The 288,358-nt window shown below is 43.1% G+C and overlaps 5 protein-coding genes across 11 annotated transcripts; 2 read left to right on the top strand and 3 right to left on the bottom strand.

Moving 5' to 3' along the window:
* Positions 1–2,406: 2,406 nt before the first annotated feature.
* LOC117594809 (circumsporozoite protein-like) lies at positions 2,407–3,489 on the bottom strand. The gene has a single exon (XM_034293853.1). It carries the CDS (start codon positions 3,487–3,489, stop codon positions 2,407–2,409), a length of 1,083 nt encoding a protein of 360 aa, XP_034149744.1.
* Positions 3,490–62,542: 59,053 nt separating this feature from the next.
* hyi (hydroxypyruvate isomerase) lies at positions 62,543–68,057 on the top strand. Its single transcript, XM_010864347.4, has 8 exons — positions 62,543–62,983; positions 63,213–63,324; positions 63,886–64,000; positions 64,222–64,300; positions 64,551–64,600; positions 67,151–67,220; positions 67,399–67,533; positions 67,806–68,057. The coding sequence occupies exons 1-8, from the start codon at positions 62,785–62,787 to the stop codon at positions 67,862–67,864; spliced, it is 819 nt and encodes a 272-aa protein (XP_010862649.1). The 5' UTR covers positions 62,543–62,784; the 3' UTR covers positions 67,865–68,057.
* A 97-nt stretch (positions 68,058–68,154) lies between these two features.
* szt2 (SZT2 subunit of KICSTOR complex) lies at positions 68,155–151,485 on the bottom strand. Of its 2 annotated transcripts, XM_034293918.1 has the most exons (75): positions 151,276–151,485; positions 150,464–150,589; positions 148,371–148,544; positions 147,971–148,141; positions 147,589–147,768; positions 147,293–147,458; positions 147,076–147,182; positions 146,558–146,768; positions 144,898–145,068; positions 144,517–144,748; positions 144,203–144,332; positions 143,801–143,946; positions 142,933–143,085; positions 142,553–142,667; positions 142,034–142,239; positions 141,424–141,660; positions 141,224–141,302; positions 140,956–141,044; positions 140,539–140,707; positions 139,117–139,339; positions 138,762–138,962; positions 138,351–138,448; positions 136,686–136,824; positions 136,034–136,282; positions 135,650–135,857; positions 135,189–135,236; positions 133,444–133,571; positions 130,932–131,190; positions 130,354–130,522; positions 130,167–130,259; positions 128,328–128,400; positions 127,808–128,110; positions 126,910–127,048; positions 126,340–126,456; positions 125,979–126,048; positions 125,553–125,738; positions 125,001–125,267; positions 124,470–124,833; positions 123,140–123,214; positions 122,764–122,902; positions 122,404–122,542; positions 122,054–122,174; positions 120,132–120,284; positions 119,857–119,959; positions 119,594–119,711; positions 118,969–119,056; positions 117,875–117,993; positions 117,145–117,309; positions 116,285–116,369; positions 108,579–108,752; positions 107,587–107,784; positions 107,023–107,264; positions 106,609–106,766; positions 106,249–106,346; positions 103,996–104,128; positions 103,699–103,826; positions 102,887–102,934; positions 101,691–101,812; positions 101,371–101,553; positions 97,492–97,759; positions 96,167–96,246; positions 94,655–94,783; positions 94,267–94,469; positions 93,382–93,475; positions 93,111–93,191; positions 92,603–92,677; positions 90,673–90,741; positions 88,356–88,569; positions 87,544–87,730; positions 87,334–87,456; positions 82,777–83,101; positions 80,944–81,147; positions 71,657–71,767; positions 69,968–70,036; positions 68,155–69,836 (listed from the first exon to the last, which is right to left on the bottom strand). In XM_034293918.1, exons 1-75 carry the CDS (start codon positions 151,297–151,299, stop codon positions 69,693–69,695), a joined length of 11,385 nt encoding a protein of 3,794 aa, XP_034149809.1. In that variant the 5' UTR covers positions 151,300–151,485; the 3' UTR covers positions 68,155–69,692. The 2 variants fall into 2 exon arrangements, with proteins under 2 accessions (XP_034149809.1, XP_019904626.3); XM_020049067.3 differs by lacking the exon at positions 135,189–135,236 and having other exon boundaries at positions 107,545–107,784.
* Positions 151,486–151,715: 230 nt separating this feature from the next.
* Positions 151,716–154,759, top strand: med8 (mediator complex subunit 8). The gene is made up of 7 exons (XM_010872058.4): positions 151,716–151,822; positions 152,001–152,122; positions 152,503–152,647; positions 152,791–152,931; positions 153,965–154,052; positions 154,136–154,372; positions 154,576–154,759. Exons 1-7 carry the CDS (start codon positions 151,817–151,819, stop codon positions 154,641–154,643), a joined length of 807 nt encoding a protein of 268 aa, XP_010870360.1. The 5' UTR covers positions 151,716–151,816; the 3' UTR covers positions 154,644–154,759.
* Positions 154,760–159,613: 4,854 nt separating this feature from the next.
* Positions 159,614–229,520, bottom strand: pbx1b (pre-B-cell leukemia homeobox 1b). Of its 6 annotated transcripts, XM_010872059.3 has the most exons (10): positions 228,838–229,520; positions 227,427–227,500; positions 174,313–174,560; positions 173,344–173,406; positions 171,242–171,432; positions 169,958–170,093; positions 168,573–168,732; positions 167,822–167,934; positions 167,277–167,366; positions 159,614–164,183 (listed from the first exon to the last, which is right to left on the bottom strand). In XM_010872059.3, the coding sequence occupies exons 1-10, from the start codon at positions 229,020–229,022 to the stop codon at positions 164,091–164,093; spliced, it is 1,353 nt and encodes a 450-aa protein (XP_010870361.1). In that variant the 5' UTR covers positions 229,023–229,520; the 3' UTR covers positions 159,614–164,090. The 6 variants fall into 6 exon arrangements, with proteins under 6 accessions (XP_010870361.1, XP_019904820.1, XP_019904819.1 ...); XM_020049261.2 differs by lacking the exon at positions 228,838–229,520 and having other exon boundaries at positions 174,313–174,564; positions 227,430–227,494; XM_020049260.3 differs by lacking the exons at positions 227,427–227,500; positions 228,838–229,520 and adding an exon at positions 174,691–175,093.
* Between the last annotated feature and the right edge of the window lie 58,838 nt (positions 229,521–288,358).

The raw sequence follows: 288,358 nt of genomic DNA, 5'->3' as shown, positions 1-288,358 counted from the left end.
CATAATAGTTTTGCTGTGTTCAAGGTCAATTTAATTTTTTTTTATGTTTGTGCATGGACAGGATTGAACACTGCCCCGGCATCACTGAACAGCTGAAATACATTTTCTCTCCGTGTTTAAAACAATGTGTCTTTCTGTTATGTCACTCACAATGTATTTTCCTTACGTATTCTTTCTCAGAAAAACATCAGAGTAAGTGCTGTGGGTTGGGCCAGTGGTTTGTAAGGCTGAAGCCCAAGAGTTTGAACCATTCATCTTACAAACGAATAGGAGTTTGTCTGACAGTGACACACACTTCAAAAGCATTAAGTTAGACTGACAGTAACACACACTTCAAAAACCGTAGTATTCAATGTGTAAAGGGCTCAGAGGATTGGTTGGAAATGAGATTTTTTAAGTTGAAGGTCTAGCAATTTTTAAAGAGATCATACCTTTGAATCCGTAAAAGATTGCTTATTCTTGATTATGTTAATCTCTTTTAACTTCCTGACTTGAGCTGTGATCCGAATATAGGCGTTTTCATCTTATCAAAGTTACTGCCCTCCAAAGTAACTCAAGCTTCAGGAGAAACTATGGGAATGAATGCAGGTGAATTAAATGGAAGATAAAAATATATTTATCAACGTAAAGGAACCACAAGAGCACACACGTTGTATGTTGTGTAAAACAGGGATCTCGGGCTGATGATGCTAACACAACTAGGTTGCATTTCATCTAATCCTAATCAATCCCAAAACTGACCATTATTGATGTTGGCGGATTACATCGAAGCCTGGTATGGCAAAAGGCACTGCCCTCGATTGTATTGCTCTTGGTACTGTAGTTTGGTGAAATCAGCCTAAAGCATGAGAGCAGGCTGCCTGTCCTCACAGCCCTGCCCAAGAGGCCATGAAGGTCATCACAGACCACAAGCAGCCCAGTCGTGTGCTGTTCACAGTTACCGTCTTCCAGGCAGAGACTTTTCAGGATCATTTCAACCATTACTACACTGTGAGCACTGGTACCAAAAAAGGCTCACTTTCCATTCAACTATATCCTGTTCATCGGGTTTTAGCATTTTCCATGGTCCTGCTTGGACTGGTGTCTTGGACTCTTTGGATTGATAATTTTATTGTATTTTTACATTTCGAAAATGTACTCGTGGACATTTTATTTAGCAATGTCATAGTACTTCATTTAGCGTAGTGCATTGTTTATTAGGGGCTGAAACAAGAATTTTGCTACCCCTGTGAGATCTGCTGTAATGTGTTTGCGAGCAATACAACTTTGAAACTCAAAACAATTCATGACAGTCAGTATTCATGAGTGAGGAGCCCGCAAGGACGCTATTGTGGGACACTTTCTTTCTCTTTCTTTCTCTCTCTCTTTCTCCACAAAGAGGTTTGATCCCACTTTTCCTTTGATCATGCATCCCACAGGATAACATTTTATCATTGTTGTGTTATTCTTTGTTGTTGATGATTTTTTCTTCCACTTCTTTCTGTTTCTCCAACAAAGATGTCTGAAAATAAAACATTAACACAAAACAATAGCCTCTATTTCAGCTTAAAACTGCTACAACAAAGGAAACATAATTCCATTGGTGCTTGTATTTCACACTGCTTTTCTCCCAAACCAAACGCGCGGCTAAAGTGTGACCATTCATAGCAGGATTAGGGGGATGTCACCTTTTTCTTATCGAGTTATGTCTTTATTTTGGGCCTCACTGGCTTTTATTGTGCCAGTGAGGTTCAGCAAAACACAAATTACATTCTCCTGACTTGGCTGGGAATACAAGGCAACTAAACCATTTGTATGCTACATTCAATTTTCCCCAACCACAGTGCAGTACACAGTACAAAGAGAAACAGGAAAGTTAATTGAATAGAGATGGGAAGAGGTGCTCGGGCATTGTGATGACTGGAATAGCCCTGTCACTTCCACACCATAGAAATAATGGCCCACATTGTGAGGTAGCACCAGATACAATCAGGTTTCCTAAGGTGACATCATTGGAACATCTACAGGGAAATCTTCCTCCCAAATGCCTTTGACATTTCTTACAGACCATGTGCATCCAAAATCGTTCCCTATTTGGTGGACTTTAGTTACCCTATGTGCTTTGGCTGACAGTGATGGGAAAAGGCTACCATTTGGAATGCAGACACAGGCAGTACTCAGCGCTTAATAAAACATCTGCAGGCTTTTCCAAATATAAATAGGGTGATTCGAGATCATAGACTCCGCAGCCAGAGTTCCGTTCTACCACAGCAGCATTTTGTCCTATTACTGGGTGTCTCGACACCTCTAAGCTCCTGATTAACCTGCACTTGAAGCCGACGGAGGCACAGAGCCAAACACGCTCATCTGGCCGTGTCCCAAATGACAAGCTGTGCCCTTTATAGCGCGTTAGCTCTAACCATTGCCCTACAGGTCCTGATCAAAGGGAGTGCACAGTACACAGATTGTCATTTCTCTGTCGGTCATGCCGGGTCCTGCGTCACCGGAGAAGCACACAGACAAGAAGATCCACTGAGAGACATGGGAGGCCTGGTTCCCTCCATCAGAGGACATGGCATGGGAGGCCTGGTTCCCTCCATCAGAGGACATGGCATGGGAGGCCTGGTTCCCTCCATCAGAGGACATGGCATGGGAGGCCTGGTTTCCTCCATCAGAGGACATGGCATTGGAGGCCTGGTTCCCTCCATCAGAGGACATAGCATGGGAGGCCTGGTTCCCTCCATCAGAGGACATGGCATGGGAGGCCTGGTTCCCTCCTTCAGAAGACATGGCATGGGAGGCCTGGTTCCCTCCATCAGAGGACATGGCATGGGAGGCCTGGTTCCCTCCATCAGAGGACATGGCATGGGAGGCCTGGTTTCCTCCATCAGAGGACATGGCATTGGAGGCCTGGTTTCCTCCATCAGAGGACATGGCATGTGAGGCCTGGTTCCCTCCATCAGAGGACATAGCATGGGAGGCCTGGTTCCCTCCATCAGAGGACATGGCATGGGAGGCCTGGTTCCCTCCTTCAGAGGACATGGCATGGGAGGCCTGGTTCCCTCCATCAGAGGACATGGCATGGGACGCCTGGTTCCCTCCATCAGATGACATGGCATGGGAGGTCTGATTCCCTCCATCAGAGGACAAGGCATGGGAGGCCTGGTTCCCTCCATCAGAGGACATGGCATGGGACGCCTGGTTCCCTCCATCAGAGGACATGGCATGGGACGCCTGGTTCCCTCCATCAGAGGACATGGCATGGGACGCCTGGTTCCCTCCATCAGAAGACATGGCATGGGAGGCCTGGTTCCCTCCATCAGAAGACATGGCATGGGAGGCCTGGTTCCCTCCATCAGAGGACATGGCATGGGCAGCCTGGTTCCCTCCATCAGAAGACATGGCATGGGAGGCCTGGTTCCCTCCATCAGAAGACATGGCATGGGAGGCCTGGTTCCCTCCATCAGAGGACATGGCATGGGCAGCCTGGTTCCCTCCACCAGAGGACATAGCATTGGATTGTTCTTGTGATAGTACAGTCTGTTGCTCATCATTCGGCAGTTATAAATACATTACGGCTTTACAGTATGTTTCGAATTTACTCAGTAGGCTTGATTATGCCAATAAGCCTGTTGAAGATCTGCTGTAATATCAACAACATGTTGGCAATTTGAGAATGCATTTCACAAAACTATAATGTTAACCATTGTTATATTATAATTTCTGATTGGCTGAACGTGGTGGTATGAGACACATATACCATGGATATAAAAACATGGATTCCTAAATGATGTATTTGCATTAGCAAATGAGATCAATAAGGCAAATGAGGGGTTTGTGATATATGTCCAATATACCACAGCTATGAATTCCAGCTGTACATTTTCTTAATGCATAAGAACAGTCAGTTAATTTCCGATAACGTGTATTTACAGTCCAGCTAATTTTAGGAGCAATGTGCCAATCTTGAATTAGAGACCATGATTTGAACATTTGAACGTGACTTGTAATACATTTTCAAAAGACAGTGGAAACAATGGAATAAACCTAACATTTAGTTAGCTTATTGATTTAAAGTTTCACCATTTCTACTGCAAAATAATGTCTGTTGAACTCAGTCCGTAGAAAACTGCAAAGAATTCTGAGTGGCATTTTCCTCATAGTATTTATTTTCTTTCTTCTCACACTGTGCACACTTACATTTTGTATACTGAGAATGCACCTGTGAAGGGAGAACAGTTACTGAAATCCACTCTCCAATTATATTTGACAGTTGTGTTCATGCACAATCTGAATCCTCATTATCTGTAAGATGAAATATAATTTAGAATTTTCAAAAGGCCATGTCTCAGTAAAAGAGCCCTGTGTTTTGAACAATCATAATCCTGTATTTTAAGCCTTCTCCAGTTGTGAATTATACAAAATAATTGAAGCAGTTGTCTAAGGAGAGTAGCGGACCCACTGACATTAAAAGTAAAGATGACTGTTTCATGAAAGAGCTTTAAATAAAGTTTCAAATACATGCAGGTCAGATGATTGTGCCAAACACAGGGCCTTATAATTAGGCTACTTTTCCAGAGGCTGGGGCATAATATTATTTCCTTTAAGGGATGTTTGAGGAACATGCATGTGAGGAACATGCATGTGAGGAACATGCATGTGAGGAACACGCATGTGAGGAACATACATGTGAGGAACATACATGTGAGGAACATACATGTGAGGAACATGCATGTGAGGAACACACATGTGAGGAACACGCATGTGAGGAACATACATGTACAATCACCTCTGAAATAATTGTCACCCTGAGAAAGTCGAACTAAACGGCACACTTCATGAGCTATATTGTACTTTTCAAACATGGAAAATGTTACACACAAGATAATCAGCAAAAATTACACATTTCTCAAATTGCACATGTGTATTTGACACTGAGAAACATTGGTGTGATATTATGATTGTGGGTCCCTAACAATGTTTGGGATTGGACATGTCTGCCTAGACCTGCAGCACCAATAACATAACCAGAATAAAACCACAGAATAAAATAATTGTTGTGTTCGATGTGTAATATGTACAATACTGTAAGCTACATGCTTAGGGTTAATCACAGTCAGAGACCTGTAAGGACACTAGAACACTTCTATCTGTGCTTTCTGTGATGCAGCCCAGCTCTGTTTCTTTAAGATCACTGACTCGCTCATCTTCCAGCTGCCTCTCTGCTCGCTGGGACATTTCAGCCCTCCACTTGACAAGAACATTCATTCTCCCATCAGGCCCAGTTATCCTACTGAGTAAATCACTGCAGTGAACCGCTCCCAACACTGTCACGCACGCACACACCCACACACCACAGACCAACCTCTGACGTGGTGATCACTGCTCTCTACATCTTGTCCCAACCCCGTTCATCAGCTGAGTTAATGAAATAGCAGCCAGTCCAGCACCTCCCACGGTAATTCCTGGAAGGTGGGACACCTTGCAAAATGGAAAGAAAAACAGAGTGCAATGATGTACAAATGTACAAATCATTTAAAACCTATATCCAATAGAAAATAGCACAGAGACAACGTATCAAATGTTGAAACTGAGAAATGCCATTGTTTCGTAGAAAATACATGCTCACTTTGAATTTGATGCCAGCAACACGGCTCAAAAAAGCTGGGACAGAGGCAACAAAAGACTGGAAAAATGTGTGTAATGCTAACATTTTTTACCTTGTTACAATATCACACAACTAATTAGGTCAGTTGGCAACAGGTGGGTAACACGATTGCTGAGAATATGGGGAGGGGTTCACCACTCTGAAAGACTGTGCAGGCAAATAGTGCTACAATTCAAGAATAATTAGCGACGGACGCTAGAACCTATGGGTTTTAGCCTCCTTGCTAGAGTACCTGACTCCCATCCTGAGGACCTGGGTTAGAGTCAGAGAATGACCTGTTACATCTACATAGGCTCAGGAACACTTCTGAAAACCATTGTCTGTGAACACAGTATGTTGCTGCATCCACAAATGCAAGTTAAAACTCTACCATGCAAAGGAGAAACCATATATTAACAACATCCAGAAATGCCAGCATCTCAGGGCCTGAGCTCATTTTAGATGGACAGAGGCGAAGTGGAAAACCGTTCTGTGGTCTGCCGAATCAGAATTTGAGATTATTTTCAGGAGTCGTGGATGCAGTGTCCTCTGGACTACAAAGTAGAGGGACCATCCAGCTTGTTATAAGCACACAGTGCAAAAGCCAGCATCCGTGATGGTATGGGGTCATTAGTGTACATGGCATGAGTGACTTGCACTTCTGTGAAGCCACCAGAAATGCTAAAGAGTAGATAAAGCTGAACAGTTCATCTAATTCTAAAAGTATAATCTAAACAGATCTATTATCTGTTCTAGTGTAAACGTCCTTCATGTAAATGCACTATTAAACACTTGAATTATATTTTCGTTTGGGTCTACTGTGGCGTATTGTACTTTATCAAAGAAATCTAGTGGGAAAAGCAATTTCTTTTTTTATATTTTAAGAAGTTTTTACAAAGGGATGCAGTCTCCAGGAAATATTTGTGCAGAAAAGCAGCATTAATGAAGCAATAATTAATGTTTCCTTGGTAATAGTCTGCAATTAGCCTATGTAAATGTTAACTTTATCATTGTAATCAACAGCTACATTTCCTGTAAAATAATTTTATTTCAATCTAAATAGTTACGATTAATGAAAAGGAAGAGATTAATATGGGTAGACCTATTATTAAATATAAATTCACAGAAATAACAGTTAATATCTTCAAATTAAAACAATTAAAATATTATTGCAACATGGTTATCCCTGTGTAAATAAAATAAAATATAAATAAACATGGCGAAGTGTAATAAAAAACATTGTATTACTTTTCAAAAAAATCCAACATCTAAATTACAATTCAGTAATGTCAGAGGTTGCGTGACAGTTGGGACTTTATGGAATCAAACACAGCAACATAGCAAACCATGAGTAGGATTATAGTAGACAATATTCTGCAGATTTCAATGTTTTAAAACAGACGCAGGCTTGAAATAAAAGCAGTACTGTGAACACTACAATACATTGTTTTAATAACAGTTTCAGGCGGGCGTTGATGTTCCCACAGATGCCCCCTGGTGGCCTTGTGTATTTATTATTTAATGTTTTTTCCATGCTGCATAGTACTGTAACGTGCCGCAGTAGGCATGCCCCATCGCGGACCTCCCCTTGGAGCTGAAATTAGATGAGCGATATCTGTACAGGTTTTGGAGCAACTTATGCTGCCATCCAGACAACTTTTTTTTCAGGGAAGGCCTTGCTTAAGGTATTTTTCAGGGAAGGCCACATTCTGCAGGTATTACAACAGCATAGCTCTGTAGTAAAAGGACATGTTTGCAATACTGGCCTGCCTGCAGTCCAGACCTGTCACCCACTGAAAACATTTGGCGCATCATGAAACAAAAAATATGACAAAGGAGTCCCAGAACTGTTGAGCAGCTGCAATCCTATATCAAGCAAGAATGGGAACATTTCACTTTCAGAATTACAGCAATTGGTCTCCTCAGTTTCCAAACGCTTACAGAGTGTTGTTAAAAGAGGAGGTGATGTAACACAGTGGTAAACTGTGCCAAATCTTTTGAAACGTGTTGCTGGCAAACAAAAAATCTTCTCAGTTTCAACATTTGATATGTTGTCTTTGTACTATTTTCAATTAAATATAGGGATGAAGGATTTGCACATCATTGCATTCTGTTTTTATTTGCATTTTACGCAGCGTCTTAACTTTTTTGGAAAAAGGGAACTGTAATCCAGGAACTCCACTTCAATATCTTTAGACGGGTGTAATATCTGCTGAAGAGTGGAACTGTAGCTAGTTGGACAGTAGGATACAATAGGATAACACTGGTGGATGTATAGAGAATGGAGGATTGTGCTCATGGTAGGAGATTTTAGGAAAGTTTATTTGTCCATTAGCAGTACAAACATTGGTCGTCCATATCTGATAGGGAAGGATTGTTTGTCAAATACTGTTAGAGCATAGTGTTGCTCCTCCTAAATGTGAGAAGTCAAATGTACTGGACTGAACTGATTTGGCAGCCAGTCTTGCCCACTATTGAATACCTGTTTGGACAGTTGGCAGGACTGTTTACGTATGTGTCCCAAATGTCTCCCTATTCCCTTCCACCTGGACAAAACTAGTATACACTTTAGGTGATAGACCACCCAGGTAATCAAAATAGGGCAGTTGGGAAAAGGGTGCCATTTTGGATAAAAGCTAAATCGTATTGATTAGAGAAACAAACATCCTCAGAGCCAGAGTAAGAACTCCACCCAGACATTTTAAACCTCCCTGCAAATAGATCCAATCACTAAACTCAATTCATCAGACGGTTGTCTGACTGCTAGGTCTTTGGTCATTCCACCTCATAAAGCCAGAGCAAAAGAATATCGGCATCCACCATCACAGATGGCTCTGAAATTGGTTCTTTAGTCAGTAAAATATATGATTACCATTTTTGTACCATTTTATACAATACAATCTAATGTTCTTGGCCTGAAAGTGCATCCATTCATAATAAGACCAGTCCTCTGCTTTTTTTCTATTATAATGCACTCTGGCTATGACCACAATGTCCCAGTCAGTCTTGCAGTTAGATTTGTTTTGCTTTGGTTTGATATTAAATATATTATGTTGATTCAATAACTTTTCAGAAAAAAGTGTTTAGCCCTATTTCTTTAGTGCCAACAAATAGGGCTGACTCAGTGAACTTGAATCACGTGTGTCTTTGTGGGACGTTATTTCTATTGTGGGAGGGAGGGAGCATTGCCAAAAACTAAACATTTAATAAAAGACTCATAGTTACAATTAGAATTGGGAATGAAGACCAAAGAAAACCTCATTATTGGGGTTTAAAGCTTGAGAGTACATTCAGTGTGTGGCTTCTTTCTTTAAAAAATGGTCTGGAGCTCTTAGAACATTCTATGTGGACAACTAAAACATAACATAACACAAACACAGCAGTTCTGATGGTTTCAATTGTATGGCCTCTAATGATCTTTAAAGGTAAATATCCTCAAAACACACTGCATTCATCCATGACATAATAATTGCATTTACTTCTCAAAATCGGCAGCTTATGTCAGCAGTTTATGAATGCACTGTCCTATGCTCCAGAAATCATGCATTGTGCGTGAAATTAACTATCCAAGACAAAGAAGGCACTCCTGCAAATAGAAACCAACATCTTTTTTTTCTACTTTAATATAATTGAAATTTTAACCATGGCTAACCAAGACACAAAGAACCACTGAGACTAGTCTGTATGACCTCAAATAGGAGCCCTTCATTGTTCAGAGGTTGGAACATAATAGGAATACATTTTTGGATAAAAGATTACAAAGAAGCAGTCTTATTGGGCTGTCAAAACCAAAGAACCAGGATGCTAAGGATGGAGAACTTTGTGTCACATTTACATGGATTTAACCAACATGTATGTGGCTTTGAAGATACATGCACAAACATTTCATTAGCATACAACTTTCATACATTTTTTTGTTAATATTAAAGCATTTTGATTTAGCCTTCATCCATTATTGGTTGATTGCACAATTTCATATTTGAGCTGTAAAATGGTAACTTTTTGGGAGTGAAACTCCAATATGATTTATATAGCGAGGATTGCATGTGTATAGGTAAAATTATTATGGACTAATTACACAGTCAGACAAGTTGGTGGATGAGAGACTCTGAATAGAATACTATACCTTTCTTTGTTATTTCATAGTATCCTGTTCATTAACAATTGCAAAGACTAGATACAGTTTTATGGTGTCGCAGTAAAGTCTGGTCACATAATAGAAGATTAAAAACATGGCTGTTGGTGAAATCAACTTCATTCATTCTACTTTCTGCTGAAAGAAACCATTTATATCAAGTCAATTTTGCTTCAGTTTTTGTGCTTCGTTTTAAACAGAGTAATGAGGTATTTGTTTGTGCAGCAAATTGTTTTGTAGACAGAGGCGTTGCTAGGATCCAAAAAACATTCAGGGCTCAGCCCCCCTGGGACAGAAAGTACAATGTTCTGAATGCACATGCTAGTGGCCTATACGCAAACATTATCATAATGCGTGATAGTAATTATAGATACTTTTTTTTATTTAGGTCAATTTGAGATCCGGGGCTATTCATAAAAGATCCAGAGCTATAGCCCCGGACGCCCAGGCCTAACGACGCCACTGGTTGTAGATACAGTACAAATGAATGAGTCTAGGAAATGCAATAGTATGGATGGAAAGATAGGTATTAAGAAATTAAGTGCAAATAACATACCCAATTTTTTTTGTTAATTTTAAACCCTCATTGTAATAAAATAAAAAGCGGAAAAAAAGAAAAGGGGTAAAATATTTTCTGAAGGCCACATCCATGATGGTAACATTGAAGTCCATATTCCTCCCTCCACTGGATAGAGGAAAGGATTTTTATGGTGGGTGGTCTATATCACGCAGAAAGCAGCAATTTAGCAGCAGTAAATAAAATAGTCGCAAAGTGAAACTCCATATTTTAGTAAGTACCCAATGTATTTTGACATTATAACATTTACAGAGCTTTAAAATGCTGAGTAATGGAAATCTGAATTGCTGTTTCTTGAGCGGTAGAGATTATAGGTCATAAAAAAATCCTGTCCGCTACGGATCAGGTACTGAAGCACTCTTTCTGAAGTGGAGCTACTGGCCATGCAGCAGCACGGAAGCAGTGTCCCTCCCTGGACGTCCCTTTTATATAAGCTGTCACACACTGTCCCAGTGAATGGTTCTAATGGTCCACCGCTGTTCCTAGTCACTCGGTAAAGCCAATGCCCTGGGTGTGATCCCTGTCTCCTCTTCTTACAGCCCTCTCTCCCTCTCTCTCTTTCTCTCTCGCTGCAAGAGAAAAAAGACCCCTGAGCTGTCATTGAGGTCACGGCAGGGGCATCGTCACAGGGAAGACGAGCATCGCAGAAACTAGCAGTCTGCTTCCTAAACGGCCCTTTAGTCCCTAGTACACGCACAACGTTTGGACCAGGACCAGATGGCCTTGTTCAGAGGTAGTGCACTATAAAGAGAGTAAGGCGCCATTTGGGAAGAACTCAAAACGGGACCCTAAGCTGTGAGTGGCAACCCTGAAAAACAACCTGACGCTAGTTTGAGGCTGGTTACGCGTCAAGTCAAGAAACAGTGGCACACATCATACTTTTGGAGAGAGAACTGAAAGAGGAGCAGAGGAAAGGAGGGTGGGGGAGGGGCAAATGGGGAGGGAGGGGCATTAGTGTGGCCACATAAGATAACTCGAGGTTTATGACTTGTTCCATATACAAATGACAATAGGCATGTATTGTAAATAAACAGGTTAGCTCTCTGTTCAACAGTCCATCCCCGTCCGTACATGAAGACAGGCGCGCGGAGAAGCACCGGATACCCCTTGTGCTGCCAGGCGTGCTGCTCTGCCACAGAGCCCCAGAGCAGCCGGTGAACCATGAAGCTGTGCCTGGCAGCATCCCTCTACCATCGCAGATGAAGCTGCAACCATCACATAACCACCAGAACGACCATTGTCCCCTCAGTTCGGTCTGCTCCATCGAGGACGGACCCCATCACCCTAAAAGCCCCCTGAGCCACGCAGGCAACAGACTGTCAGGCAGCAGTCAACTGGACACGCAATCAGAAATCACACGTAAAGGGCCTGATGGAGAAGGGCACAGCGTGGGTGGACGGGCAGGGAGGGGGTCTGGTGGTTTAACATTCTCATCGTATCCATTAGGAGGCTCATTGTGTCAGCAATAAGCTGAATATTTAATGAACATGACCCGGCGTCACCTTGCATGGATCTGTACTCACTCTAATGAGATGTAGTACCTCCAGCAGAGTAAGACAGCACCGTGTCCACAAAGACACCCTATTCTCTACTTCAGAGGATTATGGGCTTTGCTCAAAAATACACTATAAGGAATTGGTAGTCATTTGCAAGTTAGTAAGTCTAGCTGTCCGGGCTATTTTTTTCATTTCAGTGCCATTGCCAACAGATCATTTAATTTGCAGTCGTGTCTTCAAGATATATAACTTTCCAATATTGCCAGTATTATACAGAAAACATCACACTTTCTGTTTTTTTTTTTCATTCTGTACCTTTGCTGACATACAAAAAAAGTGAGGGATAGTCTGGAATATTCACTGGGATAGTTTATAGTTGTATCAGTTGACTAGATTGCAATTAGATGATGATTACGCAGAATAGCATTGGTAACTTTGGTGATGAAACTGCTTTTTTTTCCTATATAACAACCAAGACCCTGAATGATGTGAATGGACACAAAGTCATTATTTTCCATTCAGATCAGAGCAAGGAAGAAGGAAGATAATGTCAATGGTTCCAGTCCCACAGCTAAAGAACTATAATTGCCATTGGATCCTACTTATTAGCTTGTCACTTTCAGTTATTGATATGTTACACCTCTTTCTGTTGACTTTAAAGTTCCTTTAAATGGGCAATGTTTAGTTGCTGCTGCCATTCTAGGGCTTTTAATTCTCAAAATATATGCATTCATTCGGTCTTTCCTTGCATCCATCTTTGTCTATTCATTTCATTTCAATAGTGGTTATGTTTCTTTTATTTCACCTTAAACATAATTCACTGAAAGAATTTCTCACTCGAAGTCCTGCTCACCGATAAGAAAACTGTATGTCAGTTTTTCTCTCAAGACTCACCCCCCACAGCTCTCCATCAACTCTCCCCCTTTCAGGTCACTGTCCAGTTAGCCTGCCACTCCGTAACTACAGGGCCTACAGGGCCTGTTAAATTGTCTCTGTAAAGACTCAATCTGGACTATGCTGTCCCAGCCTGACACTTGTGTTGTTTTATATTGTATTTGTTTAACATTGTGTTATGTGAAAGTGTTTGGCAAGTTTCTTATTAATATTTGACAGATTTCATGATCGGAAATTTGGGGGCAATCAGTCAATGAAAGCAAAGAAAAAATAACAAAAACAAAAATACTTTTTGTATCTATCAAGGAACAAAAAGAGCCCACAAACTTCCTTTCAGTATTTTAATTTCTCCATTCCATTTCCACTTTCCACTCTGGCTATGCCGTCATCTTCTAGAATTCCATTGTTCGTTCCCTTCTCTTCTCATCCCTTGATTTGGATTTGGCTCTCGGCTGGGCCAGCCACCCTCTCTGCAATCCAAATGTCACCCTTATCACTAACGTAGTGCACTCCCTTTGCCCAGATCCCCAACGGGGAATAGGGTGCCATTTGGGATAAACACTCTTGCCGCAATTCCCTGGGTCCCTGAGGGTATCTATTCACTACCCACAAGGCAAGGCTAGCATGAGTGGTTCCATTTCTGCAGTCTGTCTGTGTTGAAGCTGTCACACTGTGATTGCGCCAAAGCTGTGTCTGCTTGTTCATACTGATGGATGGCTCAATCTGACTCACCAGTTCAGAGAAATCACCTCCTGACGTGATTACACTTCACGCCAGCCTCCACTGGAATTGGGGGGGAGCTGTTGTTCCAACAGCGACATGTTCAAGTACACACATGCATGCACACAGGTGCACACACTCACGAGCCACAGCGTACCAAATCCACACAGAAGGATGTACACACAGTCTTTGACAGATGACTGAAGAAAGATCGTACAGTACCTACACATGGACAACATCCTTCACTGGTTTATAAGGATTGTCTGCATTTGGTGGTCCTGTCGAGGCAGACATTTTCCAACACAGCAACAACATAAAGCAGTGGTCTATTTAAGGGTTCGAATTTAAGGCTTCTAGTGTAGACCATGTCCTGAGATGGAACTGTCCATGTCAACTACATGTGTGTTAAGGTGCATCAGCAAATTATACCAGACTGAAATCTTCTGTGGCAAGCTGGAAAGAACTGAACTTCATTTTCTGCTCCTCTATCCAAAGAGTTTTGCAGTGCTTCATCACAGTGTGCAGAACAGTGTCATAGTATAGTGGCCTGTGCCACACAAAAATTATCTGCAAGCCCACCAGGAAAACCTTTCAGGACAGCCAATCCACAAACATACTGAGGATGGCAAAGTAATTGCAGAGAACCCTAAGGCCATGTGCTTAAGTCAGGGTTTCTGCTCTTTCAGTGCAGGAAGTGCTAGAGACTCCTCCGTGATCTGGACAGGTATTAAAACCTCATTCAGTCATGGGGATGACTTCACTTATTCGGGACCCAAACTGTAAAAAGAGAAATGTAATGAACTATTTTTAATAAAGAATTATTGAAATGATAGGGTTGTGCTGTTCAGTGGTGTTATGGGCAATACTAAGAGAGCTGTGGAATACTGGATCTATGAAGGAGTGGGGGCCATTTATTTAATTGGGCATAGTGTAATATGCTTATAGTTACAGTGGGGAGAACAAGTATTTGATACACTGCAGATTTTGCAGGTTTTCCCACTTACAAAGCATGTAGAAGTTATCATAGGTACTCTTCAACTGCGAGAGATGGAATCTAAAACAAAAATCCAGAAAATCACATTGTATGATTTTTAAATACAAACCTGATTCCAGAAGTTGGGACACTGTACAAATTGTGAGTAAAAAAGGAATGGAATAATTTACAAATCTCATAAACTCATATTTAATTCACAATAGTATATGGATAACATATTGAATGTTGAAAGTGAGACATTTTGTAATGTCATGCCAAATATTGGCTCATTTTGGATTTCATGAGAGCTACACATTCCAAAAAAGTTGGGACAGGTAGCAATAAGAGGCCGGAAAAGTTAAATGTACAGATAAGGAACAGCTGGAGGACCAATTTGCAACTTATTATGTCAATTGGCAACATGATTGGGTATAAAAAGAGCCTCTCAGAGTGGCAGTGTCTCTCAGAAGTCAAGATGGGCAAAGGATCATCAATTCCCCCAATGCTGCAGCGAAAAATAGTGGAGCAATATCAGAAAAGAGTTTCTCAGAGATAAATTGCAAAGAGTTTGAAGTTATCATCATCTACAGTGCATAATATCATCCAAAGATTCAGAGAATCTGGAACAATCTCTGTGCGTAAGGGTCAAGGCCGGAAAACCATACTGGATGGCCGGGATCTTTGGGCCCTCAGACGGCACTCCATCACATACCGGAATGATACTGTAATGGAAATCAGAACATGGGCTCAGGAATACTTCCAGAAAACATTGTCGGTGAACACAATCCACCGTGCCATTCGCCGTTGCCGGCTAAAACTCTATAGGTCAAAAAAGAAGCCGTATCTAAACAGGATCCAGAAGCGCAGGCGTTTTCTCTGGGCCAAGGATCATTTAAAATGGACTGTGGAAAAGTGGAAAATTTGTTCATTTTGGAAAACTGGGACGCCATGTCATCCGGACTAAAGAGGACAAGGACAACCCAAGTTGTTATCAGCGCTCAGTTCAGAAGTCTGCATCTCTGATGGTATGGGGTTGCATGAGTGCGTGTGGCATGGGCAGCCTACACATCTGGAAAGGCACCATCAATGCTGACAGTTATATCCAAGATCTACAACAACATATGCTCCCATCCAGAAGTCGTCTCTTTCAGGGAAGACCTTGCATTTTCCAACATGACAATGCCAGACCACATATTGCGTCATACTGAATAAAATATAGAAATTTGGAACTTCCACATCATTGCATTCTGTTTTAATTAACAATTGTACAGTGTCCCAAATTTTGGAATCGGGTTTGTAATTAATTAGCATTTTATTGGAAATTTGATACATCAGAATACATCAGAAAAGCAGAACTTAATATTTGGTATCTTGCAATTACAGAGATCATACGTTTTCTGTAGATCTTGACCAGATTTGCCCACACTGCAGCAGGGATATTTGCCCACTCCTCCATACAGACCTTCTCCAGATCCTTCAGGTTTCGGGGCTGTTGCTGGGCAATACAGACTTTCAGCTCCCTCCAAAGTTTTCTATTGGGTTCAGGTCTGGAGACTGGCTAGGCCACTCCAGGAACTTGAGATGGAGCCACTCCTTAGTTGCTCTGGCTGTGTGTTTCGGGTCGTTGTCATGCTGGAAGACCCAGCCACGACCCATCTTCAATGTACTTACGAGGGAACTCGTGATTCATGGCCCCATCCATCCTCCTCTCAATACGGTGCAGTCGTCCTGTCCCCTTTGCAGAAAAGCATCCCAAAAGAATGATGTTTCCACCTCCATGCTTCACGGTTGGGATGGTGTTCTTGGGGTTGTACTCATCCTTCTTCTTCCTCCAAACACGGCAAGTGGAGTTTAGACCAAAAAGCTCTATTTTTGTCTCATCAGACCACATGACCTTCTCCCATTCTTCCTCTGGATCACCCAGATGGTCATTGGCAAACTTCAGACGGGCCTGGACATGTGTTAGCTTGAGCAGGGGGACCTTGTGTGTGCTGCAGGATTTTAATCCATGACGGCGTAATGTGTTACTAATGGTTTTCTTTGAGACTGTGGTCCCAGCTCTCTTCAGGTCATTGACCAGGTCCTGCCGTGTAGTTCTGGGCTGATCCCTCACCTTCCTTATGATCATTGATGCCCCACGAGCTGAGATCCTGCATGGAGCACCAGACCGAGGGAGATTGACCGTCATCTTGAACTTCTTCCATTCTCTAATAATTGCGCCATCAGTTGTTGCCTTCTCACCAACCTGCTTGTCTATTGTCCTGTAGCCCATCCCAGCGTTGTGCAGGTCTACAATTTTATCCCTGATGTCCTTACACAGCTCTCTGGTCTTGGCCATTGTGGAGAGGTTGGAGTCAGTTTGATTGAGTGTGTGGACAGGTGTCTTTTTTACAGGTAACAAGTTCAAACAGGTGCAGTTAATACAGGTAATGAGTGGAGAACAGGAGGGCTTCTTAAAGAAAAACGAGCAGGTCTGTGAGGGCCGGAATTCTTACTGATTGGTAGGTGATCAAATACTTATGTCATGCAATAAAATGCTAATTAATTATTTAAAAATCATACAATGTGATTTTCTGGATTTTTGTTTTAGATTCCGTCTCTCGCAGTTGAAGTGTACCTATGATAGATATTACAGTCCTCTACATGCTTTGTAAGTAGGAAAACCTGTAAAATCGGCAGTGTATCAAATACTTGTTCTTCCCACTGTACGTCTGGCGTATGTCATGTCTTTGACTTTCACAGTAGATGTTCCTGTATGTAAAACTAATGTCTGTGAGAATTCAACCTGGTCTCATTGGAATACATAAGCTATTTTATGAAAGTCTTTGACAGATGAATTTGTAAAATATATTAGGTTAGGTAAAGTAACATTAGAGTAATAATCCAGAAAGAAAATAGCGACTGGTAGGTTGCGTTTCAAACCTGTGTCCTTCAGCTCTGGGTGCACTACCCAATAAATAAATAGGGACATCCTATTATGGGCGGCAAGTAGTGGGGTTACCAAGGTTGCTACAATATGTTACAAGTAAAAAAATAAATAATCATAACCCAAACCTTAACTCTAACCTTAACCTCAGGGCTGTGATACCGTAGCTGCAAGCTAAAAACTGAGCCAGAATGGGAGGTAATTCACTCTCTGTTTCAGTGCGGGCTTGCTAGTAAATCGTCCTTCAAAAGTTTTGCATATCTAATTTAAAGGGGTGGGTAGTAACGCATTACAAGTAACGCAAATGAGTAAATTAGTGCAGTTTCAGAGGAATGAGTAATTTTCTAGCTACAATCCGGGGGGCTGTACTCTTTACTTTTACTCAAGTATTTTTTTTAAATAATTGACTCAGTGGGTTTTATCCAACATGTCTCAGGTCAAACACATTGCCACAATCACACCTTAGATTTAGTCCTGTCACAAGAAATAGATATTGTAGATCTAATAATTTCCCCCCAAAATCCTGGATTATCGGATCACTGTCTTATTACATTTACCGTTAAAATAAGAAATCCACTTGCTCCGAATACAATGAGATTCAAAAGCCGTACTATAAATTCATGGGCTACAAATAAATTCATTGATATTCTTGCAAGTTTGCTCATTAACAACAGAGTAAATAAATCTGTAAACTATCAAATCGAGGATCTAAACTCAAAACTGCAAAATACATTAGACATAGTTGCACCACTTAAAACTAAAGAAAAATAAACAAGAAACTTGCTCCCTGGTACACAGACAATACTAGAGCACTTAAGCAAAACATTTTTGCGAAAGTGGCGCTCCACCAAGTTGGAAGTAATCAGACTAACCTGGTTAGACAGTACACTACAATACTGAAAATCACTCACGTCTGCTCAATCAGCTTATTTCTCTAGCCTGATTGAGGTGAACAAAAACAATCCAAAATGTATCTTCAATACAGTTGCAAAGTTAACAATAAAGCAAAGCTCAACAAGTGAAGTGAGTCTTCACTTAAGTTGTAATGAATACATGAACTACTTTGATGAAAAGATCATCACCATTAGAAAACAAATAACTGACTCCTCCTTGAAAGGTTATGGTCCTCAAAATCTCAGTTGTCCTAAAAATGTCCTGAACCTCCCTGATCAGGTGTCAATGGGGACACTTGAATTTTTTTATACCGTATCGCTCGACACATTCACTAAATTTGTAATGAGTTCTAAACCCACAAACTGTCAGCTAGACCCGATTCCAACAAAATTACTTAAGGAGCTATTTCCTGTGCTAGGTCAGCCAATGCTGAACATAATAAATTGCTCCCTTTCCTCCGGATGTGTACCAAACTCACTAAAAATAGCGGAAATTAAGCCTCTTCTCAAAAAATATAATCTGGATCCCGACATATTAAACAATTATAGGCCAATATCGAACCTCCCGTTCCTCTCAAAAATCTTAGAAAAATGTGTTTCCCAACAACTGAATGCCTTCCTGAAGACAAATAACATTTATGAAATGCTCAAGTCCGGTTTCAGATCCCATCAGAGAACTGAGACTGCACTCGTGAAGGTAACAAATGACCTTCTAATGGCCTCAGACAAAGGTTCCGCATCCATTCTGTTGCTTCTTGATCTTAGTGCTGCTTTTGACACTATTGATCACTCCCTTCTCTTAGAGAGACTGGAAACCCATATTGTGCTATGTGGTAGCCTGGTTTAAATCTTATTTATCTGAAAGATATCAGTTTGTTAGTGTGGATGGCATATCCTCTGACAAGTCAAAGGTATGCTTTGGTGTTCCTCAAGGCTCGGTTCTGGGCCCATTATAGTTCTCACTATATATGCTCCCTCTGGGCGATGTAATCTGAAATTACAATGTACATTTTCACTGTTATGCTGATGACACACAGTTGACACATGACACATATATTTCAATGAAGCATGGAGAAGCCCTAAAATTAGCTACTTTGGAAGCATATGTTTCAGATATTAGGAAGTGGATGACAGAGAAATTCCGATTAAGGTTAGAAATGCAAACTCAGTGCAAACTTTCAAGTGTCTACTAAAAACGAATCTCTACAGCACGGTTTATAATTAGGTATAGCCTGGCCCGGGGGCATGAAGGTGAGCAGTAGGCTTGATACTGTCCACCCTTGCTGTCTTGCCAGGTGGGCTCTCGTCGCCACTGGGATGCCCTCCCTCCAATGCCTTGTGTCCCTTGGGTTGATGCCTGGCAATGTGGTTGGATTGATTTCCTGCCTCTTGGGCCCGGTCCGGGGCTTCCCCCGGGCAGGGCCACAGTGTCACCGGACCCCCCCGTCTCAGTTCCAAGGTCTTACACTGCTATACTATTGTGCTGGGGGATTGGGTCAGTTCTCCTTCCCCACTACGTTCTCCTTCCCCACTATAAATCTTTGTTGATATGAGGAATGCATTTTCTGAATTTTCCCAGTCTCCTCCTGTTTTAATCTTTAGGAGGACATGAGGTCTTTGTCCACACCTGCGGAGTACCTGGTTTGGGGGGCCCCTTGCTGTCCCTGTCCTTGTCCATCTGCTCATACTTTTGACCTAGTCTATTTTTAAATAGACTCTAGATTTAGCCCAGATAAATGTATTACTTATTCCAATTGGACTCTTAATATTTCACCCGGCACAGCCAGAAGAGGACTGGTCACCCTTCTGAGCCTGGGTCCTCTCTAGGTTTCTTCCTAAAATTCAGCCTTCTTTGGGAGTTTTTCCTAGCCAGTGAAATTCAACACTACTGTTGTTTGCTCCTTGGGGTTTAAGACCGGGTGTCTCTGTAAAAGCACAGCAACTGTGTTGTAAAAAGGGCTTTATAAATAAATCTGATTGATTGATTGAAAATAAATCGTAGTCTTTACTCCATTATATTTCACCTACTGTTTCTTAACAATTTTGTCTTCAGTCATTGGTCAAAAAATATTGAGTTTTTTTGTTTCGTGATTTGAGGTTGTGGTGATGCCTGCTCCTTTAAATCTGTATCCGAGTGCTTACTAGTGTATGCAGAGGAAGAGGTCAATGACATTCAACTGATTGCTGCCTACCTGTCTTCCTCCACTCCCTAGGTCTTCATGTTAATCACCCAGAACAACAACATACAAACAACATACAGCATAATGAAGGTTGAACACTACCGTGGGCCCCATGATATTTATACTGAGGTCATATTGCACATGACATAATAGATCGATTTCTCATTCAGAATTCGTACTTTGTATACCCTTCCTTTGTTTAGATAAGAGCTCTGAGTTGTCTACTATAAGGGTACATTAGGTGGGAGAAGCTTGTAGCAAGCTTGTAGTTCACGTAGTTTAGCTTGTGTGTCACCTCATATTTATACCCCACTGAAACAAGATGTTACAGATGACCAGTTAGAGTTCCTTAAACTGAATATACATCAATAACATTTTCTTGCATACCATTTTCTAGGGGTACAAATGATTGTGGAACACATTTTTGAATAAAATGATTGTCTTCAAGCTAAAGCTAATAAACAACAATTACAGTTTTCTTTTTTTTTTTTCATATTTACTTAAGGTGCAAAGGATTCTGGAGGGCACTGTATAAAGTCTGCATATTAGCCCTGTGATTGATGTTCTCAGTCAAAGAAGGTTTTTTACATTTTCATCTCTGTATTGTCTCTGATTGACACTGATGCTAACATACTGTGCCAAGGAAGGATGAGAAAAGAGGTTTTTACCAACTATGTTTTTCACATCTGCTCTCTGCTTTGTTTGTAGATAGAGCTGCAGATGTCTACTCAGCAGACAGTAGTATAACAAAGCTTGTGAAAAATGTCTATGTAATATTTATTAGAATCTGTTCTATTATTGTTTCTCATCTGGTACATCGAGGTAAACTAAGGAGTCCGGAAACTATGCGCACACTTTCTAACAGTCAATCAACTAGTACAGAAACACGTTTTTTTTTTTTGTTCTCCTGAGCCCTAAATTATAATGCATTTGATACACAAACATTTGATACACTACATCAAGAGTTCTAGTCTATCCATTGCAAATTGTACAGCCTTATTAAGAAAGGCCTTGTTGTATTACAATGTGTATTTAGTAATAGTCCATGATCCTACTATACATTCAAAACCTTGCGACCTCTATTTAGCAGTGTTAAGGCATTAAATTCAGAGCCCTGGTCAAAATTAGTTTGCTATTTAAGAAATTGTGTGCCAGTCAGGATGGGCCCTTGGCATTATATGTATTTATAAGTAGTGTGATATTTATGCAAATTGACTGTGTAAACAGAATGCACTGACAAATCCACAGGTTTCATTATTTTAATTAAATCCCTAAAAGGTACACAGCCAACCCCTAAATAATTAATTATAGCAATTACTGTAAGCACTGTGCTATCTGCTGTGTAATGCTAGTGGAGGTAGTCCCACTGAGGGAGCTCAGAATGAGTAGGGAGATGGGAAAATACAGTCATTTTTATAATATTTGACGCATTAAAGTCTGCCATTAAACTACCTGTGTATCATCATTCTTGACGTTAGAGATTTATTAATATGCAATGTTTAGGTACATAAATACTTTTGAGAGAATGTATCAAGTGGTTAACATTATAATAATGTGACTTGAAATCACCCACATTTTTATCCCAGTATGATTATTGACTGTACATATGGCCCTGTCACACTAGAAAAACTCCCAATGGATTCAGGAGACTCCTGGTGGATTTGCAAGCTTTCGTTATTGTCATCTGTGCCAAGCCATTCTACTTTTATAACATTGCCCTTCCAAGAACTTCAGTTAGCTTTGCAGGACCTAAAGCTACCTGAGGGAGACACTAGAATGCGATGAGACCAGGAAATACCTTCTGACAGGTTTCAAAAATGTCTTGGTCATTGTGTGGTTAAGGTTTAATCGTTCATGACCACCTAAAAGTGTCAGTAAGGATGTGAAAAACATTGCACATCTTTCCATTTCCTCATCACTCATCCAGCTTACTTTTTATAAGAAAGTTAATGTACTGAATTACCCAACTGTAACAACCGCAATATCTGTGACATTCTCTTTTAACAGGACAGACCTTTGAGGCGGTGTGCTGCAGGGCCTTACACAACAGTGAGTCAGCTCACAGAGATCCTATTATGTTCTCTATGTAATTCTGTGAGTCAGATCCTTCAGAATGAAGAACGGTTATCCAGCTTTCGCACGCTCAATCAGCCACTTAGCAGAATACAAAAGGTTATAGGAAAAGGAAATAATCAGAAATGTGATTTTCCAGAATAAGATACGGAGAGGAGGCATTACTTTCTTAGTTCTGAATTAGCATTTTCTGGTGGTGATATTTAGGAAATAAGACAATATATAGTACTGGATAAGTTAAGTTATTTTTACATAGATATTTTTGCTTGATTATAGCCGACAACAGATTCTATGGTATTTCCTCCAACTTTGATCAAAATCTGCTCCCTCTGCTATTGAACCCCATTTTAGGGGTGTGAAAACAATAGCTGACTGTCTGCTGGAGAACGTTGAATGAAACTGCAGCAGGGAAGCAACAACCAGACATTACTGGCTTCCCTCTTGACTTATCACTCTAGAAATGAATTGGATTCAACTGCTAGAGAGCCTTAAAAACTATTACAGTTCTGGTGGTTTCAAGCAGCCACAGTGTTCCAGTCATGACAGCCACCAGTGACCCCTTCACCCTTAATCTGCTACTGGCAGTGGAGAGCAGACAGAGAATAGGGACAGTGATGGATTGCAGATAGACAGTTCAGCACGTTGCTTCATCGTTCCTCCAGAATCATTGCCCTGATATTGGTGATATTGGACCCGTCCAAGTCCTCCGCTTAAAGCATTGTCATGCAGGAGGACTTAGTCAGCACTCCATTGACTTCTGGAGGTCTTAGAAACTACAGGTAGAGCCAGGAAGGAGGGGCAGAGGTAGGGCCAAGGCAGAGCAAGGGGCAGCGACGGAGGGCGAGGGGGGGGCTCACAGGTCCACAGAGAGGCCATCACGTCCTGTGCCAGTCACAGTGTCATAATGTCAGGTCCTCTGCGGCCTGCGGGGCTCTCCACGTGACTGTCTGTGACAGGTTCTCTTATGCCAGGTCTCTCCTTCTCTCCCTGTTTTCTTTCTTGCCTGCAGCTCCTCACTCATTAACTAACATAGTGACCCCCCCCCCCCCCCCCCCCCCCCCCCCCGCTGCTGGCTAATTAATCAGCCTGTATCTGAGACTCTAAGGTCAGGCCCTGGATTAAGAGGAAGAGAGAGAGACCGGCCTTAATGGTGCTGGTGACCTCCTCAAGGTGGTCAGTCTACTCACGGTGAGTCCTAATTAGGCCTGTTGGTGATGGTGGCTTCCACATTCAGGACCCATAACACGACATAAAGATTGGTTGAAACGGACTTACGCTGCTGGATCCAAGTGGGACAGACTGTTAGAAACAAGCATGTATGCAGGAGGGAAAGTAACCGAGAGCAGAGCCAGAACATACCACGCTGATATCCTAAATCCCCTTCCCTCCACCCAACATACTGTCCTTCCCAACCTCACCCCAGACCACCACCTCCGCCATCCAACTGCTCTGGTAGGAAAGGAGAGGTTGCCAAATAGTAACATTTTTTAATAACTTGTCAGTCAGACTACATGTTGAATTTTTCATGTTTGCTGTGTGACATTTTACCAAATCAAATTTGGCAACGTTTCTTCTCCTTTTTATACTATCTGGCACTGTAATGTGTCACATTTTAAAAGATACCTTTGATGTGCTTATCTGCGTGCATGGAGTCTGGGGGTTTGCCCGGGCAGTGGAGGTGTGGGGAGGGATTGGGCATTGTGGGGTGGAGGAGGGAGGTTATGTGTTTTTGGTGTGACGTGGGGTTTTCCCTTTTATTTCTATTCATGGTTGTTGGTTATTTTGCTCATTAATGTTTGTCCCTTTCACCTCTGTTTGTATTTTCATTTCTTCAAGAAGAATGAAATATGCATAAAATGCACTTTTTTTTCCCTTTTATTGTTTTTGATGTTTTGCTTGTGTGTTGCTGTCAGAATCATCTATTCTATTCATCCACCGACATGATTTCTAAGCTAGCATTTAATGAGCCCAACAAGTTCAGCCAGGAAACCAGCATTGCATCAGCTGACGTAGAGATCGCTCCTATTACATTCACAAGATTTCCAGATCTAATATGGTGGTCTATTTAAATTGGTCAGGGTACTCGCTCTGTCTGCTACTCTGCTGGTCATCTTGCATGTGGGTGTAAAACCAACCACCACCCCTGCCTCCACCTGTTGATTCTGAGTTTCCTTCTGTGGGGGATTGGTACCGCGTACCTTGCTCATTGCCTGAAAAATATTGTTAGCGTGTTTACTGGCAGTATAATATGCACGGTAATGCGAGTTACCCCAGAGGTAAACAACCTAATTCCATTACATAGTATATTGCATGATTTCAGTAATATATGGTCAAAGGAATGCATGGCGTTTTTACCTGTTTGTAATAGCCTGTTTGAATGCCTGTGAAGATTCACTTTTTGAATATTTATTGTACATGTTTTCAGGCATTTTGCTTTATTGCAGCATAGAGCCCTGGACAACCCTAGGCAACGTTATATTCAAAAATGATAGTCAACACTCTCATAAATGGTTCTGACTCTGTCACATTCTTCAGGGTTGCAGGACACAGGTGCGGTGGTAACTTAAGCAAAGGCTGATGATGAGGGGTGAACAAGCTACAGATTAAAACAATCAAAGAGCATAGAAACAGTACCAAAAGACACTGAATATAGAAATGCAAAAGCCGGCACAGGTGTGCTTTAACAGAATGACACGTTTCTTGCACATGTTTATTGTTCATGTGATACCTGCAGGATTTGCACTCTTTACTGGACCATCTGTAACCATCAGGTACCAGCCGTAGGCTTCAGACACCGACATATCCATTTCCTGTATCAGAACTGGTACCGACATCACAAAGAATGTGTTGCCCTTTAAAATCAATACTGGAAATAGCAGAAGATGCTATTTTTAAATGTACAAAATGGATCAGTGTAGAGGGATACCTCACAGTAGTTAATAGAATCCATTAAGCAAAGCAAACCAGATTATCTCCAAAGAGAAAATCATGGTCATTAGTTCCATTTCATGACCCTGTGGTGTTCAAATGGCTTCTCTCTCCCATCCCAACCCGTAACGAGGCTTTGTATACTAATAAGTTACGTGTAAAATGACACCCTATACCCTTCTTAGTGCGCTACCTTTGATGAGGGCCAATAAGGCTCTGGTCAAAATCATTCCAATAAGCAAGGAAATAGTGATTAGAACACATACGTGTTTCATGGACCAGTTCATGGAGGGAGGATAATTCAGGCATACACCTGCTAATTCCATATAATAACTTTTCTATACTTCTGCTCTTCAATAGGGTTTTGGTGGACTTAACGCTCTGTAGCGCTGTCTTCCCCTTTGTCCCAAATGACACACTATTACCTCTATTATGCGCTACTCTTGACAAAATCCATATTGGCTCTGATCAAATGTAGTGCACTACATAGCAAATGGAGTGCCATTTGGTGTGCACCCTCCCTCCCTACAACAGTATGTGATAATGAGCTGCTTTCTGTGCAAATGCGTTGACATTCTGCACAGAGGCACGTTAGCTAGAGCATTAAAAACATCAAACATAGAAACACAGGGCTGCTTCCCACAATGGATTAGCCGCTCAGAGGAAATGTGCATCTGGCTAAACAGATGAACGGGAGCAATACGGGAAAGAACATTTCATGTGTAGTCCCAAATGGCATCCTTCTGCCCATACAGAGCATTACTTAGGAGTGCTCTATGCAGGGAATAGGGTGCCATTTGGAATGCAATTCTGTTTCCCTTATCTCTGCGAAGTATGTAGCATGCTCTGCTCTTGGCAGGTTTAGGAAAATACAACAAGCTGTTAATTATCATTTTCATTAGGCTCCTCTTAAAGGGCTGACAAGTCTTAATCATGTCCCTTCTAACTTTCCAGAGGCTTAATTAAATCAAAACCTTTTTGCGGTATTTACGCAATAGCTCCTTGCCCAATTTCAAAATAAATCTGACATCTCTTGGGTTTATTAGCTACAACTACCACCAGACTGGTCTTGGGTATTGTATAATAACCTACAACTACCACCAGACTGGTCTTGGGTATTGTATAATAACCTACAATTACCACCAGACTGGTCTTGGGTATTGTATAATTACATACAACTACCCCCAGGCTGGTCTTGGGTATTGTATAATAACCTACAACTACCACCAGACTGGTCTTGGGTATTGTATAATAACCTACAACTACCACCAGACTGGTCTTGGGTATTATATAATAACCTACAACTACCACCAGGCTGGTCTTGGGTATTGTATAATAACCTACAACTACCACCAGCCTGGTCTTGGGTATTGTATAATTACATACAACTACCCCCAGGCTGGTCTTGGGTATTGTATAATAACATACAACAACTACTATGGTGACCGCCAACCGATTATAACTGATTATAACTTTCAGAAGTGAGTGGGAATAAAAAAAAGACACTATGTAAACATTGCAATGATGGAGTCAAATGAGTCCCAGCCTCAGAAAAGGAGGAAGGAGGAGGAAAAATAGGAGGAAAAGTCATAACTGTCATTAATACATTATCCACTTGGGACCCTAAGTTCTCTGTCTTATTGTGTTTAATATGGATACTGTGAGCTTTAAACAGCTACAGTACATACTCTAAAGCTGCAGTACTTTATTTTCCCTAGATGATCCAAGGAGGTCCAACTTGTCCAGGTGAAGGGTCTTCATCTCACTCTGCTGCAGGATCATTTCCACTGGAGGCATTAAGCAGACACTGTCATCCAGAGCCACTTATAGGAGCAATAAGGGTTAAGTGCCTTGCTCAAGAGACCCAGTTTCTCCCCTTGTCATCTCAGGGATTTGAATAAGCGACCTTTTACTTTCTGCTTCCACACATTAAATTCTAGGCAACCTGCCGACCCAAAATTCTCAGTTTGATAAATTGCAGAGAACAGGGTTGGTTAACAAATCAATTCGTTTAAGGTTTCCGGACAGTTAATCTATTCATCTGAAAACATGCCTTTTCCTCAATCTCGGAACTCAGCCTTCTCCTTACCACATAATTTACATGTAGAATAATATCACAGCCATGGAACGCTCCCATTTTTACTTTGACCCTCCTACTCAGACTCTGGACACCCCATCAGCATCCTGGCTAAATGTCCCAGCTTGATGACAGGTTTAATTATTTAGGTGTAATGTATTGCAAGCACATGACAAGCCCAGATGTGAATCTTCACATCCTAATGGCTTTTTGCTCTCTCATGTGCACAGAGAAAACATTATGTATTCTTTTGTAAGTGAGCCAGGCTACCAAACCGTGAGAAATATGTCAGTTCACTCTCTGGCTCGTTGACAAAAGCGGGTATTTGCAATAAATTATGGAAGCAGTGCAGATTAACAAAGAACAGTTGAAGGGCCTATCAGAGCACATTGTGAAAATTCAATTTTAGAATGCATCTGGTCACACTTGATAAACAAGTATGTATCTATTTTTAGATACACTTACAGAAGTAGAACAGTTATAGTTATTTTTATGATCCCCACAGAATTAAAGTTTTAAGATAGTAAGTAAAAGTCAGCCCAGTGTACAACCTAAAACATTACACTAGTATCCTTTAAAGGACGCCCTGGGCATTTTGTTTCATAAATAATCTTCTATAAAGGTTTCTTCCTAGAACATTCTATTGAGGGTTCTACCAGGAACGCATTTTATCCACTAAAGGATCTTTGTAGAATCCCCTCTCTCTCTCTCTCACTCACTCTCTCTCTCTGTCGCTCTCTCTCTTTATATATATATATATATATATATATATATATATATATATATAGTTTTAATATAAAATAAAAAACTTGCAATTAAGCATGCTAGGAATGTAAGATACGGTAGAACCCTTGCCTTTCAAAGAATAATCAAATACCCCTTTCTTCCAAAATGGTTCTTAGTATGTTGAAGGTTTTAAATAATAATTTGCCTTTCAACAATTTCAGAATATTTTTTTTAGTGTATGAGTAAGAAAGAAATAATATGTCTTTGTTCGCTTTTTTCTTTGAAAACCTTTTACAAGTCTTGATCAAAGGGATATTTAACCGAAAAACTGTATTTTTATGTTTTCTTCGTTAGTCCACTGATATGCAATTCCCAAAATGTGTGCATGTCAGCAGTCAGGTTTTCAAGATAGATTCCTTTAAGTACAGAGAAAGAAAAAAGTAACTTATGACGCATCTGTGCACTCACAAACCAAAGTAGTTCATGATGAAATCTTCCCAGGTAGTGGGACAAAGGGAGGCTGATCGACAAAGAGAAACACATCTTGCCAGGAGCCATGTACTGTAACCACTTCTGAAAGCTGTCTTTTGTCAATAAAACGCATGTAAAAGAGCAACTAGGCAGGATGGAATACTGCAGGGACTACCAAGGATGATGAGACAGAGAGACAAACAGACAGTGAAACAGGTAAAGAGACAAACAGACAGTGAAACAGGTAGAGAGACAAAGAGGTATTTGCTTTAGACCTCAATACCTTCTACTTTTCCGCTACCAGTGAGAAAGTTACCCAATATAATTCTGTTAGGTCAACTTAGGTCTAACCTATCCATAAAAGTGTTTGTTCTAAGATTACACAAACAACATCCAGGTGTCTCAGTCAGCTGTCGGTCTTATTCCATGCTGTATTGTAGGGTGCAGTCAGACAGCATCCAATTACCATTTCACTGTTTGAAGTGTCTTGTCAGATGAAAGGAGCCATGGGTGGCCCACTGCCACACACACCGCCTTCTGTTCAACATAGTGACAGTGACGTCTATTTCCATTTTAATGAGAGTCGCGTTCACTGCATGTGGATTCACGCTAAGTTTTAAATGCAGTCTGTCTACATCCCAAATCTCTCTGTATATGATAATGCCCTAGTTTTGACCGGAATCTGTCATTTAGGAAGTAGAGTTTGAATGCGGAACCTGTTATCAATTCCAGCTTGCCCGGGAAGATTCCAGTCTTGCAAGATGGGGAACTCTATTGTGACATAAAGGGCTTATTTACACAATGACAATAGTTGTGAAAATAATTTCATTTAAATAAGATTTACATAACAGGTAAATGCAATTTTCTATTTACAATTCCAACACATAGTCTTATCAAAATGTTTGAGGGTAGCACAGCTACATAGTTGGATAGCTTGCTTATTAATTTTGTTATTTATTTCATTAACTGAAGTTTGATGTCAATAACAGGTTAATTTATCCAAAGAAAATCGAGAATAACGGTTTTCAGGCTGGTAGCAAACTAAAGCTAACACAATCTATAATGGCAGTCAGTCTATTTTTGTATTTGGACACATCATATTAAATTATTATTTGACCTGTCAAATAGTGTTATTGGTCATGTTAATTTTGACCCGCAAAGACCCAAACTGTGCCCAAAGCTTTGTATTTCTTTCAATCAAAAATAAGTTACAAGTTTATTAGCATTCATGAAAATGTATTATCCTTGCTAACGATGTAGCTGAGCCAGCCATTCAAACCTCAAATTACACAAAAGAGATGTAGAGTTTGTTAATCATTGCAGAACACAATGTTTAACATGTTCCAACAATAATTGGTTAATTTTGTTTTTATTTAAACTTTATTGGAACTTTAGGGAAAACAGACTGAGACCTGGATCTCTTGTGGCTGTGCCCCTTTTATTTGTAGATGAGAATAAATAAAAAAATAAAAAATATGTCACATTTCTAGAAATCACTCACTTTAGCCAGCTAGTGCCACTTTGGACATTCGCTAACAACCACCTCTAAGTAAAAATACAACGATTATTTCCCCTCTTACGTCACCGATCACATTTCTCAAATAGAGATGAACGACAGGTATTTGCACCTCATTAGTCCAGGTGCTGTTTGTGGAAAGTGTTCCACATTATCACGGAAAGTGATGGTTGTCTATTTACCAGTTATTTGGAGCCCCGCATCAGTATTTTAATTAGCTAAAATGTGTGGAGACAACGAAGTTCATTAATAAAGTCCCTCCCACATGGCCAAATTTGAATGGAATGTGTTCCAGGCTCATGTGCACTGTGCTTGATAGCCTGGGGACGAAGTTATATAAGGGGTTTTAATAAAGGAGTTAACTGATAATCCCAACAACATAATTTGCCTTGCGACACATACAGTGGATATAAAAGGTCTACACACCCCTGGTAAAATGCCAGGTTCTTGTGATGCGAAAGAATGAGACAAAGATAAATCATGTCAGAACTTTATCCACTTTTAATGTGACCTATAATGTGAACAATTCAATTGAAAAACAAACTGAAATCTTCAAGGGGGAAAAAATTATAACCTGGTTAAATCCCCTTAAAGAGGGACTGGTTATTAAATAACATAATTTCATAAAAATCTCGTGAACTAAGTTATACACCCATCCAAACAAATATTTTTTATATATCAGTATCTCTAGACAAAGTACATTTATAAAAACATTCTTCTTGCCTATCTGTCTGGCAGTGGTTGTGCTTCTACTGCCCGATTTCTACAGAAGAATGCTTGGTTAATGTTTCAACTGTGGATTGCCCCCTTTAATAAATACAGAACGTGCACATGTCCTGGATTACCATTCTGAATAAAACCTCCCTTTAAAGTACTGTTTAACATAAAAACACATCCAAAACAATGTTGAGCAGTACTATCCAGCTACAAGATACTGACACTTCAAAGCCGTTAATCTAATCTTCACTTCGGCTTCTGATCTTTACTGGTTCCTTAGCCATGGCTCTGACTGATCAGTAAAAACTGATTTAACTTACTTCCCCTGCAGACCACTTCAAAGCATATGTTTGTGAAAATTAAAGCCAATTTAGCAAATAGGTCAGCAGTCTCGCCTGCTTCAAACCCTGAGGCTCCCTAAGTGACCCTCCCCAGTTTAAATCAGTAATCAGTCATCTGAAATAGTAATCTTCCAGGAATGGTACTAGGACTAGCCTGATAGTGAATGTATGTACGGGAAGTAGATTCAGACTGTTGCAAAGGAAAACTTGAAGAGATGCTGATTCTGTCATCTTTATCACAGAAAAATACTTTTATCTGACATGAAATGGCAGATTTATGAGGACGTCTGTACTGCGTGTGGGGAACCCCAACCCACTAGAACAAAACCCCCCTCAGGGCTCACACGCTCAACTACCTCATTGTTCAGGAAGTCAAATGGCCACAAAAAATTGCTGGCTTTCATAAAAAGTGACTAATCATAATAATAATTCACCACTAATATGTTTTGTACTATTCAATTTTCTTGAAGCACTAGTACCAGTAATCCAGTAAGAATATATAATGCCATATGAGAGCATACTCTAAAGTGCAATATGTAAACATAACACAAATATTGTGGGTACTACCTGTGGCTGAATACAGTTAGTTCTGGAAATGTTTGGAATCAGCTATCTCTCTGATGGATTTTTTTTTTAAGCCTACGTAAGGCCTGGTTCACTTGCATTGAGAGCTCCTTTGACCGCATGTTGTGGGTTCACAGCAACAGCTTCTAAAATGTGAATACCACACCTGGAATCAACTCCAGACCTTTTACCTGCTTAATTGATGAATAAATAACAAAGGAATAGCCCACACCTGTCCATGAAACAGCTTTTGAGTCAACTGTCCAATTACTTTTGTTCCCTTGAAAAACAGGGGCTACATATTAAAGAGGTGTAATTCCTAAACCCTCCAATTTGGACGCTCAAATGTAAGTTGTTAGACTGCACATTAAGCCCATATTCATTATTTAACTGTAACTTGAATATATTTTGGCAAACAGCCAAAATAACAAAACTTGTGTCAGTGTCCAGTTATTTCCGGACCTAAGTGTAGGTTGGCGATGTCTAAATCAGCATGAGTTAGAATAGGGACATTCAAATTATTAGACTTTGGGAAATACTACATTATTTCATTCTATCCATGCTGGCTGTTGTGACCAACTTGACACATGAAATAGATATGGAAAAGTTTTAGCTTCATTATATTTAGTCAACTTGATTCACAAAATCACTTTTTTAATTACAGTCCTGTTTCACAAAACAAAACAAAAAGTTGGGAAGCTGTATAAAATGCAAATAAAAACAGAATGCAACGATGTGCAAATAATTTATCCCCATATTTAATTGAAAACAGTACAAAGACAACATATCAAGTGTCGAAACTGATTTTTTAAATTGTTTTTGGAAAAATACATGCCCATTTTGAATTTGATGCCAGAAACATGTTTCAAAAAAATTGTGACAGGGGCAGGTTTATCAATTTGTGTTGCATCACCTCTTCTTTTTACAATATTCTGTAAGCGTTTGGGAACTGAGGAGACCAACTGCTGTAGTTTTGAAAGTTAATTGTTTTCCCATTCTTGCCTGATGTAGGATTTCAGCTGCTCAACAGTTCCGGGTCTCCTTTGTCATATTTTTCATTTCATAATGCGCAAAATGTTTTCAATGGGTGACAGGTCTGGACTGCAGGCAGGCCAGTTTAGCACACAGACTCTTTTACTACAGAGCCATGCTGTTGTAACACATGCAGAATATGGTTTGGCATTGTCTTACTGAATGGAGTAAGGCCTTCCCTGTTTATACATGGTTTATTCTTTGCATGGTAGAGTTTTAACTTGCATTTGTGGATGCAGCAACGTACTGTGTTCACAAACAAGTGTTCCTGAGCCCGTGCAGTGATGTCCACTACAGAATCATGTCTGTTTTTAATGCAGTGCCACCTGAGGGCCTGACGATTATGGACATCCAATATTGGTTTTCAGCTTTGTTCCTTGCGTACAGAGATTTATCCAGATTCTCTGAGTCTTTTAATGATATTATGTACCATAAATGATGAGATCCCCAAACTCTTTGCAATTTTACGTTGAGAAACATTATACTCAAATTGTTGCACAATTTGCCCGCGCAGGCCCTCCCCATCCTCACTTCTGATAGGCCCATCTTCTCTGGAATGATCTTTTTATAACCAGTCATTACTGATCTGTTGCCAACTGACCTAATTAGTTGTTCCACTGATGTTCCACCAGGTCATTTCCAGTCTTTTGTTGCCCCTGTCCCAGTGTTTTTGAAATATATTTTTTAAGGAACATGAACATTTCTCAGTTTCAACAATTGATGTGCTGCCTTGGTAGTATTTTCTATTAATTACAGGGTATATACATGATTTGCACATAATTGCATTGTTTTTCTTTACATTTTACACAGCGTCCCAACGTTTTGTAAGCAGGGTCGTATGTCTTGTTGTTTTTGAAGGTGTAAGTAGTAATCATAATTATTATTAATACGTCCAAATGTTTTAGGCTGTGTAGGATTTATAGAACAGAATACACGTGTACTGTATTTTGTTTGGTCAAAAAAAATTGTCTCACACCGATCAGCCATAACATTATGACCACTGACAGGTGAAGTGAATAACACTGATAATCTTGTTATCATGGCTCCTGTCAGTGGGTGGGATATATTAGGCATCAACTAAACATTCTGTCCTCAAAGTTGATGTGTTAGAAGCAGGAAAAATGGGCAAGCATAAGGATCTGAGTGACTTTGAAAAGGGCCAAATTGTGATGGCTAGACAACTGGGTCAGAGCATCTCCAAAACTGCAGCCCTTGTGGGTTGTTCCTGGTCTGCAGTGGTCAATACCTATCAAAAGTGGTCCAAGGAAAGAAAAGCGGTGTACCGGCGACAGGGTCATGGGTGGCCAAGGCTTACTGATGCACGTGGGGAGTAAAGGCTGGCCTGGGTGGTCCGATCCAACAGACGAGCTACTGTAGCTCAAATTGATGTAAAAGTTCATGCTGGTACTGATAGAAAGGTTTCAGAACACACAGTGCATCACAGATTGTTGCATATGGGGCTGCATAGCCGTAGACCAGTCAGGATGCTCATGCTGACCACAGTCCAATGCCGAAAGCTCCTACAATGGGCATGTGAGCATCAAAACTGGACCACTGAGCAATGGAAGAAGGTGGCCTGTTCTGATGGGTCACATTTTCACCAGGATGGGAACACATGGCACCAGGATGCATGCTTTGGGCAATGTTCTGCTGGGAAACCTTGGGTCCTGCCATTCATGTGGATGTTACTTTGACATGTACCACCTACCTGAGCATTGTTGCAGACCATGTGCACCCTTTCATAGGAACAGTATTTTCTGATGTCATTGGCCTCTATCAGTAGGATAATGCGCCCCGCCACAAAGCAAAAATGGTTCAGGAATGGTTTGAGGAACACAACAACGAGTTAAAATTCCACAAATCTCAATCCAATCGAGCATCTGTGGGATATGCGGGACAAACAGGTCAGATCCATGGAGGCCCCACCTCTCAACTTACAGGACTTAAAGGATCTGCTGCTAACGTCTTGATGCCAGATACCACAGCACACCTTCAGAGGTCAAGTGGAGTCCATGCCTTGACGGGTCAGGGCTGTTTTAGCAGCAAAAGGGGGACCTACACAATATTTGGCAGGTGGTCATAATATTATGGCTGATATGTTTAATATAATTAAGGCATTAAATTCTTTTTTCAAACACAGTATTTTTTAGGCTTAGTTGGATCACTTGCACTGTACAAATTACTATAATTTGGTCCTCACTTCTCAACCATCCATTCTGATATAAAAACAGGCATGACAGATGATGCATTATTTCCCCCTCATGAACTATTCTGTTGAACTTCTGAGACGGGAAGACTATAGGCCAATATCCTCTCGAAAATCTTAGAAAATTTGTTTCCCAACAACTGAATGCCTCCCTGAAGACAAATAACATTTATGAAATGCTCCGGTCCGGTTTCAGACCCCATCATAGTACTGAGACTGCACTCGTGAAGGTAACAAATGTCCTTCTAATGGCCTCAGACAAAGGTTCCGCTTCCGTCCTGTTGCTTCTTGATCTTAGTGCTCCTTTTGACACTATTGATCACTCCCTTCTCTTAGAAAGACTGGAAACCCATATTGGGCTACATGGACATGTTCTAGCCTGGTTTAAATCTTATTTATATGAAAAATATCAGTTTGTTAGTGTGGATGGCATATCCTCTGACAAGTCAAAGGTATACTTTGGTGTTCCTCAAGGCTCGGTTCTGGGCCCATTACTGTTCTCACTATATATGCTGCCTCTGGGTGATGTAATCCGGAATCACAATATCAATTGTCACTGTTATGCTGATGACACACAGTTATATATTTCAATGAAGCATGGAGAAGCCCCAAAATGAGCTACTTTGGAAGCATGCGTTTCAGATATTAGGAAGTGGATGACAGAGAACTTTTAAACTCAAGAAAAACAGAAATGCTTGTTTTAGGACCCAAGAAACAAAGAGCTTTGTTGGCAGATCTCACTGTGAACCTCGACGGCTGCATGGTCGTATCCCAAAAAAGTGTAAGAAACCTCAGCGTTACCCTTGACCCTGACCTTTCCTTTGAAGAACATATAAAATATGTCTCAAAAGTTGCTTATTTTCATCTTCGAAAACATTGCAAAAAATAGAAACATTTTATCAAAAACGGATGCAGAAAAACGAATCCATGCTTTTGTTACTTCTAGATTATCCGGTTACCCTGATAAATCAATATATAAACTTAAATTAGTGCTGCACATGGCTGCTAGAATCCTAACTAGAACCAAAAAAATTGGAACACATTTCTCTTGTACTAGTCTCTTTACACTGGCCTGTTAAGGTCAGGGCTGATTTAAAGGTTTTATTGTTAACCTATAAATCAATACATGGACTTGCTCCTACTTACCTCGCTGAAATGATCCAGCCATACATACCTACATGTAACCTACGGTCGCAAGATGCAGGCCTTTTAATTGCACCTAGAATCTCTAAACAAACAGCCGGAGGCAGGGCCTTTTCTCATAGAGCTCCACTACTGTGGAATGATTTGCCAATTAAGGTTAGAAATGCAAACTCAGTGCAAACTTTCAAGTGTCTACTAAAGACTATTCTCTACAGCACGGTCTATGATTAGGTGTAGCCTGGGGGCGTGAAAGTGACCAGAAAGGCTTGATACTGTCTACCCTTGCTGTCTTGCCAGGTGGGCTCTAATCGCCACTGGGATGCCCTCCATCCAATGCCTCTCGGGGGCGGAGTCACTGGCTTGTTGTTGTCTCTCTGTTGTGCACTTGTGCAATTGTTCTGTACTCTGCTGGCAATACTCGGCCCTCATTCAGGGTGGTTGCGGTTGGTGGATGTCCCTTTGGTTGATGCTTGGCAATGTGGGTGGATTGATTTCCTGCCTGTTGGGCCCTGTCCGGTGCCTCCCCCAGATAGGGCCACAGTGTCGCAGGAACCCCCTGTCTCAATCCCAAGGTCTTACACTGCAATATTATTGTGCTGGGAGAGTAGGGTCAGTTCTCCTTCTCCATTAAAAATCCTTGTTGATAATTTTCTCAGTCTCCTCTTGTTTTGAATTTGAGTTCCTGGACAACACCTGAGGAGTACCAGGTTTGAAAGACCCGTTGCTGTCACAGTCCAAAGTCCTCCTGGTTGTATTGCAGATCAAGACGATACCTGACGATTTCAGCTGCCAGCTGTTGACACCTCCCCCTCCCCCGTGTTGTCCCTGTCTTTGTCAATCTGGTCATGCTTCCCACCTGGACTAGGTTTAAATAGACTCTGGACCCACATGCATTTATTTACTATTACAATTGTAATCTTAATATGTTCACCTGGCACAGCCAGAAGAGGACTGGTCACCCCTCTGAGCCTGGGTCCTCTCTAGGTTTCTTCCAAAATGATGGCATTCTAAGGGAGTTTTTCCTAGCCACTGAAATTCAACACTACTGTTGTTTGCTCCTTGGGGTGTAAGGCCAGGTGTTTTGTAAAAGCACTTTGTGACATCTGCTGATGTCAAAAGGGCTTTATAAATACATTTGATTGATTGATTGACTATCTTTCTGGTCTCCAACTGACTGAAGACGGGCCAGCTCAGATCTTTTCAATGAATTTCTCTGTCTGCCACTGACTAGACCTTGAGATATAGCACATAATAATCTTTAATGAAAAAGCAAGCCCATTCCAATGACAGGTTTCAGACAGATCTTCTTCTCTCCAGGCTGATAAGGCAGTGATGGAATAGGAGACTGACTTTTCCTCTGGCTCCCACCGACAGCCTCCCAATTAATGTTTTCTCAAGCTCTTCCTGTCATTCCCATGGCATTGCAGGGCCTCTCTGAGAGGAAATCTCTGTGAAATAACACAATACCTGCCTGCACGGCTACATACATGCAATGCATCCCAAATGCACGCTATTCTTTAGGGCTCTGGTCAAGAGTAGTGTCTCATGTAGGGAGTAGTGTGCCATTTGGTGATGAGAAGTGACATTTTAATCCATTGTGTTCATACCCACCCTTTAATACGTTTGGCGTTTGTGAAGAAATGGCCACACAATGTCAAGAATGATAATGATGATGGACTTTATCTACAGAGCTTTTCATTCAATAGGCCTACACTTTGGATTGAGACATGTTTCTGAAGGTATTCACAGACAATGGCTCTGTAGGTACTTCCGAAAAGATAGACCACAAAAACCATGCACTGATTTAAGAATATGTACTGTAAAGGTACTATACATTTCAGATATGATGTGGGGTCTTTGAGACAGATTGGGTTCTTACATAAACGTCTCTCAGCGTGTACAACAACCTAGAAAGGGCAACATCATTGGTAAGTCCAGATGTAATTAGTTTAATGTTTCGTTTTTTTTTTTTAAATAAGTAAATGCTCTGGAACAAGATTATTACTTCCAGGAAGACCTTGATGAAGGCACTATTCAAAACAGTTTTGTCTTAAGAAAATTCAGTATATATTATATTTTTATGGTGTCTAATAGGTAAGTAAAACCTTGTCATGTTAACGCAGCAACTTCCAAAAGGTAGAGTTATTGATTGGAACATGCATTCTTCGATATATTGGTATGCTTAAGATCGTGGAACCTACAACCCCTTTTCCCAAAAAGTTGGGGCGCTGTCTAAAATGTAAAGAAAAACAGAATTCAATGATGTGCAAATCATTTTAACCATATATTCAACAGAAAATAGTACAAAGACAAAATATAAAATGTTGAAACTGATAAATGTTATTGTTTCCAGAAAATAAATGCCCACTTTGAATTTTTTAAGCCATCAACATTGAACCATGTACATTGAACCAGGGTAACTGGACCAGTGTATAACAGTATAACATTTAACAACCCTTTAATAACCCTTAGCTTGCAAATGCCAAAACTGCCACAATGTAGTGCTAGAGCTTGATGAGACAGAATTCCTCACTCTAGTAGCCCTTGGCAATGAAATGCCAATAAGAACTGCCCATTTGAGCCTCCTGTTCACTAAAGTTGGTGACTACACACTCTGGGATTAAACCCAAGATGAAGTGGCACTCCTAACACTACAATGTAATACTTTACACCGCTATGCCACCCAAGAGGCTTAAGATAGATTTTTAAAAATCAGTTGCTGAATATCTTTTCTATACATTCTGTAATAAAGTTGTACACCCAACATTGTTTATTATTTGACAACTTCCTTCCTGATTCAAATGGGATTATTCAATGCTATTTCAACAACTACAGGGTATTAGGAGCCCAAATACAGCACCACCAGAATTCAGGACTGAAAAACAAGATTATTTTTGTGTCTGGTTTCAGGATCATTAATTACCTGTTTTTGACAACTTGATCTGCAGAAGCCTCATAACAACACAGTTCTTACCTGTTTCTAAACAATTTCCTGTCCTCCGTCTGAAATGATTCCTCCAACCTGAGGATGTTTCCTGGCTTCCTCTCTGGGCTGGCTGGTGGTATGAGTATTATAATATATATTTCTCAGGGCCTGGTTGGAGAATCTCTTGTTGCAATGTGTCATGAATGATGCCATGTTGTCAGTTAGAAATATATTTCTTACTTTTTATTGTGTTACTATGATGAGCACTTTGAAATGCATTGCCTGTGCTCTACAAACAAAGTTTAATTTGATTTGTTTTATTAGTTGTATGCTGCATGACTGCTCTGGGTGTGGGCCCGATAACTGCAATTAGAATTTACGGACCCTTTGATCTTGCCTTAATTAAAATGATATGTCAAGGTGGCCTCCTTGTCTTGTCTGTTCCTTAAACATCCTTTCCCTAAGCGCCAACTACAGTCACTAGACTACATCATGTTTTGAGGAGAGACAGACAGGGTTAGAGTCGATTGCCACCCTGACAGGAAGAGACAGAGTTGAAGTCCTTATTAGAATGCCTACGTAGCTCCATGGTTAACTGTGCCTTTGAAAGGTATAGAAATAGGAAACAGGATCAGGCTTGTGTTTTGAGTTGGGGGGCTGGGGGGGGGGACTTGTGTGGATGGGAGAGAGTATTGGGTCTGGGGATGATCATGCTGTGGTGAGGGGGAAGTTTGAATTCTGGTTTTGGTTTAGTTGCAGCTTGGTCACTTGTACTGTCTTTTCGTGGGATTATTTTTTTCTTTAAAAAATGCCTGCATTTCAGTATGTAAATTGTACTATGCTATATGTGTTTGTTTCCTTAAAATATTTTCAAACTTACATGATCAGATGTTCTGGAAGGACTGGAGAGAATGTCATAGCATCAGAAACAAACGATCTACACTGGATATAAAAAGTCTACACACCCCTGTTAAAATGCCAGGTTTTTGTGATGTAAAAAAATGAGACAAAGATAAATCATATCAGAACCTTTTCCACTTTTAATGTGACCCATAACGTGAACAATTCAATTGTTTTCTTCTGTTTCACATGCAATTAATAGTGTGCACAGCCACATGAATCCTAAACCCAACTGGATGCAAATGCACCACACAAAAGCATAAAATGGTAATGCAATAATCAGTTCACATTCATACCCTGTTAGCCAGAGGTTACAGTTACCAACCCACAATGATTCCACTTCTGGAATGTGGTGGAGCTCTTCAAAAAATGAATGGAGTCACAGATCAGCCATTCACAAGATGAACAGAGTCATACTGAGTGGAGCCGTTTATAGGATGAATAGTCCCAAATGTTTCTAGCATGAATACAGTCCAGAGGTGACTGCTGTCTGAGGTGGACACTAAGTTTGTACTAATGTACATCAGTGTTTTGTTGCTTCTTGTTTATTTTGTACACATTTATCCGGACCTGTCTTATTGTCTTAAATCGTTTTTTAATGTTGTTTTCAACATGAAGGCTTGTCAAGTTTAATTTGCAATTTTTGTAAACAATTCAGCATTGGCCTGAGGGCATATTTATTGGTAGACAACCTTTAACTCCATAATCAATTTGCAAAGTGGCAGACATCATCGATTAAACACGTTATTGTGTCAAAGGGTGTGCAGCACAGGTTAATCATTCTGTATATTGACACAGATTGTGATGTTCATACACAATTCGGCGTTCCGCTGTGTTTTATCCTGCTGGTGTTAAGAGATGTCTATTGCTCTGGATTTGTATCACCTTGTGTAAAAGAAAGGTTCTGTTCTAAAGTTTGTGAGGGTGTAAACATGTTGCATATTCACGGTCTGTCTGCACATCTGATGTGATTCAAATTGAAATGGGATCAGCTACGAGGCAACGTCGTGTTTTGCACAATGGAATCATGGATACCAGGAGAGTAATGTTGTCATCTCAAATCAGAATCACACAGGAAATCTTCTGACAGAATGCGTTTTGTTGTTGTGGTACTGAAAAATAATTTCCCTTCCCTGTTCAGAGGAGGGGTCCAGGCAGTGTGTGTGTGTGTGTGTGTGTGTGTCTGTGTGTTTGTGTCTGTGAGTGTAATGTGTGTTTGTAATATGTGTGTGTCTTTGTTCTGTGTGTGTGTGTGTGTGTCTGCGTGTGTGTCTATGTGTGTGTCTGCGTGTGTGTAATGTGTGTGTCTGTGTCTGTGTGTGTAATGTGTGTGTGTAATATGTGTGTGTCAGCATGTGTGTCTGAGTGTGTATTGTGTGTGTGTAATATGTGTGTCTGCACGTATGTCTGTGTGTGTAATGGGTGTGTATAATATGTATGTCTGCATCTGTGTTTGTGTGTGTAATATATGTGTGTCTGCGTGTGTATTCTGTGTGTCTGCGTGTGTATTCTGTGTGTCTGCGTGTGTATTCTGTATGTCTGCGTGTGTATTCTGTGTGTATGTGTGTGTGTCTGCGTGTGTATTCTGTGTGTCTGTGTGTGTATTCTGTATGTCTGCGTGTGTATTCTGTGTATCTGCGTGTGTATTCTGTGTGTCTGCGTGTGTATTCTGTGTGTAGGCGTGTGTGTCTGCGTGTGTATTCTGTGTGTCTGCGTGTGTATTCTGTGTGTAGGCGTGTGTGTCTGCGTGTGTATTCTGTGTGTCTATGCGTGTGTGTCTGCGTGTGTATTCTGTGTATCTGCGTGTGTATTCTGTGTGTCTGCGTGTGTATTCTGTGTGTCTGCGTGTGTATTCTGTGTGTATTCTGTATGTCTGCGTGTGTATTCTGTGTGTCTGCGTGTGTATTCTGTGTGTATTCTGTATGTCTGCGTGTGTATTCTGTGTGTCTGCGTGTATTCTGTGTGTCTGCGTGTGTATTCTGTGTGTCTGCGTGTGTATTCTGTGTGTCTGCGTGTGTATTCTGTGTGTCTGCGTGTGTATTCTGTGTGTCTGCGTGTGTATTCTGTGTGTATTCTGTATGCCTGCGTGTGTATTCTGTGTGTCTGCGTGTGTATTCTGTGTGTCTGCGTGTGTATTCTGTGTGTCTGCGTGTGTATTCTGTGTGTATTCTGTATGTCTGCGTGTGTATTCTGTGTGTCTGCGTGTGTATTCTGTGTGTATTCTGTGTGTCTGCGTGTGTATTCTGTGTGTCTGCGTGTGTATTCTGTGTGTCTGCGTGTGTATTCTGTGTGTATTCTGTGTGTCTGCGTGTGGCCCAGTGTTGCTGAGCTAAGAGCAGTGCTGTTTAATCTGCCGTTTGTCGCAGTGAGTCAGAAGTGTTTTTCAGGATGGATTGAAGAAATACTACCGAGCAACCAGAGCTGTGTGTCAGTGAGTGTGTGTGAGTGTTTGTGTTGGGAAGCCAGATGTGCACTGTTTCTTAAATGGCCACTGAGAAAACAGCAGCTTTTCTTTCAACACCAGATCCATTGATCTGTAGTTTGCAACACACACAAGCACACACACCATCCTCAGGTACACACATCTGAAGGATGAAGTCGAATTCAAAGCAACCCAGGAAATCTTGACGCAGAACACACTTTTTCTTCTCCCACCAGTTCTGCACCTTTTATGATGGAAACGTAATACTCCCATTTAGAAGCAAATCGTTTTCTGAGTGATGAGTATGACACAATAGTTCAAAACATTCTTGATTGCTCAGGCCAAATATACTACACCTGCCATTAGACCAGACCTGGGCAAGATAAGGCCCCCGGGCTGGATCCGGCCCATTGAGTCATTCTATCCGCAGCGCAATACATCCAAAACTTACCTGACGAGGTCCGCAGATTACGTTACTTTATTTTCTGTTGCATATTTATTTATTTTTCTAATTAAAAGTCCTGTGGCACTCCCATTAATAAGTACAGCAGTATTATACTGTCTGTTTAAAATACCTTTAAGTTGAAACAAGGTAGTTGCATGCTATGATACGTAGGGGCCAGCGCCACAATCCACGTGCGGAAGTTATTATTTGTACGTACTATATGCGATTGATGGCTAGCGATCTCTGGAAATTAGCCTAAAAAAAGTTGATAACGAAAGCAGGGTATTTAAAAAACTATTGTCAGGAAAATATTTATTTGCAGATGTCGCAGGTAAAGCAACTTGCTTAATATGTTAAGCTAACGTCATAGTTTCTAAAGAGTACAATTTGCAGAGGCACCTCCAGAGCAAGCATGCAGCGAAATACAAAAACTGTCACCTGATGCTACAATTCAACAAGTCCAAGCGCAGATTCAGCCGTACATTGCTTCAACAGTAACGCACACTGCTTCAACAGAAATGACTCCTGACTTCACCTCACTCATCAACGCCCATACGAGGCTCTCCTGTTCATATTGAGAGAGTAGCCCTAAAAGTTGATTTTTTGGGACTGTGCTACTGGAATCGCTGTCGTTAAAAGCACGTAGTACAAAAATTATACTGTATGAAATTAGATGACGGCAATTATACCTAAATTTGCTTTGAGTGAAAATCTTCAGAAGTGATTTCATAGACTTATGTCTGCCCTAATAACTATTATACCTACATAATTGTTATACACTATACCTTATGTAATGTAGCTTACTCTGTTGAGTTGAAAGTTAAGTTTTAAGGCAAAAATGTGCTGCAACATTTCTGTTGAGTAATAGGCTCTGTGCACAAGTGTATGGACGAACTTCCGCTTTAGCCAGATGTCGGCATATCATTTTCCGGTTTACTTAAGGCGATCACCAGCATCGCAATAAGGTTTTAGAATATGTCTCCAAGACCTGCCTAAAATAAGCATTAGTGATGTCCATCGAATTGTTGATGCCTGGTCCCCTGCTCCAACAAGCAAGCGGAACAAGGGATTCAAACTCTACTATCGAATTATCTGCACAACTACGAGGGTAAGTAGTTTACTGTGGTGTGCCAGCCGGCTATCGGCTAAGCTAGTTAGCGACGTGTTCCTTTTTAGTGTAGTATTAGGCAGGACAATAGAACGCATAAAAAATCACCCTAGCCTCAAAAACGGCAAAAGAATGCTGGCTGAGCTGGAACGCTAGCGCGTCCCCATAGCAAGTGAATTAAAACGAACCTTCGTTCAGCCTGAATTAAGCTTAAAATTCCATAGCCTCAAAAAAGCACCAAAACAGGTCTCCTCTTTTATTTTACTTCTGTAACCTCATTTCACAACGAAACTGAAAAATAACAACTGGCATAGGAAGTAAACATCTGGTCCTAGATTATATTAATTGCGCTTAAACCTGCGTTACGTGGAAGTATATAAAAAAATCGCCTTTTCTGACTATTTCTAGACTAGCGTTTGAAGTCATTGAATGACACAAGCCATATTTTATTAAAAAGAGGACATTCTCCTGATTAAAATGATGCCCCACTTGTACCTTGAAACTTAAATGAGTCACGTACAATATATTTCTTTTTTTCCGTACAACAGCATCACTCATCTTGTTGTGAGTTTAGGTGTTTACTAATGCGGATGAGTATTAGCAAGTAAACCAGAAACTGCAATACCGACTTCTAGACAAAAGTGGAAGTTCGTCACTACGCTGGTGCACAGAGTCTATAACCCTAAAAAGGGTTTTTTAGGTCTTTGCCTGCCATAATAACAGTTGTTAACAGAAAATAAAAAAAAAACATTTATGAAAACGGTGGCATGTTGGTTAAAAAAGTAATCTGGCCCACAATGCTCTCTGGCATTTTCAGTGTGGGCCCCCAGTGAAAAATATTGCCCACCCCTACATTAGACAGAGGTATGGGAATGGGTTTAGAGTGATTTACTAATACACTTCTTTGCTCCTTTGCTATAGGTAAAAATTACAGTTATATTGATTTTATAGAAGCACAACAGCAAGCAAAAACACAGCAAGTATCGATCAATGCTGGCAAACAAAACAAAGCAAATATTTGCAGCCAAGATTGTGAAACTTTACTTTCAACAAGACAACCCTACGAGGGCTGTTTAATGATAGTGACAAAAAGAGAATGAGCATTGGAACAGGGAAGCATCTTTAATCAGACATGAAGGGAAGGCTTGTTTCTCAGATCATCATCACTAAGCCTGAATCATTGAAGTCAAGTTGTCACCACCATTTCCACACAGAAAGACCCTGACAGGGAGGGAGGAAGATCATGTTTTCTCTGAGAATCACATGTGATTTCTCACCCTGGTAAAAGCCAGTGGGTGAGAGATAAAGATGTAGGGGTTGGTGTGATGCCACAACAGGCAACTTGATGTTTCTCCAGAATACTAATCCCCCTAGCCAATATGGGTATGAGAGGGATGGTTCCTCTCTGATCTTAGGAAGGCTAGAATTTTCCCCTATTTTTTTCAGCAAAAGAAATAACAAGCTAAGTTAAAAGGTTTATCTGCCATCTGACACATTCACAGACAGGCCAATAAAAGTCAAAAATTTAACCCCTACAGAAGGATAAAAGAAAAGGATTTAAGAAAAATCTGAACATGGTTAAATATGGACATCTTCCATTCCTTTGCTGTCTCTATCTGTGTCTGTATGTCTGTAAATGTGGGGGAGGAATTTAAAGAAACTTTGAAACCTGTCACCTTGCTGACATCAGTCTCACTCTACAGCTTTGAACTCACATTTCCATCAACAACTTATTCAACAGTGTTTCAGCCTGAAGCAATCATTTACCCTGCCTGACCATACCTGGAAACTACAGGTCACCAAGAAATAACCTAACCACAGAAATAGACATGCTATTGTCAACATTTGTTGGTGGCAGTGTAGAGGAATGAACATTGTGAAATCATCAAATCACTTTGACTGAATGTTCTTGCAGAAATGAAAAAGGATGTTTTTGCACTTTGTTTCAACGGTACATCTAAGGAATTGCGTTTGTATGTAACTATTTTGTCAACTGTGATTATGTTCGCTATCAACATATCTCCAATGCTATTGGTCCTTATTGACTCGCTATTATGTTGTTCCTTAAAATGTTTATGTTATGTTGGTCCTTAACATAATCAATGGAAAATGAAAAATGTAGTTATGAAGAACATTTACTGTTAAGGCTAATTAAGGGTAAAGATTAGGCATCAGAGTACTGACGTTAATGATTAGTACTGACGTTAATGATTGAGGTTAGGTTACGGTTAATGAGGTTAGTTTTAGGATAAATTGTAAGGTTACAAAGACAGATAAAAACGCCAATCTACACAGTTTCCCAATGAAAAATGCCTCACCTCTCACTGAAATCTAACTAAAGAAAAACAGAAAAACACCTATCTAATCAAAACAATTTACATTGTCCCCAATCACAACTCCCTAACACACAGTCACTCTATTTAACTATGAATACATTCATAACTGCCCCTAGTTCCTGGGTTCCAACTGTTCACAGTATTTGTCATATGCTGACAATGGGTGTAATCACAAGTCATTAAGAACCAATAGCACTACGATTTGTTGATATTAAGCATAATAGCACTGCTGATATGTTCATATTGAAAGCAATCAAGTTTTCCAAAATAGCTACATATACATGTAATTCCAGCGATGATGCGTGCTGTTTTTACAGCTTTCTATATTGAATACTTTATTTTTTTTACAGTGTAATCTTTATTTCACTTTATGCTGCAGTAATGATAGCAAAGGTACAGGAGATACACATTTCGAAATAGGAAAACTTTTTGTCATCATTACTGAGGATAAACAGAGGGTTTAGGGGGATACCATTCACCTTCTAGTGATGAAAAACAGGAAAATTATGCACTGGGATGTTACTGAAACCTCTGTTCCTGTATCATTTGAAATCCTCCACTCACTCTCATCGGGGAACCCTATTCAGTGGGGAGAACAAGTATTTGATACACCGCAGATTTTGCAGGTTTTTCTACTTACAAAGCATGTATAGGTATGATTTTTCACATTGTATGATTTTTAAATAATGAATTTGCATTTTATTGCATGACATGTTCTCCACTCATTACCTGTATTAACTGCACCTGTTTGAACTTGTTACCTGTATAAAAGACACCTGTCCACACACTCAATCAAACAGACTCCAACCTCTCCACAATGGCCAAGACCAGAGAGCTTTGTAAGGACATCAGGGATAAAATTGTAGACCTGCACAAGGCTGGGATGGGCTACAGGACAATAGGCAAGCAGCTTGGTGAGAAGGCAACAACTGGTGGCGCAATTATTAGAAAAAGTTCAAGATGACGGTCAGTCTACCTCGATCTGGGGCTCCATGCAAGATCTCACCTTGTGGGGCATCAATGATCATAAGGAAGGTGAGGGATCAGCCCAGAACCACAGTCTCAAAGAAAACCATTAGTAACACAAGGTTGCCAATGACCATCTGGATGATCCAGAGGAGGAATGGGAGAAGGTCATGTGGTCTGATGATCCAAAATAGAGCTTTTTGGTCTAAACTCCACTCGCCGTGTTTTGAGGAAGAAAAAGGATGAGTACAACCCCAAGAACACCATCCCAACCGTGAAGCATGGAGGTGGAAACATCATTCTTTGGGGATGCTTTTCTGCAAAGGGGACAGGACGACTGCACCATATTGAGGGGAGGATGGATGGGGCCATGTATCGCGAGATCTCGGCCAAAAACCTCCTTCCCTCAGTAAGAGCATTGAAGATGGGTCGTGGCTGGGTCTTCCAGCATGACAACGACCTGAAACACACAGCCAGGGCAACTAAGGAGTGGCTCCGTAAGAAGCATCTCAAGGTCCTAGAGTGGCCGAGCCAGTCTCCAGACCTAAACCCAATAGAAAATCTTTGGAGGGAGCTGAAAGTCCGTATTGCCCAGCGACAGCCCCGAAACCTGAAGTATCTGGAGGTCTGATGTATCAAATACTTATGTCATGCAATAAAATGAAAATTAATTACTTAAAAATCATACAATGTAATTTTCTGGATTTTTTTTTAGATTCTGTCACTCACAGTTGAAGAGTACCTGTGATAAAATGAGTTCTACATGCTTTGTAAGTGGGAAAACCTGGAAAATCAGCAGTGAATCAAATACTTGTTCTCCCCACTGTATGTCTGACTAATAAAACACACTATCCCAATTCAATCTCAGCCTGGATGTTCAGAGATACATGGGAGCCATGAAGGACCAATGGTGGTTCCAGCAAAGCTAGCGATTCTTATTTGATATAATGGGGAGGGAGCCAAGGAAGGGACAGACACGGAGCAGGTGTTTACGGCGCTGGTGGGCTTCATTAACAGGAACAAAGGAGGCAGACGAACAGACTGCTTTGAAGCAGAGGCGGGATGATCTCTGGGGCTTCCTGGTGCTGGGATTGGGGGGAATGGGCTCGGGTGTCACACCCTCTGGCGACCTGTCAGCCCTTCCTCCCCCGGGCTTCTTCCTCCTTGCTCCGAGGTGAGGGCAGCAGGGTTTGCGGTGAAGACAGGGATGGACAGAGGCTGGTCCGCAGCTCCTCCGTGATTTAAAGCTTAGACGGCCCTGGTGTGCGGCAGGTGGTGGGACACAGTGTGGGGATGTGGTGTAGACGGTTGTGTTGAATGGTTTTCAGTAACCAAAACATCACGGGCAGTATTCAAATGTTTTTCTTAAGGTGTTCAGTTGACCCCAAATGGAATGGGTCACCAACTGCCTATCTGACACTTTCATTCAGTCACAAAAACAAACTGAATTGTATTGTCCAACATGATTTATGTTTTCACTAAAAGTGACATGTCCGAGGAGGATAGGATGTACTGACATTAAAAAAGAAACACGCTGAACCTCGAATGACCTTTGGCAATAATAATCATCATTAGTAGCCAAAATTAATATTAACACCTCATCTTTAGACACAGTATTTTACATAACTGGCAAGGCACAGATTGTTCCCCTATCGAATGCAATGAGGAACAATTCTATTGTTGCTCCTGTTCTCTCGCTTCTGGTGACATTTGCCATGTATCAAATGTGGCCCAGGATTAGCTTCTCTCCCCCACCCTGCACTACAGAGCAAATCCATTTCCTACCATGATTCATTTTATTGTTGCTTGGGATATTATTATTCACCTATTCAGTTCATTCGGTGGCTGAGTTCCATGGTCCAATTTATAATTCAGGTTAGGTTGCAGCAGGGAGTTTTGTTAGGGACACATTCAGATTGACGCCCCATTCCTAGTAGTGCACTACTTTTGACTGGAAAACTATGTGCCTGTTCAAAAGTAGTGCACTATGTAGGAACTATAGTGCCATTTACAACCTTTTCCAGGAGAGGACACCCTCTATGTCTCTCTGTTTCTCTCAGTCTGATTATGTCTGTCTCTCTCTTTCTTTCTCTTTACCTCTCTCTGCCGTCTCTCTGCTCTCTCATATTCTCTTCCAGCATTTACCAGGCAAAACATCATGTGGGGGTTGCCTTATTATAAATGATCAGGTGTTCGCTGGGAGAACAATGCATTGTTACATTACAAACCACAGAAGGTGTCCATGCAACAACGACGAATGGGAAACACGGCGCCGTAAAAACACCCGGGTGCCGCTGCAAACAGACGAGCACAGGTTTAATAACAGCGTTATTCTGGGTGAAAAAGTCAGACAATTCCTTTCCTGTCAGTAAAACCACTAATCCATAAGTTACGCATGTATTGATGAAATCAGGAATGTATTACAAGAAATTATGAGTAAAAACACAACTGTAAACTTCAATGTGTTGGGTAGGCATATGATCTTGACATAGAAGACAAAAAATACACTTTTTAAAAGATAGTTATTTTCGAAACACCAGTACTGATTATGCCTATGTGTTTTTTTTTGCAAGGCTTCACTAAGGGACAGTTACAAATACCCCTCTGAACATTAGATCCACAGTCACTACTCAAACACCCACACAGGGCGCGAATCAGCAATCCTGTCCTCCAAAACATGCGCAATCTCCTGTATCTGCTGATAGGAACATCACTGAAAGACATTACATGGCTCTATTAATCAAGAACAGCCACAGCTACACACAAATTGACTGGTAGCGCGGTTGGTTTAACATGAAGGCTTCAATAAAATGAAACAAAAACATGACTACATGTATTTTTCAGATCTCACTAGTGAGTTTGCGTGTCGTTTGCTGTATGAAAAACATTCAGCGCTCCGTTTGTATGATTACATGTAAAAGAAATCTCATACGTAGTATAAAGACATCACCTCAGGTCCCTCTGGTGTGAAGTGTCCTGGTAATGTAATTAATATCAAAACGAAAGATCGACAAATTGAAATAATAATGTCTGTTAGTACTGCAGAACAGAGATTGGTATGAATGCTCCAATGGACAATGCAAACTCAATTCGTCTTGATTTGAACATGCTAAAAATGGCCTATGATTATGATAGGAAACTAACAGAAACAAGATACAGGAGAAGATATAGTAGTAGGTTACAACTGGAATTCAGCAAAACCACAGCTGTACATTACTCTGAACCTTAAACCCTCCAATCTTCCCCTGTAAAAGACATGGCCTCAGTGGCACAGCGCATGCTGCAAGTCTGGAACACACCTTATAGCGCCACAGACACACAGATAACAACTCTTTCTATCTCTGTGTGTGTGTTGTAAACATATATCACCGTTAGAGGGCCCGTCGGTTAGAACATCAGCCTGAAGAATGAAATCAATAAAGGCCCTAGGTTCCTTTTAGTCAACCCCAAAGTAGGCTTGTTAGAGCTGGGACGTATGAGGTCTATGTGGTTCGCTTTTCAATTTCCTGCACCAGTGCCCTGCCCTAGGCACCATGGGTGGGGGAGTGCTAGCCCTCCACTAGCCGTCAACTCTGGGGATACATTCCAAATGGCATCCCATAGGGCTTCGGTCAGAAGTAAGGCACAATATAGAGAACTGAGTGCCATTTGGGATGCAGATGGAGGCGGTTTCATCAAAACCATCTTGGAAGGAGGCCTGTGGTAGTGGTCATAGTGACGCTAATACTGTGTCCATGGTGTCTGCAATGCAACAACGTCACTGGGTGAGACGGCTTTTACGTTAACATTGTAGTAATTTAGTAGAACATCTGAATCAAAGCAACCTCGATGCATGAAGTTGTCATCACTTTAAGAGGCACTGTTTCTTTAACAGATACTGTATTTTTAAGAAAGACTGCACATTTATGAGATGCTGTATGTCTGAAGAAGTGATGTGCATGTATATTAAAGAGATACTATATTGTCAAGGTGAATGTTCCAGATTTTCAATCTTATAGAATATTTTTATATATTTTCTATCATTATAATCTGGTAGTGGGAACCAGCCAAGGAAATTATTCTGCCCTACTAGATACCTTCTCTGAACAATCAGACAGAAGAACAGGCAACTGCCTAGGGTTTTTATGGCATTTAAGGTGTGTCTGAATTGGAATGGAGTTTTGTAATGGGAAACTGTCTAGTATGATTTTAAAGATGGATTGGTAAGTTACAAATGAACATGTCTGTTAAAATTGCAAATTATGTTTCATTTCAGATTTTTACACCAGGTGCCCGTGTTCTGTCCTATTTTATTGTAATAAGGTACTAGCCCTGTAATGTGCTACATTTGTGGTTATCTCTACATTTCCCATGAAATAAATTACATCATTTTGAGACTACTTTGGATACACATACATTGATAAATGTAAATTCACGATACAGTTGTGCTCAAAGGTTTGCATACCCTTGGAGAATTGGTAATATATGTACCATTTGTAAAGAAAACATGAGTGAGCAGGCAAAACACGTCTTTTATTTCTTATGGGATTCATATTAAACTGTAGGTCATAACATAATGGCACAACTACAAAAAAAAAAACATGGCAAAAAAAGAAAGAAATGAACTGACCCCTGTTCATAAGTCTGCATACCCTTAGTTCTTAATACTGTGTATTGCCCCCTTTAGCATCAATGACAGTGTGCAGTCTTTTGTAATTCTAGCAGGTGGTATAGCTGCCCATTCGTCTTGGCAAAATGCCTCCAGGTCATGCAAAGTCTTTAGTTGTCTTGCATGAACTGCATGTTTGAGTCTCCCCAGACTGGCTCGGTGATTTTAAGGTCAGGAGACTATAATGGCCACTCCAGAACCTTCTCCTTTTTCTGCTGTAACCACTGGAGGGTCAACTTGGCTTTGTGCTTAGGGCCATTGTCGTGCTGGAAAGTCCAAGAGTGTCCCATGCGCAGCTTTCGTGCAGAAGAATGCAAATTGTCTGCCAGTATTTTCTGATAACATGCTGCATTCTTCTTGCCATCAATTTTCACAAGATTCCTCTTGCCTTTAGATTTCACACACCCCCAAAACATCAGTGAGCCACCACCATGCTTCACAATGGAGATGGTATTCTGTTCACTATAGGCCTTGTTGACCCCTCTCCAAACATAGCGCTTATGGTTGTGACCATAAAGCTCTATTTTGGTCTCGTCACTCCAAATTACAGTGTGCCAGAAGCTGTGAGGCGTGTTAAGGTGTTGTCGGGCATATTGTAACCAGGCTTTTTTGTAGCATTGGCGCAGTAAAGGCTTCTTTCCGGCAACTTTTTGTTCAAGTATCGTCGTATTGTGCTCCTTGAAAAAAACACACTGTGTTTTTCCAGAGCAGCCTGTATTTCTCCTGAGGTTACCTGTGGGTTTTATATTGTATCCCAAACAATTATTCTGGCAGTTTTGGCTGAAATCCTTCTTGGTCTACCTGACCTTGGCTTGGTACCAAGAGATCCCCGAATGTTTCACTTCTCAGTAAGTGACTGAACAGTACTGACTGGCATTTGCAAGGCTTTGGATCTTTTTATATCCTTTTCCATCATTATAAAGTTCCATTACCTTTTACGCAGGTCTTTTGACAGTTCTTTTCTGCTCCCCATGGCTTGGTATATAGCCAGCTCAGAGCATCCATGTGAAAGCTAACAAACTCGTTAAGTATTTATACACAGACACTAACTGCTATTTAAAAAAACCACAGTTGTGGGAAATTAACCTTTAATTGCCATTTTCACCTGTGTGTGTCACCTTGTGTGTCTGTAATAAGGACAAATATATGTAAACTTTTGATCAAGGCCATTTGGGTGATTTCTGTTATCATTATGATTTAAAACAGACCCAAACACCTATGTGATAATAAATGGCTTCATATGATCACTATCCTTAAATCAAATAGTCAGTCACATTTTCAAAATCCATGCCAAAATATCACAATTTCTGCCAGAGTATATAATCTTATGAGCACAACTGTATATTTCAACACATATTGTGGGTTTCACAATAAGAAACATTTGTGGCACTTGTTTCCAAAAGGTTGGGATGCTGTGTAAAATGTAAATAAAAACAATGCAATGATGTGCATATCATTTAAACTTTATATTCATTTGAAAATACTACCAAGACAACATAAGAAACTGAGACATTTTATTGTTTCTTGAAATATATATACCCACTTTTGATGCCAGCAACACTTTTCACCCCTCTGAGCCTGGGTCCTCTCTAGGTTTCTTCCTAAATTTCAGCCTTCTTAGGGAGTTTTTCCTAGCCACTGAAATTCAACACTACTGTTGTTTGCTCCTTGGGGTTTAAGGCTGGGTGTTTCTGTAAAAGCACTTTGTGACAACTGTTAAAAAGAGCTTTATAAATACATTTTATTGATTAATTTTCAGAAAAGCTGGGACAGGAGCAACAAAAGACTGGAAAAGTTGTGTAATGAAAAAAAGAATTACCTGGTAAAACATCTCACAACCATTGAGTTAATTGGAATCAGGTCAGTTACATGTTTTGGTATAAAAAGAACATCCCAGAGAGGCAACAAAAGAATTGGGAGAGAGGCAACAAAATAATGGAAAGGTTGTGTGCCAAAAAGACCAAGACAAGCTCATCCATGCTTTTATCTCTAATTGGGATGACTACTGTAATGGCCTCTTAACTGGACTCCCCAAAAGACTGTAAAACAGCTGCGGCTCATTCAGTATGCTGCTGATAGAATGTTAACCAGGACCAAGAGAACAGAGCACATCACTCCGGTTCTTAAATTTGCACTGGCTTCCAGTCAGTTACAGAATAGATTTTCAAGTGGTGCTTTTAGTCTATACATCACTGAATGGTTTAGGCCCCAAATACATTTCTGATATGTTTTAAGATTATAAACTGAGCAAGGCTCTTAGATCCATGAACTCAGGTCAGCTAGTAGAGCCCAGAGTCCAAAATAAACACGGTGAAGCTGCATTTAGTAGTTATGCTGTACACAACTGGAATAAACTACCAGATGTGCCCCAAATGAATACATTTTTAAATCCAGGTTAAAAACATTTCCCTTTTCATGTGCCTATGACTGAGCACTTAAACATAACCACACAGTTAGCCTTACAGCTTTTATAACTTCCTCATGGAATCTACCAGTTATGTTTTAATGTATTTAGTTTTTATTCTATGTCTATTTTCTTATTCTATATTTTATTATGATGTTATCCCCCCTGTTTTATCATTAAGGTGGTTAGGGTCCCCCTTGTTTTATTGTTTCTATTCTAAAATGTGTTGTTATTCTATTGTATTTTTATATTTTTCTTTGTAAAGCACATTGAATTGCTTCTATGTATGAGTTGTGCTATATAAATAAACTTGCTTGCTTGCTAATGCTAAAAAAAAACTACCTGGTGCAATTAATTAGGTCAATAGGCAACAGGTCTGTAAAATGATTGGGTGTTAAAAGATCATTCCAAAGAGGATGGGCCTATCAGAAGTGAGGATAGGGAGGGATTCACCACTCTGTGAAAGAAGAGCAGGCAAATAGTGTCACAATTTAAGAAAAACGTTTCTCAATGCAAATTTGCAAAAAGTTTGGGGATCTCATCATCTATGGTACATAAGATCAATCAAAAAATTCAGAGAATCCAGAGAAATCTCTGTATGCAAGGGACCAAAAACTAATATTGGAAAAAAAACTAATGATGGATGGCCATGAACTTCGGGCCCTCAGGCGGCACTTCATTAAAAACAGACAAAATTCTGAAATGGACATCACTACATGGGCTCAGGATAACTTCCAAAAAACATTGTCTGTGAACACAGTATGTCACTGCATACACAAATGCAAGTTAAAACCTTACCATGCAAAGAAGAAACCATATATAAACAAGATCCAGAACCACCGCCGCCTTCTCTGGGCCTGAGTTCATTTAAGATGGACTGAGGCGAAGTGAAAAACTGTCCTGTTGTCGGAAAATGTGAAGTTATTTTTAGGAATCATGGATGCTGCATCTCCAGACTAAAGAGAAGAGGGGCCGTCCGGCTTCTTAACAGCATACAGTCCAAAAGCCAGCATTTGTGATGGTATGGGGTGCATTAGTGCACATGGCATGGGTGACTTGCACATCTGTGAAGGCACCATTAATGCTGAACAATATATACAGGTTTTGGAGCAACATATGCTGCCACCCAGTTTTTTTCAGGGAAAGTCTAGCTAATTTCAGCAAGACAATGCCAAACCACACTCTGCACGTATTACAACAGCTTGGCTCCGTAGTAAAAGAGTCCGGGTGCTAAACTGCCTGCAGTCCAGACCTGTCACCCACTGAAAACATTTGGCACATTATGAAACCAAAAATACGAAAAAGTCCTCCTGGTGTTGCAGATCAAGACGATACCTGATGATTCCAGCTACCACTCTGCTGGATTGATTGACAATGGAGACCCTGAACTGTTGACCAGCTGAAATCCAATATCAAGCAAGAATGGGAATACATTTCACTTTCAAAATTACCACAATTGGTCTCCTCAGTTCCCAAACGCTTACAGAGTATTGTTAAAAGAAGAGGTGATGCAACACAATGATAAACATGCCCCTGTCCCAATGTTTTTGAAACGTGTAGCTAGCATCAAATTCAAAATGGGCATGCAAGTTTTTCCCAAAACAATAACATTTCTCAATTTCAACATTTGATATGTTGTTTTTGAACTATCTTCAATTAAATATAGGGATAAATGATTTGCACATCATTGCATTCTGTTTTTATTCGCATTTCACACAACATCCCAACTTCTTTGGGAACAGGGTTGTAGATACATTAGAAGTTCCTGTTAGAAAAGGTAAACACACAAAAACATTTACATTATTTTGTCCTGTTGAAAAAAAGATTTTTGTTGTGGAATTCAAACAAAAACAAAGCAGCACAGCATTTTCTTCAGGGTCAACAGCTATGAGCTGGAGTTGGAGAAATCTACTCTCAAAGTCAGACAGGGTAAATCGAGGCAATGATGGAACACCTCAGAGATCAAAATCATATGTTTTGTACCAATCCCCAATTGACACCTTCATTCCAGAGTGCAGACTTTATAATCTATCCAATCTTTAAGCATACAACCCACACGGAACATATTTGTTTGGTATGTACATGATGTGCTAGGAAGAGTTATTCGGCTACTGACATTTTTAAGGATATATAGTATAGAGCACACATATATTAATGTTTTTGTATATTTTAAGGCATGTTAATGCATCATCTTAAAATATTTTATTCCAGATTAACCCTTAACTATGCATCAATACATCATCTACCTGATTGAATTGTCATCAAAGATGATCTGATCCTACTTGAACTGAGTAGGAAGCTATTCCATGAATTTACCCAGTAGGTTGTAGCCACAAGTACATTTATTTTAGTACTGAGGGTTATTATCCATGTATACCCTTGAATGTTTAGCAAACCAGCTAGAGAAATAATAAGCAAGCAGTTAAACATGTAAACTATAGCTAGAAAGCAGGCTGCGCACAAAAGAGCACCTTAGACCGCTGTGCCACCTGGGAGGCCATTTTAAAAATCTAAAATCAGCTTAATCTTTAACATATCAATTATTTTTAAGTTATACACAAGTGCCTGGAGTTAGATGAATGTCACTGTAACTTTAATTGGAACTGGATTCTACGATCAGATGAGACACAAATAGAGCTATTTGGCCATAAAAACCAGATGTGATTTTTGGAGTAAAACGGGGAAGAGAGAGGGGAAAGAAAACCTGAATGTCATATATGGTAGTGGACAAACATGTGATGTTGTGGGGCTGTTTTGCTTGCAAAGGAACCTTGTTAGGATACATGGCATCATGTCAAGCACAAGGGCATTTTAGAACGAAATTTGAGTGCCTCTGCCAAAAGGCTAAAACTGTCATTGTTGGATCTTTTAGCTAGACAATCACACAAAGCACTCCTGCAGCTCCATACAAAAATGGTTCACTGACCACAGACTCAAGCTTAATACAATGGCCATTCCAGTCCCCTGACCTAAACCACATTGAAACCTGCGGGCTGAACTGAAGAGAATCCACAAGTGAGAACCAAGGGCTATGAAATCTCGGGAGAGATTCTGTATGGAGTAATGGTCGCGAATTCCTTGCTATGTTTTCTCCCATTTCATCAAGTCTTATATTAGAACACTCAGTTATCTTGGCAAGGAAAGGGTGCACAATGAATTTAGTTATCTAATAAATGACACCAATTCTCTAACTTTTGATTGCTCAAATTCAACAGTTGTCCCAATGATATTTTAATCCTTTGACATTTCAAAACTGTACATTTAAAGCATGTGATACATTAACAAACCAAAAAGAAGATAATGTACTGTAAGTGTGTTATTAATTTTTCCTCAAAATATTTTCATTGAACACAAATGTTTGAGTAGAGGGCGACGAGAGAGATTAATTGAGGATTAAGGTTCTACCAATTTTACTCAAGCATATTTCACCACACTACCCACTTCATATGAGGAGGAAAAATTATCTTTCCATATGGACAACTAATTCAGTATCTCAGAAAATTAGAATATTGTGAAAAGGTTCAATACTGAAGACACCTGGTGCCACACTCTAATCAGCAAATTAACATGGGGAAGACTGCTGACTTGACACAAAAGGTAATTGATCACAGGAGGCTGGCTGTACACAGAGCTCTATGTCCAAGCACATTAATAGAGAGGCGAAGGGAAGGAAAAGATGTGGTAGAAAAAAGTGTACAAGCAATAGGGATAACCGAAACCTGGAGAGGATTGTGAAACAAAACCCATTCAAAAATGAGGGGGATATTCACAAAGAGTGGACTGCAGCTGGAGTCAGTGCTTCAAGAACCACCACGCTCAGACATATGCAAGACATGGGTTTCAGCTGTCGCATTCCTTGTGTCAAGCCACTCTTGAACAAGACACAGCGTCAGAAGCGTCTCGTCTGGGCTAAAGACAAAAAGGACTGGACTGCTGCTGAGTGGTCCAAAGTTATGTTCTCTGATGAAAGTTAACTTTGCATTTCCTTTGGAAATCAAGGTCCCAGCATCTGGAGGAAGAGAGGAGAGGCACAGAATCCTACGTTGCCTGAAATCCAGTGGAAAGTTTCCACAGTGAGTGATGGTTTGGGGTGCCATGTCATCTGCTGGTGTTGGTCCACTGTATTTCCTGAGGTCCAAGGTCAACGCAGCCGTCTACCTGAAAGTTTTAGAGCACTACATGCTTCCAGCTGCTGACCAACTTTATGGAGATGCAGATTTCATTTTCCAACAGGACTTGGCACCTGCACAGTGCCAAAGCTACCAGTACCTGGTTTAAGGACCATGGTATCCCTGTTCTTAATGGCCAGCAAACTCACCTGACCTTAACCCTATAGAAAATCAATGGGGTGTTGTGAAGAAGAAGATGCGATACGCCAGACCCAACAATGCAGAAGAGCTGAAGGCCACTATCAGAGCAACCTGGGCTCTCATAACACCTGAGCAGTGCCACAGACTGATCGACTCCATGCCACGCCGCATTGCTGCAGTAATTCAGGCAAAAGGAGCCCCAACTAAGTATTGAGTGCTGTACATGCTCATACTTTTCATGTTCATACTTTTCAGTTTCTAAAAATCCTTTTCTTGTATTGGTCTTAAGTAATATTCAAATTTTCTGAGATACTGAATTTGGGATTTTTATTAAATGTCAGTTATAATCATCACAATAAAAAGAAATAAACATTTGAAATATATCAGTCTGTGTGCAATGAATGAATATAATATACAAGTTTCACTTTTTGAATGGAATTACTGAAATAAATAAACTTTTTGATGATATTCTAATTTTATGACCAGCACCTGTAGATGAGAGCAGCTATACGTCACTTTCATCCTGTCCGATTGACCACGCCCCCTTTTGGGGGAACGCTAGCGCTTTAAAAGTATAGAAGACAACGACGCAAAGTTGGAAATATTACTGGTACCATGCCTAAAAGTTGCAGCGTTGTGTTTTGCGTGTCGAATAATGGAAAAAAACGGGTTTACGCTTTTCTCTACTTCCCCAAAAAGCAAAGGATAGCAAAAGAAGAGATCTGTGGCTTCAGGCCATCCGCAGAGAGGGTGAAAATGGTCAACTATGGGACCCGTCTAGTCAACACGTTTATGTCTGAGGCAAACACTTCAGCACAGGTTAGTTAATGATACTAGAGTCCAGGGGCGATTCTAGGGTCAGAGCTTTAGGGGTGCTGAGCACCCAATGAGCCCCACTGCCACCAACCACCCTCTTTTCAAACAAAAACTAAAAATATGTCTATTGAAAAATAACTTTATCATTTTGTATCAACATTCATCAGATTGGTTAGATTAGATTCAACTTTATTGTCATTAAACAAAGTAACAGGTACTTGGACAACAAAATGTAATTCATCTTCTGTAAATTATTTACAAATGGCCATCTCTAACATATCTGGTTGCACGCCTGTCTGAACTTTCATAAACCAATATAAGTCATAAATAAATAATAATAAAACAAGGTTCACATCAAGAACAAAAAAAAAGAAGGTAAAACATATAGTCCAACAACAAAGACACGCGTATGCACTACACAGGTACGCAGTTCATTTGTCGCGCTGCTGTTTTTTTTTTTCACGCTCTAGCAGTTAATAAACAGAACTGCATGCGTCTTGCGGAAGAACATTGTAACCGGCGCTACTTCTCCCCGTTTATGACTATGGACGAGTCACCAAGGTCCTGTGATACTCCACAGTGTGACCCGCTGGACTAAAATAGTCCGAAAATAAACACATTATAGGTGTACCGTGATTCAGGATACTGACTCCAGTACTCACCGATTTGATTTCGGAATCGGAACAACTCTAGGTAAAAGGAATAAGTGTGAGACACAGCTTTGGAGCAACTTAGTTGATTCACAACACATACATAACGGGTTCGCGTGCTGAGCGATGCAGGTACAGAGAAGTAGAAGAGAAGAGGATGACACCATTTGCTAAGCGGGGATGTTTTAATTTTCATCCTTAACACATACATTTTAAAACACAAACTACGGAGTATGTTTTGGACATTATTTAGCCTTGTCAAAGACGAACAAAAATATTAGAATAACAAAATTTCCTACTCCACGTTTTAGGGGTGCTGAGCCCATGCTAGAGTCAACAGTTATAATTTTAAAAGTTTAAGAAGTGAATGTAGATGCTGCATTGAAAAGGCAGTACATAGAACATTCTAAAAATGCACTTCCCTGAAGTGATTTAATGTCATGATAATAGTAATACTAATCCCAATTCAAAGTGTGTCTAAATGCAGCATTAATGCCATGATAAGAAAATTATAGGGAATTGAATCTTCAAAAATGTAATTAATCAAAATATGTAATTGTTCCTTGCAAATTATTGTAGCAATACACATCATTTATTTGTGAGATATGATTAATTGTATAGTCCATTATTTGGTGTGACGCATCGATAATCGTTACATTCTTGCATGTGTATGTGAACTATATCTGACGGGTGATGATAGAATGTTGTAGCCTGACTTTTAGTTGCAGGGTGCTAGCTTGTTAGCTTGCTAAACATGTTTGTGATTTAGTTTACAGTAACGTTACATCGGACATACTACCAAAACAGCAAAATAAAGTGACAGATGTCATAAATACATTACCTGTATATTCAATAAGATAGTTGTATATATCGGGATATGACACCTCCAGCGACTGGGTTGGGTCGTTCGTCCACTTTGATGGAGGCAGACTGAATGGACACTCAACCCCTATTTCTTGTGTTTTCTCTATATTACATGAAATAATTGTTTTCCTGACTGGCCATAGTGTTTGTGCTCCTAATAGCTAAAAAGCAATATCGTTTTCTTATTCTGTAAGATTTATTGGCAAAGACGTCAGATTTTCTATTCACCGCCAGTCAAATTAAATGGTGTGTTTTCCCCAAAAAAGGGGCGGGAGCATGGCGCGAAGGCAAAGTACCCGGATGGGTTGCTCTCATCCATTCATGACAATTGCTGCAATATAATTACGGACGTGAATCAAAATAACATATTTAAACGAAATTCAAACAATAACAAAGTATTCCTTTTTTATTCCAACTTTTATTATCGTCATGCTGGCGACGTTAGAGATTCGGCTGAAGCATTAGGACTTCCGGTTTTCGATTTTGTCTTCAAAATAAACGTCTTTGGTAAAACGCGATTTGTTTGACATGAAATTAAGCTTTGAATAGTTTATATTGAAAAAATGTATGTTCAAATAAAATAAAAAATACACTTTAAATAATACTTTACATAAGATAGTGAAAAGTATGTGTTGGAGCACATTGAGAAATGGTCTGAGATTTATTCGGTTATTGCAGAGAACATAATTCATATTTTTTAAATTAGAAATCTTTATGCTAGTTTGATGGTGCTCATTCGTTTTAAACGGCGTTTAGAATAGTTCTTGCTGCAAGAGAGCATATGTAAATTTAATAGTGACTTGCATTGTGGAAGTGATGTGGGCGAAGTAAAAAACCAGCAACACTTGCAATAACATAGTGTATCATGTTTTTCCAGCATAATTTGTGACACTATACACTGTGCTGAGTATGTCCTACCATGTAGAACAGTTTTTGCTGTATGAAGCAGTATGTATGCCATGCCAAGTGTTTTACAGTTAGCAACTTTAAAACACTTAGCTGAGGAGGGATTGGAACATAGTGTTTGGAGGATGTAGGCCTAGCACACAGTTCCCCATGATTTTACATTATATTTTGATTCCAAATATCTACTGAGTATTTCCAACAAATTCATTTGCTGTATTTGCAATATGAGCATTGTGTTTTCCTAATTCAGGGATTTGCATAAACCACAATTTTGACCTTGGATGTTTTAAAACCTTTTATGTCTTTTGAATGTCTCTAGAAACTTTTATGTCTCTTGAATATGAAAAATTATTAATTATTGTTAATCATATTTCAATAAAATTTATTTTACAAAGCCCTTTTTACGCAGTTATAAGCAGTTCTCACTGAGTGCTTTTACAGATACCCTGTCGGAAACCCTAACCACGATATTATGCACAGTGGCTAGGAAACAGTTTTTACTAGCTCCGAACTCAGGAAGACATTTTTAGAAATGAATATTGTCTATAACAGGTTGATACCTTTCTAATACGTTGGCCACTTTTATTTTGAAACATTCAAATTTTCTGTCTCCCACAAGTGCGTTTATAATGTTGCTCACAAGATAGATGGAACTTTACCAGGTAGCTAACCAGAGCTAGCTTCCCAGCAGCGTTGCTTTTTGGTTATATCAATATTTGACCTCACATGAGAATCAACATCAGCTGATAGCTGAGCCTGTTGTTCTGTGGATTTTTAACCATAGTTTATTCTTTACAGTGCTTGTTACATCAAACGTATGCTATAGAAAACTTTGCTTGTTAACTTACCCTTGCAACAAATCAAGACAAATGCCTGCTTTAAAATTCTGCGCGAACATTACATGGTTGTTTACGGATTTGCCAGAGATTTCGCAAAGAATATACGCTGCTGCCTCGGCCGGGTTTCAGGCTGTGGAGGCGGCATGGCTGTATGACTCTGATTTACAGGAGTTGCAAAGAGTGAAAAATGCTACTGGAGTTGAAGTGGTGTTGATTAACACACCCCTTGGTAAGACAGAGGTTACTGCTTGTTTAGCTAGTCAGCTATGTGTTGATTCAGTTTTGACATTTGCTTAGATAACTGTAGCTGTATACATGTAGGCTTCCTTCATACAAAATCAATGCATTGATTGGAAGCAAACTCAACCAAGCTATGAAAATATATGCCTCCAATTGATCCACAACAATGTGCCCCTATTTCATAACATTGTGAGTTGACATGACTGGGTTTTCTTTAGGAGATGCAAAAGCAGGGGAGCTTGGTCTGGGTGCTGTCCCAGGGAGAGAAAAGGACTTCAGAAAGGGTCTGGATCTGGCTATTCAGTATGCTAAGGCTCTGGACTGCAGGAGGTGCGTTAAGAGTATCACATGAGGCTAACCTACACATAGTTTATCTATACAAAACATCATAAATCCGCTCCCCCCAACACACACACACACACACAAATATGGTCTAATTATTAGTTTGTTCCGGTCCCCTGAGAAAAATTGGACCATAGTGGATCCCCTGACAAAAGAATGTGTAGTTTTCAAAACAAATGACGTGGAGGTCTACACGTTTTACCATGACCTAGTCATGTTCATGAGTAAAAAAAAAATAGCATTGGGGAGCCCTGGAGGTCAGGGCCAGGGGCACATGCCCTATGTGCCTAGTCAGTAATTTGGGGATGATTACCACAGTGTTGAGGTTAGACTGTCTTTGCTGTCTAAAACATTTTAGCTGGTGTGGGGTGTCAAGGACTAACCTGACAGTCTGAAAACTGCCAACGCTTTTCAAATTCTGACTCCGTTTTGGGGCCACCAATTGGGGTCCTCTACATGCAGAATTATCTGTTCTCAGGTTTAGGTGTTTCTCAGGGGTATTCATACGTTAATAGTATAATAGTCTCAGTAGTCTCAATTTATATTCAGGATCCACTTGATGGCAGGGAGGGTGCCTGTTGGGGCGGACCGAGCTACAGTTGCCATGGAAATGGAGGACAGCTTCATAAAGAACCTGAAACATGCTGCAGATGTCCTTACAAAGGTTAATCTCTATTGAAAGTGCTGTTTCATCCGAGACTACTTCTGTGTAGAGCCAGTTTTGCAGACACATTAAGCCTAGTCCTGGATTTAAAAAAATCAAGAACAGTGGAAAATTAAACATTCAGTTCAATTTGTTTAAGCCGAGAATGAGTTTCATCTGTGTCCACAAAACCGATCTTACTGTTTGTAGGAGTCAACATTTTTTGTGCTGTTGTCTCCCAGGAGGGAATCACTGGACTGATCGAACCTATCAACACTAGGATATCAGACCCAAGATATTTCCTGGACAGTCCACATCAGGGTAAATCTCTGTCAAATTGTACTGCTAGAGAAGCTATTACATGGCAAGATAGACTGGAAAACCAAATGTAATAAAATCATATTGAAACCTGTTATTGTATATAGTATTAAGCCTTCTAAAGACAATCTGTCAAAATTAGGACTTTCACAATATTAGGTTAGAGTGTACCTGAACATTCACAATATGAGAGACATTTTATTATTGCATACATTACAATTCTATTGCTAATTCCTAACATTTTTCACCCTAGCGGCTGCTATCCTGAAGAAGGTTGACCACCCAAATATCAAAATGCAGTTGGTGAGTACTAAATTGGTCAATTTATCTTGTTGATTAACAGTGCCATTAATGCTGAGATCTGTATTAGGAGAAAATGCAGCACTGTCTGTCACTAGCTAATTTATTGCTTCATTTCTTAAGAGTGCCAGTGTTGCTGTGTGGAAAATATTCAAATGACAGTTTGCTGTTTTGGCGTGTTCGATGATGTCTGTTAGTTGTTTGAACTAATATTTGTTGTACTATGGCAAACAGTTGTGACAGTTCTACCACTATGGAATAAACTTCGATAGTAATACTAGCTTTTGCTCCTGTTTTGAAGACTACTGCCAACAGATCCTAGCCTGGTCCAGGATCAATACATGTTCTTGTCCATTGCTCATCGTTTCATACTACAATGAGGTATCCAGAGAAGCTGGATCTACTTGAGCTTCAACAAATATACAGTGGATTTAAAGACTACACACCCCTGTTAAAATGCCAGGTTCTTGTGATGTAAAAGAATGAGACTAAGATATCATGTCAGAACATTTTCCTCCTTTAATGTGACCTATCACGTGAACAATTCAATTGAAAAACCAACAGGAATCTTTGAGGGGGAAAAACAAAAAACTCACAATAACCTGGTTGCATAAGTGTGCACACCCTTAAACTAATACTTTGTTGAAGCACCTTTAGATTTTATTACAGCACTCAGTCTTATTGGGTAAGAGTCTATTAGCATGGCACATCTTGGCGTGGCAATATTTGCCCACTGTTCTTTGCAAAAGCGCTCCAAATCTGTCATAATACGAGGACATCTCCTGTGCACAGCACACTTCAGATCACCCCACAGATTTTCAATTGGATTCAGGTCTGGGCTCTGGCTGGGCCATTCCAAAACGTTAATCTTCTTCTGGTGAAGCCATGCTTTTGTGGATTTGGATGTGTGCTTTTGGTTGTTGTCATGCTGAAAGGTGAACTTCCTCTTTAGCTTTCTAACGGACGCCTGAAGGTTTTGTGCCAAAATTGCCTTGTATTTGGAACTGTTCATAATTCCCTCCACCCTGACTAAGGGCCCGTTTCTAGCTGAAGAAAAACAGCTTCACTGTGGGTGTGGTGTTCTTTGGGTGATGTGCAGTGTTGTTTATGCGCCAAACATACCTTTTGGAATTATGGCCAAAAAGTTCAACCTTGGTTTCATCAGACCATAACACATTTTTCATGTGCTTTTGGGAGACTTGAAGTTTGTTTATGTAAACTTTAGCCGGGCTTGGATGTTTTTCTTTGTAAGAAAAGGCTTCCGTCTTGCCACCCTACCCCATAGCCCATTCATATGTAGAATACGGGAGATTTTTGTCACATGTAGCACACAACCAGTACTTGCCAGAAATTCCTGCAGTTCCTTTAATCTTGACCCCCATTTATAAGAGGGTGTGCACACTTATGCAACCAGGTTATTGTAAGGTTTTCATTTTTCCCCCTCGAAGATTTCAGTTTGTTTTTCAATTGAATTGTTCACATTATAGGTCACATTAAAAGTGGAAAAAGTTCTGACATGATTTATCTTTGTCTCATTCTTTTACATCACAAAAACCTGGCATTTTAACAGGGGTGTGTAGACTTTTTATATCCACTGTAGTTAGCATCAGTTAGCCGAAGTTAACAATTTTGGATTTATCAGTATTAGGAGGGTAGATTATGCTTTCATGTCTGTCATTAGCTCATTCTGACTTGTAAATGTGTGTTGCATGTGGCTATTCCACCACCAAATATCAGTCCAAGTCTGTGCCACAGACCTTTGGCAAAATCATCATGAAAGAAGTTATTTTGCAAACTCAGCCAGCAATGCTGTAATATAGGCTCTAAGAAATTCCATCTTTCCTTTATTATATCATTAATGCTGTCTCTAATGTGCATATCATTGCACAAGCACCTTTTTCCATACTCCGATAAAATAATTTTATCAAGTCATTCATATTTTTTCTGTGCTTGAACTTTCAAATGCATCATGGCATTAGAGAAGTATAATTTGACAGATATTGTATTTTATTTACAAACAAAACATTTCATTAGTTAATTCTGTTGTTTTAGGTTTAACCTGCTCTGGGGAAGGTAAAACCTAAAACAAAACAAAAATATTTTGAAAGATTTGTCACCATATTGTTGCCATATAAATGTACTATCATATGGCCAGGTGTTCCCAGTTGCCAGCTCAGGGGTTGACCAAAGTTACCTACTAACTCCTCAAACCTGAATGATTGTTTACCATAAGAGTTGGTGTAATAGCACAACCAACCAGCCTGGAACAAAGGTTTGGAACTATTGGATGATTGATGCACATTGAGTAATTATTGAGTATGTTGTTAACTTAGGAAATCCAATTTACAGCTGAAAGACACAACCACAATAAAAAAAAAAAGTGTTCCACTAGACATTACTTCTTTTTAAAGGGTTGTCTCTTGGGAAAACCTATACTAGTTTTTATTTAATAACCTGAGAATAACTTAGTTTGTATTGTGGAGCATGTTCTTCAAATCCCTGTAAATATTGTGTAAACTGACAAGCCATGTTGTGTCCTTTTATGGGCTGCAGGACATCTTTCACTGGCAGATAATGGATGGCAACTTGACACAGAACATTCAGAAATATTTCCCTCTCATCGGTAAGTGTTGTTGTTTTTGGCACTAGTTTAGATGGCAAGTTACACAAACATAATGTATAAGCAGTTTAAGCACACCAGATGTGGTTCAGAACGTCCACGCATCCTTGAAAATCTATAATAGTAAGTGTCATTATTGTAGTGGTTTTTAAAGGTCTAAATAATTTTCTCTCTTTGACAGGTCACATCCAGATAGCTCAGGTGCCCAACAGGAATGAGCCAGACAGTGCAGGAGAGCTAAACTTCCCATACCTCCTCAGGCTACTGGAGGAGTTGGGTTACATGGGGTACATCGGGTGCGAATACAAACCTCTAGGTGAGAGCAGCTTGCGTTCCCAATGGCACAATATTTCTTATACTATGTAGTATACTACCTTTGAGAAGGGCCCTTCCATTAATGCGTTTAATAGTTTTACCTTATGTTACTACTGGACTACTCTAATTTAGTTACAGCATAGTGGAGTTGGGTTAATAACCAGGTTCCTCAAATCAATAATGCTACTAAATATATTAGAGTGCATAAGTACAATAATAACACCGCTACATTATGTACTGTAATATAATGAACTCTATCAAATTGAATTTCAGGCTCTACAAATGAAGGGCTGGGTTGGGTGCACAATTACTGGAAGAGCAGCAACAAGTGACAACGCAAGAATTTGTAAAATAGGCCAAATCATAAATAACCATGTGAACGTGTAACGTTTGACTGGCACGCCGCTTTGTTGATGTATTGATGACAAATGTGCGCCGAGCGGCAGGAGTACAACTGGTTCCTTTGTTAGCGATGTCTTTTGATTTCACTATTGTACAGTATAAAGTCCAACTGTCTTGTCCCAGTCTCTGTTGAATTTCCTCTCATTCCCTAACATCACACAATTGCCCTGGCCTTGATAATGTACTGCCATGTTCATCTGTCAAGATACTGTTAAAACACTTGAATACCAAGGTTTATTGTAGCATGGCATACATACAAATCTATCTGTATATACATAATGTACATATACAAGTTTCAGAAAGTTTCACCCAGATTATATTACAGTTTACAGCTGGCCTACATGTTAACATCTCGCAGTATTCATTATCCAGTGTTCTCACCTTCATAACAAACATCTCAAAAGACACTATTTGCCTCACTCAGAAATACATTATTACAATTCAAATCTGCATTTAGGAACTTAATGATCATGAAGTATTTTGGTTTCCTGGTACTGTGCAAACTTATTAAGGCCATTTTAATGTATTGCCATAGTATGTCTGAAGGGATGTGTAGCTATGATAGTACACTGTTTTACACACTCAATCCAAGATCTTGTGGACCTTGAACCCTGTAAAGAAATGTATCTAGTCAGGTCCAAATGCATTCTCCAGACATCCCACTTGTGAGATTGATGCAGTAACACTAATACCAACGCTCCGGTAGCACTGTTAAAACAAAAGGAAACAAAGGCACTGACTTCTACAATGAAGAAATGGCAGTAGAGCAAATTGGGTAGCAGGTTTGACACTTATTGGATATAACAGGAAGACTGAAATCAATTACCCAATATTGCAGACTGAAATGGCAGCAATCTTTGCAGAAGCTTCAAGACGGGACTCAATGGATTGTGTTGTGGCTTCGCAAGGCACCATATCCGAGAGATATCACTTCATCCATGTTAATTATGATTTCATCCCCTGTAATTCATGAGAATGCTTTCGAAGTTGCACACTAATGATGTGGTAACAGTCCTATTCACAGTTGGTTAAAGAGCACGATCCACTCCGTTAGATGCACGTGTAGGGTGGATGATCTCTTATATGTAGTAAACATGGCATTTCATGTGGTTGTATGGCTAAAGATCAAACAAGCCTGAAAGTCTCAACCCATTTTGTCTTACCAAACAACCAATAACCTTCAAAAGTCAATCAGGAAGGTGCCCAGGAAGTTGGCTTTTAAATGAACAATTAATATCTTACCCTGCTCCGTCTCATTAGCTGCACTGTTTAGTACAGAAAGTGACTCTTCTTTATCAGTTGGATTCTGTCACTATGAGGTAGTGTTCATCTGAGCCGCATAGTGTTTGTGAAGTGACCTCTGTGAGGCCCAATGCCCACAGTAGAGGGCAAGTCAACACAACATTATTGGCAATGAGCTCCACCAATGCCTGTCTCTGGTTCATCTTGAATTCAGTGTGGAGAGGAATCCTTCAAGTAAAAACATTTTTCAGTCACTAAGGGGGCACATACACAGTCGTGAACCCTTGTGTGCAATAGTGTGTAAGGTTCCCCCAGAATAGAATTCCTTCAATGGCAGAATTAGTAAACGACTAACGACTCATCTGTGAACTCATTCACTCCATCACATTCAACGATAATATTGTTATCTGAAGTCCCACAAGCCAACTGTATAAATTAAGCTGCATGTCTGGAACTACACCTCCCAGCGGCTTTGGTTTCTCTGAAGCCTGCCCAGCCCTGATTCGCTGTCCATGGCTACAGCAGGCCAGTCCACAGGTTGTAACAGGCAGTGTTGATGACAGACTCCAGGTGATGGTACATTGACACTAGCTGGGGTGGGGGGCTGTTGCTAGGCTGCGGTTGGGATGGCAACGGCTCCCTAAATACCACCTTGAGGCTCTGGAAGGGAGTGGGGGTGGGGGGCAATAAAGGTAGATTGAAAACAGCTAATAAGCAAGTCATATAGAGTATTGGTGAAGGTATCATAGAAAGGGATGTTAAGACAGAGAGCAGGCTACACAAAGACTCACTGTTTTTCCTGCTTGAGAGTCAAGAAAGACCAGAACAAAACAGTCAGTGAATTTCTGGTTGAGCACAGCCTGAAAAAGAGAAGAGAATTGCAAGATAATTGTTTATATCAAGCTATAATTAGTGGGCCGGCTTGAAAAGCTGCCACAGTTTAATTCTTCAACATTATTAGTATTGTTTAACACTTCACACAGCTTTAACGCGGTTCACAACTCCAATATAATGTACTCTTACTACTCCTCCTACCACACCAATAAAGCTGATCCTAGTACTACTGCATATGAATACTTCATATTACTCCAGTACATATAGTACTCCTACTCTTATACGTACACTGTGTTCCTACTACCCCCAATTCTCCTTACTGCTTCTTGTCCTCCACCTGCTAATCCTATTACACCGCCTACTACATGCCAAAAAATATATAACACTTATAACACTTCTAAGAAATGTTTTTCAAGGCAGCCCCACAATTTTCCTTGGAAAATTACCATTTAATTATTAACAGATAATGCCACTCCCCTCCTCCCTATTTGCCACAGTCTAACTTTGAACAAAAATAGATGACTGAGTACAGTTAATACATGGGACTAGTGTTTCAGCTGTTCATGGTCTTTTCCCCTAATTGCATGTGACTGTGTGTTTGCTTGGGAAGGCAGAGAGGTGTACTTAATGTCACCAACTATAGTACTATGAGAGGGTATATAGAGGGCTGTTCTTTTGATCTCAGCTCTCTAAATTACCAAATGAAGAAGTGACTAACCTCCTGAAAGGAGGTGACAATTACTTCCCCCAAGACTCCTGTAATACCTCGTGAGAGAAGCCACGCTTCACATTTGTATACAACACCAAAACCCTTCTTCCAAACCGCAGAGGTCTAACAAATTTACATTTTTGAAAAGACAAATGTTTTCCTCCCTTCTGCACGTTTAATACCTATTTTCCCTCGGTTACAAAAGTCAGAAGCTTGAGAGACACAGCGGTGTTTAATTTAGACGTTCAAGGTGAATCACCCCCAAAATCCATTGAAAACAACCAGGGGATAGGAAGAGGAAGGACGGGATTAATTCACGGATATTACACCAACACAGTATTACAGGATCTGACTTCAATGCATATAAACAAGTCCAATGACTGAGCTACGGGAACTACGGCAGAGCCACACATTAACAATGTCTGAAACTCAAGGAAGTGGTTTTGATGTTGTTGCATTTAGTTTCCAGATACGGTTTGGCTTTATGCAAATGCACTTAAGTTGCGGAGCTGAGAACAGGGGATCATTCATTTGCTCAATGTGTCTTTTAATAAGTTCCCTGTTTTTCCACATTATAGTATGGGTCACATTGTATCAGCTGGAGGTATAGTAAATGGTCCTATACCTCCAGCTGATAACAAAAACTTTAAACCTTAAGTTACTGGACAAGGCACATCAGACCTTTCTCTGATAGGAGAGAAAGGAGTTGATTTGTTTTATATTCCATTTTATGTTCCCTTTTGTCATGGCATACTTCATTGTGGTTGTTTTCACTTTGTCATTATGGGGTATTGTATATATACTGATGGACAAACATTCAATTATGAATAAAATCTATAATACAACAAAATATGGAAAAATTAAGGGATTGAATACTTTCTCAAGCCACAATGTGTAATATATTTTCCTCAGACCAAACAACGGACTGTGTTCTTACCAGATACTGAATGCCACCGTCATCAAAGTGGCGGCAGCTCTGAGGAAAGCGTGTGAGCAGCACTTTGATCAGACTCTGGTACCAGCTGGGACTCATGGTCAGGAAACAATCCTGTTGGAACGAGAACAGAGAGGACACAACGTTCAAACATATATACCATGCTGAATGCTGCCTCAGTTTTACTGTGCAACATTTCACCATGATTGTCCTCCCGCTTCTGACCTGGAGACAAACAAAGGCTTGACCAGCTATTAACCAGCTACATGACAACTACTGGTCCAAATGGAGGAACAGTCAGCATGTACCATGACATGAGTCTTCAGGATTAAGTTAAGTAACAGTCTTTCAAAGTCTTCAAGATATTCCATTCCAAACATAACAAAAAGCCCAAATAAATACACTTCCAATTAATACTTTGGCTTTGAATCTAAAATGTCTAAAACTTTGCCTGGCTGGGATTCATCAGTGATTGGCTGGCATATATCTATGAATAGCAGCAGAAGATGGCAGAGTGGAGATTGGGTAGGGAATACGAGGCGGGGGGTGAGCTGTAGGCAGCGTTCCAACGGCGACCCCTGCAATGCTGCCGACATGACTAGTTCTCACAGTCCATACTTCACTAAACTCTTCAACTGTGTTCAGCTCACTGGCTGTGAAGTTTCCATTCCTGCTTTTTCTTTAACACAGACGTATAAATAGGATGTTTGGGTTTTTAATTAGGACTTGTCTGTTGATAATTACTGAGGTCCCTGTGGGAAAGACACAGCTAGTTTGAAGAACACAGCGTTGATTAAGACATGTATAACTCTCTTTGAAGATGGCAGCTCTCTCCAATACTGAAACTATACCAGAACCACTATACGAAATTGAAGAACACATCTTTCATTAAGGCACCACACGGCATATACACGCAACTGTCTTTGAAAAGGGCAGCTCTCTCAATTACGCAGGGAAGGACAATTTGTGTGCCTCCTCTCAAACATTCAAATCATAAGTGGCCATTATTTGTCCAGTTTGTCTGTTAAAATCAATTTGCAGGCCAGTATTATTGTAGTTTTAAGAAAATAAATTAGTCCATAATAATTTTTACATACTTCCAATATAGTTTTATATGCTCAAGAGTTATCCGTTTCTTATTTTTACTCCTTCCATGTCGTAGGTTTAATAGTCATAGTGGTGAATGGGACAGTGGGTACGGAACGTATTCAGAACCCTTTACATTTTTCACTCTTTGTTTCATTGCAGCCATTTGCTAAAATCAAAAAAGTTCATTTTATTTCTCATTAATGTACACTCAGCACCCCATCTTGACAGAAAAAAACAGAAATGTAGAATTTCTTGCAAATTTATTAAAAAAGAAAAACTGAAATATCACATGGTCATAAGTATTCAGACCCTTTGCTGTGACACTCATATTTAACTCACATGCTGTCCATTTCTTCTGATCCTCCTTGAGATGGTTTAACTCCTTCATTCACTCCTTCATTGGAGTCCTGCTGTGTTTAATTAAACTGATTGGACTTGATGAGGAAAGGCACACACCGGTCTATATAAGACCTTACAGCTCACAGTGCATGTCAGAGCAAATGAGAATCATGAGGTCGAAGGAACTGCCCAAGGAGCTCAGAGACAGAATTGTGGCAAGGCACAGATCTGGCCAAGGTTACAAAAGAATTTCTGCAGCACTCAAGGTTCCTAAGAGCACAATGGAAGAATGGAAGAAGTTTGGGACGACCAGAACTCTTCCTAGACCTGGCCGTCCTGCCAAACTGACCAATCGTGGGAGAAGAGCCTTGGTGAGAGAGGTAAAGAAGGACCCAAAGATCACTGTGGCTGAGCTCCAGAGATGCAGTAGGGAGATGGGTGAAAGTTCCGCAAAGTCAACTATCACTGCAGCCCTCCACCAGTTGGGGCTTTATGGCAGAGTGGCCCGACGGAAGCCTCTCCTCAGTGCAAGACATATGAAAGCCCACATAGAGTTTGCCAAAAAATACATGAAGGACTATGAGAAATAAGATTCTCTGGTCTGATGAGACCAAGATTGAACTTTTTGGCGTTAATTCTAAGTGGTATGTGTGGAGAAAACCAGGCACTGCTCATCACCTGCCCAATACAATCCCAACAGTGAAACATGGTGGTGGCAGCATCATGCTATAGGGGTGTTTTTCAGCTGCAGGGACAGGACGACTGGTTGCAATTGAAGGAAAGATGAATGCGGCCAAGTACAGAGATATCCTGGAAGAAAACCTCATCCAGAGTGCTCAGGACCTCAGACTGGGCCGAAGGTTCACCTTCCAACAAGACAATGACCCTAAGCACACAGCTAAAATAACAAAGGAGTGGCTTCAGAACAACTCTGTGACTATTCTTGACTGGCCCAGCCAGAGCCCTGACCTAAACCCAATTGAGCATCTCTGGAGAGACCTGAAAATGGCTGTCCACCAACGTTCACCATCCAACCTGACGGAACTAGAGAGGATCTGCAAGGAAGAATGGCAAAGTATCCCCAAATCCAGGTGTGAAAAACTTGTTGCATCATTCCCAAGAAGACGCATGGCTGTACTAGCTCAAAAGGGTGCTTCTACTCAATACTGAGCAAAGGGTCTGAATACTTATGACCATGTGATATTTCAGTTTTTATTTTTTACCAAATTTTAAAACATTTCTACATTTCAGTTTATTTCTGTCAAAATGGGGTGCTGGGTGTACATTAATGAGAAATAAAATGAACTTTTTTGATTTTAGTAAATGGCTACAATGAAACAAAGTGTGAAACATTTTAAGGGGTCTGAATAATTTCCGTACCCACTGTATATTAGATAAATCTGAAAAAAAGCTTGCTACAGTGCCAAAATAATTTTGTGGGACACTCATATGTTGTTCCATTATTCATTTTTAATTAAGCTCTTTCTAAAGCCACACCTATTCCTGGGGTCAATAGAAAAAAAAAAACATGAAAAGTAACCCAATGATATATCATTGACAAATTCTAGAAAGGGTTTATTCCAAATGTTGCAAAAGATTCCGCATTACTGCTAGGTCTTAGTTGTAACTTTGACAGGTATTTATGAAGATTATCATTTATTTAATGTGATTAGTGAAACATTCTCATTTGTCCCTCATTTTAAAACCATTTGGTGAACAGAACTCATTTGAATGTGGTTTCCTTTTTTCAAAAGAAACCGTGAACATATAATTTTCAAAGTACCAGTATGAGAGACGATTCTACTTTTTAGAAATGTTCTGGTGTTTTACTGAAGAACACTGTGGGTTAAGTGTAACATGTCAACCTTGTTACTTATAGATAGACAAGCTCGGGAATGTTTCATCAATTCACTTCTTATATGACCGTTGCATTAAAGGGAATTCACAAAGAGATTTATGGCTGTTTCAAGATGAGGCTTCAACCTCATGGTAGATTTCATTCTTTTTCCATTTCATCTGTTAAGAGACATCCTTTAAATGAAATTAGTCACTAGCAAAGGGTATCATCATACACACTCAAAATTCCATATGCAGTTTAATTTGGTTTAAAATCTAATTTGAGCCTAGGGATTTTCTTGATTTGCATATCAAATGTAGGCAGAGCAGACCTCTGGGAGCTGATAGCTATCCCTGCGGTGTGAGCAGCACATAGGGTGAATCCCAAAATGCACCCTTTACCTATAGAATGTGCTAAGTTTGACCAGTCTTATTGGCCTCGGTGGACAGTAGTACACTTTATCTGGAACAGGGTCCCATTTGGACTACATCCAATGTGAGCAGCATGCAGACTTCTGACATACCCAGAGTGGGAAGGAGGTTATAAAACCCTGTTCCCAAAACAGTTGGGACGCTGCATAAAATGCAAATAAAACCAGAATGCAATGATGTGCAAATAATTTATCCCTATTTTTTATTGAAAATGTTTCAAAAAAGTTGGGACAGGGGCATGTTTACCACTCTGTTGCATCACCTCTACTTTTAACAATACTTGTTTGGGAACTGAAGAGACCAATTGCTGTTTTGAAATGTTTTCCCTTTCTTGCTTGATGAAGGATTTCAGCTGCTCAACAGATCGGGCTCTCCTTTGTCGTATTTTTCATTTCATAATGTGCCTAATATTTTCAATAGATGACAGGTTTGGACTGCAAACAGGCCAGTTTAGCCCCCAAACTCTTTTACTATGGAGCCAAAATGTTGTAACACAGGCAGAATGTGGTTTGGCATTGTCTTCCCTGAAAAGATGTCACCTGGATGGTAGCATATGTTGCTCCAAAACCTATATATATTGTTCAGCATTAATGGTGCTTTCCCAAATATGCAAATCATCCATGCCATTTCACTAATGCACCCCCATACCATCACAGATGCTGGCTTTTGAACTGTGCTGATAACAAGCCAGATGGTCCCTCTCCTCTTTAGTCCGGAGGACGCGGTGCCCATAATTCCCAATAATAAATTCATATTTTGATTTGTCAGACCACAGGGCAGATTCAACTTTGCCTCAATCCATGTTAAATGAGCTCGGGCCCAGAGAAGGCGGCGGTGGTTCTGGATCTTGTTTATATATGGTTTCTTCTTTTAACTTGATTTGATTAGAAACAATCTACAGAACACATACACCATAATACCCATCCCCACTGTGGAGCTGCACAGCAGACTGGTGTTGCCTTGACTCATTTATGAGCTGTAAAAAGAAGCTGGAAATTAAATAATCCAAATGTAACATCCATATTCAACTTGCAGCCAGACTGAATGCAAACCCTGCCTCTCCACAGGGACTCACGGCCCGACCCGTGGCCTGCATAGCGCGACAGGTAGGGGAGAGTCAAGATGACAGAGGCTGAAGAAAAAAAAAAATGTATTCTATGTTTCCTACATATTAAATTATTCTCTCTTGTTTACATATACATTTCATGTGTAGACATGTACTTAATTTCTGTCCAAGTAGGCTATTATTAGAATGCTAATGGTTAACAGATGTTTCTGGGAAGGTGTGAATGCATTACCAAAAGATTTGCTTTTAATTGCCTGGCTTGCTTGACCCTGGAGAAAACACCACTCTGTCTTTTGAGATGGCCCCGGAACAGATTGTAATGTGTCCCTTATTGATAAGGGTCTGTACTTTCCCTTACGTTAGTTATCCAACTTTAGTTTTGCATTTCCCTCACCTCTGTATGTATCTTTGCTCTTGCAACATCTCAAATCTCCAGAGAAATCTTTCACACTTGTACTGTAACTGTAATACTCCATATATTAAATTATTTTGTTACATTAATTTGTTAACTATTTGGAATTAATATAAAAATCAAAATCCAGTTTCCACACTAATCACAGGAGAGAACTCTAACCGAACACACGCACCACTTATCAAAGCTCCTTACAGCACACAGCTCAGGCTGAACCTACAACACACGATTACAGCCCACACATGCACACTGACATCACGTCCTGCTGTGCGCGGGAATGCAACGGCAGCGTTGTCCTTGTGTGGCTGTCAGTGGAAAGCCTGCGCAGTTCTACGCCTGTCTCGCACTCTCAGCTCTGACGGGATGAACTGCAGCACGGCACTGTGGGAAGGCTGTAAGATCTGGAGGAGCTGTCGGTCAACCCGTAACCCGGGCTCCCCTAAAGGCTGTGCAATTTCTCCCCCGTTGTACGTGGGTTTGCTGATGATACAGCATAGTTCAGCCTGCTGATAGACGAAGGGGAGGAGCCCAGGTCAGCCTACAGACAGAAAAGGGGGAGGAGCCCGGGTCAGCCTACAGACAGATGAAGGGGAGGAGCCCAGGTCAGCCTACAGACAGATGAAGGGGAGGAGCCCGGGTCAGCCTTGGAGGAATTTGCTAGTGGGTGCGATGAGTCAAACCGCGCACTTAATGTACAAAAGACTGAAGAAATGCACATTGATTTTAGGAAAAAATGTAACACCTATCCCACAAACAGTCATTCAGGGTCAGGACGTAGATGTAGTGGAGGAGTATAAGTACCTGGGGTTGTGCTGGCCAGAAGCTACAGTACCGTGGAGAAAATGCACTGAAGATATTTATAAGAAAGGCCAACAAAAGCTCTATTTTTAAGGAAATTAAGCTTGTGATAATCGTGATATGTTATCCTTGTCCTGTCGTTTATGGCATGTGTTTTTACTTTTTGTATCATATGCTTGTACAGGAATGTCTGTCAGAAAAATATGCTCAGAGAAAGTTAGTTCTTCAAGCAAGGTGCAGGTGGTCAAGCAGAAAGGTCTGGAGTTCATCTATGAAAAAGAGTTCTCATTATGGCTCAGAACATACTGATGGACCCTAGAGAAGCTCTTCACCAAGAGTCTGAATAAGTCATCGCGGGACGATGTTACAGGGTACCAAGGTACAAAAAAGATGCGATAAATGCTAACATTTGTCCCAGTGGACAACACAGCTTTTGAATGTTCAAAAGCCCCAACAGTGAGGCCGGTTGGCTGGGCTACTGTAGGGAATATAGTCAGTGTTTAGTGTGTATATAGTGCAGCCAACAGAGGACTTTTTTTAATAATATTATTTGTAGTATACGAGTACGTCTGTTCATGTGCTGTGTATGCCGCAAACTAAATGTTCCTCAGGTATAAGAAAGATGTTCTCTTATACACACACAACAGCAATAGTTACACTCAAACAAATGAGTTACTCTTATACATTTGTACTCTAAATGTATTCCTTGTTAATGAGAAATACAAAATATATACATTTATTTTAATACCTTCTTTCATTTTTGTTTTAACTGACTAATTTGGCCTTTTCATGTAAAGGACCTGTAACTAAGCACTGAAAGTCACCACGTGTTTAACAAAGCATGGACACAGGCACATTGACCTCTGGGATCATGAGACTCTAGGGGTTTATAAAAGAGGGCTGCCCCCCCACCTCTTCGGACTGAGGAGGCATTAACCTGGTAAACCATCATCCACCCACCAGCCACTGGGAACATGACAGACGCATCCAACCAGCATGCTTCTTCAATGACAACACATGAAATAATATGCAGACAGTCCATGACTTCTATTATACAAAGTCAGCCAGTGAAGGCCATCTGTAAACAGCCTTTGGGTTGAACTAGTTTTCAGCTATTGTGGAAGAGAATGGGTTAACTAAATGAAATGTATCCATCTAGTAAGCACAGCTTTAATGGCAAGTCATTTAAAACGGATAGAAGAGAAACAGGAATCTCCAGGCCACCACACTGACACAGTACCCCAGAGGAAGTTAGACCAATCTAATCATGACTGGAAAGCAATCGTTGATGTTGTGATACTTGAAATTAGGCTATTGAATCCAATCCACACTGCACATGGCCAGAACCATGCAATCTCTCTGAATAGGGGCACAATCCAATCAGCCTTTTAATAATAGGTTTACATGGACTCAGTGATTAGTTCTCTTGTACACTACCGTTCAAAAACTTGGGGTCACTAAGAAATTTCCTTGTTTTTGACAGAAAGGCAATTTTTTTGTCCATTAAAAAAACATCAGATTGATGAAAAATACAGTGTAGACATTGTTGTAGACTATTTATTGTAGACTAAATGGCTGATTATTTATGGAATATGTACGTAGGTGTACAGAGGCCCATTATCAGCAACCAACAGTCCTGAATTCCAATGACACGTTGTGTTTGTAATCCAGATTTATCATTAGAAAACTCTTTTGCAATTATGTTAGCACAGCTAAAAAACTGTGCTCATTACAGAAGCAATAAAACTGTCCTTTAGACTAATTGAGTAACTGGAGAATCAGCAATTCTGGGTTGGATTACAGCCTCAAAATGGCCAGAAACAAAAAACTTACTGAAACTCAGTCTATTCTTGTTCTGAGAAATGAAGGCTATTCTATGCAAGAAATTGCCAAGAAACTGAAGACCTTGTACAACACTCCCTTCACAAAACAGCGCAAACTGGCTGTAACCAGAAGAGAAAGAGGAGTGGGAGGCCCTGGTGCACAACTAAGCAAGAGGACAAATACATTAGAGTGCCTAGTTTGGGAAACAGATGCCTCAGGATGCTGTCCTTCTAGGCAGAGTTAGCCATATCACAGACTGGCCAATAAAAATCAAAGATTAAGATGGGTAAAAGAACCCAGACACTGGACAGAGGAAGATTTGTAATGGACAGACACAGTTTGAGGTGTTCAGATCCCAAAGAACATTCGTCAGACACAGATCAAATGAAACGTTGCTGGAGGAGTGCTTGATGCCATCTGTCAAGCATGGTGGAGGCAATGTGATGGTCTGGGGCTGCCTTGGTGGTGGGAAAATGGGAGATTTGTACAAGGTAAAAGGGATATTGAAGAAGGAAGGCTATCACTCCATTTTGCAATGCCATGCCGTACCCTGTGGACAGCACTTGACTGGAGCCAATTTCCTCCTATAACAGTACAATGACCCAAAGCACAGCTCCAAACTATGCAAGAACTATTTAGGGAAGAAGCAGTCAGCTGGTATTCTGTCTATAATGGAGTGGCCAATACAGTCATCGGATCTATTGAGCTGCTGTGGGAGCAGCTTGACCATATGGTACGTAAGAAGCACCAATCCAACTTGTGGGAGGCGCTTCAGGTTACTTATCATTACCTCAACAAATTGACAACTAGAACACCAAAGTTCTGGAAGGCTATAATTGCTACAAATGGAGGATTCTTTAAAAACAAAGTTTGAATGACACAATTATATCAACTAAAAATGATTATTTCTAAACTTGTCATTGACTATATTTCATATTCATTTTGACATATTTCCTATTCAAACTCATTTCATGTGTGTTTTCATGGAAAACAAGTAAATTTAAGTGACTCCAAACTTCTGCACAGTAGTGTATGTGTACAGTAAGGTGATGATGGGTGTTTAAGATGCGTCCCCAGTGGAGCAGCTAACAGATGCTGTCAAAACAACATGGCAACTAAATAACCATATTGGCAAAAGTGATGTGATATTAGAGGCAACACAACCACTACCGGAGAGAAACCTTCTTCATCATACTTCACTGCACAGCTGAGGGTTGCCGGGAGACCCAACATTGAGATGCACTGGGGAGGAATTAGCATTTGGATTCACACATTTTCTCTCTGTGCCAGAATCTTGAATAAAATGATATTTCTAGTTAATCCTAATTGTCTGTGTTGTTGAGGGTTTGCGTGTAAACAGGAAAGCAGGATTGGGGTCAATCATTGAAAAGTAATGAGGACATTGGTGAATTGGCAGCAAAGTTCATATGGCTACAGGTAAACTTTGGCGGAGCCTGATATGGAGTCATGTAGCGAATGGTATGGCGTCTTTACCAGCTGGGGGTCGATCTGCCCCACGGAGCGACTCTGCACGGCATTGAGGAGCTCCTCCAGTTCGCTGAAGGACAGTTTGCTTAGCTTGAGCTTGTCCATGGCCAGGTGTTCTCCATGGAAAAGTCTTCTCCACAGGTTGTCCCGACGACAGTGACCCATGGCCTGCTCCACACTGGTCTGAATCTGCCTCCATGCACAGCCCACCTGGATGGAGGACTCAACCAAATCACTTATTTGACTCATTCATAATACATAGAATATTACTTCATACATCTAATAACCACTAGTACATACTGCTACTGGTGCACTGATGTATGTTGTGATGCCAATAATATTAAAGGAACCTGTTGCAGAGAAATGAACATATTCTGGAATAGCAACTAATCCACAGTTGCACACCAAAAGACACATGAAATACAGTTAGGCCCGGAAATATATGGGCACTGACACCATTTATGTAATTATGGATCTGTACACCACCACAAAGGATTTGAAATGAAACAACCAATTAAGGTGCAGACTTCCAGCTTTCATTCAAGAGGTTGAACAAAGATAATGTATGAAACGTTTAGGAATTGTATCCATTTTCATACACAGTCCCCTAATTTCAGGGGCTCAAATGTAATTGGACAAATGAACACAATCATAAATAAAAAAAATGTTTTTAATACTTTGTTGAGAATTCTTTGCTGGCAAGGACTGCTTGAAGTCTGGAACGCATGGACATCACCAAACGCTGGGTTTCCTCCTTTGTGATGCTTTGCGAGGCCTTTACTGCAGCTGTCTTCAGTTGTGGGTCTGCCTTCATTTTGTCTTCAGAAAGTGAAACGAATGCTCGATCGGGTTGAGATCAGGTGACTGACTCTGCCATTGCAGAATATTCCACTACTTTGCCTTAAAAAAAACCTGGGTTGCTTTCGCAGTATGTTTTGGGTCATTGTCCATCTGTGAAGTGAAATGCTGTCCAATCAACTTCTATGAATTTGGCTGAATCTGACCAGACAATATCCCTATACACTCCAGAATGTGGTATGCTTTGGATAATGAGCCGTTCCAAGCCTTCTCCATACTTTTTATCTTCCCATCATTCTGGTACAGGTTGATCTAAGTTTCATCTGTCCAAAGAATGCAGTTCCAGAACCTGGCTGGCTTTATTTAATGTTTTTCTGTAAAATCTGGCCTTTCTATTATGAGATTTATGAATGGTTTGCACCTTGTGGTGAACCCTCTGTATTTGCTCTTGTGAAGTCATCTCTTCAAGGTAGACTGGGATAGTAATATGCCTACCTCCTGGAGAGTGTTCTTCACTTGGCAGGACGTTGTGTAGGGTTTTTTCTTTACCATGGAAAGGATCCTGCGATCATCCACCACCTGTCTTCCGTGGACATACAGGCATTTTTGGGTTGCAGAGCTCACCAGTTCTTTTTTTCTCAGAATGTACCAAACTGTTGATTTGGCCACTCCAAATGTTCCTGCTATCTCTCTGATGGATTTTTTTTATGCAGCCTAAGGATGGCCTGTTTCACTTGCATTGAGAGCTCCTTTGACCGCATGTTGCGGGTTCAAGCAATAGCTTCCAAATGTGAATGCCACATCTGGAATCAACTCTAGACCATTTACCTGCTTAATTGATGAAGAAATAACAAAAGAATAGCCCACACCTGTCCATGAAAAAGCTATTTAGTCAACTGTCCAATTACTTTTGGTCCCTTGAAAATGAAGGGCAACATATTAAAAAATTGTAATTCCTAAACCATTCCTCCAGAGACTTTAATCCCAAAACAGGACATGAGTTGAAGAGCACAACAGTTGTAGTGAGGCTGAGTGCTGTACCTCTTGGTTCAGTAGAGGGAACAGAGGAGAGGGATACAGTAGGCCCTGGGCCCCCGTCCCCCCAGTCAGGGGGTAAAACTCGTTTCCATCACTGGGTGTAGAAACCGAGGTGTCTGGGCCTGAGGCTGCAGGGGGGGTCTCCTCCCACAGGTCGGGTTCAGGGTCTCGCACCCCGCCCAGTTCAGCCCCTTTCTCAGGGGGGACCCGCCCCCCCAGGTCGCTGGCCTCGCGGTGTATCTGGGGAAGCTTTTTGAAGCGGCGCATGTCGGCTGTCAGCCGGGGGAACAGCTCTCGTTGGCTGGTCATAATCACGTAGTAGCGCAGCCTGAAATACACACAATTTATTCACGCCGTCGCATAGAACATGTTGCATAATGTACAAATAATATTTACAGATTTGCTTTAGGTATAATATCATATGCCATTGATGTTCACACAAAGTACATTTTACAGTGTGTTCAAGATTCACTCAAAATATTTAAGTTGTATTTAATATTACCACAACATTCTTGGCATGCATATGTCTATCCCCTTAAGGTATTAAAAAGCAGATTGGTAAACATCTGAAAAACCCTATTATGTTCCTCTCCAGATTGAAAGAGACATAGACACACATGGCATTTTAATTTCACTCACAAAACATAAAAACAGTATTTAATCATACAATCACAACCATATACTGTATATACACTGAGCCAAAACATTATGACCACGCACGGATGAAGCAAATGACACGTGAAGCAAATAACATTGATCATCTTCCAACAAGGGCACATGTCAAGGTCTGGGTAGAGTAGATGGTGAGCGAACAATCAGTTCTCATAGTCAAAGGGTTGGATGCAGGAGAAATGGGCAGGAGTAAAGACCTGAGCTACTTTGCCAAAAATTTGACAAAATTGTTATGACCAACTGGGTAAGAGCATCTCTGGAACGGCAAGGCTTGTGGGATGCTCCCGGTCAGCAGTGATGAGTACCTACTGACAGTGGTCCGAGGAGGGACAAACCACTAACAGGGTGCTGGGCACCCAAGGCTAATCGATGCGCAAGAACAACAAAGGCTATCTTGGTCCGAACCGACATAAGGGCTACTGTGGCACAGGTCACAGGAAAATGTTAATGAGGGTTACGGAGGAATGTGTCACAGTGCATCACACTGTGTATAGGGCTGCGTAACCGCATGATGACCCCTGTCCACCATCGAAAGTGCCTACAATGGGCCCGCGAGTTTCAGAACTGGACCTTTGAGTAGTGGAAGAAGGTTGCCTGGTCCGATGAGTCACGTTTTCTTTTACATCGCGTGGACGTGTCCGCCATTTACCTGGGGAAGTGATGGCACCAGGATGTACTGTGGGAAGACGACAAGCCGTAGGGGTGTGATGCTTAGGGCAATGATCTGCTGGGAATCCTTGGGTCTGGGCATTCATCAGGACATCAATTTGAGACACCTACTCATACATTGTTGCAGACCAGGCACACCCCTTCATGGCAATGGTATTCCCTGATGGCAGTGGCCTTGTTCAGCAGGATTATGCACCCTGCCACACATTATTCAGGAATGGTTTGAGGAACATGATGAAGAGTTCAGGGTGTTTCCTTGGCATCCAAATTCCCCAGATCTCAATCCGATTGCTGGACCAACAGATCCACGACGGCTCCATCTCACAATTTAAGGACTTGAAGGATCTGCTGCTAATGTCTTGGTGCCAGATACAACAGGACACCTTGCAGAGTCCATGTCTTGGTGGGTCAGGAATGTTTTGGTGGCACATAGAGGACCAACAGCATATTAGGCAGGTGGTCATAATGATTTGGCCCATCAGTGTTCAAAATAGGCTGCCTTAACACAGGCAGGCAAATTCTGATATTTTTCCTCACAAACTTGCCTTTTCATGTATCAAAACATCTGAATGTGATTGATGAAAATACCAATATGTTGAAACAATTGGGATCCCAAAACAATTGGGATTTCTTTTTAAACACAGACACAAAGACATCTGCTATTTCAGTTGATTATCTAAGCCTCAATTTTCTCTCCCAAATGAAGTTTTTCCTCTCCTGAAGAAACATTGTTCAAAAGTGTGGGATGGAACTTGCAAACTTTGTTAGAAAAGCATCTTACCATTTCAAGTTCATGAATCCAGACAGAAATGCATGAATTAAGACTATATACTCAATCAAAAATATGTTAGAGAGCCTTCACTGTTGAAGCATATGATATAGAAATATGCATGCTGAGAATGTAAGGATTATATTAGGTTAAATGTAGCTTTCAGAAGACCTTTCAAGAGCAAATACAATGTATATACCATGAACATCAGTGGAATATTACAGTATCTCACAAAAGTGAGTACACCCCTCACATTTTTTTAAATATCTTTTCATGTGACAACACTGGAGAAATGACACTTTGCTAGAATGTAAAGTAGTGAGTGAACATCTTGTATAACAGTGTAAATTTGCTGTCCCCTCAAAATAACTCAAAACACAGCCATTCATGTCTAAACTGCTGGCAACCAAAGTGAGTACACCCCTAAGTGAAAATGTCCAAATTGGGCCGAAAGTGTCAATATTTTGTGTGGCCACAATCATTTTCCAGCACTGCCTTAACCCTCTTGGGCATGGAGTTCACCCGAGCTTCACAGGTTGCCACTGGAGTCGTCTTCCACTCCTCCATGACAACATCACGGAACTGGTGGATGTTAGAGACCTTGCGCTCTTACACCTTCCGTTTGAGGAAGCCCCACAGATGCTCAAGAGGGTTTAGGTCTGGAGACATGCTTGGCCAGTCCATCACCTTTATCCTCAACTTCTTTAGCAAGGCAGTGGTCGTCTTGGAGGTGTGTTTGGGGTCGTTGCTGGAATACTGCCCTGCAGCCCAATCTCCGAAGGGAGGAGATCATGCTCTGCTTCAGTATGTCACAGTACATGTTGGCATTTATGGTTCGCTCAATGAACTGTAGCTCCCCATTGCCGGCAGCACTCATGCAGCCCCAGACCATGACACTCTCACCACCATGCTTGACTTTACGCAAGACACACTTGTCTTTGCGCTCCTCACCTGGTTGACGTCACACACGCTTGACACCTTCTGAACCAAATTACTGTTTCCAGTAATCCATGTCCTTAGCCTGCTTGTCTTCAGCAAACTGTTTGTGGGCTTTCTTGTGCATCATCTTTAGAAGAGGCTTCCTTCTGGGACGACAGCCATGCAGACCAATTTGATGCAGTGTGCTGCGTATGGTCTGAGCATTGACAGGCTGACCCCCCACCCCTTCAACCTCTGCAGCAATGCTGGCAGCACTCATATGTCTATTTCCCAAAGACAACCTCTGGATATGACGCTGAGCATGTGCACTCAACTGTTCTGAGTGGAACCTGTCCTGTTAAACCGCTGTATGGCCTCGGCCACCATGTTGCAGCTCAGTTTCAGGGTCTTGGCAATCTTCTTATAGTCTAGGCCATCTTTATGTAGAGCAATAATTCTTCTTTTCAGATCCTCAGAGAGTACTTTGCCATGTTGAACTTCCAGTTACCAGTATGAGGGAGTGTGAGAGCGATGAAACCAAATTTAACTCACCTGCCCCCCATTCACACCTGAGACCTTGTAACACTAATGAGTCACATGACACTGGGGAGGGAAAATGGCTAATTGGGCCCAATTTGGACATTTTCACTTAGAAGTGTACTCACTTTTGTTGCCAGCGGTTTAGACATTAATGGCTATGTGTGGTGAGTTATTTTGAGGGGACAGTGTTTACACTGTTAAATTTACACTGTTATACAAGCTGTACACTCACCACTTTACATTGTAGCAAAACGTAATTTCTTCACTGTTGTCGCATGAAAAGATATACTTAAATATTTACAAAAATGTGAGGGGTGTACTCATCATAAAATTGTAATTTATGGAATATTGTTCTTCTGCTGACAAATTTAACATTGTGTGACAGTCATCAGAACTGTGCATATTTGTTTTTTGGGCACTTTTTTAATGTACCAAGGCTGTTCTCATGAACCTTCAAAGAACTCCAAATGGCTGCTTTCTCAACAGTCTTGCAACTTCAAAGTTTTTGTGCACCCTGGTCTACATATTATTTGAATGTGTTCCCACAACATAGACATTTTCAAAAATTAAAATGGAATCAACTCAACAGTTTTTTGTGTGTTTTGGGAACCTACCTTGCCTTATGTTACCACAATGTTCCCACAATCTACTGAAACATTCCGGAAAACTTTACAGAATGACCAAGATATGTTTAGGGAACTTTCTTGCAAATGATTTGTAAATACATTACATAAACATTACCACGATACTTTTGTTTCTGTTACGAGAGAAACGCTATAGACAGGTTCACGGAAAACCAAATACAACCTGCTGAGAGAAAGCGAACCTCTACCAATTTAAAACAGAAACAGTTCCTACCCGGCAATGATAGGTTTGAAGCAGAGAGCTTTCTGATTATCACATGTATACCCGCAGCTAAACACTGTTTGACTTTGCCATTATTTCTCTGATCCTTTGTGCGCTATATACCCCCTCCTTTGACATGGCAGTACCTCAGCAAATGTCTCTCTCCCTCCGACTGCTCCTCAAACGGAGCGGCATTATGACACACCAGCAGGGACACGTCGAAGTCGTCATGGTGACGAAGGCCTTCCAGGTCTTTGTAAGAGCCCGAACTGGAGAGGAAAAACAGATTGGTGATAATGTATCTCTTTAAGACACAGAGGTGTATGCAATGGCGTGGATGCGTGTCCACAGCACACCTGTTCCACAGCGCCACCAGAGCGTACTCGTGGAGGTCACCGCTGGATGGCGCCCCCTTCTTGCCGTCACCAGTCATTGCGGTCTTGGACATGCGAAGCGGCTTCATGCCGTATGTGCCGGCGTGGTCAGTGATGTAGTTATACAGCTGATGGGCTGTGATCATCCCCGTGGAGATGGAGAAACTCCCTGAAACACAGACAGACAATGCAGTTAAATCAGCTCACAGAAGCCGGGATATGAACAAACCTCAGATTACCAACCTTCACACAGCGATGGACAAAGGAACATCGTTTTTCACTGCCAGTCTCAGGCACAAATACCACATTGAAAAGTAAACTGTATGGGCTCTCGGGTGGCACAGCACTCTTAGGCGCTCCATTACAATGCTGAGGCGTCCATAATAATATTGGTTCAATCTGTGACTGTACATCCTGGTGCCATTTGGCTGGGATTACCAAGGGGCATCACCCACTGCATTGAGGAAAGCTACTGTAGGTGGGGAGTTCCCAACTCAACACTGTTGCGTCATGGCCTGCAGGCTAACTGAAGCTGTTAACAGAGGGAGCACGACCTCCTCAGTGACCTGGCTAACTTCCTGGTTCGACGGGCAGTGTGAAAAGAAGCACAGACTCAGGCATGCTGGGCGGTGCCGTGATAACAAGCTCGGAACTACAAACGGGAATCGTCACCACGAAATCTGAGGCAAGGTAAAGGGTTTCAGACCCAAAGAATCGGACCCTCTTGACCAAGCTGTTGCCACTGGGACTCACTTCAAACAGCTACATCTCGGGGTGGGCATGGTCAGACTCACCCTGGAAGACGTGGTTGCGTCCAAACTTGGGGATGTCGGGGTGATGGGCTATGAAGTCCTCCAGGAAGCCAGTGAGCTGGTAGCCCTGCCGCAGGGTCATGTGGCAGCCCATCAGGTACTGGTGAACCACCCTCAGGTGGAAGTCATAGCTGAAGGAGTGGACGTGCATCAGATCGCGCACCTTATCACACTCCTCAGTGAACAGCATGGAGAGCTGGAGGAGAGACAGACAGAGACACCATGGAGACATGCCACCGACAAGGGACTTCCTGAAGAGGGGACGCGCACGCCCGCGCACGCCCGCGCAAACACACCACCGAACCCGGCCACCTTCATCAACACATTTATTCATCCCCACAAATGTCGCAGTTGCAAATCATTCTAATTCTCGTGCATTCGCATCGACTGTCAGTATCACACGCCAAAGTCATCACAACGTTTCGGAGGTTGGCACCATTACACACTGCGTCCGCATCGGAAGAAGAGCCTCCCTGCATTTTCATCAGTTCCACAGTTATTGTCTGTCTCCGTTGCGTTCCTCCAATCTGTGGCGGTTTGCACTTAAAGTGCTTATACTGCACCACGACTCCCCTCCCTCTTTTGTGAGAGCCTTTTGTAAGCATCTGTGATATCAATCCAAATCATAATTGTATCTTATTTAATTAAATCCAACATCAAAGCAGAGGCTTACAAAAGCATTAATGGCAAAATGTAAATGATTGCAGTGAGAGGCTGGAGCATGCAGTAATTACTGCACAATAACAAGAACCGGGTTCCTGAGGGGGGAGCGGGGACACGCTATTACTGTTGCAGCTTTCATCTTGACCATTTGCCTGGAACAAATGCAAATAGCTCTTATCAAATCAAAGAGTCAGGGAAAAAAACAACACTCAAGGTTCATTCAATGAGAAAAAGTTATTCTCCTCCATTTTAAATCAACGTAATGAGTTGAACCTTTCACCACCTCTGAATAAGTGAGCGTTTTGTACTGACTTGGCCATTACATTTTGTGCTAGGGCAGACACCTTCAATAAAATTAAATCGCTGAAATTAGGCAGTACATTTATCCAGTGGTACAGACAACAGAAGACAGTGAATGTAGGAGGGGTAGTGTAATGTCACAAGGGGGAACAGGTCCGGACAGAGAGGTTTAGTAGCTGAAGGTCAGTATTCCCCAGTGGAGCTGGAGAGATCTGGAGCCTAATTAACTCTAACCTCTGACTCCGGAGCCCACAGGAACTCTGAAGCTATTAGGATAACATGCTTCCCTTTAGCAGTGAAATCAAAGAGACATAATATAATTCTATATACCAACACGTTTATATGGGACCTTTTACATGCAAATTAATTGATTAAAAAAAAGGAACTATTTTAAGCCTTTGAAAAGTGCCTGTGTTTGGAACTCGGTGTGGTTGTTAGCATGTGCAAGCAGCGAGAGTTTAAACAAGTCACAAAAAGTACATGTTTGGCATATCAAAGATGTTTTCTACTACAGAGACACATCGCAGTGCAACAACAAAAGGGTGGCAGTGAATTAGTTGTGCAAAAACAGACAGAGAGAATTCTAGATGATGGAGGACATCCAGGAAGCAGAGAGATCACAAGAGTTGATTGAAGTAGAGGGAGCATAGAAGGCGGGGCCAGGCGGTGGCATGAGTAGAGCCAATCAAGAAGAAGGAAATCCCAGATCTCTGGACCAATGGGTTGCCAACTCACAAGATCCCACACCTGACATGAAGTATCCACTACAAAAACAGTGACAGGAAGCAGCTTGGAAAAGCCTCAGGGGAAGTCATGTTAGAGCTTGTTCCAGATATGAGCTGGAAAGACAGTAAGTGTCAGCATCCAGCAGAAAGAGCAGAACGTGATAATGAGTATGTTTATTCACCAGCTTCATGGAAACCAGACTGATACAGGAGTTCAGACGCAGGTTCAACATGACCCCCAGACAGCCCAGGCCAGTTGGCCCCAGCAGAAAGATATAGACTGAGACAGGAGCCAGGCAGATGGGCCCCGAGACAACAGTCCAGAGGACTAAGATCAACCCGGGAATAGGACAGACACGTGTGGTAGGGAAAAGCTCCACCAGGACGCACTGAAGATTCAATCAGACCAGGAAACCATCAGGATTCAACAGGAGAAAGGGGAGAGAGGGAGAGAAGAAGCAGAGGGAGAGATGTTGAGCAAATGGGAGAAAGGAAGAGTGAGCGTGAGAGAGAGGTATCAGGGGTCATGGCTGCAAGCAAGAGGGAGGAGGATGGAGGGGTGGAGCCTGATTGGTGGAAGACACCCCGCCCCTAAGATTTCTGGGACATACCGCAGAGTCAGAGACCGATGTGGCGTCAGGGAATGGCTTGAGACGGAGAGGTTTGGTGAGGAGGGAGCCCTGATGGAGAGAGGATATGAGATGGGACTAAAAAGATAGAGACAGATGTCCATGCACATACAGTACACACACACACACACACACACAAACACACACACACACACACACACACACACACAAGACAAGTGACAACAATAAGATCGATTACACATGCAAAGACACCTACAAACAAGTGTTGCTACACAGTGACTGACATGAATACGTTAGAACGCTGTGGAGAACAGAGGTGACAGGAGTGGACAAACTAGCGTGTGTGAGGTGCACCAAGCGAAAGCAGGCCACCGAGAGGGACGGTGGCTTACGGGGGACAAAGTTGGATTATAAACCACACAATACCAACACAACTGCCCCCTGACGTTCTCCCTCGTCACTCATCCAACTTCAGTGGTCGTTACGTCTGCTCCGGCTCTCCCCGAACTACAATCACTGTGATTACCCAGAATGCTCTCTGTCTCTCCGTCTGTCTATTCAGACTAATATTTGGCGCTTTGAGAGATTTCGCAACACACTAGCATGGCGGGAAATGCTGGAGATGATCGTGGAAAACCTTTTCCTCATTCTGTCTGTCCGTCTGTCTGCCTGCCACTTATTAAATAAATCCCTCTCACAAAGCTGAAAACTGATCTGTCACGGAGAGGGCTGGGGTTGGTGAGGGGAAAAGTGGAAAGACGAAGAGAGAGATAGAGCGAACCAGAGGCAGAGGGAGGCTGTGGTGACTGCTCCGCCCAACAGCGAGGTTAACCTCTGGAGAGCAGCTCCCTCCATCTCTACCCAGGCAGGAGTTGAAGCCAGTCAGTGCTCTGTATGCCCAGCTGGTGGTCCAGTACACAGCAGAGTCCAGAACAGACATACCGCTGTTAACTTCATCTCTCCATCTCCAAACCACAGGCCATTAGCCCTGCTCAGAGTGGGCAGTCTGCTGCCGTAGCTAGCCACTCACTCGCCCGCCCACACACCCACCCACACCCACACACACACACACACACACTAAACACCCACACCCACTGTCCATTATCTAACATGGCACAGCAATTACCTTGCCGAAATATATTGGTTATGACCACCAGAATGTTTTCCCCCGATTAGAATCCCATACACGGCGACAGGCAATCATTACAGAGGCCGCAACAAAAGGGAAGAAAATGATGTTTTGTGAAGCGAGTCCATCGATTTCTTTCATATAATATGACAGTTTGACTGGCGAAAGAGAGGGAGGAAGAGTCGCTCTTGGTAATCTAGTTTTACGCGCTGTACTGTATGCAATTTCAACAACAACTGACAGTGAAATGAGCGTTTGGTACGCCAACAATCCTTCATTATTTCATGGCTTCCGGCTTTAAGCCCACGTTTTCACAAACACATGTAAAAAAACAGAGGGATATTAATAATAAAAACCAGAATAGAGATGGTTAATAGTTTATGATGGCCAGCTGCTGAGAGGCACCTGTTGAGGATTTCCACCAGAGAGAAAACATCTGGAGACGCTCAACAAACACACAGAAGTCATTTACACATCTTTACACTAAATTACACCTCGTTAACAGCAAAACCTGGACACACTCAGGCTTTCTATACTGAAAGGGGAGGGAGAGGGAGCACAGGGAGAAGTAGAGGAAAAGAGAGAGAGAGAAAGAGAGCGGCTCACATGAATCACTGCTTAGCCCAGTGGGTGTAAACTCACCCCGATGGTACCCAGAGATTCGTAGAATCAAGTTTTTTTTACAAGATTTCTGCGCTTCCTACCTGTGTCTGTGTGTCTATATGAACCCCCCCCCCAGGCACATCCAGGGAAGGCCTGGTTCAATGGGCCCTGGCTCTGTGGCCTAACTTACAGCACCAGAGATGGAGGCCATCATGTTACCTGAGAGTTGACAGTCTGTCCCATGGGGATGCGAGAACACTCCAGAGCATACTGCTTCACACAGAAGTAACAGCCCTGCGGAGAGAGAGGAAAAAAAGGGGAGAGTCAGGGAGGAGAGGGAAAGAAGGGAAGGACTGAGAGAAGAGAGAGAGAGACGAGTGAACACTCTCTGATACCTTTCAACATGAGCTCCCCGAGTCATTCCGGGTAAAAGCTAGCGAGTTCCGAACACATCATGCTCATTAGTTCCAGACCTGGTGGGTCTCTACTCTGCTGTGTTAAAGGCCTTGGGTCACACTTCACATAACGAGGATGCCTCGTTTAAACCAGAACACCTCCTTGTTACATCAGGATGGAGTGGGTGAGGTGGAGGTGTAAGACACCATGTCCTACATCATCACTCTCATCATCACTCTCACTTTTTTGTTTAAGTAAAAGAAAGTGCGAGACAGAGAAAAGATGGAGGGATAAAACAGAGAGACAAGGGGTGGAGCAGCAGGACAGTCACCTGGAAGGCCAGCTCCATCAGTACAATGCCCCCCGGTAGCGCCCTCTGGAGGTGATAGGCTGTAGTCCCCGACCCGGTGCTCTGCAGGAAAAATACAACATTACCTGACTAGTTGATGATGGAGGCATGTGTGTGTGTGTGAGAGAGAGAGAGACAGAGAAAGGGTCAGGGAGATATATCCTTGCATGCCTTTCAGCGAGAGAGAGAGAGAGAGAGAGAGAGAGAGAGAGTCAGTGTGAATGTCCTCATGACTTCTATTAAAACTAGCTACCTTAGGGCTGTCCTCGCTCCTGGCCTTGTTATAGGAGAAGGACTGCCTCTCGGAAGAAAGCGAGCTGAACATGGCTGCCCGGGCCCTGGCAATGCTACAGGGACCAGAGGAGGGAAAGAGGAGGGAAAGACAGGCAGGGTTAGGGTGGGTGATCAAAGACATCTGTCCGTCAGGTAGACTGGCCCAACACAGCAGAGGGAATCAGCCAGTCCCTAGTCATGGGAAATCTTCCAGTGTCTGCTGTAGTTAGATCCCACATTTGGTGACTAATGGACAAGTGCTGCTCGTTGTTTTGCTCACAGTCGCACAGAGGTTCATGGGAAAACACTGTCATTTTCAGAGTTGTATTGTTTTTTTCTATTCTGTCATCACTGTGAGAGATGGGGTGAGTGCTGATTCTAATGGGTTCATTACGCATGGTGAACTCAAGCTATTTCAATGCAGGTCAGGTTAGAGCAGCGTGAAGGTGGAGGTCAGGTTAGAACAGAGAGAAGGTGGAGGTCAGGTTAGAACAGAGAGAAGGTGGCGGTCAGGTTAGAACAGAGAGAAGGTGGCGGTCAGGTTAGAACAGAGAGAAGGTGGAGGTCAGGGTAGAGCAGAGAGAAGGTGGCGGTCAGGTTAGAACAGAGAGAAGGTGGAGGTCAGGGTAGAGCAGAGAGAAGGTGGAGGTCAGGTTAGAACAGAGAGAAGGTGGAGGTCAGGGTAGAGCAGAGAGAAGGTGGCGGTCAGGTTAAAACAGCATGAATGTGGAGGTGGAGGTCAGGGTAGAGCAGTATGAAGGTGGAGGTCAGGTTAGAGCAGTGTGAAGGTGGAGGTCAGATTAGAACAGATAGAAGGTGGAGATCAGGTTAAAACAGCGCAAAGGTGGAGGGCATGGGGACATACCTGCGGGCCGGGGACTGAGGGCGGACCTGGACCAGGATGAAGCCCATGCTCTGCAGGTACTGGACGTACTGCTGGAGGAAGGTGTTGGACAGGTCCTGTAGCCAGGGTTCCTCCCTCAGCCGGCAGGGCAGGGCGTCAGCAGAGTCGCTACTGTAGCTCCGGTCCCTGCCAGACGCCGTGGAGTCGCTGGAGCAATGACGCTTCTAGAGAGGGGGACAAGACCACGGACACACTGCTCAGAGGCGCTGCTGCATGTACCTTCCCGATTATGGAGGTTTTGGAAAAAATGACTTGGGCCGTTCGAGATGGGTTTCCAAGACGTTCCAGCAGAGGGAGAAGAGAATATAAAGGTGCGGGCGTGGCAGGAAGACAGCCATGTTTACTGTACCTTGACTTGTTCAGGTGGGACGATCTGCTCTTCCTGAATCTGTTTCCTGAACACGGGGTCAAAGAGCAGAGGGGTGGCACAGTAGTGCACCAGTCTGGATGACTGCTTCAGAGTGTCCAGGTCAACCACCTGTCAGGAAACGTACGTTAACTCATCGCAGCGCTCTTCAAGCCAGACGTGCGACCAGCCAGTCAACCCCAGCACGTAAACACACCGCAAACACACACCCTGCATCGTTGTTCCTACCAAGAGTCGCAACCGGTGAGGATCGATGGGCGGATTCCTAACGACACAATTAAACCCTCTGCTAAACACTAGGCAGACAAAACAACCAGCGGGCGTGGTACGCAGCAACCTGACTGATTCCATGTTGTGGCTCATCTCATCCACTCATTAATCTGTTGCTCTCTGATAAATCACTCCCCGCTGACACATGTATCATTTATCTGGCTTGTGCAGCCTGAAGACACATGGAGAGAGACGGTGTGTGTGTGTGTGTGTGTGTGTGTGAGAGATACAGGAAGGGGGGGAGGGGGGGGCATACTCCTCGGGGAGCAGAGGGGCCGAAGAGGGGAGGGGGCCGGGTCAATCAGCCAGCCATGCCGGCATGTTGGAGCGGGGCCCCCGGGAGGGGGGGGGGGGCAGTGGGAGAGGGAACACTTGCCGCTGTCATCATCAGACATCGGTTCATTATGGCGGTCTGAGCAGGATGGAAGATCCTGTGAGAAACAGGGCCTCTACCACTGGGAGTTCAGTTAGTCTCTATACTGAGGCCAGCCGTTAATTAGGCAAGAGGATTTCATTCTATGGGGAAATGCTGTCTGATGAAGGTGGGTCACAACACATTTCACGTGCCATTTTGTTGAAAGGACGGGAGCGTTTCAAAAGCATGAGCAAATATCAACCAAATTGGTATAATAAAGGACGTGTCCCTTCATTCCTTCATGGTGGTGTGTTCTGGAGATGTGCTTTGTGTCTCCAGCTGCAGGGGCTTTTGTGACACCCCAGATGCCCACAGTAGGAACTTGACAACCCCACTGTGCCTACAGTAATACTGACAGAACCACAGTTAACATCTCTCCTTTAGAGCACTTCAATTGTTCCTGTTTATTGCCAGCTTGCAATCGTAGTCAAGTAGTTGGGATATTTAAATAGAGACTACTTAAAAATAATCCCCTACTTCATTTTTCTCTGCCAAAGTCCCTACAGCACTTGGATGCATCACTTACCGAGTTCAACCTAACAATTGCGCCCACATGCAAATGTGTGTAAATGTGTTTTGAGAGATGCCATTTGTTGAGATTTGGATGAATCGCTGCGCGTTCTCTGCCAGCATGTGTGAACTCCATGCAAAGTAACTAAACTTTGACGCTTAGCGTGCGCGTGTGAGTGCGTGCACGCACACGCTTGTGTCCGTATGTGTGCCTACACGTCGGATGAGGGAAGAAAATGTGTAAATCTCTGCAGCGCGTTGGTTTCATGTGAAATGGTGACGGTGTGACGGGTACTTACTGAGATGGGCATGTTGGACTGCGCTGACCTCTGCTGCCAAGTCACAAACAGGTTCTCAATCTTCATTTGCTTCTCCATCTCTGTCAGCATGAAGATAAAGCCACACAAATACAAAGCACAGTGGCGGGGATCAGTCGGCATGTCCCAAACGGCCCCCTATTCCCAACAGCCCACTACCCATAAGGCTCCTGTCAACAGTGGCGCACCGAAAGGTGGGATACGGTGGCGTTCTGGGCGCCTCGCTACTGTTCCCAAGGCCATGCGAGACGTGACGATCATCCCTCACAGCCAGAAGCTAACGGCTATCAGCCAGGCCTTGAGCCTCCTCCCTCCCTGGCCCTGTCTGTCTCCGTTAGGTCCAAGGACTAACTACCCGCGTCTCCTCAGTCAGGGAGCTGGCTGCTTCATCTCAGTTACCACCTATAGGGCTGCTGGAGGACTTCTGCGGCGGAGCGAAGAAACACAGGCCGTCCTTCGCCAGCGCCTCATGTTCAGACTGGCCTTGTTAGAAACGCTGTTTTGAAGAGCCACCTGTCAAATGATGCATTGGATATGGGGAATGATGGGTTAAGTCTGTGGACATGGAGGACTGGAGGTAGGCCTGGGGATAGATACATGTCTGTGTGTGGCTGTAGCCTGTCAACTGCAGTTACAGTGCGATCAAATAATAGACTGTTATTCATCCCCACACTCAACGGAGAAAACACCTGACTACCTAACAAAACTACAAAAGGAGAAAATTGAAAGGGGGAATGATATGGAGAAGGAAATAGGATAAAGTAAAACATAAAAGAAACTGTAAAAGGGCGTAGACTCATCCAAATGGCTGTCAAGGCTGATAAATGCTGTGATACTCATTCCACTGCCCCAAAAGGCACACATTCAAGACTCAACCAAAGATCGCTAAAACCAAGTCAAACATTCCATTAAATTACAGGCCTTGCGAGTAGGTACAGTGTGGCTGCGATGCCTATGTCAAATCTTGACTCGGTCATGACCACGACCCAACAGGATCCTGATTGGTCGGATCAGTGCTGTCAAGCAGTCCAGTGTTGGCGATGGCTTCAGCACTGCAACCAGCTACTTCAGCTGATAGGAGTGGAGCCTAGTGTGGTGGTCTACTACGACAGCCATGTTTTCTGTTAGTTTCACCATTCCCTGTGTAAACACTGAAAGCCCAAGAGGGCAGACATTTCCGAGATCCTGGAAGCCTCTTTCCCGGCACCAATGATCCCTGACTAGGGGAATACATACAGTAATAACCTGACCGCTGAGTGCAGAGAAACAGTAGAGTGTGTGTTTAGATCAGTGGGCCAATATCTGACCTCTCCTCTCCGCAGCCTTGACCTCTAGAAGCTGGGCTCCGTGTCGAGCCACCACATCAGCCCCGTCCTGAGCGCTGGCCAGGGGGAGGCTCGTCCCAATGTCCCTGAGAGCCTCATCAAAGGGCACCAGCTCCGAGGGGAAGTGGAGAGGGGCCAGGGAGCGGACAGAGCTAGCCAGCCTGCCCTGGTCCTTGCTGGGCACAGGGGGCACCGGGCTTCTCAACAGGGCATCAGCCTCCATGGTTGGGTTCAAGAATGGGTTGGGCTCCTGTAGAGAAAGGAGAAGAGAGACACAAGGAGCAGAGATTTGAAAATGCTAATCAAAATGCATATTTTTATTCAGTCTAACTAAAAAATATATATATTTTTTTTAACCCAATTTGTACCCGTCTTCTCACGTAACAATTCTGTGATAATGGCCCTGTATCATCTCGTTCGAAGATCGAAACAATGAAGCACATCTCGTCAAACAGTTCCGATTAAAATGATGCACTATGAATGTAAATGGGCAAGTTCTTTCTAAAAACTGAACTGCTGAAACCACAATCTCGTAATGGACAGTCCAAAGTGTAGCAGGGATTATTTTTAACCCAAAGGTTTGCTGAAGTAGTAGAGACGGTGCGAGGACTCATCCCCTGACTGACACACACAGCTGATGTGCCCTCATTCATCCATCCCTTGGCTCAGGGGAACTTTGGGGCACGTTAGCTCAACGGAGCAGCTTACTGGCTGCTAGGCAGGACCGGGGCAACAAACAACCATGAGGAAGATGAGGACCCAGATGCCCCAGTGTGGCACAGCCCTCTGCCCAGTATTGGCCTCCTGCCCTGGGGGGTGAGGGGGAGTTAAACCGGGCACTGGTGCTCACTGTGCTCCTCATCAGGACAGTGACAGATGACAGTCTGCGCGGGCAAATTTTCCGCCACTAGTGTTCTGCCTTCTGTTAGCTTTTATTAGTGGAAAGGCTAATAAGAGTTAGGGCATTGACAGGGAAACAGGAAAGTTTGGAACATTTCATTTCTGGTCTTTTAATTAGACTGTATTTGGTTGTCCTGTGATGACACTGGGGGCAAATCCATGCACTAATTTACAGAGGAAACGTGGGATGTTTCTCACTTACATCAGAGCTCTGTTGTAAAACAACAATTCTATGTGTCCTCTTATGTTCCCAGGTAAAAGAAAAGCCGTACCAAAAGACAGTGCCTGTGACAGATAAAACGCAGAATATTCTTCTAAAAGCCCTAAAAATACCTCCAACTTTTCTTTCGTCTCTCATACTCTGGCATCCAGGCACTCGGCTCGGATACGATGGGAACCCTTTGATTTGGACCGCGGAGCTACAGAACTAAAAACACCCTGCTCACGTGTGTCAAAAGGAGTCAGTTAGAAAAGTAGGCTGACGGGGATGTTGACTGACAAGGTGAACGAGGAATGAGGAGTACGGACCTCAGTGCTGAGGGGAGGGTGGGAGTAAAGTAGGTCATGGTGTTCTGTATTAAAGTACAATAAACAGACGGAGATAAACACCCAAACGCCACCCTATTCCCTATTTAGTGCACTGTTGTTAACCATACCTACTTAAGCCCATACGGTGAACTCAATTACTCCTGATCTATATTCCTCGTGTTGCCCAGCTTGACTTGACACATATTTAGTCCTCATGTTGTCAGACTCCAGCGACAAACACAATAACGCAGAGTGAATTCAAGATACCACACAAACAGTTCTCTTTGTCCACTAACAATGCATAGCGACACACCTGCCTAATAAGAAACAGATGTGAATATAATGTTCTATTTACTTGCAGCACCATAAAAATTTACAAAACGTGATGGAATTAGCTAAAAAGTTATTCCGATATAGATGGAAATACCCTCAAATTAATGCTGGCAGTCGGCACATTAACACATAGTCATTGAATCATTTCAAATTAAGAACGCTGGAATACAGGGCCAAAAACAACAAATGCATCACTGTCCAAATACATCTGGAGTTCATTGCAAGCACCTCCAACAACAGGCATATACAGAAACATCTTTAGGGAGCATCTTCAAACATGATAAGAAACAAACGGGTTAAATAAACAGGTTCCACAGAATCAGGTACATAGATATTGTAGAAGTATACCTGTCAACCTCAGAGGGGTGAGGGGGACAAGAAACAAAGCCCAGGAGGGAGAATGAGGGCTGTATATAGACTAATGTTCAAAAGTTTGGGGTCACTAAGAAATGTCCTTGTTTTAGACAGAAAAGCAAGTATTTTGTCCATTATAATAACATCACATAGATTTCTGATGGAATATCTACAGAACATATGCATACAGAGGTCAGCAACCATCAACCCAGTTTCAAAGGCATGTTGTGTTTGCTAATCCAACTTTATCATTTTAAAAGGCTAATTGGTCATTGGAAAACCTTTTTCAATGACCAATTATGTTAGCACAGATGAAAACTGCTGTACTGATTAAAGAAGCAATAAAACTGCTTCATTAAATAGTACCCACAAAACAACACAAGGAAAACAGTGAAGTGGCTTAGAAGTGGCCTTCTAAGCAGAGCTGCAAAGAAAAAGACATCTCAGACTGGCCAATAAAAAGAAAAGATTAAGATGGGCAAACGAACACAGACATTGGAGAGAGGAAGACTGGGAAAAATGTAATGGACAGGCGAGTCTAAGGTTGAGGCGTTCGGCTCAGAAATAATATTTGTGAGATGCAGACCAAATTATAAGATGCCGGAAAAGTGCTTGATGCCACCTGTCAAGCATGGTGGAGGCAATGTGATGGCATGGGGGTGCTTTGGTGGTGGTAAAGTGGGAAATGTGTACAAGGGATCTTGAAAAAGGACTGCTATCACTCGATTTTGCTACATCATGCCACACCCTGTGGACAGCTCATTTCATGTATATTTATATTTCTAAGTGACCCCAAACTTTTGAACAGTAGTCTATGGGTATGTGTGTGTTTGTATGTAGGGTGCAGCAGGTACAGTATCTGCTAGTGTGGAAGGAACGTTGGTCTCCCGGAGGAGTTGACATCTGTGTGGAACCTGCCTCAGGAGCGGCGCGGCCTACACCTACTCTAGCACCAGATGCTGCAGTGACACAAACTAACTATCCGATTCCACCTGACTGACCCCACATTTAAACCACCAGGACATGATGTCCAGTCCTAACATCAAACCATCTGGTGACAGTCTGGGCATATGTTTATATTCATACGCATAGGCCACAGCAAGGGGGTGTGTTCAGCTATAACAAACCCTGTTATAGCTGAACACAGGGAGTTTCTACAGTATCAGGTCTAAATGGGCAGGCAGGTCTAACTGAGGAACCTGAGTGCTGGTCTTTGATTTGAAGGGTGTCATCATGAGGATGGCTGTAACTGTAAGGCTGTGTAAATGTAAAGACATGGCAGCACCACCTCACAAAGGTCAAAATCCTGGTATGGGTAAATGTATGTACCGTAGAGGGGACTGTGACTGTGAACAACAGCGACAAAGGCTGACCTCTTGACTTCTTCATCTGCTAGTGGGTCTGATAAGGAGTAGCGGTTGCCAAGGAACACCTTTCAGGGTGTCTGTGTTTATGTATCGTATTTTTTTAACCTTTATTTAACAGGAGGTTACAGCATGATTTCCATCTCTTTTTCAAGTGAGCCCTGGCCAGGACAGCAGCACACATAGTAAAACACCAGATAATACAAGGAGGTAAAACGCTGTAAAAGCTTTAAAGACTGTGAATTAGTCAATAAAATGTGACATTTGTATTCAGTTGCCCTCCAATCTGAGAATTAAAATCAATGATCAGAATCAAATGGTCCATCTCCAGTTACTTGTGAAATGTGTTCCAAGGTGATGAAGGGTATGCGTGTTTGGTTACCTGTTTGAGGTCTTCCTGTGCTGGAGTGTCTGAGAAACAGTAGTGATGGAAGAGGCCCATCTTCTGGTTCAGGAGACAGTGGACCACGTGGGCCCTGGCGTTCTGCCACTGGACTAGTCTGACCAACTCTCGGTTCAGAGATGCTCCAAGGTCCAACGACCAGTTATAGGTGTACAGGGTCACCTGAAGAGGAAGGAAGAGGGAGGGAGATCTTATAGCATTAACTTTTGCCCATGAAGGGTGCCAAAACGTCATGAGTTGACCGTACATACAGTCATCTCTGGCCCACTGCTAGAACTACTTCCAACCCTCCTCCTCACCTTCTTATCCAGGATGTGTATGAGAAGAAACCTCTGTCTCGGGGCCACGCCCCTGCAGGTCTGCCCTGGGCTGGACCAATCAGACTGCTCCAAGGCCTCAAAGCGCTGGAAGCCCTTATGAGCTGGACCAATAGGGAAAGAGAAGACCGTTAGAGTGGGATGGCAAGGGAAGGACCCAGCCCAGGCTTTAGGTCGATACCATTTCATTTCAATCAATTCCGAAGGTAAACCCAAATTCCAATTACATTTTGTCTTTTTTGGCAAGCAAACGAATGTACTACCAGGCTGGACTGAATTCTAATGTAATGGACCCCAGTCTGGAAGAGTCGACACAGAACAGACAGGAGAGAATATGAACTAGGCCAGAATCTGGCGGTCTCCAAGATAAGGACTGTAGGTACGGTAGAATAGACAATCAATTTAACAATGGGACCTTAATGTGTGGGACTGAAAGTCTTTTATCTCTTATTTACCATGGCGTATATGATTAAAAAGACAGTCAGCCACCCTACAGTGGGAAAGTGATTTTTGAATATGATGCTATTAAGATTAAATCATAAACGGTTCTCATTATGTCCTATCACACAGAGAAATGTAACAGCAGGGCTTTCCAAGCCCCCAGGGCCAGTTGCATTATTATATCACAGATCCATCTTCTGAGAGGAACGAACCTAACAGACTACTCTGCCGTGGCTTTTAGAGTAGGCAGACATGAGAAAGAAAACCTTTTCTTTTCTGAGAAACGGACTAAAGCTTGGCTAGAGAAACTATTTTACCCGACTGACAGTCGGGCCTGAAGAGATACGGCGTGTGGCTTTCATTCATCCGAGTGCGATTTGACTTGATAAGTTGGATACGGAATATAAAGCTTTAAGGCAACAGAGGGGGAGGAAGGGGCATCTGGATGAAACGGAAGCAGCATTACTGTTTCGCGCATCGATCACTCCGATCACTCCATGCATGCAGCGAAGCATCGGGTCAAAAATGCAACATTCCCAAAACATATTTGCAGCAAAGAATGTTTTTCACTATTCATCTGGGCACATTCGATCAGTTTCAATGGTTTAACAATAGCTACTAAAATTGAATGGGCATTGAAATAAAAGCCGAATAGCCCTCAGCCAGCCGCCGCTGGGTTGGAGGCAGACGGAGGGTTAACCAAGTGAACCTACGGAGAGGGGCAGAGTCAGACTTACGTGTGAACCTACTAAGCACAGGGGAGTTCTCATCATCTGAACTGTCTTCTGTGGGCAAACAGAGATGAGCACAAACAAAGGCATGGCATTGGCAGGAGGCAGGCACTGAAAACAGAGAGCTCTACAGTAGCTACACACGGACACACACTCAGCTAACACTCGAGATGCAGAGGCGCTTGCAAGAGATAGAAAGTAAGAAATGTTAGACAGTTGCAGTTAAAACGGGTGACTCTGAATGTCAGGGTGGGTAGAGGAGGGAGGACCAGAGCGCAGTAGCAGACAGAGCATGTCTTGTCACACGGTGAGCTTAAAAACCGACACCTCTGTGTGTATGCTGCACTTGATCTGCTGCACCGACCTATAATTGATCATTAGTAACATGCCATTTAAATGCAGTCATTTGAATGTAGTTCTAAATGTTCTCGGTTGGTTTAGGATAGAATGTATGGGTTTTGCCCATTTCTGCTATGGTCTGCATGCCGGCTGATTGGCTGAGCATCGTAATAATATTTCTCAATTATGCTGATGTCATAATTCTAAATTGTAATTTGTCAGTTTCGAATTCAGTTACTAAAGCTCAGTTACTAATGGCTGACCAAAGAATCCGGATATTTCACTATTTTATGTGTGTATTTTACATAATTTCTCAAAACAAAATAAGGAAATAGGCAATGAATAAAGGTGAATAAAATAAGCATTAAACACTGCAACTCCATGAACTAATAAGCCAACAAAATCAAGGTTCAAGCAAATAGAGTACAGTGACTCGTTCATATGCAGAAGGATAATACAAGTCTTGCTTCTGCCGATACCTTGCTCGGTGCTGCAATGCCATTGTTGAAAGTTCCGACCAATAAGGATGAAGCTTCTAGAGGTGGCCGGAGGTTGGCTGAGGTGGTGGATTACAGGCAGGGGAACAAATATGTCTCCTTGGGAACCACTAGGCAATAACACATACCCATTAAGAAAGAACATGGAGTAAGTACTTAATGAGTTTAGAAAAAATTATATACATGCTTTTGCTGTACACTGTTCCCGAAATAGCAGGAAGAAATTCAAATAATGGATGCCTTTTCCAGCGATTGATTGGATTAGTACAAATGACCCACCTGGTTCTCTCGAACACCTTGACAGAGGTGTCGCTGGCCAGGGAGCTCACCAGATTGACAATCTCCGTCAGGATCGGAGGAAGCAGGAATTGGGAGGCAATCTCAGTCGTGCACTGTTGAATGGACGGACATCCTGTTCACAGCGGGAAGGGAACGAGAGGGGGAAAAGTGAAAATGAGTTAACTGTGAAAGAAAAAGTCTCTTGCAAAAAAAATAGATGGGAGATGTCTTTTTCCTAAATAGGGCCCTATTCCCATAACAGAGCTACTTCTGACCTGAGCCCATTAAGGCTTTTTAAAAGCACCATCAGCCATGTGACGTAGATGCATAAATAAAACAGAGTGGGCGCATTTCCACGGACTTTGACGCGCAAGGCTGAACTTCCCAGCGGTTTCTGGTCCCGTGGCTTTCTCTCCGTAACAACATGAGGCGAACCACGTGATAATACCAGAGAGGCAAAAGATGAGTCCCGTACGGGCACCACACATTCGGCGGTGTCTTTACTGTGGCGGCGTCCTGCCAACGCCACTGCGCTCCTGGTGGGTTTCCTCCGGGACACCGTGTCCCGAGTTTACTGCAGTCAGAAAAGGACTGAGGTCATCCTGACACGCCCTCGCACCATCTCATCAACAACATTGGCGACTACAGCCTGGATATTGACGCTGTCTAGGTGGCCCGCTCCAGTGAGGTTCATAACCTGGGTATGGAACTTGACATTCAGCTCCGGTTTGAGACCCACATCAATAATGTGACCAAAATCGAATTTTTCCATCTGTGGAACATTGCAAGTTCAAGACCTAAGCTGTCACAACCTGCAGCTGGGTGACTCATCCACGCCTTCATCGCGGCTGTCTGGACTATTGGAATGCCCTTTTTAGTGTTGCATCTGCCAAGTGCTTGAGAACACCATGTCCAGAACTGTGCAGCACGTGTCCTCACCCACACCTCCTTTGTAGGCACATCACTCCAGGGCTGGTCAACCTCCACCGCTCTCAACATGCTCATGCACTGATTTTAAAAACATCTACCAAGTTATCAACCACTCTGGACTTCATCCTAACTCACAGGCACCCTTCACTCCTCCATCTCCCGTCAGCAGCCCCACAGCACAATGGAAACTGAGTGTCAGAGCATTAAGTTGTGTGTCCTCTCCACCACTCAGGGCTGCAGGGTCTCTGGTCTTGTTTAAGGTACAGTTAAAGACCGAGCTGATCAGAAAAGCTTTCACGGATCTTTGTCAAGCCTGTTCTCCTGTTTACTGGATGCAATTACACCTGTAAGTACAGTGCCTTCGGAGAGTATTCTGATACCGTCAATCCTTCCACATGTTGTTGTCTTCACACAGCTCTCATGACAAAAAAAGAGACTTTATGAGCTACCAACTTACCAACTCATCTAGCCCAGTCCCTGAAATTGGTGGTAAATGTATATAAATAACCTTTCGGACAAACACAGTCTAAATCTGTAGCCCTGTACACACACGCTTGCTTTACTATACTTGTGAGGACTTTCTTGGGATCAGAATTGTTTTCCATTAAAATAAATGTAACACACATACACTGCTTGCTACTGCATATTATTTATTCGGTACTTTCTGCATAAAGCCACGCTATTCTTCTTTCTTTTTTAATAATGTACACACTTCTTGTGTTAAATTTTTCCAATCTTTCTTATTCATTACCATTTCTGTTCCAAGCTATGTCATTCTCTTACTTCATTGGTTTGACAGGCAGGTCTCTATGGCAAAGAAAACATTTTGCTATGGGACCTTTTCTCACTTTGCTAGTCAGCCAACTAACACAACAAACACAATCACTTCAGACTGAAGGTGGAAAGACAGCAACTTTGTTTTGTTATACCTGCTTTCCTTTTAGCATTTATTTATCTATCTATATGCACAATGGCATCCACAGACATTATGCAAATTCACAAAGCTGCAAATGTCAGAGAGACAGACAGCAAGGTTTATACAAATTTCACCTGTTGTTAACTAAATGCAAGCCAAGAGCAAGGGGAGATATTCATGTCTAGATGCTTTTTTCCCTAGTGGAGATCACGTTTCTGAATTGCCTGCTGGACTGATGAGACAGTGGATTGTGCGTTGAGACGGAACCATAGACGGGCATTTCAACATCATTGTCACTAGTGGGGGAAAACGCCAGCCGGAACCCATTATAACCAATCAGCATCCAGCATTTCACCCATCCATTGTGAAGGTAGGGAATAGTGCTATTTGGGGGGGGAGGGGCTTACCCAGCTTAGCCATGAAGTTGATCCAGGGCTGACAGGTGACCTGGTACACTGGATGCAGAGTCCCGATGTCCCCCTCCTCCAGCTGGGACACATGTCTCCTGTTGGGAAAACAAACATGGACAGAAAAGAATCACACTTACAAAAAGTCCACCTTTCACACTAGAGACCGGACCTAGGAAGTGGTCTTTTCTTTATACCTGACATAAAAGTACTTGATTGAGCTTGCCGGTCTCAATGGAACCAGTGAAAGTTCAAACTCTGCCCATCTGTTTCTCCAGACGGGCTCCAATTAAGTATTTGAAAGAAAGCCGATAGCGTTTGAGCTCAGATGTAATTGAGGCCTGTGTGTGTGTGTGTTACCTCTGGGCCTGCTCCAGGTCTACAGCTATGGCCTTCTCCTGGCTCCACGGCTGCTTCACACTCTCCGTCTTGTGCCTCCTGCGTGTCCGACCCTCGTCCCCTTTCTCCTGCACAATGTCATCCGTGGTCTTAGGGCTTCCCAGCTCTGACGGGTTACTCTGTGGGCAGAGGCATCTCATCAGCACCACTGAAACACTAGCTCATCATAATCCAAATCAAACATTGATTCTCAGATGGATGTGGTACTGATGGGACCAACTAAGTTGAGATGCAGAAATGTTTAATGAATGATTCTGAAATGGTACTGTATTCCCTATATGGCCTCATACATGTGGCCACTCAAGGTGAAACAGAAAAGAACAACATCCTCTCTTAGAACACGTCGCAAAGCCAACGAAAGAGAGCTTCCCTCACCAGCATTTCCCAGAAGCTTCGGCGAACCGTTTTCCCAGTGGGTGTGGTGGACTCCGGGGTGCTGGGCCCGGTGTTGGGTGTGGTCCCCGGGGTGGCAGCGACCAGGGTAATGGGGGAGGGGCTGTTCTTAACACTCCGAGAACCGCTACGCGGCCTGAAGCTGTCCTTAAAGTCCTTCACTTCTTTCAGCTCCCTAACCTCCTTCTGTTCCTTCCCTTCCAACAGGGGACAACTTAACAGACCTGAGGAGACGGAAACATGAGACACGCCATGAACCTGGTAACATCGACAGGTTGATCAAATAATCTGAACTGACTAACAACCTATGCAGCCATAAAGGAATTTCTTTCCACTTCTAAAATTGTTCAACTCCACTAGACAGCACCGCACCAAACCAGGTGAGCGCTTCCTTCTCCTTCAGCCTGATAAAATACTCGGCCATCTGAAAACAACACTTTAAAGTTTCTTTCCAAGAGGACCTAAATAGCCTCAGTGTTTGCTGTGCAGGCAGGGGGAAGTTACATGAACTGAGAAGCCTCTGTAAAGGTAGTTGTAGTTCCTCACTGTTAGCTGGCTCTTCTCTCTGCACTCTCCCAGGGGTGGTGCAGAAGGTCTCCAGGCACAGGGGAATGGGCAGAACCCGTAGCTCCATGATGACATCACAGAGGGCGTGGCGCAGGGCTCCCCGCAGCTTGTCTGTCAGCTGGAGGGGGGAGACGTTACCTTGCTCCCAGATGTCAAAACGCACCCTCATCTCTGAAGCTGTCCAAAAGGAAAGGAAGGGGAGACGGTTAAGGTCCTACTGAGCATGTGTAGAATGAGCCTGGTCCCCAGTGTGTTTGTGCAGTCTTGGCGTTGATCACACTGTGACTACGGCCAGTCGGTTAAGCAGCAGGAACAGGGATCAGGCTAGTGTGGAGGAGCACATCTGATTAATGGTGATTGTGTAATAGCTCAGTAGAGCTGAGCCCAGGAGAGTGGAAATAGGCACTGGGCCTCAAATGACTGTCCCGACACAAACACCTTACAATGCCTTGGATAACAAGACCAGGCTCCCTTTACGCTCAGAATAAATTAAATTTCTTCAAACCAAAATGCATAAATAACAGTTCCCAATTAAAGTCCTTAACCATATGTCTGAAATAATTTTGGGGGTATTTTCTATTGTACAGAAAATGTAATTACATTTAAAATCAGAAGATCAGTCAAAATAATAAAAGGGAATTCAAACCCCTTGTAACATTATGCAATCACTGCTATTATTCAGACTGATTTAGCAGTCATATCCAAGGTGCTGTGGTACTTAATTCCAAAGTGAGACAATTACGTCTAAGTTATTGCTCTGTCTATGAATAAATTCATCTTGTGGAATAGTGCTGTAAGATGTATGAGTTTGACAACGTTTTTCAAATATTCTCAAGTGCAAAATAGATTTAATTCAATCGCTAATAGGCTATCCTGGCTGGGTCATGTTCATCATCCACAAAGGAATTCTCTTTCCAATAAGAAACATTTTGCAACTGTGTTAACACCGACCCTGATCCCCAAGGCTTTACCTGAGCACATGTTGTTGGAGTCCACCTTGGTGACAGTAGTCATGGCGTCAAACTGGTCCGGCTGTAGCAGGATAGTGGAAGCATTCCCTCTGGGTGTTGGGGCGCAGTCCTGGGCAGAAACCTGCAGGGGGCAGCCTTGGGCATCCACGAACGACAGGGCAATACAGGCAATGCCTGAAGAGATCAAATCAATCAGTTAAAAAACCAACAAATAAGCATGTGAGATGAGAAGAGCAGGTAGAAGTATAATTTAACGACTTAAGATGGTGGTGTTTGTATATTTTATTTGTATGGTCCATCAAGTTACAAAGTGTGCATTATTCTTGTATCCAAACTCCAAATGCAATTAAATACAGTTTTGGAGTTCATGAATGACCAACAACGATTTGTGTCACTAACCTATAGATTATTGCTCATTGTCCTGCATCAATTCTCTACCTGCAAACGTTGAACTAAACCAAAAACCCTAAAACACAGTGGTCGTTCCATGCCAACACACAAACCCGGGTAGTGCCGTCTTCTGATTCTCCTCATCGCCCCTTGCTTCAGCTATTCACTATCACAAAACCGTACGGCCATCCCTCACCCATACAAAACACCTACATTAAAAAACAATCCAGCGGCTCTTCCTGGGCCCGTGTTTGGTTTGATAGGGCTACGGCTATTAGCATGCACCATTAGTGGGCAGAGCCATGCGTGGAGAGCTTGACTGATGGGCTGCTGTACCTGGCAGGCAGGAGACAGAGACACATTACACAAATCACCTGGAATAAATCAGCAACACACACAGCCGTCTTCTACAGTAACACACCGTGCCTGCGCTTCCCACAACGTGTGTGTGTGTGTGTGTGTGAGCGTGTGGGCCCAGTGTGGTAAATTAGTCAACAAAGCAGGCGCATGTCATTCAAACCACTAAGCACACTTATTATCAGGTGCTGCTATTTCTATCCTGAAGATTCGTCCACCTCCACTGCCAGTACGGGCTGGTGCATTCTGATGACCGAGCCACGCAGTCAGAGCCAATGACTTGATGGATTTGCCCTTTTGTACTTTAAGGGGACTTCAGTCCATTTGGCTTTAGCTACTTTGGAAGGGGGGGGGTTTATGAGGTCTGACCGACTGCCTGTTCCCTCACCTGTGAGATGCACACGTCACCTGCAAGCCCACAGAGCACTTGTTATACAAGTATATAGAATGCTATTTGGGACGCGGACTGTGACAGGCTGTCCAGTTTCTGTGACGGCTGCCTGTGTCAGCCAGAGCAATGAAGCAACTGATTGCTACCGCGGATCCGTAATGGTGGCAGCCAAAAAAATAAAATACGGAAGGATTTAGAACTGATGGGGATCCATCTACAAGACAAGGCCACAGCAATATGCTGCAGGCCTGGAGCCAGGCAGGCAGGCAGTCAATTACTTTAAGGTTAGCCTGGACTCTGGAGCCTTTCTTTAAAAAAATTACAGTCACACAGACTTGACTGACAGACAGACAGACAGGAGTGCAGTAAACGTCTCAGCCGTAAAGCAATTTTTTTTAACAACATTTGTATGTCTTTAGATATGATTGCATTTCTTACAATGCATTGGAGTCCCCAGTCCTAAAGGTATCCTTTCTATAGACAAGATGAGCGAAAAAAAACGTTCTTTAGTTCTCCTCAACAGAATGATTCCAGTACGCATGAGTACATTGCAATATCCCGGTGTTTAACGAGCCTGCAATACATCTCTCACGGGACAAGTCTCATCAGCTGTAAATATCACAGGCTAATTGGAAACCATTAAATTAGCTGGATGCAATTAAACTAATGCACACATTCTTATACGCGATTATTTTCCATTCTGTTTCTTATTGAGTGACATCTTTTGATGGACTGCGGAAGCCATTATAACCGAGACCAAAGCTAGTCAAGAACACACTGAAGCTTTAAATGCAGTGGTACCGGCCCTTTACTGCACTCCATTAATGAAAAAAGGAACAGTCACGTCACTGTGCACACCACTTAAAAAGTCATGCTGAGAGCAAAGGGTAACTCAAAACGGCAATCCAGGCCATATTAAAGACCACTGCTGTTGAAGTACAGCCAATTTACTTACAAAGAGCCAGTCGATCTTACAAGTAAAGCGCTGCCAAACGAAGCTGTAGGGAAAATTAGGCAAAGAACAGAAGCAGCCTGCTTGGCCAGTGGAGGGCTCTACTGTACACAGGGAAGGGCTGCGGAGTGGAAAACAAGGGAGCCATAGATTTAGAACATGTGATACCTTGGAACTGAGAGGGTGGTAAGAGGTGCTGAACGAGATCCGACATGGTACCTGAGTCAACAGACAGACAGACAGACAGACAGACAAGCAGATAGACAGACAGGCAGGCAGACAAGCTCGGAATTCTACTTTCTGCAAACAACAGATACAATATGAGAAGTGTTTCTCCTCAGCTCCATAGGAAGGCCAGATTGTATATCAGCTGCTTATGTATCAGGTATACTATCTTGTAAACTGATAAACTGACGAGGAGTGAGGGAAGCCTGTGAGATAACGTAATTCATTACAACATTCAGATAACCTTTCCAGAAATGCTAGTTGCAGGAGTCTGGAAATCCACCGTGCTAGAGCGTGGGTGAAGTAGTCTTTACACTAAGACATCTTTGAGAACGTGGAAACCGAGCCCACCCTCCCCTACAGCACACTTGAAGGTGATGAAATCACAGCAGGGAATTCTGGAGATCTGGCTGGCACCAGCTGTGGTGATAAACTCAACGACATTCGTACACTGCAGGAAAACTCTTGCAACGACTTGAGGCAGCAGGTAGCTTAGTGGTTAAAGCAACTAACCAGTAAACATGAAGGTTGCTTGATCGAATCCCTTACCCGGCATGTTGACTAATCTATCTTACTGTCCCCTGAGCAAGGTAGTTAACCCAGCCCTTTCATTCACTCCGGCCCAGCTGCCAAACCCCCAGCAGGGGGACTGGACACTAGAGGGTCAGGTGGGGTGACATCCGTCCACCCAGGCAGTGGATCTGCAAACCTACTACAGGGAAACTGGATATGTCCTGGCCTAATTCAGTACCAGAAACCACCACATCCTGTAAGGAGGTTAGGAGGCTGACCAAAGTCTTCCTGGAACGCCCGGCAGAGTCTCCCAGCACCACACCTTTCACCTACGAGACCCCGGCGTTGGACAGCGTTGATATGGAGGGAATTGGGCTAACCCAGAAGCCCCTGTCAAATCCCTGGAGGTTCCCTAATCTACACCCGAACGAGACTTTTTTTTGTAATCTTCATTGGTCCACACTTTTAAGCGTACACGTTTCCAGTCATGCTTGACAGAAAGGTCTAAAAGTCACCACAGCAGTGAGGGCTCTCAATACCAACCTCTATGAGGTCTTTTGGGCTCTGCTAAAGGGCATATCCGTCCAGGCTATTTTCTCAGCAGCAAGTTGGGCTTCGCCTCATTTATTTGCAAGTTTTATAGGGTCGATGTCACTGCACTAACCCTGGTGCATACTGTTTTACGTGTCATATCATTAGAGGGGCACACCCAGGGCAATTATTAAAATAATCCCACAGTGAAATATTTATACGAATACTTAAAATATAACTTTAGATTACGACCGTAACCCTGGTTCCCTGAGAGTATTACTGCGGTATTTTACCAGACCACTTTACTTGGATGAGCGAGGAAGAGGTCTTGATTATTTCCAATGACTCAGAGATGCTGCGTTTGGCTTCTTAAAGGGTAAGAGGGACATCCCTGTCCTGACACTAACATTTGGTCCTCCAGCCAATCATGGCTGGCAGTGGATCTGTGAACGTGCAATAAAAGCTTTTGAAAAATACGCTGGGGAGAACACACTTTTACACAAATGCTCAGTTCAGTCCAGAGGGGAACACGGATATGTTTGCACCTTGTAACAGGTCAGAAAAAACGTCTCATTAAATACCAAATGTCCCCACTCTAGGACACTTGATGAGATTATTATTCCAGATAACAGTAATATTTTTAACGCCAGCCTCTCATCAATCATCATGTCACCAGAACAGGAATCTTTGTAATTATTGGAAAGGCGCCTCAAGCTTATTCTGGCAAGGGAAGCATATTTGATTACTAAGCCCCACCCCCGGACAGAACTTGCCAATTTGGTCAGCCTCTGTTGGACCCCTGGGTTAATCCATGGACAGGAGGCAAACCTTGGTCTGGCTGTGACACAGTATAGACACAGTAAGATCTCCCCAATGTTGAAATATCAAATCACCAACAGAAATTATGTATAACCAACATTTCCTGTTTTAAAACACTCTAAATCATCTGTGGTTTTTGACTCTCCTTACTTCTCATCAGTTAAGCATTCATTTCATTCATCTAGCACATGACCAGTGGATTCTCTGCTAGCCTGCCACTCTACAGCCTTCCTTCATGTCCTTATACTGACATTACTACAACTTCAGCAAAAAAAATATTAGCTACTTGTTGCAAAGCTTTGGTGCACAGCTATGTGTGATAGAAAATGCATCTGTCTGCAATCCACAAAACAACTATTTGTCTTTTATTTTCATGAGATGGAATAACAGACCGACCCAAGTTTCTTGGTATTCAAGCACAGCAGAAATGTATATTTTGGTCTCTGCCTTTCTACAAGATTAATGTGGCTAACATTAGAAAATAGTTTCTTAATTAGCTGACAGTGGAATACAACAGTGCAAGACAAAGCACCTTCCAGCTCTGCCAAAACGCTGCTCAGCCTGTCTGAGGAGCCGTCTGCACCTGACATAATTACCTCACACCGGGCAGGGATCAAATAATATCAAATGACTTCAGCACCTTGTTGTGCAACACTTCAAATTAATGAGAGAAAGTCAGACCCTCCCATAGCAGCAATTAAAAACATGGGAAATGAATGCAAAGCATGAGTTGTTGCATTCTGTGGGGAAAAAAGTGTCTTGAATGAACATCAGCCTTGGTACTTAGAGTACACCACTGCAGAAAGAGGTCGGTTAAAGTGAGATATCAGCAACTAATACATCCCAGCGGTTTTTAAACATTATTTATAACGAAAGGAATGCAGGAGGGAAAATACCGGAGAAAATGTGTAATTCATTACAGCTGTCAACACTCTATATAATAAACAGGGTAGCCAGAGTGCTGTCTGAATATTGTGTAATCAGGTCTGACAGGGGGCCACACACACACACCAAACACACACAGACACACACACACGATTGCTTGGCACAGATGGGCACGTGACAGTCAAAAGAGAGAGAATATCCAACCCTCCAACAGAGCAGTACCAAACCGCCATTCATTCAAATGGAGTGTCATTTTTTGCCAACCAAGTTACCACGACTAACCAACACACCACATATTACTGTTGTACAGTTAAAACCTCCAAAACATCTCCATAAAAGGTGAATAATCATGTGCATTTTTCCATTAACTATATTCCCACATTTAGAATAGAATTTCTTGATCCGAGAGTTAAATAATGGCAGTACACTGATCAGAGTGGCCGCTTCCAAAACGTGTAAAACATTACAATTGGCAAAGAAAATTCAGCTCAAGGTTTTCTTCCAAGAGACAATATGGAAGTTGGAGAGTCTGGATCCAGTGACCTTGAGAGAACGACTGTGGCACTCATCAGAGAAATTAACATTCTGTAGCAGTAGTATCTTAGCAGAACAGGAGAAATCCGCTTAGTATTTATTAGCTATGCAAGGCAAGGCAGTACTGTGATAATTTGCTCGTTTATTTAATACAGTGGGAAGTATAAATAGGGAAAGAGGCTGTCAGCACAAGCAGTTATATCACTACCTCCAAGTCAGCAGCTTACACACAAACACACACACACACACACACACACACTAGCCTCTGATGAATTATTTAATTAAACACACTATCAGGTCGGCAATGCCCACTTTAACGGGATACAAATCAACGTGTCGATGTGGGTGATAGATAGGAAAAGAGATGAAGAGACTGAGACCGACAGTGTCAGGGATGGTGTGAGAGTAGAGACAGACAGTGTCAGGGATGGTGTGAGAGTAGAGACAGACAGTGTCAGGGATGGAGTGAGAGCAGAGACAGACAGTGTCAGGGATGGAGTGAGAGCAGAGACAGACAGTGTCAGGGATGGAGTGAGAGTAGAGACAGACAGTGTCAGGGATGGAGTGAGAGTAGAGACAGACAGTGTCAGGGATGGTGTGAGAGTAGAGACAGACAGTGTCAGGGATGGAGTGAGAGTAGAGACAGACAGTGTCAGGGATGGAGTGAGAGTAGAGACAGACAGTGTCAGGGATGGAGTGAGAGTGGAGACAGACAGTGTCAGGGATGGAGTGAGAGTAGAGAGAGACAGTGTCAGGGATGGAGTGAGAGTAGAGAGAGACAGTGTCAGGGATGGAGTGAGAGTAGAGACAGACAGTGTCAGGGATGGAGTGAGAGTAGAGACAGACAGTGTCAGGAATGGAGTGAGAGTAGAGACAGACAGTGTCAGTGATGGAATGAGAGTAGAGACAAAAAGTGGCAGGGATGGAGTGAGAGCAGAGACATACAGTGTCAGGGATGGAGTGAGAGCAGAGACAGAAAGTGTCAGGGATGGAGTGAGAGTAAAGAAAGACAGTGTCAGTGATGGAGTGAGAGTAGAGACAGACAGTGTCAGGGATGGAGTGAGAGTAGAGACAGACAGTGTCAGTGATGGAGTGAGAGTAGAGACAGACAGTGTCAGGGATGGAGTGAGAGTAGAGACAGACAGTGTCAGGGATGGAGTGAGAGTAGAGACAGACAGTGTCAGGGATGGAGTGAGAGCAGAGACAGACAGTGTCAGGGATGGAGTGAGAGCAGAGACAGACAGTGTCAGGGATGGAGTGAGAGCAGAGACAGACAGTGTCAGGGATGGAGTGAGAGCAGAGACAGACAGTGTCAGGGATGGAGTGAGAGTAGAGACAGACAGTGTCAGGGATGGAGTGAGAGCAGAGACAGACAGTGTCAGGATTGGAGTGAGAGCAGAGACAGACAGTGTCAGGGATGGAGTGAGAGTAGAGACAGACAGTGTCAGGATTGGAGTGAGAGTAGAGACAGACAGTGTCAGGGATTGAGTGAGAGTAGAGACAGACAGTGTCAGGGATGGAGTGAGAGTAGAGACAGACAGTGTCAGGGATGGAGTGAGAGTAGAGACAGACAGTGTCAGGGATGGAGTGAGAGTAGAGACAGAGTGTCAGGGATGGAGTGAGAGTAGAGACAGACAGTGTCAGGGATGGAGTGAGAGTAGAGACAGACAGTGTCAGGGATGGAGTGAGAGTAGAGACAGACAGTGTCAGGGATGGAGTGAGAGTAGAGACAGACAGTGTCAGGATTGGAGTGAGAGTAGAGACAGACAGTGTCAGGGATGGAGTGAGAGTAGAGACAGACAGTGTCAGGGATGGAGTGAGAGTAGAGACAGACAGTGTCAGGGATGGAGTGAGAGCAGAGACAGACAGTGTCAGGGATGGAGTGAGAGTAGAGACAGACAGTGTCAGGGATGGAGTGAGAGCAGAGACAGACAGTGTCAGGGATGGAGTGAGAGTAGAGACAGACAGTGTCAGGGATGGTGTGAGAGTAGAGACAGACAGTGTCAGGGATGGAGTGAGAGCAGAGACAGACAGTGTCAGGGATAGAGTGAGAGCAGAGACAGACAGTGTCAGTGATGGAGTGAGAGTGGAAAGATTAGAGCTCATTACCTTTCCCCCCAGTCCCTTGGCCTCCAGGCTTATTGTAGAGGTAGATATCAGAGTCAGGAAGCTCACTGCTCTGATGGAAGTAGTGCTGAAGGGGAAGAAGGAAGGAAGAAAGGGGGAGGGATAGAGAGGAGAGAGAGGAAGTGAGAGAGAGAGAGAGACAGAATCAGCCCCAATGACAAAAACATGACAGAGAAATTCAAAACATATTAGAGAGGGGATTTCATAAACAATTTAGTCAGTACTTTATGAATCAGGGGATTTGTCCTATTTTTTCTGAATGCAGCCTAAACTCCTTCACAGGAAATTGCACTGAACACACCACACCTGCATCATTTAAATGGCCCTCGTCTTAAACAGTTAGACTGATGGGAGGTACGGTACGCTCCTGTCACATAATCCCCCCAATAAAAAAAAGGCTGTTCTCAAACATTCACATCTTACATTTCAAACCATTGATTGGTTTGTAGGGTGGGACTTTTCAGTGGGAAGGAGATTTCAGATTGAGATTGGTGACAAAAGTGACTCTTTAGAAGAGACTAACACGACCACTCTCTGCAAAACAAGGCTCATGCACCTAGTAACAGCACCACAGACTGTAGTCAGATCAATCCCTGAAGAGCCTATTACAACATCCAAATGAAATCGCAGCCACCGTGCAGCGAGCGCATTCAGACGCAGGTCACAGAATCCCACCAGGAAATATCGGAGGGACAGAGATCCTAGACTGATTTCACACCGTAGTTGCTGGACCAGAAGAGGGTCTGTTTGGAGGGTGAGGCTAGCAGGGTTCTACGTATCGGTCTGCTAGCAGTGTAGCCTACCTTGAAGTGGTGTTTCGCGTAGCTAGCGGTGTAGCCTACCTTGAAGTGGTGTTCCACGTAGCTGTCTGTGTACTTGGGGATGTGGAGGAAGATGAGCAGGTTCTGCCTGAGGTAGTGGGCTACAGCCGGGGTCCAGGGCATGAAGCACCGCGGCAGATGAAACTCCATCACCTCAGTGGCCGGAGAACCTGATGGCTGGATGAACTGGGGGGGAGGGAATCAAGGGGTGTTCAACCAACACACGTCTCACCCATTTCTACTAAACACAGTGTACAGGATACAGTGTTCAGGCATCTCAGTAAGGCGGAGCTCATGTTAGGGAGCCTTTTCCCCAGAGTTTCAGGACCAAACCTTGTGTGGATGAGTCATGTGGACTTCTGGGGGCGGAGGTAGCTAAATTGGGACTACTGGCCAAAAAGGCAGATGGATCACTCTGGACCAACCCATACGTTGTGTTTCATCTACCTCCGTGAAATCATGATTCGTCAAAAGGATAATGACACATTCACGTCACGTCGGAGAGATCAGAGGAATGGCTCGTCTACACTGGAGGGACGACTTGGAATGTGAGAACCAGAAGAAAACCTGGCCACGTCTGTCACCGCTTTCACTGGTGCGTGACGTCAGATTAGGTTCTGGGGGAGATCAGTGTCAAGAACTTGCCTTTACTAGCCTGAGTACGGTTTAGAAGGGCGTTTCACACGTGCCTTCTAGCAGTGTTCCCGACATTACCGCGGCGATAGTGAGGATAATGCACCAAATAATGTACCTCCACGTCCGCAGGGGTGAGTTTGCAGTTCCTGCCCAGCATTATGGTGATAATGTCCAGGGTGGTCTCATCCAGGCGCTTCCTCAAAACCTTCACCAGCTCATCTGTGATCTCTGGGCCTGCGGTGGGGGACCAGGCGGAGGAAAGGGTCAGGAGAACAGGCCACAAACAATCGCTGTTTCTCAGCTGTCTGAAAAACTCCATCCTCTCCTCGCCACCATTTTGCCGCCGACCAATAAGGAGTGACCAGGTGACAGCCGGCCTAATGAAGAGATACTGTTTTCACCTGTCAAGTATTTTCCCATCGGGCCAGAGGAGCGGGAGGAGGCGAGTAGAGGACAGATTTTAAAGCAGGTGAAACAGAGCTCGTCACTAGAAGCCCGTCCTCAGATCTGGTATTACAGTTCTACTGCAACTCTTTTTTTAATTGTGCACTGTTGACTTATTTTAGTGTTGACACGGGGGTACCTTAGAGCTCCCTCTTTTTCTCTTTCTCTGAAACACCATATTTATGCAAATCAAGACTCCTGGAGCCGTAGAAACAAATACTGCATTGAAACACATTCACAAACCTCAAGAAAATGTCAACGCTAACCCTTGGTAAAGAAAGGAACTCATAAATAAAGTAGTAGAACGGTGTGAACAATTGTGGTGGGGAGGAAAATACAGGAAGATTAGTAATTCACTTTTGTTGTTGAAGCTCAGAGGAACTTTTAGAGGAATAGAGCCGACATTATGGATGAAGCCTGTGCAAAGCTAGGCGGAGCCAGGGCAACAGTGCCATCTAGCTGGCCGTCGGAGGTACTGCAACAAAATGCCTTGAGATTTCATCTGTTTCATCTGCCACTGTTTGCCAGTGAAGTCTGCCGGCCCTGGAGGACAACCACAGGGGCCCATTTAATGGATGGAAAATTCACCGAAGAGCATGCACGCAGTCAATCTGCAAGCGCTTATTTTGCAGCTCCCTTTTCGATCACAGGATTCTCCCCTTCACATGCTAATAATTAGCAACCATTATCATTCAACCACCTTCCTTCATTTTCCACCCTGCCCCCTGAACTTCTCCCTTATCCCAAATGACTCCCATCTCTTACCAGCACTTCCTACTCCATGTACCAGCAGCAGGATGTGTTTGTCCACCTGTCCCACCGGCCGAGCCCCTTCCAGAGATGACCGGGAGCCCTGGGCACAGATGGAGAGAAAAATGCACACTCCTGTCAGACCCTGACCTAATTTAACAGGGACATCCCATCCACTAAACCACTGACAGGTGGAGAACAGCAGATACAGTCTTAGGTTTGCATGGGGGAAGACATCACACCCAAGATCAATGTCTAACTGATAACAGAAAAAAGCAATGTTTGCGGAAAAAAGCATACGTGGAGATGGCCATGTTTAAGAGAAACAAACAGTTGACAGTTATTCTGTTTTTTATTTAGTAAAATTTGCATTTTTAAGAAAGTGGCATTTTGTTTAGCTAGCAGGGTAAGTTGCCCCCTTATTCTTCCCAATGGATGACTGTCACAGGTAAGAGTCCCTCTTATTCTTTACCTCACCTGGACATGAACTCTGCATTTTCTTTTACTTTTCTTTACACTCCACTACGCTTAGCTAAAATAAACTCACTTGAATAAGTCAGGATTTTTAATTCAATAATTCTTTAGTCTTTAATTATTTTGTGATACTGTAAACTATTTAACTCTAGGTATTTAAGTCTACCGTGAGGTCCTCAGAAGACAGGGGCTCCTGGCTGCGGGACAGGCCCAAACAGCGAGACATGGGGTGCACATTGCCATCCAGATCAGAGTACTTCCCTGGCTGGGATGTTTCAGAAAGCCTGTGAAAAAGAGAAACCATAGAAATATTTAGACCACAAGCGAACTTTCCGTTGTATAAAAGGGATGCTTAACTCGTTTCCTTAGAACAAAAGTATATAAACACTTATGAAAGGGGGGGTTCTACGGTGGAGAACCCGAGCTAACCTGAGGTAGAACACTGATTTGGTGTTGCGTTCTTGATAGACAAACATGTTCTTCCGGTTCACCACACACAAGGCGTTGAGCACTGATCGGAGAGCTTGGATGGCTAGCATATAGAGGAAGAGAGCCTTTTAACGCAACTGAAAGAGGTCATTTTCACAGTTTCCACATTAGCCTCAGTCGCCGTAGAAGCCGTTTTACCGTAGGAGTTCCCATTAATGGGCAGTGTAGCCTTTATCTCAAAGGAGCGTTTGAGCGTCAGCGCCACGTGGACTCACCCCGGGACACGCCCATGTTGGGTCCCATCTTGAGGCGAGGATGGATGAGGATGACGGTGCGCCACACCACCTCACAGGCAAAGTGGCCGGGGATGAACTGCATAGTGGCCGCTAGGTAGTCCCGTGGCTGGTAGCTCTCCTCAGCATTGTAGTCTGAGGGAGAAGAAGCAGAGAGGGAAGGAGGGATGGAGAGAAAGGAGAACAAGAGGGAGGGATGGAGGGATGGAGAGTAAGGAGAACAGGAAGGAGGGAAGGAGGGATGGAGAGAAAGGAGAACAAGAGGGAGGGATGGAGAGAAAGGAGAACAGGAAGGAGGGAAGGAGGGATGGAGAGAAAGGAGAACAGGAGGGAGGGAAGGAGGGATGGAGAGAAAGGAGAACAGGAGGGAGGGAAGGAGGGATGGAGAGAAAGGAGAACAGGAGGGAGGGAAGGAGGGATGGAGAGAAAGGAGAACAGGAGGGAGGGAAGGAGGGATGGAGAGAAAGGAGAACAGGAGGGAGGGAAGGAGGGATGGAGAGAAAGGAGAACAGGAGGGAGGGAAGGAGGGATGGAGAGAAAGGAGAACAGGAGGGAGGGATGGAGGGATGGAGAGAAAGGAGAACAGGAGGGAGGGAAGGAGGGATGGAGAGAAAGGAGGAGGGAGGGAGGGAAGGAGGGATGGAGAGAAAGGAGAACAGGAGGGAGGGAAGGAGGGATGGAGAGAAAGGAGAACAGGAGGGAGGGAAGGAGGGATGGAGAGAAAGGAGAACAGGAGGGAGGGAAGGAGGGATGGAGAGAAAGGAGAACAGGAGGGAGGGAAGGAGGGATGGAGAGAAAGGAGAACAGGAGGGAGGGAAGGAGGGATGGAGAGAAAAGAGAACAGGAGGGAGGGAAGGAGGGATGGAGAGAAAGGAGAACAGGAGGGAGGGATGGAGGGATGGAGAGAAAGGAGAACAGGAGGGAGGGAAGGAGGGATGGAGAGAAAGGAGAACAGGAGGGAGGGAAGGAGGGATGGAGAAAAAGGAGAACAGGAGGGAGGGAAGGGGGGATGGAGAGAAAGGAAAACAGGGAGGGAAGGAGGGATGGAGAGAAAGGAGGAGGGAGGGAGGGAAGGAGGGATGGAGAGAAAGGAGAACAGGAGGGAGGGAAGGAGGGATGGAGAGAAAGGAGAACAGGAGGGAGGGAAGGACGGATGGAGAGAAAGGAGAACAGGAGGGAGGGAAGGAGGGATGGAGAGAAAGGAGAACAGGAGGGAGAGAGAAGAGGGTGAAGGATGTTAATAGACAGACAAGTCAAAGAGAGACAGCACCAAACAGAGAAAATGATTTTACAACTAGGACCGGAAAGAATGGGGGAAGCATCCACTAATGTATTTTGCTCCGGGCACCCATCCCACCCATTCCAGAGGATAGCAATGTTATTACACTTCATTCCCAAACAACAAGCCGTCTATCTGATGCCTATCCGCTCTAAAGAAGAAAATTCATTCACACACACTGGAGCGGAACAATCTGCGATATTAGGAAATTACAGTTGGTAATTCTGGTTTAACGGCCGCCATAAAATATGAAGTGAATCTAATGAGTGTCCCCAGTGCTCTCGTCTGGGGGAATCCTTCACTGGCCTGTCACTGGTGCTCGTTCCCGTAACCTTGCATACAAGGTTGTGTTTTCTTCTCCTCGGCCGTGTATTGATTACCGTCCACTACCCGGGGGCGGTCAGGAGCTTGAGGACCCTCAGGAAGTTATTAAGATGTGTACTGGGGGACGCCCAAGTCGTACGTATGACGCTCGCATGTTTTTTCTGCACGCTCGCCCGAGATGTCAGCCATGGCCTTAGAAACTGGAACACGGAGCGTTCCACTCAAACTAGAATGGTAGAAGGTCATTGAGCGTTGTCCGCATCAAAGCCCATATTAACGTCAGCATCCCAGACTGACTGACCTTCAGAGTTGGCCAGCCTCTGTCTGTACAGGGACTCGTTCTTCCAGATATCCTCCTCACTCTCTGCCACCAGGAGGGAGTTACAAACATGGCTGTCATGGAGGTCCTGGAGTAGTAGACGCTGACGACAGAGAGGGAGGACAGAGAGAGGGGGGAGACAGGGGAGAGACCGGGAGAGTTACTTCCTGTTGCAATGTCCACACTGGCATGCTACTGAGAATGTACGACAGAGTCTGGTTGTATGGGATGTGCCACTGTGGAAATGTAACTGGAGCCTTCTACAGAACCAACCAATCAGAACAGGTGAGAAAGGCGGGGCTCAAACAGCCGCACGAAGGAGTGGAACCTACCTGATTGACTACCCGACAGATCTCCCCGATCCTCCTCACCACCATCTGATGCAGCTGCAAGTACTCTGGCACCTTCTCCTCCTCTTCCTCCTCTTTCTCCTCCTCCCCGACTTCATCCTCCTTCCCTTCACTAAAGCTCCTGCCAACAACGTGTACATCTTAATAGGTTTCTACTGAAAAACATTTGTTATCTGAGTAGATCTGAGAAGATGACAAGGCTGAGTAAGACCGTACAAGATGTATTTGCAAAAGGGCTTTTGGCTGCGGTTTAATAACGGAGACAGCACGGAACAGTCGTGTCAGGTAAGATGTCTGAAAAGCAGCAGCAGTTTCTTGGCAGGATAAGTGTCCCTCCCTCACCTGGAGTGGGAGAAAACCTCCACTCGGTCCTGCTGGACCTTAATGATGAGCCAGAAGTCTGGTACCAGCGGGGGCTGGGACTCCTGCTCATCCACTGTGGGACCCTCACACTCGGAATCGCTGCTGCCACCGTCATAGCCTGAAAAACAACGGTGCTCTATCAACTCCGTCATCACTGTCGTCGTCATCACTGTCGTCGTCAGCACTGTCGTCGTCAGCACTGTCGTCGTCAGCACTGTCGTCGTCATCACTGTCGTCGTCATCACTGTCGTCGTCAGCACTGTCGTCGTCAGCACTGTCGTCGTCAGCACCGCCACCGTGATGAAGGTCAGCACCGTCATCGTCAGCACCGTCAACACTGTTTTCGGTCTCTTACCCAGCATGTCCGAGTCCAGGCTGCCTTGACTGGAGACCACACTCTGGACTCTGCTGGGCCTCAGCCGCCCGTTGTCTGAAGAGAGAAGGTGGGTTTAACAGCACAGCCCAGGGCCATGTTTGACAGAGCCTACATGTGTACAAACACCTGGGCAGTCGCTCTAACGGACACTTGTGACAACAGGCTTTCTGTCTGAACATTCGGAGAGAGACACTTTCTTCTTCATAACGGTCTCTAAGTGATAGCTGACACTTTTGTGGTGGGCTCTTTCTTTCCGGTAGCTTTGTGGTTGAAAAATGTGTACCTTTGTTAAAAACACTTTTTCAGTAGAAATGGCGGTATGGGGTTTTCTGATATCACAGCACAGTGCAGAAATGGATGCACATCCAGAAAGCTAACAAAAAATACAACACAACCTGAGGTTCATTTCAATCCTGTGTTTTGCTTTTTTAGTCATTCAGGGAAAGGTTGGAGACGCGCTCAAAATACTAAAAACAACAACATGGCTGCCATTTCACTCTCTTAACCAAACTGGCCAAAGTCACTTAACCGACAAGACATGGCTGTAGCACTAACCAATCTCTATGCCAAACAATCTTACACTGTCAGAAACACAGCCAAGACCTCCAAGCCCACCCCCTTCTATCCTGGCAGGCTCTGGGAGGCTACCCACCTCGGTGTTGGAACAAGGTGCCCCAGAGAGGACAGAGTGGCGGGGCGGGGGGGATAATCTCATGTATTATTCTGTCTGTCAGCGCTGAGCTAAGCTGAGTGCTGCAGCCTGTTGATTTGGGGAGGAGAGGGATAGAACAGCCCGGAGCTGAACACGCTGGAAAACTGCTAGCTCAGCCAACCGACATGCTACTAGTGTTGCTGATGATTCAGTCACTCCTACTACCTAAACACTTGTTCACTCCTCAATAGCTTGTCTTCACTTTGTCAGTGTCTGCTACACACAGCTAGATTCGTAAAACACACACACACACGCTGTCAAACAGCTGATGATCCTCTGCAGGAAGACAGAGGAGGACACAGTCTGGTTTCCGTTAAAACACAGTGTGGGCACACACACACACACACACACACACACTTAGACAATTAGAAAACAATGACATCATGATCGATAAGTCTAATGTTTTCAGTCATTAGCTCTATCATTCTTCACCACAGACTCATATAAGTTTCACCTCGTAGCGAAACAGCAACATTGTCAGCCTCCCTGCTGCACTGCGTTTTTAAAACGTTTGCTCCCTACTGAACACGGCCCAGCGGCATCATCGCTGACGCTTATTCAGAGCTGTCGGAGGGATCCGAAGACACAGACACTCACTGTGGCTGGAGGACTGCACCCACTCGGCCAGGCTGGTGGTGGAGGGTGTCTTGGGGGGCGTGGAATGCTCCGAGGAGCGGTCGGTGCTGTTGCTGGGCTGGAGACGGGGCGTGCTGGCCTGGGGTCCCGGTTCCACTCCGACAGAGCTCCACTGTGGTCGTCCAGTGGAGTCCCCAACAGAACTCAAACGGGGTTGCTCCCCGGCGGCTGTGGAGCCATCTCCCACTGAACTCAGGCGGGGTCTAGGGCACTCCTCCGTGTCACCCCAGGTGTGTTTGGCTGGGGGGTGGCCTGGGTCCAGGGCTGTGGCCGGCTCACTCACCGGTTCACTAACAGCCCTGACCGTAGGATCTTCTTCTTGCATCTTGACAGAAAGAACATTACACACAGTTGAACATTTTCTGTTACATTTTATATACAATCAATTGTCCAAATTCATTTTTTCAGATAAAAAAAAAAATTGGGATGGATAGGGTCCTTCTTGAATGCTAAAATACGAAATAGGATTGATAAACTACTAATTCCACAAACCTCATATTGTGGGCCCACCCGATCCACCTCGTGGTCACGTCCTCTTCCTGATGCGTCAGGATTGGACAGAGCGCTAGTGCTGAAGTCTCCATCAGGACAGTGATTGGTTAGCTGAGAGTATCCTGTATCCCCAGGGTTCACGGTGCTCTCAGACAGCCTCTTAGCAGCCTGTATCCTCTGGGGGTGGAGTCTACTCAGAGACATGTAGTAGAAGTTGTCCCACTCTCCGTTCAGAAGGTAACCTGGGAATGACATCCGGCGGAACTCCTGTGGAGGGGAAGATCCCAGGCTTAGTATCAGTCCCATCTCAATTCAGACGTAAGTGATCAGCAAAGGAGAGAAAATGGGTTGTCATGTGAAAGAAGACACGTTGTGACCTCTCGGCTACCCCTCTCGGCCAACCCTCTCGGCCACCCCTCTCGGGCCAACCCTCTCGGCCACCCCTCACGGCCGCCCCCTCACGGCCGCCCCCTCTCGGCCACCCCTCTCGGCCACCCCCTCTCGGCCACCCCCTCTCGGCCACCCCCTCTCGGCCACTCTACACAGCCATACCTCTTTGAACTTCTCCAGGGACTGCTCAGGGCCGAAGACGAACTGCAAGGGCACGACCTGACAGCAGCAGCCGGGACGCCCGCTGGAGCGGGACACGTGATCCGACACCTTCTGTAGCGTGGACGAGGTGATGACCCGTGAGTGGCGCAGGGATGACACCATCTCATCCTCCAGGAGCCAACGTATCTGTGACGGGGAGAGGGGTTAGAGACATGGCGGGGTTGAACTCCTGAACTCGTTATTTACTAATAAACACACACAATTTATTTTAAATAATTAGGGCCGGTTTCGCAGACACAGGTTAAGCCTAGCCTAGGACTAACAAATCAACTTCAATAGAAAACTCAATTGAGCTTGTTTTGTTAGTCCTAGACTAGGCTTAATCTGGGTCTGGGAAACCGGCCCTGACAGGGCTACTGAACTTACCTCATCCATGGTGGCTAACACAGCAAGTTTGTGAGGCATTGGAAGCATGGACAATGGGTCCCCACCCACCCTGTCAGAATAAAGACATGAACCTTTTAGAGGATTTCTCCTCAAACAACCTGCAGTCTATCCCAAATACTCACAGGGCACGAGCAAAGGCCAGCACATACAAAAGGTTACATGTATCACAACGGAAAGCGCTGACTCCATCGTTCAGGTGGAGCACTAAGTCCCCTGCTCCCGTAGCCTGGTCTTGGGATCCGTTTGTGCTGTGTCGGACTGTAAGCACCGTAGAAGCGGGCTACAGATCAAACGGATCTGAGACTGGACTAATAGTCCCCGGTCCTTCCTGGACACTCACCCATCACCCCCTAATCCCCGTAGACCGTCCAGGTTGCCCATTAGCTCCTCATCAGAGCGGTAGGAAGAAGGCTGGCCAGGAGAACGGGTCAGAGACACACTGCTCTCTGAGGTGTACCTGGAGAGAGGTCACACGACAGCCTTATAGCCAAAGATCCAATGTAGAAACCGGGGTTGGGGTCAGCTATAAACTGGGCCCGACCCATGAAATCATGTACGGATTACAATACAACTGACGAGGTCAAAATTACATTTAGAAAAATAATTTCCCTAAAAGAATTTGAAATAATTCAAGTGGTCTGGAAATATGCTATGATAATGTAAGTTACACAATTCACTCACAGTATGTTCTTCAAAGTTAGAAGACATTTCAGAATAAAAAATAAAAGGGAACGATCAACCACAACGGAACATGACACTGAAAAACACATCTTTTCATTCAAATCAAACCAAGTGAAATGCAATCCAAGACCACCCTGCCATATGAACACTAGTAAAGCAACGCAAGAACAGGTGTATTTAAACGGCTACATGAAAACCACGTTTTTAAAGTAGGACGTCAACTCCTCACCGGTTGTGTGTGAAGTCTGACTGCATGGCCTCAATCTCCAGAGGCAGAGTGAGAACGAAGATGTCCAGAGTCACAGACATATCATTCAGATCAACGGCCTGCAGGGCATCTGCATTCTCTAGACACGTGATCACCTCACCTGTAAAGCAACGGTACACGCCAAGTGGCCAGTTTGTTAGGTACAGCCCCCCCGTTCAGGAAAACCGATAGCTGCTACGGGAAGTGAGTCATGCCGCGTGGCTAGCCATACAGAGCAGACAGACAGACATTGAGGCATTCGGTTACTGATCGACTGATCATTAGAATGGTCAGAATGTGAGACCTAAGGGACTAGGTTTCATCGTCGGTGCTAAGCAGGTAGTGCCTTAAAGAACTGGCTACTGAGCGTATGTCTCAACACAATAATAGCATTATAAAAACACTTGAAATACTATGGCTTGAATCTGCCAGGAGTGCCAGATGGGAAGGGCCAGCACTTATGGAACTAGTAAATTGGTTCTATCGTGTCAGAAAACTCAATATTGCAGCTATTAAAAGCTGAGGTCTAATTCAAAACCATTAATAGTGGCTCTCCTGCAACGTCTTTGAGGGTTGTGAAGACTATGAAGACTAAGGAGTGCTTGGACTGTGAGGACTATGAGGGTGTGAGGAATATAAGGGGTGTTTGGACTGTGAGGACTATGAGGGTGTGAGGAATATAAGGGGTGTTTGGACTGTGAGGACTATGAGGGTGTGAGGAATATAAGGGGAGTTTGGACTGTGAGGACTATGAGGGTGTGAGGAATATAAGGGGTGTTTGGACTGTGAGGACTATGAGGGTGTGAGGAATATAAGGGGTGTTTGGACTGTGAGGACTATGAGGGTGTGAGGGGAACTAGGAGCAGAGCGGTGTCCTTACCCAGACAGGTGGGTAGTGTGGTTATGGGCATGGATCCATGGCAGCTCTTCATGTTGACGGAGCAGGTGAGGTGGACAAACAGCGGGGGCATCTCGGGCTGCGGGCCCTCCGCCTCCAGCAGGCTGTCTCCATCCAGGATGCTGAAGGAGTCCTCGTCCTGGTTCACTGTGTTGGAGTCCGACAGGGACTCGTCCTCCCCCTCTCCGTCAGCCCCTAGAGATCTCCGGCCTCCAGCCTTCTCCTGGTACTCCACCTCCAGGTCTGTGTCGCTCTCAGTCACGATGCAGCAGCCCGACATGTTCTCTGGGGAAAACAGGAGGACGACGTGAGGACGACGTGAGGACGACGTGAGGACGACGTGAGGACGACGTGAGGACGACGTGAGGACGACGTGAGGACGACAGAGCGTAACGACACAGTACACAGGATTGATGATGAATCATTAACGATGGGTACTTCGTGGTGCACAGAGTTTCAGAGGTATTGTAAACTAGATGGACCAGAATCCACGGATCCTCACCATCTTCTGTAGCAGGCTCAGCCTCTGACACGACCTCTGCACTCGGCCGTCTCTCCTGTTCCCCATCGGAGTCCTCAGGAGGAGAAGAGCACTAGATTACTCCCAGACCCAGAATAATAGAAGGAAACCCTGTCACCACCCAGTGCCTTCTAAGAGAACCCTGTCACCACACAGTGTCTTCTAAGAGAACCCTGTCAACACCCAGTCTCTTCTAAGAGAACCCTGTCACCACCCAGTGTCTTCTAAGAGAACCCTGTCACCACCCAGTGCCTTCTAAGAGAACCTTGTCACCACCCAGTGCCTTCTAAGAGAACCCTATCACCACCCAGTGCCTTCTAAGGGAACCCTGTCACCACCCAGTGCCTTCTAAGGGAACCCTGTCACCACCCAGTGTCTTCTAAGGGAACCCTGTCACCACCCAGTGCCTTCTAAGGGAACCCTGTCAACACTCAGTGCCTTCTAAGAGAACCCTGTCAACACCCAGTGCCTTCTAAGATAACCCTGTCACCACCCAGTGTCTTCTAAGAGAACCCTGTCACCACCCAGTGTCTTCTAAGAGAACCCTGTCACCACCCAGTGCCTTCTAAGGGAACCCTGTCTCCACCCAGTGTCTTCTAAGAGAACCCTGTCACCACCCAGTGCCTTCTAAGGGAACCCTGTCACCACACAGTGCCTTCTAAGGGAACCCTGTCAACCCCCAGTGCCTTCTAAGAGAACCCTGTCAACACACAGTGCCTTCTAAGAGAACCCTGTCAACACACAGTGCCTTCTAAGAGAACCCTGTCAACACCCAGTGCCTTCTAAGGGAACCCTGTCACCACCCAGTGTCTTCTAAGGGAACCCTGTCACCACCCAGTGCCTTCTAAGGGAACCCTGTCACCACCCAGTGCTTTCTAAGGGAACCCTGTCAACACCCAGTGCCTTCTAAGAGAACCCTGTCAACACCCAGTGCCTTCTAAGAGAACCCTGTCACCACCCAGTGTCTTCTAAGGGAACCCTGTCACCACCCAGTGCCTTCTAAGGGAACCCTGTCACCACCCAGTGCCTTCTAAGGGAACCCTGTCAACACCCAGTGCCTTCTAAGGGAACCCTGTCAACACCCAGTGCCTTCTAAGGGAACCCTGTCAACACCCAGTGCCTTCTAAGATAACCCTGTCAACACCCAGTGCCTTCTAAGAGAACCCTGTCAACACCCAGTGCCTTCTAAGAGAACCCTGTCAACACCCAGTGCCTTCTAAGGGAACCCTGTCACCACCCAGTGTCTTCTAAGGGAACCCTGTCACCACCCAGTGCCTTCTAAGGGAACCCTGTCACCACCCAGTGCTTTCTAAGGGAACCCTGTCAACACCCAGTGCCTTCTAAGAGAAGCCTGTCAACACCCAGTGCCTTCTAAGAGAACCCTGTCACCACCCAGTGTCTTCTAAGGGAACCCTGTCACCACCCAGTGCCTTCTAAGGGAACCCTGTCACCACCCAGTGCCTTCTAAGGGAACCCTGTCAACACCCAGTGCCTTCTAAGGGAACCCTGTCAACACCCAGTGCCTTCTAAGGGAACCCTGTCAACACCCAGTGCCTTCTAAGATAACCCTGTCAACACCCAGTGCCTTCTAAGAGAACCCTGTCAACACCCAGTGCCTTCTAAGAGAACCCTGTCAACACCCAGTGCCTTCTAAGAGAACCCTGTTAACACCCAGTGCCTTCTAAGAGAACCCTGTCAACACCCAGTGCCTTCTAAGAGAACCCTGTCAACACCCAGTGCCTTTTAAGAGAACCCTGTCAACACCCAGTGCCTTATAAGCGTCCTGGGGAGTGAATACAAGCCAGGAGTTCACACACATACCTCTTTCTTAGAGGATGGAGGACAGTAGAAGAAGTAGTGAGGATTGGAAGGCACCGTCTTGAAGTGCTGAGCTCCAATACCCATGAATTTGTCCTGTTGAATACAGGGTGACCGGCTTTACAACGTGTCTAGAGCAGGTGGAGCACATGCTTTCCATTCTAACATGAAGGATGATTCAGTTGTGTACCTGTATAATTTTGTGCAGGTCAGGGTAGACCTCACATTTCTGCTGCAACTGGAGGAGGGAAAGAGGGAACTCTGGGATTCTGGTGGTTCTGATGGGTTGGTCCGGGCCAAGAGGGGAGGTGGAGGCTTTCCCTCTGGACTCTGCCTCACTCACATCATCCATGTCAATACTAGCAGATAAAAAGTAATTATATTTACTCATACAGCACCTATCACAATGTCAATCTATGGTCCAACCAAACACTTGTAAACAGCCAAAACCAACAAGCATAGTGTTGGTGTCCAAAAGGTAGCGTCTAAATGATGCTCTGAACAAAGGCCAGATAGCATTCTCATTTATTTTTCCCTGGGGACCATTTCGAAGCAGACTTGGTCTGGATATGTACATTAAATAACTGAAATTCTCCAGGTGCCCTTGCTTAGGTTTGTCAGGGACATGAGATCCCAAAAGTCAAACTCCAGATGGCTAAACAGATTGGTTACGTTCATTCAATGATTACAAGTAGAAGGCTGCTTCAGTATCCCAGTCAAAAACAATGAATATTTTTGAAATATTAAACGTGTAGGCCTCAGCGGTACCTTGATGATGAGGCCCTGGGCCCTTTGTTGGCTGGCCTGTCTTCCTCTGCCTCTCCGATGGTGAACGTGGCGGGGGCATGACAGTGACCCCTGACCCCTCCGTCTCCATGACGCTCCCGGAACACCCGAATGTGTCCGCAGAGGGTCTGCAGAAAAGCAGTGATGTCTATCTCCTGGAGGGACTCCTCACAGTAGTCCATGGCTGTGAGCAGGTCCTGGGAGCTGACACTGTGGGACTGCTGCAGGCTGCGGTAGACACCTGGGGAAAAGAGAACCACACAACAGACACTTTTCAGATACGTTGCCTTCGGCATGGATTCAGACCCCTCCGATTTGAATCAATCTACACACAGTACCCCATTAATCCACACACAGTACCCCATTAATCCACACACAGTACCCCATTAATCCACACACAGTACCCCATTAATCCACACACAGTACTCCATTAATCCACACACAGTACTCCATTAATCAACACACAGTACCCCATTAATCCACACACAGTACCCCATTAATCCACACACAGTACCCCATTAATCCACACACAGTACTCCATTAATCCACACACAGTACTCCATTAATCAACACACAGTACCCCATTAATCCACACACAGTACCCCATTAATCTACACACAATACCCCACTAATCTACACAGTATCCCATTAATCTACACAGTATCCCATTAATCTACACAGTATCCCATTAATCTACACACAATACCCCATGACAAAGCGAAAAACAAGTTTTAAAAGAATCTGGAAGAATGGGAGGAGCTGTCCAAATCCAGATTGCAAAGTTGACCAGTAGACCAGTGGTATTCAAATCTGGCCCTTGACGACACTTCCACTAGATGTTTTCACTGTGACCCTCTAAGCAGGAACTCATTTAGACCCAGGCCTGGACACCAGGAGGGTGCAATTAATCATTAGGTAGAACTGAAAACCAGTAGCCTCATTGGGTAAGATCTGAATACCCCTGTGGTAGAGGCTTACACAAGAAGTCTCAACGCTGCCATAGGCGCGTCTATTAAGTACTGAATAAAGATTCTGCATACTTATAAACATTTATTAGTTTTATATCTTCAATATGTTGCCGCCAATGTCTAGAATTCAAAATGAAGTCAACAGCAACTAACTGTGGAGAAAGTGAAAGGGGCTGAATATATGAATACTACGAAGGCCCTCATCACTTTATTCAAACATGTTGAGAAAAATATACTCCAAAAAAATAAATCAATGTAGATGTTGTTTATCAAATTTCAAAAACTTGAGGAAAGCTTTAAAAACTGATTCATTTCATTGGCACAGGGCATACAGCCTCTGGACTGAGTGCTGATTGAAGAGATCCTGCTGGGTTTTGACTATCTGCATGACAGACAGTGGGCACCTGAAATGTCTACCAATGGAAATCCATCAGGCTTGTCAGAGAGAAACTGATATTTATTTTAAGCAGTCATCTAGCGTGTGTGTGTGTGTGTGTGTGTGTGTGTGTATGTGTGCGTGTGTCTGTGTGTGTTTGTGCATGTGTCGGTGTGTGTGTGTGTCTCTGTGTCTGTCTCTGTGTGTGTGTGTGTCTCTGTGTGTGTCTGTGTGCGTGCGTGCATGTGTGTTGTCTCATTGCTCTTCTCCTGACTGACGTTTACAGATGCTCCTGCCACAGAGTAGAAAAAGCCAATCCTGGGATGACAGTTTAAACAGTCCTCTAATTGATTTGACTCTCAGGGGAATGACGCACAGGGTTGATGCTGGTGAGAGAGGGGCACCTCCTGCCCTGACTTTAATCTGTTTCAGTTGTAGTGGAGGTACTATCAGTGAGTGTGTGTACAGTATGGGTGTCAGTTCAAAGACCTAAAGGGTTTCTGGTAGTGTTATATAGGTAAAAGACAGTCATGTCTTGATCTACAATAGTGCATTTTAAAGGGCACAAATCACTGTGGTCAACAATGACCTTCTCCACCCCCCTGCTTTCCCCTGCCCCCATCTAATTTCCTTCAGCTATAAAGCAGGTCACATCGCCTCTGGACTCCTCTATGCCTCAGTCATTTATGAGTCAGAACACAGAGGCACAGTATCCAATTTCCAGAGAAGTTTATTGAAGGGCTCCTTTATGATCTATAGCTGTTGCAGTGGCTAAATGCCAGCTACTCCAATCAGACTGGACTGGTCCCCTTTAAAGAAATATCTCATGACAAACTGGTACCAGAATTGTCCCCGCCTGTTAGCGACACTTCCTTGACGTAGCTCTGGCCGTAGATGATTACCTTTGGCGTAGCTCTGGTCCAAGATTATTATCTTGGATGTAGTTCTGGTCTTAGATTATCACCTTTGACATAGCTCTGGCTCTAGATTATAAACTTTGACATAGCTCTGGCCCAAGATTATTACCTTGGATGTACCTATGGTCCTAGATTATTACATTTGACGTAGCTCTGGCCGTAGATTATAACCTTTGATGTAGATCTGGTCCTAGATTATCATCTTGGATGTAGCTCTCGTCCTAGATTGTTACCTTTGACATAGCTCTGGTGGTAGTGCTCCTGTAGTAGGCTGCAGTAGTTGGCCAGCTCCTTGTGTTTATGAGGCTGTGACATCAGGTCTGTCCAGGAGGAAGCATTGCTGCGTTCCTGAGAGAGGGACCTGCAGGAAGGACACACATCGGACACACAGACACACAAAACACCCCAATACCATTAGAGAAAATGAAGCACAGAGTGAGGAAACCCATGCATAGCTCTGGTGGGGAACCCTTAAAAGTCATTAGTTTAACCATCAGATTTAATAACATGGTTATATTAAACACTGATTTGAAGACGCACCATCTCATTTTACCAGCAATTAACATGCCACCTGACCTGGCTTTGCAAAAACAAAGCCTGGAATTTAAAGTTATAAATACACAGATCTCTGATGATCTTTAAACTCTGTTAGAAAGAAAACACACAAGCTCCATGGGCATTCAGGAGGCAGCTGTTAAAGTATATTAGCTTGAGGACAAGAGGTCTCCCCCACAGAATCAGAGCTCCAAAGCAGGCCTTTTAAGAGGGAAAATAAGCAGTTCAAGAAATCTACAAAACATGGCAATGCCACTGTATGTGTCTTTAGTTAATCCAAGGTCGATACCTTGTCACTCCAGAACCAGTACTTACGTCTAGGATTCCCATATACCACTTAACTTTCAAATGAAACAAAAATCCCAAGTATTGTGTTTATTTGTATGTAAAAAAAATATATAATAATATCAAAAACAGTTGCTTAATCATAGGCTTAGAAGACAGATGTGTATAGCACCACGCTCTTGTCACTGAATCAGGTGACACCCCAGAAAAGCTGGACGACCCCAGCTCAGCATAAAGCTCATTTGGATTTATGGGAACATGCAGTAAGTTTGATATTATCAGTATAAACAGTAGGCATGTTCCACCCCTTAGTATCTGACTGCAGAGAGGGAGACCATCTCCTACAAGAAGCTTGCATCAGCAAATAAGAGTTCTTCTTTGTTTAGTCAAGGCTTAAAGTGTGTTACTGAATATCAATTAAAAATGTCTAGTCTTCTCTGAAGGCAGATACCAACACCATCATAGCAACACAGGCCTGGAGTGAGAGAGTAATTTGTCACCCACTTTGAGAGGAGGAGCAACTGCTATTTGGTCTGAAAAAGGCGGAGCTAGGATCATTTAATCAGGCCTAAACCCTGCCACAGGCACAGACTTAAAACACCATTAACCTTCCCACGATGCACTGCGTCTTTTCTCCTAACCATCTACTCACCTGTATTAAGAGGACTGCTCAGGGTCCCTCACAGCAAAAAAATACCTCCTCAAAACTAACTTGAGAAACAAAAGAAAATCTGCCAGTGTGGTGAAAAAAATGTAACATGACAGATATTCTGAAAGAAAGCTACAGAGTCTAGTTCAGACAAAACAACAAATCTGAACAAGCCTGATATTTTTGTTGTTATACTTTCAAATAATCTTATTTTATTTTTCAGAATATCTTTCTTGTTTCAAATAACAGCTTTTTTGGTCATTAGATTATTTATTTTGCAGTTCTCTCCACAGACCTATATGTTTTGAGGAGGAAGTAATGAGCTAAGATCCAAGTAGCTGAGGAAAGATTAAATTGAGATGAATCTCATCAGAGCTCTACACCAGGAAGGGACTGAGAGGAAATAAGAGGAGGAGGAAGGAGAGGATGAGGAGAGGAGTTGAGCTGCAGGACGATGGAAGCAGCGGTAAGCTAGCAATGCTGTGCTACCTGAACTTCATCTGCTGATACATCTCCCAGGAGTCAGCGTCTTGAGGTCTATTTATCACCATAGTAAAGGAAGACAATCAGAGATGAACACCGTTAGCATGAGACTACTGCTGGCAGCCATTCATGAGTGAAGGTATTAAGGATACAATTGGGTGTGACATGGCAGGGCGTTGATGTGATGGACAGTTAAGTGATTATACTGATAAAAAGGAAAGTGCTTCATACACAGAGGCTGGGAATCCTGTCTCTCCAGACCTGGGTTTAAAATGAACTGAAACGCTTCCTTTTAATACTTTGACATTTGGACTGAGCCTGCCTTGAGCCTAAAAAGGCTGGATTTCCACGTCTGAGACTATTTACCTGGTTTGATTACATCAAGCAAAGTCAATCCTCAACTAAATGCAGAGTATTTGCTAGAGATCCAACCTCTTTCCCCTGTGTGTGTCAGTGGAACTGGGTACCTGAAGAAGATGTCACTGGGCTGCCGGTTGGAGTGTGGGTGGACTAGCTGGTCCTTCAGAGAGTCCAGGGTGCAGTTGTAGACGTAAACCGGGCAGCGTGGACGGGATAAATCCCCCGAGCTCTGCCCGGACGCCTGGCGACTGAACGTGATGTGGAAGTCTCTTTTCTGGGGCTCAGCAAACTGCACCCCATCCCTCTCCTCCATAGCTGAAAGAGGAAGGGAGATCATGGAGGAGAAAGAGAGGAAGGGGAGACAATTAGAGAGGAGGAGGCATTGACAACTGCCTGTGAAAGAAACGCCACCAGTCTCTCAGGGTGTGGTCCTGTGTTACCCTCAAATCCAGAAAGGGTGTTAGAAGGTACCCGAATCCTACAGTACTTACATTCACTTCTGGAGCCATTTCCTGGTTCAGGGGGATGGCTCTCCCTGTTCTCCTGCTCCGTTGTGGATATGGGGGAGAGCAGGGGCGACCTTGGTCCCCCAGAGCCACTACTCAACCCACCGTCAATCCCATTGGTGACGCCGGAGTGTGAATCAGCTTGTGATTTGTTACTGGTAGGCAGGGTTTTGTCATCCTCCACGTTCCCCTGGGGCTCTGTCTCCAGCCCAGATGACATCAAAATCTGGACATCTGCAGAGAAATAACAACAATGCTGAAGTCAATTCAAAGAGTTTCACCTAAATAGCAACACGACCAGCATCTATAAATGTACTGCAATGTAGCTGTACTGCAATGTATCAGTTGACGCTAGGCTGGAAGCGAGCCCAAGTGCATAGAGGATTCCTATAACTAGAGGAAAATATTTTGGGAAAGAGATAAATGGGCGCCCTGACTCTCTGCGGTCACTTAAGATCCCAGGGCACATCACTGTAGGAGTGAGGGAGTTAGCGCCAGTGGTCTGCCAAAATGATAAGACTTAATTATATCTACTTCAACAAGGTAGAGAGTAAATAAGATATATAGCCATATCCTAATGTTACAGTCACTAAAAGACAACTATAACTGAGCACAGAAAACAGAACAGAGGCCCCACCTGTAAAGGTGGCGGGGAGGAAGGTGAGTAGGATCTGTTGAGGGCTAATGTACTTGGCGTAACACTTCCACTGAGGGATACACCCATCCCTCTCCACAGGGACTGGCTCCTCATCCACCAGGTCTGCATTGCTGAAACTCTGACAAAGGGAAGACGAACACACTGCATATGAAAGAGGACACTGTACACAAAAAGGTGTTTTGACCAATGTTACATGAATAGGTACCGGTAGTTACTTGAAGGGTATTGGTTATTACTTGTAAGGGTACAGGGTTTTACCTGAAGGGTACTGGTTATTACTTGAAAGGGTACAGGGTTTTACCTGAAGGGTACTGGTTATTACTTGAAAGGGTACAGGGTTTTACCTGAAGGGTACTGGTTATTACTTGTAAGGGTACAGGGTTTTACCTGAAGGGCACAGGGTTTTACCTGACGGGTAGAGGGTTTTACCTGAAGGGTACTGGTTATTACTTGTAAGGGTACAGGGTTTTACCTGAAGGGTACAGGGTTTTACCTGAAGGGTACAGGGTTTTACCTGAAGGGTACTGGTTATTACTTGAAAGGGTACTGGTTATTACTTGAAAGGGTACAGGGTTTTACCTGAAGTGTACTGGTTATTACTTGTAAGGGTACAGGGTTTTACTTGAAGGGTACAGGGTTTTACTTGAAGGGCACAGGGTTTTACCTGACGGGTACAGGGTTTTACCTGACGGGTACAGGGTTTTACCTGACGGGTACAGGGTTTTAACTGAAGGGTACAGGTTATTACTTGAAAGGGTACAGGGTTGTACCTGAAGGGTACATGGTTTTAACTGAAGGGTACTGGTTATTACTTGAAAGGGTACAGGGTTTTACCCAAAGGGTACAGGGTTTTACCTGAAGGGTACAGGGTTTTAACTGAAGGGTACAGGTTATTACATGAAAGAGTACAGGGTTTTACCTGAAGGGTACAGGGTTATTACTTGAAGGGGTACAGGGTTTTACCTGAAGTATACTGGTTATTACTTGTAAGGGTAGATGATTTTACCTGAAGGGTACAGGGTTTTAACTGAAGGATACTGGTTATTACTTGTAAGGGTACAGGGTTTTACCTGAAGGGTACAGGGTTTTACCTGAAGGATACAGGGTTTTACCTGAAGGATACAGGGTTTTACCTGAAGGATACAGGGTTTTAACTGAAGGATACTGGTTATTACTTGAAATGGTACAGGGTTTTAACTGAAGGGTACTGGTTTTACTTGAAAGGATAGAGGGTTTTACCTGAAGGGTAGAGGGTTTTACCTGAAGGGTACTGGTTATTACTTGTAAGGGTACAGGGTTTTACCTGAAAGGTACAGGGTTTTAACTGAAGGGTACTGGTTATTACTTGTAAGGGTACAGGGTTTTACCTGAAAGGTACAGGGTTTTAACTGAAGGGTACTGGTTATTACTTGAAAGGGTACAGGGTTTTACCTGAAGGGCACTGGTTATTACTTGTAAGGGTACAGGGTTTTACCTGAAGGGTACAGGGTTTTAACTGAAGTGTACTGGTTATTACTTGAAAGGGTACAGGGTTTTACCTGAAGGGTACAGGGTTTTAACTGAAGTGTACTGGTTATTACTTGAAAGGGTACAGGGTTTTACCTGAAGGGTACAGGGTTTTACCTGAAGGGTACAGGGTTTTACCTGAAGGGTACTGGTGGACCCGGTCACTTCTTTACTGCTCCCTATAGTGTGGAATGACAGCATTGTGTCCTGTCTCTCTGGAGGTTTCAAGCACTCCTCTGTCAAGGCAAAGAAACAATACCAATCAATCAAAACCTTTAAGGAAATGCACTGTCAGGACACAGAAAAACAAATGTTGTGTTTGAGTGTAGAATGTTGTTAAATTATATAAATTTTATATAAAGTTAAATATTTCTTAAATCAGTCAACATATATTTATAAAGCAATTTCTGAACAGATTTCACTAAAGCTGTGTTTACACAGGCAGCCCAATTCTGATATTTTGCCCAGTCATAGGTCTTCAACTTAACCCAGCCTAGACCCCAAACAGTAGGCAGACGTACAGCAGAAGCATGCATTTAAAATGCCTACCCCTGATGGCCGGCAGAGAGAACGGAGCAGCATGTCCATCCCTCTCCCTGTCTAGGATGTGATGCATGAAGGTCACATTGTCCAGGTCAGCCATGGGGATCTCCCGGTCACTGAGCTCCTGCTGTAAGCTGCTGTGGAACAGGCTTAACAGGAGGTCGTTGGGCAGGTAGGGGGAGCTTGGGGACCCCTCTTCCTTCTCCACTGAAATACACACGCATTATATAATCAATCCAGCCACCATGTTTATATTGTAGCAAGCACGGTTTGGATCACTCGGCAAAACTGTTAAAGTCTTGGGCTATTTCCTGAATTTAAAACAGTTGATCGAGCATTTTGGTAACATGACAACACTTACCACTGCTGAGAGTGAGGAAGAAGATCTCTATCTGTTGGCACTTGGGCAGCAGCTTGATGAGGTCAAACTGGAAGGGAACCGTGTGGATGCAGTCCTCAGACACCAAGGGTTCCCCTGCCTGACATCCCATGGGAGGGTACACCTGCTCTTTGTTCTGACACAGCTGGCTCAGGTACTCAAACGTCATGATGGTGGACATACACATCTGATCCCGGGGAAAGATCTGTTGATAAGGTAAACTCACTATTACAAACAGTCAAAAGAGCGAGATCAAGGGGACCCAAACTTCTCTGGATGCACACAAAGTAATTTTTTATTTTTTTATTTACTGGACACATGCAAAAGCAAAGAAAAATATACAGAAATCAGGTGCAAGCTTGCTCATTTTTTTATATATATATTTTTTTATGAAAACAAAGACAGATATGAATGATGACAGAACAACGCCATCAAAAAAATATCTAAAGACGCACTCAAAGTATTTTTGTTTAGTATGAAGAAATATTCACACTTTTTGGATGAGAGAATCGGATGATATTCAAAACCCAGTTATTTGCATTTCTCTATGGTTGGTTGATGAGCTTTCTCCCTCTGCAGCAAGGGGATTTGTCTTTCCAGTTCAGCTCATTCTGCCTGTTTTGTTTCTTTCTGGATGCCTGGAATATTATGATACATACCGTCAGAGATGCCTTAAAGGGTCCCACAGTAAAGGTGAAAATGTATCTGCATTGTTATTGGTTTCAAAGAAAAATCTGATTTTAGCTTTCAAATATTCACAGAACCCTGGTTGAGCTGAGCACTTGCCAGTGGGATTTGAGTTGTCTCAGAGAAATCCAAAATCAGCATCAGGAACTTTTGCAAAAGGTAAGATTCTTGTTGTTTGGTCCATTAATATTCAGCAGGGAAAAGGAGGTTGAATAGATCACTCCAACCACAAACCGACAGCAACCCTCACCATCAGCAATATTCATTTTGTTTTCAAAGAGAATATATTTCCGTATCAGGAATGCCATGCCTCCTGCCTTAGCGGAGAAGTTTGAGCGAGATATATATATATATATATGTGTGTGTATGCGTGTGTGTGTATACACACACACACACACACACACACACACACACACACATATATATATATAGGACCTATCCATCTAGATCTAAGTCAGGAGTGAGAATCAGTCTTCATTCTTGTAAGAATATAATATCAGAGGAAAAAGCCCTGCACTCGTTTGCAATTTGTAAGGTGTTTTGCAATGCAAACAGCTAGTTAACACGATACTAATGTGTCAAAATGTCTAGGGCTACACATGTATTGCCCCAAGCACTCAAATAGAATTCAACTTCACCTCATATTTTTGTTGGTATTTGATAACTGCTAATGTAAAAAGATCAATTTGACTGGTTGGATTATTGATTGATACTGACCGCCTGTGGTATCTCCTGGTAGGTAAGCCCCTGGAAGTGTCTGTGTAGGTCCCTGGGACTCCACACTGTCCCACTCTGAGGCTCTACCCAACACTCCGTCACCAGGTTGAGCTCGGTGTCCACATCAATGGCCTCCACCTCTGTGTCGTTGTCGTCGTCTGTGGAGAAGCTGTAGCCCAGCACAGATGAAGACGAAGGGTCAGCACAGGAGACACACACGCCGTTATTCAGAAAGCCCCCCAGCTACTTACCGAAGGAATAATCAGAAAAATGGCAACGTGCCAAAGTGCCCCAAACTGCTGAAAATGTTAAAAGCTTTTTGTAAATATTGCTGTTGTGTAACTAGGAGAAGATGCTGTTGGAGAACGTGTGGAACGTGTAACCACTAGCACAATGCTAAATGGAATTCAACATCACCTGTCCTTGGTGGAGGTGGACTGAGGTGGAAACAGGATGTACTGGACGATACAGGTGTGACTTCCTCTGTCCATGGATTCCAGCATCCCCTATGGTCACAGCACCAGTCACCGTTACAACCAACACCACCCACACACTTAGCAATTATACCCTTTATGTCCTGATCACAACGACATGTGTGCCGTTTAGCCTAATATCCCCTTCAGTGTTTATGTAATAAAACATTTAACAAATAAAGCGGATAATATATTAGTTGAATCCGACTCACCTTCATTGGCAGTTCAGACACCATGTTGACTATACCCTCCCCGCTAGCGGCAAAATGGAAGCCCTCAGAGAGGCGGATTCTGGGGAAATATTAAAACACACTCAGGCAACCACAGATACCTCCATAACAGCTCCCCAGGCATTACTTCATTCAATTTGATTTGATATCAAGTGACATGAGTTGGCTTCAGCAGGACTCACTCAGAGAGCATGGACAGTATATGAGCCACAGCCTGCAGAGGTACGACGGCTCCCAGGCTGCTTTGCACCGTCCACACCCAGCGCTGGTGGAGGAAGTAGCGTGACAGAGACGCCAGCGTGGACGAGGCCATCCGATTGGCTGCCATGCTGAGGGGGACCGTCATGTTGGGGGGCTGGGAGAAGTTCTCCATGTTCAGAATGAACGGCGTCCGGAAGTCTGACGGGAGCTTCTCGTACCTGCAGGTGGGGAGGGGGCGCTGTTAGATTTTCAATAACGACCAAATCACCTTCATAATCCAAAGCTCTGCGTTTTGTAGTCCCATGACCTCTACAATAAAAGTGACATGACATTCAAGAAGATCTATTGAAACTCTTGAATTTACAGTTTTATTAAAAAACACGATGTCTTCCATGGGAACTTGTTTATTGTACTGCGATGATAAACCAGAAACCTTGTTTGTTTCTTCGAAAACTGTAAAAAAATAAATAAAATGAAGAAGTTTTACCAATGGATTGTTTTAGTATGTGAAGTTATAGACCTTTATTTCAACCAGTTCGGCTTGCTAGGTAGCCTCCACGCTCTAGACACTATTGAAAACATCCCACTAGCCTGATGAGCAGTTTCTCCAGGGGTTTGTTGAGGACCACCACACAGGGCCGGTCAGACAGCGCAGGTTTGGGAGCTGGAAGAGGAGGAGACATGGAGGGGGAAGTGTGCTCCATACTCTTTCTTTTGGTCTTGGGCGTGGCCTCCTTATTTTGGACGCGGTGAGGGAAGCGAAGCCTCAGGATCTGCTCCCGTAGCTCGTCCACTATCTGGAGGTGGACCAGAGAAAAGGTTGTACTGGATGGGTTGGTTGCCACAGACAGTTCAGTTCAGTTCTCTCTATCGGGGAGAGAATTTCTTTTGCACTTCCAGCTTGATCAAGAAGCGGTCAAACAAAGAAGGTTTAGCATTCTGAAGGTGACATATCTCTAAATATTCCCAAAGGGTTTTAATGAGCACTTCCCTCTGCTGGTTATTCCTATTTATAGTGCAGAGAAAAAGGCAATGCGAAAGTTTTCTAGGATTAAAATCCATACAGAGAATTGTAGAAAAACATGTTGGTGTTTTAACCATATGCAGTACCTTGTTCCTGGTGTGGGCCAAGGTGCCGATAGGGAATCCCAGCCTGAGCACCATGCAAGGGGCCTTAGAGATGAGACGCACCAGGTAAAAGGAGCTGGGGGTCTGATCAGGGACACTGGGGACAGAGTAACACACACAATAAGAAGTTACTCTATTCACATACTGTCTTGATCTCAAAATAGACGTGGGTTGAAATAGTATTTGTTTTCCTTCAAACACTTTAACTGTGTGACAGAACATCATGACACAAGCCTCAAGTGTCTCTTTCCTTGACAGACCTACACCGGTTCTTTGAATAAAAGCTTAAATGTTTGAAAGAAAGAACAAACACTATACAACAAATAACACTTCATTTCCCAAGTGTCTCTATCCCTCCTCACTTGTATATGAGCTTGACATATGAGTAGCCCTCCACCAGGACGAAGCTGCTCCAGTCCTTCAGTAAAGAGGTGAGTGCTGAGTGGGAGATGCGACACTGGATGGTGCTGAAACGGCCATTGCTGCCAGCGGTGTGGAGGTGCTTGGGCACAGGCCTTCGGTGAAAAACAACCAACCATTATCCCAATGACCGTAAGACAGAGGAAGGAAAAATCCCTTCCAACACACCGCAATGTCGCAACAACACCATTTCCACTTTGATCAGAAAGCCAGGTTAGATGTCACAATGCTTGAAACCAAAGCTACACTCAGTCCCGACACGACTATCAAGGTCTGGGGAACATAGATTTATTCTGTGCAGTTACCCTTCGCCGTGGAGTTTGCAATCTTACTGGCTGCTGGAATGGTGCATATAGTGTACATGATTCTACCAGGCAGGCAGAGGCTATTTTTAGACAGCCTTTATTTCTTTTATATTAAAGCATACCCACCCCCAACCATCTCCACGCTCCACCTTTTCTTGACCTATCCATCTATTCAACTGACGAAGAGTCAAAAAGTACTTAGTAGCTTAGTTCACTTTTAATTGCTTTTTCAGAAAGCTCTTTTTAGGTTCACTGGTGCCTTCTGTTCGTGTGTTACGATAAATTTGGGTTAATTAATCTTTTGTAAACAGTTCAATACATTTAGTTGATTTCCCTCGAGACATTTGATAGAAGAACAGAAACGAGTGCAATTCCAGCACTGAATGTTTTTTTTCAGTTATAAATTCCACAATAATGTAGGCAGAGATGAGACAGATGGGTTAACAGGAGAAGGTCCACAGTACTCTCTCTCTCTAATCACTGGTAAAGGACAACCATGACTCACGTGTCGTGCTCCAGGATGAGGGCGATCCGATGCATGTGAAGCCACCTCTGCCACACGTTGGCGTCCATGGACAGGATGGGCTTCCAGTAGGAGGCAAACTGGGACTGGGAGGAGTCTTTAGACCCGCTGTGCTGGAGGGAAAGAACCTGGAGGACAGGACAGAGCTCCCATGAAAACTACTGCACTATGTAGGGAACAGGGTGACATTTGGAACGCATATGTGTTGAAACGAGGGTCAAGCCTTTTTCATCCTTTATAAGAGTTGCTACACTATTTACTGAATCGATGCAGCTAATAGCAGACAGGGCACATGCAATCCAGTCAAATGAAGTCTAAATGAAACGACTAGGGTCAGGGCCTCCAGTGACAAGGCATGATGGGAAATCCAGTCAGACGACATACAGGCATAGTGGATCCAGGGGGGATGTAGAAGAGAGGAACTCCGTTCTTGGTGCTCTCAGGGATGGTGAAGTTCTCTGGGAGAGAGTTAAATGACTGCAGGTGGACCAGCATCTGATCCGTCTGGTTTATACTACAAAACAAGGAGAGCAGAGTAACATATGTTATGCCCCCAAAAGTGTTCCGAGAAAAACACGAGGGGGAAAAAACGATCCCGGCTGCGTTGCAGTGAGGCTGACCTGTGTATCTGAGAGAAGCACAAGACAAATCAGAATTCCCCTCACAACCTTGACGGTGTTTCTATCAATGCTACTGACCTCTGTAGTGTGTTCCAGAAGCGTCTGATGACAGCGGTGCGATACGGGGAGGTGATGGGTTTCCTCATGGTACAGCTGATGTCATGGAGAATGTCATAGCTTCCCTCCATGGTGACCTCGACCCAGGTGGTCCGATGGGCCGGGTCCAGGGGCCACTGGGCCACGGCCAGGTACTCTATACACATGTTGTGTTTCCACAGCAGCACCAGCTTCACCTCCAGCTGGGTGCCACCTACAGGGACAGGCGGAAGGCACATTCACTCAAACAACGCTTTTACCCCAACACTGCATCTCAGGACTGAACTGAAGATGTTAAGACTTTAGCGGTGAAACAATGACGTTAGTGTCCAGTCTGTGAGGCACGGTGTTGGCGTACTGTACTTTTAGTGAGGTTGAGCTCTCTGATGGTGTATCCTTCTCTCAGTCGTACGGACACCACGCTGACCAGGTGGGCGTGCACTTCCTTCTCGGTATGCTTCTTCCTCTTCTTCACTAACGCTGGGTTTCCACTGGCTGACACCAGGTGCTCGTTGAACAGCTTGTGCTGAGATACTGTGAAGCCACACACCACTAAGACTTTAATTCATCTATTCAATGTTAAAGAAATGGAAAAAAATAAGGTTTGGACGTGCGCTTTCGAAACTAAGTGACATATTTTCAGAAGTAATGAATAGATATTCAATGTTGTGATTATTCTATGACTAGCTCAGTTGAAAGAGCATGGAGCTTATAACACCTGGGCTGTGGGTTTGATTCCCTCGGGGGACCCGAATGAATATGTATGAACTACCTAGCATATAGTATGTCGCTCTGGATAAGTGTTTGCTAAAGGACAAATATAAAAACTGTAGAGTGGAAGTATTAGTATCTCAATCATGTGTTTTCACTTCTGCTGTTGTACAATCAACTGACACACTGCTCAACCAAAACTCTTCCCAGAAAAACAGAAATATTACGGAGACAATACAGTGTCCTCAACGCTGAAAAGCACCGGAACCAGACAAGCCACAAGACAACCCATTCAATTCTGTCTAGTCTAGGTATGTCAAACCCAGCCATTAAACCCAGCAGCTACTTCTTAACCATCTCTTTATGTTCAAACCACTCAAGATGTTCCTCTATTCAGAAAGCTGCCATTAACATGTGCCTACAACACATCATGACTCAGAAGAATAATGACAGTGTACAGAAATGACAATAGTCGCACAAAAGGCACTGTTTTGGGCTGACACACAGCTCAGGGATGAGTACCCTTAAGAACGCGATCTATAAAAGGACCGTTTTCTGCACAAACTGCATGCTGATGGGGATCTGGACCGCACCAGGGAGCAGCTAATGGCCATTTACGTGTTCCAGAAAGTGTTTCTGATAAAGAGAACAGATAATTGGCCTCAGCTCTTAATCTGTTCTTCAGTTGACAAAACAGAAATGGCTGCTGAACACATTGATAGCAGCAGTGCAATTTTGTTTTGGTAATCATTGACCACTAAGTGGATGCAGCACACTTCAATATACAAACGGATGAAGTTAGTATTTTGTCACAACAATGTAATTTCTTCAAGCGGACAGAGGAATGACGTCTTTATTAATGGGAAATGTGGAACATTCTAACAGATTAGTAATAGAATATTGAATTTTGTAATCTAAATGTTATGGTGTCTGAGGCGTAGAAATGTTTCTATTGTCTGCAGTAAAATCTCTCTTGTTGTCAAGGGATACGTTGGTTTCACCATTAAGATGCCATCTTCTAAGCGTTCAAATAAGAGGACATAAGATGACAATGTTGTGTAACATCTAACTAAAGACAGGGCAGTCAAATCAAGAAGACAAGACTGCAGCAAATGTGAATCAGTCACCACTTGTTGCTACGTGTTATAGCAAATAAATGTCATGAAATGCCATAAAAAAGGGTATACTTGTCACATATCTATGACTGGTTAACTAGATCTGTCTCACAACAAGACCTACAGGCCATAATTAACATCAGCGAATTTGACACGGGAATCTCTAGGGGTTTAATGTTTGCCATGCTCTTTCTTACCACAGTAGTACTCAGGGTTCACTGACTCGCTGGTCTTGAGAAAAGAGTATGTGAGGAAAGCCTTGTGGTAGGTGTTCATATCCTGACTGGCCGGGTCAGGCTCCGGACAGCTGGACATGTAGGAGCCAAATGTGGCCATGGAGATGAACTTCATCAGCTCAACGTTTGGGATGTACCCAAAACTACAGTCATAGGAGTATGCCCCTCCCACCTGGCAACAAAGAGACACGGGAAGAGGAACAAAAAATGAAACCAACCACCAGCTATTTTCCAATAAATACAAATCCATTTAACTATAACTATAATAATACTGTAATTAAGTCCAAAAATGTCTGTAGCAATTGCAGATTGCCCCTTTAGACCACTGGCATTCCACACTATTTGCCTGCCTCTTTAGAGAAGAGACAACAATAAACGCAGTAAAGAACAGGCAGCGTTTCATTTCACGTGTCAGTATGTTATACTGAAGCCACACAGCAGTTTGACCCTCTGGGCTGTATTGTGGCAGGTTTCAGTACCTGAATGAAGGAGCAGGCGATGGTTCCGCTCCTGAGCTGGTTCAGGAGGGTCTCACAGACGGCCACATCTGGCACACTGGTCACCCCATCTGTGATGATGATGATGCCTGATAGAAGGACCAGGAACCGTGTCATTAATCGGACCACGCATTTAATCAACCAGCAAGTGGAACCCAGCTTTAAAAGACTCTTAACTTCGGCAGGCGAGTTGACCAACCTGCGCTGGAGTTAGGGGGCAGCAGCTGTAGAGCCAGGATGCCCTGTCGGACCATGCTGACAAGCCCTACGTCTGCAGTCACCATGGAAACTCTGTGCTTCCTCACAGGCACGTCCTCCATGGCGATGTCACTGCCGAGCCCGGAGCACGGGATTGGTCCATCAGCCTATAGAAGACAAACAGGATAATAGTGTAATGACAACCAACGCATTTATGTCTCTGAATGTACGATATCAAATACCATCTAACATCATTTACGCTGTGACATTCAGCTCTGAATCAAGTACTGAACTAACCGTGTGTCCAGTTGCCGGGTCGTGCTGCTGCTGAAGATGGTCGTGCTGCTGCTGAAGATGGTCGTGCTGCTGCTGAAGGACCTCCGCAATGTTGTTCTCCACTGACCGCAACTGCAGGTAAACCTGGTTTAGGAACTGATCCAGGTCCGTACGGTCCAGCTGACAGCCCTGCACCAACACCTAGTGACAAAAGCGACACGATACAACCTCCTGAAAGAGTGTCAGTTGGAAGTGCTTCTAGCTCCCGGGAGCGAGGAACTTAACTGTTCGCAACATTCCCTACCGTGACAACAACGTATTGCTACCGTCGAACTTTCCTTAAAAAGAAAATCTCTGCGTTCCATCAGCAAGAACGTAATACGGATATGAACGGTGTGATCACCTGGTGTGTATTGAGCCCAATGATCGAGGAATAAGCCAGGATGGTGACGAAGATTTCCGGCTGGAATAAAAGATCCGTGCCAGGAACTTTGAAGGGTCGGACCAATCCGGCCAGGCACCGTGACAAGGCGTGGAACACCTCATCAAATATCATCTCCCCCGTGCTGTCGTCCTGTGAACAGAGGGCACAGCCAAACCGGTTCACCCGACGGCACGCGTCATGAAGGGGATCCGCTCAGATAGGTTCGCAGACGGAGCCATGTCATGACGGTGTGATTACAATCGGGAAGGGGTTCTACATTCCGCCTCCCCTTGAGTTCCATGGTCAGCATGCAAACATTTTACTTGTTACACTCAGTAGCCTCGTTTCTAACTTGTTGCAGACGCCTTTCTTCACTTACCACGATCCCAGTGGAGGGGCTGAGGTCCAGCTCGATGATGAAGCGGTACCGGCGCGCCAGGAAGGAGACGCGCGTGGAGGGCACCAGGAGGTAGGGCGAGGAGGAGGGAGGGGAGTCTGGCTGCCATCCCTTCGGCAGGATGCTGAGCAGGTCCAGCTCATTCTCAGAGTTCTGCTACACGGGGGGGGGGGGTGGGGTGGGGGGGGGGCGGAGCCACACAAATCATCATCAATAACCCAGTGGGAAGAAGGTCATTTAGCAGATGATTAGCTTCATCTAGTACATATCATTACAACATAATAATAAGAATCATGTAATCTGAGCTTGTCGCAGGTCTGCTTATGATTTTTGCCACTGGCACGACAGAACTAAAGATTTAGGACCAAAAGTTAATTCAGTTTGCTTGAACATGCGTGACATTGCGGAAAAGATTATACTGAATCTCCCAGAAGGTTGCAGTTCACACATTCATACAGCTGCTCCGGTTTGGTGGATGTGGCCTGAAACAGTAATGGGGGCATTTAAAGAGCAGTGGCGATGCAGACAGCCTTCCCCACCCACAACTCAACCCCTGCCCATGTGTTTTTACTGGTCCTTCTGCACAACACCATTTACTCCATCAGGGCTTGTAAACTATCACATACTACCAAACATAACCAAGCTGCAAGCTACCCAACGATGCAGGCTTATCAGATGAACCGACTGCCTTCTATGGTCGCTGCAAAGAAAGTAACATGAACCACACATGAGAGCACCTGTTCCAGACGACTGTGAGACCCGCTCTCTGTAGATGGAGAGCAACCAATTAGCTTTAGGCAGACCACCATATAGCCCCTGTAATCAAATACACAAAGGCAACCCTTCCTAAATTGCTATTGTCCTATAGCACTCACATCAGTAGCCATGAAATGTCTCGACAGACTGGTCTCGTGTTAACGCCATCATCCCAAGATACTCGGTTCCCACTGGAACTGGCATCATCACTGCGCCCTCCCAACTGGATGAGAGGAACCCCGGTTCACCCAAGACTGTGTGGTCATGTACGACTTCGCCCAAGGCAATTTTCAGGTCAACAAGGCAGTGGTCGGTGTAAGGGGACTGCAGGGAGCCTACAGGCAGGAGGTGACCGCCTTGGTAGTGGGATACATGGACTACAGTGTCTGGAGCTGAGTGGCTAGAGAGCGCTTCCATTTCCCTGGCCTCCACACCAATAAACTAACATGGATAACATTTTCGGCATGGGAACTTGGATCCCGAAAAAGACCTACGGCGGAACCATTTTGCACAGCTGGTACCATTTGACAGACCGCGTCCATCACCACTTGGTCCGGCAACGGCACCGTCCTCAATCGCAATGCTCGTTAGAGGGTGGCGCGATGGGTCGGGTTCTTCGCCGGGGCCATGGCTTGTCATCCAAGATCTCTTCACCAGATGGTTTCAGGCGAAGGCCCTAAAAATAGGAAATGACCCCAACCGCCCAAGCCAAAGGCTACCCTGTATACTATTGCATGGCATGCAGCACCAGTGCCTCAGACAAACAGGATAATAGGATAATCAGCTGTAATTGAAAGGACTTGGCATAGCTTCTACCCCCATGCCATAAGTATGTAAAATAACGGCGACAAATTATTACCAAATGGATACCCAGTTACCCTCACCTGTCTCCCTTTTGCAGTATCTATTCAGGATTGACTATATGCAATCACATTTGACTCTACCTGGACACTCATACATGGCGCCCACAAACACACACATTTCATACATATCACATAATTGCTACTGCTGTTCTTCATTAATGGAACACTGCTACCCCTACCTATATGGACATAAACCCAAATTACCGTACCCACTCATACTGACTCGTACTCCCTGGAAATTGCCAAGTTAATGTTATTTATACCACTTTCCTTGTGTTACTGTTTTCTATCTTGACTTTTTATTTTTATTTAATTAAATCTGCATTATTGGAAAAGGGCTTGTGAACACCTGTATTTAATAAGTCATGTGAAAAAGAATCATGTATATGGTTTGAATGTTGCAGAACATTAAATACTTAATGAACATAGCCCAATCTATAGATCTAGGTTACCCACCAGCTCAGACTTTAGGGCTGGCCAGATGACCTGGTTGAGCTTGCCCAGGAACCAGGCCAGACGTACGTTCCGTGAGATACGGTACTCCTCCTTCATCAGCAAGTACACATGATCTGCCTCCTCCACCTGAAGAAGAATAGACAATGTACTGCCTCATGAAGATAACCCATGTAGGTTTCTGCATACATTGCGTTGGATTTTAACCTCGTTAAGAACCTAAATGTTGTTCAAAGGTACTGCGGTTGCAGTCATGTATCTACTTCAGCAAAGGAATGATTGACGTTGCCTTTTGTTCAGTCTCGTGGTTTCAGTCCAAACCATTAGCAAAAAAGACGGACACTTCATTCTGTCGATTTACAAGGCTTATACACAATACAGTGACTATATATGTATTAATTAAATGTTTTAGTACTCTGCGTGTAACATTTTCTAGCTTGTACCAATAACGCTTAGCTGGTGACATCACTGCAAAGCAAAACGAGAGCAATCTGATCTCAATTTCACTCATGTGATGCACGGAATGACACTGGCAAAACAACCAGGCAATAACTGCCAAATATGGCCTGTCAAGTTAGCTAATCAAGTAAATAAATGTTTAATATAGATATTACAATTGTTGAATTTCATTTGACAACCTGTCAAATTGCACATTATAATTTTTTGGTATGCTCGGTTTAGAGCAGCTTGCAACACTTGACTCAAGTTTGTTTGCCGGCTGTTAGAATTTAAGAATTAGCAAGCTAGCTAGCTATACTTGCGCAAGTGACAGGGAAAGCTATATAAACATGAGGAACTTCAGTAAATTACACTACCTCATTGTCCTGTCTCTCTGCCATGCCTTGTATAGCATAACGTTAACTATCACCTTCTGTGACAGCTTCGTAGGTATTTGCAGACCTTGTCTTACATATAAAGACTTGTTTACAACTTCGTTCTAATGTACGATTGCTGGGTAGTCGGTGATGTATTTTGTTTATTTAGACAGGCTGCAGTTGCATTTGACCCGGATGCTTTCGTTTTCATCTCGCCACCGGCTTATAACAACAGCTATAGGAACAACTGTTTTGTAGTTCTGATTTATTTTGAGTCTTTCTGGTTCAAATTTCGGAAAATAACGTGCTCAGATAAGCAATATATATATATTAATATTAGTATGAAGCCTTAAATTGTTTGGCTGCTAGAAAGGCGTTAAACCTGGAACATAAAGCACCCTGATTCTCATCGGAGTTTGCGCACTGTTGCACTTGTTATTTATTTCCGGATAGGATCTCTACATTACACCCCACCCCTCATCTATATTTTTTCCTTTAGCTAGTTAGCACCAGTGGCAATCACTAAGGAAAGGAGGGTACAATGCAGGTAAGATGAATTTTGTAGCAGTCAGTTGTTTAGTATAAACTTCTTCATAATTGGAATTCCTTATTAAACACAGTATGTATTTAAATTCAACTAGTAGGTTACGTTCACTCAAGTAACAGTATGTGCTAACTGGCGAACGTTAGTACCTAATCATATCTTTGTTTCTGTTTTGGTTAAGCAACGGGAAGAAAAACTGCTGGAAGGATCAGTGGAATCACTTATTTCCCGCGTTGCTCATCTAAAAAACGCGCTTCATAGTTTTATCTACAAGTTGGAAAACGAATATGAACGATTAACATGGTGAGTGACTAGCTTATTTCGACATGGTAGGTGTACTAGCTGGCTTATTTCGTATCGTGACAAATAATACTTTGCATACAGTACGTTAACTCACAATGGAACCCAAGCCTATACAATCAATGGCGTTGGCATTACGGTTCGTTATAAATCTAATTGACAGTAGTCAGGTGACAATGGTCAGTGTGTACTGTACTGTGATTAGTCTGGAAAAAGCTTACATGTCTCACCAGTGTTGCTTTTGGATTGGCAACATTGGCTCTTAACTGTTGGCGACGAGAGTTGTCTAAATGACTCCCTTTATGGAAATATTATAATTGTATAAGTGAATGTACTCTATCAGCAAATTGTGCAGTTGTTATCTCTCTCTAATTGGTAAACAGGCCCTCTGTGTTGGACAATTTTGCACTCCTGTCTGGTCAGTTGAACACCATCAATAAGGTATTGAGGAATGAGAAGACCCCGTCTTTCCGTCAGCAGGTTATCATTCCATTGCTGCTGTCTCCAGACAGAGATGAGGACCTAGCTGTGAGTATCGTTTCTGATGAACAGTTTAAACAGTAGTGAGAATCACACTGAGTCCTGGCCAATCAGGCTGGAGGAGTGTGGCTTTATAGACATACATACCCCATTCTTTGCTGACCTCTGTTTACACTGTCCCCACTCTCCAGAAATTAACAGAGCAGCGTGTGCCTGTGTTCAGCCATGAGATTGTGCCCGATCACCTGCGCACCAAACCTGACCCTGAGGTGGAGGAGCAGGAGAAGCAACTGAGTGCAGAAGCAGCTCGAATAGGACCTGAGGTGGCACAGGTAAACCGACATGGCCTGTATTGAATTGTATGTGTCCCAATGTAGACTGATGGTGAAAGGCTGTCTTACAGGTGCTTCTCTGAAATAAGCAGAAATAAGTCAAAAAAAGATTTATATACAGTGACACTGATGTGTAAGGCTGGGTGATATCAACAATCACAGTATTGCGATAAGTGGACCATATTATCTCTAAAAATATATCGCAATAACTTTGGGATAAATAAGTCTAAGTACAATTATGCCCTATTCCAACGCAGTTAAGACATTCTGCTAACTAAATTAGTGTAATTAACATGTACCTCGGTAACAATATATATTGTTATTGGGTCCACTTATCGTGATACTTATTTTTGTTGATATCGCAACTACTAATGTATTTTGACAGGGAGTAATGTTGCCACACCCACACCAGCTGGGCACTAAACGTGTGTTCGTGTGGTGTGGATAGAATCAAGTGTCCATATAGTCAATACCTAACAGACACTGTAAGAAGGGCGACCGATGTGGGATAATCATTTGAAAGCGTTGTTTAGCAGTCTTATTGGTAGAATCTATGCAGGATCCTATTGGTTAGTCTTGAGGCTCAGGTACTGCATGCCTGCCATTCATTAGTGTAGAGAATAGTCTGAGACTGGGCTCATTGACTTATTCTATGGCCTTCCTCAGACATGGACTGGTGTAAAAGGATTCTAATGACCAGCTGCTTGGTCAGTGCTAAATATATTGAATATATATCCTCCCTTATTATGGTACCATGGCCTTAGAGTGGCTAATACTATGGTATTCTACCTCGTATGTGCCAAACTCGCTAGCCATTTGATACTCAGAAAAGATTCAAATTCAAGTGGCTTTACTGTACAAAGGCTCGCACATATGCCCTAATAAGCAAAGTCATGGAAAGTGGTGGGTAGCCGTTTTTCCATGTAAAATGAATGGTGCTTGTCGGGAAGCCATGCCTATTGAGTACTTCATTCGTCACACATCTGTAGCTGAAAACTGAGTAACCTAACCATGCATTGTTTTCTCCAAACAGAAACAAATACAGACTTTGAATAAGCTCTGTTCCAATCTACTGGAGAAGTTGAACAATCCCCGTGATGACAGGGATGCGGACAGTGCAGGTACAACAAAAACAAACATGGCCAGAGAATTCAGTGTCCGGCTGTTAATTGTCTGTTTAATTCTTGTACATTGTATGTTTCAGCTCTCCGGCTGAACAAACCATCTTTCAACCCAGCGGACACCAACGCACTGGTGGCCGCAGTGGGCTTTGGGAAGGGCCTTTCAAAGTGCAGGCCCCCCGGCCCTGTGGCCCCGGGTCACCCCGGACAAGGGCCCATGATGAGTGGAGGTCCCACCTTACAACAGGTCACCATCAGTGGGGGCTCCGGCCAGCTGCAAGGCATGGGCCCTGGGGCTCCTCAGCAACAGGGACAGCCAGGTACGAAGCTCACGGATGTCATTTGAACTGTAGTCTTGCTTTGCTACTCTGAGGTTTTGTATTCAATTGAAAGAGATATAGTAATGCTATATAAACCAGAATAATGAGGGCAGTTGGTTTCTCAGGTTTTCCATTGAAACTGGACCCCGCTCTAAAGGTGTCTATAAGGACTTCTCTGTAACTCCTCTTTTTCTGTTTTTCAGGCAAAATGCCCACCAACATCAAGACTAATATCAAGGCTGCCTCCTCAATGCATCCTTACAACCGATAAGATCCCCTGTGTATTACTGGTGGAACATGAAGCCTATGAATGATGTATTCATATTGATATTTACTGTTATCTTTCTATTAAAATAAATAATAAAATTGCCATCTGCAGAAATGTAATTGATGTACTTCTATTTGTGAACACTGGATGGCACTGTCTTTCTATATGATATCTTAGTGTTTTTATTTTTTATTGCACTTAGAAGGCACTTAGAACTTGGTGGTTGGAGAATATTTCAAATAAGGTGTTGTGTTAATATTGTATACAGGGAATATTATTGCTGTTTATTCTGATTTTGTATTATCCAGAGACTTCCGAAATTCGCTAATATGGCTATAAAATCCAGCAGGTTTGTTGAGTTGTATCTTTTGGAAAAATATAGGCTGCACACCAGAAATATACCAGCTTTTGTCTGCTAACAGTTTGGGTGTTGTTGGTCCAGTATTCTGAACGTCAGTGATACCTTCTATCCTCACACTGCATCCATTATGGCCATTATGAATAATGTAGGCCCGGTGAGAATAATGTGGCTGGACATCGCTCTGCCTGGCCTGATAACGTCAAAGTCGTTAAGGGAGAAGATGAGAAAGTTCATGCTGACGTGTGGGGGGGCCTCTGTGCTCTGCGCCCCTCCGCGCTCTGTCCATTCCAATCCCTATCCCACCTCCTGCTGAGCGGCCAGCACCACGACGCTGGGACAATGAATGCTGTGGCTGTCACATGAGAACACACAGGTCGCTGGGTGACCTACATACACACGCGCACACACATACACCTACAGCCGCTGTCCTACACACACTGACACTCACGTTCCTATGCCGGGCCAACGTCTCGCTGTGTCAGCCTTCATACCCCGGCAGGGACTCTGCTGAGACAGCTAGAAGATGCACCAGGTCAGACTCCATCCACAGATGTCTTAGAAACAATGAACCCCAAAGGCTGATCGACATTGTCTTGGCTGTGTCTAGTTGGCCTACCTCTGAGAGCGTCCTCTTTATGTGAAAGATTTAGGCTTTATTCAATTAGATTGTTTTTTAAGTGTTTCCTGGAGATTTGAAACACTTTCTTTTTGGGGGGTCCCTGTAGGCCGCATGAGAAGCGTAGTGATAATTAAGTAGGCTGTGGGTTGGGCTGACCTCTACCCACATTCAATTAGCACTTACTGGAGGGTAATATGTGAAAACATGAATACTCTTATATTTCAGTTATAATATGCAGAGTATTTGTCACAAGATTAATTGGATGGAGCACCAGAAGTGCCTTCATGTGGAACATAAGCCATTACATAGTGTAGTGGTGGGTTGAGGGAGAGATACTGTATTGTTCTTATTTGGCTTCATCCTCATATCATTATTATACGTGATGATTCTTTTTACAAAAAATTCATTTTTGTGAAAGTCAACTGTTCTAGGATACAGTGAGCTTCAGGACATAACTGAATGCCAACAAACAAGGTTGTTGTTGTTTTCTATGTTAAAATTGTGGAGGGGACTGTGCGTCAGTCTCTGTATGTATGTTATGATAGATAGGACAACACAAACGCGATTTTGGCTAAAATGAGGTTGTGTGTCTTGCGATAGTGGACGGGTATTTAGAAGCTTACAATGAATGGCCAGATGGTAGATTATAACAAGCCACTGAAAATGTTAACTTTGCAAGGTCATCTTCCGGTGCAAGGCCATCACTGAAATAAAGTCATGACATTTTGTACTTAGGTCCCTCTCATCGCAAGGAAAAATTTACTGCAGGAACACAAGCACATAAGAGCACAAGGTCTGCCATGATTAATTTTCCTAGGAGTGCCTATTTCAGGGGACGACATGTTCTCTATTGCCTTTTCTAATATGGAGGTACTAGTGTGTAAAGACAGCCCCTCATTTTGGGGTACTCTTCATGAACCTGGTGCTGAACTGACCATGAGGGGTCAGCAGTGTTTCACAGCTGAGTTTGACATGATAATATTCTACAGTCAGTAGCACCTTTAGTCTGCATAGGGTGCAAGTTCATGCAAGAGCCATGTGCTCTTTAAGGAAAATTTTTGAGATTACGTGACCCGTTCTCTGACCATTCTCACAATTTTTTGTTGCATTATAATCACATAGTTTCTCAACAGGTTTTGTGCATAAATACATGTGAACACAGAGAATCTCTCCTGCTGACTCAAACGTGGACAGCGGATACCTAGTGGTTTTATGCTCTGAGTGTAGGGATTATTGTGTCAACACACAATTAGCCCTTTTCCATGTTCTGTTCTGAAAATCACAGTTTCCCTGTAATGTGCACCGTGTGTAGATATAAAGGACCTTTTTCAGAACGTATGGCCCTGCAAATATAGTCTTACTATGCTCACATAGGTCTGGCTTTGATATCAGCACTTTCTTGATCATCTAAACAGAATCATGTTTATAATTTCTCAGTTCATGTATGTTCATAGAAGATTGAATATTTTCCATATGAGTTGGCTTTGTATTTTGGCTAAGACATTTCTTTGGCACAGTTTTCAAGGGAAACAAGCTCTACATTTTTTTTTTTTTTTTTTTTTAATAAGATAAGGTCCATATCTGGCTCATTAGGAAAGCTTTCGGCTAACATTATAGCCAAGAACGTCAAACACCCACACTAGAAATCAGGCCATATCTCCCAAATGTAAAAATGTTACACGGTTTAAGTCACATGAAAGAACACGATGACACACTGATCTGTGAAATCTGTTCAAAATGCGTCTAACATGCCTGCTTTATGAAACTTCCAGGACCAGAGGGATCAGAAGAATTAATTACACATCTGGGGGTGGTAAAGAAGCAAAGGCAAGGAGAGACAACCATCCCTTCCAACAAAATGTTTCCCACTCGGAAAACTTTAGTATTTATCAACATTTATCAATTCAAATGAACAGACCTAAACCAGGAAATCCTTAATTGCTTTTTTCAAGAGATAAAAATTTCAATTGGAATGGCACTGACCCCAACATCCTATCGGTCGAGACTACAAAATCTCCTTCACTTTGGTGTCATTTTCCAACTGGCTTCACATCATGGCCCGCGCTACCCATCAGGACTCACAGACAGACCCTTCCCATTTAAACATCTAGCACTAAAACCAGGAAGCTCCATCATCTACTGCCTTGCAGTTCAACGATCCTCTGTGTCCATAGTGTTTCCCGCCATCTTGCATTACACTCATTCACCAAGGTATGTTTATTGTATTCATTCGATGTGTGCGAATTGTGCCGGCATTGAGAACATTGTGCAGTATTTCACACAGTGTCTTAATTAACAAATTAGTGTTATTGGATTCTGCAGAAGAAAAGACCCAAAAACTGTATGATTAAAATGAAAATAATATTGATGGTAAGGGACTAAATCGTGACCACCACTCTGGTTCTCATTGGTCTTCTTCCCTTAGTTAATGTAATACTTCTTACCCCCATCCATACCATCTTTCCTCCTAATTTCATGACTCATTATCATGTCCTAGCGCGTCCACAGGAGATTCAGGAGAAACAAAGATCTAGAAATGTTCTGATTGCCGGTTCCCATCCTACCAAAGGGAGTTGTAAGAGCATATTGTGGGACGTTACCAGTAGAACATTTGTTGCTTTTATAACAGCCAAAAATGGAAAATAGAATGCCAGAGCATTTACATTTGAGTTATTATGTCCCTATTATTTTCAAACTACTCAACATAAGAACATGACCTGCTAGATAGATCTTGTCGTATTAAACACCACCTAAAAATCAAGGGAGGTTCAAAGGGATTATGCCTATTGCATATTTATGAGAAAACAATAACACATTACCACAGAATATTTCATTTTTCTATGCTACGTACACTATGTATTTAGTAGTGTAGCTATCACACAATATCTATGGCAGCAAGATACAGGCCAAATCCATTAACCAGGCTATTTGCTAATGATTAAAGCAGTTGAATAGAAAGTGCAACTGATTTTCTACTAAGTATGGGATGAATGCCTTTTAAAAAGGCTGCTGAGAACCAAGTACAGTAATTACTTAAACTTACAATGCCTTTTTGGTTTGTAAAGCCATGGTGAATATATTACAGCATTCAGTGCACGTCCAACAGTTTCTCTCTTTCATCCTCCTAACAGAGCCTACAAGAAACCCTTTGATAGAAACAAGGAGACATCTCCGTGTAATTATTTTTGATCATGTTTGCATATGTCACTCCCACAGTATCTGTCACGCTTTGCGATTTGGCTGCTTTCTCTGATTGTCCTGGAAACCCCTTCCTAGTTCCTAATCCAAAAGTTGATGTTTTATATTTCAACCCCCTTTTTCTCCCTCCTTATTTTATGATAACGAAGAACAAGAGACAGATGAATTGGAAGAGAAGAATCAGACCTCCTGTCTCATTTATCTGGAAGAAGGAGATAAGTGTGCACCCCGCTTCTCTCACCGACTGCACATTAAGTGTGGCTGGGAGATCCCTCCACCGTGAAAGAAAAAGTAACGTCTGTCTGTTCGCCGTAAGCACACAGCTTTCACTCCGAAAACCGCGAAAATGTCCCCTTCACACCCTCCCAGCTCGCCCCAGGTTTGACGCCGCGTCGACAGTGAGAAAGTGCCCCCCGATGTTTTAGCGTGTTTCTGAAGTGTGATGTGTGAAGCTATCCAGAGGTGGACTGACAAGTTGAAGACGTGTAAACTTGTGTCCTACAGTAACTCATGACCCTGACCCAGAAGTCTGGAGGAGAAAACGACACCAAAACATGGTGCCAAAAAAAGACTCTTGGCATGTTTCAAATGCAGTCGTTTCAAATCCAGATTTCTTTTTCGGAAAATTCCACGTTACAGTTTTTTGCTCTAAAACTGAAGGGTGTGGCTAATGTATAATAATGTATGATTTCAATAATGTATGATTTCAAAGCACTTGATCTCCATACTATGTGTGTGACAATGTCTGCATAGTTCCATATTTGTGACAAAGAAAATCAATGGACAATACATAAGTATGCAACAAAAGAAACTATTTATTTGGAATATGCATTACCAGTACAAAGAAAGAGACCATAAAACCTACACCTTGTTAGCAATGTTTTTTCTCCACAGAAAACAGGTTTTAAATTGGAATTAAAAAGACAATAGTTTTGCGCTTTCCATTTGTATACCCTTTTCACATATGCAGAGATCTTAAAAGTTTAAACCTGTCAAGAAAAAGGCTCCATGATTTCACTTTGAAATCTTTATAAAAAAGAAGTAACATTCAAAAACACCGCAGGACGCTATTTTATTGAAGAACAAAAGACATGCAACAAAGAAAACATTTGATGTTTTACAAATTGTTCAGTTTCTTCTTTATTTTTTTTTATAGTTTTATTTCCTATTATGTTCAAAAACTAAAAGCACCATTACATGAAGCTTTTCATAACATGATGATCCTGGACAGGCAATGTGAAAAGTAGAGGAACGGATTTTAGAGGGCAATGTTTCTGTTCTGCTGGCCAGATGGATAAAATAATTATTATTTTTTACTGAAATGTGTGATTAAATGCCACAATATCCCAAACATAGACCCTGTGCTATGTTACCCATGAGTTTTCCATCGACTGGACTGTCGGGACTGGGAGCAAATTAAGCAGATAAAAAATTAAATAAAAATACAACACAATATTGCCATAATGACACCAAAACGTATATAAAATATACAGTGTACAAATGTACTGTTTGTGAAAGAAGAGTTAAGTTGTGAGATATTCAGTCTCTGGTGCATTGAGCTGTATGGTACTGGAGCTATCTATACAGATGTTTGTTATGATATGGCTTCCTGTAAAATGTATATTTATAATGACATTATAAGGATTTGGTTGGGCTAAAAACAAGTGTTCTCACTATCTTTTCACATCACCTTTAATTAACCAGACAGTAGCCATTTTAGAAACCAGCTTGTCTGTTAGAAAGTAGAATGTGAGTAGATTATATCATTAATGTGAAAGGACCTCTTCCTGTGTTTGTTTCAAAATGGATACTGTCCAATAATACAAAAGAAAAGAAGAAAGGTGCACATCTACATATATAAAGCATTCTTGAGCTGATTCACATTATGCTAGCAAGAAAATAAAATATAACATACTTTAAATCCTGTAACCAAGGAAAATTATTATTTTTGTTATTCACAACATAAGGACATAGAAATGTATCCAAACATCTTCTGAATCTGTCTGTGTGCCATGAGGGTTTGAGCCCTATTCATTCCAACCAGTATTGCAGTATTTACACATTAGCTTTTTTGTACACTACCCAAGACCAGTCTGTGAGTTAAACTGACCACTGGAAAATGTTTTGCAGTGTAAATAATGCAATGTGGGTTTGATTGAATTGAGCCGTTTGTCTTTTTCATTTCATATCTATAGACAAACACGGTATTGTGAGCATATTTGGTTTTAAGTACAGAAAGAACAAACCCAATGAGATGTTCGTATTTCAGATAATACACAGTTTTACAAAACAAACCAAGTCAAGTTGTTAAAGCTGATCCCAATGTTACTTTTGGTATCAAAGCAATGGTACACTCTTAGAAATAGTGGTGACTCAAGGAACCCTGGAGATCCTCAAGAAACCACGGTAGTCACCGGGTCATATTTGTCCCTTCGGTTAGTTTAGGGGTTCTTGGTGGAACTTTTGTGGTTCTGGAGGATCCCTGGAGTGGAGGCGTGGTTTTGTACAGGTGTGGCTTTAAGATATACTTATTTTTTTTATGTGAAGTATTTGTCATTCCAGTTCATCTGATATCATCACGTTAGGGTTGAGAACTGACACTTACACAGCACCAATGAGGGTAATATAGTTTCTCAAGAACCTGTTCAAAGTTGAAATAGATACTGCTTCACTGATATAGGTACTCCATTTTATTCTAATGTAAAATGTGTAGGACTACCGGGTAGTGCAGTGGTTTAAGGTGCACCCAGCTGAACACCAAAGTCAAAGTTTGTCTGTGGCGCTAGTTGATATGTGGCTAGTAAACTCCATGGGCGTCTGCAAAGCTAACTGGGGTTGTTAGGTGAGTAAGCCTGCTGCCACGTGTTGACCCCATGTGACATTGTTGGATGAACAATGTGGAAAAAAGCATTATGGTGTGTCATGGATGCCAAGGAGGAATGATTGTTGCAATCTTCAACTCTCCCGAATTCATTGGAAGAACCAATGATACGACCATAGATACAATAGGGTATTATGAAAATTTTTAGAAGGAGAGAAATGGTGTAACAAAAACAAATGTTTATGTATTACCATTACTAACGTGCATCAATACTTAAGTAAAATGGGTTATTTGCAGTGTAAAAAATAACCATGATGAACAGGAATGACAGTTACACAAACGGGTGGTCACATTTTATTACCATGAGTACAATAAGCCATGCCTCCAATCTTTAACTAGACTACCACATCTACAATATTATTAAAAAGGTAAAAAAAATTAACCCCCTCTCATCACAATAACATCACACGTTTGAACATTTATACCCGGTTCCATGTTAACCCTTTTCTGAGGGATTCCTTGCTTAATGAACTGAAAATGTGCCGCTAGTATGGCAAATATTTTAACCCTAAAATGTTCTTCCAGACACTTTTACTTCCACGAGTGTATAGTGATATGTTGAATTGGCCAAGAAGGCATTGTGTAATTTTGTGTAAGTAAACACTGTAGCTCAAATCAAATAATCAGATACAACAAAATTAATACATTTTATTTTGGATTTATTTCTGCGTAATTTAGACTGAGTATTATGCAAGGAGTAATTTGCAATATAATAATACGTAGAGACCAACCTTGATAACCAAACTGTAAAAGAAGAATGATATGATGAGGTTGAATTAACAAATTCAAACTCAGCGATGATAATAACTGGAAAGAAATAGTAAGCAATAACTAGTTTAAAAGCTAAGGAACAACAGTAAGACTAAATGAATTGGGTCACTTTGAGAGTTATTTCAGAATCATGTCCTGTCATGTATTCAATGACTACCACATTGTACTACAAAAAAAACCAAATTAATCTACATTAAAATGCCTTTTTTTGCACATACACCTTACACAAGTGATTTTGGTTACCAGCAGTATTTGGCTATAGTGATAACACTGATGTACAGTGATAGTGATAATGGTAGTGTATGTAGGTAGGTACACACAATATTTCCCATACAAGGTGAAGGTTATATAAAATGATTATTCCTGTGTGTTCTCTGTACTGTGTTAGTCTCTTTGACTAATGAAAATGTTACCCTCCACAGGATAATCACAACAACGTACTGTGCTTAAAGACATGTTGGCTTATTAGAATTGATGCTGCTAACGTACTCATTGTTCAAGTGTTCTGGGTAAATGTTTGCAGACTGCATGTCAATGGTCTCTGGATTCGGTGGACACTACTAACAATATGTAAAGGAATTATTTGGAATTCCAGTAGCTAAAATTCCCATGATCCATCAGCACACCATTCCTCTTATATTTGCTGATGCATTATGACACATGATCACGCATACTATGCAGCATTCAATATGAGCAGAAAACATAGGCTACCATTCTTGCAGTAAAAATGTTTCATATCTTATTGCCCACTGGAGAAGCTTGAAAACAGAACACCTAAAATGAAGAGGAAAGTTTGAATCTCTATTTTGAAGAATCCCATTGATAAGCTACTAACATGAAATGGAATTAGTCATTACATTTTAATGACTAATTAACTTTTTTATATGAATTGTCAGCTGTGTTGTTTTCACAAGCACACTGTAATATTATTAAAATTAACTTCCTGTGTTGAACTTTGGCACTATGGACAAAAATAATATTTTAATAAATTGTTGTGAATTAAGTTATATAGGGTCGCAAAGCCAAAACTGTCTGAAAAACAAGCCTTGAGGCGGGACAAGAGGACTTTGCGAGCTACTGTCATTACCAGTAATTACAAAGTTTTATAAACAATGCTTTTTTAAGAAGATCTCCCGCTGTCATGGTTCTCCGTTGTCGTTGTGGTGTTGTCGTTATTTCCAATAGAGGTAGTGTAAAAAGCATTTCAACCAACAATATAAGGGCCATATCGTATGTACGTGGTGTTACTGTTTGCCTACTGTGTCATGAGTCACACGATCACACAGGGGCAACGTGGATATCTGGCGAGATAGCTGTACAGACAGGAAGTGAATGGAGATGGATGGGAGAACAGAGCCCCCGAGGGTCAGGTTTCTGACGGACTGGGTCACAATTAGCTGTTAGTTGTAGATACGGGACACAACAAGCAATGAAACTGTCTATGGTGGTGATGGTGCTTCTTTCTGTAGTCCCCACCCGCAGAGAGAGGCCACGTGACCAGTCTAGTGTGTAACCTGCAGTCCTAAAGGTGAGCCCACTGGTTGGCTGGCCGATGGAGGGAGGGGGCTGGGGGGGGGGGGTGCTGGACCTTGGCGGAGGATGGAGTTGTTTGGAGGAGGATCAGTTGGACGTGTCAGAGTGAACACTTCCGGGTCCTTCTGTGGGGGATGTCACTGATGAGGGGGTGGTAGCATCCTGCCAGCCTCCGTTTGCCTGGGTTCAAAACAGAGAGAGACATTAAACCCATGAGCACAACCATGCTCTCACCTAGAACATGGGGTTTGTGTCTTTGTTTCTTTAATCTATTTAATATCAGAGTACATATTCATTATCCAGTTCAATAACTTTATTATATTATCTCATCTGCAGAATTGAGTGCCATATCTGTGAGGTCCTGAGGGCATACGTAGCTACGGCATGAGCTTTACTAACGCTAGAACAACAAGCCTCAACAAAACCTGCAGTCCACAACAGCTTCAAGACAATACAGCATTGGTAGAAAAATCCATTCCTATTACAGTAACCTAGGCTGCATATTTCAAAATGGGATTGTCCCAATTTGTAAAAAATGTAAAAAAATATCACAAACATAATTCTAAGACCACATACAGTATTGTATGGTCCACTGCCTACAATTTGATCTTTGCTTCAAAAGCAATAGTGCTGTCTTGTTTCACTGGGGTCAACATAAATGCCTTTCACATTTAATGACACACATAATAACAGTGAAAATGTCTTAACAAAAGTCAGGAAGCAGTCATCAGTGGAATAAATGGTGGTAAATGATAACACGGGGAGACTGAATAAAAACACAATTAGAGACGCACAAGCCATTTCCAATCCTGAAGACAGGCCTGCTAAAGAGCATTTGGGGTATTAAAAGCAAATTTCATGCCATCAGAAAAACTGGAAATGGTCCTCGACAGCCTTTCATTTCAAAGCCTGTTATTTCAGCCAGAAGAAAGTCTGTAATCAAATACGGAGGAAAAAGAAATGTCTTAAAATGTCTCACTTTGGAGACACTCTCTTTCTATTTCTAAACTGTAATTACTACTGAAGCCTACCACAAAACACATTATGTATCTGCTCAGTCACTCTCTACACAGATAGATTGGACATATTCCCAACCTCTCTTTCTTTTTTCAGCTTATTTTTCTCTGTGAGGTTGGACAAGCACAAAGGTGATACACTGTTTCTAAGCTGACAGCTTTCCTAGACTTTGATTTGTGAATAGGTTTGATACTGTGGCAACTCGAGTCATTGTTAACAAATTCTATTGCAGTAAAATGCTGCAGAGAAGCAAGGATATCAACCCACACGGGGAACACTAAAATGTAGAAATAACATATGTAGGATGAATAAATGTTGTACATTGTATTTTCCCAAATCCTACTTCAAGGCTAGAGGGCTATTCAAGAAGCACCAACAGAATGCAGGTCATGGAAAAAAGTAATGTTATGACCCTCCTCAGACCCACAGGTATGGGAGTGTCACCAACTTAAACCTAATTATATGTTAGGTATGTTAAATGACCCTGCCCCTGGTTATATGAAAACTCCCATTGATACTGTCCATAACCGGCACTGCTGAAATATCAGAGGTAGTGCTTTGACCCCTAAGAGAAAGCCATAGTGCAAGGAGCACGTTTCTCTGTGCAGACATTTATCTATGAAAGAAATCTTCCCCTTGTACATGATGGCTTTAGTAAGGGTTTTATGCAGGTAGGGATAATGTGCAATTAACGTATACATTTTTAAAGTAAGGAACGATGTTAAGGCTCGATGCACAATAAATTGTCTTTTTTAACATAAATTAGGGATTATGGGCAGAAAAGCTGCTACTCTATTGTTGTCAATATATTGTATGATGCACATTTTTGGTTGAATTGTTGACGTCTTTTTTTTTTTTTTACATTGTGGAAATAAACATTTTAAGAATTATTTTAAATTCTGTTTCTCTGGGAACATTCTCTGGGAAAAGATCGTAAATACTGTAGTTGTACTGTAGATGTATTGGCCCGAAATAAAATACAATCCCATTGGGAACAATTGTTTATTGTGATAAAAGAAATTAATGGATAAAGAAGTACTTTGCTCTTAAATTAGAATTCACTGAATCACTGGTTATAACAGCTTATCATACTAATAACATAATTCCCTTCTTCTAATATGCATAAAAATATATACATATTTTTTAAAGTGTATGAAAGAATGTGAAATGAAGAATATCGTGACATTTTTAAATGTGGTAGATCAAGCAGGTGTCCGAGGACAATTCATGAGGTCAGAGAGCTTTCTGAGAACTGGGCTTGAATACATTAGTAGCCCTCTCTCAGGGCTGTTGCAGCCTGTTCAGGGGGAGACTAGTGGAGAGCTCGCCAGGGAAGGAGAGGAGATTTGAATACACAAACACGCGGATGTTATTTTCACATTTCGTCTCATTATCATACGGCCGGCTGAGGCACGACGAGCGAGGCGTGGTGACGGGAGAGGAAGCCAGCGGCCGGGGCTGCGCGGCCGTGCCACTGTGACGCCCCCTCTCGTCCTGGCTCTCGGTGCGCCGGGCCACCGCGGCTCGCTGTCAGGGCCATTAGTGTGGCAGGAACGTGATCCGAGCAATGCGCTTGGATTGCTGTCCCGAGCCCACAATGCGTTGTCCTTGTGTCTGTCTTATCGATTTTCACTTTTACGACACGGCTTGTCGCTGTGAATTTCCCTGCTGTTTTCAGCCGCCAGCTAACCCCCCTACCACCCCTCACCCCCGCCCCACTACAAACACACACACACACACACACACAACAGACACCCAAAAAGATCTAATACAATATAACACGATAGTAATACGCCCTCGTGACGAGCACCCTACTGCTGTACGCTACAGGGCTTTGGCTCCTTTTATTTTTAGAGTCCTCCGCCGTTGTTTTAACTGGTCCTCGGATGCCGCGGTGATAATCAGAGTCAGGTGGTCCGGCGGGGGGTGTCCAGGCCGCGCGTCACGGGATGTGTCACCCGTTTGTACCTTCCCCCGTGTGGCTCCCTGGCCGTGAGTGGCTGCAGGACAGGTGCTCCGGCGGAGCTGATTGGACATGACAGGCTCGGCCGGACGCTCCGTGTGTTTCGGGCGGCTGGCCCCACATCGTCCCGGCCGGCGTGGCGCCCGTGGCGTGACCGATACATAAGCAATCAACTAGGTGACTGCGGCGGAGCACAGACAAGTAGTGCTAAGTGGCATTCCGAGCCCTATGGCTTTGAAATAATTGGTCGGGGAAGAGAAAGAAAAAAAAAAATTTTTTTTTTTTCTCCTTACATTGATGCCCTGAGGACTGTACATCTGGCTGGCTGTGAGGCCCTCACTGTATCCGCCTGTCTGACTGATAACATGGCGAAGGGTATCCACCTGAAACACAACGGAGGAACACAGACAAAGCAAGGTCAGAGTAGGGAAGGCAAAACGAGAACAGCACCGCAAGACAAAGGCAGAAGGAAAACAGAGAGAGTGGAATGCGGAGAAACACATGAAACACATCCAGCCATGGACAACACAGAGCAAGATAACCACAACAGCATACTACGGATTTACCACACAGTCCAAGGGATGAGTTAATGACATCTAGAAATAGCTGCGGAGGGCACTGCATTGTTCTCACCATCACTCTCACTCGTTAGCATGTTCTCGGAAAACAAATACGTGGAGAACCCTTAAGGCCTGGTGGCGTTAGGACCCCATAGCGAGGTGGACACAGTAAGGCACAGCCTGGCGTGCCATTTAAGATATATAACAAGGCCTATTCTAGGGAGGTGGGTCCGTTCCTACAGTGGTATCTTCTGCATTGCTTAGTTACAGGGCCCTACCTGTGACTGCACATTGGCTCCCAGCTGAGCCCCTTGGTACGAGTCCCCATTGAGAGACTGCACGCTCATGAACAAGTCGCCAGAGTTTGACATGTTAAAAGAGCCAGCAGAACCTGGAAGAGGAGAGAGGCAGCACTGGAATCACAGAGCAGAGAGGAGCGAGCAGAGCAGGATTCAGCCACGTGGCCTCGCCCAGGTTAGGACCCGGAGGAGCAGCATGCAATGGGGGCAGCCAAACCAACGCAGTTAGTGCTACAGAAAAGCTTGGAAACCGAGCCAGGACTACAGTTAGAGCCTGGCCGCTAGAGTTAGGCCCAGGGCCGGGTGTTGATACGTGTTAAAGAGGGACAGCATGAAGCTGAGGGATAGATGGGTCAAGCTCATGTGTTGTTGTTGTTGGGCTAGAAGAAGGGTGGCATGAGTCTTGTGTTCAAATGCTGTGTCATGATATGTCATACAGTATGTCAGCAATGTGTTCGCGGTCAACCAGATGAATGGATCAATTCATTTAATCAATGAAAATGGTACAACAAAAATAAAACCGTCAGACACTAAAAGAGCAAACGTCAGGTTAGGATAGGAGAGGTGTGTTAACTGGGTCAACGGGGAAGACAGCACTGGGAAACGGGCATGAGTTATTTGTCCCTTCTACAATGGCTTTTTATCTTTTCGACTTGAGAGTTGAAATGTGTGTTTGATGTAGTGTATTCAGGAAGAAAGGGAGCCCACTGGAAATGTTGTTTAGTCCTACCTGCAGAGTTAGGAGTGGAGGGCGAGTTAGCTTGGCTTCCGTGTGAGGATACATTGGTCGCATTTACTGCAGTTTTGGCCGCGTACATGTTGGCTTCTTCCTGGAACTTTCCAATGTTTTTCTTGTATCTGATCCTTTTGTTTCCGAACCAGTTGGAAACCTGTACAAATTACATTCAAATTGTAAATAATTGTATACACATATGATTAGCCACACTTCTAGCGAGCAAATTAGGAGTGCGAAATCAGAATAAGATTGAGATCGGCACCCATGGCCCTCCGTTGTCTGAGATTGGCACATCCTGTCTGAAAATGAAGCAGGACTTGAGCTTTGTCCTAAATAGCACCATATTCGCTTTACAGTGCACAGTGTTCAGCTACAGCCCACAGGTTGTGCATTATATAGGGGATAGGGTGCAATTTGGAAAACAGCCTTTGTGGTAGTGACTGTTACTGCCTGCTATGTAGACCAGTGCTGTGAATCCACATTAGTGGCAGAAGGGAATGATTGCCAATAACAGTCTCATTATGTCAGTATGACTGCAGCTATCATCAGAGCTCACGCTAGCACCAATCAGTCAATATCCATGATCCGCTAGCTAACACCCATTACAGCTAATGGACTCCCTGATGAAATTACCGGGATAAGCCAGCTAGCGCTAATGATAAACAACATTAAAATGAAAACCAAATCAATCCTGTTGAAAAGTTTAAAACAAACCTCAGAGAGAAGGCAGGTAAACATGTTATTTTATTACAGACCCAAGAACACAAAGGTTAAGTCCCAAATAGTACCCTATTCCCTGTTGGCTCTGGTTACAAAGAGCTCTATTGTACTATAGGGAATAGTGTGCCAATTGAGGCGCAGACAGACGCTCAACGAATCATTTAGACCCTGCAGCATGTTGCTTTCATCAAGCAACGCCCAGATGAATCCTCAAAATAATTTGGCATATACCATTTGACTAGATTACCCATTCCCGAATGATGGATGAAAAACACATAACATTACTGCTGTTTGCCTTGATACTGTAAGTGCATTCTTAATGACATTACTATAAATCATAATTTTACACAATCAATTTAGGCCATATGATGTTGCCTATGAATAAGGAAAACATGTATTATGTTCATGTTATTTCTGAAGTTCAAATTTACAATCCACTCGTGCAGTAGTATTCAAATCTGGTCCTCAAAGCCAGTTCCACAATCAGGCACTTATTTTTACCTTGGACACCAGGTGGGAGCAATTAATGTTTAGGTAGAACAGAAAACCAGCAGGCTCCAGACCTCATTGGGGGAAATACCCCTGCACTAGTGTCTCCATTCATGCTTTGCCGTATATGTACTCTGGTCTTCCTGCAGGCAGGTGGCGCTGTACTGTACCTGTGAAACTGTAATGGAGCACTTCTTGGCCAGCTCTTCTTTGGCCTCTTCACTAGGGTAGGGGTTGGACAGGTGTGAGTAGAAGTACTCATTCAGGATCTCTGTCGCCTGTTTGTTGAAGTTCCGTCTTTTCCGTCTACATGGTGAACGACAGAGATGAGTTAGTTAGGACCAGAAGAAACAGGCAAAACCGGGGAACCACAAAGTAGCAATATAACTGCCACCCATTTCAACACAACACATCGATACAACTGCAAGTTCATTCAGTACAGCTGACTAAACTGCTACGAATGCGGTGCTTCTTTTTGCCGAGATCCACAAACGGAAATGAATACCGTCCGCGCACCCTGACAAATGAGGGAACACCGCACTTCATTACGAAAGACTAGAAAAGGTGCTGTAAACATGACAAGGCGTTGATTCCAGCTCACTGACCCCTCCATCTCTTCCTCCTTCTCCATCTCCACCTTCTGTCAGACTAGGTCTGCATGTGCCACATCTCATGAGAGGGCTTAACATAAGATGGGAAGGGAGCACTTTAAAATGCTTGCCTCCATGCATTGCATCAACTCACTGGTGTAATCGATTTGTGCTCAAATCTCCGTCCCCCACTCCAAGAACCTGCTTGAGAATATGGAAATGTGCACAGCATGGTGCTAGGGCAAGCCTGGCAGGCTGCGGATTAATCAGTGGAGCTGAGGCTGTTAGGCAGACACAGACTCTCTTCCTCTATCTCTGTGCTCCTGCTCTTTGTCTCCCTCTGTCTCTCTTTCTGTCTAGTTCTCTCCCTTTCTCTGTCTTTCTCTCCCTCTGTCTCCCTCTTTCTCTGTCTCTCTCTGTCTCTCTCTCTGTCTCCCTCTCTCCCCGTCTTTCTCTCACCCTGTCACTAAAAGCCCTTCCCCTATTTCCCTCCTTCCGTTCCACTGCTTACACCACCACCACCAGCCAAGCCACAGTCATTTGCAAAAGAATAGATGGGAGCTTTGTGTGAAGCCTCATTTAAATGTTATGCCTCAGACTTGCACTGAGATTTATGCAAATCCAGAAAATGCACCCGAAGGAAGTAGCGATTACATTAAAAAAGGGAAACATTTAGCATTATGGAGCCCAGAGCGGAGAGTGTCCGAGCAGCAACGCTGTACATGCCCGCCCAAATGCACTGCATTTTCTGTATGATACCGTTATAGTACATTCTGTGAATATCCCAGTTACAAGTAAGAGCATACTGTAGCTGTGGAAGTCAACGAAACATCGCATTGGTACAGTGAGTTTGCATACACACACCTGGCGTCGAGGAAGCGTGAGCGCAAGATCATGACGGCTTCGCAGGTGCTCTGTTTGAGCTGCATCTGGATGGAGCTGAACTTGCGGTGGATGATGCCCACCATGCGCTCGATCTCCTTGGGAGAGATGGGCCGCGTGCGACTCTGCTCCCGCAGCAGGTTCATCACGTGGGTGGTGAACTCGTTACAGGCCTGCAAAAGGGGGGGGTCGGGGGGGTAAACAGAGAGACGCCCGTCAGACAGAGACATCTGGCTTGGTATATTTTCTTTTGAGTCATTGAGCAGAGTGAGTTTAGAGTTAGTTCAGCTTCTTCTATCCAGACAGTCAATATAGATGTTGTCAGTGAGAACGCCCATGGCGGCCTCCTCGGGAGGGTGATGTAATGGCTGCTGGTCGAGACCGGCTGTACGCTAACGTCGGGCTGAAGCGCTGAGCGCGTGCGGTGACATTAAACACAGCACTGCACACAAATCAATGTCTTGCAAACAGACGAAAAGGAGACGCTGGTGTGGAAACGAAACAGTGTTTATGGATGTAGCTCTCTGGAATGCTTTCATGTCGTGAAGCCAAGGGGGAATATCACTGTTGATACTTTTACATTAAACGCAAGTGGAGATAGCAACTGTAAGTGGTGTCTATCAGATAGGAGACATGGAGAAATGACAGCTGCTAGTCCCCGCTGACTGGCATCACACCTTCTCACGGCAGCCGAGCGGCTTCAGAGTTGAACACGCCATGATGTTACACTCATCCTCTCGTGTGACACCAGGCGTGAACCTGACGTGACACTGTTTCTCTGTTTCTCTCCCCGTCTTTCCTTCCTCAAACCCTCGTGCCCACCCCGTCTCGTTCTTTCCGTCCCTTTCTCCCCCTTTCCCTCTCTCTTCCCATCAACTGAAAGGGTCTTTATTGACATGAATGCGACGTTTATCAAAGCAGCGTGATATGAATGAAAAGAGACAGTAACAAGACAATCGACGACAGTGACACTACGTCTAATGAACGCAGACGACAGGGAATAGGCGGGGCTGCCGCGTGAGGTGAGGCACAGAGTGGTCATGATGTCATACAGAGATGCATTGGGGATGACAGTGAAGCCATCTGGCTCAGTTCCACTCTGTGGTTTTCAGATCCGAGCCTGGGGACCCAGAGTACTGCAGGTTTCCCCTCTCACCCTCTAACCTGTAACGGACTGAGACCTGGGACACCAGGTGAATGCAACGGACTACTAGGCGGAATAGAAAACCAGCAGTGAAGCTGGGTTGCAATTCTCAGAGTGGAGAAGTCTTGGACGCGCTTCACGTCATCATGAAAACATCAGTAAACACACACAGAAGACGGACAGAAACATTTCCTGATGTGTGTGTGTGTGTGTGAGGGGGCCAAAGTTTATCAATCACGGTAGAGGGAGAGCAATATACGACTTATAATTCTACTGCGCGCATGTAAATCAGGGGTGAGCAGCCCTGATCCTGGAGTTCTGCAGGCGCTTTGACTTAACTGACCTGGAAGAACCATGTGTGTTGAATTTAGGTAATCTGGTAATAGAATCCCGCTGTACCTGAGGCACTCCAGAAACAGGATGAACAAGCTACCCCTGATCTAAAATGGGCAGACATTTTCTGTCCTCCTGCATGAATTACAAAACAAATAAATAAAAAACAGTAAAGCTGTTAGCAAAGCTACTAATAAATGGTGGCAATAAATTGTGAGTGAGTTATAGTATTTGTCCTGCTTAAGCAACACTACTGCTTTACAAGACTGGGTTGCCATCCAGTTGCTAACCCTGATGCTGACAGTGGCTGTCTGTTCACTATCACGTGGTGGCAGGGAGGGAGTGTGCTATTAAATGCCGGGCTAGAAAGCTCTAGGTTGTAAATAAAAACACAGGAGCCAAGTTCACATTGGTTTCTAAATGGATTCAGTGACTACTAACCCAGCTTCATAAAGACTTGTGTCCTGAATAAAGGGGGTCTATTTATTTGGTAAACCAGCTAACCAAAGTGAAATAATAATGTCGATAAATGAATGATATTATGGCTATAAAATATTGACTATCTACATAGTGTATGGGAGGGCAGTGGTCTGCAGTGGAAGAGTACCTTGTTTCCGTTGCCATGACTCCCTGTGTAACTCTCCCCCCTCCATCCGCACTGGGATACCATCTTAAATACAGTATATTACATATATATTACATATTATATAGAATGATATAGTACATAGTCAGCATGTCACACTACTCCCGACTGCTAAAACCCTGCCTCTTTAACGCGGCTCCGGGGGGGATGTTTCCCCTAGGTACAGATCTAGGATCAGCTATCCATCCCCCGATCCTAACCTTAGGAAGATTATAGGGGGAAAATGCTAAACTGACCCAAGATCAGCATCTAGAGGAAACATCCCCATACTCCAGTGTATGTGTGTGTTTCAGGATGGCAACCCTGTCTACAGACGACACGCTGCTTTTCTATATGAAGGAAATGTAAGCAGTGTCTCGGGCTACGCAGAAAACACATTTGCATTTCATCAAACAGAGCCCGCATTCATTCCAGCCAGTCCTTAATGTTTGACTGTGTGTATAGTGGTTAGTAAATAGACATTATGTTATGCAGTAAAACCCTCTGTGATTTATCGGCATGGTAGATAATTACATGGAGGAGCAGAGGAGGAAGCTGTGTAATGGACGGGGATGAGAACAAAAATCTGTCAAATGTTTTGTTTTCCGCAACTTTAGATGGATGCCTAAATGTAGAAAGTCTTCTAAATTAGTATGTAAAAATGAAAATGACCTTGCGGTTTCTATTGTTGCTCAATGACTGTCTCTGGTTTTGTAGCGAATATGAATCTACGTGTCAGTTGGTTCCAAAACTGTATAGCAGGGGCGTAATCAGGGTTAGAATGGTGTTAAAAGGATCATTAGCCTGTAGTAGTAAGGTGGACGGCAGGTCGTCGTAGGTTAATGAAGAATCCCTGTGATGAGAATGGAGATGGTGGAATGCTACTTCGGATTACAGGCTGGAACTAGGTGATTCTGGTAAATAACAGGAGTTCTGTTAGAGGTCCATCCTCACCTGTTCGTATTTCTCCAGCTCTGTGTGGTAGATCTGTCTGATCTGAGACAGCTTCGCTCTGTAGTCCGAGTGCTCTGCTGAGTTATCCGCTCCTGCCCCTCCCCCTGAAGCTGCAGCCGCAGCCGCAGCCGCTGCAGAACCGCCCCCTTTCTCTGGTCCGGACACACCCTCCGCCAGCAACATGTTGTCCAATCGCATGAGTTGGGCATCTGGAGGCTCTTCCTCCTGGGCACCACGGATACTGAGAACTGTGAATGACAGGAAAGGTCAGAGGTTAAAGGTCAGCGACGCAGGTCACAGAACTGTGACACTGTAATAAGGCTGTTGGCTGTAGGCAGCACTCCACACCCTGCCTGGCTTCACGCCTGAAACACACACCATGCCAGGACACACTGGTCTGGAGGGGTGCAGCACAATTGTTTCACCAAGTGCTTGGGGGTTCATCCATGTGGACTGTGGAAGCCAGCAGCATGCGTGGGAATGTCTAATAACCCAATGGAAATTATCGCAGCATAGTATTATCGTAAACGGCAGTAAAAGTAGGCAGTGTAAACAACAGTAACAGTATGTATTGTAAGCGGCAGTAACAGTAGGTAGTGTAAATGGCAGTAACAGTAGGTAGTGTAAATTACTGTGACAGTAGGTAGGATAAATGGCAGTAACAGTAGGTAGTGTAAATGCACTAAAAGTAGGTAGTGTAAATGGCAGTAACAGTAGGTAGTGTTAATGACTGTAACAGTAGGTAGTGTAAATGACAGTAGCAGTAGGTAGTGTAAAGGACAGTAATAGTAGGTAGTGTAAAGGACAGTAATAGTAGGTAGTGTAAATGACAGTAACAGTAGGTAGTGTAAAGGACAGTAATAGTAGGTAGTGTAAATGACTGTAACAGTAGGTAGTGTAAATGGCAGTAACAGTAGGTAGTGTAAATTACTGTAACAGTAGGTAGTGTAAATTAAAGTAGCAGTAGGTAGTGTAAAGGACAGTAATAGTAGGTAGTGTAAATGACAGTAACAGTAGGTAGTGTTAATGACGGTAACAGTAGGTAGTGTAAATTACTGTAACAGTAGGTAGTGTAAATGCACTAAAAGTAGGTAGTGTAAATGGCAGTAACAGTAGGTAGTGTTAATGACTGTAACAGTAGGTAGTGTAAATGACAGTAACAGTAGGTAGTGTAAATTACTGTAACAGTAGGTAGTGTAAATGGCAGTAACAGTAGGTAGTGTAAATGCACTAAAAGTAGGTAGTGTACTGATACTAGCTGGCACTAGGACCTCCCTGTCAGGATGGGGTTCATCCAGTTGATAAATCACCTGCCTCTTTATGGCTCATCTCTCTGCCAGGATAAAGGCTACGCCGCTAAAGACTCTGGCAAGACTTCACATAATAAAACTCCATTTATATAATTTCATTAACTTAAAATGCAACTTCAATAATAAAGACCAGAGCAGAGGCCAGCACTGTTTGGTATTCAATACATTATGTCATAAAGCAATCTGGGATATTGGAGGAAAAGACAAACAAATACAATACAGGGTTACCCTCTGGGAATAAATGAGGCGTCAGCTAGCATCCTCTACTCACTTTAGTGACTTACTATTGACTAGGAATTACAGGGGCCTGGTCAAAAGTAGTGCACTACGTAGCAAACAGGGTGTCATGTTGAACACATGGCCAGTGTGGATGACATCATTGGTGTCCTAGATGTCTTATATCAGAATTATTGGGACACTTTGAAGTGTGGATAATGGTGGTTTTGTACTTGAATGATTTCCAGTTCAGTCTGTAAATGTAACCTCCATTCACTGACGCAGAAAACACATGCTGATTGATGCTGTTACAGCAGTGGTTGGTTAGTATTCCTACAATACCCTCAGAGAGCTGTTGTGGGAGGCATAAAGATCTGGGCAACAACTGAAGCCTGTCATTGAGCAATAGAGAGGACAGTGTGTACACCAGACTTGGCAGGGGGTGGACTGGCAGAGCCAAGTTAATCATGCAGTTCCTTTGTCTTACACTAGAGGTCTTCCTCACGGTTCTTTATGGTCGACGTGGATACTACCTCCTGCTAATAGCGAAGAGCCACAATGAGTCTGTTCCAATAACAAACACCTCCCAGTGTACATTCATTCAAATATATATAATAACAGGGAAAACAAGTGCATCAAACGCAGCCCAACAAAATGTCATTACATTTTGGCAATACAGCTACTTATACACGGTCAGTTTATAACTTAGCGGCTTTAAGGCCAACGTGTGTTGATTGTCATTTATAACATTAGCACCCCTCACATGTCTCATTGTGTCTGAATGAAAGAGGACAGGCAGGGAATACAGTTCATTAGTCCAGAGACAATGGGAGTATCTTGGTACATTAACCTCAGACTAGACCGCTGTCCAAGCCCTGGTACGGGGGTTTGGATGGAGCGCGGGGGGCTGGCACTGGGATGAGAAAGAGGCCGGCTGTACGGCCAGAGGGATAGTACCCCTGCCGCTCGCCCCTACACCCCCCTACACCCCCCTTCACCCCGTCTCCCTTTAAGTGGACTGGAAATGTACATGCTGTGACTGCTGGCGAGTGGGAGGAAGAGGAAAAGGTCAGGGGTTCAGACCGGGCGCCCAGCGGGAGGTAGATTGAGTCGTGTTGGGGGGGGGGGGGGGGGGGGGGGGGGCTCATGGGACGTACAGGGACTGCTGTACCAGCATCCTGTCTGCGTTGATAATGTAGAGGGAATACCCCCGTGTCATTAGGCAACGTCCTTCACCCAGTTGACAGGGTGTGGATCAGCGTCAGCGAGGGGATTCCCACCAGATGTGTTTGCCAGGAAGGGCCCCAAGTCCCTGGTCATCGTCCACGCTGGGCCCTGGTCTAAAGAAGTGCACTATTTCAAAACAGGGGGCCATTTTGGATGTAGCCCTTGTTTTGTTTCTTTTTTTCTCCTAGGCCCGCATGGTGACCTCCTCCAGAAGTCTACTAGGCCTGTCCACACTGGTTCATCCATCTGTTCACCAACAGCAAGGAGTGTGGTGGAGCAACACATTTCCTGTGGTTACCACCTCATAAATACCTAATGGGTAAAGTGGGTGTGAAACCGCGGTGAGTGCCAAGTCTTATAACCCACTGGAAAAATGTGTTGTATATTGTTGGGACCTCAACTGTCATAGGATAACACCAGGAATACACTTGTAGAGCAGTGGGAAGGATAGGCTTTATGATTCTGAGGACAGATGAATCCCAAGTTCAACTACGTTTTGGACTATGAATGACCCTGGATGGCTAAACAAAGTCTACTGTTTACTGCCAGTTCACATGATATGTCCTTTCTGGGACTCAAAGACCACATAAAAAGATAGGGAGGACATTTCTCTCTCCTTTTCCAATCTTCTGTCCTTTCTCCTCTCCTTTCTTCTCATCCTTGTAGATGTCTGAAACTGAAAATCAAAACTAAGGTTCATACATTTCTTCCCAAAGTCATAAAATGTCTAGACTTGTCAAATGAAAATGGAACATAAAGATTGTGTCCCAAATACAACCCTGTTCCCTTTATAGTGCACTGCTTTTCACGAGGAACTACAGGGCTCAGATCACAACTAGTTCACTACATAGGGGACATGGTGTCATTTGGGACGAGAACAAAAACTCCCTCCTGCGTTCACGCAATGATTTGATTCTCGTCTGCCAAGTCTCGGGCTTAACATTCACAAGTGTTTATTTTACTTGGCCCAAAGTACCTCCCCCATCAGTCTTATAAGAGAGCGACCATTCCACTGCAGGTCACAGCTTAGAAGATCTTTCTCTGAGAGAAAAACAGAGAGAGGGAAAATATTTGATCCACATTTAAAGAGTGAACTAAGAACAAAGGTCAGCCACAAAAAGCACCAGAAAAATTGAAGATGTAGAACACATAAAAGATGTGTTTTTTTATGAACATTTTCTAAAATGTGTCATTTAGTAAGAATATCAAAACAACAAAGTGCTGCACAGAAGAAATGCTGTCTGAGCAATGCAATACCACAACGAAAATAGCAACATTATTGAACCCCTTTGATATCTTTCTCCTGGTTTCACCCAGGTTATTAAGGTTCCCTCAAACAGAATCCCCAGGGGAGCACGATCAGGCTTTATGGAGACAGAGCCAAGGGACTGGATTCTTTGTGCCTTTGCCTCCAATGATACTGGAGTGTAGTATGATATTATATGTACAATACTGGACTTATTTGAGTATTTGGTTTCCACGGACAGGAAGCCAATACGAGCAGCAGATGGATCTGGAGTTAGGAACTGCCGTGTGTCTGTGTGCCTCAGTCTGGTCTGAATGGGATATTTGCCCTGATGGAGACAAATTATGATGGATTTATTTTTGCTCGGAACCACAAGCACATCATTAAAACACAGAACGGATTATCTTAAATAAATAAAATGTCTAAAGAAAAGAGAGTAGGGGGGAAAGAACGTGACTCTCTAAAACCGGCTGGCTGTGGGTCATAATTACACGAGTCAGTGAGGGCCACTTTATTGGCTAATGGCAGGCTAATTGATTCATCCTAATGTTTCCCAGCCTTGGGTCAGTACTTCTCTTCTCTAAACCTGGGTTTAAATACTATCTGCATTTTTTTCCAGATGCTTCAGGTGGGTTTGGCTGTGCTGGCCTGGCCTGGTGCAACGAACCAATACAATGGTCCCAAAACAGCCAACACCAACACTTCTTTCACTCCAAGCAGGAAAAAGCATTAGGGAATTGACAGAATTTCAAACAGCATCTGAACACAAGTGCTGCTCTGCCCATCCTATCCAACAGCATTGCTGAACTTACTTAACCACCAGCAGACAAAGGATAACAATTATATGTAAAGAATTTAAACGCCCCCATACATCTCCTCCCCCTTCATCTCTTCACTCCACTGGGAACATCATGTTTGCCATAAGTCACCAAGGGATGCCATTTCCCAGTTTCTCTCAAAGATGGCTTGCTGTGTGTGTGTGTGTGTGTGTGTGTGTGTCTTGGTGCCTGCCTGCGTGTGCACCCGCGCATGGGTAATGCTTTATTCTTCATCTCCCAGGCGTCAGTGACATGCAATTCCCACTAGTTATGAGATAAGCAACCTTTATTCTGCCCAATATGAGTCAACACATGGGAGTATTACAGTGCCAAAGCAGGCTGAATGTCAATTATACTAGCCAGCAACACTGGCTTCACATAGGGTGTGAGCTACAGTACATCCCAAAAACATTATTTGGTAACATTTATAAAACACTCTTTTAAACAGCCCTTCTCACAGCTAATACCCAGCAAATATACATATCAGTAGGATAACTGGTACATTTGGAGGGGTTAGCGGTGCTGTTAAACCATAGAGGATGCTTGAAGTTAAAATAGGAAGATGTTAAACATTCACAAAGACGCAATGCCCCATATGACAAAGCAGGAATTATGTTAATGTCGTCAGATGGGTTTTATTTTCCCCTCTAACTCTATCTGGTACGTGAATAATCTGGACTAAAAAAAGCAGGCATGAGAGCGATATTGGTCCGTTTATGGAAAGTGGTATCTCTCTTCCTGGAGAGACAGAAGGAAAGGAAATGTGTCAGAGGAAAACACGTGAGGGAGCTGTTAGGTCAAATCCATTCCATCCTGGAAGATCATGTCAGTGTTTGCCTACAGTATATAGACAGTATATAGACATCTCAGTGTTTTTCTACAGTATATAGACAGTATATAGACATCTCAGTGTTTGCCTACAGTATATAGACAGTATATAGACATCTCAGTGTTTTTCTAAAGTATATAGACAGTATATAGACATCTCAGTGTTTGCCTACAGTATATAGACAGTATATAGACATCTCAGTGTTTGCCTACAGTATATAGACAGTATATAGACATCTCAGTGTTTGCCTACAGTATATAGACAGTGAGCAGGCAGACAGTGTAGATGGACGGACATGGTTAGCAGTGCAGGGTCAACTAAATGAATAATGGACCAAAGGATGACAACTGTTCGTCACTTCTGTCATCATTGTAAACCAAATATCACCCACCGAGGCTGAATTAAAACCTCACTCATTCCAACCAATGGGAGACGTGGCATGAATTTAACCCCTCATCTGGCCTTGTACAAATACAAAAGATGTTTAATAAAAGAAAATGAAAAAAACATGGGGACGCTTGGCTTTGGAGAGGCAGATTTTTCACCGTCCGAATGTTTATCAGAGAATATTTATTTCCTTTCCAAGAAGCCGCTCAGGAAACAGCCGTGTTCTTTGAGGATAAACTGAGAATATTAGCCATGGGGATGATTTACACACCTCCATTTGGAGAGGTCTGCTTCCCGAAACCCTCTCTCAGTTCACTCTAGCCTCTGTCATTATCTCTCCCTCCTCTCTTCCTCCCTCCTCTTTCTCTGTCTCACCCAATCCCCTCTCCCTCCTCTCTCTCTGTCCTCTCCAATCCCTCTCCCTCCTCTCTCTCTCTCTCCAATCCCTCTCCCTCCTCTCTCTCTGTCTCCCCAATCCCTCTCCCTCCTCTCTCTCTGTCTCTCCAATCCCTCTCCCTCCTCTCTCTCTGTCTCTCCAATCCCTCTCCCTCCTCTCTCTCTGTCTCTCCAATCCCTCTCCTTCCTCTCTCTCTGTCTCTCCAATCCCTCTCCCTCCTCTCTCTCTGTCTCTCCAATCCCTCTCCCTCTGATCTTCTTCCCCTTGTACTGTGCTGTAGGATTTGGAACATGTTCTCTCTCCCCCTCCAACTGCATTTTCCATTTCCCAATAAGCCAGCTTCAGGCTTTCCATGACCTGACCTTGTGTGTTTAAAATAAAAAAGATCTGATCACAAATCAGATCACAGTGCGTCTTTTCATCCTCAACAGAATGGTGTTGAAGTAAACGTATTCTAAAAATCATCTGAAAATAGGGGTACAGTCCGAAACAGACAGGAACAAAGGCTTCATGTTGGAACCAGGTATAAAGTGGGCTTTGGAAAGACACTGAGGCGTATCGGAGAGCAGAAGTGGAGTCCAGGGAATTGGCTGTGGGAGACACCATACGCAGCCAGGGGCAGGGTGTAACCACCTAGTACAGCGAGGGAGATATACAGACCCGGCTCATTTATCAAATAAAACATTATCCACATGCTTTGAGACACCAGTCACCGTCCTGATTCATCCCAGTTACAACAGCACTGTAGAAACAAAAACATCTCAAACCATTGGACAGAAAAACACAAACAAACTGTGGAGTGGAGAAATTATACAACAGCAAAATAGAAGCGGGTATCTTCCATCCTCCCCAAAATAGCTTTAAGTCTGTCAGTTTTCGGACAGCGGTGACAATATTTGGGAGTGAATCAAAGCCTTGTGGAAGGGGGATTAAGGTGCAGCTAGCTCTGTTCCAGGACACTGCCTGCCTGCCTGTGTTTCCAACCGATTCAGCTCTTTTTAAATGGCATAACAATAGCAGGCCCTAATAGTTACAGCACAGTACAGCCTGTACCGACTGCCATCCGCGGTCCGGATATCTCATCCTATCGGATTAGGGCAGGGAGACGAAGCCACACCACAGACAGTGAGCGGGGCTGTCAGAAGCTATTACCACATGTAATCCCCTTCTAGATTTCTCCGACATGTCGACAGGGAATTTTGGCGTGGAAGCTTATAGCAGTCTGATGATAGGGAAAACCCTGATGTTTAATTAATGACGTTGGGTCGTTCTGTCACAGTTAAAGATGTGTGGTCATTCTGAGGGTGTGTGTGTGTGTGATTGGGGGGAGGCTCCTCCGACAGAATGGGTCGCTGTTACTGCGGTCTGAGCTGCCAATGCTGGCAGAGAGACGGAGACCTTTGGAGTCTCTCCATTTTACATAGCGATGCTGTAATGTGATACTCTGTGTTGCGGCTCAGTCAGCAGCAAGTGGACCGGCCAGAAGTGACATCTAACACCGGTCAGGTGACCGTTGGCTGGGCCAGTCCACATATGCCCTATACTGGACACCAGGCACAGGACATGCACGACATTAGTTAGGTCTGTAAAAACAATTAGGAAATGATAAAACATGAGGTCTGACATTAGCATACACTGTGCTGACGGCAGCATTTCTATACAGGATATACGGTGCCTCATTAGAGAACATACACAAGGAGTACTTTGAGCAATATGTTTTTAATTGGAGGGTATTTCGTTTGAATAAAATAAAATAAAAAGTCATTTAATAAAATCTCTCTGCAACAATTTACAAATAACCTATGAAGAAAATTGAAGTATAATTAAAAGATTTTCAAATGATTCTATTAACAGGCATAATGTTTATGTCCTAATGTTGATCCCCCTCTCGAAGACAACTCATGAAAAAATATAGCTTATAAACCAGAAAATATTGTGTAATGTGTGGCTTAGCCAAACTCTTTTGGATAAATCAAACATGATACCCTGTACAAAACGCTACTGGCTGTTAACACAATTGATGATGATCATGAATAAAGAAGTGTTTTATTCTGTATACTTGAATATTTGTCATGGATATATTCCATGTTGATTATAGTGATGATGTTTTTTCAATAGATTATTTTCAACATCACTCATGGACAGCAGCCTCTCAGATAACTGTCTCAGTTGACGCGCTTCAGCTTTGATAGCGCCGCGAAGGGGGAACGGGGCAAACCACCGAAGTCCTGGTTTGAACAGGTCTGTCCTCATCCTCACGGTGTGTGTTGCTTTCCGTTCCACTACCCTCATGACTGCATAATGAATTATGCCGATGTAGAATTAGCATGTAGCTGTCGCCTCAGCTCTGCCGCCTGCCCCGTGACAGGACCACCGTGGCACACCCTCCTCCCTGGCGTCGGGAGTGAGAGGGGGCTGCTGTGATTTATTAACTGTTAAAGCCACAATGAAGTGTGCCCACTGAATCACCAATGCAAACAAATAGGGCCAGTGCTGTCACTGTAAATTAATCTAGACAGGCCCACCACACCACAGCCCCCCAACCAGAAAGGGTTAAAGATGATTTCCAATTGTGAGCCATTCATGATCTGTAAATACTGTACAGTAGGCCTGGTGAGAGAGCCCACTCATTACACATCAATGCTCATTAGTCAAATGGAGGAAGATGTTAAAACAGACATACTAAAGGTTTGATAAATGAAGGGGTCCATTTAATCAATTTCCCATTGCCGAGTCTAGACACCCACTCTTCTTGCACTGTTCTCATAGACTGGTCTTGGGTAATGTTTAAAAATCTACAACAACTGCCAGAATAGTCTCGGGGAATGTTTTAGAATCTATATTTTCTACCAGACAGGTCTTGGGTAATGTTTAAAAATCTACAACTACTGCTAAAATAGCCTCAGATAATGTATTAGAATCTATTTCTTCTACCAGACTGGCATTGGGTAATGTTTAAAAATCTACAACAACTGCCAGAATTGTCTCGGGTAATGTTTTAGAATCTGTATCTTCTACCAGACTTGTCTTGGGGAATGTTTAAAAATCTAGAACTTACTGCCAGAATAGTATCGGGTAACATTTACAAATCTACATCTACTAGCAGACTGGTTTTCGGTAATGTTTAGAAATCTACAACAACTGCCAGAATAGTGTTGGGTAATTCATAAAACCCAACAAATATCCCCAGACTGGTCTTGGGTATTGTATACCAACCTACAACTACATCCAGACTGGTCTTGGGTATTGTATAATAACCTACAACTATTACTAGGGTGACCCCCAAATAGTCTGACCTCCACACTCCTTTTAGAATTAGGAGTGTGGGCATTTACTTTGTAAGTAAAAACACAGTGTAAACATTGTTGTGGCAGGTTTGAATTAACCCAGCCGAAGGCTATTGAACTAAAGGAGATATTAACAATATATAATATAAAAGGTCAATTAAAAGAATAGTCCACAGTGCTCTTCAGAAGGTGACAGGGGTTGGCAGAGGAGCAGAGAGGCGTCCCATTAACCATTAGCCTACTAGGGTGGCTCTAACGCTCTATGAGGTCCCACATGTTTGTGACCAGCAGCCCCAGAGTGAGCGGATCGCAGTCAGCGCCAGCTTCCCTTTTTGTGCCTCCCAAGCGGCTCCCTATTCTCTACATACAGCACCACTATTTATCAGATTAGTGCACTGCATAGGGAATAGTGCGCCATTTGTGATTTAGCCCTACGCTCACCCTCGTCATTCCCTGCAGGCCAGCCACCTCTAATAATGGTAATTATAATCAGTACAAGGCACAGCCAGGCCTAGAGGCAGCTAGTAATGAAGCCCTGCTACAGAGGACAGACAGCAGGCCCGCAGCTCCATGAGCACAGATCTTAAGTGAAAGGCATTCAGAAGAAAAATGGGAGAGGCGATATATCAGGCCTCCGGTCAAGTATATTTCTACTGTCTAGCTCCTTTTTCTTTTACGTTTTAAATCTATCCGATTTGGAATGCTTGATGTGATTCCTCTGAGTGGAAGGCCACCGTTAATACAATGAGAAAGGGCATGATACATCCTGTAGAGTCTTATTAACTCTGGAGTCTGCAGATCATTGTTAAAGTATTAAAGTGTTGTCTGGGAAACAACTAAATAGCTAGAAGTCAGTTAATATCTACCCAATGAGATCTGTTCCAAACATCAAGGGAACGATATCTGTCAATGCAGCTGATTTTATCTGTACGACCTTGTTGACAATTGCTGCATATCACTTTTATACCTTAACATAACCCGGTCGCCAGTCCATAGAGGAGCCAGTCAGTCAGGTCGTCATTGTGTTGTCAGCATTCGGTCGGCAGACAGCAGACTGTTCCGAGGGCCCCGGGGTGGGGTGGGGTGGGTGGGGGGGGGGGTTGTGCGTTGGATGGGACTGGGCCGTGTCATTAACGCTGGTCTCTTCACCCCCTCCCTGCCTCCTCCCCTTATTAGAACCATTTCTTCAGGAGATCAGACGAGCGTGTCATGGACGCCCCAAAACCAGGCCAGGAAGATGAAGGTGTAGGTCCACCAGGAGGACAGACACCAGTCCGATCCACTGTTTGGATCCAACCACACACCTGCTCTATTCCCTTGTCAGTTCATGGAACTCAGGTGGATGTTTCTCCATGATATCCCTCCCCAGGGTGAATGAATCGTCACACGCCCTTTCACCGGTCATCCCTTTCACCATGTGCCACCCCGGATGACAGAGACTCAAGGACAGAGGCGGATATGCTTTTGTGATCTGCCCTCTATGAAGGTCACCATACACCAAAGGCAACCCACGCTATGTAGTTACAAGCCAAAATGTTACAGACTGACAGCACTCCTTCAGACAGTAAGAATCTGTATTCTTATGAGGTTTAAAATATGAAGGAATGTCACCATGGGAACATACAGAGCCACAGGCATTCTGTTTTATTTTGATACATTTTACATCCAGCACCTAATACAGTAAGATACATGTTCAAATTATTTGTATATTTTTCTTAGGAGGTTCACAAGGGTATCCTGGGGTGTTATAAATTGTTTAGCGTAGAGTCTTTGGGATATCACTGAAGCATTAGTGGAGTGCTCATGAGTAAATTGAATAGCCAAAATCCTGGTTGATTCGTTGTAAACCCCAACAGCATGGAAACATGGGCTGCCTCCCTCCCTCTTTTGGACTGTTTTCACTTGGCGGGCATTTCTCATCCAGCACAGCTCTCCTCCTGCCAACCAGTTTATGTAAAAGTGATTAACAGTAATTAATCCTTAATCACCATGATTAGCCAAGTCGCAGTAAATTAGTCCACATCTGGAGCAGATGAGGGCCTGGAGTGAGGGAAAGTGAGAGTGTAGAGGCAGGCTTGGATGCTATCTGAGTCCAGCTAGCCTGCAGCTATTACCCAACTGACACTCGCCTGCCTGGTACTGGAAGTGCTGCTGAGTTCGAATGAGCCATTGTGGCTGATTTTGGGCATATAATGTGGTTGTTACAGTGTGTCAAATGTGTTTACCCAGGACCAAGCTGAAGGAAGGTCCTTTAAGCTACATGCTACATCAGTTACATCACAGGATGTAACTATGTCCCAAGAGAGTGTCTCTTCCAAAATGAGAAAGCAACTCTTGTGTACTTACACAGACTTACACACACACACACACACACACACACACGTTAAAACAACCTCATCCTCTACACTCCCTCTGTCTCTTCCTCTCTATATTTATGAATGTTCTTCTTCTTAAAGGTGTTGTATCAGATATTGCGGTGTTGTTGTGGAGGATGTCTTCCTCACTGTGAGGGGTGTAGTATGTTCCTTCTATGCTGTTCCTTTTGAGAGCCCTGCAGTGTCTCCCTGTACCACAGCTCTTCTCTCATCCCCTCCTCCTACCCCTTCTCCTCCTCCTGCATCCCTTCAGAACTCAACTCCATCTCCGTCCCTGTTCCTCCCCCCGGGGAAGTCTCCCTCCGGCCCCCCTCCCTCCATGTTCCTCCCTTGGTGAGCTCCAGTCTCTCCCTGTTACACAGCCACGGATTAATTACACACTTTAATGAGCTGCATTATTAATGGGGCTCTTACTTGGCAGTTTAAGGAAACGCAGCAGAGAGAGAGAAGTCAGTGTTGAGCATCACATCGCAGCTAGACCTTCCAGACAGCTCTCTCTCTTCTATCTCTGTCTTTCTCTTCTCTCTCCCTCCTTTATCTATGTCTTTCTCTTCTCAGTCTTTTTTCCCTGTCTTTCTCTCCTCTCTCACTCCTTTCTCTCTGACTTTCTCTTCTCTGTTTTCTCTTTCTCTTTTCTCTCTGTCTTTCTCTCCTCTCTCTTATATCTCTCTGTCTCTCTTCAATCTCTGTGTCCCTCTTCACTTTCCACCTCTCTCTTTTATATTCTCTCTTCTCTCTCTCTCTTTCAGCCTCTCTCATTTAAACATCACACAGCAGCACAATGCCTTTGGGACCCCTGCATGTTATTTAGCCTGAGAAATAATAGGATTTGTGGTACTTTACATCCCAGTGAATACAGTCCAGTACATAAGCTGTAATATATCCAATAGAGTCCACTGCAGGGGACTGTTCATGACATGATCTGCCTCCCAAATGCCACCTTGTTCCCTATGTAGTGCCCTAGTTCTTACTACAGCCCAGTACATGATATAAGGAATAAGCTGCCATTTGGGACACAAGCCATGTCATTATGATTGCAGGCCCATTCAGCCAGGGAAAATGAAAGAGCATTCAGCACAGCCGCTGGAAAAGGGTTCTCCAGCTGATGGTTAATAGTAGAATCAGATAGGAACATATTGTCTGAAACGAAATGGTGTGGACTACAGAATGGATGAATGAAAAGAAACGATCACTTCAAGGAGAATTTGGCCTATTACTTTCACCTTTAAGAATACATTTTCATTGTAGCTGGGATTTCATAGAGGGCCATGTGACTCTGTTACAGGGTATCATTAGTTTAAAGCTTGTGACAAAGGAGCAGAAATCACCTTATAAAGCCAATTACAGTGTGCAGATCGTCTGTCTGCGTTTGTAAGTATATTCTACAACCCAGTATGTAAGAGGAAACATGTTACACAAGGACACTAACATCCATGCTTGAATGCTGTAAACATGTACAATAAACCATTTGATGTGGCAGGTAATACCCAAGTGCTGACATCAAGCTATATTTCCTTATCACCACCAATGCTCTCCTGAAGTATTCTTCTGCATCTGCCTCCTGTAACACAAACTGCATGTCTAAGAGATACACACAATGAAACAGGGACAGAGAGGGACATACAGAAAAAAGTGACAGAGATAGATAGACAGAGGGAGGCAGACAGGAAAAAAGGACAGAGAGAAAGAAAGAGGGAGGCAGATAGAAAAAGGGACAGAGAGATAGATAGAGGGAGGCAGGTAGAAAAAGGGACAGAGAGAAAGATAGAGGGAGGCAGATAGAAAAGGGACAGAGAGCGACAGAGAGAAAGACAGAAAAAGGGACCAGAACATGAACAGATAGAAAGACAAAGAAGCACTCAGAAATAGGGACAGAGAGACAGCGAGAGAAACAGAAAAAGTAAAACAGAGAGAGAGAGACAGAGTGAAACTGAGAAACAGAGGGAGACAGAGAGAGAGCATGTCTAACTGTCTGTAACAGTGGGATCCCATGGGAGCCCTTCTCTCCTCCATTTGTGTACAAGATGCTGCCAGTAGACTGCCAGTGCTGACTTTGTTCCTGGCATTCTGCAGGGAAACAATCGGAGGGGCATGAAACACACTCAGATTCCATTACAGACCTGTCTCTCTGTATCACTACATGCTGCCTGGATTGCATTCCTCACACAGGCTTTTCCCACTTTAGCATGTTAGCATGCACTCACCAAAGACAAATGACAATGGTAACATCTGATTCATTTAAAATCCATCTGATTCTGAAAAATTGTTTAAAAAGGCCCGAATGAGACAACCTGGTTGAAGTGATAGTTGAAAGAAATCCCCAAAACAAGTGCCTCTGTATGATGTCTGATTGGTCACGTTTCCCAGCTCCCTGATTAGCAATCTCAGCGAACGGTCATGACCTGATAATCGGATGACCTAGAATGGTCAGAGTGGACTGGCGTGATGGGGGGGGGGGGCTAACGGATGGGAACACACATACACACACACTAATGCTGGGAACCCATCTCTCTGTCCCAACGCCCCAGACAGAAGGGCCTGGGGACACTAATTCTAATTCTAACCAGTCAGAGCCCAGACTCCCCAGTAGCACATGATAAACCAACACAAGCAGAGAAGATTCACTCTGAGTGGCTGACACATTACTGGAGGAGAAGAGAGCGGAGAAGAGGAGAAGATGGCAGGAGAGGAGTGAAGAGGAAATGAGAGGAGAGGGCAGGAGGGGAGAGCCCTATCTGGGTCACTGAGCAGATGTAAATGTAGGTCAAGATGAACCCCTGTTGTCAATCAACAGACCCAAAAGAAAGAGGGGAGGCGAGGAGGAGTGAAGGCGTGGGGGGGTGGAGGTTAGATAGAGGGAAGGAGACTCCCTGGAGAGAAGGTGAGAGATCAGGCCTGGTGCAGACATCACAGCCTGTCCCTACCGCAGGAGACACGGACAAAAGAATATGAAATGATGAGGCAGTGTAAGGGGTGGGTGGAGGCTGGGATGGGGGGTCTGAAAAGAAAAACTATTTTGTCATTATTTTCCACAGTAAGAGTCAAAAGCCTGATTTCCAACAATCTTTCAACACTTTGGAGAATTCGGCATTAATGTGACTGAAAACATGATCCTTAAAATGGATAAGTTAACACTCACTGAACAAATCACACAAAAAATACTTATTTATTGAGTAAAACGATCCAATTTTTCTTGGAATAAAAAGTATGTGAACCTCTAGATTAATAAGTGGTCAAACATTTAGCATTTGGTTCCATAATCTTTACACACAATGACAATGTCAAGCTTGTAACCCTACAAACATGTTGGATGCATTTGTATAATTCTAAGGTTTATATTTTAGATCCGATTTAGTTCTCAAACATTCCCTCACCTTGGTACATGAAAGCCCCTAATGGGTGTTTATGAGATCTGTTGTTCATCTTCGTTTACCCTAAGCTCTCAAATTCCAACAATCACCATGGTTCAGAATAACTGGCAGCAGCTGCTTGTATTTTTAGAATGTTTTTTTTATTTGAGAAGCCAGCTATATCATTGTGTTTTCACTGTCAGGTTGGCTTTTTGTCTGTAATGGGGAACTGTACAGAAGTAGAAAAACCAAACACTTCACTAAGTGCATGACTCTCCTGCATGGTTTGTTGAGCCCTTGCCTCTCCTCTGTAAACTGTCAGGTACTGGCTGAATGATAAAAGCCTGACCTACATGCTACAGACCTCCTGAGACTCCTGCCCGCACCCAGTTCCTCTCCACTGACAAACAGGTCCGCCGTGGCCGCCGCGTCCAGCTAACAATCACTACATCTTCCCAAACGAGTGCAGCTATTGTGGTGTGCAGCAAACTTACCAACAGTTAGAATCGTCGCCATTTGAATTGTGTGTTTTCAGAAGAAAGACATATCCAATTGGTTATTTCAATTCACCTCACATGTGAATGATCACATGGCAGGTGTTCCATGGATTGTTTTTTAAGACAAAGACGGGTGAATATGTTTAGCAGTTGAGTGGTTTTGCCAGATCAATCTCTTCACCAACTTCTGAAAGACCAAAGCCCTGCTGCTCTCTATACTCCCTTCCAGTTCTCCCACTAGTTCAACTCGCCAACTCAAACTGTGCTCCAATGCAGAGGGAACTGCTAAGCGCTGACACTTGTCTGAATAATGGTATGCTAATGCTTCAGGCTACCCGTATTTACCCCTAAGTGCAGAAAGCACTCTGTTGATTGCGGGAAAGCTATTTTCCTGAAGGAGGGAGAGAGAAAGGAAGGGAGAGAACAGGAAGGAGAGAGTGACTGAACGAAAGCGGGACAAACTAAAGATCTTCTTTAAGCTACAGGAAAAGTACAGGCAATTTATAGAGGATGTCAATTTTCCTTCTCTGCCACTGAAAGGAGGTCTTAGTAATTGTGCTGAGGCACAGCCATCATGATGTGGATGGCACAGAGCTCAGTTCGAAAGAAGGGACTAGTTTCCCCGGCAGGTACGCTTTTCCCATAATGCCTAGCAGCCTTATAAGTAGTACAAACACAAAGACAGAGACAAAATCTATAGTAATATAGTTCCTCCGCTTCCTAACTTAGAAGAACCTTTAGCTCTAATCATTCTGATTGTTCAGTAGTCATAACAGTGTGTCCAACTCTTAATATCGAGACAAACATGTGGTGCTGTCCTTTCACCTTTCCTGATGTGCCCACCTGTAAACAAAAGCCCCAATGACAAAGAGTGCCTATTGGCTGGTCTCCGTGTTGCCTCCCAAAGCAGATGTAGAAATTGATTGCTCCTTCCGGCGGTATATGCCAGGGAAGAGAGGGACAGGAGGGCTTCTAAAAATAACTGTGCGGCAGAGACGTGCGTGTGCACGTGCGTGTGTGTGTGTGTCTGCATGGTGTCTGAACGGGGCTCGGTACTGTTGTACTCTGCCTCTACCCAGCTCGTCTCGCTCTGGCTCGTCTTCTATCTGGCCGTGTGATAAAGCTGCTAACAGGCCTTTATCGAGGAGCTGAGGGGAAATATGCTGCTACCAGATTAGGCCCCAGACTCTGCCAAGGTTATAAACAGCCTGTTATCTCAGACCCAAACACAGTAATCCACGCTCTATCAGCAGCCAAACATATGGGCCACACAAAGCACAGATAGCCCTCCAACGGACATACACAAACACATATTGCCACACACACACCGAGAGCACAGATAGCCCTCCAACAGACACACACAAACACATATTGCCACACACACACCAAGAGCACAGATAGCCTCTGACGGACACTTCCCTTTAATTGCAACAAGAGCCACCAGAGCATACCATCCCGGGTACAAAATTTAAAAAAGACCCCTCCCCCAAAAAAAGAGAGAGAGAGTGCAGCCCTTGTTAACAACGCACCCACAGACCCACCCAGGATCTCCGACCCGGCACCTGCTCCAGATACGACCAGAGCAGGACCAGTTCAACGTCACACCAGGCAAATAGAATGACACTAAGTATAATGTCCACAGAGCCAGACTGGCCCACTGGCAACTCATTCTCATAAACCTTGTCAGACAGAGACACTAAACATTAGTGGTGGGTATCGGCAAGTACCTTGCGACATGATATATATCATGATATACATTTTATGTTTCAATACATCACGATTCATCGCAATATCACAACTAAATCACGATACTTGAAGTGCTAAAGAAAACCTCAAATAATATTAGGCTACAATAGAATTCTAGAATGCTGCTGTTAATTACTGAAAATTCTCAAAATAAATCATATTTTCTCACACATTTCAAACAAACAGACATTGCACAAAAACCCAAACCAAGCTGATGATCGCGATCAAGTGACAACGTCATCAGCGAAGCACGTTACTGCTTAGCTAGCTAGGGAAAGTAAGAGCTTGTTGATGCACAAGCGAAACATTTGCGGGCAGACAACCTTATTTCGGTCTGACAGACGAAACAAATCGGACAATTAGTTGTCTAGTTAGCAATGGCATTTTCCATATTTGAATGAAATCGGAAGAGACGCGAGAAAACAACCATCTTGTCAACTGGCTACACAGCAACTGCAACGGCTTCCATTACAAGACTGAGCAAGCAACTAACTCCCGGACAACCAAAAATCAGGTGCCTGGTCGCTGAAACAACACCCACCTGGCGCGACATTACCAAGTCAGCAAAGGCTATGGCTTATTTATACTTCAATGTCAAACGCGTCTGCGTAGGATTCGCAGACAGCGCATAGAGGCGCACAGACCCACACAGCCAGGAAGCATAGGCTACTCGCACCAACTGAAAAATCTAAAAGCACGTAGCTACGCGTGCATGAACCGCAGAGCCGCACAAACGACGATTGGTTGGATGGTGGAGGGAGGGTTTTACACAGAGTACTGAATTCCTGTATCAACAAAGACGAAGCAACAATGGGAACTTTTGATAGTATAGGAGAAATTCTGGGTGAAGAGCCAGAAACTTGCCAGAAAAGTGGAAGCTGATGAGGGACAAATAAGTAAGCACATAGAAGAAAATGAAGAGTAAAAGTGGAGATGCAGGAGGGGTAAAAGTACCTCAGTTATATATGATACTTTCTTGGATGTAGATATATACACACCTACTAATGTTAAAGAAACACACCCGTTCAGCAACCACTACAGCTACAGGCAACCAGGTACAAGAATTGAGTTGACAACACTCCCAACCGTGACATAGGCACAAAACTATGTTGAATTCATTCATTTAGGATCAGCAAAAACACCAAACTCTGTAAGACTGTTTTTAGAAAACAAATCAGAAATTCACATATGGGAGATGCCTCAACAGAAAAAACCTATTTGAGACTGTGTTATAAATGAACACACATTTAATAGACTTGAACAGTAACCCTGTTATCATTCTTAGAACTGAAATATCTTTCTGTTTTCTATGACCCTGTTTCCAAAAAAGTTGGGACGCTGCATAAAAAGCAAAATAAAAAATGCAGAATGCAATGATGTGAAAATAATTTATCCCCATATTTAATTGAAAATATTTAATTGAAAATTGAAAGTGAAATGTATTCCAATTTTTGCTTGATATAGGAATTCAGCTGCTCAACAGGTCGAGGTCTCCTTTGTCATATTCTTTGTTTCATAATGCACCAAATGTTTTCATTGGGTGACAGGTTTGGACTGCAGGCAGGCCAGTTCAGCACCGGGATTCTTTTACTACACAGCCATGCTGTTGTAGTACGTGCAGAATGTGGTTTGGGATTGTCTTGTAGAAATAAGCAAGGCCTACCGTGAAAGAGACATTGTCTGGATGGCAGCATATGTTGCTCCAAAACCTGTATATATTGTTCAGCATTAATGGTGCCTTCACAGATGTGCATATCCCCCATGCCATGTACATTAATACACCCCCATACCATCACGGATGCTGGCTTTTGAACTGTGCGCTGATAACAAGTTCGGATGGTCCTTCTCTTTGGTCTGGAGGACGTGCCGTCCATGATTCCCAAAAATAATTTTCGATTTTGCTTTGTCAGACCACAGGACAGTTGTCCACTTTGCAATTAGAAATGTGTACTATTTTGTAGTACTTAGTAGTATTTTCTATTTAATATAGGGTTTAAATGTTTGCACATCATTGCATTCTGTTTTTATTTACATTTATGCAAAGTAAATTTTCTTTGGAAACAGGGTGGTTAAAAAGGTAAATAAAAATCCTATGCTATGTAGCATACTTCATATCAGAAGCAAGTCTAATGAGGTTTTGGGTTGTTTATACTCGGTAGTAGAAAGGGACTGGTGGGTGAGTGAGTCCAGAGGTAAATATGAGGAAGTAGGTCCTCTCCTGCTCTGCTCTGTCTCCTTATATAAGATGCAGTCCTCTCTACCTATCTCTCGCTCTCACACTGTCTCGCTTTCGTTCTCGCTCTCTTTCACCGTAGCTGTGATCTGAATATCTCTATCTTCATAAAAGATTCAAACCGTATTGAGTTTCTCCTACAGTACCTTCCTTTCTCTGCAGAGCCTCTGCCTATCTTACCTACGTATGCCTGGCTCCTTTAAAACTCTCTTCTTGGTTATGGCTGAAGCAGTCGAACACCTGCCCACACAGCCATCTTAGCAAACTGTTTCAATACCTGACTGCTACACACAATTACCACAATATGTTGTATGTGCTGAACAATAAATGTTATGTTTTTATTCAAATGTTATTGAACCGACATTCTAATTTACTGGATTCCATTTAATTCTGTCTTTGATTGTGAGCTCAATGTGTTCTTGTTCTAGAGAGAAATAAAGTAATTGATGATATAAATTGATTAATGAATGAAAAGGGACACTGGGCTCTAGGGAGCTGTAGTTTCATTAGGTAAACTCTCTGAAATGTAGTTCAGTGTAGGAAACTTTGTCATTAACTACATTACCACTATCCATTGTACACAGAAAGAGTGAGAAGTGAGAAGATGGCTCTACTACACAGTTAATAATTGTACTAATACGTGTACTGGAAAATACAGTATAGAATGAGGGGGTAGTAATCAAATTTGGTTGCCTTGCCTCCAACAGAGTTAGAAGAAAGGGCCTTGTCAGCGTCATCTGGGATTTCTTTGAGAGGACAGTAAAGGAAACTGCAACATGCAGTGTGTGCAAAATTTGAAATCCAGTGTTTGGCAGGGAACACAAAAAGAACACATTAGTTGATGTCCTTATTTCATAATGCATTCAATGTTTTCAAAAATTATCAAAACCGTTAATGAAAGCAGTAACTATTATATATTATTTATAATGGAACCAACATGAACTGACCTCAAAAAGCACGGAGACAATCACGAACTATGGCTATCTAAGGTATGTATCATTACAACATACATACATACATACATATACACAGCTCCAGAAAAAGTTAAGAGAACACTGCACCTTTTTCTTTCCTTTCCAAAAAAGGTTGAAAAGGAAAGTTTTGAGTGAGGAACAGAAGTGTTCAGTTTGCAGTGGTCTCTTAATTTTAACCCTTCTGTTCCTCAATCAAAACCTTCCACTTCGACTTTTTTTGGAAAGGAAAGAAAAGTTGCAGTGGTTTCTTAATTTTTTCCGGAGATAGATATTATAATTGAGGGAAAACTATATTTGATCCCACTGACAAAGAAATTTTCTGTCTATAATTTTAATGGTAGGTTTATTTGAACAGTGAGAGACAGAATAACAACAAATAAATCCAGAAAAACACATGTTATAAATTTATTTGCATTTTAGTGAGTGAAATAAGTATTTGATCCCCTCCCAATCAGAAAGATTTCTGGCTCCCACGTGTCTTTTATACAGGTAACAAGCTGAGATTAGAAGCACACTCTTAAAGGGAGTGATCCAAATCTCAGTTTGTTACCTATATAAAAGACACCTGTCCGCAGAAGCAATCAATCAATCAGATAGTCAAGACCAAAGAGCTATCCAAGGATGTCAGGGACAAGATTGTAGACCTACACAAGGCTGGAATTGGCTACAAGACCATCCCCAAGCCGCTTGGTGAGAAGGTGACAACAGTTGGTGTGATTATTCGCAAATGGAAGCAACACAAAAGAACTGTCAATCTTCCTCGGTCTGGGGCTCCATGCACGATCTCACCTCGTGGAGTTGCACTGATCATGAGAACGGTGAGGAATCAGCCCAGAACTACACGGGAGGATCTTGTCAATGATCTCAAGGCAGCTGGGACCATAGTCACCAAGAAAACGATTGGTAACACACTACACCGTGAAGGACTGAAATCCTGCAGCGCCTGCAAGGTCCCCCTGCTCAAGAAAGCACATGTACAGGCCAGTCGGAAGTTTGCCAATTAACATCTGAATGATTCAGAGGAGAACTGGGTGAAAGTGTTGTGGTCAGATGAGACCTAAATCGAGATCTTTGGCATCAACTTGAACGTGTTTAGAGGAGGAATGCTGGCTATGACCCCAAAAACACCATCCCACCTTCAAACATGGAGGTGGAAACATGATGCTTTGGGGGTGTTTTTCTGCTAAGGGGACCGGACAACTTAACTGCATCAAAGGGACGATGGACGGGGCCATGTACTGTCAAATCTTGGGTGAGAACATCCTTACCTCAGCCAGGGCATTGAAAATGGGTTGTAGATGAGTATTCCAACATGACAATGACCCAAAAGACACGGCCAAGGCAACAAAGGAGTGACTCAAGAAGAAGCACATTAAGGTCCTGGAGTGGCCTAGCCAGTCTCCAGACCTTAATCCCATAGAAAATATGTGGAGGGAGCCGAAGGTTCAAGTTGCAAAACGTCAACCTCGAAACCTTAATGACTTGGAGAAGATCTGCAAAGAGGAGTGGGACAAAATCCCTCCTGAGATGTGTGCAAACCTGGTGGCCAACTACAAGAAACATCTGACCTCTGTAATTGCCAACAAGGGTTTTGCCGCCAAGTACTAAGTCATGTTTTGCAGAGGGGTCAAATACTTATTTCACTCATTAAAATGCAAATCAATTTATAAAATTTTTGACATGTGTTTTTCTGGATTTTGTTGTTGTTATTCTGTCTCTCAATATTCAAATAAACCTACCATAAAAATTATAGACTGACCATTTCTTTGTCAGTGGGCAATAGTACAAAATCATCAGGGTTCAAATATTTTTTCCCCTCACTGTGTGTGTGTGTGTGTGTATACATATATACACAGTGAACAAAATTATAAACGCAACCATTTTGTTTTTGCCCCCATTTATCATGAGCTGAACTCAAAGACTAAGACTTTCTCTAAGTACACAAAAGGCCTATTTCTCTCTAATATTGTTCACAAATCTGTCTAAATCTGTGTTAGTGAGCCGCAACTATATATATATATATATATATATATATATATATAAATAAATAACATTTACATTTGAAATTCAAAAGGACATGAACTGTTTCACAGTAAATCACAGGTAAAAGAAATGAAACAGGCTGAATGTATCAGATTGTGGATGTGTAAATCAAGTTATGAACAAACACTGTAATTTATTGTCAAAGCATTTTTATTGTTGTAGGAGACTTAAAGGATATCAATCAGCTTTTTGCTACTTAGAAGGGTCGATTGAGAGATTATTGGCATTGTAAAACACCAAGCAACATATGTGGTGCTAAATATTGATATATCATGTTGCGTTTGTTTCAGCAGCTGTCTGGGAAATCCTATTTATATTTACAGCCTGAACTGAATAACTCATTAGAACATTAGAGACAAATACTGAGGCTGCATCCCAAATGGCAAACTCTTCTCTAATTGGCCCTAGTCCCTAAAGTGCATTATTTAGGGAACAGGATGTTATCAGGGATGTGACTTCTAATCAAAAGTAGTGTACTAGGCTGTAGGGAATAGGGTGTCATTTGAGACTTATAAATAATCTAAATTACAATCTTTAAATCACCATGCAGTTAACACTTATGGGGCACAAAAATGTATGAATTCCTAATTTTATATACTTCGTTCAGGTTTGAAAGAGTTGTCCAATAAAGTTTTAAATGGCACAGAGGGGTTGTAACGAAGACAGTGTGGACCTCTGCCTGGAAAACCATACTACACACTGTCAACTGTGCCTCTTTCTTTTACACAGTAAAGTTTTATATCTTTGAATCAACTATAAAGTGGTTTGAAAACGGTCGACTAGGGAATAATTGGGTGGGTTTTACTGTGATCATTATAGGTCCCAAGAGGCTGTTCTCTACCTACCGATCCGGCTCAGATCGAGTCGGTCACCTTCGAGGATATCAAAAGGGGGCCAGTATGTCCGTATCTGAATATGTTGCATGATTTGTTGCATTCTATCTAGTTTTTCTACTAATAAACTACAACACAATCCGTACTTGCAGGCACCGGAGCACATATTTTGGTATTCTCTTTTGGAGGTATCTTTCAGAAATGCTATTGATTTATAATCTATGAAAAACAGCACAATATCCTCTAAGAATTAGCGGTGACTCGAGATACCCTTGAGAGACTCAAGTAACAATCACATGCACCTTTGGTTAGTTGAACGGTTCTTGGAGGCCTTTTCATGTTAATGTAACAAAGACCTCCTGTAATTTCATTTCCTGTCACTTGTTAACGTAACAAATGTGTAGGTTAATGAGAGCTTCACACATGTCAGTGGTAAATATTTAATATATGTAATCAACAGTTATTCAAGCTTTTCTTCTGACATAATTTAATGTTCTTGGGACACCACTTGTGGGAGGTGTAGTGTCGTAGCCTGCTGGTTCTCTTAGGGCGCTGTTTTAATATTATTATATTACTTGCAAACATTCAAATTGACATATGCCATGTACACATTTTCAATGATTAGCAGGAAAGACATTTACTGTAAAATGTTACTGTTGTAGACGTTTATAATATTTTACATACATTTTCCCCATGTAGTAGTACAGAAATGTGTACTTAAACCATGTCTCACTGTGGCTATTCCAACTCAGACTCAGGAGAGACAAAGATAAGTATGTGTCCTCTGAAACATTCCACCAAGCTGTGCTGCTTCTCATCCCACCTCCCATGCAATTAGTCAGGGTGAATTCATGTTTGTAGTGTACACATTTGAAATATTAACCGGAATTACGTTTACTCCAGTGTGTGGCCAAGTATTACATCCAAAGTAGCTTGCCTCTAGTCTTTGCACAGGCTGCCACCTTTAAAATATATTATAAAAACTTTCAAAATGTAACCCCTTCCAATCCCAATATGGTTTTTGTGCAAACATTTACATAGGGGTTATTCAGACTCTTTCAGATTGGTCAAAAAACCATTTTAAACTAGAAAGGTGTCTGGCAAATGTTGAGACCCTACAGTTAGCGTTTCTTCCAGGTTAACTTTGCCAAGTATAGGGTTCCGAATGAATTCAGACAGGATTTATATAAACAAAAGCATGTTGGAAATATTTAATTGAATGGTCAGCAATAGCTATACTTGACCTTAAAAAGAGGCACTGTCTCTCTGCCCAGGATTTCCATGTTGCGACACACTGGTAGAACAAACAAAAGCAGACCAGCATCTCTAAGGCACTGCATTTCACACTTGGGTAGAGGCAGAGGACGGCTCTTTAATGACACACAGCTCCCCCAGTCACCTAGAATGAGACGCAGTGCTGGAAATAGACCGGAAACTCCGCCAGCCTCTCAGACCAGGACCCAATCCAGCGACAACTCTCTGCCCGCCTGTCCCTCCGCCCTTCCTGTCTGTGTTTCAGCCTGTGTCTGCCTGCCTGCCTGTCTCCCTGTGTCTGCCACTCACAGAGGCGTCATCCTGAGATATTAAGCCATCAGACAAGCAGGACCATGATGTGCATCATGCCTTCATAACACATCATACCAACTGTGAACACCATCTGCATTACTGTTGTACGGCTGACAGGGGATCTGCGTACAGTATATTAAGCCAACAACACGCAGGGACGTGGCCACACGGTGGCATTTACTCCAGTACAACCTGTCCCCGTAAAAAGGTCAGTGTACTCCGTGACCACATTTCATTGGCGGTTACAGGATTCGTTGATACATTGTATCATGTACAACCTGTACCGTTGGCAGACGCTAACATAGATATAGTAGATATAGAACACAGGCTCACACATATAGCTCGTATCAACAGTCCCGTGAGACTGCTGGGCTTCCCTCATGTACACGCATCAACTCATTCGTGTAAGTCGTGCGTAGGCAGTGACCTTTACAGTGCTCTTGGCAAACCAAAAGAGATACAAGGAAGAAAGAGACACAGCAGTCGAGCTAAAGCTGTAGTCAGCGCTGTGACTCCACTTCCCCGGGTCCCACACGGATGGATCAGATAGTGGAACTACAGTCTATCCTCGTTACTCACCCTTAATATGACTATTTGGTCACGGACAACAGTAATATTTGAATGTCTTCCTATTGATCATGTTCTCTGAGGAATGTGTAAGACACAGAGTACTGAGCTAACATACTGGTTGCTTATAAGGTATCAGGCATTAGATTAAAGCTGGAGATCTGTGCTAGGCCAAACGCCCGAGGCACATTTGGTATTGTTTTGAGTGAACGAGCATCCAGCATTGTGATGAAAAAGTCCTCCCAGAATATCCTCTGCTGTTCCACTGCACACGCAGTGATGTCCAACAATGTCCGGTGGTGAAGTTGTTTGAGGTAACATTCCTGTAATATCACAAACGGATGTGGCCGTTCCACCGCAATGGATTATGGCTATAATGTATTTATCCTACAGCCCATCACAAATTGAAAACACTGAATTCCCATGCCTGCCATCTGAAATTCCTTTTCTTTCAATGGCCTGACTAAGAAACCAGTACAGTGAAAGCATTCGTTATGGTTTGTGATGCCGGCAGGAATCAAACCTACGACTCCAGTGTTGCTAGCAGTGCACTCAACCCGACTGAGCTACCGTGGTCCTCCCGGTCTACGCCTGTGTCCCATACTATCCCCTATTGCCTGACTAGTGCACTATGGATGGACTAACACCTTTAAGGAAGTATGAACAAAATAGGGGACTAGTTGGGACCCAAGCCTTGATCCCCTGCCTTTTTCCCACAGGGTTACCGTGACAATAGAAGCAGGAGGAAGGATGGCCGGGCAGTGCCGGGGTTAAGTCCCCAATATCTAATGAGCTCCTCTGTTCCAGTATGTTGCATAATACCATTACCTCCCAGCACATCTCCTCATTCATTTCTTATGGCTCCCCTCTCCCAGGAGCATGGAAGCTCAGAGACACCCGCTCGCAGTACACATACACACACACACACAGACGCGCGCGCGGGCACACACACACACACACACACAGGAACAGACACGCTTAACACACACAGATGCACAACCATGTACATGAGCAAAAACACGCACGTGCACAAACTCCTACAGACAGGCATGCAGCCCCACTCACACCGCGGTGATTCTATACATCACAGTTAACACGTGACAGAAAGAGTCTGTAATGTTTCCATTCCACAAAGCGAGTCGACCCTGAGATATCAAAGATGGAGGAAAATTAAAATTACAACCCTGGCTGCTGGAGGTGTATGTATGTATGTGTGTGTGTGTGTGTGTGTATAGTATGTATGTGTATGTGTGTATGTATGTATATGTGTGTATGTATGTATATGTGTGTGTGTATGTATGTATATGTGTGTATGTATGTATGTATGTATGTATATATATATAAAAAAAAACATTTAGAGGGAAACATAGAGAGATGGGGAGGTGAGAGAGATTCGGAGAGAGAAAAAGAGGTTGAGAGAGACAGGAATGGGGAGGCAAAGGGGAGAAAGACAGAGGCCTGTTCTTTTGAGCAAAAAAAAAATCTCTCTGAAATTCCTCTACACACGTTAGCTTGCAGCCACTGTCAAACGAAGCATGTGGATGATGTTCACGCATTCTTGAGGATCTCAAAAGGCAAGGCAGATAAATAATACTGGACTCACAGACAGTGGGTAACATCTCTCCTCACTAGAATTCCTTAACCCTGAAATCACAATCTAGAACATATTATTTTGGATGGCAACCATGTGAATGCTAGTCTGTGGCATGTTACATGGAATGTTAGCATATGAGACTGCTGCTTTCCAAACTGATGCCAATGACACACTTCTTTCAAACAATAAAACCACTTCAGAGTTTTTTGTTGATTGACAACAGATGAAGCTGAATAAATCTAACTTGTGACTGTGTATCAATTATCCACCAGTAATCTGATGTCTCATGTCTGAATGAGGGAAGATTATTTATGTCAATTACCCTCAGTATCACTGCAGCTGACAATTGTTTTCTATAAGCATATTAAAACATGAGCATATATGTTAGCTTTTACTTACAGATGGATTTATTCAAATGTATTGTCAGCTTGGTGGGGCAATGAAGGAACATCCATTTCAAGTTGGCATTTGAACACTTTAGATTGTCACGTAAATCACTGAAGCACAAGTCAAGAGAAAACAATGGGCCTATTATTCAAGCTAATAGTCCTTCCTGACTCCAGTTCAGGGTATATCCCAAATGGCACCCTATTCCATATGTAGTGCACTCATTTTGACCGGAGCCCTGTGGGCTAACTCTGAGCAGTGCTGCACTATCTAGGGAACAGGGGGCCATATGGGAGGGAGTGATGGCTGTAAATGAACTGCTCAATATGGGCCATGTGTTTACATGGATATCAATATTTAATTGCAGTTTTGAGACAGCAACCATTCAGAAAGACAATGTATAGTGTTTATAATAATAATATTGTTGCCTAGAGCCAGAAGACATTGGAGATTTTCCATCGGTTTTCCTTTAATACTTTAATGAAAAAGTAAACGACCACATAGAACCAAGAGGAATTCTTCCTCCCAAGGCTCTAACACAGCCAAGATATAACCCAATCCGGCTCATATTACAAAAGTGGAATCCTGTTGCACATTTCTGTTTGTTTATTGTTCATTTCTCTCACTACCACAGGGCAGTGTTCCAAATGACACCCTATTCTCTAAACAGTGCACTACGTTTGACCAGAGCCCTTTGGTATTACACTGAAGAGAGAACCGAATGCCATGTGGGACACAGAAAAACCCACAGACTTAGGGTCTGAGGATATATAATGACGTCGGTTGTTAGTGTTAGTGTGTTTGTCAAAGACCAAGTCCATAACAAACGTTTCAATCGCGACCATTTGGACTGCATTAGGGTTAAACCCACAGCCCCCATACATCAATCACAGAACACATGATGACCAAATGTGTCCCGTGCAGGACGGCTCGCGTGCAGTCCCTAAGTCTCTGTCGTCCGGTGACAGCACGCGCAGAGACGGAAAACTGTACCTCAACCAACAACACGTCATTCTGTTTGAAGAAACGTCTGCAATATGAAATCCATACGAATGTTTCCCAGCCCGCTCCAAGTTTCCAACGGAGAGAACACCTCCCCCTACACAGAACCAGAGAGGCTGGAAGCTTGTCGCTGTGTTTCCCCTGCGTCCTCCCTCCCAGGGAGTGTGGAGATGGGGATGAGACTGAGGCTAGGCTGCCCTAAGTATGAGTCTCATTTTTTGGTCTGTCCTCGGGTCAGGGACTGGTTTAAAACAGAACCCGGTCTATCATAAATAATGGAGTGAGTGGCGGCAGCGCAGAGCAGGGGATGTTCTGCTGAGGCCCCGTTGACGCGAAGAGGGGAACCTTTAAAAGATGCATGGATGCCTCTCTGGAGGGACGCGTAGAGGGAACCTTTAAAAGATGCATGGATGCCTCTCTGGAGGGACGCGTAGAGGGCTAAGGCTCTGAACAGTTGACGTATGGCTCTTCTGACGACTGGTGACCCCGGAAAGATTCCCGACGGCCGTGATTTTACCACAGGGGTGGTCATGATTACTACGCAGAGAGTCAACATTACGATTCCATAATCAATCACAATTTACTTCTAAAGCACATTATGCGGCTGCTGCACGACAATCGTTTAGAGGGACGTCCGAGACGGCCGCGGCCTCGTGTTACACTGGATCCAGGCCAGGGACAGAGGATAGGTAAACCTCACGCGGATACAGGCTCAGCATTCACTGTGATGGCCGTTCCAGCAAACCCAAATGCCACCCGGCGCATTAACGGGACATTAACGGGAAAACAAAGTCAGACTCTTCCTTTGCAGTTAACTCCGCGTCCAGACGCCTCTCAGGATTTCACTTGATCTTGGCTGCTAGGCTGTGCCTTTGAAATGGAATCTCAGATGTATCGGTTTCTCTTCCCCCCACCCACCATTAAGGACCGGGCCTAAATTATTGATCCCTCGCCATAATCAGCATAGCAGTCACGTCCGAGCTGAGGGGGCGGAGATTGCACTGGGGATCCAGCTTCTCACACACACACACACACACACACACACACACTGCCCCAGTCACTGAGATAATTAGGAGGGATTCTCATTAAAGGGTGTATGAAAGGATCAGAGGAGGAGAGGAGGGAGTGTATCCCTGGTGCATTATGGGCGTTTAATGTATCCCAGTGGACCCTGTGAATATTCTGATCAAATCCTGAGTCTGGGTCTAAAGATGATAAGCCTTACAAACCACAGAAACAAACATTGCGGTGTGTACACACGTGCACCCAAAAACACACACACACACACGTACACGCACCATTATACACACATGCTCACAGAATTACACACGCATACACAGATGCACACCCACATACACAGATGCGCGCGTGCGCACACACACACACACACCCCCTTTGGCTGTGGACACACAGCTATGCACAAATAATAAGTCAAGACCGACAGAAAGAGAGAGAGGGAGCGAGAGAGAGGGAGCGAGAGAGAGAAATAAAAAGCAAGAAATAGAAAGAGAGCGAGACAGAAAGAGAGGAGCAGACGATGCATGCATAAAGATGTCGCCAGGCCCCGGCAGATTAATAATGAATTGTGAAGGTTGGGATCAATAACATCAGCTCATAGCCTTGGAGAGGATTCATATGAAGGGAGAAAAGAAGAAGCTCCACCAAATATATCTCAAATAAACCTGGTAGCATGAATTAGAACATTCCCTGCACAAGCGCCTTTTAGTTCTGCCAGGCAGGCATCCACATGGGGCCTGGTAGTCCCAGGATAGTGTCTGTCAGATGCACAACTCTTTGTGGATGTATCGGATGGAATTCACCGGAGGTAGGATTGAAGAGGAACATAGCTGTTGCACCATGGGAACTATGGTTAATATGTATGTGTGTGTGTGTGTGTGTTTTTGTCTCTTCCTCTGTATCTCTGTCTCTCGCTACCCTCTCCCAAACTCTATTTCTCGCACCCTATTTCTTACTCCACTCCTTCTGTCTCTCTAACCTTCCTGTGTCTCTCTCTCCTTTTGTCTCTCCTTCCTCTGTCTCTCTTGTTCCTCTGTCTCTCCTTACTCTCTCCTAGTCTGTCTCTCTCCCCGTCCTGTCTCCTTACTCCGTCTCTCCTCCTTCTGTGTCTCTCTTGTTTTGAAGACTGTAACAGGAGGCACCAATACAACCTGTTATGGGCAGGTAGGAACATGAGAGATATCAGATCCTATAACAGGAACTGGCCACAAGGGTTGCATGATATTGGAAATAACTGACATTGCCATGTTTTTCTGCAATATATATTGCGATACAAAAAAATACAGGATGTCTTCAGAAAGAGCTTTGGCTATCCCCAGCCCCATCCTCTACAATTCCAATTTATGAAACTCATGAAAATTGTTATATTTCAGAACAGGTTGCTAGGTAATAATATGTAACAGTAATAGTATAGAAACAATAGAAAAATAGAATGCACAACTGGGCATGACTTACCAACTGCAAGATGCATTCTGTGGCCAAAGCACTGCAATCTGGTCCACTTGTTCAGGTGCAGCCTTCACCATGTTCGCGGCATTGTCTGTTGTAATACAGACTAGACAACTCTCATCTAGGCCCCAATCAGCTAAAGCTTCTCTCCTCCCTGTTGTGATGTTCTCACTTGTATGATCTTCTGGGAAAAATGCAGTTTGCAAACAGCGACTTTTCAGTCCTCATTAATAAAGTGTATGGTCAGACTTATGTAGGGCTCCATGTCCGGCTGGACCAGAAGGCCGTTGTTGCTGTGTAATATTCCACTTGTGACAGATCTGTTTCAACTTGTGCCTTGCATTTCTCGTACAGCTCTGGGATGGCAACTTGAGAAAAATAGTTGCGTGATGGCATTACATACCGCCTTTCAAGCGACCACCTCATGTTTTTAAAACCCTCTTTGGTAACCATGTTAATTGGTACCATGTCTTTGGTGATGTGAAATGTTATTGAATCTGTGATTTCTCTCTGAACCTTTCTAGTATGGTGTAATACTGGCAAATGCATCCGAAATAGAATTTGCTTTAGACAGCATTGAGATGCTTTGCACTCGTCATACGAAGATTTGTGTTGCCGCCTTAAATGATCAAATAAATTGGTCGTGTTGTGGCAACAATTGCAAGGCACTCTCGACAAAGTACCTGTTTTTGGTCAACATCATCCTGTCTGTAGCCAAAATATTTCCATGTAATTGACGATGCATTTCTTTTTGCAACTAAATTCTCCATTCCGGTCTTTTTTGCCTGTTCTTCGCTCATCATTTCATCATGCGCAAGCAGAGCCTGCATGTCTACTAAGTCAACTAATATCAGACAGATATAATGCTGGTTTTCCATTTGAAAAAAAAAAAAATATTGTAAACAGATATATGTTTACCTAACTAAATCGCACGTTCTGTGATGTGACTATTGCGGATGCGTACATCGCAATGCCGATGCTGAAACGATATATCGTGCAGCCCTACCGGCCACATTCTGAACCCACACAGATATGCGACAAGGTTTCAACAGAATTATTCTACAGTGGCAAAATTGGACGCTTCACAACAATTAGTTTGCTGTGCATCTCTTTTGTCACATTGTGCTTTCTTCAGTTCCTCGGATACACCCGCCCCACGCTGCGACGAGGCTCCTGGGCTTCCTGACGATTCTGGTTGCTGCTGCAGAGGCCACACCCCTCGTTAGTGGGGAGTGTTCATTATGCAAATGATCCTGCTGGAGCCGTATCAACGAGGCGCACGCTCTGTTATCATTTTCTGCCGCCGGGGCTCTTCCTTTCCCCGATCACTCATACGGAATCATGGCCTAATAGCATCCCATTAACATAATTGCCAGCACAACTAGTGTTCCGTGTCTGAGAGGCACTGCACTGCTCCACCAGGCAAATGAGAGCGGGGGAATTTAATTAAGCCAAAGCAAGGGGATAGACCCTCCCACCCCCGTAAATGTGTCTCTTTCTTTATATGCGAAGAGGGAGAGACTGGGGAGAGAGAGACTGGGGAGAGAGAGACTGGGGAGAGAGAGACTGGGGAGAGAGAGACTGGGGAGAGAGAGACTGGGGAGAGAGAGACTGGGGAGAGAGAGACTGGGGAGAGAGAGACTGGGGAAAGGCGGCGAGAGATTGAGGAGAGAGGTGCAAAGCTTTTTGTTTTTAGGGAGACCTTGAGATGCTCCCCCCCAGCTGCTGTCAAAGCGAAGCAGCAAGCATCAAGCGGAGAGAGCCACGGTGCTCAGTATTCCTCTGATGATCTCACAGCAGACACCATCTCCATCTCCTGCTCCATACACCCAGCCTGGCAGCCCGGCCAACTGAGATCCCCATTATTTTATAATTAATCCTTAATTAAAATGTATTACGCCGCCAATTCAGAAAATCTCTCTTAATGTGCGAATGCAGCCCATTGAAGGATATTTACATATCTTTAATTAAGCCTGTGCATTCTTTTAGTCTAACAAGCCGTGGGGCTGATTGCTGGGCTGATGGCTGGGCCACGGGGATCCACCAGGACACCAGTGTACCCTGGGTAATATGGACACTGGACATTCGAAAGCGGAAAAACTCAGCGGATGTGTAGCCACCGGCTTCTTTCGGTTGGTACTGTGCTTCTTGTGTACTAAGCGTCATGGGGAAGACCATTACCCCTTTCCAAATAGAGATGGGCCTATTGACAGACAGTCAGCAGTAAGGCGGAGGTCTAAACGTCAGGCCAGGAAGTTCCTGATCCACCTCCATTGACCACCACCACACAACTCAGAGACATGCTCCTCACTGGCTCCTCCTCTGGAATGCCACACCCCCAGCTCTCATCCAATCCCAGTCCCCATTGACACACAGCTGCTCTGATAACTTAATTGACGCCATGTTCCGCATACTGGTGCTGCCAGGGAGACACATTAGGGACCTCCTCCTCCTGACACATCCCAGTAGTGGGTCATTTCTGCAACAGCTTCACTTAGGTACAACCACATTGGTCTCACAATACCGCATTATAGCATATACAGCAGTCGGTAAACAGCAAAACACTACGAACAATAATGAATATACCCAGCAAATGTTAATACGAATATCTGAGCAGCAGGATGAAGGTAAGCTAAAACAAATACGTTGATTCTATAATAGCACACCTCAAACACCAGTGATTTCCTGAATACAGAGTGCTGCTACCTGGTAATTAAACAACAGTTAGCCCTCTCCCACCAGACTTCCCAAATTGCTACTGAGCAATGCAACCGGCTACCTTCTGATATACGTTACCCTAACCTGCAGTTAGGCTGTGCCAGACCGAGGAGCCATGCTAGCACCATGCCGTTCCCAGGCAGCTCACAGCTCAATAACATGTCTACCCTCGTTACGCTGATCACAATGACAACTATATAACCACAATTAGCGATCATCAAGGCAGACCCCACGCTGACGATTTCATCTGCGGGATCATCTGAGAGATGCAACTGTTGGACGCAACTCGGCGCTTTCATCATCATAGCAGTGACGGCAGCACAGAGGAAAGATAAATGGCAAGCTCAAACGGAAAAGTCACCTAAAACCGTGTCGCTATGGCACTAGCTTCTGACTACAGCCTTGTGCTATCATCGACGTGGATGAATTCACTGAAAGACATCTCGTCTCCTGCTGTAAGAAATCTGTCATTGTCCAGGCATACAGCTTTAATATTTCATTTCAGCTGTCTTCCCAACCACTGGGCACATGCTAGTATATTATCAACTGCCATTCTACTCAATTCACTGGTCAACAGACTAAAGCCATTCTACTCAATTCACTGGTCAACAGACTAAAGCCATTCTCCTCAATTCACTTGCCCTCAGACCGAAGCCCTTCTCTCCTAAAGTCACTGGTCAACAGACTAAAGCCATTCTCCTCAATTCACTTGCCCTCAGACCGAAGCCCTTCTCTCCTCAAGTCACTGGTCAACAGACTAAAAACGTTCACCTCAAATCACTGATCACCAGACTGAAGGCAGTCCCCTCAAGTCACTGGTCATCAGACTAAAGCCAATCACCTCAAGTGACTGTTCCCAAACTTACGCCATTCATCCTATTCGTCTTAATTCCAACCTCTGGACAGGAGTTGGTTCAACAATTTGCGCTGTATGAACGAGCACACATTTACACGGAAACACACCGAAACGACACGCCCTCCCTCCCTCTCTCCCTCCCCGTTTCCCAGGGCCGTTTTAATGTGACACCTGGAGTCTGGGTAACGAGCTGGCAGGGTGCTGTTGAGGAGGAAGCAGCCGCAGTGGAATTCATTAGGAGCCGCAACTGCAGGGTCCCTGCTCCTCCTGGCTGCCCTCCTCCTAACCACCGCCCCCCCACCCAAACACACACTCACACAAATTCACACCCCTGCCTTTCCTGGTTAATGACATGCTAGGAAAGGGAGAGGAGACAGGCCAAGCAGACGCAGGATGAAATAAACATGAGCTCTGTCGGCCTGACAGCAGCAGGCTAAGGGGACAGAGTCATTTGGGCCGAGACCTTCAGACCTTCAGCTCCACAGATCACAGCAGACGGCAGAGGGACCCCAACAATAGATGCTCGGGGGGATTCTTCTTGTTTGTATATTCATTCACATGCTGTACATATATGCTGGCAATACAGTACCAGTCGAAGGTTTGGACACACTTAACCATTCAAGGACCGTATATAGTATAGTGTGTGTGGGTGTGCGCGCGTGTGGTTGCGAGTGTTTCTTTTTGGTTTCTTGGTTGGTTTCTCATGGATGGTCATTGGTCTGTCAGTCATTTCAAGAGGGGTTACATTTCTCAAAGTCCACCTCCAACATAGGCAGGGTGACGTCTTTCTGATTCAATTTAATTTCTTCAAGATGTTTCATTTTCAAACCCGTCACATAGGTTTGTAGGTTGTTATTTCATTATAACAACTCATCAGGCAGGTGCTGTGCTTAAAAGGGCCTGGGTGAAAAACACAAGCTTTTGGCTGAAAAATCGAATTCATCAAAAAGAATGTGAGCGGATAAACATTTCCAAAATGATTGTTAATTAACATTCCTAGTGTTGACACGCAACGTACACAAACCAACTTGCCTTCCTTCTTCATTTAAATCATAAAAAAATATCACTGCATTCAGATACATGGGTGCAATTAAATTATTTATGTCACAGCACCCCCCAATTCAACCGACAGCTCTCAATGTGCCTGCCTGGTGAAAGACATTAAATATACATCAATCTTGCTCTAGCTTCACCACAGATCAATTTAAAAGACTGCTAAAATAATATGTGGAGAGGTAAGGGGCCCACTAGCCAAAGAATATGGAGATGTGAGATCTATTGACGCATCCTATATAGCGTTCTACTTTTGACCAGGGACTATTTGGTCAATTATGCATGACATGTGGAACAGGGCGCCATTTGGGACACCGTTTTTGAGGATAGGGTGGAGGGGGGAACAGCATTAGTCATTTTGACTTCCACTATTTCATGTCACCTCTTTGAATAAAAGTGTCAGGTACTGGCAGGTGGAACAGCAGGGAGATGTGGACTAAATTGCCTCTAAAATGATGGTCCCTTTTTGGGTTATTTTTTCCCTTCCTCACAAAAGCTGGGTTGTTGCAAAGTGAATATTAAAAAGAAATCCACATCCAAGCACTAGGTCTCGGAGTTCATCGGATTCTGCAAACTAAAACTGCCTCCTGAGCCTTCAGTGTCATTCACTGGCTATTTCCCATAGTGCTGTTTTCCACGGGAAGTGTCTGGATGTATCCCAAATGACACTCAGTCCCGCACATATTGCACTATTTTATGGGCCTATAGGTGCATAGTGCATAGTGCAGGGAATAGGGAGGCATTTGGGATGGATGAGTGTTTCAGGGAGAAGACAACAACATCCGTGTTCCTAAGTATGGCTGCCATGTAGGCTACGTAATGCTTTAGGACTGCGCGAGTCTATCACTTGTCTACTAGATACTCCGTAGCTCTGCGTCTGACAGGGGAAGGTCCCACACAATGATGGAACTGCTGTGTCTTCAGATACTCAGTGAACGTCAGCAGAGATTACCTTTTCTTTCTGACTAGCTCAGCTTTCAACGGCGTGGCGCTCACTGTTATGGCAAAGGCAGGCATCTGCCCGGACCAGAGGTGTGTGTCGGGTGAGGGGGTTGTGGGGAACTAGCCCGCTGACACCTGTCTCTCCCTGAACGAAACCCCCTTTGTGATGTGGGGGGTCTGCAGGGCGTTCGGGTCCCATGGTGGTTACGCTAGCTGTCGGGACCGACCTGAGACAGATGTGACAGGGTTGATGACAAGGTCCAGGCTGCGCACTGACAAGGGAAGACGGGACACTGCGGTCCGCGACAAGTGTTGCTTATGGAATAAATTAGCTAGCGATCACGACTGCAAAAAGCACTCTATCCCGTTGTATACCTTGTATCTAAATCGACCAACTAAATGTTGTGTATGCTGGCCAGACAAATTATTACCAAATGTATACAAATAACTAGCTAGCATCTCCTTCACCTAGTATTTAAATGTCAAATCCTTTTCTATATTCAATGGCTCTCTGTGTCCTCTACCCCCCTCTGGAGAATTTAAATTGGACAGAGCAGGGTTCCTCACGTCTCAGCTGGTTTTGTGGCCCTTCGCAAACACCAAACATGTGAGGTAGCTGGTTGCTATTTTGACATCCCTGATGTGGCAGATATACAGTTTTTCAGAGTGCCACCTCAGTGCGACCCTGGCTGCGGATGGCTACTAATTGTTATCAGGTACGTGTAGAGACAAGCTTATCTATTTTACTGCTGTGGTATTTCAAGTAGCTTTCCCTCAGTCAGAAACATGTACATATGGGCTTGTTCTCATTTGGCTGTAGAACATAGATCTGGTGAATGAGGATGATGTCAAGTGACAATGTCAAGTTCAGACAGAAAATGCTATGTATTAGTTAAACCATCTATTGGAGAACTAAGCACAGAAACTACAAACAGTTTTGCCAGATAGGGATATTTCCCGAACAATTGGACTATTTTTGGGTTGTATAGATAAAACAGCATTTGGGGTGTCCGCGGGTGATTGTCGGTATACTGTCAATGAAATCTGGCAACCCTGCGTACATACAATGTCTTAGCATTAGGTAAATTGGTTCTGCGCCTCTGGGGTAACTCACTGCTATCACATGATCGTGTATACAGTTCTAATAACGATATCAACACCATAATATCATTAATAGCAATTCCCACAGGCAATGAACAAGGTACACAGTACCGACCACCCCCCATGAAAAGGAAACGCAGAACCAAAATGGTAGCGGCAGGGGTGATGGGTGGGTTAGCACCCACATGCTAGTGAGACCATCAGCACATCAGACTGCGTGAGCAACCTGATGATTAAATAGTCAGTATGAAATCTGATATTGTGATGAGAGTCAGTTGGTGTCAGTTGATATGTCGCTGACCAATGACCACTTGGCTTTCCTGTCTGAACTGGCTATGCTAATTTATTTGTGAAACTGAAATTGAAAGGAGGAACAAACAGTCAGACAGTTACATATATTGTATGGTGCAATTCATATTTAGTCATTTGTTTTGTGTGTGTGTTTTCTTTTCAATTATTTGTGTATTAAGTGCATTGCCGGGCATATTTACCCAGTGATGCAAAACAAAGCTTATCAAATCACACGCTACGATGACACTACAGCCCTAGAAAATACTGCGTATGTGATTACTGTGTCGCTGTACAATAATGAATAAAGCCAATAAACAGGAAGGAAAATGAGTTAACGAGGTGCATCCTCCTTTCTTATCGTGGATGTGAGAACGGGTGTTCCACTCTCCTCTCTGCTAATGATGATGGGTAGCACAGGTAACTGTCAGCAGGCTGTGATTAATTAAAACCAAAACTAGGCCACTTTTTCATCTTTCTGTGACTGTGTGGCCAGTCGGAGAGGAAGACGTGCAGCATCATCATCCCCACGCACCGTTCCTCGGACACCTCCGCGCTTCCCGATCCTTGTGCGCTACTTTTCAAGAAGTGCCTTCCCAGTGCATCGCTGTGCGCGGTGATAAGTTATGCTGTATGTAATCTATTCAGGTGTAAACAGGAGTCCCATTCCCTATAGTCTCTAAATAAATCAGGCCATTTCACGGCACAACTTGTGGATTACAAAGCATCAGGCATATTTATGACTTTTCAAACACGCCACGGCTAAAAATAAAACCTCATTAATGTTCCTCTGTCAAAAGGCTTCAACAGAAAACCAAACGGATGTCATTACATCTAAATGGAATGACTGAAATAACATGATATTATCACCACAGTCAATATAACTACCCCCAATCACTGTGCCTGTCTTTGTGATATGATACCATGAAATGATACCTTCATGAGATCGGGACATAACACGGACATGGCCATATAGCCAGGCCAGCAGCCAGACATGCAGATATACAGTGAAATCCCTGTTCTATTCCAGACCCTCCCTTGTACTAGAACAACTCTAGAACAATCCTTTACAGCCTTTACATATGCGCGCTTGGTCAAAAGTAGTGCACTATAAATAGTGTCATTTGGGAAGCAAAATAGGATTTGACAAGCCCACGGTCTGATTGACATCCCAGGCTTTATAGGAGGCCATCATCCAATAAAGCAGCAGACACAGAGGCCATCCCCTAGACCCGCCCACTCGGCCGAGTGCTGGGAGGTCCGTCAAGAACCTGAGAGATAAAATAGTGACGTTCAATCAATCATCTTAGCATGAGCACATACATCTTCCATCCTCCCTCACAGACACTAGGATGCCACCCTAATCTCCCTAAGGCCCAAAGGGCTCTGGTCACAAGTAGTGGACTGTACAAATAAGGTGTGTGGGAGTAGAGTGCAGGAATTAAAGGGTGTCATTTGGGGCATTGTAAAGTCTGTCTGCGCTATGCCATTGTTCAAACAACACGTAACATGGAGTGCCTCCGCCACCCTGAGGTGTAAACTGTGCCTCGTTATGGGGCTGTTGTCTAGCTTGCATGCTCAACTGTTAATTGCACCCATATATTTGTTTAGCATGGCTATTAAAGGTTATGTGTACAATAATAATATGCCCAATACCATCTGTTCAAATCATGGAGACGCTTTAACAACTACAAGCCACACTTACAGAAGTGAGCAACAGCCTTTCTAAAACAGTCAGGTCTTATATTTTCTCATAAAAACATAACTACCAAGATGATAAAAGTCTCAATAAACACCTACCCTAAATCACTAATGGACACATTAGTGATCCCTTGATATATATTTATCTGATGGGTGTAAATATGTGATTAAATATAGTGTGTAGCTGAAGATCATAGCATTAGCTGGATCTAAAGTACTATAGTGTGTAGCTGAAGATCATAGCATTAGCTGGATCTAAAGTACTATAGTGTGTAGCTGAAGATCATAGCATTAGCTGGATCTAAAGTACTATAGTGTGTAGCTGAAGATCATAGCATTAGTTGGATCTAAAGTACTATAGTGTGTAGCTGAAGATCATAGCATTAGCTGGATCTAAAGTACTATAGTGTGTAGCTGAAGATCATAGCATTAGTTGGATCTAAAGTACTATAGTGTGTAGCTGAAGATCATAGCATTAGCTGGATCTAAAGTACTATAGTGTGTACCTGAAGATCATAGCATTAGCTGGATCTAAAGAACTATAGTGTGTAGCTGAAGAGTATAGCATTAGCTGGATCTAAATAACTATAGTGTGTAGCTGAAGAGTATAGCATTAGCTGGATCTAAAGTACTATAGTTTGTAGCTGAAGAGTATAGCATTAGCTGGATCTATATTTCCAACCGGTTCCTGACTTGACTTTGTACAATGACAACACATTTTGTTTAACAAACCCAATATGTCTTAAGTTGGTTAAGCTTTTTATGGTTCGGATGGAGCTTTAGAATGTTTTACCAAGAAAAGCCAAGTTATATCACATACTGTCTCATATATGTAACACTTTGTTTAATGATCATCAATAAAACATTTATAAGGCATTTACCCTTTGCTCATTATTTATTAAGCAAACCCCAGCATTAGTAAGTGAGCAAAGTATTCACAAATGTAACTATATGCATTCAAATATCTTGTTTTGAGAGCCTTTTGTTTGACAAGACATTGCAGGAATCTCCACCAGTCGCACACCCACCTTTTTCAGAGATATTCAATATTCAAAACACAAATAAAGTTTTTATGAAGTATAAATAGTTATCACTTTAGCTTAGAGGCTGAAAAAAAGACTGTTATTATTAAATGGTTTATAAATGTGTGAGTAATGAAAAACAGATGGTTAATAAACACTTTATAAATGCCTTGCAGTTCCTTTAAATAAAAGTGCGACCAAAGAAATCAATGTAGATGGAGACAATGGGCTCCTATAGCCTGTATCAAAACAGATGAACACACAAATAACTGTGCCACAGCTTGTGCTGACATAGTTAAAAATGAAGAGCAATGTGGCGATGTAAAATCCTCTACATGCTGTTAATATTTTATGAGTAGCCGCTCTGACACTGTGCAGTATACCTCTAATCTGAAAGGCTGGGCAGGAGAGAAACGGGAGAGAGAGAGAGAGAGAGAGAGAGAGAGAGCAAAGGGAGAGCGAAAGAGAGTGATGGGGGAGGGAGAAAGAAAGGGGAGAGAAGACAGGACCAAAGTTAGCGAGATGGAGGGTTAGGGGGTGAGAGAGTGTGGGAGCTAACGGATAAATGAGAGACTGAAGGGGGAAGAGAAAGTGGAAAACACTTTAGTATACACTGACTTGGGTGGTGGTAAATTTGGAAGTCAGCATGGTACACAGAACATTTGAAATGGCCCATTTAACAGCACTGTACTGTACTCCCATCCCACAGAGCCATTTACATACCTCATACAGATGAAGATAGATGGAGAAAATCAGTGTCATCGAGATGAACGTTTTATCAAGGTTATCCTATCCTCGAAACTCTTAAAATGCTCTTTATCTCGCCTCTGTTGACAGAATATTAAGCTTTCAACGCAACCTCTTTATGGCAGAGGAAAGTAGATAAACAAGCAGTATTTGTGAATTTCAGAGGAGAGACCAATGACAAGATGTCAATTCACACTTTTCCTAAAATGAATGAACAAACATTGATATAAACAGGACGTTGATACAAATAGCTGATCCAGTTCTTTGGAGTTTGGATGATAATCCTAACTACAAAAACATGATTCATGCAACAGTCCTGATCTAGACTAGTTACAAGTGTCTTGTGGTGTTTTACTGCATGTACAGTACCATTACCTCCACACCCAAATATGCATATATGCTTGCTCACATCAATGTAATATTTAGTGGGCAGTTCATATTTAGTCATATCTTATGTTCAGTTCCACAGGACAATATAATATCTAGTGTGTGTGTGTGTGTATGTGTGTGTGTGTGTGTGTGTATATATATATATATATATATATATATATATATATATATATATATATATATATAATTTTCTATATATATATATATATATATATATATTTTATTTTTTATATATATATTTTTATATATATATATGTGTGTATATAAATATAGATATGTGTATGTTAGCCCACAGTGTCTCCAGGGCCAATGGCAGTCATTTCCTCTGTCTGTGTTATTAGCCTTTCATATCAGCGCCAGCAGCTATACAGCAATACTTCCATTTCATACCCTGTGACTCCTTCAGTTCAGGCTGTACTACGTTCCAGTCATAAAAATGCCATGCAGCTATAGCTCTGGAGCTGAGTGCGAGGGCCACAGGAGCTGGGCTCATGGCAGGGGGGTTGGGTAGATGTGCCAATCACTTTTTGGAGATGTGGCAAACTGTGTCCTTGCCAGTCTTTAACAGACTTCACATATGAACTGCTTATTGCACAGTCAGACCAGAACATAGTTCCCCCACAGTCTGATGGGGTGTCATTCATCATCTGTAGAACCGCTTGCTGTCTTTATCCTTCAAAGCTGTTTGTGAATATTACTGCACTGTACCAGAGGAAGAAAATGACCAATGCAGGCCATTTCTAGAACACCAAAAGGAAATGACTAAGCATCCCTATAATTATTATTCCTGTTTTTATTATTATTCCTGTTATTATTATTACTGAACGTCTGTGGAAAATATCCACCTGCCACAGTATCTATCAGGGCCTGTGTGGACATTTTGATGTAAAACATGCAAGAAGACAACATATTTCTATACAATGTGTAAACCATTCCCTTGTCACAGCCACGTTTAAAAACGCTGTTGTACAATGCAGAAAATAGCCTGGTTTCCACTTGAAACTTTCAAGTATTGTTTGTTTTGTCAATACATGTATTGTCACTCATAATATTCAATACCTGCTTAGGAATTAGTTATTACTCCTCATCACTGGAGAACTCTACACCAGTATGGTAGTAATGTAGTGAACAGTCATTCTTTGGTCATTGTCTGGTAGCTGCTCTCTGTCCAATTGGCATGTTAAAACAGTAAAATATGACATAAAACATTTAACTATTATTTATTAACAAAACTGATTTAAGAATCATGTTGAAGAAATAATGTAATCTACTGTAATATAAATGAAGCAGACCAGTAGAGTATTACTAGTAAAATGTGTTTCCCTTTGGTGTCATTGGTGTTACCACGTTGAAAATCACTGACTACAAATGATATATAGGGATCTTTCTTTAATGTTTCAAACTGTTGTTGGGGGGGGGGGTCTACTGCAATATATTTAAGAAATTTTTTAGCTAATCACACCCTTTTAGTATGTCATGCAATTGTAGATTTAATAATATGTTTTGTCTAAATCCAAAGTATCACTTTGAGCAAACATTCTGAAAAAAGTGATTACCTTTTGATTTCAGAATGAGGTGATGTAATTAGATTAGATAATGTAAAAAAAATCTAGACTAATAAATGAATGTTCTCCCTAAATCCCGTGACTAAATGCCAGAGTTATTCAAAAACATAAGAATGTAAGACATCTAGGCCTCTGAGGAATTTATAAAAGTTATAGGTTTACTCAAAATCTTTAGATAAAACCCATAATTAGAAATCATATTCATGATGGTAGAAAAATACAATTCGTAAGCATCTGAATGTGCTTCCTCTCAACAGTGAAACTGATCGCAGTAAGATTACATTACTTACATATAGTCAAACACTAATTTTACATACCACAATATCCTGTCCTCCACTGGTACTGCAGAATTGCCCCCCCTCATCCCCTCCTGCCCTCCTGCCACTCTTCCAGGGCTAAAAGTTACCCCCCATGACACTTGTGCCCAGCCGTAGGAAGCCAAAACCCCTACGGTGTTGCATTTCTGCAGAACATTTGTTTCCTTTCCAGGGACACACTCCTATTAATTTCTACACACACACACACACACACATCCAATTAAGGTGGCCGATCTCATCTAGGCACCCAGATCGACACCTGAGAAAGTGTTAGGCTCAAAGTCACCATTATCTCTGAAGTGCGCTACTTTTAAACATGGTCCAAATTAGTGCACCACTTTATGAGTAGGGTGCTTTTTGGGATGGAACCACAGTGTGCTGACAGCTCTGCGTTGTTGTTCCAAGGAGCACTAAAATCACTATGGTTGGACGGTGTTGGTCAGTGTTTCCCAATCCCACAACTAAACTTCTTTTAAAAGCACACATGGTTTAAAAAAGCACGCCTGATTCAACTGATTAATGGCTTGATAATAAGTTGACAAGATGCAGCAACATTGTTGAGAGTAGCAGTACAGATACTTCTGCAGTTCTCCACGACCAGATATGATCTTTCAATAAACCCACTGTCTTCCACACATACTGACCAGGGAAGGCCTAATGCACAACGAACACTGGCGATGGTCAAGTTGTTTTTTAGGCACCTGTTCCAGAAAGAATTTCTGAATAAAATGAATACTGATGTACTTCGACACTGTCTTATAAACTAGAGATGTTAGGAAACCCTAGTGTAGAATACGTATATTCCAGCACACTGTTAGAAACAGGCTGACAAAGAATCAGGCACATAAGATGTGTTTAAAAATATGCAGAGCATTTTTTTCAACAATGATGTACTATAACCCATAACTGATTTGGATTCATTCCTGATGTATTGTGAATACGGCATATTTAGAGGCTAAAATGTTCCTCAGGCGTGTGTGGAGACAACAATTAATGTAGAGATAAAATCCTCCTGAGCATGTTACCCAGTGACACAGTGGGGATACAGGAATATATAATGAGCAACAGCAGCTGATTACTGCCATACATTATATTGTCTAATTATGAAAGATTTACATAACGTTGGTTGGATGGGTGGGTTCTAGCAAGAAGGACGTTTAGGCTGAAACGGATTTTAAAGAATCTTTAAAGAATCTTTTCTCACAGATGAAACAGCCACAATAGCATGAGAAAATAAATGGTGGTTCATCTTATTAATTAAAAGTGAATCTGTAATCTCAACATACTTTATTTTTAGTCAAACCCAAATAGAACCTTGCTTAGTTTAGATGCATATAATACAATTGAGGGCAATGCTGGAATGAAAAGCGGCATCACAATCCGGCAACTTGTAAGAAATTGATATTATATTACATTTCTTTGAAATGAGGACACACACTGGAGATTGCCTTGTCTTTCCTTCTCAAGGAAATATAAGCTGTATTGGGAGAGAAAAAGGTGCTCGGTTTCCTAAATGGGCCAGACGCATCCATAATGCTGCTCTCTAGAAAACCCACTCCGGGATGTTCATAACGCATACACATAACACTGCACACATCTTGTTAGGGATAGTGCAATGCCAGAAGACAGTTAATGCCACAGAATACATAGTGAAGTGCATAACACACACCGTACACAGACTGTACTGTACAAACCACACACACACACCTCCAGTGCTGTGCCAGAGCAACTTCTTTACCGTGTTAAATATCCGATGCAAATGAAAAGAGATATGTATCATGACTGTAATGTGCCCTGATGGAAGTGGGGGCCGTCAACCCTGTAAGGAACAAGGCAGGGCGATGGGAGGGTGATGTATGGAGCTGGATGGGAGATGAAAAGCGTAGCGAGATGGACGGATGGAGGCGAGGAGGATGGGGTGGTGGGGGTTGGTGGGGGGGGGGGGGGTGGGGGGGGTTGCGGTAACACTCCTGCCGCTCGCCAGACTCCTGAGGGGCCCAGGGCAAAAGTGGAATAAATGTTGATTAGTGTTGATTTTGTCCAACGAGCACCCGGCAACTGACAGTGGGACTAAGCTGGCTCGAAAGGCAACCATTAATCTTGGTCTGGTTTAAGTAGTGTATATTAATTTGTGTCATTTCCACTACATGGAGAGAGGCCTCTCTCTTTCTCTCGATCTCTCTCTGTCTTGCGCTCTCCTGCTCTCTCTCTCTCTCTCCTGCTTACACCCCCACCCCCCACCCCCCATACTGGCGTTGAAGGCTGTGTCGGTAGAGCGGGGCTCTGTCAGCGTTACAATGGAAGCCTGGAGGAAGCTCCGAGCAGCAGCAGTGTGTAGGAAATGAGATTCAGTGCCACGGCTGGTACGGTAGAGACATTCCAACGTCCTGTTGCATGTTCCATTTAATGACCAGAACATATTTCTGAATTTAATTGACTTGGTATCAAGTTAGATGCTAGCAAAAAACATAAAAAGGCAAAGGCACACAAACCTTCAGGTTTCATAGCTGACCATCTCCTATAAACAGAGCCAAAAGCTAGGAGAGATTTAGGCTACCATATCCCCATGTTAAAGAGATTGTTTGACCTAAAGTCATGTTTGGGTGAAATTCCCTTTACCTGTGGTTGTTTCTGTGGTTGTTTCTGAAGCTTGTTTCATATTTTATTATAAGCCATTCTTTACTTCTCTCCCAGCCTGGAGTTAGCATCACAAGCTTCATCTAAATGTATGAATTGAAACTGTCTTTTAACACCACCACTGATTTCTGTACACTAGCTATGCTACCAGCAAACAAAGTTTAACAATTTAAAACTTTCTCAACCTGAAAAGGCATTTTATATTGCCATCCCGTGAAGAAACAAATATATCAATTTGTCCTACTAATCTCAAATAGCTAAGAGAAATTAAAATGCATACATTATCAAAGCTCAGGTCTTAGGAGGCTAATATATCACGACGATAAATAAATCACTGTTAGATCAGGGTTTTGACCGTGGTATTGACAGCATCCTTGTATCCCTAAGGTCTGCATTTCATTGTATCTTTAACGCATCTATTGACCATTTTGGAGATTTCCACTGTAAGCTATATAAAAGCATAAGATCCACAGATGCAAATTACAATCTAGCTAACTACAATTTGTGAGCAATGTGATGCCTTTGTATTGTTAGAGTTGCAGAGTTATTTTATCCATCAGAGAAAACAAGATTGTAAATACCAGATTCCCCTCGGGGAAGACGACATTGACAGGTTCTTTGAGGTAAACGACACCACCGGTCTAATTTTCAAGAGCTTTTGAGTTTGTTTCCTTTCGCAATGCAGCTTTTGCTAGATCGGGTTGCACAGTTTCAATTTATGAATTTGAATGAAGCAAGTGATGCTAAGCGGAGGCAGTCCAAACCTTCAGAGATCATAACTGCCAAATCAAATGGTGCTTACAGATAAAGGGAATTTCACCCCATTATTATTTTAGGTTGAACTATCCCTTTAAGGCAGTGGCTACGGTGGTCTGTTAATTCAGTCAGGTGAGACAAGACGGCTCATTTCAGCTCCCCATTTAATACATTTTATATACTACACTGACGACTGACATTATTTATTTTTGGAGAACAAAAGCGCATAGTCTGCCTTTTCTATGAATAGCATTTTGTCTAGCCCAGATGCTATTACAGGAAGAAATTACAGTATTTTATTTGAGCTACTGTATCTCACCAGCATCTTTAAGAGGAATTCATCTGTTAGTCCTTCCTCTAGAATTTTTTTTTTTAGTCCTCTTTCTTTCTCACTACACTCTTTTTCACACAACATAGAAGCTGGCTCCTTGCCATCCTCACTGGGATAAAATAACAGAAAAACAGTGAGGTGAACAACAACAACTCACTGTGAGACAGACAGCCCCACTTCACCATCACCACCCTTCTGATGCCATAGATAATTACCGAATGGCAGCATACTAATATTTATATGATTAAGCGCCTCAAAATAATTAACACGTATAAGCTATGCCACTGATCATCCTCACAATGGAAACAAACAGTGCTGTAAGTATGGAAAAAGGCCAAACCTTACATTCCCTTAACATTGTGACCAATCCCTTTAACTCTAAACCCGTTGACGCCGTATTCATAATTTGGCTACTAATAAAAAGACGGGAGGAGTGAAAGCCGTTCAGCTGGATGGATGATTAAACAGGGAGATTGGAGGGAAACAGCTGTGGAGAAGAGCCACGCTTTGTTTTTCTCTCCCCTCTGAATGGTGCTTCACACACACACAACCACAGACCAACAAACACACACACACACACACAGAATGCTGCTGTATCAGCATAGAAGAGCAGGCTGAATAAAAGGGAAGACAAAAGATGCTGCACGCATTAGCATCAACACACCCAGTCCGTCCGTGAAAAGACAGCGGCGCATATCACTGTGACACAATACTTTCTATCTGAGTAGACATTTCCATCATCCTGCATTGATAGGAAGGAACTAATCTGTTACAGGCTGCTAGTTTACATTAGCTCGGAACAGGCCTAGGTCCAGCATCTGACAGTCTCAAACGACAGCTGGGCAGGGGTTAACAACAGGCAGCCCCCAGCCGAAACAGACCTTTTGGTAATGTATTTGGTATTTATGTTATATATTAATATTTAGTTCACTTATAAATATTTTGGACCAGAAATACTGGGAAATCATTACAAGATAGAATGTTTTTTCAGTTTAGGAGAGCTTTTCCCATATATTCTCACAAATACAATAAGTGAGTTAATATAACAAAGGTATACAAGTTATTTTACAATCCGGTCAAACGAAGTGAATGACAGAGGGATTCCACTGCCAGGTAGGACTCACACAGTACTACCCTGTTAGAAGAATCACGCTCACTACTAAAGTGACAGCAGAAAGACAAAGAAGTTAATAACAGAGACCACCAGCAGTTAGGCATTTGGCGACACAATTAGGTACGGACTAGACATGAACCATTTGGCTATACTTGAACAAAAACACAAAATACTGTGTACACAGTCAAATGGTCCATCCCTATGGGTTTCTATATCACATTGGTTTTGAAAGCTAAAATGAATAACAGGTTTTGTTCTGCAGCTCATGACTGCTGACTAAATAGTTTCCATGACGATGGTACGAGGGTACAACTGAACTGGGTCTACATTCTATAGTTTGAACAGACAGATGCCAAGCCTTCTGAAGGAACTGACAACTCAATGTAGTAAACTCTACCATACTTTACGCCTCCACAGTATGTTGGCATCCTAAACGGCACCCTATTCCTATATTGCTCAGCTCAAAGATAGAGCATTCAATTGGGAATAGGGTTAGAGCATTACATTGGGAATAGGGTTAGAGCATTACATTGGGAATAGGATAGCATTTGGGATAAAAAAAAATTGTAATCAGATCTCTGCCTGATTTCACCAGTGTCAAATATTACTCAGCTGCCCTCTGTAAAACACCCTATTTTCACCCTTCAAAAATAACATTACATCACTTCGCTAGTCATTTTTATAAATGAAGCATCCCCCAGGCGTGAAACCTTACACTATTCAAACATGGGCCACCAGAAAGCAGGTCTTTTGTTAAGGTTGAGAGGGAAAAAAAACGAAATAGCCAGTCAGAGCAGTAGGTGTGTGTGTGTCCCAAATGGCGCCCCATTGAAAAATAGTGCACTATTTCAGACCATGGCACATTGTCAAAGGTAGTACACTATGTAGCAAAAAGGGTGTCATTTGGAAGATTTCCTGCTGTGTTTACTTGGCGAGCATCTCAGTCAGAGAGAGGTTGTGTTTGACACTAGTGGAGATACATCACTTTGCTGAGGTGTTTACCAACTCAATTAGTTTCAACAAATTTTCAAAACCCCAATTTTAGATGTCAACAGTTGGCTTATCTAGAGGAGAAGGAAGGATGTTTAGATTGGTTTCAAAAACAATCTGTGGATTATTTTTTTTTAACCATAATCAATTTAAACAGATATTTATCTATCCATACGGCACAATCACATTCAGAAAAACATTTATTACATTTTTCCTCTTTCACTATGTGATAACGTAAAGTTAAAAACGTTTTTATTTTCCAAACCAGGATTTGGACCGGGTTAAGGTTTCATGGCGCAACAGCGCTGGAGTCAAATGGTTAGAGTGTATTTTGGGAAAGCAGCCTGTGCCAAACACGGTTCAGGGGGTGTGTTGCTGGGACATGTAGCCTTCTGTAATCGACAAGACCCTAGTGCTAGTTTAGTTTCTCAGTTCTCTGACTCCGCTCTGACTCTGCTCCAAACTGATCTGAATGTTATTATCAAAAATCCATGAAAGCCAAGTATACACACACATATATATATATATGTGTGTGTATATATACACACACACATGTATGTGTGTGTGTGTGTATGTGTAACACACACTGTTGGCCCTTTACAAGTAATACATTATGATTTCAGTAGTAAAAGACAACCAAAATATGTTTGGAATGAAAGCAAACTGTCAAGGAGGGGAAAAAAGATACCAATGTCAGTGAGCAGAAAAAAGAAAAGCGAGATTCCTGCCTGCCTGCCTGCCTGCCACGGGGTGTGAGCTGAGCACAGCATTGTGCTTGTTTATAGTGAGAAGTCATCCTGCTGGGCACCGATGGCTCACCACACTGCAGTATCCCAGTAGAAATACACAGAGTGGGTCAGGAGTTCAGGCCCTGGCTCACTCAGCACTGCCTGCCTTGCCTCCACGCCTGTCATTATACTCTGTCCTGATTCCTGCAGGTCGTGTCAGCTGCTCTGGCACCAGGGAGAGCTAGAGACGTTGGGGAAAGACCGCATTCTCGAAATCCAAATCCCACTAATATGGATATATTAGCAAAACGGATAAACTATGAATGAAAGTTTTGATTAAAAGTTATTCAATTAAAAGGCATTTTATGATTTATTAAAATAATTATATTCTAAAATATATTTTAATTTGCTATATAATTCATTATTAGCTGTTTTTTGTTTTCTATGGCAGAATTCTAAGGTCTTGACAGAATTAAAATGACATGTTACAATAATACACAAACAACAAAGTTACCAGAGTGAAAATCATGTGGCTTAAAAACCACTTAAAAAAACGACAGAAATAGCCTTGCTAATGCATCTGGTGCATTCATACATATTTAATGGTTAAAAACCAGCCAGATTCCAGAGCAGCCGCCGAGGTCTGTACAGCCAGTGGGTTCTGTTCTGAGTTTTATTTACTTTATAATCTAACAGTAATCGTGTTCAGCGATCGACCAACTCCACTCTAGAGACTGACCGAAGCTGGTCACTTGTCTGTTCTGTGGAAGGCAGACCTTCAAATGTTTTCTTTAAACAGGTAGGCTCTTCCTAGACTGAGAATCAACATAGATATTTTCTATTGTTTCAAAATAGACAGACTGCGGACAATTTCATTGGAACGCCTTATACAGCAACATTCTGAGCTAATGAGATTATGTCTCCCACACTACAGTGTATGAAAGGGTAAAGATGTTCAGAGTCATATATACATAGTATATCCATACATATACATGTATCCATTTGATATATTGAGCCCTAATGCCCACCAACCACAGTGGAATGTGGAATTAACCTCCTCTGAGAAGAACACAGGGTCAAAATCAGAGACATACTTCTTTAGGAAAAACATGGTCTGTTGGGTTGTTGGGCTAGTAGCTGACTGAGACCGGGCAAAAAGAAGAACAGGGTGCACTCTCAGCCGGGACCATATCCAAGTTACTTGGTGATCCTTGTGGAGACAAACTTTAGATGAACTCGGACAAAAGCCAAGGAGTAAGAAACACTATGCATGACTGTGTCACTCACTTTCCCTCCACAAACCTATCGAGACAACAGAGAAAGGAGAAGAAGCAAGGCCTAAAAAAAACCCTGCTCTCCTAAGGCAGTGGCCCAATATAGGATGAGCTACATGGGGGAAAGGAGGACTGGTAGGGTTGGAGGGAGTTGAAATTAAATTAAAATATAACAACTATAGGAAATTTGAATATCACATACACACACACACACACACACACAGGGAATAAAATAAACACCAATATCCATCACCTCTACATATAACAACACAGAACTGAAATATGGGACAAGAGAGCTGGAAGATAATGGAAATTATATGTCCTTTATCCTCTATCTTTCTTTCCCATTTTGTTTCATGCATTAATGTCTGTGAAACACAGTGGAGTTGCTTCCACAACAAACCCAAAAAGAGAGCATCTCAATATCTCAAGTCAACAAGTACAAATCTTAAGAAGTCCCGGCGCCATGTCTTACAGAGGGGAAAAACTTGACAAGATATATACACACAATCGCTCCTCAGCAGCTCTGAATTTAATCTGGATCCATTTAAAAAATGTCACATGCAAAATGGTTTGTATTCTGGACAGACAACTTCCCTACGCCTAATGTCACTGCATCTGCTCTTAATGCAATTATTCTGATGATACTGTCTGTCTGACACCATGGCATGGACAACTGGAGAGGCAGACACAAATAAATTATATGAGACTCCCACAGCAAAGATATTTGACAGGTAACAAGAAGGAAACATTATGATGCAGACAATAATTTAGCTCTGAAAACTTTCCATCACAAATCCAAAACCATCAAACCTTCAAATGTATGAATCTATAATTGACAAAGATTTTCTAGCACTGACTGTAATGAATGTACCTAGCGTATAGAGCTGCAGTACTACAACGTGGCCTGGACAGCACAAGAACATGGGTTACAAGCTAAACACCGGTCTTATCTAATTTGTATTCGTCATATTAGAAAGTAATTTACTGCACATTTGGAAATATTTATGTGTTCCCTGCTACAAATTCGTAAATGAGAATGGCTGTGAATTGTAAAATACGCTTTTTCTGAAGACATTGATGAGTGTTATACGTCAGAGCGCATACATTATGTCCTGTACGTGGGCTTCTGTAGCCTACGAATACAAGCCACTTTTTCTCCAGGAGTGTAAATGTGTCCTTAGAAGTGTATAGGTCTATAATTGACGTGCAGACAATAAACGATATTGCCTACCTGTTTTTTCTTTGATTTCACACAAGACGTTGAAGAGAGCAGGCTTCATTCTGTGGCAATTCAAGGCGTGCTTCCTAAAACAAAACAAAAGTACTTTTAGAGACCGTATGACCGAAAAGCTTTTATAACGAAGTTTGAAATCTGTTTAGGCGTAGGCAAGACAAGTCAATTGTGAAAAACGATTGCGCGTCATCACATCAATCTTTTATTGATACGCTGCATGCTAAATCTATAAATATTCTCAATGCATTTTATTATTTATATTAATATAGTAATTATTATTAATACTATTAATCATAATATTGTTATTATTATTATTATTAGTCTTACGTAGTAATAGACTTAGTAGTACTAGTAGTGAGTGCAAGTGAAAAGAAAGTCAACTAAAATATATAGTTACTTATTACTGAGAATAAATGTCAGGCCAAAATAAGGCATCCTGAGTTCTGGACTGATTGAACAACAATATTACTAACATTTATGGAATATAGAGTTTTTCTATTGTTTAAAAAAAGTTAAGTAAAATCAACAAAGTATTATACACGTCTTCTTTATTATGGACTTGGTATAACAGTCATACATATCTCGGTGAAACACAATAGCCCACAGTATAAAAAGGCTGGCCAAGTTTCATGGCATTTTGACATTTACCTCTCTTGTTCACCCTGAAAGATAAAATAGAATCGACTACATACCGACAATAAGCGCACCACCTACAATTGTCTCTCTTCAGCTTCTTACTCAACTGAATATAAAAAATGCACACATTTTAATGTAAATAACAATTGAAAGACCATGCCCTAATAGTCTCGATTTATATTACATTATGTCTTTGACTTATCAATTGTTGTATCTTGTCTGGAGTGCCAGAGTGACGGTGTCTTTGAAAGAAAAGTTAATCAAAAATGGTGCTGTCAATCAATATGATGCTGGTTATTATTATATATATTTTTTTATATATATATTACAAAACAAATACAAATCGCATCCACAAACTTAAAGTGCTCAGATAAGTCAGATCGCGTGATTGATTTGTCAGATGTGAAATCACATTGAATCTATAGCAATTTAAACGGCTGTAATTGGCTATACTACCAGGAAATTAAAGAAACAATTATCGTGTCTTAATCTTGATAGTAAGAACTTCGAACTATGGGCTACATTTAGTAACTGGTGCACTGTGGATGTAATGATTTTTACAAACGCAAGCCAGTCCGCTTCACTGGGCTTTTGGACTGGAATGCGTAATTACTTTAAAATAATATATTTTTCACAAGAAATCTGATTGTCTTGAAATGTGTTAATATTTAGCATTGTTATTGGATGCATATGTTACCTTAGTTTGCCATATTTGCTATTCATGGTGAAGGTAGTCAATATACTACTACTGCGCATATCACTGGCACCTTACCTGGCTTGAGCTTCATCCAGACTTTGGTCTGTGATGGTCATTATTTGCTGTAAAATGTCTCCAATGTCCTGTTTTCTCCCATCGCCGTCTGTTCCTCCGGTGCCTTCCATGTGTTGCGACAGGCCGGGATGCCCTGCCATTCCTACTCCCGCATGAGAGTGCATCAACCGCGGCTGCTCGTCCATCTCTTTCCGATCTATTTCTATACTCTCACCTCTTGTCAATCTTGCAAAAGAGAATCCTAGACGAATTCCGACACACCTTTTATCAGGTCAGGGTTCCACGTTGTGGTTCGCTTTCTCGCGCTCCTGAGTTCCCCAAGACCCAGAGTCGGAGTGGAAGAGAAACAAGCACTCTGAATCGCTCTTTCTGCTCTCCCAGCTGGTCTGAACTGAATGTGAAATCTGATCTGAAATGCTGCCTTGAGCAGATCGTGCGTTTAACAGATAATCAGACTTCAACTACAAATATGAGTCTTAGATGCGTCTTCTATTTATGTGTCAGTGCGTGTGTGTTCCGAAACACAAGCCCTTTTCACCAGCTGGAGCCTGCGCGGTGTCGAAGGTGGATTATGGAAACCTGAAGTGCATGATATTTCGACTTGTTCCATCCGCTTGCTTTTGTTTCGTACAGTACCGTACGGTAGTCACTGGAAGGCAGCACAAAGCGAGAGTATGAAAGTCAGACTCCGCCTACGCGACATGATTTGGAATAGAGACCACTTAGCTCCACCTTGAGGTGCCTCTCGTGAAACGTCAATCATAACCGCGATGTGAAGGATTGATGCAGGAGCAAAGCTTGGAGATGTAGCCAGCTCAAGGGGACAGTTCGGAGTGGCAACCATGTGATGTATAGAACCTGAACTACAAATAAATAATAGTGGGTTGACACAAAAGGTCTGCTGTAGTTTTCCCCTCTGACCACAGAAGCATCTCCATTTTGCCAAGAAGCAGATTTATCACATTGACGGAGCTACACTAATCGACAATCGCCTGTATTTCGGAGAATGATTAGATAGCTAAGGTACTCACCGGTATTTAAAGATTAATTGCCAAAGAAAAATCCACTTAAGTAGAGTGGTCACAATGAATATATTAGAGACAACATTATAATTCCATGATTACAATATGCTAGTCATTCAGTGAACAATATCCTTGTTTTTATTTAGAATTGCCTAAACCAATACTTCGTTCTGTGTGTATATACACACTTGAATTGTGGTGCACTCAGACTGCACACAGCCCACACATTCTTTATTACTATTTCAGGTAGGCAGGCCTACGGTACTTTCTGTATGTCGGAGGGCCGCGCATGGCTGGGTTTGGGTGCTCCTAATGTAAGCCGGTGACCCATGGTGCGCAGCCAAGCAGTAAGGCCTGTGTCTGTCTGGCCAGGCTGAAAAGTGCCCTTCAGGCCCAGGCGGCGCAGCGCAGCACAGCACAGTGATGTGTCACAAACGGCTCCCTTTCCCTTTGCAGTGCTCTACGTATGACCAGAGCCCTATGGGGAAGAGGGTACCTTTTGGAACTCAGTCACAGAGCAGCCACCGGCCCTACAGCACCACTGCTCCTGCTGCTCGGGTGGGCGCTAGGAGGGGAATCCGAAGCTTCACAGTGTGGAAGGAAAGTATGAACCACGCTAGATAGTAGACACTCCAGTTCAGAAGGAGATTTTTGTAATAGAATGGAATCTCATATTCATGTGAAGCAAAATACTTTCCAGTCATATCTGACTTATATCCAACTGGATTCTATGCTGAAGGTGCTTTCTCTTAAAACGTGTCATCATACCTGTAGGTTGTATTCATACAGCGAGAACAACGCTGCTTCAGAAGAGATGAACTAAACCCATTGGAATCCAGCTGTTTAGCATATTGGGTTTGAGCTGTACTGACACTGACACGTCTGACTCTCTCCCACATAGTCCCAGGTGAAGCCAGCAAGCTGCAGTTGTATCTTTGAGCTAGGTTCTCTCTCTTCCTGACACCCACACACACAAACACACAAACGAGACCAACCAGACACGCACGTGCACAGAATGCACGCACAAAGGCACACCTGTGTGTGACTTCCTCGGCTGCGTGTGAGTCTGTGGTTGTGTAAATGGCCGTCAGAATATGTATGATGTGGAAGGGTTAGTGTGGTACGTTTCCCTGCCATCTGCTAAGTGTGAGAGTAATGAGAATACCTGAGGGGTTGTGTTTCAGCAGGAGACAGACATCCTTCTACCCAAGAACATCTGCTAAGCTCTCTGATCAGCCAATACATTTAGCTGGCTAAACATGTGCTGATGCTGTTAAATTCTATTTAATGATAATTCATGGCCAACAAAAACATGAATAAAAACATTGTAATATGGATTATCTGTTCATCCACCATTCAGTGTTGGTTGAACCACCGACCTGAAATCGTTAGGAAATTAAAAGACAATAGAAAACACTTACAATCCAATTAGCGACGTTATTTGTATAGTAGTTGTGATCCACTGTACAATTTAAGGGCAGCTAGGCAGCCTAGTGGATTAGATCTGATCAGTAACCGAAAGGTTCCTATATCAAATCTCAAACTGGCGAAGTACAAAATACAGTACACCTGTTGTTCCATCCCTGAGCAAGGCAGTTAAAGAAACTGCATGACAGTGTATTTGTTTATTTCATATTAGACAGTATTGCCCTAAATAATACTATTCTCAGTCATTTTATGGCAGTTATTAGAAATTACCACAGCCACAGCCTCTAACAGTCCGATCATATGCAACTCCATGGTGGGCCACAGCACAAGCCTTTGCCCCTGACAACCCGGTATATAACCAGAGAGCCTGGAGCGTTCACATGGAACCAGGTAACCCAGACTATCCATACAGAACCAGAGAACAAAAAGCAGCAATCAAGAAAAAACAACATAGAACATTAACATACAATACAACCACAAAACATACAGCATCGATGTGGAAACGTAATGCTTTAGGTAAAACATAGATCAACTGTTGATCTGAGGACATTCTCACTGAGCCAGGACACTCATCTGAGTGACCCGAAGCTTTTGCTTTGTTTTCCTTGTTCTATTGATCACATACTCTTTAATATCTTGTTTTGAATTTATTATCTCAAAACGGAAGAGAATGTCTTTTTTTTTCGCGACATAGAAATGAATGGGTCCTTAAACAGACAACAGTACAGCCCTGTTGTGATGTATTCAGAATCATGTGGTATCAGTTCTCTGTGATAAAACATGAAAAACCAGACACCTGACTGGTAGCAGTTGACATATTACAAAATATCATCTTGAACAGAATCTTGAATTGTCGCGTACCAGTAAAGACATGAAATAATGGCAAGTAATATATCATGTTTCTCATCTATGAAAGAGCCTCAGTGTAATCACTTAAAACAGGCCAGAGAAGACAACACAAAGCAGCAGCAAACACCATCTCTAGTGCTGTGTGTGGCGTGCCTGTGTGTGTGCGGCTGGCTCCTGTGGTTAGACTCGGATACGGCCGTGAGCGAATGGGAGCTGACAGTGAGTGTAGTTCGTTCCCTGGACCGGTGTCCAGTGTCTGAGCCTCAGCACCGGGCTCTGCTCCTTCCTCTGGGCCTCAGGTCATCCGTTCTGATGACTTTATGGATATTATTCTCCCTCACTCTCTTTCTCCCTGGTTCTTTCAGTCTCGCTGAAAGGTTTTTGGGCTCGTCCTATTTCACGAGGTCTTGCCAACAGTGAAACTGTAGAAGTTGTTTTACGGTGTGCGCTTTTTCGCGTTTGTCTTTTGTTCTTTTGATATGTCGTGTAGGATGAAAGGGGACGGAGAAAGGATTGAGATTTCACCTAAGGTATGTGAGAAAAGTCTAACAAAGCAGCATAAAAGAACAGTCACTCTGGCAGTTGAATGACGTTGGAAGTCCATGTGACACAGTGTGATCACAGGAATGAGGCCTCATCCAGTCACTGTGTTGACTCAGACAACTAACTTAATGCTGCCGAAAATCAAAGACGTCTCCTGTCTGACTTCTCAGGAAACAAGACATTATTCATTATGGCATGCCCCTGCTCTGATTTATCATAACTTTTATACTGTACATAACGAATTCACTGACGATATGCGGTACCTATTTAATCGACACTAAAACTGATGATCGTTGTATAAATAAAATTGTACAGTATCATTTATGCAATGTCTTTATTTCCTAAAATAATAGATTATGAAAAGGACACATTGATTAGGTTTCCCTAACCTTCCCCTTAGGTAGTAACATATATATATATATATATATATATATATACACAATACCCCTTCTACTCATTTTTGTATATTAGGCTTTATCAATTTATAATTGAATAATAATGAAATAAATTGCCTAAAATCGACACAATACCTGAAAATGACAAGAGCATAAAAAACTATTTTTTATAAATTTGTGCACATAAATTAAAAATATATATTTTTAAAATCTAATGTACAGAAGTATTCAGCCCCTTTCCCATTGTTTGATCATCATTAGGCTGTCTCTGATACTTGATTGAAATCCACCGGTGGGAAATTCAATTGATTGGACATGATTTAGAGGCACAAATAAGGTCCCACAATTCACAGTGCACAATGTCCGAGCAAAAATCAAGCAATAAAGATCAAAGAGATCCCTTCAGATCTCAGAGATAGAATTGTGTTGAGGCATAGATCTGGAGATGTTTATAAAAAAATTGCTAAAGCATTGACAGTATTGCTAAAGCACAGTGGGCTCTATCATGGTGAAATGGAAGAAGTTTGAGTGGCCAGCTTCCTAAAGCTGGACAACCGGCCAAACAAACCACCTAGGCAACAAGGGCCTTGGTGAGGGTGGTGACCTCTCCCAATCTCATTGAGAATCTACATTTAGAAAATTGTTCACCCCAAGCATTTTCCGACCAACCTGGAAACAGTCTGCTAAGAAGAACAGGTCAAAATCACTCCAAGACTGTGTACGAAGCTGGTAAATACCAGGAGTTAAATGTAGTATTGCAGCGAAAGGTGACTCTACCAAATATCAAGTTGCATGCAAGTGGACAGACAAATACATCTCACCAATGGAACTTCAAACAAAACAACTCTCTGATTCATGTTTCCACATTAAAAGAAAGTGGAAAATGGGATCATACTAAGAACCAAAATATCCCTTAATCGTAGGATTGAATACTTACGTAACCAACATGCAGTAGTTCATAAAATAAGATAATTGGTCAGGGGTGTGAATACATTTGCAAGGCACCATAAACACAGACACAGACAAAAACACACACAGACACACATGTACAGTACATAAACAACATCTCCTACACAATGTGTTGGTACATGATTACAGGAGTGCTGAAGTCATCGACTGATCAAGGCAGTTTGCTGCTACAGTGTGCTGAAGGGAGCGACTCATTTTGGACAAACAACATCACACCACACAGAGCAGATTAGAAAGTGATCAGGAAAACTAGACAGGAACTATACAGGAAACTATACAGGAACAAATACCTCTATTTTCTGTAATTGTTCCTGTATAGTGACTGCTTTCGGTAACACCAAGGCCTAACAATCCACTAGCAGTGACGCACAGGGTACTGTCTGGGGATTCCTGGCACATGCAGCACATCAGTCACATCAGTCACATAGTGGAGCAGAAAAACAAATCAGGCAGGGGACCTCCCCTTGATGACGCTGAGACGTGTGGGGTCTGTTTTGTGGAGAAAGCTGCTGGGGTGTGAACCGAGAATTACAAAGAAGAGACAACAGAAGCTGAGTGAGCACATTACAGAGAGAGGGAGAGAGAACACAACTATATTGGGAAATTAAGGTCTGAAACGGTGAGACACGACAAAGTCTGGAACTGGAGGAAAGTGAGAAAAAGGGACAGAGAGAGAGGACCCGTTAGCAATACACTGGAGAAGGGAGGTACACACAGAACATGAAGGAACACAGAACATACTGTAACTGAATCCACACAGAACATGAAGGAACACAGAACATACTGTAACTGAATCCATACAGAACATGAAGGAACACAGAACATACTGTAACTGAATCCACATAGGGCATAAAGGAACTGCACTTGGACAGGGCCCCCAGAACACAACAGGACTCATTGCTCAACCAGCTCAACCACTATCACCGAAGTGTATCGCAGGCATCTCCTATGTAACTTTCACAGCTTACAGATGCTGTTTACACACAGGCTGGTCATCATTGGTCACTACTTCCTTGGTACTTTTTGGTTGAGCTATTTCAGTCTGAGGATGTCTGGTCAAGCTGCCTGTCACATACACTCACCTAAAGGATTATTAGGAACACCTGTTCAATTTCTCATTAATGCAATTATCTAATCAACCAATCACATGGCAGTTGCTTCAATGCATTTAGGGGTGTGGTCCTGGTCAAGACAATCTCCTGAACTCCAAACTGAATGTCAGAATGGGAAAGGTGATTTAAGCAATTTTGAGCGTGGCATGGTTGTTGGTGCCAGACAAGGCCGGTCTGAGTATTTTACAATCTGCTCAGTTACTGGGATTGTCACGCACAACCATTTCTAGGATTTACAAAGAATGGTGTGAAAAGGGAAAAACATCCAGTATGCGGCAGTCCTGTGGGCGAAACTGCCTTGTTGATGCTAGAGGTCAAAGGAGAATGGGCCAACTGATTCAAGCTGATAGAAGAGCAACTTTGACTGAAATAACCACTCATTACAACCGAGGTATGCAGCAAAGCATTTTTGAAGCCACAACACGCACAACCTTGAGGCGGATGGGCTACAACAGCAGAAGACCCCACCGGGTACCACTCATCTCCACTACAAATAGGAAAAAGAGGCTACAATTTGCACGAGCTCACCAAAATTGGACAGTTGAAGACTGGAAGAATGTTACCTGGTCTGATGAGTCTTGATTTATGTTGAGACATTCAGATGGTAGAGTCAGAATTTGGCGTAAACAGAATGAGAACATGGATCCATCATGCCTTGTTACCACTGTGCAGGTTGTTGGTGGTGGTGTATCGGTGTGGGTTATGTTTTCTTGGCACACTTTAGGCCCCTTAGTGCCAATTGGGCATCGTTTAAATGCCAAGGCCTACCTGAACATTGTTTCTGACCATGTCCATCCCTTTATGACCACCATGTACCCATCCTCTGATGGCTACTTCCAGCAGGATAATGCACCATGTCACAAAGCTCGAATCATTTCAAATTGGTTTCTTGAACATGACAATGAGTTCACTGTACTGAAATGGCCCCCACAGTCACCAGATCTCAACCCAATAGAGCATCTTTGGGATGTGGTGGAACAGGAGCTTCGTGCCCTGGATGTGCATCCCACAAATCTCCATCAACTGCAAGATGCTATCCTATCAATATGGGCCAACATTTCTAAAGAATGCTTTCAGCTCCTTGTTGAATCAATGCCACGTAGAATTAAGGCAGTTCTGAAGGCGAAAGGGGGTCAAACACAGTATTAGTATGGTGTTCCTAATAATCCTTTAGGTGAGTGTATATCATGTTGTATTTGTAGTGTTGATTGTGTTTTCTTGTTCTGTCGCCAACTGCATTCATGTATAAATCTTTTTGCATGGCAAATACTCTCTACTCTAAGTAATAGAAAGTAATCCACACATTATGGATACTTAACTGCATAAAATTGATACATCACTCTAGAGTGACTGTGTTAATGCAATATTTAAAACTGCTAACCTGAGCTGCAACACGCAAAGTCTTGGTCCCATGTCTCATGAACTGAAATAAAACATCAATATTCTCCATATGCACAAAAATCTCTCAAATTCTGTGCACAAATGTGTTCACCCTGTTAGTAAGTTATAAGTATTTGTAAGTTGCAATGATAATCCATCCACTTTATCAGTGTGGTATATTAAGAAGCTGATCATAACATGGGTGCATCTTGTGCTGGGGACAATAAAAGGTCACTCCAACAATGTGCAGCTTGGTCATACCAATGCCATGGGTCTCATGTTTTGAGAGAGCATGTAATTGGTTCATGTTTCTGGCAGAAGCCGCCTCCGGTGTTGTTTCAGAGCATCTGGCAGTACCTCCAACTGACCTTAGAACTACGGACCACAAGTAATCACACCAGCCCAGGACACCTGCAGTCTGTTTGAGACCAGCCACCCGGACAACTGACAAAACTATAGGTTTGCACAACTGATGAATTTCATCAAAAACTGTGAGAAATTGTCCCAGGGAAGTTCATTCACGTGCTTGTTGTCCTCACCAGGGTCTTGACTTGACCGCAATTTGGTGTCATAACAGATTTTAGTGGGCAAATGCTCATGTGAAATCCATAGATTTGGGTTTAATTAATATATTGAATTTGACTGAATTCCTTATATGAACTGTAACTCACCCAAACATTTTGAAGTTCTTCTAGTATTTTCTTTGTAGATCTGTGAAACATCCTCTGTCCTAAGGGTCTACATTGTGCCACTCGTCACCTAGCTTCAGAGTCATGCTCTGGTTTAGAGACTTGAGCAGTTGCATGCGTTGTCAGACAGCGGGGGAATAGTTCACTCGCTAAGCATAACAATGTCTTTTAGACACAGATTAACACAGGTTGCATGGGCCCCAAAATTTGTTAAATACCTCGTAGTTTAAAAAGACATTCTTTATTTTATTTCCCGCCTGACCAGTGCCTTAAATGAGCTTTAATCAAACAAGGAGATAAATGAAGGCAACAGAACACCACAGCTGACTCAGCCCTTTGGCGCCCCGGCAATCCATTGACCCTGAGAGGCAGCAGGAAGAAAATTGAGAAATGCAGGTTTTAATGACTATCCAATATATATGGCATCTACCTCGAGATGGGTCTGGGCAATCAACCACCAATCCATTAGACAGAGATGTTTTTCAAAGATTGACGCGTTATTGTGCCGATGCCTGCACTGGCTCAAGTTCAAGGTTAACCTTTTAAGGACGTGTGATTATTGCTAGAAGGTTAAACAACACATTAACATGCATTAAAATGTTAAATTATGGCTCCATTTACTATATGAGAGGAAAAACAACAACATAAAATAGGCTTTTAAAAATATGAAGGCAGTTGATGAAGTGGATGCCTGCCTAAGGCATTGGCTGTATGGGAAAATGTGAAGGAGTTGGGAAATGGGAAATGGTTTTTGAATGGGCAGACTAGGTGCAGTTTTGGCAGTGTGATGACTTCTTTTTACTGTCAGGTTAATGAACTGATCGGGAAAATGTAAAATATTGAAGCCTTTAGAATTAAGGTGCGTCCAATATGAGGTAGCCAAGTACAGATCACACTGAAAACCCTTTTGGAAAACAGGTTTCATTTCCTGCCAACCTTAACCCCTGGTGCAAGAGTTTCACACTTTACGATCCATTTTTGACAATTTCCTAGTTCCGATGGTGTACTGTACATGTTCAGCGTGCACAGTGTGCTCCTACAGTCAGTGCATCGAAAAGGTCATCCTTAAAAGGGTAACACCATAACATAACACAGGGGATGGCCTGCTGTGTGCTGGGGTTCTCTTTTGGACAGTAATTTAGATACACTTCCATAGATAGATGGGGGGGGGGTGGTGAGCTGGTGTTGAAAGGCCCCCTGCACTCTCTTCCTGTCTTTCAGGCCTCTGATTGACTGGAGGCCACGTCTCCCTGAGTGAAATACAGCCTCTACCTTGACTGGCTCCCAAATGGCACTTTATTCCCTGCGGAGGGCTCTATGTTTAACCAAGAGCCCTGGTCCAAAGTTGTGCTCTGTATAGGGAACAGGGGGCCATTTTGGACTGAAGCTTTGTTAGAGCAGATAACCAATTAACCCATCTGAGCGTTATAGGATAGCTACAGTGGCAGGGCCCGCTCCATCCCCATCTCCTCCATTTAGGTAATTGAAGGATGGGAGAAGCCATCCCACTTTAAACCCTGTAGAGAGAGGGAAAAGAGCAATCCCATAATGCATGTCTTCGCCTTACCAGACACAACTTTCTTGGAGCCTGCGTTCTGTATGGTAACCGATTCACTATAGTGCACTCATTTAGATCCCTATGGTCCAGGTCAAAGGTAGTGCACTTAGGGAATAGGGTGCCATTTGGGAAGAAAGCTTTTTTTCTCAGAGAGAGAGAGGTGAGAGGGGAACTGAAAGGGAGCGAGAGGGAGAGAGGGGAACTGAAAGGGAGCGAGAGGGAGAGAGGGGAACTGAAAGGGAGCGAGAGGGAGAGAGGGGAACTGAAAGGGAGCGAGAGGGAGAGAGGGGAACTGAAAGGGAGCGAGAGGGAGAGAGGGGAACTGAAAGGGAGCGAGAGGGAGAGAGGGGAACTGAAAGGGAGCGAGAGGGAGAGAGGACAGAGAAGGACCAAGAAACAGAATGTATGGAGAAGAGGAGAGAGGGGGTGAATAAGGAAAAAGAGATGAGTGAGAGGGACAGAGCGGGAGACAAATAGGATGCAGAAGAAGAGACAGAATGAAGAGAGGAAGAGAGAGGGAAGCCTGTCACTTGGGATCAGCTTCACAGAGAAGGTGGAGAGAGATAAATGTCAAAGAACTCTGGGCAAAATAAAACAACAACTGGCTCTGCTCTCTGCTCATCCAGTCTGTACAGCCAGGAGTCCACTGCCCTTTAGTTCAAATGGAGACACACACACACACACATACACACACACACACAGCTACAAGATAACCTTTGACATGTTACACAATCTATTGCATTAAATGACAGCTGGAACAAGGATCAAGGGGAACCAGTAAATTGAAAGGGGAGAGGGGTCAGATGTCAGGTAGAAGGAGGTAAAACAGGTGCAATCGAAGGGCTTATTACCGTCGTGTTGACATCTTTCTCAAATATTAGTTTTTAATCTCAAGTACGAACAGAGATATCACATGTCATATTTTTCTCAACACCGTGGCCTGCTTTCAAAGGAATGGTAAAACTAAAGTAAGAGCCCCATAAGTTTGTTCTTCTGCCAGTCTGTGTGTTTTAATAACACGGCTACAATGACAGCTTCTCCTGCTTCGGGCCCTGACGTACCCAGAGCCACTCTTTGCTTTTATTAAAACTACCCTTCCACCCAAAATAACAGGAGTGTGCAGCCAAGTAGCTGTTTTGCTTGAGCTGCAGTAGCCTGCATTTTTCTGGTCTCATTTGCATTAATAAAGAGACTGTTCCTTGTCGGAATGTGTTTTATCCGGCTCACACAATCCCTGGGCGATCCCGCTCCTCGGAGCGCAGGGAGAATCCAACTGTCAGAGCCGACAAGACAAATGAATCCTGGTGTCAGCGCCAAGTGGCTCCGCGATGACAGATTGAGGAACTGTCCCTCTGTCGACAGGCATGCTTCATTTTCAAATTAATAAATCTGAATAAAATATTTTACCCTTCATTATGAGTTCTGCCTGCCTGACAGCTCTGCTGACTGGGGGTGTCAGGGGGAGGGGGAGGGGGAGGGGGAGGGAGGCTGCTGATAAAAACAGCTTGCTCCCCAATCCACCTGGGCTTCAGCTGTGTGTTTGTGATGTGCTGTAGTGGCGAGTGTGTGTGTGTGTGTGTGTTTGCGCGCGTGTGTGTGTGTGTGTGTGTGTGTGTGTGTGCGTGTGTGTCCTCCACACCTCTAAATGGCCTTGCATAAAATGAATCGTCAATTCAGTGTTGCTGTAAAAAAATGAATGTTTAGTATTGTAATGTCTGAGCACTAGAACTACCTGTGTAAACACAACTGGCCACACATATACAGAGGGATAAGGAATGTACACTCTATTACATATCTATGTTAGCACATCACATGACATGTGTAATATGAGTAATACACATTAATACATGGTCAAATGTGCTGTATTACATTGTGTTCTACAACAATCACCATACAAATACTAAACCTCAACATCTGTATAACCGCAACTCAAATACTAAACCACAAATTCATTATAACCACCATCAAAATATTAAATCTCAATATCTGTATAACCACGACTGAAATACCTAACCTCAACATCTGTATAACCACCATTAAAAGATTAAACCTCAACATCTGCTTAACACCATTCAAATATTTAACTTCAAAATCAATATAACCACCGTTAAAATATTATACATTAAGGGCTATTCAATTCCGATCCTTGAGGGCCAAAACATTTCTGTATTTTTCTTCTACTTACAATATGAGACTAATGCAGACCTGAGAAGCCAGGTGAAGTCAATCAACTAGCAGGTAGAACCAAAAACCAGAAGTGTTTCGGCCCTCCAGGACAGGATTTGAATAGCCCTGCTATACATCAACATGAGTATAACCACCATAAAAATACTATATGTCAACATCTGTATAAACACCATTAAAATATTATGTCAACATCAGTATAACCACCATTGAAATCTCACATCAGACTCTGACATAATCTACCGTATCTAAAATGCTAAACGGCATTGTATGAAATGAATATGGATTGATTAAAAGTCAAGTGTTTAGCAATAGATCGATAGGTTGTCTCCAAGCAGCCTTTTACCAACCACATGATAGGCAGCTAATAAAAGCCCTGTCAACACGGTTATAAAACGGTTTCATCAGAACGTGTTGAGGGACAGAAAAATGAAAAGCTAGGAAAATAATTGTTTGAAATTAACAAAAGGTTATTTCATCATGTTGTTAATCCAAAAGGGAATGTGGTTTTATAGACTTGACTTTGTTAGATAAAGTCAAAATAATGAGAAAATGATACATAAAATAATGTCAATAATGTCAATTAATGTCGATATTTATTTCATAAAAGTATGTAAATTATGTACATACTTTAAAAGTTTGCAAATATGGCATTTTGATCATGTGTGGAAAGCATTTCATAAATACCCCATGGAGGTAACTGTTTGTTTTTGTATTTCTGTATGTAAAACCACTTTATTTTATTTTCCATTAACCCAATTTATAATAAAAATATAATTATAAAATAATTATAATTCATTCATAATTTTAATTATAATTATAATTATCTATAATATATAGACCATAAAGAGGGAGATAGAAGGGATCCTTTGTGGTATCTAATAACATGAACATTCAAACCAAACAAGTTTTTCCAGTATTCACAAGGATTCCATGCATTAAATGCTACAGTCAAAATCGCTGGAGACACTCAGAGACATTATAAGCATCAATGAATATTCATGAATTTAAATTAATATGCAAAATTTGCACTTTGAGAAGACCACAGCTGTGTATGTGCATGTTTGTTTGTGTGTGTTTGTGTGGATTTGTTAGTGTGTGTTTTTGTTTGTCTGTGTGCATTTGTAGATGCACAATTTAATCCTAGATCCCCTAAAGCAAGCCAATTTTAAGAATTCAAAATAACATTTCATGAGACAATGCATAAATACTGTACATATGCCCTGGTAAATAAACACAATTAAATGAAATAACAGTTCATGGTAAACTGTTATATACCATTAAGATCAAGAAATATCACCAAAAAAAATTCTAATATTGGATGGTTTTGCGACCTTTTACAACTATGCATTTTGAAGAACATTCTAGTGTGTACACCATGGATTTCAAACTGAAATGCACTTTTCTGAGATTTTGCTGATTATTTCCACCTGTGTACATGCTTAGACAATAGAGCATGATAGAACTTCAAGAACATCTTGAACTATAGTTTAACTACCACTGTGTAAGTTCCAAAGAAGATTTCTGGTCCCACCAATTCATTTACATCATCAATACAAGAGACAGACAGAGCACAAAGCACAGTGTGTTCCTGCTTGCTTGTAAGGCCTTAAATATTTAAAGAGAAAACATGAGTTTTGGCAAGGGTGCTACGAATCATGTCAGCTAAACCTCTAAGACCTACTCTCCCTGTATAAGCTTAATGAACAAGATCCCAAAGGAAAGATGACACTTTATCAAACCCAAACCAATAAATAATAAAAGAAACAAGGTGAAGATTTGAACCCTGTGTGACAACATCTACCTCAAACTGACAACAGCTAATTGGGATTATTGTATTCTAAGTGTACATGTTGTCTGTCAGGGTGCTGAAAGCAGGGAAAAAACAAAGGGGGGAAATTGTGAGCTTTTTATCAGGACTTGAATAATCCACACATTTGTTTACATTATTTTACAGAATTCTATCCATGCATTATATGATATGTAGAGAGATAGATACCGTAAATATGTCGTGAGAAGTGATTAGCTTTGGCTGGTCAATCAGAGTGAGAAGGGCATTGAAGAGACAGGGTGAGCGCATTGTGATCTGTGGAGAGGAAGAGAGGGAGAGGGGTGTGTGAGTGAGTGACTGCAGAAGGGAGGGAGGGAGGGAGGGAAGGAGAGAGGGAAAGAGGGGGGAGGCTGGGAAACAGAGGAGAGCAGGAAAAATGTGTCATCCCTAATGCCTTATGGCAACTCATGTTCAGCTGATAAGACAATACTTCACGTGGGGTCAGGGCCAACAAGGGCCCCATTCTACACCATAGAGATGAATAGGGCTTGACTGTGATACAGACTCGGACGGCAAACAACCAACGCTGTGGCTCCCAAACGACACCCTGTTCCCTACACAGAAGTGCGCAGGCCCTGGTTGGAGGTAGGGCAACATGAAGGAGTCAGGGTGGGATTTGAAAAGCTGCCTGTGATTGTAACTTGGGTGGGCAGCCGAGATGACACTCTCTCACTCATGATAATGCTAAGTGGTGTGTAGCCGTGAAGAAAAAGCAGGGCTCGAAAACTGATGGAGAGGTGCTAGCGGAGTGGGATTATTAATCATGTCTTCTGTTCGTGTTTGTGTGTTCAGTACCATGTGTTGAGCAACTGACATTTGCATGACATTTACATCAAACCCAAGGTGCTGCAAGTGCAATTCTCTCAACAAGTGAGCTATGTTGACAGGATTATTGCTGATTAAACAAAGGCTTGTGTAATATGTTTAATATTAAGTCTCAGGAGGTGACGCCACAGTCGTACCTCTGACAGTGGAACCAGGATTTCGTCCACAACTCGTAGCGCTAAACAATCCCACGCGTGCAGTGATCAGATATCTAGATTAGCATGCTGACCAAAGAGAAAGAAAAAGATAGTAAACCCCCATGTCCCCAACGGTAAGTAGAGAGACTAGTCTAGCGGCCCTTGTTGTTTCGCAAGGCACGTTGGGTTTACCAAAGTGTGGCTGGGGCTGGGACCCAGAAAGAGTTAAAACTATAAAGAGACATAGCTCAGGTTGACCTCCAGTCTCCACGGTATCTCTCTGGTGCAGCATTCTTATTCAACTCCAGACTGACAGTGTTTTTAATCTTTTCTTTGCTTCTCTCCTGGAGATTGGGGAAACAAAAATCAATACTGTGTGTCAGGCGATCTAGCAGGCTGTGAATTACAGACCCTGGACTCTGCAGCCCCAATGGCCTAAATGGTGCTCTGTCCACTATTTAGGGCACTATATACACTATTCACCCACATGGATCTGGCCAAAAGTAGTGCATTTATAGTGAATAGGGTGCCATTTGGGAGAAGCCGGCTTCACAACACCGCCCGGCTGTCTCGGCAGCCTTGAGCAGAGGACCATGGGATGATCATCAGAGAGAGCGAGGGGAGAGGGAGGTCAAGCCAGGGTTCAAGCCAGGAGCAAAGACGGCCAGGGAAGGTATTTACTGAGCAAGCCACTAAAATGAGAAATAACTTCCGTCCAGCAACACACCAAAGGCATCAGGAGAGACTTCACATTTTCAAGTGTCTTTTTCTTTTACAAAAAAAAAAGTTTCAGCCTCTAGGACAGTTTCTCTCCCCCAACCACCACACAACCCTCTCCCACACAAACCTCTCACTCCCCTCTGTGTGAAACACCTCTACCTTTCCTCGCTACCCAATACCAAACTCTCCTCTCTATTTCACTCACACCACCCTCGATCCCCTGCACTTCCCTCTCACCCACACCTCTCCTCTCTCACCCACACCTCCCTCTCTCCCCCACACCTCTCCTCTCTCACCCACACCTCTCCTCTCTCACCCACACCTCCCTCTCTCCCCCACACCTCTCCTATCTCACCCACACCTCTCCTCTCTCACCCACACCTCCCTCTCTCCCCCACACCTCTCCTCTCACCCACACCTCTCCTCTCTCACCCACACCTCTCCTCTCTCACCCACACCTCCCTCCCCCACACCTCTCCTCTCTCCCCCACACCTCTTCTCTCTCCCCCACACCTCTCCTCTCTCACCCACACCTCTCCTCTCTCACCCACACCTCCCTCCCCCACACCTCTTCTCTCTGACCCACACTTCTGTCCCTTCCCCCGCACCTCCCCTCTTTCCCACATGCCTCTACCCCTCTCCCCCAATAACCGCCACTGTCCCACACCAGCCACTCTCCCCCACCCCCCTCTCTCCCCTAAACCTCCCCTCTCTCCCCCACATCTCCCTCTCTATCCCACACCTTCCTCTCTTTCCACATCTCCCTTTCTATCCCACACTTCCCTCACCCCCCACATGATCCTCTCTCCCCCATAGCTCCCTCATTCCCCCACCCTTCTCCTCTCTCACCCACACCTCCCTCTCTCACCCACACCCCTCCTCTCTCCCCCACACCTCCCGCTTTCTGTCTCTGCTAGTCTGACTCTTCCAGTCCTGTGGGTGATATATCGGGCCAGGGCCGGCAATCATGCCCACACTACAAATCTAAGCGGAGAACATATCGACACCCAGGTCTGTCATTACCCGTTAATCACGCGGGTGACGTGCATTTCAAACCTGCCTGCCGCTGGCGCTCCACCAAGCTACATAAATGACCTCACATAAATCCACTGGGAAGGAACATAGGCATCTAGTTTTAGTTTCTATCTTTTTTTAATTTTTATCTTTTTCACAGCAAATTACGAAATAACCTAGGCTAACGCTTACTGTGTGCCTTTACATTTTGTTGGAGAATTAAAAAAATTAATTTAAAACTGTTAAAATATAAAGCTACTATAGATTGATTAAACAGCTGAAGACACTAAATTAATAGTACATCACATGGCATTGATCCTGAGCCATATATTAGTGAGAAGCACTCTAAATAAGCTCTTAATAGTAGCCGAAGCCATACATTACAAATATGTCTAGATTGTTTTAGTAACAAACTGTTTAGGGTTCAGTAGGAGCATACTTTAAACAGGTCTCCTCGGTTGAAAATTCCTGGAGCTAAATATGTCTTCTAAATGCGTCTCCTTTTCAAATTAAATTTTCCCAGAAGACAATTCTGACATTCCAACAGGCGTCAGGCTCGCAACAGACTCTCAGAAGAAAAGTAAATCATCACATTACTGCGGTGTACAATGGACCACTGTCCTGGGCTTAACTCTCCCACTAGATCCACCAGGAGACCAGGCCAGTGTGAAGCAGGGGAGGATAGGGAGGATAGGGAGGGCTGGTGGGCTACGTAACTCAAATATAAGTCTCACTTCATCAGCCGTCTCTCCAGGTCTCTACTGAGACCCACCCTGTCTGCAGTCTTTACTCAGAAGTGCACAGAGTCATTCTTAGACAATTCACTCCTTATTCAATTCTTATATTAGATGAAGTGTCCTAGACTAGATGCAGAATTACGTAAATCTGATTTGCAATACAAATATAGTGATAAAGAATTAGGCATAAAGAATAGAGGCTACACTCTAAAGGCAAATGGAATATATAATAATGAAATCAAAGCTTAAAGCATGTGGACTTGTTCTTAATGGCATTTTTCTGATATTTCATGGCGGGAAAATTATCGTACTACTCAGGCTGCTAGAAATGTTTCGTGATCAACTTCTTTTATTGTATTTTGTCAGCTTAATTCCCCCTCTTTGCTGCATTTAACAAGCTCCGGTCACACTGGGATTAAATGGAATCATCAACCTTGTTCCAGTGTACTCATTTACTATCAACCCCGTTACTGGCAACTTGTTTTTTCCCTAACCTACCAAGTGTGCTGTTGCATCCTGGTCTCAGGGGACTACATAGACAATTTTACATAAATCCATTGCACCCAATTTAGTATGAAATGTTACGTTACGTTAGGATACATTACAATGCGCTACCAAAACGTATAATATATTGCGAATTGGCTAAAACTTAACGTATCTTACGAATGCCATTACAACATATAATATGTTGTGAACGCTATGAAAATGCATAATGTGATACGAATGACAGACAAATGTATCATATTTTACACACCATACGAAAACATATAGTTTATTATGAATTTGCACAAAAACGATTGAGACGTGTTTGGAACCAGCAACATTCAGGTTTAAAGGCAGGTGCACAACCCACTGCTCCACACAGGGTTTAAGGATATCTGGGGATGGGTAATGGTCTTACCAAGGTCGCTACAATATGTGATGCATTTTAACGTTACAATTAGGTTAACATTATATATCATAGCACTGGTGTTAAGGTTAAGGTTAGGTATCACAGCACTGGGGTAAAGGTTAGGTATCACAGCACTGGGGTAAAGGTTAGGTATCACAGCACTGGTGTTAAGGTTAGGTATCAGCACTGGGGTAAAGGTTAGGTATCACAGCACTGGGGTAAAGGTTAGGTATCACAGCACTGGGGTAAAGGTTAGGGTTAAGGTTTGGGTTAGAAAGAAATTCACTTGTAACATATTGATGTTGTAACACCACTACTCGCCACCTCTAACTAGACCTTCCTGTTTGGAGCTGTCGGTAGAGCACCTGTCTGCAGAGTGGAAGGACCCAGGTTTGAAACACAGCCTTATGTTTTTTTTCTGGATAATTACTCTAACATTACTTTACCTAACGTAATATATCTTACAAATTCAACTTTCAAAGATTTAAGTAAAATAGTCTGCATAGTCCCCTGAGACCAGGTTGGCCGTACTCCATGTTAGTTTGAAATCATAAAGGATTGGTGTTAGCATGGACCCTAGATCTAGAATCACCCAAGCGGTCATAAAGAGCCTAAGACTGGGACCAGAGTGCTTCTCTAGGATAAGCCATCCTTCTAGATTATAATGAATAGGGACCTGTTCCAAGATAAACACTTTGCGAATATGGGCCAAGACTCCTATTTGAAAAAGAAATGCTGTTATATTGAAGATGAGTCAGTCACTGTGGTATCTAGGAGCAGTGCCATGAGGAGACAGCATCTCATTAAAACTCTTCCCTCTGTAATGACCATTGGGTGCCTATAATCAACCTGGCAGCCAAGGATCAGACAGATCATTGTCTACATTTAGAAAAAAGGCAGCTATCTAGAACATGCATTTCTCTGGTTCCAGCTAAATCCATTTTGAGTTCCATCCCAGTTGAAAGACCTTACGTTCCAGAAATATGTCATACAGCTGTTATATGTTCTAGATCATTTACCCCTTCATCTCCCCTCCCAAAGGTTCAGAGATGTAATTGTTCCTGTGACTCTCAGAGTGTTGCAGATGGTGGCATGTCTTCCCACCATGCTCACTAGCCTGTTCACTAGGGGCAATACTTCCACACCAGAATAACACATTCTGGTTTGGTTTAGTGTGAAGTCACACACCATCTTTCCCTCCGAACTGAGTTGCGCTGTAGCTGCTACGTACTATACCCCAAAGCTAGCAGCCAGCCGGACAATCCATGTTGCCTGTTTGAAAGAATTTGGTCTATCTGGAAATCATTTATCACTGAACTCCACTGATGTACCTTTTTGTATAGTTATTCTTTATGAGCACATTTTATTTGGTCTACTACTATTTTAGATTGAAAAATGTCAAATGAATGTAAACAAGAGGATCTTTGTAAGTAGCCGGGGAGCCATTGAGGCTGCCCACCCCTAGCCTAGCACACACACACACACACACACACACACACACACACACACACACACACACACACATCTCTGTAGCCTAACATGATTAGTCACATGAAGTAATTAAGCTTGGACCAAAAAAAGCAATCTTTTCTTGTTGTCAGTGTGTAAGACTATAAGAACACGTGATTTAATAATGGTGAGGTTGAAATGGTGCTGAAATTGCTGAGGCAGCTCTTTGTTTCCTCTCAGACTTGTGGTAACTCTCTGTGGTTTTAAATCAATAGGTCTAGTTGTTTAGTAGTCTGAAAATCGGATATATTTACTTGCTTGACCATGCTGTATAAGTAATGTAACTGGTTGTCACATTCAATATGCTTCATGAGTTTCATGGGACAGATGATGCTCTCCTGTTTTGTTATGAAACAAATGTGTGACCATTGTCTTGTTGGTTCAGACTGACAGTGGCATAACAGTTAACGGAGGAATCAACACCATTATCAACCCACAGGTAATATGTCTTCACTTGTTTTCTCCAGTGATTTCAACCACACACCACACCAGAGTTCTCAGGTTCATTGTACTGCAGTAGGCTTGCTGCATCTGGGATCCAGACTGAGGAAACCCCAGCCTAAGTTGAAGTACTGAATATTTCCCTTTCACTTCTCTCTTTCTCGTAAATGTTCGTCCAAATATCAACATGTCAACTGCCTTTTTGACAAGTACAATTCTGTCAGCTTTAGGGTCGGTCTGGTAGAATAAGATTTCATATTTTTCCTCTGCGGCAAAAACTTCTGCTTGATTAATTTGTGTTTGAGAGTCTGAGCCTAAGCACGGTGATCGATATGTGTGCAGTCACCTGCCAATACCAGGCTGACTGAATAATTAGCCTCTGTGGTCCAGCGATCGTTGGGAAACCTGACGGGAGCTGCCCGTGTCTACATGCTTACATGCGGGTGTTGAAGAAGTTGCTGGGACTAAAACCTGCCAGGAAAATATTACGACCTTCCTCCACTCCAAGTAAAGTCACAGGGTTTGAAGACTGTGGATGCATTACAGATCGTATAGCCTATAGGGATACTTTGGGATGGGTTAGGATATGGGATGGTTAACCTGAACAACCATAAGTCAGGGCTTTCTGAATAATACACCCTTAATAATTATCTGTTCAGCATTTTTGGAAACATTTAAATTGATAATGTTTGCAGTAGTCTCCTTAAAAAGCTTGTCTATTTTATATTACTTCCATAAAGTTGTTTTTATCTTCCTTGTTTTATTTCTCAAACGTTAATATTTACAAGTCTGCTTTCTTGGGTAAACGCTCCGACCAAGTAGTATTATAGACACTTATCAAGTTTCAATAAACAATTTATGTGAGCCATTTTATTTTTATTCTGAGACATTAAAGCTGTGATTTGGTGTGCAGATATAATGTCCTTAATGCTGGAGCCCCACTGGAGAGTTCTGTATACATCAGTCATGGGATTGAGAGAACAGGCTAACATGCCCAAATAAGCTTTAGCAATGAACAGCAAAACAAGCGCTAACCAACAGCACACAGCCACACCACTCAATGTGGCAGACTTCGAAGACTGTCCTTCATTTGCAAGTGGAATATTAATTGCTGTGAAGATTGGAATAGCCATCTATAAATATCTCCAGACTGGCTGATTGCTCTGTTAGAATCAACCAGAATAACATAGAGACAAAGAGACAGAGATAGAGAGAGAGAGACAAAGGGAAAGACAGAGATAGAGAGATAGACAGAGAGGGGTTTGTTTTGACAGAGCTATGACAGTAGACAGGATGAAGAACTAATGTTTGCTAATGAACAATAGCGTCATGGGGATCAGAGGACCGTCTATCACATTTGAAAGTCATTCCAAAAATGATCCTCCAATCTTGTATTAAAAGCATTGAGTTCTTAATGATCAAACTGGAGATTTCCCAGACAGAGTGTAATTTAATAGAACAGGCTTATGTTTGTTTGAGTGAAATAACTAAATTATGACTCCACAACATCTGTCTCGGTCTAAGAAACACCTGAGATGATGATGATTATAAAACCAATTAAGCTGAGGATGATTAAGTGGATTTTCGCAGGCCTTTCTTTCATTGCAGTCAGACTCCTGAAATACACTGCAAATGGCATTGCTCAAGTGACAACCCCAAGGTCAGCACAGAGCCAGGACACCATGCTAGTGTAATTACCAATGGGAAGCTTCAAAAGGAGGAGAGCCTAAGGTTATAAAATCACAGAAATGACCACATCTCATTACATGTACTGTAGTTCCATGTAATAACGAATCAAGAACCTTCTACTTAAATACAGCATCATCTCCTAGTGACGTAATTTCATTCCTGATGTTCTTTTCTTTATTATGGATAGTGATATCATAAGGAGGACCAATGACAGATCCCACAACCGGACCCCCCCCATCCCCTCATATAGGAAAGGGTTATTCAACTCTGGCCCTTGAATCCAGCTCCACTCCATTTTTTCATTGCAACCCCAATTCAGGGACTATTTTAGTCCTGGGAGACCAGTTGCTATTTATGATGAGTTAGAACAGAAAACCAGCAGCCTCCAGAGTTAAATAGCTCTGATACACACTGTCTACACTTATTGTCCCATTTTCGGATACATCTTCAGTGAAGCAATGAGAGCAATGTTAATCTATTGTAGTTTTCCATTTCCATTGTGAATTCATTGTGACCGTTCATTTTAGCCGGTGCAATCACAATTTTCAAATCAAGCAGCGAAACACAACTTTCCCAGTGTTTTGCTGCTTGATTTGACAACCGTCACAAAATCAATAGGGGAAAGACATGCAGGCAGGAATTAACAGGAAGGGGCTGATGGCATCTCGTGGCGAGGGAGCAGGGAGTCAGGAAAGAGAGGTGCAGAGGAACGAGAGAGGGAGTAGTGAGGGAGGACATAAGGAAGAAAGAGAGGAGAGAGGGAGCAGAGAGGGAGGAGAGAGAGTTGAGAGAGGACAGAGAGGGAGGTGGGAGAGGTTAGAGTCGACAGATGTCGGGGTTAAGTGATGCGTTTCTGACACTGAGCGGACCTGGGAAGATGGGCGTGAGGTCCTGTGTTGTCTTGGCCATGTGACTGTCCAGAAAACACATCACAGACACTGTCGAAGACAATCTCTCAAAGCACACAACATATTAATTAAAAGCCAAACCAACACAAGAGGCAAACTGCTATTGTGATGTAAGGCTGGATGTGCTAGCTGGCCCTGTGATTATGTGTGTGTCGGTTTTTGTCCATTGTCAGCCCCTTTCATTATGCTTCCCACCACGTGACGGTTTACCATCAATGATCCTGTTTGGTGCTCGTATCTGTTTTTGATGATTACCTGGTAATCACCAGAGAATAATAAAAGTGCTTTGAAGACGCCCAATGTAGTCACATGTAGAATCCAATAAAAAGGCCCAGCGTGTGATTTCATCGTGTCATGGAGGTTTATCTAGAAACATCAATTTAAGAAGTCAACGCTTCCTCACACTGGCTGACCAAAAGCGCCAGCCATCACTGGAACTTAATGCACTTAGGCAGAGAGAGACAGACCACAGCCATTTGGATAAGTATGGCGCAATTACACACAAGGTTGATTTAAGAGCAGCCTGTCAGAACGCACAGGAACTCAAGACCTCTACTGAGGGAATGAAAATGGCCCGCATAATGACGGAGGCGACTGGAGCCACCACTCAGGGCGAAGTGAGGCGGTGGCCAAACGGGACCCTATTCCTTATGAAGGGCACTTCTTTCAACTGGGGCACATACGTGCCAGCAGGGCCCTGGTCAGAGGTAGGATGCTATGCTGGGAATAGGGTGCCGTTTGGAATTCAGACAGACTATTAGGACGTGTCAACACGGAAGAGACAAAGAGGAGAACTATGAGCCTGGCAATTAGAGAACTGCATGGAAAATGGATGAAGAGGAAGATGGAGGGAACAGAGAAATAGAAGGATGGAAGGGACCGAGAGATGGAGGGATGGAGGGAACAGGGATGGAAGGAAGGAGCAGAGAGATGGAGGGATAAAGAGAACAGAGATGGATGGATCTAAGGAACAGAGAGATGGGGAGTCAGAAGGAAGAGAGACATGGAGGGATGTAAAGGTGGAGGGACTGAGGAAACAGAGAGATGGATGGATGGAGGAAACAGAGAGATGAAGGGATGGAGGAAACAGAGAAATGGAGGGATGGAGGAAACAGAGAGATGGATGGATGGAGGAAACAGAGAGATGGATGGATGGAGGAAACAGAGAGATGGATGGATGGAGGAAACAGAGAGATGGAGGGATGGAGGAAACAGAGAGATGGATGGATGGAGGAAACAGAGAGATGGAGGGATGGAGGAAACAGAGATGGAGGGATAGAGAGGTGGATGGATGGAGGGAACAGAGAGGAAGGATGGAGAGGTGAATGGATGGAGGAAACAGAGGGATGGATGGATGGAGGAAACAGAGAGATGGATGGATGGAGGAAACAGAGAGATGGATGGATGGAGGAGACAGATGGATGGAGGGATAGAGAGGTGGATGGATGGAGGGAACAGAGAGGAAGGATGGAGAGGTGAATGGATGGAGGGAACAGAGGGATAGAAGGATAGAGAGGTAGATGAGCGGTGGGAACAGAGAGGAGGGATGGAGGAAACGGAAAGATGGATGGATGGAGAGGTAGATGGACAGAGGGAACAGAGGGATAGAAGGATAGAGCGGTAGATGAACGGTGGGAACAGAGAGGAGGGATGGAGGAAACGGAAAGATGGATGGATGGATAGGTAGATGGACGGAGGGAACAGAGGGATAGAAGGATAGAGAGGTAGATGAACGGTGGGAACAGAGAGGAGGGATGGAGGAAACGGAAAGATGGATGGATGGAGAGGTAGATGGACGGAGGGAACAGAGGGATGGAGGGGGGGTCATTTCTTCAGTGTGAGGAGAGTGTTACAGCAGAGGACTTCTCTAACGGAAGCTAATGTCTTCATTTATGAGGTTTGGAGATGGTGGCCCTGGGTGGGATAAATCTGCATCCACGCTGTGGTGGTACATCTAATGAGGTCACTCCCAGAGTCATTTCAGCACTTCAGAGTTCATGTTCAGTGCAGAGAGTGTGGCAGGAGAGGGAGAGCACTTGGTAAGTTGGTAGGATCCCTGAATCATTAGACCACGGCCACATCAGTCACATTACATTACCCTAATGTACACGTCAGGCTCTCAGATACTCCAAGAACCAGTCAGTCAGATCTGATTTTGAATGCTATGGAACAGGATTTATAGGGGGAATTGATGGATTTATGCTAGAGACTTTGATCCACATGATGAAACGGTAAACTAATGTTGATGTTGGTCACCATCGTCCTCTTCATTGATGAAATAAAAGACCTGACTAAAGACCTGGACTCCAAGCACAGCTCCACATCCACAGCACAGCTCCACATTCACAGCACAGCTCCACTTCCACAGCACAGCTCCACCTCCACAGCACAGCTCTACCTCCACCTCCACAGCACAGCTCCACTTCCACCTCTACAGCACAGCTCTACCTCCATATCCACAGCACAGCTCTACCTCCACTTCCACAGCACAGCTCTACCTCCACTTCCACAGCGCAGCTCCACATCCACAGCGCAGCTCCACATCCACCTCTACAGCACAGCTCTACCTCCACTTCCACAGCACAGCTCTACCTCCACTTCCACAGCACAGCTCTACCTCCACTTCCACAGCGCAGCTCCACATCCACAGCGCAGCTCCACATCCACAGCACAGCTCCTCATCCACAGCACAGCTCCTCATCCACAGCACAGCAGAAGGCCGAAGCTGTTCATTTGCATGTGCTGCATATTTCAGTGTTTTTGAAAACCTGCCACAGTAATTAACAGAGGATTAATTGGCATCTTTATCTCATTAGGGCCGATCTGATTGGAGTATGATGAGATTTCACAGGGCTCCCGTTTGTTTAAGCCCATTGCCATAATTGCCATCATTATTATGGGCTCTTTAGTGTCATTCTGCAGGCCCGTCCACACACCCCTCTTTTCCGTTCCCGCTATGGGCCCTACAAACTCACACACACACACAACAGACACACACACATAAACACACACATGCACACAAACACTGAAACACACACAGACACCCGTGCACACAAACATACACACACAGGCTCTCACACACACATATACGCACCTCCTGCCCATAAAGAGCAGCCATGTGTCACAGCCCAGTTTAGTTAACCCTGAAACAAGCCCAGCGGTGGTTTACAGCGATGTGGTGATTAGCTCTCTTTTCTCTCTCTCACTCTCTCTCACGTTAACCCATTAACACACACCCATTAACACACACCCATTAACACGCACCCCTGCAAACTGCCTTTGTGTTTCTGATCACCTCCTTATGACGAGACCAACCTTGCCATCTGAATAAAACACAACTGTGCGGCCCCCAGTCGGGTCCCAAATCCCCTATACCCAGCGTAGTGGACACGTTTAGGGCAGGGATCGCGGGTTTCTGGTCAAACACAGTGGTCTGTTAAGGGAACTGGTTGTCGTTTGGGACACTGAGCCGAAACCTGATGATCCGTGGGGAAAAGACCCCAGGAGCACCACACCAGAGAGAAGTGTTTGGATCAGAGCGGTCTGGATCGGCGGCCCCCAGGGGCCTCGTTTGTCAAGCCATGTAATAATGGAGTTCTTAACGTTGTCACGTACACGCCGTAAAGACGATAGATGTCTGCGTTTCGACAATGAAGGGAATTACGGTTATTTCACTCACTGATATCAAGCTTTTAAGTAGGGGGGCCAGTGATAATGACATCACATTAGCTCCACAGCACAGCCTGTGTAGGGCCCCAGTTAGTACATAGAGAGTAGGTTGTCATCTCTCCATAGAGTCCCTTGTATTTTTTTCGGGAGTCAAACCCCCAGTCCTGGCGTTACAAAAGCCACACTCTTCTTGCTGAACCGCAGAGGAGCAGTATGTACTACGCGTGAGAGGGCTAATCTTAGCACTCCCCGAGCTGAAATCAATACAGTGCGTTTTAGCACACGTGTTCCACCACTGAACAACCTTTAGCTCAGGCCTAAAACAGGCGATACGTGGCGTTCCTCCGGAGCCGGGCACCGAGTCATGAGTTACACCGCCACTGTTGCTTCAAGATCTACGAGCTACGGGAGAAGCCAGGCTCGGAGAAACACAGGCCGAGCAGGAGAAACAGTGAGTCCATTGATACCGCGGTGGTGTGAACCAACTTTCCTCCAGATAGTAACTTCCCCAAAGGGGACAATGAAGTTTTATGTGCTCGTAACTATTTCACCCCCTCTAAATGTTAACAACTGACCACTCACATTAAACGGGATGTCTCTTTGTTGCTGGGCTTCAGAGGTGGGGGGGAAGCCCATCTCCACGGATTTGTAACCTAGTGACAATCGAAGACACAGGCTTCGAGTCCGGACACCTATGTCTCTGACGGCATTCCAAATGGAAAGCAGATGTCTTTTAGGGAGGTTTCAGGCCAATGTCATCACAATTCTCACAGTCCTGTGTGGCCAATCGTTTGTCTGGTCTGGAGGTATGATCCATCCTGGTCTGTCCTACACAAGCAAGGTAGAGCCCGTTTTGTGACACCAAGAGGATTTCTGAAATCTCAGTTCATTCACTGTGTAATTGTAGAAAATAAATTTTTAAAGAATGTCAGTCTATGGTTTAAACATTTAAGCCACACATTTTCAGGCGACTTTTTTTTACATGATATATCTGTAAACTGTTTATATTAGCATCACTTTAACTCTGATTTCTGTCTGTGTGAGGAGGGGGTGTGTAGGGGTGTGGGTGTGCGTGCATAAAAAAATTAAAAAATCTAAGTTGAAATGGTTGAACATTTGTTATGGCCTAGTGCTTCTCCTTAAGGAATATATCACTGCTTTTGGTTATGTGAGGACTTTTTCTTAACTGCATTACATGCTTTTAGGCTTACAGTATATAAAATAAACTTCAAGAAAGGGAGACACTGAAAACAGATCCTTCAAGTACAGTGAGAGTCTGAACTGAGCATTTCTTATAGTCAAAATTAGACAACCGTGAGTCTTTGTCAGGAACCCTGACAGCCTGTAAATCCCTTTGACAGCCAGCCGGCACCCTGCCTACTGTATATACTCACCTATGCCTCGGAGCACAAACACAGCTTTGATTTCCTCTGATTCACACAAATAAGCACTCCCCCTAACACAATCTGGAGGAGGAAAACATAGTCTCACATGCCATCTGCAACTACAGGACGGGTTTTCTCCTCTTCTTCCAAAAAGCTGTCTTAAGGGAAACATGTTCAGCATTGTGGCATAACTGACATGTTAAAAACTCACCAGGACCAGGAACACAGAGCAAGAGAGATTGGGCCACTGACTCCAAATTCTACAGGATTGGTCAAGGCTGACATTCAGAACAGATGAGGACCAGAACAGAGGCGGTGTGGATCTAGTAGTCTGGAACAGGGGAACAGGAGGCAAAGAGGATATACAAGATGCAAAGGTGAAGTTGTGCACACACATGCACAAGCACATGCACAAACACACTGTCTAAAATGTCTCTGATGCAGCAGAACTAATAATGTCAGTGCGCTACACAACCAATGGGCCTGCCAGCCTTTGAAGAGAGACAGATGAAAAGTGAGAGAGTGGGAGAAGGGAATCAGAGAGAGACCTGAAAGATGGAAAAGGGAGAAGAGCTCTAGTGAGTGGGGAAAAAATGAAATAAAAAAGCAAAGCAGCCTTTGAAGTACTCTCTATCTCCCTCTCTCTCAGGCACAGACAGACGCACAGACACACACACACACACACACATACGCGCGCGCACACACAGCTGCACACACAAAGCAATATACGCATAGACACACACACACACACATGCAGTCTTTCATCTGCTGTGTCTCCCTTCATCTTTAGCCTCTGTTTGCTCCAAGCATAACCCCTCTTTCCCCTCGTTCCCCCAATATGCGCTACTCGTTTGCTGTCCGCTCTTTGATATCTGCTCAGAGGAAGATCAACAATGAACTCTAGATCCTTCCTTCTCTCCAGCCACCAGGGCCTTTACCCCAGCAGTGCACAGCTCCCAGTCACAGAGAAACACTTGGTTGTTATTCACAACCAGCAGCGTTTCCCTGGTGCTCATATGCAGAGTTAACTTCATGAATTTTCTTAAACATGAAAGGAGACGCATACAGTCGGGGTCTCTTGAAATGTAGATTGGATATCGCTATGAAGACAAGTTCACAATAAAACCAAGTATTGCATTTTATTGCAGAGTTGTATTGCAGTTTGTATTGCTTGAGAATTAAAGATGAAACAGTCTACATACAAGACAGGATCTGTGGAAGGACAGGCTTTGTAATTGAATGTTTGAATCACAAATGTTTGTTAAATGACCGTATATGTTGATTTAAGGACAATAAATAATATTATAATAATAAAAATGATGAATTCTTTCCCTGAGCCTCCTTTGGCTCTTGAGATGTTGTTTCTACATCTTACGACTCGCTCCATGGGGTCAGGCTAGGTATCTGTATAAGCACTTTGTGACGACTGCTCATAAAATAAATTAAAAAAATATATATATATATATATATATTTTTTTTTTTTTTTGTATTAATGTTTATTTTTTCATTAAAACAATTTACATTAATAAAATAAATATTGTAATTGTATTGATTCATTAAAATGTGACTGATGATTGATCAATAAAGTGATTGAGCAACAACACAAAGCAGGCCAAAGGTTTCATCCCACTTCAACAGGTTGAAATTCTAAGATTTAATAACAAACTGTTTCCTACACAAAAACTGCATTATCCTTATTTGGAAGCCATGGCTTGGAAATATACACTAATGAGCTGTTTTATGAGGAACTCTGTTACTAACAGGGTTTTCACAAACATCGATCGTTCCTGCAGAGAGAGAGCTCCTAAACAATTCGGACAGTTTTTCTATCTTTGTTTTCCAACATTTTGGATTTGAAATGATGCAATTACAACCATTTTCATCCATATCAAATTAACAATTAAGAAATTCTGGCACATTTGACACACATTCCAGTATCTCAGAAACAGATGTCTTCCTTTGCTTATTCCACACGACAGTGTCTAGGGCTGAATAAATGACTATGGTCAACAGTCTAAAACCCAAAAGCACAGCGTTGGGATGAGATGGAACAGGCAGTTTACAGTGTGAATGTACAGTACTGCTGTTCAATCTGTAGTAACTGGGTGATGTGATTGTATCAGCATTGACCAACATCCCTGTGGTGCGTTCCTGAGAACTTAAACAATCCACGCCACAAAATGTGGGCCAACCTGGTACAATATGAGTATACCAAATAAACTGACCCATAAGTATATTTTTTATCAAAATAAATCAAAAGGGATCATAACAGTTATGACATCAAGGCAAACTTTTAAAATAGACAGCAAAGCATTTATTGAAAATGCCCTTTAAGTCTAGGTCTGACATTATAAATGCTTGAGAGATCTTTCCAGTCTCAGAGCTGCTGTCATCAATACCTTGAAGGGGTAGAGGGTGTAATCAACCAAGCAAACACTCTGCTCATGTGGCTCTCTGGCCATGCACACAAACACAAGCAGCCTGGTTAGCTCTGCCCACAGTCCAGCAGCCCTACAGCCCCAAACTAAAGGTTCCCAGAGCCTTCTGGCCAGCCATCACACCAGGCATGAATCATGGGAAATGTCAAGTGCAAAGTCTACTAGAATGCAGCTGACCAAAAAGTCACCACAGCGGAGTGTGTCACAGCACAAGGCAACTAGCCGCGAGTTGGCCACAGACAGCCAATAGGCAGAGCCGACTGAGGCACCAACCGCAGACATGGAGGCTGGAGCCCAATAACAGACGGTAAAGACCCACATCTAACAAGAGGGCTGTAGCGATACACAGGTTAATGGGATCCAGTGCATGACGGTTAACCCAGAGCTGAAGTCTTGCTTAATTGGTCAGATGCTCAATTAAATTCTAGGAGCGTATGTGTAGGGAGATGAGATCAGTAACGGAACGAAGAGCTGAGCTGCCTCTTTATCAAAATCACAAGCAGGTCTATTGACAAATTCTCTCCTCCCCTTCCAAAACTAAAAAGGTACAAGCTCCTGTGACTCTAAGATTTGTCCATGGCACACTAATGTTGATCATTGCATCATGCAAACCTTTGTCTCATGGCAGATATCTGGCTAATGATTGTTTGTAAGGAAGGCTCTTGTATCATAAGCTAATGATCCACTAAATATGATCACTGTAAACATCTGTCTGCATCTCAAACGGGATTCCCTATTATGTTTCCTTTTGACCAGGACCTCAGGACTCTCATTTGACAAACAAATCCTCTCAGTGAGCCTCTACAGCGCTAACCTAGTTGCCATGGGCCCGAGAGAAAATGGGATGAGATTATGGATCGGTTAGTGGGAGGCAATCTTTACCCAGAGGCGAAGTGACACTATCAGACCTCCGTTCCTGGTTTCATGCAAGTTCAGAGTGGTACGTCCTCAGGTAAGACAAGTCAAAGCCTGACTTTACATGCAAACTGCGTATGCAGCTAACGTCACTGTTACAGTCCAGTGAAGAAAAGCCGTCTTTGCTTGACAGTGTGGTCAATACAAAACATCCTGGATGATAGTAACACGCTTGATGAGTGAGGACGGAAGCGCGTTTTTAAAACAGCTCCGATGGGTATAGAATGGAAGTCAAACTTCTTGATCACGACAATAATTATCTCCACCAAGCACCTAACTTTGACTTGTGACAGATTGCCAGCAGCAGCAAAAGGTACACTTCACCATGTTTGAGTGGCTTACCAACAGATGGAGGAAAGATGTGCACCGCACAGCAAATCTGGAGCTCTCAATAATTCACCAACTTCTTGTGTGACATTGACTGCAGTTCAGCCTCCATCTAAAGCTGGGCCCAGATGGAAAGGCAGACGCTTCTCTTACAACTAGACTAACAGGAGAACTCCCAGAAGAGGAGAGGAGGAGAAAGAGAGGAGGAGGATAAGGAGGAGGGAAATAGGTAAGGACAGACAGAATGCTGCCAAACTCCCCCGAGGCCCAACGAGTGTGTGTGTGCGTGTGTCACTGCTAACAGCTTGAGTTTGTGTACCACATGGCTCTGTGAAGACACCCTCCTGTTCGTTAGTTTTAATTTGAGCTGGAATTAGTGGGCAGCCCACATTTTGCCAGATCTCAAATGATGGACTGGATCTACCAGGTAAACCAATAAAAGATAAACCATTGTGAATCAAGATGATGTGTTGTTAAACAAATATGTTTGTTGGATGATTGCATAATAGAGGTGGATACATTAATATTTAAACATAGTTTGAATGTACTATCAATCACAAGATTTGAGAATTTGCCTACCTAATTAGTCTACGCCACCAAAAACAAGACCTAGCTGTGAAAAGCCCATCATAATTGGATTCTTACTAGTAATGCTATTCTGCATGCATGCTAACAGCCCTCTCCCAGTTGTGATACGTCTTGGAAAGATGTAGCTAAGAGGTGTGTGGGAATGTTGGCCAGACATTCATTCCACCAGATCTATGCAGGATGTCCAGAACAGTTCGGCATAGCGGAGTACAGACAGTAAATCAGGATGATACGTAAAAGCTGTGTTTATTTCTCAGGAAAGCACTGTACTTATATATAGATGTCAAATAAAACAGGTAGTGAACTGCTGGTGTAAAGTCACTGGTGAAGTGAATTGATTTTATCTATTGAATCATAAAACAGAAACCCAAAGAACTACCCATTAGTCACGTTGGAGAATACAACCAGGCTAGCATCCACCTAGCATCTTTTTTTTTGCATCGTACAGTGGTAATTACAACTGCTGGAGTGATTTTGCACAACGTCGGTCAAGTATCTTTGCTAATCTTTTCAGCGTTTTATTTTGTCGCCACGGAGAGGCTCCAGTGTTGCTTTGATTGACGTTAGAGATCCACCGTCCACGAGGTCAGTGATAAGGAAAGCCCAGAGGACAAACAGATCCAGCAGGCAACACTCCCTCCGTTGAACTTTCTTCATCTTTCCACTCTCCGCTCGGCTTCACACCAGCGTTGGTCCACTTCATGCAGCTGCAGCGTCGGAGAAGCTAGGTCAGGTTCCCCAGGGGGGGCTCTCCCTCACTCAGGGACAAACAGAGATTTGGGAGTAGGCCTAAAACTAGGGATCCTTGTTATGCGCTACGCAACATCAAAACGAATCAGGGTCTGTTCCATCTAACACCCACATACCCACCCTCCCTGGAGCTGTGTGGAGCGTGGCGTGTGGAGGTAATGAGACCGGGGTGCCGTCTCTCCTCTCCTCACCACCCCCCCCCACCACCTCCACTAGGACACACTAACAACTACTGGTGCCCCAAGGACATTCATGAGACAGGCAAGGGAGAGAGAGAGAGAGAGAGAGGGAGAGAAAGAGGGAGAGGGAGAGAAAGAAAGAGATGGCAAGGAACAGAGAGATGAAGAAAACAAGTAGAAGAGAGATAGAGAGGGAGAGGAAGATGAAGAGAGAGGGAGATACGAGGGATGGAGGCGTGTCATGCAGCCTACCTTAAGTAACCAGCTGAAGTGGAAGTTATCTTTATGAAGTGTCTGACTCATGGTTTGCCAGGGGTTTGGAGAGAGAAGACTAGGAGTGAGTAAGGAGTGAGAGGGTAAGAGAGAGAGGGAGAGAGAGAGAGGGAGAGGGAGAGAGAGCGGTCTTGAGGAAGCTGTGCCAAGTTGTGTGGAAGTCCCTCGGGTCGCCACCCCGCTCTGAGCAGTGAACCACGCTCTCACAAGTCACAGAGGAATCACGCATGTGCTTACTTCCTCAGGTCAATTTGTCTTCATCTCAGACGATGAATGCTTAGTATACTACTGCCACCCAACACACACACAGACAGCACATTTCCCATATACACCCCCACCCCCCCCAATGTTCACGTAGACCTCAGCCTCTAGGCAGACTGACAGATCAGTTTGGTAGGGTAGCCTTTAGCTATCAGTTTAGCCATTATTGTGTCTAAGTCTGGGATGATGGGCTTAAGAGTATGTAGACACACAAGCCTACAGCCAAAACTGTTAAATGTCTGCATCATTGATGTCTCACTAGTAGGAACAAGCACCTCCCAATTGCTAACACACTCCATGGTCTCCTCTCCCATGACACCTACTCTGCTCTCCCCTGAAACGTCCTCTCCTGCATTCCTGACTCTCCACACGCCTGTTCGATCCCCTGACTGCCTTAACTCCCCCAGCTCGGCTCCTTGTCTCCCCTGCCTGCCTTAACTCCCCCAGCTCGGCTCCTCGTCTCCCCTGCCTGACTTACCTCCCCCAGCTCGGCTCCTCGTCTCCCCTGCCTGCCTTACCTCCCCCAGCTCGGCTCCTCGTCTCCCCTGCCGGCCTTACCTCCCCCAGCTCGGCTCCTCGTCTCCCCTGCCTGCCTTACCTCCCCCAGCTCGGCTCCTCGTCTCCCCTGCCTGCCTTACCTCCCCCAGCTCGGCTTCTTGTCTCCCCTGCCTGCCTTACCTCCCCCAGCTCGGCTCCTCGTCTCCCCTGCCTGCCTTACCTCCCCCAGCTCAGCTCCTCGTCTCCCTTGCCTTCTCTTTTCCAGATCGTCTTGTTGGTCTGTGAACTTAAAGAATACCGTAACCCTTCTTAATGTTCTTCTACCTGTTAAGTTCTCCTAGAAGAGCATGTCTGTGCTGTTAGTTGAAAGCTGTCCCACTGTCTCTGAAAAATGTAGTTATTATTATTTTGACACCCACTGTCTCAACGGATGCATTGAAGAGTTTTAAAACCTGACAAACAGTGCATGAAGGCTTATCTAAAAAGATAGGACCGTATTGTTACCGGCACAGCAGTTCATCCAGCTGTACGCCAGTTATCCTTGCTGTTTGGTTGGGAATCGTATTCAGGCATTCTTCTCAGGTCTTTCAATAAGCCACTGGAGACATCGGTCTGCTAGCTACAATACAAACAGAATATCACCACAGCACATAATACCTGAGACATCGGCACAAACTGGGAATAAAATGTGACAGAGTCTGTGTCATCGTAGGGACAATAATTAATACCAAATGGTTTGTCACTGTCACTGGCTTATTGCTTTGAGTTGGGGGCAGAGTGTCCAGACTCAGACAAAAGATCCAAATGAAGACTTGGGAGGCGGGGTTTGAAGTGCAGGCAATGTTAATTTAAACAACCAAAAGGCAAGGTACATGCAGACGGCAGGCGGGATCAGGTTGGGGCAGGCAGAGGTTCAGTACACAGGAAATCTAGGAGACAAACTGAGAGCAGGAAAACAAGAAACACGGTCACGACACGGGAAAGAACACAAGACTAACTGGAAGAAAAAACTGAGAACACAGGTTAAATTCACCAAGTCTGATGGAGAGGCTAAATTCACCAAGTCTGATGGTGAGGTTAAATTCACCAAGGATGATGGAGAGGTTGGATTCACCAAGTCTGATGGAGAGGTTAAATTCACCAAGGATGATGGAGAGGTTGGATTCACCAAGGATGATGGAGAGGTTGGATTCACCAAGTCTGATGGAGAGGTTAAATTCACCAAGGATGATGGAGAGGTTGGATTCACCAGGGATGATGGAGAGGTTAAATTCACCAAGGATGATGGAGAGGTTGGATTCACCAGGGATGATGGAGAGGTTGGATTCACCAAGTCTGATGGAGAGGTTAAATTCACCAAGGATGATGGAGAGGTTGGATTCACCAGGGATGATGGAGAGGTTAAATTCACCAAGGATGATGGAGAGGTTCAATTCACCTGGGAAGATGGAGAGGTTGAATTCCCCAGGGATGATGGAGAGGCGGGAGACACCTGGTGGGGATGGAACACAGGACAACACGGGTGGGTGGAGTCAGGGGGTGACGGAGAGGAAGAGAAGGGTCACCAAGACACCTTTCTTTCTCCTCAATGTCCTCTCCTCAATGTCCTCCTCCCACTCTCTCCTCCATGTCCTCCCCCCACTCTCTCCTCCATTTCCTCCTCCCACTCTCTTTCCAATTTCCAAACTCTATCCCTTTTCTGGGTCTTTCCTGGACTATACGACTGGTGGTCAGTGATATATGTGTCTCCGATATACTGACGTCAGCACTCTGACTGGCTTCTTTTGTGTTGATTCCGATCAGATTGGGGATTTAAAAAGAAAGTTCTCTTTCACCACTCCAGAAGCCTGTTTCTTCTCTCTCCCTTCCTTCTTCTCCCTCAGGCTCTCCTTCTCTCTCTCTCTCTCTCTCGCTACTGTCTCCCCCCGTCTATCTGAACAACAGACAAACCGGATGAGAAGCTAGGGTGACAGGTTTGGGCAGTTGGATTACCAGGAGTGGATAAGACACATCAGAAAGTTTCAAACAGATTACTATCTCGCACTAATCCTGCGTCCACAATGGCCCTCTACATAGTGTCTACCCTATAGGACCAATCAAACCAGTTTGGGAATAGGTTGCCATTCAGTATAGCCACTGATTAAACCTTTTCTCCTGCTCAAGCTCTTTCTCACATACCTTTCAAATGGAGCTGATAGGCCACTGTAATCCATGGAGACAACGAGAGCTGTGATTGTCAAATTAATAATTTGAAAGCAAAACAGGAAAAGAGATCAACATTTTGTTTAAACATGTGGCTAACAAAAGCTATTCAAAAGCTATATTTGGACACTCTGGTAATACCGTGTGAAAGGTAACGCCGATGTACCTCGTTATGTACAATAAAGGTTGCCGGTGGTGATAAACGTGCGTTCTGCAATCAAACGGGTACGCCAATGTTCCGGGTCATGTCCCGAGTTACAGGATACCACTGGACAAAACAGGAAACACATTGAAGACAAGAAAATCCCCGCTTCACTTGTAGTTTCTCATTGTTCGGTTCGGGGAATCCTTTCAGACACTGCTTCGAATGTATGTAATGGACTGATCATTGAGTGGTGAGTGTGTGTGTGTGTGTGTAAGTAACAAGCCTTTGTGTATGGTTTGTAAGCTATTCTCAGAGGGGCTCCAGGAGTGTTGGTCTGGTCTGGTTTAGTGTAGAGGCACCAGGAGACCAGGGATCACAGGGTGAAGAGTCAAAGGGAGGACAGCTTGAAAGATGGATCTGAGGTGGCGCTGGGGTCAACGCTGCCCTGGATGGGAGGGCCGTTTCCTTACTGATCTCTATCTCAGTCTATTAACACAATACACCACCTGGCAGCCCCCCCCCCCACACACACACACACACAAACACACGCTTCCACTTCAATAATCAGAATTATGTAGAAAAGAAATCACACAACTCGCACTCAATGAAAGGACACGCCAAAAGCACGTACGCAAACAATGAGCACAAACGCATTCACATTCTCCCACGCGAATACTCCCACCCACCCGCATGCGCACGCGAGCACATGCATGCGCGCGCATACACACACACACACAAACCCTCTCTTTACACGAATATACCTTCTCCATGTATTCCCTCTGAGAACCATCTCTCTCACACCTTACAACAAAACCCATTCATTCAAAGACATGCAGAAACATTAATCAAAAGAACTTAGGACATGAAACTTTGAATAGTAACTCTTTGTCCCATTGATTGCATTTTCTCTTTTATTCCGCAGTTTTAATCAGGAGAGCCTTTTCAATAGAGAATTCAATTACCCCACACTCCAGGACACACAATGCTCTGGACCTCATTCTGCCTGGGCCATTGTTGGTTTAAGCATCAGCGTCTCTAATAGGAAATATTGATTCAAATGTCCTTCCTCCTCTCTCTCTCTTTCTTTTTTCTCTCTCTCTCCCTCACTCCATCCCTTTCCTTCTCTGACCAAGCGCCAAAAAGTGTTTTTTCTTCTAATGTTGCCTTTCAAAATAACCAGATTGGATTTGAATCAAAAGTGCATGGGCGTTAATTTTGGTTGGCTTATTTCCCCTCAGACAAGTAGAGCCTCTCCGTAGTTAATTGCTTGGATTATCATCCTGGAAAAGCAATTAGTATGAAATGATCTCTTCAATTCATTACCATTGGGATAGAGAGGGTGTGGAAGCAGAGAGGGATAACAAACAAGACTTTCTCTGGAGTACAACCACCTCAGACTAAACACAACCAATATCTGTCATATGAATTTAAAACCTCAGCCAATTCTCTAATTAAACTCAACCTGACTACCCTTTGGATGATAAAAAACCATTCTAGACGTCGTAGTTGTGACGCTCAGGAGGGTATTGTAGGAACGGACACTTTCTGCACACGCACAGATCTCCATTTCCTAAGGTTTTTCAGAGTACTCAACCTAAAGCTAGCGGTTGTCGTGCTCTGCGAGTCTGTGGATATTTGGTGTGAGTAGGCGACCTTTATATGAGTTATTGACACGTGTTCTGAGGTCTGGCATTCCTGCAGTACACTGAGAGAACAATCCATAGGGATCAGAATGTCAGAGCCAAAAAGGACCATAGTTTGCTGCACTGTGCTTGGTTTACATAGGGTTAAGAGAAACTCTGGTGTAGATGGTGCAATATAACATCCAGCCATTTAGGAGTCCAGCCAGAGAGGGCCAAAGCTAAAAGGAGTATATACATCATGTCCAGACTCCACCGTGTTATACTGTGTCCATTCTAACAGTACCCTTACTCTAAATAGTGCACTAGGCCCATTGGGCTTGGTTGAACATTAGTGCACTATGTAGGGAATAAGGTGCCAATTGGGATGCCAGCAAAGTATCCTACTACAAACGACTTCTGCAGATATCAGTCTATAAATCTCCCCATAGCACACTTAATGAAGGCCTTCTCTCCAGCCACTGAAATTTACATACAAGTTATGACACTTCAGAAACCTCTGAGTCGATGCTGTTATCTCCTTGCATTTCATTTCGGCTGGCTCAGGGGCACACTTTTATCTATGCTAGCGCTACAGGCCAAGTATATCAATATCATATTAGAGTGGAAGACACGCCCACTCCCAGACCGCACCGTGAAAACATCTAAATGGATGAAGACACGTCCACTCCCAGACCGCACCGTGAAAACATCTAAATGGATGAAGGCACGTCCCATCTTAGACCCTTGTGAAAACACCTAAAGGGATGAAGACACGCTCACTCCCAGACCGCACCGTGAAAACATCTAAATGGATGAAGACACACTCACTCCCTAACTGCACCGTGAAAACATCTAAACGGATGAAGACACGCTCACTCCCAAATCCCACCGTGAAAACATCTAAAGGGATGAAGACACGTCCACTCTCAGACTGCACCGTGAAAACATCTAAATGGATGAAGACACGTCCACTCTCAGACCGCACCGTGAAAACATCAAAATGGATGAAGGCACGTCCCATCTCAGACCCTTGTCAAAACATCTAAAGGGATGAAGACACGCTCACTCCCAGACCGCACCGTGAAAACATCTAAATGGATGAAGACACGCTCACTCCCTAACTGCACCGTGAAAACATCTAAACGGATGAAGACACGCTCATTCCCAAATCGCACCGTGAAAACATCTAAATGGATGAAGGCATGCTCACTCCCAAACCGCACCGTGAAAACATCTAAACAGATGAAGACACGCTCACTCTCAGACCGCACCATGAAAACATCTAAATGGATGAAGACACTCTCACTCTCAGACCGCACCGTGAAAACATCTAAACGGATGAAGACACGTCCACTCTCAGACCGCACTGTGAAAACATCTAAACGGATGAAGACACGTCCACTCTCAGACCGCACCGTGAAAACATCTAAATGGATGAAGACACGTTCACTCTCAGACCGCACCGCGAAAACATCTAAATGGATGAAGATACGTCCACTCCCAGACCGCACTGTGAAAACATCTAAATGGATGAAGACATGCTCACTCTCAGACCGCACCGTGAAAACATCTAAATGGATGAAGACATGTCCACTCCCAGACCGCACTGTGAAAACATCTAAACGGATGAAGACATGCTCACTCTCAGACTGCACCGTGAAAACATCTAAATGGATGAAGACACGTCCACTCCCAGACCGCACTGTGAAAACATCTAAACGGATGAAGACATGCTCACTCTCAGACTGCACCGTGAAAACATCTAAATGGATGAAGACACGTCCACTCCCAGACCGCACCGTGAAAACATCTGTATATTTACCTTTGCCTCAATATGTCAACAGCGTATTTGCATTCATATTTGCATATACCAGTATGATCAAAGAAATATGGTTGCTAAATATGTTCAGGAATGTCATTTATCAATCAACCATTTTTGATTGCTCTTGCCATACCAATTTTAGTAAATCTGTGAAACTAAAATGAGGAGAAACGAACAAGGTGTACAGTAGATGCATTTACTTACAGTAGTTCCCTTTGGTACATATATTGTATCACATGACTGTGTTAAGGCCTTTCAGACTGATAATGTATCGCATGACTGTGTTAAGGCCTTTTGAGACTGATACTGTATCTCATGACTGTGTTAAGGCCTTTTGAGACTGATACTGCATCTCATGACTGTGTTAAGGCCTTTCAGACTGATACTGTATCTCAAACAGGCAACCGGCATATGAATAAATGGTTTGCCATAACTGTAATGTACTGTCCGATATACCACAGTTTTCAGATATTCACCTTGAAGGACCCAAACATCACGGTTCATGATGAAAAAGTGTGTCATGAACATTGTGTGTCATGTAAGTGCGACAAAAGCAGCCCACAAGGCCAGGTCTTTAAGGGGTGAACACAGGTGTCGTGCCTACATACAGTACACAGCAGCAAGGAACAGTCCTGCGTCTCCAGTACAGCACTGAGGTGCCCCACTGTTCGTCGAGCTACCTGCTTCCACCGGATGGAAAGAAAGGAGGGATCCGTGATCTCCCATCAGACGCTCAGGGGAGCGAAGCAGCAGCCTCCTGCCTGCTGCAGTAAGATTGATGACACTCTCCGGAAGAAACAAAAGATGTGGCTCCTGATAGACTCATCTCTTAATAAACATCACTGATATCATGTCCACCACTACACGCCGTGGTTCACTATGAGAAGTGTCTGTTTGCTTTGTGGAGGTTTGAAGGAGAGAGAGAGAGTGAGACAGAGAGAGACAGAGGGAGACAGGGAGACAGAGAGAGACAGGGGGAGTCAGGGAGAGACAGAGAGAGATGGAGAGAGATGGAGAGACAGAAAGACAAAGAGGGAGAAACGGAGAGACAGAGGGAGACAGAGAGTGAAAGAGGGAGATGGGGAGATGGGGAGAGACAGAGGGAGACAATGAGACAGGGAGAGACAGTGGGAGATGGGGAGAGACAGAGGGAGACAGTGAGACAGGGAGAGACAGAGGAAGATGGGGAGAGACAGAGGGAGACAGAGAGACAGAGTGAGAGAGAGAGAGAGAGACAGAGAGAGACAGGGCGAGAGAGAGAGAGAGAGACAGAGAGAGACAGAGGGAGACAGGGAGAGACAGAGAGAGAAAGAGAGACTGAGGGAGACAAAGGAAGACAGGGAGACAGAGAGAGACAGAGAGACAGAGGGAGACAGAGAGAGACAGAGAGACAGAGGGAGACAGAGAGACAGAGTGAGAGAGAGAGAGAGAGAGAGACAGAGAGAGACAGGGTGAGAGAGAGAGAGAGAGACAGAGAGAGACAGAGAGAGACAGAGAGAGACAGAGGGAGACAGAGAGACAGAGGGAGAGAAAGGGGGGTCTGTTAGCTCTAATGACACTAGACCACTGATCTGATCTCACTCAAAGGATCAATAGAAACTGTATATTCATTTCACTAACACAACTCTGCTTTTTATTAATATTTCTGTCAAACTTGATAATATTATTTCCCTAAAGGGCACATCAAAAAATGCAAATAAATATAATTTATATTCCGCTATTAACATAACAAAAGTCAACATGCAAATTCCATTTCATTTATAGTCATGTATTTATTTTAAATGTTCCATAACTTATTATGGAGCAGCTGACAAATAAATCATTGGTGAAAATGAATGAAGGAGCTGTAAAAATATATTTAGCATAATTCCCACAGGCAGGGAACCTGGAAATCAAGCAACAATGGAACATATAAGGACACTTTTTTACTGTGAGCTCTGCTACTTTAATAGACTGCCTACTTTTCTGGGTTTTTTTCTTTTACAATATTCTGTATTTTCACGCAAATCTGTCACAATTCTATCTCCCTTGAGTCTGCCTCAATACTGTATAATGCCTTGTTAAAGCCACCCGGGTGTGAAATAGTGTTTGGAAATAAATGAAACCGACCAGGAAAGTGAGGACAGGGGGAATATTGCCATGTCAAGCTGATAGACAGGCAGTGAAAATGTAACAAGAGCTATCATCTTAAGGAAAACCGGATTAAATAAGAACCCACGACCGTCGGTGCATCTCCGGTCCTGATATTGACAAGTCGCTGGCGGGGGCTATTTTTCATTGTCTCATCAAGACCAAGCATTATGGGAGATCAATCTCTCCTCTCTATCCCTGCTTCAGATAGGCCCCTGGTCGCCTGTCGCTGTGGAGTGCTTGGGTGATGCTGCTTTTATTATGCCTGGTAGAGATTCAGTCAAAGTTTTAGACACTGCTATACTGTGAAGAAACCTGGCTGTCTCATTTGAGGTTTCCTTGGAGGACCTCTGGAATAATCTCCTGCAATGTTGCTGCGCGTATCTGCAGTAAGTGTCCGAAACAAACAAAAGCACATGCATAAAATGCATGCTACTGGTTAGATGTACAGCTTGCATAAGTTGTGCATTTTTCTATGTAATCATACTGTTTTTGAATATGGCCATCAGAAAGAGTTGGGAATTGTTGAGGAATCAACATCCACCTTAGTGTTTGTTTCTTGTCCCACTCTGAACGTTGTGAAAATAAACCAGCCACTGTTTGCGCTTTCCCTTCAGCCATGCTGACTTAACCAGCAGAGCAACCCGTTACACAATCCCACCCAAACAAAGGACTCCATTTTTATTTTGGTGGGTGGGAATGAGGGGATGGAAGCAGCTCGGCAAACAGTAATGACCACATTAAATCATACGGTATATCATGGCTCTAACATTGAGAACTTGTATATCTTTAAGGGTCGTTAATTTTACAAGTCCGCCGTTAACCTGGGGTGAGGTGCAGGAATAGAGGTGGGATGGCAGGCCGATATAAAACCAACGTAGGCAGAGAAAGTGGCCCGAGGGAGGAAGAGACGCAGACCGCAGAAAACAGAGAAAATGGAGAGAGAGGGACAGAGATGGCCTGACTGAATTTTCTGAGGGTTGATTGTTCGGTGCCTAGGTTTCTTCCACATTTATCTGTGAAGTCTTTGTGATTGGTAACAGAGGAATATCACTCAATTTATTAAATACTTAAAGCTCGATTGACCCAAACAAAACATTTATTGGGTGTATTTTTTTCCTTTTGTTTGCTTATACAGAGTGGGTTGCTGTTGGTGGCGCATACTGTAGCACCAGCTTGAATTTAATGACGCGACTACAATGACATTAAGCTGCCCTATGTGAAAGTGCTTCAGAAACATAAACAAACTACCCAAACTCGTCTCCACCAGTGAGCACCACGACCCAGCTTGTCCCCAGAGCGACTGCCCCGGCTCAGTCCCAAACCACATCATATTCACTGGTAAACTACTTCAGAACAAGGCACACAGGACTCAGGTCAACACGAGTGCACTAGAGAGTAAAAAGGGAGACATTTGGGAAGAAACCACTGACTGCACTGCAGACCCCAGTGGTATAAACCTTATAGCCCCATAGGGATTTGCCTGTGGGGCTTTTCCTCTGCCTGTTGATTGCACTTTGGGCGATCATTTCCTTGAACCGCTCCAAAACGACACATTTGAGGGGCTTTCTGCTCGTCTCACCAGAGCACTACAAAGCTAGTTTTCACTCAGGACTCTGTTAAGAACCCCCGATTCAAACCATGATCAAAGAGGAACGATCATGCCACACTCCCCCACTTCAGGGTTAGAATGTCATCGTTAATCTTTGTATCATTCTAGAGGGGGGTGGAAACATAATTTGTCCATTGTGTTTAGAATGCATTGCCTCTCTAGACTACCATATGTAACTAAAATTGACTAAACACTTACCTGTTCATCTAGCATACACTATGCTAATGTCTACCTCACTTATTGTTCATTCAACATGATTCTAAGGCAATTTTTTATTTATTTTCTACCTTAAACTTTAGCTGTGTTTTTCTTTTGTTTTTGACATCTGTACATTTCTGCCTTTTAAGCCAGTCGCTTGTAATGAAAGCATTATTACAAAAAGAAATTAAAACACGATTTTCCAAAAAGCAAATCCATTAAGAGTTTTGTTTGCTATAAATGCCCATAATAAAATGCAACCCTAGAATTACCCATGTAATTGAGAAGGCTTATAAACAAGAAACATTCGATTTGTAATTGGTTGTAATTGTTGGTGATGGATATTTGATTCTGGTTTTACTTGCTGCTTTCAAAAAAGCTATTACCAGAAACTGGTATAAAATGGATGCCCGGATGTCAGATAAGTTATTTAAAGTTTGACATATGCCTTAGACATCAAAAAACAGTTTTTGAAAGAACCTGGTAGAAATTGATAGCTTCCACAAATCAGGCTGACCTCATTCATTAAGTATACCTCAGTAAAACTACAACATCATAATATTTTGTACATGCTGTATATTGTATACTGTGCTGTTCCGACGTGATGGAAATGTTCTGCTTTGCATTTTAATTGCACGTTCATATTTTGTAATACATTCTTTTTTTCCCCAAATGTAAAATAAAATGTGCCTGGCCATTCAGAAACTTGTCGGGTCCCTCCCTGCCCAGACTGACTAGGCAAGGGAGACGGTTTGTGACCACAAATAAACATTAGTCTGGACTGAACTGTCCCCTCCCAGTGCCCTGGCCTCCACGTGGTCAGCGACAGGAACGCATCAATCACAGCTGGACTGGGAGAGGGGTGGAGTTTGGCCTGAGGATGGCCTCTTCCCCAGGAACCAGCTGCTTTTAGTGAAGACACAGACACACAGTCGCACAAACACACGTATGATGTAAAGATACACAAACAGAAACACAGACAGCAGTAAACATATACACACCCGGGAATGCATGAATGCACACAGACTATTACAAACAGACACACACATTCGGTCAGCCTTAATCCCCTTTCAACAGCTGATCTCTGATTAACACAGGGCATCCTGACAGAGAGAGAGGAGAGAGATAGGAAAACGATGAAGGCAGATGGAAAACAGAGGGAGGGAGAGATAAGATGGAAGGAGAGATAAGATTGAGGGAAGTAAAAAGATGAATGGAGAGATTGTAAGGGAAAGAACGAAAATAAATAAATAAATATGGAAGGAGTGGGGCAAGTCACAATTTCATATGTAGATCATTGACTTTAGTTTGTTCTACCCATTTCCAAAAAAGTTGGGACGCTGTGTATATTTAATTAAAATAATGACCAAGACAACATATCAAATGTTGAAATTGAAAATGTTTATTGTTCCTTTAAAAATATATGGCCAGTTTAAATTTGATGCCAGCAATCCATTTAAAAAAAAGCTGGTACAGGGGCAACAAAAGACTGGAAAATCAGTGTAATACAAAAATACAACAAAAAAAATCCCACAACTAATTACGTTAATTGGCAACAGATCAGTAACATGTTTGGGTATAAAAAGAACATCCCAAAGAGGATGAGTCTTTCTGAAGATGGAAGGGGTTCACCACCCTTTCTGAAGATGGAAGGGGTTCAACACTCTTTCTGAAGATGGAAGGGGTTCAACACTCTTTCTGAAGATGGAAGGGGTTCACCACCCTTTCTGAAGATGGAAGGGGTTCAACACTCTTTCTGAAGATGGAAGGGGTTCACCACCCTTTCTGAAGATGGAAGGGGTTCACCACTCTTTCTATAAAGATGGAAGGGGTTCACCACTCTTTCTATAAAGATGGAAGGGGTTCACCACTCTTTCTATAAAGATGGAAGGGGTTCACCACTCTTTCTGAAGATGGAAGGGGTTCACCACTCTTTCTATAAAGATGGAAGGGGTTCACCACTCTTTCTATAAAGATGGAAGGGGTTCACCACTCTTTCTGAAGATGGAAGGGGTTCACCACTCTTTCTGAAGATGGAAGGGGTTCACCACTCTTTCTGAAGATGGAAGGGGTTCACCACCCTTTCTGAAGATGGAAGGGGTTCACCACCCTTTCTGAAGATGGAAGGGGTTCAACACTCTTTCTGAAGATGGAAGGGGTTCACCACCCTTTCTGAAGATGGAAGGGGTTCACCACCCTTTCTGAAGATGGAAGGGGTTCACCACTCTTTCTATAAAGATGGAAGGGGTTCACCACTCTTTCTGAAGATGGAAGGGGTTCACCACTCTTTCTATAAAGATGGAAGGGGTTCACCACTCTTTCTATAAAGATGGAAGGGGTTCACCACTCTTTCTGAAGATGGAAGGGGTTCACCACTCTTTCTGAAGATGGAAGGGGTTCACCACTCTTTCTGAAGATGGAAGGGGTTCACCACCCTTTCTGAAGATGGAAGGGGTTCACCACCCTTTCTGAAGATGGAAGGGGTTCAACACTCTTTCTGAAGATGGAAGGGGTTCACCACCCTTTCTGAAGATGGAAGGGGTTCACCACTCTTTCTATAAAGATGGAAGGGGTTCACCACTCTTTCTATAAAGATGGAAGGGGTTCACCACTCTTTCTATAAAGATGGAAGGGGTTCACCACTCTTTCTGAAGATGGAAGGGGTTCACCACTCTTTCTATAAAGATGGAAGGGGTTCACCACTCTTTCTATAAAGATGGAAGGGGTTCACCACTCTTTCTATAAAGATGGAAGGGGTTCACCACTCTTTCTATAAAGATGGAAGGGGTTCACCACTCTTTCTGAAGATGGAAGGGGTTCACCACTCTTTCTATAAAGATGGAAGGGGTTCACCACCCTTTCTGAAGATGGAAGGGGTTCACCACTCTTTCTGAAGATGGAAGGGGTTCACCACCCTTTCTGAAGATGGAAGGGGTTCACCACCCTTTCTGAAGATGGAAGGGGTTCAACACTCTTTCTGAAGATGGAAGGGGTTCACCACCCTTTCTGAAGATGGAAGGGGTTCACCACCCTTTCTGAAGATGGAAGGGGTTCACCACTCTTTCTATAAAGATGGAAGGGGTTCACCACTCTTTCTATAAAGATGGAAGGGGTTCACCACTCTTTCTATAAAGATGGAAGGGGTTCACCACTCTTTCTATAAAGATGGAAGGGGTTCACCACTCTTTCTGAAGATGGAAGGGGTTCACCACTCTTTCTGAAGATGGAAGGGGTTCACCACTCTTTCTGAAGATGGAAGGGGTTCACCACCCTTTCTGAAGATGGAAGGGGTTCACCACACTTTCTGAAGATGGAAGGGGTTCAACACTCTTTCTGAAGATGGAAGGGGTTCACCACCCTTTCTGAAGATGGAAGGGGTTCACCACTCTTTCTATAAAGATGGAAGGGGTTCACCACTCTTTCTATAAAGATGGAAGGGGTTCACCACTCTTTCTATAAAGATGGAAGGGGTTCACCACTCTTTCTATAAAGATGGAAGGGGTTCACCACTCTTTCTGAAGATGGAAGGGGTTCACCACTCTTTCTATAAAGATGGAAGGGGTTCACCACTCTTTCTATAAAGATGGAAGGGGTTCACCACTCTTTCTGAAGATGGAAGGGGTTCACCACTCTTTCTGAAGATGGAAGGGGTTCACCACCCTTTCTGAAGATGGAAGGGGTTCACCACCCTTTCTGAAGATGGAAGGGGTTCAACACCCTTTCTGAAGATGGAAGGGGTTCAACACTCTTTCTGAAGATGGAAGGGGTTCACCACCCTTTCTGAAGATGGAAGGGGTTCACCACTCTTTCTATAAAGATGGAAGGGGTTCACCACTCTTTCTGAAGATGGAAGGGGTTCACCACTCTTTCTGAAGATGGAAGGGGTTCACCACCCTTTCTGAAGATGGAAGGGGTTCACCACCCTTTCTGAAGATGGAAGGGGTTCACCACCCTTTCTGAAGATGGAAGGGGTTCAACACTCTTTCTGAAGATGGAAGGGGTTCACCACCCTTTCTGAAGATGGAAGGGGTTCACCACTCTTTCTATAAAGATGGAAGGGGTTCACCACTCTTTCTATAAAGATGGAAGGGGTTCACCACTCTTTCTATAAAGATGGAAGGGGTTCACCACTCTTTCTATAAAGATGGAAGGGGTTCACCACTCTTTCTATAAAGATGGAAGGGGTTCACCACTCTTTCTGAAGATGGAAGGGGTTCACCACTCTTTCTGAAGATGGAAGGGGTTCACCACTCTTTCTGAAGATGGAAGGGGTTCACCACCCTTTCTGAAGATGGAAGGGGTTCACCACCCTTTCTGAAGATGGAAGGGGTTCAACACTCTTTCTGAAGATGGAAGGGGTTCACCACCCTTTCTGAAGATGGAAGGGGTTCACCACTCTTTCTATAAAGATGGAAGGGGTTCACCACTCTTTCTATAAAGATGGAAGGGGTTCACCACTCTTTCTATAAAGATGGAAGGGGTTCACCACTCTTTCTGAAGATGGAAGGGGTTCACCACTCTTTCTGAAGATGGAAGAGGTTCCAAGGGGTTCACAAATAGTGTCATAGGCAAATAGTGTAACAATTTAAGAATAACATTTCTCAATGTGAAATAGCAAAGAGTTTGGGGGTCTCATCATCTATGGTACATAATATTATTAAAAGATTCAGAGAATCTGGAGAAATCTCTGTACGGAAGGGACAAGGCCAAAAACCAATATTGGATGGCTGTGATCTCCCGGCACTCAGGCGAACTGCATTAAAAACAGACACGATTCTGTAGTGAAAATCATTGCATGGGCTCAGGAACACTTCTGAAAACCATTGTCTGTGAACTCAGTACATTGCTGCACCCACAAATGCAAGTTAAAACTCTACCATGCAAAAGAAAAACCATATACAGCTCTGGAAAAGAGACCACTGCACCTTTTTCTTTCCTTTCCAAAAAAGGTGAATAGTAAAGTTTTGAGTGAGGAACAGAAGCATTCAATTTGCAGTGGTCTCTTAATTTTAACCCTTCTGTTCCTCAATTAAAACCTTACTTTTCGACATTTTTGGAGCTCTATAAACAAGATCCAGAAACGCTGCTTCCTTCTCTGGGCCAGAGCTCATTTAAGATGGACTGAGGAGAAGTGAAAACCGCCTGGTGGTCTGTCAAAAAAAAAAAAAAGTAATTATTTTTGGGAATCATGGACTCCGCCAAAAATTTTAGAATCATGGACGCCATGTCCTCCGGGCTAAAAAGGAAAGGAACCATCCAGCTTGTTATCAGTGCACAGTTGAAAAGCCAACATCCGTGATGTTATGGGGGTGCATTAGTGCACATGGCATGGATGACATGCACATCTGTGAAGGCACCATTAATGCTGGATAATATATACAGATTTTGGAGGAACATATGCTGACATCCAGGCAACATCTTTTTCAGGGAAGGTCTTGCTTATTTCAGCAAGACAAAGTCAAATCGCATTCTGCATGTATTACAACAGCATGGCTCTGTAGTTAAACAGTCCAGGTGCTAAACTGGCCTGCCTGCAGTCCAGATCTGTCACCCATTGAAAACATTTGACGCATTATGAAACGATAAATATGACAGAAGAGACCCGAAATTGTTGGGCAGCTGGAATGAGTTTTGTTAAAAGAAGAGGAGATGCAACACAGTAATAAACATGCCACTGGCCAAACTTTTTTGAAACATGTCGGTGGCATCAAATTCTAAATGTATTTTTCTGAAAACAATAGCGAGTCTCAGTATTAACATTTGATATGTTGTCATTGTACTATTTTGAATCAAATGCAGGGATAAATTATTTGCACATCATTGAATTCTGTTTTTATTAGCGTTTTACACAGCATCCCAACTTTTTGGAAACAGGGTTGTAGAACCAATGTTGCTTTCAACTGCCTGCACACCACTGTTGCTGATTGTAACAGGAGTGCATATCTAGTCAACATATGTGATGTACGATAAACTCTAAATATCCTACTGGGCTTCATACCATGGGAAGACATACAGTATCTCACAGAAGTGAGTACACCCCTCACATTTTTGTAGAATTTGATTATATCTTTTCATGTGACAACACTGAAGAAATGACACTTTGCTACTATGTAAAGTAGTGAGTGTACAGCTTGTAAAACAGTGTACATTTCCTGTCCCCTCAAAATAACTCAACAAAAGTGCATACACGCCTAAGTGAAAATGTCCCTCTCCATTTTCCCTGCCCGGTGACATGTGACTCGTTAGTGTTACAAGGTCTCAGGTGTGAATGGGAAGCAGGTGTGTTAAATCTGGTGTCATTGCTCTCACACTCCCTCATACTGGTCACTGGAAGTTCAACATGGCACCTCATGGCAAATAACTCTCTGAGGATCTGAAAAGAAGAATTATTGCTCTACATAAAGATGGCCTAGGCTATAAGAAGATTGCAAAGACCCTGAAACTGAGCTGCAGTGCGGTGTCCAATACCATACAGCGGTTTAACAGGACAAGTTCCACTCAGAACAGGCCTCGCCATGGTCAACCAAAGAAGTTGAGTGCATGTGCTCAGCGTCATATCCAGAGGAAATAGACATATGAGTGCTGCCAACATTGCTGCAGAGGTTGAAGGGGTGGGGGGTCAGCCTGTCAGTGCTCAGACCATACGCCACACACTGCAGCAAATTGGTCTGCATGGCTGTCGTTCCAGAAGGAAGCCTCTTCTAAAGATGATGTACAACAAAGCCTGCTAACAGTTTGCTGAAGACAAGCAGACTAAGGACATGGATTACTGGAACCATGTCCTGTGGTCTGATGAGACCCAGATAAACTCATTTGGTTCAGATGGTGTCAAGCATGTGTGGCGGCAACCAAGTGAGGAGTACAAAGACAAGTGTGTCTTGCCTACAGTCAAGCATGGTGGTGGGAGTGTCATGGTCTAGGGCTGCATGAGTGCTGCCGGCACTGGGGAGCTACAGTGCCGGCAACATGTACTGCGACATACTGAAGCAGAGCATGATCCCATCCCTTCGGAGACTGCAGCCGCAGGGCAGTATTCCAACATGATAACGAACCCAAACACACCACCACTGCCTTGCTAAAGAAGCTGAGGGTAAAGGTGATGGACTGGTCAACCATGTCTCCTTACCTAAACCCAATTGAACATCTGTGGGGCATCCTCAAACGGAAGGTGGAGGAGAGCAAGGTCTCTAACATCCACCAGCTCCCTGATGTCGTCATGAAGTAGTGGAACAGCACTCCAGTGGCAACCTGCGAAGCTCTGGTAAACTCCATGCCCAAGAGGGTTAAGGCAGTGCTGGAAAATAATGGTGGCCACACTAAATATCGACACTTTGGGCCCAATTTGGACATTTTCACTTAGGGGTGTACTCACTTTTGTTGCCAGCGTTTTAGAGATTAATGGCTGTGTGTTGTGTTATTTTGAGGGGACAGCAAATTTACACTGTTATACAAGCTGTGTTCATGTGTCACATGAAAATATATAATCAAATATTTACAAAAATGTGAGGGGTGTCCTCACTTTTGTGAGAAACTGTAGCTCATATTACTTTCTTGTTGTAGCTCTATAATAAACACAATCAGTTATAATTGGTAAAGGTTCTTCTACCACCTTGTAAAGGTGAAAATACAACCATTTGCACAATATGCAGTGATGATGACACGTGTATGGAAGACATGGATGTGAGAAACAAAGCTACCGAGCAACTTGATACAGATTTAGTGTTGAAGAATTTGATCTGATGTCAGTTTAAATAATCCAATTCAGATAGTCCTCCAAGATAATGGAAATGTTGAATTGTTTCATAACTTTTACTTTCATAATTGTGTGTTTATTCAGTTAGAAAAATACGGTGATGTCTGCAAATCTGGGAATAGTCAATGCATTGTTAAATGGGTGTATGAACTGTATACAATAAATTATATACATGTATATATTTTACACTAAACATGCTTGCTAGTTAGAAATATTCCAAACTTATGGAAATGCATTTTGCCTAAAAACCTTTCCTCTTTAAAAAAAGTGAAAAATAACTTATTGAAAAAGCAAACATGAATTTAATGAAAAAAAGAAACCCTGATGTGTAACCTGGGGGCTTTAAAGAATGTTACACTGTTTTTAATAGATTTGCATTTTAAGGTCATGTTTGAAGCCATTGTAAGTATTCAGGGTCAATGGCTTCTTGGGCCTGAGGTGTTGAAAAGATCACCTCTGGGTAATGCTGCCCCCTGGTGGAATAACAGCCAAAATGACCATCAACAACAGATTACAGTAAAACTATGAATACAACCATCCCAGTAGATCACAGTAAAATTGTAAGACTTCAAAAATATGTCAGTGTAACTTCTAAACTGTGCAAGTACAACAATTACTCATAATAAGGCCTGTAAATGTTTGGTATTGTCACAATTTGATACACACACCTGCAGTTTTCTTCTAGTTTGTGTGGATCTCTCTGGGACCAAAAGAGATTTGCAGCTAAGGGAATTTTTTAATAACGCCAGCATTAATCTGTGCAATGTGCACAAACAGCAAAGCTCCATCAAACTGCTGAATATTCCATTTTTAGAACGCAGTCTGAGCAAATTAAAAGAGCTGACCACAACGGGTGCAACACCAGATTGACATTTGACTGTCACTGATTGATTGATATCTGTGTCACAACTGTAAGGACCTGGACAGAGACCCACCTGACACCTATGAGGCCCATTGGGATTTGACACATCTGGAAGACAGACTGGACTTAATCGTTCTGGGTTTATTCTACTTCTGTGAATGCCCTACATTTTTTATATCAAAGGTGTAACAAAAACATGTTATATAATACATATATACGTATATGCTCCAGCTTATGGACATGTTAGGAAATGAATACGTTTAACTGTCACCCAATCCATATGTCCCCATATTTCCGTTGTACATTATGCTACTGTCTCGTGAGTCGTGACCTACAAACGCGTGATGAAGGGATTAAATGGAAGCCGATAAAGATACATTCATTAGTCTAGTCAAGGGTGCTTCTCTTATCCACCCCATTATTAACATTGGCCATACAAGCCACCGTGTAATTGATATTGTCGAAGAAGAACATAAAATCTACCTAAATCAAATAAAAATAGTTAATTGGCAGAGTTATTACATTCTGGAGTCTATCATTACGAATTAGATTTAATGAAACCTCCCTTTTTCATCATTCCTTTTCTCAGACCGGTAATTGAATTTCTAATAGAAAACGCAGTTTTTGAAATGAGCTTTTTTGTAATAATGGTTCCTTAATAGAAATTAAATCTTTTTTCTCTCATTGTATGTAATTTAATTAAAGCTATGTAGGACAGTCCAATATTCAAACTATATGAAGGTGAGATCTTCTCAGGGTGAAGACCAGTTCTACACCAACGTCACCAGACCTACTACCAGTTAGATTATGGGCAATAGACAGTCTCTCCCATGCCAAATTGGTTATGTTGTCATTATCAATCAAAATAATAATTTTGAAGAGGCAAAATAACTATACATACTTAAACAGTAAACACATATCATGACATTATGCATTGAGCATCCATTTTCAGCTTATAGGAATTATCCACAACCAGGTCATAGCCAAACATTTACAAAAGCCTGTTGCCTTAGCCTATTTGTGGAGAGTTATCGGTGACAGCACAGACCTTCCCAAGCGCCTCAATCATTCCCAGAAAAATACATAAGACTAGGAAAGGTTCACTCAGGTGTCACCATGCATTCAAACGCTGCTCATATTTGACCCGAACACAAAAACTCTTGCAATTAAAAATATCAGCCCACTTCAAGAACGCCTCTTAACCCCAAAACACAAGTGACTCATGCAGCACTGATCCAGGATGGGGATGGAGGATAATGGACAGACACATATACACAGAACATATGGAGGTGAGCAGAGATCCAGCACATTGAATCAAACAACGTGTAATAGGCTGCCACAGCAAGAACATCAGTTGTGGGTCTCTGCGCCTGCCTGAGATCCAAAAGAAAAACAATGGGAGACAATAACACAGTAAGCCTCGCCCATCAAGACCTTATCCAGCACAAAATGATCGAACAAACAAGCAGCGCCGTTTTTACATTTTATTATTTGGACGAATCAGTCGTGGCCCATAATTCTGCATCGTGGTGACGAAAATATTCCCGCTGGCTGATTCCATACACACACACACACACACGCGCGCGTGTCCACACACACACACTCCGATCCATCCTTTCTTTTGGAATCAGGTTGGACATCTGGAGGGAGCACAGGGAGGTATGTTCTCTGTTGTTCTCCCCATCAGCAGGGCTGAGGTTGCAGCACAAATGGCACCCTATTCCACGTAGTGCACTTCTGACCAGGGCTCATAGAGTAGTACTACATTGGGGAAAGGGTGGCGTTTGAGACGTGACTCTATGGCCGAGGCAGGCTGAGTCAATACCTTAGCCTATTTTAGTCCTAATATGGTGGATGTGTTTCGGGAGTGGTAACTTGAGATTTTTGCATTTACTTTGAAAACTGCCTTCCCTCTCCTAGGGTCAGGGTTGGACAAGCTACAGAATCCTGTTTTCTTTGAAAAAACCCAGGTTAGTTCACAATAGACTAGAGAAGCCAGCATAAGGCCAGAACAAATCTCATGTATTGTCCTGGCCCCTCGTTTTATGACCGTATTATGGAACCGCTCTTGTGACATGAAAGGGAAAATGTAATGTGATGTTTTGACCGCACAAAGTATTTAGAAATTGTTCTGAGGAGGATATCTGAGTTCTACATCATCCAGTAGCATATTCACACTCTAACGATACGAACATGTCAACCCGGGTCTCCGAGCTCCTCTCTAAGAGGTGCAGCTTTGTGACAGGATCTGACCAACAGGGACTAATAACTAGAGGAAATATCGTCTGGATTACAGTTCCCAGATCTGAGTTGTTTGTTTTCGGGAATAGGGGCCCTTGTATATATCACCCCTGAACATGGCCTCTATTTACATGTAATGTGACAAGACTTATTCTATTCTTAACTTATGCTCCCGTGGCTGTGAGGGGGTAGGGAGGTGGGGTGGTGGGGGGGGGGGGGGGGTTACGCTGGCGGTTGGTCGCCTCCTTGACAGAGCAGCCTCTGACACGGCCTTCCTTTCCTCTCCCTCTCTCTCTATCTCTCTCTCTCTCTCTCTCTCTCTATCTCCCTCTCTCTCTCTCTCTCTCTCTCTATCTCCCTCTCTCTCTCCCTCTCTCTCTCTCTCTATCTCTCTCTGTCAACCTCCTCTCTTCCTCCTCCCATTCCTCCTTCGCGGGGTTGAGCTGTGCCTGCGAGAAAACACGCTGCCATCTGCCCGAGCCCCGCCGCTCCCCCTCCCGCCCGGCCGGACGCCAGAGCCACGACACGCCAACAATAAGGCAACAAGCTAATTAGGAGATTTACTGTGCTTATTACACACGCAGCACAAGCGTTGACGCTGGAGCCAGAGAGAGGTTTCTATTTGGGGGAGCAGGCTCAGTGGTTCTGTCGCGTTGTGTGATTTACCCTGCAATTAAAAGCAAATGTAGCATGTAAAAAGCTGTATGATTGTCTTCCTGGCACAGCATGACAGTGATTGGGTCAGACACCCGACAGACAGCTGGAATGGCTGTGGGTCACCTGACAACTGAGGGCTGGAAGGGGAACCAGTAACTGGCCTCTGGTGTCCACGCCCCCTGGCTGGGAGCAAAGTGAGAAGTGAGTTCAGTAGAACGAAGGGGAAGGTAGCCTGATTGAAGACACGGTTATCGGCAACCTTGATAGAAATGAGCAAAAAAGTAGGACTGTATGAAATCAATGCTTTAAATACTGTGCTGTACTCTATGCACAAAAAGTTGGGAAATTGTATTTTATACTCATACACTTGCTAATGTTTCTTTTTAACTATTCCTAAAATAATATCATACATCAAAATGATTGGGAAACTTAAAGGACAGTAGACGTGCGATTACAAACGTAATGTATGCATTAGCAGTATTTTTAGGATGACGTTAAGATTATTTTATACTTCTTTTTTTGTTTTGTGTTTTCTTTGTGTTTTCTCTTTGTGGTATTAAATAATATAAGACTGTAAAAAATTGAAGTGCAATAGGAAAAATAGGTATTAACATGTGACTGGATATGAAAGCACTACAATAAAGTAATAGAAATATTATTTTATAGCATGAAAAGATTAATGGAAAATAATGTGTCATTTTGGAGTCTTTCTCAAAACAAGAAAATAATGTTTCCAGACACTTCTATATACAGCTCTGGAAAAAATTAAGAGAACACTGCACCCTTTTCTCTGCTCTCCAAAAAAGTCATAAAGGAAGGTTTTGTTTGAGGAACAGAACAGTTAAAATTTTGAGACCACTGCAAATTGAACTCTTCTGTTCCTCTCTGAAAACGTTCCTTTTCAACTTTTTTGGAAAGGAAAGAAAAAGGTGCAGTGGTAACTTAATTTTTTCAAGAGCTCTATATAGGTGTGTCTGGAAACACTATTTTCTGGAGCTGTTCATATGTATATGTGGATGCTACCATAATTAATGACAATCGAGAATGAGTGAAAAAGTTGCGTCAATCATGATATCCCCAAGACATGCTAAATTCCACTGATATTGTTAAGGGGACAAGTTCTCTTGTGAGTAGGATTCTTCTTCACAACCAGAGTTAGAAAACAATTACTATTCATTTCTAGTGAGCCCAAAATATTATAAAAACATAACCTAAACAAACTCCAAATCACTTAATCAATGGTACACATATCTTTAGAGTTTAAAGTACATACTGCTTACAATCCATAGTCCCCCTATCATTCAGACAGTATATGTATTACTATATTTACAGCCTCTTAACTCTTGGCCATAAGACACAAATAAAGGCATTTTGTATGTGCGTTATTGTATGGGGCGTCTCCTGCCCCATCATCCTGATGTGTTAAATGAAGCGTATGACTGCATCTGAGAGACGAACATTAAGGCACCCTCGATGCCTCATCCAAGCATTTTAAACAGAGCTGATTGGATTGGACAGTAATCAGACAACAGCAGAACAGGACAGAATGAGTTAAACAGATACAAAGGCCAAACACAGGGTGCTTATGTGTCCTGTTCCACACTCACACGTGTGCTGTACAAGTGTGTTAGTGTGAAATAGAAATGTGGTTTATTTTCTGTACATTTCAATTACCTGTAAGAGAGTGGATTCAAGGCCAGGCCAATACCAGCAGGGAGACACTGGGACTAGGCTGATACCAGCAGGGAGACACTGGGGCCAGGCATACAGTATACCAGCAGGGAGACACTGGGACTAGGCAGATACCAGCAGGAAGACACTGGGGCCAGACATACAGTATACCAGCAGGGAGACACTGGGGCCAGACATACAGTATACCAGCAGGGAGACACTGGGGCCAGACATACAGTATACCAGCAGGGAGACACTGGGACCAGGCCTATACCAGCAAAGAGGGAGTGATTTTGTTGTTGTTTGTTTTTGTTTTGTGGTGTCTGTACTTATTTTTTAAAATGTTTTTATGTAATTTTTTCTTATACTGTATGTAAAAAAAAATGAAGCACCAATTCTGTTAACATTTGTAATTGTTTCTATATTTTATAGCGTCTAATAAAACCTATTTGAAACCACATTAGTGTATTCCAAAGAGACCTGGGTGTCATTTGGCCTGAAGACAGGAAGGTGTGGAATACCCCACAGAATCTGCACATATTAATGAACTCTCTTCTCCCACAGGGACTAGTCCTCCACGTTCTTGGTTTTCCTCCTCTTTCTCTATGGCCATTTGTTTAATTAAAAGAGTGAGCTGTACGGAAATGAGCTGTTCAGTGCCTCTGGCAAGGCCTCCTCTCTCTATCCTCTCCTTCTCTTTTCCTCTCACCCCTTTCTGTCAACCCCCACAAAACAAACCCCAACTCCACCCCGCCCATGCCTTCTTTATTTCCCTCCCTAACTCTCACTGTTTTTCCTATTTACTCCAAGACTGATTAACTTGTTGATATTTGATGCATTTCTGGTAAATATTGAGGTGGAAGACAGATTTGAATTCTTAACCAGAATATATCAGAGACATCAGAACTCAGAGAGCCAAACCACACAACATCACAAAAAGAAATGTTGCACATTTGAACAAGCCTTCTTATAAGACCTTAACCTAAGTGACTGCATTTCTACTGTTCCAGAAGCCGAACTAAACCGAAAGTCTTTCACTAGCATTTTCAGTTTAGTTACTGACAGGAATGTTCCAAATTAGAGAATATGAATGAAAAACAGATCCAATCCAGGTTTCACATCTGATTAATCTGACGTGTAGAAATCTGACATGGTAGAAATCTGTCAATTGGCCAAGGATATAAAAACAACATATCATTCAGACTGGCACACCTTTAAGCAATTACGAAACTTAGGTATGAAACAAAATTCTGACTCTTATGTAAACCCACTATCTGAGTGTAATTGGAATCTGGTCAAACCCCCTTAAAACAGTGATTCCCTCTCTTAATCACAAGAGATACAGTAGTTTCAGACTCTGGACGTGTAACTGATTAACATTCTATAGTTGATTGTTGCCTTCAGTCACCACTTAGTTGAAGCAGGTCATCCTTTTGATAAAACATTACTGCCTACCCCAATATAAAGAGGAATAAATGAAAATAGAGAAATCCTTAGGGAACACTCTGTTTTTAATAGCCAACATTTTTCACTGAGTCTCTTCACAGAGAGAGCGCTGTGCTGCTCTTTTCATCTCCAGAGTTCTAACACACATTTAACAACTGACTTTAATTTCTGGAGTCATTCCTATTGTTTGGAAAGCTGTGCATGTGCTGCCACTACATATGAGTGGGAATAACGGTGACCTAGACAATTATCTTCCTATATTCAAACTGTATTGCCTTGCTAAGATTCTGGTGTGTTTGCTAAACATACAGTTCCTCATTGACAAATCAGAACTGTTACTATTCAGTTTGTGTATATATGAAATCTGTAACTCAGTGAGAAACTGGATTTCATTGTTATGACAACATAATACTATACACATCTGCTCCCTCTGTTGCACAAGGATTTGCACACTTATAGTGTGATTTTACATTTCTACAAATGCACACAAGTATGGTGATACTGAATGCAAATAAAACATAGTCAACGATATCCTCTAGGTCTCAAAATATAGGTTTCAATGATCTCAAAATTATTAGCCTGGACAGTTTCGTTCCCTCCTTAATTGAGATTATTGGGGCAGTACTGGAAAGGTTGCTGGTTTGAATCCCAGAGCTGACAGGGTCAAAGCCTTAATGCCCTTGTGCAAGGCACCTAAACCTAACTGCTCCTATAATTTGCTCTGTAAAAGAGTCTTTGCAAAATAAGTCAAATGTAAAATGCATAGCAGACTGACTGGGTTGGGGCAAGAGATTTCAAATACAACATTATTTGTGCATAGAGATCTTTGTATAATTACGTGCACATTTTAGAAATATTTAGGTTGGCCTAAATGGAGTTGGTCCAAAACACTGTATGTGCAATTGTCCACATCATTATTAATATTTTTCAGAAACTGTTAAATAGGAGTAAGCCATCTGGCTTGAGAATCGAGATGTGTTTAAAGATGATTTTTTAACCAAAATATACAGTATATCCATTGTTTAGCTAGAATTTGTATCCTGAA

Source organism: Esox lucius, chromosome 8, assembly GCF_011004845.1.
Source record: "Esox lucius isolate fEsoLuc1 chromosome 8, fEsoLuc1.pri, whole genome shotgun sequence".
Lineage (NCBI taxonomy): Eukaryota > Metazoa > Chordata > Actinopteri > Esociformes > Esocidae > Esox > Esox lucius.
The sequence above is the reverse complement of the archived record's forward strand: the minus strand, read 5'-3'. Positions and strand labels throughout refer to the sequence as shown.

What these genes read in the sequence shown, in the direction of transcription:
- LOC117594809 (XM_034293853.1), bottom strand. Translation starts at nt 3,489, where the DNA reads ATGTCCTCTGGTGGAGGGAACCAGGCTGCCCATGCCATGTCCTCTGAT.
- hyi (XM_010864347.4), top strand. Translation starts at nt 62,785, where the DNA reads ATGCCTGCTTTAAAATTCTGCGCGAACATTACATGGTTGTTTACGGAT. An exon ending in GTTGATTAACACACCCCTTG is followed by an intron (nt 62,984 to 63,212) that starts GTAAGACAGAGG and finishes GGTTTTCTTTAG; the next exon opens with GAGATGCAAAAGCAGGGGAG. An exon ending in GAAATATTTCCCTCTCATCG is followed by an intron (nt 67,221 to 67,398) that starts GTAAGTGTTGTT and finishes TCTCTTTGACAG; the next exon opens with GTCACATCCAGATAGCTCAG.
- szt2 (XM_034293918.1), bottom strand. Translation starts at nt 151,299, where the DNA reads ATGGCAGAGAGACAGGACAATGAG. An exon ending in GCCCCTCCACTGGGATCGTG is followed by an intron (nt 148,142 to 148,370) that starts GTAAGTGAAGAA and finishes CTCTGTTCACAG; the next exon opens with GACGACAGCACGGGGGAGAT. An exon ending in CCTCCCCGCCACCTTTACAG is followed by an intron (nt 136,283 to 136,685) that starts GTGGGGCCTCTG and finishes ATTTCTCTGCAG; the next exon opens with ATGTCCAGATTTTGATGTCA.
- med8 (XM_010872058.4), top strand. An exon ending in GAATATGAACGATTAACATG is followed by an intron (nt 152,123 to 152,502) that starts GTGAGTGACTAG and finishes ATTGGTAAACAG; the next exon opens with GCCCTCTGTGTTGGACAATT. An exon ending in CAGGGATGCGGACAGTGCAG is followed by an intron (nt 154,053 to 154,135) that starts GTACAACAAAAA and finishes TGTATGTTTCAG; the next exon opens with CTCTCCGGCTGAACAAACCA.
- pbx1b (XM_010872059.3), bottom strand. Translation starts at nt 229,022, where the DNA reads ATGGACGAGCAGCCGCGGTTGATGCACTCTCATGCGGGAGTAGGAATG. An exon ending in TGAAATCAAAGAAAAAACAG is followed by an intron (nt 174,561 to 227,426) that starts GTAGGCAATATC and finishes TGTCATTCACAG; the next exon opens with TTCTCAGTATCCGTGGTGCC. An exon ending in AGCTGGAGAAATACGAACAG is followed by an intron (nt 173,407 to 174,312) that starts GTGAGGATGGAC and finishes ACTGTATTTAAG; the next exon opens with ATGGTATCCCAGTGCGGATG.